Here is a 288,358-nt window from a genome sequence, read left to right on the forward strand (position 1 = left end):
GCTGGGCAGGTGGCATTACGTGGCGGTTCTCTGGCATTACCTTTTTGATGATGAAACTGCTCTTGCTGTCCAGGTGGAAGCACAAAAATGCCTGCTGAGAAGGTGAGCAACCCAGGCAATTCGTTGATCATTCACTAGGGTCCAAATGACCCTCTTGAATTCTCAGCCAGCAGATAAAGTTTAATACTTTCCTTGCATCTGTCGCTTTCACTGCAGATTACCTCATTTATAAGTGTGTGGTAATGGGAAACCTGCATAAAATCGTTGGATTTTCCAACCACCCCACTCTCAGTTGCTGCCTTATCTAGAAATGGGAGAACATCTTACACATGAGACTGTCATCACTTCTCTTTTGAGAGAATGCCACATCTGCGCCTATATTAGACACCATGGTATGGCCACAATTTTATTTACTGTGGGAATTGGCTCCACTGGTGGTGCGGCTACACCACCTGGATCATTCTGCAGCGGGGTATGTAGCAGGATAGCCATATCCAACCCTACTGTTTGCTCTTCCTGTAGATCAACTTGTATAAAAAGCTGGATTGAACTGTAGGATAAAGGAATTCAAGACAGAACACAAAAAGTCCGGATTTACAATATTGTAAATCTGAATTGCAGGTCTTTGACCTTATGTAGGTGCAGATTTGCAATTTTCAAGAATTCACTAAACTTTCCAGAGGTACACCTTAAAGCTGAGATATTCATGCAATTCCAAGTAAACCAATGGAAAGCCTTTGTCAAGTTCTGTTTATGACACTGTTTCAGTGCAAAAACCGGGGAAATAGAAAGAGCACAGCTGTCCTCCCTGCATCGCAGACCCGCCATCACACTAACTCATTCACACACTCATTCATTGGTGGGGTCCATAACACCAATCACTCGCACGTTCTTTTTACAGGTCTGCACACAGGAGGGGAAAAGATGCGCTGGACATGTGGGTGGGGATACCTTATAACCTATAGGGAAAGAAAAGTTATCTTACACTATATACATTAACATTCGCCACCTATAGATTCCTAATCCTAAACATCAAGGGGCTCCGCCCACTTGCTCGATCAGACCAATTAGTTGGATTGGTTGATGGTGATTTAGAACCAGCTATAACACATTTAAGACTCAGAATCCTTATTCTCTTTAACGAAGAACCACAAACTCATTATTTTTGTATCTATATTTGTTTATGTAAAATTTAATTAATATTAGCATTTGTCTCTTCAAAAGTTTAGAATTTCTAGATCAATTTAATCATATCATATCACAGAACATCATATTTACCTATTCTGACTATCTGGATTTTTGCCAATACATAGGCTCTGCATAATCTAATTTTGTCGTTAATTTGTCCAAAAGGCAGGCCAGATCTCAAAGTCCGAAAGTTCTTTGCTCAGCACGTTACAGTCCCAAAGATCGTCAGAGGACCAGAAATCGTGCCAGCATTCGTCATCGTCTGTGGAGTCAAAGAGGGTGCGCAGTCATAGTAACCGCCGAATGTGTAAACTGCATCGCATCTAGCCCCTCCCTATTCTGCTACTCTTTTTATAATAAATTTCGGGATAACATGAAACATTTTTGGGCGGAGAAAGATTTCTATTGGTTGGGGGAAAACGTCCGATTTTAAGACAGTCTAGGTTCACATGGATTTTGCTGATATGTTTCCGGTGATGAACCAATTCCGATTGTTGCAAAGTTTCTAAAATGTCCATTGTTCATTTATACCAGTTTCTGGTTCTCCGGGGTCTTTGGCAGTCCACCAATAACCTATCCTTGACAGGAACGGCGTGTACAGAGGTCGTTAGGAAGTGCCATCCGAGTCTGCGCAATAAACTTCGCGCCTCATGAGACGTTGGCCACTTCTGAACTCGTTTTCTGCTGCCATGTTTCGATAGGCCCAAATGTCAACTTAAGCGAAACAAACACAAAAGAGTAATTAATACAAAGAAATGATGCTGCTAATGTTATACCCTTACTAATCCCTTTATGTATTAGTATTTTCCTAGCATATAGTGACATTTAAAGCAGTATATTCACCTTTTCGGTCCTCCACGAAGATGCAGACGTCACAAAAGCACATAAATCATACGATATCTAATTACCATATATACTACAATTAATATGCGTACGTATTTTAGTTATAGGGTTATTTTGCCATACAAATAGCAAGTTTCCCCGTGTAATTTGTGTATGCAAATTAGTTAATTTTAATATATCACAGCACACAATTAGTATTTTATAATAAGTAGGTTATTCAATTAATACTTTCATGCAAAATAGAAGGAGGTATACAACATTTTGTACTACCTGCTCCATCAATCCCCCCTTTGGTGATTTTTAACATCACCACACTACCTTGAAATTTTGAAAAAATTTAGTAAAAGAAATTATTTCACTTCTTTTAATTATTTTGTTAGTTCACATAACTGTTTCACCTGTCTCTTCTTCTCTTGTTCTTCTATACATATTGTCTTTCCACTCTTCTAATTCTATTTCTTCAAATTCTCTCTCTTTCTTTTCTTTCTTTCTCTTTGTTTCTTACAGTTTCTCTTTTTATGTGTTTTCGTAATTTCCTTTTCTTGCTACATAAACATCCTAGTCTTAGAATTAATACTAAAATAATCACACATGTTACTGGAAATAATATCTTACCAATAAGGGTACTACCTAGCTTAAGTAAAAAGTTCTTAATAGTAGAAAACTTTTTCCCAATCTTTTCCCAAATACCTTCAGCCTCCAGTGGAACAATTTCTTCATGCAAATCAGTTATATTCTTAATGTATGTCTTCAAATCTTGACTTTCGTCAGGAATGTAATTACAACAATGTTGAACTTTCAGCATTCCACAGACTCCACCCTCTTTTGCCAAAATTATATCAAGGGCAAGTCGATTTTGCATTACCATGGCACGCATGGCAACCATTTCGGTATTTACCAATAAAAATCCTCCAGCGGTGCTTGTTGACAAGCGATCCACTACTGTTGATAGCTTTCTAATTTTGTGTGCATTCAAAGATATTCCCACTGCTGGTATCAATGCTCCGAAAATGTCTCCTACAATATCTGACCAAGATTCTCTTTTTCTACGTGTTAATTGACTACCTAACTCATGTGCACCATCTTTTCCTCTTCCCACATGGAATATCTTTGGGAAAACCAGGCCTAGATAACATGTGCCATACCAATGATCTGGTAATCGATAATATGCTTTGTTCCCGCAGATAAAATATAATGCAGGGAAAACTGGATCATTTCCTCTTTTAAATCCCCATCCTCCCATGATTCTATAAGTATCATGGCAATCACTGGTGCCTACAAAATAATTATCATATGCAGTTTGATTCCTTCTAATACACAACTTTCCTTTCTGAGGCCAATCTAGAGCAATTGTTGGACTAGCTTCTCCTTTCAAATGTTTTTCTCTTTCAACATCCCAGACTGTCTTTTCTTCCTTTCCCTCAGGTACTTTCCTTTGCATTTTTAATCTCCTTTCTTCAACCATATCCAAGAAAATCTTCTCCTCCTTCTTTAAACTGCAAGTTAGATTATTTCTAAATATTGATTCTAATGTTAATTCTTTAGTTTCTAAGAAAAATTCACCTAACACTTTCGCAGGTTTTACTTTATTCAACTTGTTAATTACAGGTACTTGTGAAAATACATTATCTACATCTAAAAAATAATATTCTAATTTCCCTATTTTGTAAAACAAACTTGCTATTACACTACATGTTATTCCATATGTTACTGGGAGGTGATGGTAAGTCACTCCCTCAGATACAGACGCCGGCAACTGCATGCAGACGTAGCAATCCCTCACGTCCATCGTCTTCACATATTCGTATAGTAATTTTGAAAATACATTGTTAGAAAAATCAGTTATAGACCTATCTTTATGTAAGTAATTTCTATCTATTTTAGTCAGATCTACCTTCTGAATCTTTTCTACATTAGTTTTATTCTCACTATGTCCTTCTATTGTTTCTAGTGTAATCTTAAATGAAAACATTAGTGCTAACGTACTCCACAGAAGCATTAGTAATCCTGTACAACAACAACACATTTTGAACCATCTTCTAAGGAACACACATTTAGATTTTCTATTTTCTGTGTTTTAACTCTCAGGACCACTCCTGGTACAGTCACCTTTAGATGCCCTTGGCTGTCTGCCTCTTCTTTTATTTCATGCAGTGCCACATATGACCATTCTGGCGATTTATACTTCTGGTTAGGTTTTCTCGTTCTCTTATTTTCTTCTGCTGTTGTTTGTTCCACGTCTTTCAATTTCTCTTGGCTAGACACTTCATTCACCTGTTCAGTCCTAGATGAATTTACTCGTGTCAATCTGTATCTTAATCTCTTTATCTTGTTAGGCCAAATTTCATCTCTTGCTGGCCTTTTCAACTTACTTCATTTTTCATTTTTCTCTGTTCTCCATGCTCTCTTTCTCAGGACCTCCTGGTACCTCTTCATCACTGTCTTCTGATTCAGTTCCAACGTGACTTTTACCTTCAGTAGTTCCTCTTTCCACCACTTCTTCTTTATTACCTACTTCTGTCCCTCCTCGTGGTTCTTCCACATAATCTTCCTGCTGACTAACCGTCCCTTCCTCTAACTGGATGTGTGAATTCCCTACAGCTCCTCGGGGGTCTTCCGCAAAAATCTTTCCCTCACTCTCTGTATCTGGTACCTTACCATCTAATTTTATTACTTCAGGTGGAATTTCTCTTGAACTTTCATTCGGGACAGTCTTATCAAAAATTTCTTTTACAGTCTCTTCACTGTTTTTAATCTTTCTCTTTTGTGCTTGGACAGGTTCGGTGTCTGAATCTGAGCTGGTGTCAGAAATCTGTAACTTTCTTCTTAAAGGAAGATTCTCTGATGCAATAGCTGGCCTTTGTTCTGGTTCCCCCCTTTCAGGAGTTTGTCTCGTTCTTATTTCTTCAATATCTGATTCAGAGCTTGTATCTGATTCTTCAAAGTATTCTCCTTCCTTGTTATCCACGGGATTTGGAATTCGCAAGGTGTGACTAGCATGAATCCAGTTCTTTACTCCTGCATATTTTAGTGCTGTTGTCGTAGTCAAGATCACCTGACGTGGTTTTCCCCAATATGGGACCAAACAGTTTCATCTTCTGTGCACTTTTATTCTTACCCAGTCCCCCGGGCTCAAATCATGAGCTGGCTTCTTTTCAAGAGTGGTGGCATCCGATCCAACCTGATGGAACACAGAATGAACGGAATCAGCCAACCACTTGCAATAATCCAACACCAAGTCATCAGTTATAGGCCATAGCTTGTTGACTGGTATGAAAACATGTCGCATTGCTCTTCCCATGACAATTTCATGGGGACTCACACCTGTATTCCTATCTGGAATTGATCTAATAGTCATGAGTACCAGAGGCAAGACATCAGGCCATTTCAAACCTGTGGCTAAACACATCTTTCCCAGCCTGTTTTTAATGGTGCCATTTACTTGTTCCACCACATCAGAAGCCTCTGGGCGATAGGCACAATGCAGTTTCTGTTGTGCATTCAATGCTTCACAAATTAACTTCATGATTTCATTATGAAAATGTTTTCCTCTATCTGACTCAATTGTGACTGGAAAACCAAACCTAGGAATGAACTCTCTCAGTAATAGCTTGGCTATTGTGATTCCATCACTTCTTCTCGGTGGGTATGCTTCCACCCATCGTGAAAACAGACTAACCATCACTAAAACATACCTCAACCTGTTACAGGGGGGCATTTCAATGAAGTCAATCTGCATCTTGGTGAAAGGCCCTCCTTCTCGACCTATCGTTCCCAGACTTACCACTGTTTTTCTTCCAGGATTGAACTGCTGACATATAAGACATCTCTGACAAAGACTTTCAGCTACAAGTCTAAATTTTGCGTTGTACCGTGTCTGTTTAAAAAGTCTGATCATTGCATCTCTTCCTACATGTGCTTGTCCATGATACATCCGTGCCATGGCAGACACCATGCTATCAGGCATAACTGGTCTTCCATCCCGATATATCCACACATGATCTGTTTCCCGTGGTGCACATCCTGCTTTTACCCACTGTCTCATTTCCTCATCTCCTGCTTCTTCCTGCAACTGCCTTACTTCCTCCCATGTATTCACAGTGTTAGTAAACAACAAGGGACATGAATTAATTTCTCTTTCTCTTCCCCTATTTATGGAATTCTGATTTTGTGCGCAATATTGAGCCATATCGTTGGCAAACTGATTGCCAGCCGATACATAATCATTGGACTTTGTGTGGGCTGCACACTTCACCTCAAGCAATTTTCCAACCACTTCAGCATTCCTTATAGGAGTGCCACTCGATGTCAAAAATCCTCTTTGTGACCAAATTTGGCCAAAATCATGCACTACACCGAAGCCATATTGACTATCGGTTATCACAGTCACTCTCACATTCTTTCCCAACTTACATGCTCTTGTTAAGGCAAATAGTTCAGCATCTTGGGCTGATTTTACTCCTTTCAGACACGATGCTTCCAGTACAGCTACTACTGTGCATACTGCATATGCTGCACTTAGAATTCCCTCATCTGTTCTTAAGCATGATCCATTCACAAACATCACATAGTCACTTTCTGTCAAAGGTACATCTTTTATATCAGGTCGGGGTTTGGTACAGAAGTCAAGCACTTCCAAACAGTCATGATCCACATCATCTCTGACTTCCAGCATTCTCAGCATCAGGCAGTAACGTTGAAGGATTCACATTCAGACATCTCACCAGGCTTACATTTCTTGCACCTAGGATGACTTTCTCATATTTAGTCAGGCGACTGTGCGTCATGAACTGGGTACGGCTCCTTGTTAAAAGGATTGCCACATCATGTGGTACAAACACTCTCACAGGATATCCCATCACAATTCCTTCACTTTGTTCCAAACTCTTGCAAGTGGCTGCTACAGCTTTCAGACAACCTGGCAATGCTTCAGCTACAGGGTCTAATATAGCTGAGAAATATGCAATTGGTCTCCTTAGTTTTCCATGTTTCTGTATTAATACAGAAAGTGCACATCAATTTCTTTCGCTGCAATAGAGTTCAAATTCCTTTTCATAATCAGGCATACCAAGTGCTGGTGCTTCACACAAACTGTGCCTCAATTGTTTAAAAGCCGCTAATTCCTCTTTATTTAACTCAATGGGGTCTTTTACATCACTTCTCGTCAAGCGTACCAAAGGTTTTGCAATCAGGGAAAAGTTACTTATCCACTGACGACAATGTCCAACCATTCCAAGAAACATTCTCACTTCTCTTTGCGTCATTGGGGCTCTCATTCCTTTTATTATCTTGATTCTATCTGCAGTTAATTTTCTCAGTCCCTTTTCGATTTTATGGCCTAAATATTGTACTTCTTTCTGACAGAATTGCAATTTCGATGGGGATACTTTAAGTCCTCCATCTGCCAAATGATTCAGCAGTGCAATGGTATCCACTACACACGCTTCTCTAGTTCTTGATGACACAAGCAGATAATCTATATATTGTACCAGAACTGAACTTTCAGGCATTTTTAAATCTTCTAGAGACTTTTTCAATATCTGATTGAATATTGAGGGACTCTCTGTGTACCCCTGTGGAATTCTGCACTATGCCAAGATACGTTTGCCAAATCGGAACGCAAAAATTTGTTGACTATCATGATATCAATGGGATGGAAAAGAAAGTATGACACAAGTCAATTACTGTATACCATTCTGCATCATGAGGAATCTGATGCTAAATCTCAGATGGATTTGGTGCAATGGGACAGCATGACACAACAATTTTGTTTATTTTCCTCAGGTCTTGTACTATTCTAAATGTTCCATTAGGCTTTTTCAGGCCCATAATTGGTGAATTACATGGACTGCTCATTATTTCTCTCAGAATACCTTGTTTGATCATTCTGTCTATTATAGGAGTAACACAAAGAACACCAAGTTATATTTTTTATGCTTCTATTTATTGTATTTTTATATTTTCATTTTTTCTTTATATAAACATGATAGAATTTTTTACATATAAATCAATTTTCATAAATAACATCATCACTATATTTTACACATTATTCATGTCAGTTCATTACTACAAAGTTGTAGGATCTACAAAGAGACTTGGTTAGACCAAGTCTCTTTGTAGATCCTACAACTTTTTGTATTAGCTCCCTCTTGGGGGCCATTAGGACTACATATCACTAACAATGTGTTAATTGGGACAACTATTGAGATATATGTGCAAGGGGTGTCTGGTATGTGTTTGTATGAATGAAGAGTTTGTATGTGCAGTGTTCTTCTCCCTGGGTTTTGTTTTAGTCATGACTTGGAATAATATCTTTGTAGTAATGAACTGACATGAATAATGTGTAAAATATAGTGATGATGTTATTTATGAAAATTGATTTATATGTAAAAAATTCTATCATGTTTATATAAAGAAAAAATGAAAATATAAAAATACAATAAATAGAAGTATAAATAATATAACTTGGTGTTCTTTGTGTGCTAGCCCATGTTTAGTAGAATTTTATGTTAAAAAAAATGTGTTTTTTAATCATATATAGGAAATTGAAATATAGGTCGAGAGGGAGCACTATTTGTTAGGTTGCTTTTGTCTTCCCCTTTTCTCCCTGACCTTTTGGAAAAGCAATTCGTACAAAGGGGGTCCCAATATTTTCTGCATTATTATAGGAGTAACTCCTTCAATTATCTCGTGTGTCAATTTGTACTGGGGAATATTTGGGTAACTTATTCCTTCTTGTATAGCAACTTTTACAGGATCTTCATTTTTCATTAATCCCACATCTTCTCCTGTGAAATCCCATACCTCCGCCTTTACTGTCTTTTTCAGCTCTTGAGGCAGCTCTTCGGGGTTAAATACAGGAAATGCCTCGGTAATCTCAGGTTCCATATTAGCCATAGTCATTTTATACAGTACATCTTCATCTGGAGTCTCAAATGCTATACCATTGGGAGTACAAAATATAGTGCAATTCATCTTGCACAGCAAATCTCTCCCTAACAAATTTACAGGGCTTGAATCGCACACGACAAAGCGGTGCATTTCAGAAAATTTCCCTATGTTAATTTCTACTGGATCAGTAAGATACGTTTTTATCTGTCTGTTGGATACTCCAACTACTTGGATTGTTTAGTCCGAGAGAGGAAGATTTTTAACATCAGCTGACCTAACAGTTGAACGAGTAGCACCAGTATCTACTAGGAAAGTAATGTTTTCGTCATTTACCTTTCCATCCACAAATGGGCCTGTCTGGTCTACTTCTAGAGTTGCGCCAAGTACGCACTCCTCTTCCTCCCCTCGGCACCATCAATAACCTTCTTCTGACTCACTCTCATCGCGTTGTAGCCAATACTACGAAACAGCACTAGCGCGCGGCAGCTTAGTTACCTGTTCTTCGTTGTAGAATCCTGTCTCATTACTGTATTTCTGATGATTTACGCCCTGTGGAAAGGCGGTTTTGGCACCTGATTCTGTTGGGGAACAACCTGCTGCTGTTGCTGCGGTTGACAACTCACCTCTTTCTGCACCTGCGAATTCAATGATGCATTATCACCATTAGCACTCGGGGGAAATTTACACTCGGATTTCCAATGCCCCATTCTTCCGCAATTATGACATGGCCATTTCTTTTTGGCTTCATCTATATTAAATTGTCCTTTCCCTTTTCCAATATTACATTTTGGTTTCATGCCCGTACCAGTTGCTTGTTCAATCACTTGAGCTTCCTGTCTTTCTGCTACTTTTACCTGAGCCCACATGGCTTTTTTTTAAAATTTACGCTGCTTTGCTTCAATTTCATCGCCAAAATATTTTGTATGTCTTAGTACTTCGTCTATCTTTTTATTTTGCCAATCAACTGTATGCTGTTTAATCATTTCACTTACTTCAGGTCGCAATCCATACACAAATCGATATACAAAATGACTCAAATCCTTTTCACTCAGGTTTTCATCACCACTATACTGCTTAAAGGCAAGAGTCAGCCTTTCATAGTAAGCGTGTACCGATTCTTTCGCTTCTTGATGAGTTCTATCAATTTTTACCCAATCAGCTTCTTTAGGAGGTACTTTATTTTTCAGAAAGGTAATTACTTGTTCATATTTTCTCATTACTTCTGGATCAGGGGCACCTGTTTTTGGATCTCTAGGGTATTCTTGTGTAGGCCAGCTAATTATTACCTTGCACTCTGTCCATAAATCTGCAGGTACTATTATGTCAAAAAGACTGTTCAAATCAATCCATAGAACTTTTGATAATTTTGCGAACCTGTCTACCTGCCTGTACCACTCAACTGGCTTTCGCGCAGTCATGGAAAATCATTGGTAAATGACAAAATATCTTGTCTAGTCCAGGGGACATGTACATAGCCTCCAACTGGAATCTCTCTCATGGGACATTCACTTACTACTTTTTCCTTTTCTCTTACTGTGTAAGCTGTAAACGTTTTATCCGTGGCATCATCTCGTTTTCGAAACCATCTACTCTTCCATTTGTCTACATCGCCCCATTTTCTCAGTAATATGATTACATCTTTAATCTGAATTATTCGTCCTGTCGTGTTTAAATTTTCAATTTCTTATTCAGAAAACTCTACTCTATATGGCTTTTGTAATGACTTTACCTTTTCAAAATCAATACCCATTTCATTTGCCACTTCTTCAAGTCTTTCATGTAAATTTCTGGCTCTCCATGTTATGCTTTTGCATACGAACATTAATTCTTCATCCTGATAACTTTTTAATTTTTCTGTAGGAATAGTCCCCACTAATAATTCTTCTAATACTATTTTTAATTTGGACACATCTAAAGGTTTAGGCTCAGCATCTTTTTGTTGTAAACTTCTTAGCCAATCACTTAATTCATCAGAAGTAGGACCTACAGAAATCAATTCATTTCGTGTCTGTTCTAATCCTTTTGGTGATCCTGGTACTGACTCTGTCGTCATTATTTCTCTATTTACTAAACTCTGATTTACTGTCAAATTTTTAGGAGTACTTTGTTCAGAAATTCCTACCGTTTGTCACCACAAATTTCTCTGGTATTTCGTCTTTGTATTTCATTTTCTCTGTTTCCATTGTAAGGAATCGTCAGACAATGCTCACTATCCTTCTGTTTATCCAAAATCGGCATTACAGGTCCTATTGTTACAGGTACAGTTACTGCTTCCATATTTTTAGTTAGTTCTCTAATCTTCTCAGTCAATTCTAAAGTAGTTCTAGCTAATTCAGCTGAATTTTCATTAGCCATTTTACTAACTTGAGTATTTTCTGTTTCTCTAAAAGGATAATTTCTTCCTGCCTCATGTGGTACTGTTTCAAATTGTATATTCTGTGGTGATTCTTTTACTGGGGCGCTCGGTGTCAATGTGGAATTTGGTTGATATGGGGGTGGATTTTTATAAAACATGTCCTCAAGCACATCATCCTCCGACTCATGCACACCATACTTATAACCTTCTGATCCTGTGTTATTTCTCCTTTCCGTACATTTTCTACTAGTGGTTTCCTCCACATTTCTCATAGGAAACAACCCATCAGTCATATTTGCACTTCGCCATCTCTTCATTCTATCATCATGATTTTCTTGTCCATACGATCTACCAAACATATATCTATACCTTCCGCCACTTCGTTGTCGTTCTCTGTCATACATCTCATCTTCCCATTCTGTTAATGCTTCAAACTGTGTAGGTCTAGGTCTAGGTTCTAATTTCATCATTCTTTCTCTCAGATTTCTCAAAACCACTAAATTAAATGAACCATGTTCTGGAAATGCCAAAACTCCATCATCTTTTGTATATTTTGCCCAATTGTCTAACCAAATACATGTATGATATCCATATTTCGTAATCATAAAAGATGCGGGTGATTTCTCTGGAGGGAGCAACTGTCCCTCTCTAGTCACAATCGGTTTGTCCTTTTTAAATAAGTTCTTGATTTTACCGAACCAGGACTTTTTCTCCTTCTCTGGTGGATCGTAATATAGAATATTCTCTTTTCTTTATCGCTAGATTTCTTCTACGACTATTTTGTTTGTTTTATCCAATCCCAGCGCGACTCTCACTAACGCACCAATACGGGGCGTCTACGTCACCCTGTAATTCTCCACACCTAGCGCGGCGCACACTAACGCACCAATTGGGAGCGTCTTCGTCCCTTACTGACTAACCAATCCCAGCGCGGTCTTTCTGACATCCACTTTTTCTCGTTACTCCTGCTTCTGCTGACCCTTCCTTTACAAAATTTATCAGCAAACTTTTTACATTCACTTTATACTAAAATTCTGTTAGTAACGGCATAAAAACACCACCATTATCTGTTTCGCTAACAAAGGATAGTCTTGACCTTTTTCACAAGAATTCCGTCTTTCCCGAGAGCAGCGCTTACCTCTGCCATACTACGGAATCGTTACATCCGTTGATAAAGTAGCACTTCTCACTACTTCACCCTTCTAGCAAGCATTAGCTAACCGCTTCTCCAGAAATAAAACACCTGTTAGAGACCCAATGCTCCTGAGAATTAAAACCAGAGTTTCACAATTAACCTGAATGCTATTTAATTTACACACATTCATACGGAAAATGTAGTTCATTCACACAGAATCCTGTCTTTCCCGAGAGCAGCGCTTACCTCTGCCCTACTACAGGATTATTTCATTCGTTGATAAAGTAGCACTTCCCTCTACTTTATCCTTCTATCAAGCTTAGGGAACACCTATTACCTTTCCAGTGATAAGCGTAATCAGAGCTCCTTTTGGACTCCTGGTACTTAAGACCAAAATTTCACAGATGACCTTTCGCTACCATACATTTCTCTCAAACAGAAAATGTCCCTAGCGGCAACACACGACGATGTTACGAAATCGAACCCAGACAATGCATCGTGCAACTTTAATTGTCACACGTTTTCCCCGTGTACCTACAGGGCAACAACAACAATTCCGTCTTTCCAGAGAACAGCGCTTACCTCTGCTCTACTACGGAATCGTTACAAACTTCCAACTTCCTACATCCCAGAAGTAGTCAAACAACATGGAATGCAACGTGACTCAACATAGAGTGTTAATACATAAACCAATACTTATTCACAATCAATAATCAATAAGCAATCTACAAGCAATAATCACCAAACCAACGCAATATAACCATCATTCTGCTACCAGAAAAACTGATCCAGCGCGAGACCGGAGAAAAAGAGGAATTTATATATACACAACTATCCTCCCTGCGTCGCAGACCCAACTTCACACTAGCTCATTCACACATGCAGTCATTGGTGAGGCCCATATAACACCAACACTCACACGTCTCCACTCACGAGTCTGCACACAGGAGGGATGATGATATTGCGCTGGACATGTGGGTGGGGATACCTTATAACCTATAGGGAAAGAAAAGTTATCTTACATTATATACATTAACATTCGCCACCTATAGATTCCTAATCCTAAACATGAAGGCGCTCCGCCCACTTGCTCGATCGGACCAATTAGTTGGATTGGTTGATGGTGATTGAGAATCAGCTAAAACACATTTAAGACTCAGAATCCTTATTCTCTTTAACGAAGAACCACAAACTCATTATTTCTGTTAATCAATATTCGTTTATCTAAAATTTCATTAATATTAGCATTTGTCTCATCAAAAGTTTAGAATTTCTAGATCAATTTAATCATATCACAAAACATCATATTTACCTATTCTGACTATCTGGAATTTCGCCAATTCATAGGCTCTGCATAATCAAATTTTGTCGTTAATTTGTCCAAAAGGCAGGCCAGATCCCAAAGTCCGAAAGTCCTTTGCTCAGCACGTTACAGTCCCAAAGATCGTCAGAGGACCAGAAATCGTGCCAGCATTCGTCATCGCCTGTAGAGTCAAAGAGGGTGCGCAGTCATAGTAACCGCCGAATGTGTAAACCGCATCGCATCTAGCCCCTCCCTATTCTACTACTCTTGTTATAATAAATTTCGGGATAACAAGAAACATTTTTGTGGTCGGAGAAAGATTTCTATTGGTCGGGGGAAAATGTCCGATTTTGGGACAGCCCAGGTTCACATGGATTTTGCTGATATGTTTCCGGTGATGAACCAATTCCGATTGTTGCAAAGTTTCTAAAATGTCCCTTGTTCATTTATACCAGTTTCTGGTTTTCCGGGGTCTTTGGCAGTCCACCAATAACCTATCCTTGACTGGAACGGCGTGTACAGAGGTCGTTAGGAAGTTCACGGTGCCATCCGAGTCTGCGCAATAAACTTCGCGCCTCACGAGACGGTGGCCACTTCTGAACTCGTTTTCTGCTGCCATGTTTCGATCGGCCCAAATGTCAACTTAAGCAAAACAAACACAAAAGAGTAATTAATACAAAGAAATGATGCTGCTAATGTTATACCCTTACTAATCCCTTTATGTATTAGTATTTTCCTAGCATATAGCGACATTTAAAGCAGTATATTCACCTTTTCGGCCCTCCACGAAGATGCAGACGTCACAAAAGCACATAAATCATGCTATATATATATATATATATATTATATATTATATATATATAATTACCATATATACTACAATTAATATGCGTACGTATTTTAGTTATAGGGTTATTTTGCCATACAAATAGCAAGTTTCCCCGTGTAATTTGTGTATGCAAATTAGTTAATTTTACTATATCACAGCACACAATTAGTATTTTATAATAAGTAGGTTATTCAATTAATACTTTCATGCAAAATAGAAGGAGGTATACAACATTTTGTACTACCTGCTCCATCAATCCCCCCTTTGGTGATTTTTAACATCACCACACTACCTTGAAATTTTGAAAAAATTTAGTAAAAGAAATTATTTCACTTCTTTTAATTATTTTGTTAGTTCACATAACTGTTTCACCTGTCTCTTCTTCTCTTGTTCTTCTATACATATTGTCTTTCCACTCTTCTAATTCTATTTCTTCAAATTCTCTCTCTTTCTTTTCTTTCTTTCTCTTTGTTTCTTACAGTTTCTCTTTTTATGTGTTTTCGTAATTTCCTTTTCTTGCTACATAAACATCCTAGTCTTAGAATTAATACTAAAATAATCACACATGTTACTGGAAATAATATCTTACCAATAAGGGTACTACCTAGCTTAAGTAAAAAGTTCTTAATAGTAGAAAACTTTTTCCCAATCTTTTCCCAAATACCTTCAGCCTCCAGTGGAACAATTTCTTCATGCAAATCAGTTATATTCTTAATGTATGTCTTCAAATCTTGACTTTCGTCAGGAATGTAAGTACAACAATGTTGAACTTTCAGCATTCCACAGACTCCACCCTCTTTTGCCAAAATTATATCAAGGGCAAGTCGATTTTGCATTACCATGGCACGCATGGCAACCATTTCGGTATTTACCAATAAAAATCCTCCAGCGGTGCTTGTTGACAAGCGATCCACTACTGTTGATAGCTTTCTAATTTTGTGTGCATTCAAAGATATTCCCACTGCTGGTATCAATGCTCCGAAAATGTCTCCTACAATTTCTGACCAAGATTCTCTTTTTCTACGTGTTAATTGACTACCTAACTCATGTGCACCATCTTTTCCTCTTCCCACATGGAATATCTTTGGGAAAACCAGGCCTAGATAACATGTGCCATACCAATGATCTGGTAATCGATAATATGCTTTGTTCCCGCAGATAAAATATAATGCAGGGAAAACTGGATCATTTCCTCTTTTAAATCCCCATCCTCCCATGATTCTATAAGTATCATGGCAATCACTGGTGCCTACAAAATAATTATCATATGCAGTTTGATTCCTTCTAATACACAACTTTCCTTTCTGAGGCCAATCTAGAGCAATTGTTGGACTAGCTTCTCCTTTCAAATGTTTTTCTCTTTCAACATCCCAGACTGTCTTTTCTTCCTTTCCCTCAGGTACTTTCCTTTGCATTTTTAATCTCCTTTCTTCAACCATATCCAAGAAAATCTTCTCCTCCTTCTTTAAACTGCAAGTTAGATTATTTCTAAATATTGATTCTAATGTTAATTCTTTAGTTTCTAAGAAAAATTCACCTAACACTTTCGCAGGTTTTACTTTATTCAACTTGTTAATTACAGGTACTTGTGAAAATACATTATCTACATCTAAAAAATAATATTCTAATTTCCCTATTTTGTAAAACAAACTTGCTATTACACTACATGTTATTCCATATGTTACTGGGAGGTGATGGTAAGTCACTCCCTCAGATACAGACGCCGGCAACTGCATGCAGACGTAGCAATCCCTCACGTCCATCGTCTTCACATATTCGTATAGTAATTTTGAAAATACATTGTTAGAAAAATCAGTTATAGACCTATCTTTATGTAAGTAATTTCTATCTATTTTAGTCAGATCTACCTTCTGAATCTTTTCTACATTAGTTTTATTCTCACTATGTCCTTCTATTGTTTCTAGTGTAATCTTAAATGAAAACATTAGTGCTAACGTACTCCACAGAAGCATTAGTAATCCTGTACAACAACAACACATTTTGAACCATCTTCTAAGGAACACACATTTAGATTTTCTATTTTCTGTGTTTTAACTCTCAGGACCACTCCTGGTACAGTCACCTTTAGATGCCCTTGGCTGTCTGCCTCTTCTTTTATTTCATGCAGTGCCACATATGACCATTCTGGCGATTTATACTTCTGGTTAGGTTTTCTCGTTCTCTTATTTTCTTCTGCTGTTGTTTGTTCCACGTCTTTCAATTTCTCTTGGCTAGACACTTCATTCACCTGTTCAGTCCTAGATGAATTTACTCGTGTCAATCTGTATCTTAATCTCTTTATCTTGTTAGGCCAAATTTCATCTCTTGCTGGCCTTTTCAACTTACTTCATTTTTCATTTTTCTCTGTTCTTCATGCTCTCTTTCTCAGGACCTCCTGGTACCTCTTCATCACTGTCTTCTGATTCAGTTCCAACGTGACTTTTACCTTCAGTAGTTCCTCTTTCCACCACTTCTTCTTTATTACCTACTTCTGTCCCTCCTCGTGGTTCTTCCACATAATCTTCCTGCTGACTAACCGTCCCTTCCTCTAACTGGATGTGTGAATTCCCTACAGCTCCTCGGGGGTCTTCCGCAAAAATCTTTCCCTCACTCTCTGTATCTGGTACCTTACCATCTAATTTTATTACTTCAGGTGGAATTTCTCTTGAACTTTCATTCGAGACAGTCTTATCAAAAATTTCTTTTACAGTCTCTTCACTGTTTTTAATCTTTCTCTTTTGTGCTTGGACAGGTTCGGTGTCTGAATCTGAGCTGGTGTCAGAAATCTGTAACTTTCTTCTTAAAGGAAGATTCTCTGATGCAATAGCTGGCCTTTGTTCTGGTTCCCCCCTTTCAGGAGTTTGTCTCGTTCTTATTTCTTCAATATCTGATTCAGAGCTTGTATCTGATTCTTCAAAGTATTCTCCTTCCTTGTTATCCACGGGATTTGGAATTCGCAAGGTGTGACTAGCATGAATCCAGTTCTTTACTCCTGCATATTTTAGTGCTGTTGTCGTAGTCAAGATCACCTGACGTGGTTTTCCCCAATATGGGACCAAACAGTTTCATCTTCTGTGCACTTTTATTCTTACCCAGTCCCCCGGGCTCAAATCATGAGCTGGCTTCTTTTCAAGAGTGGTGGCATCCGATCCAACCTGATGGAACACAGAATGAACGGAATCAGCCAACCACTTGCAATAATCCAACACCAAGTCATCAGTTATAGGCCATAGCTTGTTGACTGGTATGAAAACATGTCGCATTGCTCTTCCCATGACAATTTCATGGGGACTCACACCTGTATTCCTATCTGGAATTGATCTAATAGTCATGAGTACCAGAGGCAAGACATCAGGCCATTTCAAACCTGTGGCTAAACACATCTTTCCCAGCCTGTTTTTAATGGTGCCATTTACTTGTTCCACCACATCAGAAGCCTCTGGGCGATAGGCACAATGCAGTTTCTGTTGTGCATTCAATGCTTCACAAATTAACTTCATGATTTCATTATGAAAATGTTTTCCTCTATCTGACTCAATTGTGACTGGAAAACCAAACCTAGGAATGAACTCTCTCAGTAATAGCTTGGCTATTGTGATTCCATCACTTCTTCTCGGTGGGTATGCTTCCACCCATCGTGAAAACAGACTAACCATCACTAAAACATACCTCAACCTGTTACAGGGGGGCATTTCAATGAAGTCAATCTGCATCTTGGTGAAAGGCCCTCCTTCTCGACCTATCGTTCCCAGACTTACCACTGTTTTTCTTCCAGGATTGAACTGCTGACATATAAGACATCTCTGACAAAGACTTTCAGCTACAAGTCTAAATTTTGCGTTGTACCGTGTCTGTTTAAAAAGTCTGATCATTGCATCTCTTCCTACATGTGCTTGTCCATGATACATCCGTGCCATGGCAGACACCATGCTATCAGGCATAACTGGTCTTCCATCCCGATATATCCACACATGATCTGTTTCCCGTGGTGCACATCCTGCTTTTACCCACTGTCTCATTTCCTCATCTCCTGCTTCTTCCTGCAACTGCCTTACTTCCTCCCATGTATTCACAGTGTTAGTAAACAACAAGGGACATGAATTAATTTCTCTTTCTCTTCCCCTATTTATGGAATTCTGATTTTGTGCGCAATATTGAGCCATATCGTTGGCAAACTGATTGCCAGCCGATACATAATCATTGGACTTTGTGTGGGCTGCACACTTCACCTCAAGCAATTTTCCAACCACTTCAGCATTCCTTATAGGAGTGCCACTCGATGTCAAAAATCCTCTTTGTGACCAAATTTGGCCAAAATCATGCACTACACCGAAGCCATATTGACTATCGGTTATCACAGTCACTCTCACATTCTTTCCCAACTTACATGCTCTTGTTAAGGCAAATAGTTCAGCATCTTGGGCTGATTTTACTCCTTTCAGACACGATGCTTCCAGTACAGCTACTACTGTGCATACTGCATATGCTGCACTTAGAATTCCCTCATCTGTTCTTAAGCATGATCCATTCACAAACATCACATAGTCACTTTCTGTCAAAGGTACATCTTTTATATCAGGTCGGGGTTTGGTACAGAAGTCAAGCACTTCCAAACAGTCATGATCCACATCATCTCTGACTTCCAGCATTCTCAGCATCAGGCAGTAACGTTGAAGGATTCACATTCAGACATCTCACCAGGCTTACATTTCTTGCACCTAGGATGACTTTCTCATATTTAGTCAGGCGACTGTGCGTCATGAACTGGGTACGGCTCCTTGTTAAAAGGATTGCCACATCATGTGGTACAAACACTCTCACAGGATATCCCATCACAATTCCTTCACTTTGTTCCAAACTCTTGCAAGTGGCTGCTACAGCTTTCAGACAACCTGGCAATGCTTCAGCTACAGGGTCTAATATAGCTGAGAAATATGCAATTGGTCTCCTTAGTTTTCCATGTTTCTGTATTAATACAGAAAGTGCACATCAATTTCTTTCGCTGCAATAGAGTTCAAATTCCTTTTCATAATCAGGCATACCAAGTGCTGGTGCTTCACACAAACTGTGTCTCAATTGTTTAAAAGCCGCTAATTCCTCTTTATTTAACTCAATGGGGTCTTTTACATCACTTCTCGTCAAGCGTACCAAAGGTTTTGCAATCAGGGAAAAGTTACTTATCCACTGACGACAATGTCCAACCATTCCAAGAAACATTCTCACTTCTCTTTGCGTCATTGGGGCTCTCATTCCTTTTATTATCTTGATTCTATCTGCAGTTAATTTTCTCAGTCCCTTTTCGATTTTATGGCCTAAATATTGTACTTCTTTCTGACAGAATTGCAATTTCGATGGGGATACTTTAAGTCCTCCATCTGCCAAATGATTCAGCAGTGCAATGGTATCCACTACACACGCTTCTCTAGTTCTTGATGACACAAGCAGATAATCTATATATTGTACCAGAACTGAACTTTCAGGCATTTTTAAATCTTCTAGAGACTTTTTCAATATCTGATTGAATATTGAGGGACTCTCTGTGTACCCCTGTGGAATTCTGCACTATGCCAAGATACGTTTGCCAAATCGGAACGCAAAAATTTGTTGACTATCATGATATCAATGGGATGGAAAAGAAAGTATGACACAAGTCAATTACTGTATACCATTCTGCATCATGAGGAATCTGATGCTAAATCTCAGATGGATTTGGTGCAATGGGACAGCATGACACAACAATTTTGTTTATTTTCCTCAGGTCTTGTACTATTCTAAATGTTCCATTAGGCTTTTTCAGGCCCATAATTGGTGAATTACATGGACTGCTCATTATTTCTCTCAGAATACCTTGTTTGATCATTCTGTCTATTATAGGAGTAACACAAAGAACACCAAGTTATATTTTTTATGCTTCTATTTATTGTATTTTTATATTTTCATTTTTTCTTTATATAAACATGATAGAATTTTTTACATATAAATCAATTTTCATAAATAACATCATCACTATATTTTACACATTATTCATGTCAGTTCATTACTACAAAGTTGTAGGATCTACAAAGAGACTTGGTTAGACCAAGTCTCTTTGTAGATCCTACAACTTTTTGTATTAGCTCCCTCTTGGGGGCCATTAGGACTACATATCACTAACAATGTGTTAATTGGGACAACTATTGAGATATATGTGCAAGGGGTGTCTGGTATGTGTTTGTATGAATGAAGAGTTTGTATGTGCAGTGTTCTTCTCCCTGGGTTTTGTTTTAGTCATGACTTGGAATAATATCTTTGTAGTAATGAACTGACATGAATAATGTGTAAAATATAGTGATGATGTTATTTATGAAAATTGATTTATATGTAAAAAATTCTATCATGTTTATATAAAGAAAAAATGAAAATATAAAAATACAATAAATAGAAGTATAAAAAATATAACTTGGTGTTCTTTGTGTGCTAGCCCATGTTTAGTAGAATTTTATGTTAAAAAAAATGTGTTTTTTAATCATATATAGGAAATTGAAATATAGGTCGAGAGGGAGCACTATTTGTTAGGTTGCTTTTGTCTTCCCCTTTTCTCCCAGACCTTTTGGAAAAGCAATTCGTACAAAGGGGGTCCCAATATTTTCTGCATTATTATAGGAGTAACTCCTTCAATTATCTCGTGTGTCAATTTGTACTGGGGAATATTTGGGTAACTTATTCCTTCTTGTATAGCAACTTTTACAGGATCTTCATTTTTCATTAATCCCACATCTTCTCCTGTGAAATCCCATACCTCCGCCTTTACTGTCTTTTTCAGCTCTTGAGGCAGCTCTTCGGGGTTAAATACAGGAAATGCCTCGGTAATCTCAGGTTCCATATTAGCCATAGTCATTTTATACAGTACATCTTCATCTGGAGTCTCAAATGCTATACCATTGGGAGTACAAAATATAGTGCAATTCATCTTGCACAGCAAATCTCTCCCTAACAAATTTACAGGGCTTGAATCGCACACGACAAAGCGGTGCATTTCAGAAAATTTCCCTATGTTAATTTCTACTGGATCAGTAAGATACGTTTTTATCTGTCTGTTGGATACTCCAACTACTTGGATTGTTTAGTCCGAGAGAGGAAGATTTTTAACATCAGCTGACCTAACAGTTGAACGAGTAGCACCAGTATCTACTAGGAAAGTAATGTTTTCGTCATTTACCTTTCCATCCACAAATGGGCCTGTCTGGTCTACTTCTAGAGTTGCGCCAAGTACGCACTCCTCTTCCTCCCCTCGGCACCATCAATAACCTTCTTCTGACTCACTCTCATCGCGTTGTAGCCAATACTACGAAACAGCACTAGCGCGCGGCAGCTTAGTTACCTGTTCTTCGTTGTAGAATCCTGTCTCATTACTGTATTTCTGATGATTTACGCCCTGTGGAAAGGCGGTTTTGGCACCTGATTCTGTTGGGGAACAACCTGCTGCTGTTGCTGCGGTTGACAACTCACCTCTTTCTGCACCTGCGAATTCAATGATGCATTATCACCATTAGCACTCGGGGGAAATTTACACTCGGATTTCCAATGCCCCATTCTTCCGCAATTATGACATGGCCATTTCTTTTTGGCTTCATCTATATTAAATTGTCCTTTCCCTTTTCCAATATTACATTTTGGTTTCATGCCCGTACCAGTTGCTTGTTCAATCACTTGAGCTTCCTGTCTTTCTGCTACTTTTACCTGAGCCCACATGGCTTTTTTTTTAAATTTACGCTGCTTTGCTTCAATTTCATCGCCAAAATATTTTGTATGTCTTAGTACTTCGTCTATCTTTTTATTTTGCCAATCGACTGTATGCTGTTTAATCATTTCACTTACTTCAGGTCGCAATCCATACACAAATCGATATACAAAATGACTCAAATCCTTTTCACTCAGGTTTTCATCACCACTATACTGCTTAAAGGCAAGAGTCAGCCTTTCATAGTAAGCGTGTACCGATTCTTTCGCTTCTTGATGAGTTCTATCAATTTTTACCCAATCAGCTTCTTTAGGAGGTACTTTATTTTTCAGAAAGGTAATTACTTGTTCATATTTTCTCATTACTTCTGGATCAGGGGCACCTGTTTTTGGATCTCTAGGGTATTCTTGTGTAGGCCAGCTAATTATTACCTTGCACTCTGTCCATAAATCTGCAGGTACTATTATGTCAAAAAGACTGTTCAAATCAATCCATAGAACTTTTGATAATTTTGCGAACCTGTCTACCTGCCTGTACCACTCAACTGGCTTTCGCGCAGTCATGGAAAATCATTGGTAAATGACAAAATATCTTGTCTAGTCCAGGGGACATGTACATAGCCTCCAACTGGAATCTCTCTCATGGGACATTCACTTACTACTTTTTCCTTTTCTCTTACTGTGTAAGCTGCAAACGTTTTATCCGTGGCATCATCTCGTTTTCGAAACCATCTACTCTTCCATTTGTCTACATCGCCCCATTTTCTCAGTAATATGATTACATCTTTAATCTGAATTATTCGTCCTGTCGTGTTTAAATTTTCAATTTCTTATTCAGAAAACTCTACTCTATATGGCTTTTGTAATGACTTTACCTTTTCAAAATCAATACCCATTTCATTTGCCACTTCTTCAAGTCTTTCATGTAAATTTCTGGCTCTCCATGTTATGCTTTTGCATACAAACATTAATTCTTCATCCTGATAACTTTTTAATTTTTCTGTAGGAATAGTCCCCACTAATAATTCTTCTAATACTATTTTTAATTTGGACACATCTAAAGGTTTAGGCTCAGCATCTTTTTGTTGTAAACTTCTTAGCCAATCACTTAATTCATCAGAAGTAGGACCTACAGAAATCAATTCATTTCGTGTCTGTTCTAATCCTTTTGGTGATCCTGGTACTGACTCTGTCGTCATTATTGCTCTATTTACTAAACTCTGATTTACTGTCAAATTTTTAGGAGTACTTTGTTCAGAAATTCCTACCGTTTGTCACCACAAATTTCTCTGGTATTTCGTCTTTGTATTTCATTTTCTCTGTTTCCATTGAAAGGAATCGTCAGACAATGCTCACTATCCTTCTGTTTATCCAAAATCGGCATTACAGGTCCTATTGTTACAGGTACAGTTACTGCTTCCATATTTTTAGTTAGTTCTCTAATCTTCTCAGTCAATTCTAAAGTAGTTCTAGCTAATTCAGCTGAATTTTCATTAGCCATTTTACTAACTTGAGTATTTTCTGTTTCTCTAAAAGGATAATTTCTTCCTGCCTCATGTGGTACTGTTTCAAATTTTATATTCTGTGGTGATTCTTTTACTGGGGCGCTCGGTGTCAATGTGGAATTTGGTTGATATGGGGGTGGATTTTTATAAAACATGTCCTCAAGCACATCATCCTCCGACTCATGCACACCATACTTATAACCTTCTGATCCTGTGTTATTTCTCCTTTCCGTACATTTTCTACTAGTGGTTTCCTCCACATTTCTCATAGGAAACAACCCATCAGTCATATTTGCACTTCGCCATCTCTTCATTCTATCATCATGATTTTCTTGTCCATACGATCTACCAAACATATATCTATACCTTCCGCCACTTCGTTGTCGTTCTCTGTCATACATCTCATCTTCCCATTCTGTTAATGCTTCAAACTGTGTAGGTCTAGGTCTAGGTTCTAATTTCATCATTCTTTCTCTCAGATTTCTCAAAACCACTAAATTAAATGAACCATGTTCTGGAAATGCCAAAACTCCATCATCTTTTGTATATTTTGCCCAATTGTCTAACCAAATACATGTATGATATCCATATTTCGTAATCATAAAAGATGCGGGTGATTTCTCTGGAGGGAGCAACTGTCCCTCTCTAGTCACAATCGGTTTGTCCTTTTTAAATAAGTTCTTGATTTTACCGAACCAGGACTTTTTCTCCTTCTCTGGTGGATCGTAATACATAATTTTCTCTTTTCTTTATCGCTAGATTTCTTCTACGACTATTTTGTTTGTTTTATCCAATCCCAGCGCGACTCTCACTAACGCACCAATACGGGGCGTCTACGTCACCCTGTAATTCTCCACACCTAGCACGGCGCACACTAACGCACCAATCGGGAGCGTCTTCGTCCCTTACTGACTAACCAATCCCAGCGCGGTCTTTCTGACATCCGCTTTTTCTCGTTACTCCTGCTTCTGCTGACCCTTCCTTTACAAAATTTATCAGCAAACTTTTTACATTCACTTTTTACTAGAATTCTGTTAGTAACGGCATAAAAACACCACCATTATCTGTTTCGCTAACAAAGGATAGTCTTGACCTTTTTCACAAGAATTCCGTCTTTCCCGAGAGCAGCGCTTACCTCTGCCATACTACGGAATCGTTACATCCGTTGATAAAGTAGCACTTCTCACTACTTCACCCTTCTAGCAAGCATTAGCTAACCGTTTCTCCAGAAATAAAACACCTGTTAGAGACCCAATGCTCCTGAGAATTAAAACCAGAGTTTCACAATTAACCTGAATGCTATTTCATTTACACACATTCATACGGAAAATGTAGTTCATTCACACAGAATCCTGTCTTTCCCGAGAGCAGCGCTTACCTCTGCCCTACTACAGGATTATTTCATTCGTTGATAAAGTAGCACTTCCCTCTACTTTATCCTTCTATCAAGCTTAGGGAACACCTATTACCTTTCCAGTGATAAGCGTAATCAGAGCTCCTTTTGGACTCCTGGTACTTAAGACCAAAATTTCACAGATGACCTTTCGCTACCATACATTTCTCTCAAACAGAAAATGTCCCTAGCGGCAACACACGACGATGTTACGAAATCGAACCCAGACAATGCATCGTGCAACTTTAATCGTCACACGTTTTCCCCGTGTACCTACAGGGCAACAACAACAATTCCGTCTTTCCAGAGAACAGCGCTTACCTCTGCTCTACTACGGAATCGTTACAAACTTCCAACTTCCTACATCCCAGAAGTAGTCAAACAACATGGAATGCAACGTGACTCAACATAGAGTGTTAATACATAAACCAATACTTATTCACAATCAATAATCAATAAGCAATCTACAAGCAATAATCACCAAACCAACGCAATATAACCATCATTCTGCTACCAGAAAAACTGATCCAGCGCGAGACCGGAGAAAAAGAGGAATTTATATATACACAACTATCCTCCCTGCGTCGCAGACCCAACTTCACACTAGCTCATTCACACATGCAGTCATTGGTGAGGCCCATAACACCAACACTCACACGTCTCCACTCACGAGTCTGCACACAGGAGGGATGATGATATTGCGCTGGACATGTGGGTGGGGATACCTTATAACCTATAGGGAAAGAAAAGTTATCTTACATTATATACATTAACATTCGCCACCTATAGATTCCTAATCCTAAACATGAAGGCGCTCCGCCCACTTGGTCGATCGGACCAATTAGTTGGATTGGTTGATGGTGATTGAGAATCAGCTAAAACACATTTAAGACTCAGAATCCTTATTCTCTTTAACGAAGAACCACAAACTCATTATTTCTGTTAATCAATATTCGTTTATCTAAAATTTCATTAATATTAGCATTTGTCTCATCAAAAGTTTAGAATTTCTAGATCAATTTAATCATATCACAAAACATCATATTTACCTATTCTGACTATCTGGAATTTCGCCAATTCATAGGCTCTGCATAATCAAATTTTGTCGTTAATTTGTCCAAAAGGCAGGCCAGATCCCAAAGTCCGAAAGTCCTTTGCTCAGCACGTTACAGTCCCAAAGATCGTCAGAGGACCAGAAATCGTGCCAGCATTCGTCATCGCCTGTAGAGTCAAAGAGGGTGCGCAGTCATAGTAACCGCCGAATGTGTAAACCGCATCGCATCTAGCCCCTCCCTATTCTACTACTCTTGTTATAATACATTTCGGGATAACAAGAAACATTTTTGTGGTCGGAGAAAGATTTCTATTGGTCGGGGGAAAATGTCCGATTTTGGGACAGCCCAGGTTCACATGGATTTTGCTGATATGTTTCCGGTGATGAACCAATTCCGATTGTTGCAAAGTTTCTAAAATGTCCATTGTTCATTTATACCAGTTTCTGGTTTTCCGGGGTCTTTGGCAGTCCACCAATAACCTATCCTTGACTGGAACGGCGTGTACAGAGGTCGTTAGGAAGTTCACGGTGCCATCCGAGTCTGCGCAATAAACTTCGCGCCTCACGAGACGGTGGCCACTTCTGAACTCGTTTTCTGCTGCCATGTTTCGATCGGCCCAAATGTCAACTTAAGCGAAACAAACACAAAAGAGTAATTAATACAAAGAAATGATGCTGCTAATGTTATACCCTTACTAATCCCTTTATGTATTAGTATTTTCCTAGCATATAGCGACATTTAAAGCAGTATATTCACCTTTTCGGTCCTCCACGAAGATGCAGACGTCACAAAAGCACATAAATCATGCGATATCTAATTACCATATATACTACAATTAATATGCGTACGTATTTTAGTTATAGAGGTATTTTGCCATGCAAATAGCAAGTTCCCATGTGTAATTTGTGTATGCAAATTAGTTAATTTTAATATATCACAGCACACAATTAGTATTTTATAATAAGTAGGTTATTCAAATTTTGCACTACCTGCTCCATCAACACTGCAGAGGCATTTCTTGGCCGTCATTGTATTGGCACCATTGTGTTTTTGTAATGGCACAACTTTTTTTCATCTCTGTAGGAAAAGGCAAAACCATTTTCTCCCTTCTCCTCCAAGTTATTGGGTTGTTCTTTTCTCCTACCCCCTTTGGAGAGGGATTTACTCATGTCCCTGCTGTTAATCACTGACTATTTCCAGGCCGGAAAGTGGGTGGAGAGGACTTTGAAAACACAGACTCTCGAACTTACGGTTATTCCAAATTTTCCAGAGAAACTCCCAGTTTGGAATGCAGAGTTCCCAAACCTTTAGTAGTATAAAGAAGTGTTTAATTTGTGCTGGTGGTTTCCGGTACTTGGCACCGGCACTTAATTGTCAGCACACGAGCACCAGCGCTTATGACAATTTGCCATATGGTAGCGCTGTTTGCCTAATGTAAAGATGAGCTCAACAACAGTTGCTTATTAATTCAATATACATTAAAATGACTAATACCTGCCTTTCAAACCATTGCTACAGCTTTGGGGGTCTGGAATAGTCTGAATTGTCACACTTGTAGGGTTTTAGGGTTAGTAGCTGTGTTGGTTCTGTCATAGGTGGTGCTGACAGGAGCAATGGGCTGGTGCAAGCAGCAGTGGACTCCTGATGAGTGCCCCCGCACCTGTTTTTCCACAAATGAAGCACTGATATTAGGTCACATGCAATGCTACTCTAGCTGGCACAGAATGTTCAAATAATCATTATTTGCAGAGGATGTCCTAGTTTATTTGCATGAGTCTGAAGACCTCTTGGAAGACCTGATAGTAAAGTTGTTATTTTCTCAGGCTATCTGTAGGTTTAAGGTTGAAAGGAAGGGTAAGGTAGAAGATGGCAGACTCAGCATCTAGCCTCATGCAGCGGCATTAGCCGGGTAGCTGCTTCTAAATAGGGCGGTTTTGCTTTAAAATCTAAAAATGGACATTTCATCATGAGCACGGATGCCTGAAAACACATGGGGTCTGAGGAATAAGGGACCCACTGTATCCTGTATCCCCTGAATCCTCAGTCTGATGGGCTTGCATTACCCCAAATGGTATACAGCTCTTTGCATAAACTATAATTAAGTAAATAACATAAATGATGCACTTTCCAATTATTGCAAATATGGGTGGTAGTAGATGCTTTGAGAAATATGCAAAGCTGGTGGTATGGCAATAGAGAAGATCCAGCATACGCGGTCGAGCGGCGACTCATGGGAAACTATTTGCTTCATACGATCCTCTATTCGGCACCGCTGCGGGGTTCGCTGCCGTCGGCTACAAGGGTCGTATTCCAAGTCTGGAGGCAGGCGCTGCGACGGATGGGGTGGTGGAACAAGCTGACTCTGGAAACACCCCTTTGGAATAATGGGCGTTTGCCACAACTGGCGGCACTGCAGGGCTTCCGGGGGTGAGATAACATAGGTATCTCGGTCTTGGGTGATGTTATGACGGGGCTGGCACTCAAATCCTTCCAGGACCTCCAGAAAGAATTCCACATGCCGTAGTCTCAATTTTATCGATACTTCTAATTTAGGCACGCCCTGTCCCCTAGCCTGGAGGGCTTGGAGTCCTTGCTGGAGTTCAGCCAGCTGGAGGCGAAAGTGTTTATGGGGGACCTCAAGGACCGCAAAATCTCCCAGATTTATTAATCCCTAGTTGCTCATTGCTCCCCCACGCTACAGAAACTCCGGGGGGATTGGGAGGGCGATGTAGGTCCGTTGGAGGACGAGGACTGGACTGAGGCCCTAGCTGCTCCGTGGGGAGCGGCCATAGCAATACGACTTTGCCTCGTCCAGTTTAAGTATCTACATAGGGTTTATTATACACAAGTGCACCTGTGGAGGGTGGGGCTGATAGCCTCTCCTATCTGTCTTTGATGCAATCGGGAAGAGGGCACACTTATCCACACTGTCTGGCATTGTCTCTCCCTAGATCGTTTCTGGAGGGGGGTCTTTATCTGTCTCTCGGAGGTACTGGGTTGGGATCTCCCCCGCTCACCGAGGCTGGCTCTGCTCCATGTAATGGAGGGGATAGGAGGCAACATCTATAAGCAACATTTAATGCAATTGGGCTTCACCCTAGCGAAAAAGGACATAGCTAGGGCGTGGAAGGCGCCAAGGGCCCCTTCCGTGGCTGTATGAAAGAATGGCCTAGACTTTTGTATGGGTCTGGAGAAACCCATCTTCGTTGCTAGGGGGTGCCCGCACAAACACTTCAAAATTTGGAAATGATGGGCGGATTATCATGGACTGTTGTTTGAACCGGTATCGGTAGCAGAGGACCATCCTCTGAGATGGCTCCTATTTTCATACTGGGAATGCGGGAGTGCTATGCGGGGGGTGTCCAGATGGGTGGGCCTCCTGCTCTATTCACATGATTTGGTTAGGTTATGAGGGCATAGTGCGATCGGGGGGAGGGTTGAGGGCGGGGGGGAGTTGGAGTTATTTTTGTATTGTTACTTATTCTTTTATGCTTTCAATTGAAAATTGTCAAAGTCATTTTTTCTGTAATTGGATTGTGCAGCTGTCTCTGGGGTACAGAGCCCTGCAATATATGTGTATCTTGACAAATAAAATTTGTTTAAAAAAAAATATGTATATATGCAAAGCTAGATACTGGAATGACAAAAAAAACTGAATATCAATAAGATAGTTTAAATTGATAAATACACGTTTATCTGCTTCTGTCTACTAATCATTACAGCACACATATTTTATGCAAGAATAACGTTGGTTCAACATATATTATTGAAAACTTCCCACTGTCTATTCCCTGTATATTTCTCTGAGAATAATTGAGCATGAGTGACTAGGCAAAAAGATTCCACAATCCATGCTGGGACAGGGTGGTCATGTTCAGTGGTTGCCAGACACCATTCGCTCCCTGGTACATTAGGGGGGCTTACGGTGGCACTGTGAGCAAGCTGGTCTATAGGCCAACATATCCTGCGGGGGTGTCCTGAATCAGTCTTGACACCAAGCCCTTAGTTTATGTTGTCCAAACAATGCGTAGGTCCTACGGATTGGCAGGAACTACACGACAGAAGGAAGTGTAGAGCTTGCTGACCTGTTTATGTACCTGTGCATGCCTTAGCTCAAAGATATGGTAAGTCAGGCACCGATAAACATTGGTGCTTTGTTCAGTACACTATTTCTGGTGCAATTAAGTGATGTCTGCTGGAAATCAAGAATCAATAGACGGAAACAGAGGCAGATCGAAGGGGAAGAAATGGGCTGGCATTGGAAGCAATGCATGTTCCCCCATGCCTTTTGCATGGAGTCAATCAGGGCTGGAAACAGGGCTGGTCTGAATTTTGCGGCCTGGGCCAAATGTGATTACACCAGAAGATTTTCCGGCTGGTAAAGTCGGGTCTGGTGATTCGCATTTGGTAAATCTGGGTGCAGGAATCCTGGGCCATTCATGAGCAGGCAGATCGGTATCCTACCCAGGGATACCACTCCACCTGACTTGTAATCAGGGCCTTGGTAGTTAACATTTAAGCTTACAGTGGGGCTAAAGGATCTGCTCACAGTTTGAGAAAATCATTCAAGGGAGGAGTTAATGCAGAATTGGTTCTTTTGTGATTATACTATTGAGATATGTAACCACTACAGTCAATTTAGGACAAGTTGATAATTCAGGTTACTTAAAAAAAACTAACACTGCTACTTAGTTGAGAACAATTTGGTATGCAAAATATATGAGATAAAGTACCCCCTGCCATACATTATAAGAACATTGCAAGCCACTGAGGAGTTCCAATGCCATATAGAGGAATGAAGCCCAAGGCCAAGTTTCCTTTACAAGGTTATGGAACTCAAAGGTCACACCATCCCCTTTCCCACAAACCACATTGGTTTGTGGTTGTTTCACATGAAAGTGAGAGCATGTTTCCAAACAAGAAGAATAAAAGTAGAATCACTAGTGTAAAATAAACACATCAAAAAAAGCTGTTAGCTAGGTGTTGAAAAAAGATATTATAAGAGGTAGAATAAAAAAAGGCACAACAGGAATATGTAGAAAAATTCTAACTTTTCTGTAATTTCCCAATGAGTGCAAAAATATGTTGCCATAAATATCTCCTTTCTGCTTGGCTCTGTAGAGTAAAAAAAACACAGCAGAGGAAAGAAAAGCAAAGTTTTGTTTACATTGCTTTCCCCTTGGCTCTGGCAGGAAGCTTTGTGACATCAAAACTTGACTTTAATAGCTAATATGGTTTAGTTCTGATGTCATTTCTATATAATCGGTGACTACACAAGTTGCCGATATAAAACAAATGAAGAAACGTTTTCATACAGGAATTTTTGAATCCCATATATAGGACCTATTGATCATGGACCAAATTATGCTTTTTCAACTATGCCCAAATAAATTAAAACAGGCTGCTCTAATAATATGCCCCACACGACAGAGGAGTCTGTGTTTATCACTGATCATGTATTCTTAAGTGTGGAGTCCCTATGTTGTGTTTATCGCTGATCAGTTAATCTTTACTGAAGAGCCCCTATGTTGTACTGGGTTGGAATTTGTTGGATGATGGTGTGAAGGAGGCTAGCGACGTGGAACATGCACACAGTCATCAGGGCTTGGGAGGATGGGAGTAGCACTTAAGCTTAAGGGTGAACAATTTGTTTCAGTCTTTGCCAAAGTTGATTGAACTATCTGCACCAGGGATACTCAAAGTACGGCCCGAGGGTTGCATGCGGCCCTCCTGAGCTTCAATGGCGGCCCCCTGGTGAACAGCAGCACTGGGCTCTTGCTCACTTCACAGAGCAGGAACATTCAGAAAGCTGTGAAACGGGCATAGTTTATTTGCAGGTTAACTAAACTAAAGATAAAGAAGCAAAGAATATTTTTTAGATAATTTATCTTTAACATGCATCTGCATTGCATTCCCCTATGCCCACCATTCAACACCCCAACCCTCCCCTGCTGGCATCTGTGCAGCTCCTGAGAAGCCACCGACAGTACTTTGTGGTCCCCGGGGAAATGTTTGCGATTACCCTGGATCTACACAATGACCTTGTAGTTTCCTCTTCGTTACATGGTTATGATATACATGATGGCTGACGTGCATGATCAAGAACTAAAATAGCAATAAAAAGCCTGAAATGTAATAATGCAGCATGCAAATCTTCCAGTGATGCTGTACTATAGGTTACAGACCACCTCGGGTCCATAGCTTTCAATGTCCAGCTAAATATCACTACGTTTTAATAGAGATATAGCTATGCCCTCCCGGCCTGGTGTGATAGAATGTTGCAGCCAGGCACATCTGGGTACCATTGGGCATATTCTTCACCCAATTCTTCTACTTAAGCAATTTTTCAATGCTATAAAGTCATGAAGTCTTCCATCAAAATGATCCTTGACATAGCTCCAGCGTTCTTGTTCATGGATGAGATGACGGTCGTAGTTTCCAGGACAACAATACCCATATCATTTGCAAGCAACCGCCACATCGGCTGCTCATTGGTTTACGCCATTAGACCACGCGTGGCACTCTACAGGGTAAATCAATTTCTCCAGTGCTAACCTTCAGTCATTGTGACTGAATGTAGCGTCAAGAACCGCGCATGCTCAAAACAATCCGCGCTGTCCGTTGTCTTGTGGCGCTTCATCAGTGATTAGTTAAACACCAGATTTGCATATAGACATTATTTGTCAGAAAGGAAACCATTGGTTACGTCTGGCCTCACCAGGACCTTTTCACCCTCCATAATGAGGATTTCAATAACTCCTGTCTCAGAAGTGGCATATGAGTCAATTAAGTCAACCACAATTACAGCTGCTTGGAATAATATGACCCCTCTTCCACGAGGTTACCAAATGTCTTAATTTGCATGCCTTCCTCTCAGAGTGTATCGATTCGTTGTGGTCATCGACAGGTCCAGTCCCATCAACCTCATGTCGAGGAAAGAGGCCAGCTGTGATGCAAATCCATGAATGGTGATTAAAAAATAGAGATAAAAAAATGACAGCTCTTCTGAAATGTTTCAAACAGAACGCCCACGTTATTTGAAGCTGGTGTAATTAGTTTGAATTTAAATAATGACGGAAAATAAAGATTGCAGGTATTCGTTTATATTTAAATCGGCAAATTTACTTCAATTGCTCTCTTCATAGGCACTATTTGAAAGACACGATTGGCAATATTCCAAAAGGCCAATTTACCAGGCTTAAGAAAAAATTGTGCTTGAAATAAAGGATTACATCAGGGAATTTATCATTAGGAACAGAACGAACTGGTTTGATCCAGAATTGTTAAATCACATCATTGTAGCTGAGAAACATTAACAAAGAATCTATTTATAATCACACGCAAGACAATAGTCAATAGAATATCACAGCTTATTTTGAAGAGTAATAAAACATTACCTTGGCATGCACAAGACAGCATTATTCCCCATTGAGTGCTCAATTGTGCTGCACATGCCATGAAGCTGGTGTAGGTGTAGGTGTGGGAATATTGCTAAAACTTGATTTTCTCTGCCCTACTTACATGATGCACTCTCATAAATCAACACTGATCTAGTTTCTCACATAGACAGTTGTGTACGTTGTTTTTTATTTTTGGCACTGTAATGCGCGTCTGAACTGAGCTAAAAAGAGCGCATATTACTCCTGTGGTCATGTATATGTACAAAACCTGTGTATCACAAGCGACCTGCACCTCAAACATTAGGACGCTGAGTTTCATATACATGACTCATATCTTGTAGTGTGGGTGTATCTCCACCATAGCCTGTTTTGACTAAAATGGCGCTAGCTGCATAAACCGACGGATGGCAGTCATATTTTGCAGGGCACATGCAAAGTGGTTCTACAGATGTGGCCTCAGGGTACCTCCTGGGAGGCGGGGAGGACACAGCCTAGGAAATAGCCTACCTCTTACGCTTAGATGTGTAGAGAGGTTAAGAGTGGTTGATGGGCTGCTTCGGATGAGTAAAAGGAGGGGTCAGTCGGGGTCTCCACAGTGTTAAGGATCGGCCTCACTTTATGGTGGCCAGGACTCACCTGACATGGAGCCCAGTGGGGGACTGATCCACACATCTTGACTCTGGAGAGGAGAACATCTGTACCAGGCAGACGGCGACCTTGGAGGCGACTCCCTTGAGTGCACACGCAGTCAGGGACTAGGTCCACCCTTAAGACCACCCACGGGCCACAGGAACACCCTCATAGAGTGGTGCGTTGAGAACACCCTAAAAGGGAGTGCCTGGAACCTGATGACACACATGCACAATAACACATTGTATGCCTGCCTAGCTGACCAGGGTACAGCTTCTCTAAAACAATACCCAACTCTGATGTGTGACTGGCATAAAGGTTTATCCCCATGCACCCACCGCCCATTACTGCACGGGGTTCTTTATGGGATCTAGACCATGGTCCTCCGTGCCAAGTTTGAGCAGGATTTACTGGTACTTCCATAGGTGAAATTAAGTCTTTCTTATTGGATCCCTGGTAAAGCACTCAATTCTGCCATCTCAGCATCTTTGTGCTTCTCTGGACAACAGTTAGTTCTTCAGCATCTTCATCACTCTGATGTCTCTATTTAAAATGCACATCACCAACCACTGAATAATGAGTGAGCACAAAGCACTGAGTTAACCTTCTCAACATCAACGTGGCCAATTTACACTGGGATTGTGTGAAAGGACTTGGCTGGGCATGGGTGGCGGATTGCATAATGGTGTAACATGCTGTCGCTGAGCACCCTCAATTATTATAGTGCGCGCTTCACAGACTGGTCACCTTAAAGTATACATTGTTTACCAGGGGAGGCTCCTCCACTAGGGCAGAGGAGCGCCGCCCCACTGCTTTCTCGCAGTGCGAGAAGCAGAAACATAAAATGGTAATAACTTTCAGTTATTACCATTTTATGTTTGGTTGCGGGTGGGCAGGTGGGCGGAGCTGCTCTGAGAGCAGGTTAGGGGAGGAGTGGTGTGCCTGCCCACTCTTGAGTGCGCAAAGACTGTTTGGTCGGGCCCCTGGGGCCACCCAAACCAGTCATGCACACTCTGCCCTTCTCCATGCAGGCTGGAACCGCCATGGAAAGGCATGCGGAGAATGTCTCTGGGGGCCCATTGCGGGCCCCCAATGTATTGGGTGTGTGTGTGTGGGTGCACTGGGGGGGTACCCATTGTACCCCCCTACATGTCCCTGTACCAGGTGGCAGGCACTGCCATGCAGTGCAGTGACATGCATGACATGCTCCTTTTCACACTGCGGCGGTGCTGCTGCCGCTGTCGGATTTTGACTGCAGAGCATCCTAATTGGACTGGCGGTAATGCCGCGGTCCTTGCGGGTGGTCTTTTCCCGCTACCATGGCGGTTGGGGAGATTTTCCGACCGCCATCCTAATAGGCCCCTTGGTGTGAAAACTGAAAAAAAATGTTGCAAATTAAACATAACTGTTGAAATGAAGGCCAGTGATGGCTTTTGTTTTAGTGAAGATCGAGAGAGGCCAACGAAAGGTATGGGCATTAAAAGGATTTCAGACTGAGAGGAAGGATCTGCTCGGTGGGATCTCTCAGTCAAGAAACTCGAATGATGAAAAACATCCAAATGAAGTAGACAGCGATGAGATCTCTTGCACTCTTCAAAAACTGAGATCCTTTGCTTTCCTGCCTTAAACTATTCCTCCATCAAGTTCTTTTTAATGTCACTGTCGTTCTCAGCCCGAAACATTAGACATACAGAAATGCGATTATCTCTACCATTGTACACCGTCAAAGCACCATTAAATTCACTTGTGCTAACTAAATTTGACTATTACCACAGCCGGCTCAAGACTCTCCCGTTACTTCTTCCCAAGAGAGGAGGAGTAAATGCATCTTTCTTATTTATTTATTTATACTTTTTTTTACGTCAAACAGACCCCAGGAATTTTAGAACTTCTTACAGAAGGTAGCACTTAATGCAAGGTTAAATACGATAGAAGAGAGAGGTATACACAAACATGTCCTCTCTGCAGGGTGCAGATGGGGAGCTCAGACAGAAGATATATGAATAGAATAAGCATATGGCAGAGAGTGGAACTGCAACAGCCGAACCCAGAAGACACACCCTGCGACTCCATATATCCAATACAGCATGAGGGTAATGCATGAGGGGTGGGCAGGTGAGAGCTGTCTTCCATGGAGCAGGACCCTCTTTAGTGGTTGTTTGTCGCAGGAGGGGTCTGTATGTCAGCCCCCATGCTCTTCACCCATGACACCAGGTGGCGCTTCCCCAGCTCTGGGCTAGTTCCTCAAAAGACTTCCTGAGGAGCCTTTTGGGAGTGGGCAAGGGGCAGAAGGCGAGGAGCTGGCCAGGAGTTGGTACAAAGTAGGGAAGTGGGTGAAAATGTGAAACTGTGTCCATTTCCTGGAATTGCTAGCTGGTATTCAATGGGAGTGATGGCAGACTACACCCTTTACCAGAGAGTAAGAGCCCTGGTTTGAGGAGGAGGCAAAACCTATAGGCAGAATAGGGAGAGAGGTCTTATCAGGGGCGTCTCCTCCGTTATAGCAGAGGAGCGTCGCCCCACTGAAATTCCCCCAGAGATGAAGAAACTAATTCATTACCATTTTATTTTTCGTCACCCAGTCCTGAACGGAGTGTCAGGATGGGGCGGGTCTGCTGAATGGCAGCAGCAGCAGGGAGGAAGAGGATGGGCTTCCTTTTGCACTTGTTTATAGTGCACATGTCTGTTTGGCAGGCCGTCTTGCGACGGCCAGCTAGACATGTGCACTTTAAACCTCTCAGCCCAGTTGTCTTAAGACAGCTGGGTTGAGAATAAGTGCAGGCATCCATTGCCCTCGGCGTGCTGACAGTGGCTGCTCCCTCCAATCAGGGCGCTGCTCTCATGAGCATGAGAGCAGCGCCAGGATTGGCTTGGGATCCTGCCTCAAGGAGAGAAGACGACGGAGGACTTTGCCTCGTTCCAGGAAGATCTGTTAGATTTTATTTAATAAATTATTCTTATTTATTTTTTTGCCACCCGCCGCACCAGCCTCAGGACATTCCAGCCGCCACTGGGTCTTACACAAGGCTGGGGACACACCCCTCCTTGAAGTAAACAACATTCATAGTCAGATCAAGCAAAATTGAAAAAAACAGTCACAGTGAACCTGGAGGGGAGCTTAAGGGTCCTTCTCACCTGGTATTGTTCCTTCCCACACCAAGGCTAGGAATGGCCTCTGAGCGGTCCCTTCCTTAATGACCGTGGATGCTGAGCTCATTTCCCACAGTGAGGTATGTCAGAAGGGTGAAGTAGGGATTTTCTGCAGACCAGCCACCAATAGAAAAGATATGCCTGCATGTCTGCAGTGTCTTTGCAACATTGTAACAAGGACCAAAAACTACTCCTGTACTTACTAGAAAACTTTCTATTTTTTATTTATTACCCATACATTACACACCATTGACAGCCAAGATGCAAGTCATCCCAAGCTTGCGAAAACGGGTGCTCTCCAAGAGGTCTTGAAGGATGGGATTATTACTATGGGTGGGTGGAACTCTCAAAGTTTTACTCTGCGGAATTCGCGAGTTACATAAAAATCTGCAATATTTTGCAGAGTTCTGCCAACAGTCTGATAATAATGCACATCGCACTTCTCACGCTACAATTTAATGCTGGTCGTGTAAGCAGTGCTGAAAAATCAGTGTGAACAGAATCATGTGAGTTGATTTTGCTGCAGCAGCAAATCTTCCTCACAAGCAGCAGTGGTGGCCGCCACACACAAGCAGTGGTGGGCAAGTGGAGGGAGCGCAGGAGGGGTACCGCGGAGGGGAGGGGTGGTTAGCTGTTAACCGCCTCCCGCGTCACGCCTCAATGTTCTTCCTCCCAGCAAGCACTGGTACAGACTCCCTGTTCAACAAAGCCAGACAGTTGGAAAAACCTAAGTATGCATGTGTGTTTGGCCGGCCTGAGACGGCCGGACAAACCCACATGCACACTTAGAAGTGCATATATCAGTCCTCCGCCCCCTCCCATTGTCTGGCCTGCCCTTGCCTACACGAACTGGTTCAGAGCTGGCAACTGAAAAATAAAACGATGATGGAACATCATTTCATTTTTCACCTGCTGGCCCAGAGCCAGTGGGGCGACGCTCCTCCGCCTTTGCAGAGGAGCCGCCCCTTACAAGCAGCCCTCTGACTGGGACTGCCCACCTTAGAAAATCACGCTGTGGGACGCCAAATCTCACTTGCGCTCGACAGCATGCATTTTTGGACTCTAGGGGGGAAAAGGTTCCGCCACGTGGCGATAGGCGATATTCGGGCAGAGCTCTGAGTTACTCTTCACCGAATTCTGCCAATTCCCCCTAATTGTTACAGTGTTTGTGGGAGAATACAAGTATTCACTTTGCTTTCTAGGTTTCTTGCTGCCTGACTTTGTATTGTGTCCCTACTCCAGGAAGGAGTGCGTCTCTTCCTCTTGACTTAGCCACAGAAGCGTACTACTGTATTTGGGGTAGGTGTGACCACAGTAACCAGTTTTTAGTCATCTCTGTTCAACCTCTTTTCTTTAAAACTACATTTTATTTCAATTTGCACAGAGAGCAGGGTATATATCAGCGTTATAGACATTACATGTAGGAGGACGCTAGTGACGACAACTTGAGGTAATTAGTGCTGGAAATACTGTTACAACAGAGTGGTATAAACGAGCTCAGGTTTTGTCGACCAACATTCGTCTCATAAAAGTTAGTCATTTGTCTATGTAACGCAGCCGCGGCTCGTGCAGGTAAGAGCGATGGGACCTGGTGGGGGGGAGGGGGGATTTCGACAGACGACGAGGGAAAATTAATTATTTATTTAATTTTCCCTCCTCGTCTGTCGAAATCCTCCCCCACCCGGCCCCACTGTCCCACCGCTCTTACCTGCACGGGCCGTATTATCATTATTCGTAAACATAGTTAAACAACATGGAAAATAAGACAAAACTGACCCACCCACCTTCCCCTGTCACCTCTGCTTAACATCTTGTCCGCTGACATTGAAGAAGGGAAATGCGATGTCAAGGGATGCGAAGGGCATGTGTCATCCAATTACTGTAATGGCCTTGCTCCTCAGCCACAACAGCTAGTTCCTGAAAGGCGTGAAGGCTCCCTTACTTGGAAAAATCTTCCTCCAGCAGTTGATATGCCAACCTTCAGGTACTTTTGTTCGTCTCTGCCACATTTCTTAGAACTGCAGATTCAAGGTTTTGCAGATCAGCTATTATAGTCTCCCAGGAAACCTCTCCAATGGTCCTTATGGCTGCTTCTGTTCCATCCTCCCAGGCATCCTGGCACACACAGCTGCCAGACCCTATTGCATTTTCTAAGAAAGTGAGCAACAAACAGCCAGGCAACTGCACGTCTCAGATGAAACACATTGTCCATAATTTCTTATGCAAACCTGAAAACAATCTTTATTCAGCAAGTGAACATCCTTCTTCTTGGCAGGGATGTGAGTTATCTTCAACTTTTAAGCTTTGAATGGCACACTGTTAGTCATGATAAATTGACCTTTGGCTAATGAATTGGTGCATGTTTGAAATCTGCTAACTAGCCACAGTTTTCTTTAGTACACCTGTTCCTCCCTTTTAGCAGAGTGGGCAATTCAAAATGTCATGACTTCCTGGCCAATGTGGCTTCTGAGAGGTTTTTCAATGACGTACTCCCAAAAGGAGTGTCACTCAAAATGACCACCGGCTAGACGTATGCAGGGATGAAGAAATTATTAACCAAGTAGCCCTCCTGTGTAAGTCTTTCATGACCAAAGAAGGGAAGTTAAACATTGAGGGAAAATCCTCATAGCCACTAAAGTTAGGAACTTAAGTATGTCCAATGTGTTCACTGATTATATAAATTGGCTTCAAAATATTAAACCAGTCAAACTATCCCACACTGGCATCTCACAGAGCATGATCATTTTATTCTGGCATATAAAATAACACTGGCACAACTGGGTATACACAGAACCCTTTGGCTTCCCTAAGCAAATCTGCTGAAAATATTTCTCAGTGAGAAGAATGGGGAGATAAGAGAGCAATATTTTCAAATGTAGTGTTTCTAAAAAAGAAGACATCGTCCATATTTGTTGGACTTGGCCCTTTTTCCCGGAAATTTTTCGCTTTTATGGGAAACTCCAGGTTAAATAAATGCGAAGATTGAATGCTGTGCGATGGTGCACGCAGACTGAGTTTCCCTATTTTAAAACATGTAACTTTTAAAATGGATGCCATAGCTGTGTGGTTGTGCCGTCTGACTGAGCTGGGTTAACAGTCTAGTGGTTATTTCCCAGCAACCCCAGCTTTTGGAGGGAAGCCTGGCACCCAGGGTGCTCTACCCCTCCCCCTAGGCCAGTTAGAACCAGTTTCCCCAGAAGCTTCTAGAAGCTTGTGGCACTGTCTGGTAGGTGGGGTGAGGGGCGTATAAAGGGCGGAGCTGGGCTGCCATGTGCTCAGTCAGTCAGAGGGTGGACCGGAGAGAGAGGGGACTTGCTGCCAGGGGTTACCGCCACATGGGCCTGTGTGCTGGGCCCTAAGCCTACCTATCCCCCTCTACTGTCCACAGGGCGAGGGAAAGCTATAGTTGGGGCAACGCAGACCTGGAGAAACCTACGCAGGAGTTTTAGGCGGTAGGGCTTAGTCAGGGACCTATGCCGCTGGAAGTGACAGGGCTTAGGTGCTGCCTTTTAAGCTGAGTGAGGGATCCTGAACTAACCCACTGATCTGGCCCGGCGGGAGGAGAACCCAGGGACGATCTGCAGAGACTAATTAGTCCGTCTTCAGCCACCAACTCAACCCCCCCTTAAGACACCCTCAACCAAGGGCGCAGGAACCAGCAAGCGCCTCGTGGGACCCTGACTGCAGTCCCTGCGGAGAGAGAGCGCTATATACAAGCTGCCTGTGGAAGGAGAGCGCTATATCCGGTGGGCGCTACCCTGGAATGGACTGTGCTCTGCTGGTGAGTGTGGTAATCCCAGCTGCCTGCTACCTAGCACCTGGGAAGCGCTAAATCCATGGCCCCCATAGCGCTGGGAGGAGAGGAGAACTGGTTTATTTTAAAACCCCGCGTTATCGCGGTCCTTTTGCTGACTTGAAACAGCGGGAGCCCACCCCGTGTTTCTGCCGCCTGGGTACTGTGTCTTGACAGCGGGTGCCCACCCCGCATATTGCCGCCGTGGAATGGAGAAAGAATCTTCGCCGTCGGACCCGGAGGGCTGCGCAGGCTCCCCCGTGATGTCAGGGGAGCCGCGCAGCGATTGGTGCTGGCTGTCGCGCCCCCCCCAGGAAGTTCCGCCTCGTATTGGGAGTGCCGCGGCTGGCGAGGCGCCAGGCGGGAGCCCACCCCGCGCTGGTGGAGACCCCAGGAGGAGGACGGGAGCCTACCCCGCCTCCCCCAAGTCACGGGCGTCCCGTAAAGTCCCGGGTCCCAGGAGGGGGCCGCGGACGTGCTGCGGGTTGTCGGCGGGGCTCCTGTGGGGGAAGGGAGAGCCCCGCGAGAAGGTTGCACCCCCAGGAGGAGCCGGAGCGGGAGCCCACCCCACCGGTCCGTGCCCCGAGGACAGGGGCTGGCGCCAGGAAGAGGTGCTGCAGCCTGGGGGTCTCCCCGTGCACTGAGGAGAGCCCTGGGTGCAGCCGCTGTCATCGAGGTCCGGGTAAAGCCAGAAGAGGCGGAGGTCACCCGCAAGATCCCCGGTGAGTGGGGCCCGTTGAAGGAGGAGGGCGGGAGGCCCACGCGGCCCAGAGCATGCCCCTTCCCCGGGGAGATCTATCGTGAGGCCTCCACTGCCACGGAGCGTGACTGAACTGGGCCACGGCCCCCTTCACTAGGTGCCACACGGGAAGAAGGGACCAGGGTTAATACCCACAAAGAAGGCTCCAAGCAAGAGCTAGAGGTAGCGCTTGGATTCCTGGTATTGGGAAGCGCTGTCATAGCTTGCAATGTTTAATGCTCTAAGAGCTCGCAATGTTTAATGCTCCCAGAACTTGCAAGGTTTAAGGTTCCAAGAGCTTGCAAGGTTTAATGCTCCAAGAGAATGCAATGTTTAATGTTCCAGTGAGTTATCAGGTAGTGCTTCAATGACCAGCCATGTTGAATGTGCCTATGGTTCCATGCCATGTTTTAAAGCGCTATTGCCTTGCTAGGTGCAGAGCTATGTTGAGATGCTCTATTTGAAGCGCTATGATTTGCTATGTGCGGCGCTATGTTGAAATGCTCTAATTGAAGCGCTATTGATGTGCTATGTGTAGCCCTAGGCTGTAATGTAATGTTTTCAAGCGCTATTGAATTGCTATGTGCAGCGCTATGTTAAATTGCCATATTTAAAGCGCTATTGAATTGCTATGTGCAGCGCTATGTTAAATGCCATGTTTAAAGCGCTATGAATTGGCTATGTGCTGCGCTTTGATTCAAGGCCAGGTTTTGATGTTTGAATGAACTGCTAATCTATTCCTAATGACTTGCTTTTGATCCTAAGGTTGATCTAGATAAAACTGATTGGTTTTTATTCAAACTACTGTGTGGTGTCAATTATTGCGTGCGTTTCCTGTCTCAGTGGATGTGTGTGCTGTATGGTCACTTTACACGTAAGCCTTTGGTTGCCTACCTGCTCGAGCCACGCTACCCCCATAGGGCCTGGCGACCCCCGGTCCTACAATATTTCTTACCATTGCTCTTGGTTTGGAGACATCATAACGAGACACTTTATGTGAGCCTTTGTGTGTTTTTCACATCCTTGGGTGGCAAAGACAAGACTGTAATTCTCCTCAGTGACCATTTCAACAAAGTGACCAGAACAGTATTCTTGTTCCTCTGTTAAACACAGGAAATATGAAACTTAATGTTGATTGAGATTAAAGTGCAAGAAGAAATAAACAAGTCCGTTTGGACTTGTCAGATTGCATGTAGGGAATGGAGCAGCGGCGGAGGAGCATTGCCCTCTTCCCCCACCAGCAGCCATAAAACTCAAAAAAATTAAATGATAATAACACAGGTTTATTATCGTTTTATTTTTTGCACGTATGAGTCTTGGGGTGGGGCCAGACGAAGACAGGCTGGAGGAGGAGTGTTGGACACCGCTGTCAGTGCGCATATCGGTTTGGTTGGCTGTCTTAGGACCAAACTGACATGGGCACTGCAATGTCTCCAACCCAAGCTTCATTGCTGGGTCGTAGACAGCAGGCACAGTCTCAATGGAAGTGCAAACTGAGAGCTCTATGGCCAATCCTGACGCTGCTCTCATGCATGAGAGCAGTGTCAGGATTGGCCGCAGAGGAGTCTGGGAGCCTGTGCAGTGCAGCAGAAGAGCACTGACATGGCGATGCGGTGAGCGGCAGGTAAGTGGTTTTCTTTTTTTTGTGGTCATGCGTCGTCCCTCTCGCACCCGCCACTCTGCCCTGATACTAGCCACATCTGGAATAGAGGCTGATTCGTTGCAGGAAAAGCACTTATACTGCAAGTTATATGGCCACATGATGGGCCTAACAAGTGGCCCCTGAGCCTAACGGCCAGAGATGACCAGGTAGTAGAGAGTATAAAGGAAGGAGTCTCATGTGAATATATACACATACATGATCAAGCAGGAGGCTCTCACACTGTCCTTTCTCAAGTAATAAATCTGGCAATTTCTATTTTGTTATCCTTCCTATTCTCCCCTCTTTGTCTCTGCCCTGCTCATTAATCTTCCTTTTTTTTCTCCACATAATTTCATATGATTCTTAGGATTCTTCTTTGCAATAATGAGGCTCAGATTTAGAAAGACTTTGCTTCGGGTTTGCATTACTTTTTTAATTGAGACTGATGGAAAATGTTGAGTAGGTATTTATAATTCAATAAAAAAACAACATTTGCATTGGAATGTAACACAAAGTAATGCAACACAGTGCAATGCACTGCCATGCTTTACTCTGCATCAATGGGGCGTTCCATGGGTGGTACTTGGATGTTCCCATGCAACTACCCATGGGATTTGACACAGATTCCTATCTACAAAGAATGTCAGACAGGGATTTGCACCAAAATCATGCACCTCAACGAGGAGAAATATTTTTCTCTCTCCTCATTTTTTCCTCTTTGCATGTCAATCAATCAATCAAGAGTTCATATAGCGCGGCTCCTCACCTTTGAGGGTCTCAAAGCACTGAGGGGGTGGGCTGCTGATCTGTCTAGGCATGGAGGTTCAGTCAAAGAATACAAAACAAAAATGGAGAGAAAGGGATTTTCACAATGGAAAACCATTGGAGGGGGTACTCCTAGTCCCCTTATAAATACAATATCAAACAAAGCAAAGGAGTACTCCCAATCGACAGAAAACTGTCTTTGGGGTATTGGAACGTAGAGCAGAGGAAAGAAATTATCTTTCTTAAGAAGACCCTTCACTCACCAACCTGGTTGGTGACATGCTTCATCATCGGGGTCCCACCTGGACAGCCGAGTGCCATCCAGGTGTGCTGTGACACCTGACTACAGTGGAGCTGGTTTTTGTGTGAAGGCGAATAGAGAATTTAGGTTAAAAATTGGCCAAATTGATCCCAATCCAAATAATTTATTCTAGGGCAATTTGAACAATGCTAAAAAATGGTATAGATACCGTGATGAAGCATGTCACCAACCAGGTTGGTGAGTGAGGGGTCTTCTTAAGAAAGATAATTTCTTTCCTCTGCTCTACGTTCCAATACCCCAAAGACAGTTTGCTGTCGATTGGGAGTACTCCTTTGCTTTGTTTGATATGGTTCAGTCAAAGAGCCAGGTCCTGAGGCCCTTCCTGAATTGGGTCAACAACAGGGATTGCCTGAGGTGGAGGGGCAGGGTGTTCCAGGTCTTGGCAGTGAGGTAGGAGAAGGATCTTCCTCCGGTTCTGGTCTCGTGGATCCGTGGGACGGAGGCCAGGGCAAGTTGGGTGGAGCGAAGTTGTCTGGTGGGTATGTGGAATGTGAGTCGGTGGTTCAGATATTTTGGTCCTGCGTTGTAGAGAGTTTTGTAGACATGTGTGAGTAGCTTGAAGGTGATTCTCTTGTTGATTGGGAGCCACCTGAGTTATTGGAGGTGTTGTGTTATGTGGCTGTGGTGGGGGATGTCGAGGACCAGTCTGGCTGCGGCATTTTGGACGTTCTGTAGTTTCCAAAGCTGTTTCTGTGCGACTCCGGCGTAGAGTGCGTTGCCATAGTCAAGTCTGCTGGTGATGAGTGTGTGGGTGACCGGCTTTCTAGAGTCTTGCAGGATCCATCTGAATGTTTTTCGAAGCAGGCGGAGCGTTTGGAAGCAGGATGAGGATACTGCGTTGATTTGGCAGTTCATTGCATTCTACAGCAGACATACAAATAGGAAAATGCCTTAAAGCTTAGTTTTTGTACAGAAAGGGACCCCTTCCTGCACCAAAACTATGCTGACGACAACGCAGGCACCCTTACACTGGTGTAAGGGTGTCTGCTTTGCTGCATGGCATCTAAAAGTGTGGCAGCACATAGTAGATATGAAACTGTTCTTCTCGCTCCGGTTCACGCAATGCAGCGCATCAACTTTACTTGCTGTGCTGCTTGATTTCTTTATAAATCTGTCCCTGAATGTTAACACATTTGCTGGTAATCAAAGATCATAGACCTTCAAATGCTAACACAAAAGAAACATGAAACAACTTCTGGAGGGTAATAACTGTGTGTTTTAATTAAAAGGGTGCTGGTTTGTTTGTCCTAGAGACCAGAGCATCCTTTGATCTATTCACTATTTTAAAAACTACCTTCTTCTCCTTCCAATTATTGCCCACTTTCCCAGCTTCCTTTCTTCTCCAGTTTTCAACCTGTTTTCAACCATTTGAATAATTATCTCTCTTCTAAAAGACTGCTTAAACCCTTCCAATCAAGCTTCCGTGCTCTTCGCTCCACTGAAACTGTACCCTCCGACTAGAGCAATCTTTTCTTCATCAGCTCACCACAACCATCTCTCCTCTACGCTCATAGGTCTTTATCTGTATGCAGGATGTGATACCGAAGCTCACCCCCCTGTACCTTCCTTCCTACACAACATTGATACCTCAGGCCCTGCTTTGGTTGCTCTTTCTCCATAGAATGGGATTCTAACCTATCTGCGATGAACCATCTAATATTTAGTGCCCCCCAAAGGTCAATGTTAGGTTCAGTTATACTCCCTCTTTTTACCATCTTCCCTGTGGATATTATTATTATTCCTCTTTTGGCTTCACTTATTAACTCTATGCCAACAACACAAAAATGTTTATATCATTTCCCCCTTTTCTTCCCTCCTCCATTCGCGTATCTCACCTATCTCGGATTGCATCACTGCTGTTCACCACTGTAGGGTCCCTTGATCTCTTATGCTAAACTCTTCAAAAACTGAGATCCTTTGCTTGCCTGCCTTATACTGTCCCTCCACCAAGTTTCATCCAGTTTCCCTACTCACATCCCGTCTTTCTCTTTCTCAGCTCGAAAAGTAGGAGTGTTTTTTAGTTCCTTGATTTTCACTGGCACAGTACTACCATTCTACACTGCCAACGCACTATAACATTCACTTCTAGTAACTAAATTGCCCTATGCCAACAGCCTGCTCAGAAGACTCCCTTTTTACTCCTTCCAAAGGCAGGAGTAAATGCATCTTTTTTAAATGAATGTACTTGTACTGGTCTTTGCGCCAAACATGACCCCGGGATCTTCAGCGCCTTTGCAGACGTTACTATTTAATATTAGGGTAAATAGATTAGATGAGAGCTGTATACGAAAATGTCCTTTCTGCAGCGTACAGATGGAGAGTTCAGGTAGAACACGTATGCAGAGAATAAGCATATGACAGAGAGCAAAACTGCAGTAGAAGAATCCATAACATGCGAGTCACACCCCTATTTGCAATACAGCATAAGGGTAAGGTATTAGCAGTGCTTAATTTGAGCCGGTGGTTTCCAGTGCTCAGCAACAGCACTTAATTGTAATCAATGGCACTTATGACAGTCTGCCACATGGTGGTGCTGTCTGCCTTTTTTTAGGTATGAGCATAACAACAGCTGTTTAGTGTGATGGTTAAATAGTTGTGTAGGTATATTTGCAGTGCTGGTGGGAGTAATAGATGGTGCAAGCTGGAATGGTCTCCTGACGAGGGCCCTGGCACCTATTTTTTCACAAATTAAGCATTGGGCATTAAGAGAGTGTAGATGAGAGCTGTTTCCCAGATAAGGGATCCTTTTTTTATACTGCATGGGACCTAGACACTATACCAAAGAGGCAGCTCAGACAAAGACAGCGGACCTTCAGGAAACGCACTAGACTTAACACCAGAGAATGTCATTGCCCACTACAGACTCAAGAGGACAATCATCCTCCGCATCCTGAACATCATTGCCCACAGGCTGACGGTACCAACAAAGCGGACAACGAACATCCCACTTCAGAAAAAGCTGCTGGCTGTGCTGCACCTGTTGGCCTCTGGGAAATTCCAACCAACAACCGCCAGAGTCGGAGGAGTCTCACAGCCAGCCCTATCCAAGTTCCTCACACCTGTCCTGGATGCCATCATCAGCTTGGTACCCCAGTACCTATACTTCCCCCACATTGCGCAGGAACAGCTGGAGATCAAGCAAGGCTTCTACGCCATAGCTGGATTCCCGCACGGGTTGGGGCAATTGACGGCACACATGTCCTACTTGTGCCCCCTGCCGACACTGCACACAATTACCGCAACAGAAAGCACACACATTCCATCAATGTGCAGGCAATAGTGGACCACCGGGGACTCTTCACCAATGTCATTGCCAACTACCCAGGCAGTGTGCATGATTCATACATCTTCCAACAGTCCATCATCAACTGGCGCTTCCAGGATGGCACCTACGGAAATGCAGTGCTCATTGGTAAGTACCAAATGAACACACCACACGCCTCAACTTCACAATCATGCAACTCACAACTCTGGGAATGCACACGTTACAAACTCACATAAAACATGCCAACCCACCACACACCACAGCACAACGTACTGCGGTAACCTGGGCCAGCCATGTACACGAGCCATCAACGGCATGGCACCACAGCCACACAATAGCAGAATGTGGGGAGAGGTGGGAACCAGGCATGTGCGAAGGAGGCAAGTGACCCATGAATGAGAATGTACACAATACCAAGTGTGGCGTGGATGTGCTGGACAGACTGCAGTATGCACACCACAGACATATCCATGTTGACATATACTGCTGGTGGTGGTAGTGTTGTGGACAGTGGACGCAACCATGTCATCCTAGCCAGTGATGAAGATCTCGGAAATGTAGCTTGTTACGTCCCCCCTATAAGCGTGTGCGGAGTGGGTTGGCCCGGGGTACGCCAGGCTAGCATAGGGGTGTGAATAAAAAGCACTTAGCCCTGGACGTGGTTCTCTTCTGGAATGGCCAACGTGTCTGCCAGGACAGCGCCTCTGGCACCGCCACGCCACAAGGCCGACGCCGTGAGCGATGTTGCCTGTGATCCTGTGCGCTTTCTGCACCCCAGGCCGCTGGTCCCCAGACCTCGTCTAGCCTGCCCCTGCGCATCCAGGCCTTACTGCTCACCTTCCGGCACCGGCGTGTCTCCAGGAGAGCCCACCACGTGCCGGTGCAAGCTCCAAGCCCGAGGCCCGAGGCCCGCGACCTTGGCAGCCTCCTCAGACCATCACGGACTCCGCAAGCAAGGCCCGTCGTACTCCTTTCACGTTGACGTACTCCACCGGAATACACAGCGGACTGCATCCCCTTCCAGCTGTGGTGCCACTGACTCTGTGCCACGGGAGTCATGAACACTCTCTGGTTGAACTTTGGTGGCGTCTGAGTCTATGGCCTGGGGGTTGTCTTCATCATCATGTAGCTGATACTGACATGGTGGGAAAAAGGAGACTGTAGCATTCAACTCCTCCATATAGCCTGTTTCTGCTTGCTTCTGACCTCTGCATAATGCCCTGGATGGACACCTTCCACTGTACCCGTAACACTCCGCGACATTCTCCTTGGACATCAACGAGGACCCGCTCTGCTCTCATGGCCCTACCTCAGTGCATTGCAAGTCACCGTCCCGTGGCGGTGTGCCTGTGCCGGCCGCAGTGCATCCGGGGCCACTAACTCTGAGCAGCTCAAGTCATGGACCCTTGCTGTTTGTACTTTGAACTTCTGATTGTCTGATCACTGTTGTAATTGTTGCCAGCACCAACCAACCCCTGAGGGGTGGCTTACACTACCCAACACCCATCCAGCACAGACGTCACTGGATGTGTGACCCTGGCAATAAAAGGTGCCTGGCGCACGTGCCCGTAGGCAATTCCACAAATTATCTCAGTGTGTCCGTGTAGTCATTATGTATGCATGAGGGCCCCGGGCCATACCACATTACATTGTGCTGTGTACAGTGGGAGCAACCTTGTCACCTCAGGCAGTGGAGTAGACCTGGGACATGTAGCTGTGTCGGACCCCCCTGTGAACTTAAGGGAGTGGACCGGCATACGGCAGTACGGCGTAGGGGTGTGGTCATTCAACACGTGGCTCTGGGCATGGTTGAGTTTAGGCCTTGCCAAGGAAGTAACTAATGTGTGTGTCTCTGGTGTAGTGTTGGCGCCACCCGTCACGCAATATACAAAGTTGCTATGTAGCATGCCCCCGGAGTGCGGGCTCGGCAGAGGGGTACATGAGGATGCGCAAGCCCGCTCGGGGTCAGGGATCAGACATGCCAACTGTTGTGTGTGTCACTATTTCCGCAGCATAAGCCAAAGGTCTACCCTCAAACGCATTGTGAGTTCAGCCAGGCATGAACTCTACATCTGTGTCTGCCCTGTCCTTACCATAGGCCTACACACACATGGCTGCCCACCTTCAGCGCACAACATCACTGTGTCGTTGTCAGGCTTGTGGACATGTGCAGACAGGCATGACAATGGTGTGCCGTAGGGGTGCAAGTGATGCAACCGCGCTGCGCACACTAGTGAAAGGGCTCGGGGGGAGGGAGGAGCAGCAGTGAGGCTACGTAATACACATTGATGCCGCTCATTTGCAACAAGCAGTACATGTCATACAGGAATCACAAAGTCACACATATCACACACCAATGAACCAGTGAACCTGTCAACACATCATGCAGAACCAACTATTGACTCATGTCTCTCTGCACTGTCCCAGGTGACCAAGGATATGCACTTTGCGCTTGGATAATGACACCCCTCCGAGCCCCGAAAACAAAGGCCCAGAGGCAGTACAATGCAGCCCACAAACGCACCAGGGGCATCGTGGAACGCACATTTGGCATGTTGAAGTCACGTTTCAGGCGCCTGGACGTCACAGGTGGAAGGCTCCTGTACAGCCCAGACATCGGCTGCAAGATGATTGTTGCATGTTGTGTTTTGCACAACATATGTGTACGCAGCAATGCCCCATGGATACAAGTGCCAGATGCACCGGACGATGATGATGAAGATGAGGCAGGTGGACCACACCCCAATGCAGCCGCAGCAGGAATAGCCCGTAGAAACATCATCATTGACAATTTCATCACATGAGCAAGTCACATTGTGACAGTCCTTAGCAATCATGGGACAGTACAAAATGACCACAGGCACAGCATGTGCACATAAATGCATTCCAATAACACATTCCCTGAGTGCCTGTCACTTATCTGTACATGCACATCACTCAGACAAGTGTGAGTGCGACATGTAGTGCTAACAATTTAATGATTTGTTCATGGATGGTGGGTGTATCCCCTCTGTGCAGAGAGGCTGTTTAGGGTGTCACGTATTCAAACTGCCAGTTCTGTGTGTCACAGTTAGTAGGGAATCCCACTCTTCGGCGTTTCACATGTGTCCAAAATCATTCCATTTTGGCTGCCATTTGTGACCTACAGGTGACAACAGGGCTCCTTTTGGGGTCAGATATGTACCACCATGACGCAGGGATGCCCCCTGTGACTCAAGTCTCACAACATGGGTAACATGTACGTAAGTGGGAGTCACTACCCTACATTCGTCCACGCTTTCATAATTGATTGATCATGGTCATGACACGTCTGTGTGCAGGAGGGGTTGCTTGTCCCTCTGCAATGTGAAGAGGAGATGAGGTTTCACAGTGTGTTCCATGCATGTTTCAGCATTGGCGCAGTTTACATGCAGAATGCATGTCAATGTACATTGTGACTGTGAGGAGATACCTATTTGATGCGGGACAATGGTCATTTGTTCTACGTCACGGATGTGGGGTTGTGCTCGTACATTGTCATCACGCCATTTTTTTACTCTGCTTTTATAGTGCATTTTCCCGCATGACGCATGAAAATTGCAGGCCTGTCGCTGGTTATCGCAGATTTTTGTATCGCGATTGGCCTCATTGCTACTATTTTCGCATTCGTGTTTCGTGTTTTTTCGGTGTCGCGTTACTTTTAACACGGTCATTTAATGCGTTATTGTGGGACTATCGCATGGTACCGCCGTGTTGAGAATACCACGTTATCAAAAGAGAGAGTGTCCAGTCTTTACCTGCTAGGTTCATTTGACCAAATAGGATGGGAATCAACTGAATTCTTTACCTTTAACACTCATGCAATAGCTCACAGTATAAAACAGCATCCTGTGATTGACAGCATCAAAGACAGTAAACAAATCAAGGAGGTTGGGCATACAAGATCTGCCTGAGCCAAGGACTCACAGGACATCATCCACCAAGGAAAGCAAGGCAGGATCCATACTGCAGCCTGGTCCGAAGCCTCACTGGAAACCATCAGGGAGTTTGTTGTCAGTGATGAACTGCTAGAGTTGAGTGGCCATTCAGCTCTCCATTCCTTTACTAGGAGGGGGTGACCCAATATAGAGCGAAAGCTGCTGAGATTATCCTGGTCAGCAGAGGCTTTTTAAAGTGGTGTAACATACCTAATCTTGAGATAGTTAGGGACATCACCCTGCACTAGAGAGGAATCTACTGAATTTGTCCCTATACGGAGCAGTATGGTGTATTATGCCCTTCACAAGCACTGCTGGTGGAGTAATTGGACTTTTCAAGACCAAGGGTGGCCTGGCTGATTTCAGCCTAAGGAACCTCATCAATGGGTGGTCAGGTGCATGATGATTTCCTAGTAAATGCCATGGGAGCATTTGATGGAGGAGGAAACACAAGACCTAAAAATAAGGTCTTCTGTTGCACAGCTGAAGTAAGAAGTTCTTTGCTGGTTGGATGTTAGCATGTGTGTGTGTGCCCGTGTGCAGGCTGAGTGAGGAAAACTGTTGTCTCATTCATTCTTGTATCTGCGCACAGGTAGTACAGAAGCAATTGGGACCTGGAATAAACTGGTCCATTACATTTTGGCTGAAAAGTGATATTTGTGTGTATGATTGCAGAAACGGAAGTATTTAAGTCACGGGGGTGTCCGAGGAAATGGGAGAAATGGCGCAAATGGAACATACATCGTGGTAACCTGTGTGTATCCCCATCAGTGGACATGGACATGTGACAAGTGGGAGAGCGAGATTTAGACATATTATGATTGTAACCATTCTCACCTCAATTATTGCAATGAAACAATGTACAATTATTCGCAATGCTAAATGGAGAATGTATGTGACTCTAATTGTTGTAAAATTAATAAAAAGATTAAGGAAAAGTGGTATTTGTACTGTTCATACTATTTTTACAGTTTGCATGCACCAAAGAATCTTCAAATGGCTGTCCATCAGCACGAAAAAAACAGTCGCGCAAGCCCTAATCACCAGCTGGCTGGACTACGGCAACGCACTGTACGCAGGAACAACCACTGAACACATGAGAAGGCTCCATACAATATAGAACTCAGCAGCCAGGCTGATCCTCAACCTGTCCAAATGGACTCACATCACCCAACAGCTGAGCAATCTCCACTGGCTCTCCGTCCAGAAAAGATGCCAAATCAAGTTACTAACACACACCTACAAAGCCCTCCACGACCAAGGACCAGCATAGATGAACTACCGACTGAACTTTCACCAGCCATCCAGAAACCTTCGCTCCGCCTCCCTCACCCTCACACATACACCGCACATCTGCCGTAGAGCAGAGGCCTCTCCTTCTCGCCACAAAGTATGTGCTTTAAACAAAAAATGTTACTCTTGTAGTACCTGACTGATTTTGTCTTCCAATCATCCCCCTATAGTGAATTGATGTTTGAAATCTTTTGGGGTTTTCTGAATCCCAAGGTCTCTACTTTACACCACACCACTTTCCCTAAATGTGCTGTATGGCTCATCCACAAACCATGATTTCAGCAACCGCAGCTTCTAGTGGTGGTACCAGTCTCCTGGGTCCTCCAGGTGATTGGAAGAACTGCAAAACACTTTCTTCATCACACTTGGAGCCTGCGTGTCTCAGTGTGCCCACATCCTTGCGACACCCAGCAACTGCGGTCCCAGGTTCCTCTGTGGTCCACAGCAGTTTTTCTGGTCTTGTCCTCTTTCCTAACCTGTGGTTCATAGAAGGGACCGTTTTATAGGCTCTTCTCTCTTCTTTTCCAGTGTTGGAGAGCAGATTCCACCCATTTGGCTTTGGGGGGGTTTCTGGTTTGTGGCCTCGGGGAATAGTTTTGTTTTCCCCCATGGTTCACTTATAACCTGTATCCTATACACGAGGGAAAAAGTAGACAAGGCACCCATCTTCAATAACATAACAGGGATTATGTGTAGAATGCATGTGCACCACATGAGGTATCTAGGTACTATTGCATGATAGCACTTGTTTATCCAACCAAGTGTCATTTTTATTGCCTTGGAAAGATGGAAGTCCTAGTGGACTAATCAGGATTCTAAACTAACATTTGGATTCAAAGACAGATTACTCCAATTGAAACATTAGTCCATGAGAACATAAATAAAGATAATCATACATACATAAACTGGGCAGTGAACCAACTTTTGACTAGCAATAGGCACCAAACTCAGAATGTATACCAATATATTGACAAGAAACAAAAATACTCCTGTGTGCAAATCCGCAACGACGCCTTCTGTCCAAAGGCACCACCCCGTACCTCAGGGTCAATAGTACAAATAAGATTGTATTGAAGTTGCACCACTTTACAAATATATACAATTAAATAGCCCACATTGGATCCAGTGAATAATTGAATATCCTTCTTTATTATTTATTCGAAATCTTCTCTTTTTTAGAAAGAACCACAGCCAACGCGTTTCGTTCTCGAAGGAGAACTTCTTTAGGGCATTTGTAGTTTCCACGAAATGTTGGGTGTAATATTTGAGACAATACAATCCTGGTCCGATATAATCTATTCGTCCAGTGCTTCCAAATCAACTTGTAGGTTGAAAAATGCTGTTGTCATTCAAAGAATAGTGTTAATATCCTCTAAAGTGAAGTGATGTGATAGTCACTGTAAGTTATCTGATCCATATCTACATCCGGAACATCTCGCACAGTGCCTATAGATAGGGCATTGTTGTTCCTCTCAATCTCCCTCATGATAGAACCCGCTCGTAAATATGAGATCGATTGGCGTTGACAATGCTTGTTCACTTTGTGCCTCTTTCAAGATGAACAGAAATACTGCCCACTCCAGACTTTATCTGGAGTCCCATGCTCTAACTGGAGGTAATCGTGTGTACAAAATTATGCAAACACGTTGGTCATCGTTACATACCACAAACCTCCTCTAGGGGGTGACTCTGAGCTAATTTTAACCTGCAAACATGTATAAGACTCATATGGCCAGGTATTGCCAATGTCCCTTGGATGAATTGATCCCCAGACTCCACAAGCGGCTCCTCCACTAAGGTGGAGGAGCTTCACCCCACTGCTTTGCGAGCAGTTTAAAGTGGAAAACTAAAATGATAATAACAAGCGGAAGGAGTGTTAGGGACACTCTAAAGTGCACAGGATGCTTTGGCTGGCCCTCTTTCCAGCCAAACTGTCCTGCACACTTTGCATGTTGCCCACCAGGCTCCATTAAACAGCCCGGTAGGGAACATGGACAGCCTTCCTGTCCCCATCTGAGTGCTGAACCACGGTGCTCAGACCAATCACACCGCTGCATTGCAGCACTGTGATGGCCAGGGGATTCTGGGAGGCAGTGTGCTTCCTGTTACGGTGCGGAGAAGACGTCAAAGGAGAGGCAGCGGCCTGTGTCACCCAGCTAAATAATTGTATTTTATTTTTTATTCAACTCCCTCTGCTCGCCCCTCCCCTGACTCACCCCTGCCGTTCAGTAACAGCCGCTACTGCCAGACTTTCCCGCCCTAACAAATCCATGTCATAGACAAGAAATCAAAACAAGTTTTTTCTTTGGGTTAGGAGGTCCTACAACTCCTGGAATTATTTATTCACACATATACACAAAACACATTTTACTTTACGCACAGTAACCTAGAATTGTACATTTTCATTTACAGGGATTAATAGCTAGCCTTAACAGAGATGCTAATGTACGGTATTCACCTATCCATAGCTAAACATTGTTCCTGTGCATCCTGCAAAATACTTTTGCGAGTGAGATCATGACTGTTCATAGTTGTCCTTCCTCTTAACACCCCTTGTCCAGTAAAATGGACATGGATGGATCCCTCCTTAGGGGAGGACCAACCGTACCCACTAACTTCCCCTATAGGGATTCTCCTGTGCAAGGTCCCTGTCTGCCTGCTAGGATACCTACCTCAGGCACCCCCTACACCTTAACCCTACCGGGATACTCCTGTGCAAGGAGCCCATCTGCCCACTAGAATACCTCCAGTCGGCACCCCCCGGGCCTGTGCTAGCTTGCGCCCGTTGCGCATGGTCGGCTTGTTGGCAGGTAAGGTCCACGTGCTAACGACCCCCGCCTACCCCCGCGCCCTTAACACCTCCTTTCCACGTGCTGCCAGCATCCCTTGGAGGGGCTGCTGTTAGTTTTGGTGTAAAAAGATGCCTTGCGTGGAACCAACCTGTCCCACCAATCACCTGCCATAGGCCAGCATAGTTCACCTACTATCTGCCTCCCCACCCAAAGACAATGTTAATGCGGCTAATGAACCAAGCAAGCAAGCAAATTTGAGGAAAATTTGATCTTCTTTAGGCAAGTGGACACCATCCTGCAAGAAAAAATGGTCACCCTTAATTTATCCCGTGTTACATTACCATCCCTGGATGCGGAAAATTGAGAGAGATGCAACGGGGCTCCATGTCTACCGGCAATGTGCATCCTATCCAAGGCAGCGAGTGGAAAAAGTGACCAGCTCGCCACCTCGCGTTGCCTTTCATGGGCAGGGCAGCCACATTGTTGGGAATGACCTTGGATGCACTTGCCTGTCTCCGGAGTTATGCCCCCGCCAGCCAATCACATGCCGCTCCTTCCCGCAAGGTCACGGTGCACCGTGTCGCAATCCCCACTTCAGACACGGCTCGCTGCCATATGTGCAGCTCCCCCGAGTTGGGGGGAGCTTTTGACATAGATTTGAAGCCTTAGGTACCAGGTTGCCGTGCAAACTAGAAGTCAGGGCCAAGTTAAAGATAGAATATCGATGGGTGGTGTCTCTATCACAATCACTTTACTCTGCTGATATCTATGTAAGAAGCCAGGGCACAAGTCTTTAAAAACAATGTGGCAGGACTAATTAGAATAAGCAAAGTGCAATGTCTTATAATAATCACAGACATCAAAAGAAAGGCCTGTAGGCCAATATTGGTTAACTGGGAAGCACAGACGCTTCAGTAGTGCTGTCTGTAAAATTAAGATTCAAGATGATTCAAAACTTGCCAAGAAACTGAGCGATTCTAGGAAAGAGTGCACCTTATGGGGTGAGAAAGTCTTTATGAGAAACAGAAGATGCCTGAAAGAAGGCACTTGAAAGAGAGAAGGCTGGGCTTGAGGAAGGTTAAGGCCAGTGGAAGAGGAGGGTGTAAAAGGGTATATTAGAAGGATTTATGAGGAAACGCTGGACTTGAGAGTATGTAGGGTATGTGTGTTTGTGAGGGGAAATTTTAGTAAGAGGTAGGTATGAGAAAGTAGTTCGGTGTATGGATAGACAGCAGGTTGGTTGGAGGAGTGTATGGGAGAAAGGGGTATTTCAGAAGTGTGTGAGAAGACAATGGAAGAGGCAGAAAAGGAAGGCTTGGAAAAGGCATTAGAATGAGGAGAGTAAATAAGAGATTGTGATGTGTGTGTGTGTAGTGAGCAAATGGAAAGTGTGACAGAGGATGCTAGTTTAGAGAGTCACCAAGTGGAGAGATGGTGTGTGTGAAAAAACCATCAAATCGGGTGAGTGGACGATGTGCAAGATAAAAGGGCTAAGGAGGGTAAGAAGGGTGATGGGGTGGTGAACCTGTGTGTAATAGGAAGAAGAAGGTTGGGTAAGGGTGACTTCAAGAGAGAGAGGAGATGTGGGGAAAAGCAGAGGATATGTGAGACAGGGGATTGGAGGGTCCCACTTCAGGGATGCCAGCACAAGCAAGTGTGGCCCCATTGCTAGAGGTAGTTGTAGGAAATGGATATGATTGTTTGAGACAATGCTGCAGAATAAGACTGGGGTAAATGGGACTAGTCAGAGGGAGACACGGGGATACAAGCATGCACATGGGAATCTGTGAGCCACAACATTTCCAAATGTTGCCCACAAAAGGGCAGCACCCCCACCTCGGGGCTCTGGCATTTAAGGCAGTGTGTGACTCACACATCCAGCCTGTGTGCATCTCTTGCTCCCTCAGCCAATGAGACACTGGGTTACTGTTTTGTAGGAAGATGGAACGTGCCATTGGTATCCGAGCGACTATATAGAGCCTTTCACTGCTGGGATGGCTCATCATCAGAGACCTACTGCATGTCATATTCTGCTTATTGTCATACAGGCAGTAACGTAGGCTCCTATGTAAAATCCTTGCTTCTGTATCCTTGAAGTTAGTTTGTCCTCCTGAGTTTTAGAAGTGTGGCACCATACACACACTTTGGTGTTTGCCAACTACAACCAAGTCTGTGGGTGGGAGTGACAGAAGTAGAGTCCAAAGCCTGAACGGTAGTGAAGGACTGCGTTGTGTGCGACAGGCAGAGGCAGAATGCTGTAAGACCTCCAGGAGTAAAATGAAGTGAGAGCAGAATTCAAGAGTGGCAGCGAGAGCACTGGTTAGATATGTTAGCATCAGGAGTTGTTTGAAGTGACATGGGCAGGACTGGCCGGATATGACAATAGCACACGTTACAGCAGGAATAACCTCAGTAGGACTCGTAGGATGTGACAAAAGCATTGCTGACAGAGAGTGACATTTGATCAATGGAAGCTTGCATCCCAAAGTGAAGGCTGCAAGGAAAACATCTGAGTTAAACTGGCTGCAGCACTCACAGGCTCACCAGTTCATCTTCCCACATGCTCATCTCAGTGAGCTGTGCACCTGCTCTGTACACATGTGTGTTACCTACATGACACTGATGCCTGAGCTGTCCATTTTCTGTGATCAACGAAAACTTGCAGTGAAGCTGCAGTGGGAGATCTGTTCTGCAGCAAAGGAAACCACGCACTGTGGATACCTTCTGTGAGAGAGGAAATCCTGTTTTTCTGCTGTCATGCTGTACCTATTCTGTGAGAAAGAGAATTGTGTACTCTTGCTGCTTGATTTATTGTTGTTTGGAAGCTTGCACTGTTGCCACTAAGCCATAAGGGCCAAGTGATGGAATTTCACTCACATTGATAACTTTGGTTAAATTCTGCCATTGGGAACTCGACATAACTTCAGGCCCAAAATTATCAGATTAGGAAACTCCGGATCTGATCATTCCAGACCCAGCAACACCAGACTTTTCTTTGATGCTGCAGATGTTGAGGCTGGGGCAGCAGCACAGCCAACCCTTGAACAGCTGCAAGAGTTGGGAAGACAGCCTCTCTAGAGATGCTTTCTCATTCTTACTCACCATTGTCAATGCTTCCCTCACTCAAGGCATCTTCCTGAAGCTTTCAGCCCCTTCACTCTTAAAATAACCTACTCTGGGCCCTGATGACCTCCCCAACTACCCACCCATCACTCATCCACCGTTCCTCAGCAAGATCATTGACAAAGTACTCTGTGTTATTCAACAATCACTTCAGTGATAACCATCTCCTGCATGACTAACCATCTCCTGCATGACTACCAGTCTGGCTTCAGATCATGCAGCAGCATTATGTTACAATCATAAACCATGTTCTCTTGACCACAGATGAAGCTGCGCCTCTTAGCTGCCTTGACGTAGTCGACTACCAAACCCTCATACTCACCCTGGTGTATTGAATGGGATTCACTGGCAAGGCCCTTCACTGGTTCTTTTCCTATCTTTCTAACGGACACCAGTTTGTTCACATAAGAGCCCTATCCCCTGCGGAGTGCTTCAGGGTTTCACACTGCCTCCTATCCTCTTCAACCTCTACTTGGAGGCGCTTGGTGCTCTACTCACAGATAACAGCCTCAAGATTCACCAATATGGCGATGATACACAACTCTACTGAAAAGTCCCCTCTGATTCAAGCATTCCATGTCACATTCATTGCATGCACATCATTCAGACCTGGATGGCAAGCACCTTCCTGAAGCTTAACACAACCAAGACCAAAAGACAGGAAACAGTATAAACCTAGCTCAATGACATGACTCGTGACGGCCTCGAACCCAACTTTCACTGAATGCCAAGTCACCTTGGACACCAGCCTCACCCAAGAGGATAAAATGTCCCCCCCCCGAAAAAACAAAGACTGCCTGGTACCAGCTCTGTTTTTGAAAGAAAGTGAAACCACGTCTTCCAGAAAGAAAATTCAGAACTGCTGTTCAAGCCCTCCTACTCTGGCATCTGGGTGGTGGTAACTACATGTTCTATGGCCTCCCAGACTCCACCCTGACCAGGGCCGGCTTTAGCACTAGTGGCGCCCAGTGCGACAATGGTTTTTGGCGCCCCAATGATCACCTCCACCACAGATTCCCTCCTACCACCGTTAACAGTTTCCATAACAACTCTCGCTCAGATGCATTTAATTAATTTTATTGCGTCACTCATAAAAGTGGAGGGTGTTAGAGCACTATACATAACACACACATCACACACAGATTATCAATCATAGGTGTGTAAATCAGTGTATAGGAAATGTTATATAAGACAGAGGACAACAAGGGGTGGCTTTGCATATTATCCATACAGGTAGGGAGTATAGTTGAAGAGTACTTGGTCTGGAGAAGCACAAACTCTGAATTTAAAATGTAACACAATGGATTGTGGCTCTCTTTAATAACAGGAACTGATTTGTACCAAAATGAACACTTTTTACATTAGAATAATGAAAGTCTGGGGGAAAAATATTCCCTTAAAGTCTGCATGCAGTACTTTGATGCCAGTTAATAGCTCCCTGTAAACTGCAACTAACAAAAGGAAGTCTCTGACAAAAGCAGTAACCCACTGACCTGTTTACATTATATTCACTTTGTGATCTGCATGGTACATGTTCTTTACAGCAGGCATATTAACCCTCTACGCCACCTTATCATGAATTAAAACTTCCACAAGTCAAAACTTCTACTAGACAAAACTCCGATCTCACCAGGAAGAACATTAATCACTGGAGTTTTCTTGACATATTAATTATTGCCTAAAAATTGCTGAATGCGGGCAGCAGGTGCTTTAAAGCACAATATAAACTAGCAAACAGGCGCCCCTAAGCGAAGTCAGCACCCGGTGCGGTGGCACCGGTCGCACCGCCCTAGAGCCGGCCCTGACCCTGACACAGACAGAAGTCTTATCCAGGGCCTAAAGAAATATGAACACATCACAGCCAGCCTGATGGAATGCAAAATTGGCTCTTCTTGCTGGCCTGCATCATCTTCAAAACCAGCTGCATCATTTACAAAGGCAATAAGACCAACACTGACAGTCTCATCATCTCTGGTGGTTCCCGGCACCCCCACAGCCAGGACACAATCAGACTGCAGACTAAGAAGTGTAGAAAAAAAGAAGGTAGCAGGCCTTCTCTACCTGTATATCTAAGACCTACAACAACAACTTTGTATCTGTCAGGGCCACCCAAATGCTGCTCCAATTTAGGAAAAGTGCTGAAGACTCACCTCTATAAAGAACACTACATCACAAAGCATTAACTGTCTACAACTCAAGTACATCTCATATCACTCGATCACTTTAAGCTGGTCTTTGCCCCTGGACTGCTGCTTTTGGCTAGGTTTGCACTGCAGAATACCATATACAAACATACATACATACATATACAGGCAGTGCTCCACCTGGACAGGTACAAGCCTTCTATAACCCCTCACACAACCCATTGGCCCTCCCACTTACACTTGCACTGACAATGTCAATGTTTTTCTCCCTGGGATTGGGGAATGATTTGTGGTACAGAATTCCATGTCTCTGGATCTATGTTGTTATTCTACATTTCAGGGAGACAACTTATAATCAGCAGATTTAATTGTGGGAATATAGGCCACGGTCAGGAATTCCTACCCTCTTATATCTCTGCACCTAAAACCACCAACCTCATATTGAAGGTCTGTAGGTTCTAGAAGAAGGGAAGCATGTGCCTTTTCTGTGAGAGAGGTAAGCATCAATGATGCTTGAATTATACATGTGTTTGATGGAGATTTTCTTGTGTTGTGCTGTGTCGTACCTATTTTGTGTCTGATGGAACCTTGTGCTACTCCTCTGGCTGCTGACATCTATTGCAAACCTATCCTTGATGTTAAGGAAGCTTGCACTGCTGACTGTCATGCAGTTTCTATATTCTATGCTCATGAAGCTCCATATAATCGTTTCCATTAAATATGCGGAAAATGATTGGCATTTCGAACGTTTTATCATTGCAAGATGCAAATAGTGAACCCTCACAAAAAGTCAACAGAGGTTGCTTTTAGTTTTGAACATCAAACAAGAAGTAACAGTTTTTTAAATAAAATAAAACTTTTTGTAATTTTATTTTAAGTGTTTCCAGGTCAGGCGTGTTACCTTCATCCAGGAATGGATTTTAACCAACCTCACTTTGCATCTCAAGCTTTTTGAGACCACAACTGAAGCGTTAGAAAACAGACTACAGCCCCAGTGTGTAACAGTGTGGTCCACACATGACTTGACGCTACTTGGCAACGGTATGAAAAGCAAAATAAAATGGAATTTCTAAATGTTTACCTACCCTACCTTTCCACTGTTAATTCTTATAGTTTATATGGGTAAGGCAATTATTTTTGAACATTTCAGTATGACACAAGAACATTGCTCATGATAACAACACCAAGTGACACTCCATATCTAATCTTTCTCTTCACCTGCACCTGTTGCCCTAAGAGCACAATCTGGGCCCTGATCCAAAAAGACGCGAATGCTTCTAAAAAAGCAGAGTAAGCAAATATTTGTATTGTAATGTAGATTTATATACATTTACTACCCTTGAAGAGGCATTGGAGCTTTTTGCTGGAAGGTAGAAAGCTACTCCATGAGCCCTTGTAGTGTTGCAGAGTGAGGCAAGCTCTGCCTACTGTTTATGATTTGTTATGTCTAAACGTTCATGCATTAACTCAGAGAAATTCCCAGTTATATATCTGGGCCCATATTTATCAAGGTATTGTCTCGCCCTTGTGCCGCGCAAGGGGAAGCAAGGATGACACAAAGCCTAAATGAAATGTATCAAGCCACGCAAGGCCACCTTGCGGGCCCTGCATAGCTTGATAAATATCGAGTAACTCAAGGCAGCGCAAATCGCTGCCTTTTGTTATTCTGCGGCAGGGAAGCGTTCCAAGGGAGGAGCGTGGGTTTTCCCATGCATCCACCCACGGACACATTTCCAGATTTACCAACACCAGTAGACCTGTGAATGCATCAATGCCCCACCAGAGGCGAAACAAGGGGTAATATCTTTATTACTTCTCGTTGTTTAATCTTTCTAAGTGTGCTGCATTTTGCAGCACACTCAGAAAGAGGAAAATGTCTCTGACAATTCTTTTTGTGCAGGAAGATGCCCCTTCCTGCACAAAAACAATTCTGCCTACAATGCAGACACCCTTACACAATAGTGCAAGGTGCCTGCTTTGTCACTAGGCAGCCGTTTGTTGCCAGTACAGGCAGAGAGCAGAAATGAGCCATATAATGTTAAATACGGTGCATTCCTGCCCTTTCACACAAAGCAGAAAAGCAAGTTGGCTTGCAGCATGTCATGAAATATTGATACATATGGGCTATGATCTTTAGACACCTCAGACGCAAAGAAACACAAGCTCGGTTCTGCGCTGAGCCACTGCACCTGATCATGACACAGAGCCCTGACGGCAGGTCTCCTCAGTGTGTCCCCTAAGGGGATACAATATGACAACTGTTGAAATCCACCAAACGTCATGTTCCCTCAGCCTCATTAATAAAGGTGCACATTTTGCAAACAGTATCTAGTTGCTATTTAATCTCTCAATTACCCTATATTCTGTAAGAGGAACACCTCTTTTCTCTCCTTCATTCTCTGCTTCCTTCGATCATTCACAGCTTCCTCTTCATCAACTTCCAACCTGCTCTTCCGCTTCTTCTGTGACTCCTCACCGATTGTGAAGGTCTCCGTTGCCTTGAAGGTATGGTTATTCGATATAAAACCACAAAGTTCTCACACAGGATGAACCCTTTCCATCCAGCACCCACTACTCCCTAACCGTGAGCAGGAAATGTATCTTTCTCCTCTCTCCCTACCTGGTTACTCTGTAGCATATCATCATGGGCTCATGCCATGGCTGAGGTTTTGGCGCGTTCTTACTTACTTTGTGGTCCTTCTTGTTATTTTTCATATCAACACGATTATATAGGGGGGCGTGGCTAAGATGGCCGCCAAGACGGACGTGTCTCGGTGAGGCTCCGGGATCGGGCTTTCACCTCGCCCAGTTACATGGAGCCTCGCTGTGTTTGGCCCACGCCCAGTGGGTCCTGGAGGTATCGGGTGCCTGGCGCTGGCGTCCACGCCATGGACTGGGCACTATGAGGGCAGGAATCCAGAGTTTGTGGCGGAGGGGCAGCGCGGAGCTAAAGATGGCGCCTGCCCGACCTGTTGCTGCCCGCTGCAGCGGTTAAACCAGCGGAGACCTGCGGCTCTTCAGCGACGTTGGGTCGGACTCCTGGCACTCTACAGGTGGGGGGCTGAGGCGGAAACACCGGTGGCAGCGACGTGACCTCCCTGGCTCTCGGGGTGCTGTGCGCCCTCCTCCCGTGATCGGCAGGGGCCCGGCGGGGCTGAGGATAGATGCCCGCGCCCCCACCTCTGTCACACCTGACGAGCAGCAAACAAATCCCCCTACCTGGTCTGCAACGGGGATTGGCAGTCACCGACGCGACCCGGTGAAGATCGGCGGACGCGCGTTGCCGGAGGGTGCTGTGGCCGCCTAAGTCGACGTTGGGGGGCTCGTCCGAGGAGCCGAGGGGCGAGCCTCCTGTGATCCTGGATCGCCGCTGGGGCCTGGAGAAGCCCGCGAGACGGCAGGGACAGCCGGGTAGGAGACTCTGCACGTCGCGCCAACATCGAGGAGGGCAGCGGCCATTTCGCGACCTGCCTGACTTCAAAATGGCGGCCCCTCGGGACATCGCCTAACGGCCTGCAGGACTGAGTGGTCGGCCCTGGTGCATGTGTTGACACCTACCGGAGCCTGGGGACACCGATCCTGGCGCAAGACCTCCTGATTCCTGCTTGCCTGGACAACCTGTGTGCGGAGAGGGGCTGAGGAGGTCGCAGGGTGCGCTGACCCAGACACCAGCGTGAGGTGAGGATTCGGCGCGCGCCTGCACCTGGGCTGCCGCTCCTGGGGACATTGAGTGGCGTTGACGAGGGGGGCCCGGAGGCGGAGAGACCTGATCCACGGGGTCCGAACCCGTAGGCGGCGATAACTGGGCACTGGTGAGCGTCCCCGGAGGGGCGGAGGCGGCGCGGGGGCCCTGGTGCTGCGACCTCCAGGTCTGCTTACTGCGGAGGTGCTGCGCCGCTGAGCCGCTGAGCCGCTTACAGTGGATACAGGAATTGACATGAGACGGAGGACGGGGCTCCTGTGGTTGGTGCCGAGTTCGTAGCCCCCACTGGGCAGCGGGGAAGATCTGCTGACTGTGTGCTGGGGTGGACGGCTCCCGCGGCCGGGCGGCAGCCGGGATACGTGCCCTGCCGGGGGGCGGCCCCTGGGCGCCGGCTGCGGCTAAGGCCCGGAGTCGCCGCTGGTCTTTGTGAGAGGTTGCGAGCCCTGGGACGGAGGAACAGGACTGGACGGCCAATTGGCAGTCATAAATTTCACCTGCGAGGGACCCGGGTCTCGATAGTGGGGGTCCCCAGGAGCCACAATGGGAAAATCCAGATTGGTGACGCCTACTCCGGGGGTGGTGTCGACGGCCTCGACCGGCCGTCCCAGGGGGACCTCCGGAGTGGCTGAATCATCGGGGGAGCCCTCCCTGTCGGACAAGCTCGATAAGGTACTGGTGGCAATAGAGCAGTCGCGACTCTCCTTGGAGCAGCAGTTGGGCACCTTCACTACAGATGTCAACCACCTCCGTGATGATCACCGCAAACTGTCGGACAAGGTTTCGGACACCGAGAAGGTGGTGGCAGACCTCCAACCGGCGGTGCGGGTGCACCAGGACTCGCTGCATACCCTCCTGGGTCGCGTGGCTAACATGGAGGAACGTATCGATGATTTAGAGGGGAGGTCGAGGCGCTGCAATATTCGCGTTCTTGGGCTACCGGAGGGAATCGAGCGATCAGATGCGGTGGAGTACATAGAGACCTGGACTAAATCGTTCACCCCCAGCGATGATCGCACGGCATACTTTTCCGTCGAACGGGCGCACCGTGTCCCGGCGCGTCGCCCGCAGCCGGGTGCCCCGCCGCGTCCCTTGCTGGCCAAATTCCTACACTTCAGAGATCGGGATGCGGTGCTCCGGGTGGCCCGACAGTCAGGACCGCTTCGAGTCAAGAACAGGACAGTCATGATCTTTCCAGACTACTCAAGGGCGGTCCAGCACCAACGGGCGTCCTTTCTGGAGGTGAAGAGACGTCTGCGGCGGAGAAAATACAATACCCCCTGCTCTTCCCGGCGCGCCTGAAGATTATCCATGGAGGCGCTACCCACTTCTTTACGGTGCCAGAGGAGGCGCACACCTGGGCAGACCAACATTGCACTGGGGGTCATCGGGCGGAACGCGCCCAGGAGAATCATATGAGAGCGGATGGCCCCAGGAGACAACGTTCGCGGAGACGACATCGTCCCGGTGCCCCGGTGACGCCTCCATGTACTCTGGGCTCCCCGGACCTGGAGCAGATTTTGCGGGAGCGGCGCCAGGCCCTTAAGACGGCGGCAGGCCTGTGTCCAACCTCGCCGGCAACGGACATTGAACGAGCCCCCCATCTCTTCACGTCCGAGGAGGAGGGGGACAGCGAGGCGACGCAGTCGGGAGTGGACTCGAGAGCTTTGCCCTCGGTCACCCCGTGAACAGCAGATGATCTGATATGACTGAACTCTGGCAGAAGATCGTGCATCCCCGTAAGGACTTGGATCGGGGCGTCCCTGGGTGTGGGTCAACATGCCCTGAGCTAGCCATAGATAGCGCACATAGCCCATACGTTGAGGCATCGGCAGACACGAGTCGTCACCCCCTTGAATACGTTGAGGCTCTCGTGTTACTTGAGAGTAAGTTTGGACGTATCGTCTTTGACGATGGGTCCCCTGCATTGGGGCAAGTTGTTTCTCTCAGCCCAGTTTTCCCTCTCCCATACCCAACCATTTTAGGCACCATATCCTTACCCATGAGTCGAAGAGCAGCCGCATTGCTACACTAAAGGCGCGGGAGGGAGACATGGGGAGTAGCACCGGGTATAACCTGGGGAGCCCACCGACCCGTCCAACACTACACGGTAGACACCTGTATTGATGGCACCTACGGGAAAAATCACAATTATCACCTTGAACGTGCGCGGAATGCATACCGCGCGCAAGCGATAGTCCACATATGCCTACCTTAAGCGCCACCACGCACACATCGCGTTTCTACAGGAAACGTACCTCACTGCTGGGGAGGTGGCGAAACTGCGCAGGCGATGGCGGGGGACCATATGCGCTACAACCTATTCGGCCTTTGCCCGAGGTACCCTTATCTGGGTCCGTCCCGGGGTCCCTTTTCAGGAACAATCTCACATAGTAGACCCAAACGGCCGATATGCACTCATGATGGGTCGGCTGGATGGTCAGTTAGCACTGCTGGGCAGTATATATGGGCCTAATACCGAACAGAATAAATTCTGGGATACGCTGTCTACCCCCTTAAGCACGTACACGCAGACACCCTGGATCCTGGGGGGAGATTACAACTGTGTACAAGACATAGCACTCGATAGGTCCTACCCGCCCCATCCAGCATCCCCCGTAGTGACACAGGCACAGCGATTTGCGGCATGGGCACGGCACTGGTCCCTGGCGGATGCTTGGCGAACCCGGAACCCTATCGTCAAGCTATATTAATTTCACTCCAAACCGCACGATCTTCGGGTGCGCCTGGACAGTTTCCTCTGTTCCCCCACCATTCTCCCTCTCGTTACAGACACTGATTATTTGGGCAGAACCATATCAGACCACGACGCGCACCTGATGACGCTCCGGTGGCGCTTTCCTAGGGATAGTCTAGACGACCCGGTGTTTAAGCAAACGCTAGAGGATCACATTGGCCACTACTTTCAGGAGAACACCGGCACAGCTACCTCACAGGCGCAGGAGTGGAATGCATTTAAAGTTGTAATGCGGGGCGTCTGCATTCGTCACATCACAGGGGTCCGACGGGTCTTGGAGCGCGATATCCAAAACGCGGAGCAAAGGTTGGCTGAGCTCACCAAACAGACTAATCCGGCTTTAGCCGCTTCGGCCCAGATAGCCAATGCCGAGACAGTTTACGCGGAGGCGTTGGCCAGCCTGCGCCGGTTTCATTTCGCGGCATATGCAGCGCGGGCGCACGGTGAGGGGGATCGGACGGGCGCACTATTGGCGTGGCTTGTCAAACAAGACTCGAGCCTCCCACCCATCACGGCTATCCACAATACTCAGGGCACTTTAGTATGCTCGCAGGACTTGATTCTGGGGGCGTTCCGAGAACATTATGCATTAGTATATACCGGTCCACACCCCCTGACACCGGAGGATGTCATCTCGGAATTTCTCGACCGCACAAGGCTACCCCGCATAGACCATGACACACGCCAAGATCTAGACGGGCCTATCAAGACGACTGAGATTAGGCGTGCGATGAAGGCACTGGCAACTCGCAAGGCCCCGGGATTGGATGGCCTCCCGCTGGAATTTTATCACGCCTTCGCGGCCCAATTGGTCCCGCAGCTGGAGGCTCAATACAAGGCCGCCCTAGAAGGGGGGGCCCTGCCTCACTCTATGTGTGAATCGGTCATAGTGTCCCTTCTTAAGCCAGACAGAGACCCACTCCAAATGGGTTCTTACCGACCCATAGCGTTACTACCGACGGATTACAAGATTTATGGAAAGGTCCTAGCAGACAGGTATGCCACAATCCTTCCGCAGTTCATACACCCGGATCAGAATGGGTTCGTCCCAGGACGACACACCTCTTATAACATCCGGAGGCTATTCCATGTACAGGATCAGGTGCGGGAGCGGTTTCCACGGGCGGCGTGTCTGGTGTTAGACCTCGAGAAAGCGTTTGACACTCTCTCGTGGGCATACCTGTTTCAGGTCTTGCAACGCATGGGCATAGGGTGCAGACTGCAAGCTTATACTAGGCTTGGTTACTCCGCGCCCAGTTCTAGAGTGCGGATAGGTCCCATGATCTCGGAATCTTTTCCGATCTGTCGCGGCACCAGACAGGGGTGCCCGCTATCCCCCTTGCTCTTCACTATAGCAATGGAACCGCTAGCAGCCGCGCTCTGTGTCGCGGGGGAGGAATGGGGCATCCCAATAGGAGATTCCACCCACTCGGTATCATTGTACGCTGATGATGTACTCATATATGTCCGGGACATCGCAGCTGACCTGACTTCAATATCAGGCATCCTACATGACTTTGAGGAGGTGGCGGGCCTCAGGGTCAATTGGACTAAATCCACGGTCTATCCCCTGACACCAGACGGGGCCCCGTGACGCGTGCGAATGGGGAGTGTGGATCTCTCCTGGAGCCCGCAGGCGGTACGATATTTAGGAGTTCGACTATCATACACCGAAGGATATATATGAGGGGAACTACCGAAAAGTGATGGGTGGCATCCGATCTTCTATTCACTTTTGGCAGGATCTATCACTGGCGGTCCCGGGGAAGATAGCGGTCGTGAAAATGATCCTGGTGCCGCGTCTGTTATATCTTTTTTCCAACCTCCCGGTGGTTCCCCCACGTTCCTTTTTTCGCGAGCTCGATACCCTGTTGGGGTCCCTCATCTGGGGTTCTGGCCGCAGACGTATTGCTTTGGCGAAATTACAACTGCCCCTGGACCAGGGTAGGCTAGCGGCCCCGTCGTTCGAGGCGTATTTCCTTGCCGCACAGCTGCAATGGGTGGCACGCTGGACAGCGGACCGGGCACGGGGAGAGCTGACCACCGCTACAGGGCGTATTCCAACCTCCACGATTCACCGTATGTTGCTGCCAGGAGCAGCGCCGATTTCGGGTGGACCCCTACAAGGCAGCACGGCGCGGGCCTGCCTGGCTCGTGTTCATCGTCTGGACCGAGCGGCGCTTCCGTACTCTCCGCTTCTGCCGTTGGTGGGGTTCCCCAGGGGCAGAGCACAGTATACAGAGAGCATGTTGCGAATCTGGACAGACCACGCCGTGACGGAGGTGGGGATGTTATATTTTGAGGGGCGCCTACGGACATTTGACGAGATGGTGGAGGATTTTGAGCTCCCTAGGGGTCAGTTCCTGAGGCATAGACAGCTTCTCACAGACTGTCGCACACAGTGGCGAGCGATTGATACGGAACCCCCCACACACCCGGTCATCCACGCGATATTACAGATGGGACCCGGGCGACACCTAGTTACCTGGATATACAAGGCCGTACGAACCCTAAGGCAACCCACACTTGCACCCCTCAGGGAACAATGGGAACAGGACTTTCGCAGGCCACTACACGACAGGGAATGGATCAGGGCCCTTGAATACACAAAAAAGGTGTCCCGTAATTACCGCTTCAAGAACATACAGTTACATATCCTACACAGGGCGTACCTCACTCCTGAAAAACTGCAGAAATACTTTCCTGATACACCGTTCTGCTGCCCTAGGTGTCTCGCACCGGCTGCCTCTTTCATACACATGGTATGGGATTGTCCAACACTTCATAATTATTGGGGAGCGGTGCATACCACCATTCGTGCAGTTACGGGGTTGCAGGACCTATACACATGGGAGGCCAGCGCCTTAGGCATACATGGGCGACACAAGAATAAGAAGGTGGAGCGGCGTTTTGCTTTCTTGGGACTTATCCTGGCTAAAAGATGCATTACTATGCACTGGAAGGCGCCGGAGGGACCTCCCTTGGTGGCATGGGTGGGGGCAGTTAAGAAGTGGGGGAAAGCGGAGGAAACATTACTTCGCACGGAGGAAGCCCGGGGACACCGCAAACACCCGATTTCCCTGTCCTGGGCGATGCTGATGCATTCCTTCACACAAGAAATACCACCGGCGGCGGGCCCGCAAATAGCTGGCCCTCAGGAGGCCTCCGCGACTCAGGAGGGCGGTGACCAGGAGGCCCGGGCACTCGGTGGGCCCTAAACTTAATCTGTAACTGGTGCACTGTTCGGCCCATGCACAGACAGGGATCTATACTCCTGCCATCGACCCCTGCCCCTCCCCAACTAATAGTTGGTGGTAAATAATTAATGTATGTGTTTACGCATTTTTAAGCGCTTAGAAGTGTGCAATGTGGCAGACATACATGCCCTTAGGGCATGTATGTGTGCCACATGTGCACACGTGGCCGAATCAGGGGTGCAACAGGGTGTCAATGTGACACCCTGCCACCCTTGCATGTGTTCCCCTAATTACCGAATCGGTATTTACCGATTCGGTAATGAGGCATACCTTCCCATCAATGGGAAGGTATGCCTCATTACCGAATCGGTAAATACCGATTCGGTAATTACCGACTTTTACCGAATCGGTAAATATTACCGACTCATTACCTACATATCATTTACCACTTCATAAATACCGAATCGGTAAAATTCGGTATTTATGAAGTGGTAAATGGGTCCCTACCTACATATGGCCCGTGGTGTCATTTCAGCCACAGTATCAGACAGGGGTCCAAAATGTTTAACAAACTTGTAAAGTCCTGGACTGGCTCTGCAGAGGGTCCCCATGGAATATCATCTACCCCAACCAGTGGGAAAAAATATTATCAATAAAGGGGGATATCCTCCAGGTGCCCCACTGTGTGCCTCCTCTCAAACTGCCCTCAAGCCCTCTGCATATGCCATAGAATCGGAAGGGTTCTACAATTAGGAGTAAAAATCAACAAAAAATAAGGAGCAGGATAATGTGAGGGCCCAGCAGGTTGCAATGTGGGGCAAACCAATGGATGCTGAGGGTGGTGCCAATGTGAGCGGGTGTTGTAAGAGGGGACCTGTGTAAAAAAAGGATGTGAGAAGCAGTGCCTGATGTTTGCCTCACATGAGGACTTTGGGGCCCACACGACATCGTGAGATAGGAGTCCTCCTCATATTGGATGATGATGGATGGGGACCCTCGAACGGAGTGCTCCTCCTGTAAGCCGTACCCTCATAAGCTAAGATGAAGCACTCCTTACATCTGCAAGTGGAATGCTGTAGCAGAGCTATGCTGATCTGTAGTTAATTTGCAAGAAGTAGTGAACAGTCAGTAGGATGGAGGGAACCACTTGGGTCAAGAGCTCCTGCCTCTACCGAGTCACAATAAGAAAACTCACAGTCTATATTGACTCCTTAGAGCTGCATGGAGGTACCAAAAGTACTCCATTTAAGTCTATGTGAACCCCATTCTCTGCACCCCCGCTGTGCATGTCCGTTTTGCAGTAAGGCACTTTCTCTGAAAGATGGTCAGGACAAGGAAAGCTGATCTTCTGCATGACCGCTCACTGTATTTCTGTTTGAACTAAATTAACCAACAAACACAAGCACATGGCAGGCCTTTGTGCTATTTTAACTGTGCTTCGTGCATGCAGACCATGGCAGGTGCTTGTGTACGCACGCATGGGCGAACTGACGTCAGTTCCGGTGTCTGGCAGCATGCGTTGCGCACGCTATGCAGTTCTGCCTTTTAAGAACAGTCACATTGGCCCTGGCAAAGGCCGAGTGGTTTGAATTAGAGAACAGCAACAATGCCAGCAAATAGATGGATATCAGGTGCTTAAGGGAGGGATAGGAGGGAAATAAGCAAGCAGAAGGAGGGGAGGGCATTTCAAGTACATGTGCTGGCTTGTCACTGATGATGGGCGCACATTCACACTTCCCTGAAACAAAAGGGAAATTAAGGAATATCTTTTACCAGGACAGTGATAGGGGTGAACATAGCATGTTTAGATTTAATTGTTTAGTATAATTTTGAAGAATACAGTACATGGATCGTCTGTAACCTTCTTTAACATATTCTTGTTTTTTCCCTAAAAGATGAAGCCACAGAAAACAAGATTTTTTCGTTACTGCAGATGTTTCAATTGTTTTCATAATTTATTGTTAGCTAACATATAAGTTGTTTTATTAGGTTATTTCATTTGTGGGAAAGGACGTTTAGAACAAAGAAGTCTCATGTATGGTTAGGCTACAACATTTTCGAAAGTTGCTACTTATAGCTTGTTATTGCAAACGATTAGAAATCAGCCTTTTAGTAGGGAATTAAACTTCATGCATGTAGAATTGGCATTCAAAACTTGATCTTTACCCCTTCAACTAACTTTTATTTTTTCCTTTCAGTGAACACATAGTGCAAGAATGCTTTTTTTCTGTTATATAGGTGTTTTGATTTCTTCATAGCCTATAATGTTGATATTTAATCTTAAAAGGTTAGACATATGCAAGTAATATGTGGGAAAGTGACTCTAAATGAGAAAGCTGGCCTTTTTTAAACATTAATTGATACAAAATGTACATTGTTGCTGAAGAACTGTTAGGCCCTCGTGTGAGAAAAAGAGAGTGAACCTGTTCCCAGGAAGAACCCTGAAAGATGATTGGACGAGAGTAGAAGATGCAACATTATCTGCAACATTTATTCTAACTGTTTATAATAGTACATGTTTCATAGAATAAGTTAACATGCGCATTTATTCCACTATCTCCCATCCACATCCATTCAATCCCGCTGCTTTTTTTTACAATGCCATCCTATTGATTGCGGTTGCTACCATGCATTTCCCCTGTCGTATTCCATATTGCTTTGAGACTCTACTGAGTTTTGTGAATGCATCTTTATGGGAAGTTCTGCTCTCGATTGATGACTTTTAGATATATATTTGAGCTTTATGCTTGATCTCACTCTTTCTCGAACCTGAACTCTTATGAGTTCCGACTGACACCTTTCGCCACATTCTTAGAATAGGGATTTTTCTCCCTTTATGGAATACTATTAATACATTGCATTTTAATTGAATTAACCATGATTTCTTTAGCAATTCTGCAAAAGATTGATTATTTGAAACTAAAATGAATAAAACTTAGGATTCTGAACAAAGATGATCTACTAAACTTTGAAATAATTAAAACCCTTACAATCTTTAAAGTTCTCATCATTGACTGAACTTATATCGAAATTGAAATTACTATGTATGTCATGATTTGCTCCTGATCTTCTCAACTACAACGGCTAAGGTTCATCGACTTATTGGGCTGCAACACCGAAGCAGGGATCATCCCAGTTTGTGTAGAAAAATGTTTGTACTGATTCCCGCTACAGCTGAATTTTTACAGCAAGGGCAATGCAAGCCCTGTATTCATACATGAGTGTGAGTGTATGTTTGTATGTGGTACTTCTGTAGTGCTAATTTTTCTAAAAGGCAGCGGAGTGCTCTATGGGGTCAAAGGCAGCTATAAAATAACTGATTTATGGGAGAGGTAGATGGGTTATGGATGGATATTGCATTGCGATGTAATGTTCTTTAAAGAGGTGAGTCTTCAACTCTTTCCTAATTTGGAGGAGCATTATGGTCATTTCGATGGAGATGAATACATTGTTCCAGGTCCTGGGTGTATAGATGGAAAATGTGTTTGGTTATAAATGGCACTGGGCAAGTACCTCTTAACAAAATCTGCCAGCCACCTGGGAAGAGATCAAATGTCTACCATTTTGTGAGGCTGAGAAAGAAGTGTTGATGTGTTGTGGAAGAACAGAACTAGACTGCCTTCTACTGCAAGCTGGTACCACCTCAGGAATTGGAAAAGACATTCTTGTTAAGTCCCTTTCTTGATTTCTTGTTTATGTTGACCAAATGGCTCAAAGTCATCTAATCACATCTGTTATTTGCTATTGTCCACATCTGTCTGCAATAATGGCTGTTAATAACAAGCTCTGCAGTTATGGATCCAAACCACAGGTGAAGGTCCTTAATAAGAGAGGGTAATTATTAGCCTTTATTGCCCTGCAGGTTAAAAGTAATATGGCTATTAGCACACCTGGCGTAAGATATGGAAAAAAAGACTCCTCCAGCATTCCAGACTGATTCCTTCACAGAACCTGCAATAATTTCAGACAGTGAAGGTTTTTAATTTCAGCACAGATGTCGAATATTCAAAGTTATCATATTTCCCACTGTCATTTTTAGGTACGATACCACCTTCCACCATGAAACTTCCACAATGGTATGATTCCATATCAAAGGGAGCATGTGAACCCTGTCCAGTCTGCACTGTGGGAATTTCCCACGGTTGTGGGTCATATTTTTGTGAGGGCAGAATGTATAAGATATGATCTATGTTAATATTTGAAATGTGTGAGACTAATCTGTCATTACTTATTGAATTTTTGTATATGTCAGTGCTTGGGCCCAGTCTGCATGCTAAATTTGCACCCTAGAATTTCTCTCCTCTTTAGACTTAATCAGAAGCTCTAGTCCAGAGTGGCACTCTAAAAAGAGGCAGCTGTGGGTGTATTGGCCTGTGCCATTGAATTGATATCCAGTAACGTTTGAGAATCTGGTGATCTACCAGGAAACCTCCAACATGGTGAGTGTCACGCTGAATAACCCATCATATACCCAGTGACCAGCTCGCACTCCTAAATGTGTTCTGGAGTTTTATAGAGTATGGAGAGACTCCCCATCATACATGTTGCCCATCAATTTACATCTAATGGCCACCGATCCTGCAGATTTTGTTTCCGACTATAGCCTGCGGAATTTTGTTAATACCCACAGTGGCAAATGTACTACAAATGGCACCTTCTTCGCCACATACTTAGCCACTAAATCCGACATCTGAGATGTTAGGGAAACTATATGGAATACACCTTGGACAGTCCATAACGGGGCAATGTACTGGTACTTGATTGTCATGTTACTGTGATAACCATTTAGCAGGTTGCATTCCCTACTTGGTGTATCAGTTCCCATTGTGGAAGGTAATGCATTTGTAATGCCTGATAATAGCACTCCATGTCAGGAAAATCTAGTCCCACCCCTCTCCTAATGTAATTTCAATGTGTACAGTACAATCCTAGGATGGATCAAGGATGTTAACTGACTATCCAGTTAGAAAGACATCCACTTGGGAAACAGGCAGAAAATGTACTGGAATATTTAAAGGCATCGAGGAACCATCACAAATGTTTATTAGTGACAATCATGGAGAGGGGCAGCCTCATCCAGATTGCCACCAGTTCTCGTATGCCTGTCATTACACAACAAATATGCAACATTATGTAGACTTCAGTATCATGAGCCAGTCTGATTTCTACATCTTTCAGGTCACCAGTTCGCCATAGTAGGCTCAAGTTGGGAGGTACACTAGCGTGTAGGAGAGCCTGGCTTCCATGGGCAAGAGACGAGATTTAGTCCAGACAGGGCTCCATATTTGTGTAGCATATCAAGCATCTATAGTACTAAGTTTATAGAGTTTTCTGTATACTAGTGTGTCATCAGGAAATAATGACACTGTATGTTACATATCGTTAATATTACCCCCCCAGCATTTCATCTACAATGCCAATATGCTGGCCAAGAGTTGGGCCAACATGACAAAATGGAGAGGTGACAGCTGGCCATTTGATGGTTCCTGCCCTTACATCTATTTCTTTGATATTATTTTCAATGTCTTAACTCATGCTTGAGATCTAGAATATAATAATGCAATCTAACCAAAGATGGATGAATTTAAGTTATAATTCCCAATGTCTTGTAAAATAAAGTCCCACCCCAACGTGTTGCAGGCTTTTTTTGTATAATTAGAGAAGCCACTGCATAGTCCCTGTCAGTCATATATAAGTAATATTTTTATGGGGGTCAACCTGTGTAGATTTGGTATGATTTGGTATGAAAACCAACTGATCAGTTTGCATCATTTGCATGACCACTGTCAACAGTTGTCTTGCAATAGGGCCATTTATGGTATTTGTGTCTACCACCAACTGTGCCCTAGAAGATGTAGGGTCCTCTGTGTCCTTCCTGTTTGTGGACCATAGCAATCAGAGCTTCCGGTATCGAATCCCGGAGCCAGACACTTTTGAGTGACTCATTACAGACTTCCAGTAATTTGTCAATATGTATTATGGAATATTCACAATAGAACAAAACAGGAAGCCTGCTAATTCCGAAAGTGTTCCCATTATATGTAGGCTCTAGGGGGGACAATAGTTTCTATCTGGTCAAGAGATTGTCTAATGCCAGCCTTTGTCCCGGGTCAACCCCACAGCAAATATAGGTCTTTAGTACGCATGTGATACATCGCATGCCATTACAATGACAGCGGTTACATCGCGAACCATTACATCGCAAGTCGTTACTAGGTCATCTCCTAGAGCAGCGCTGCGCACTGCGCTAGGCTCGACCTAAAAATCAGGTTTTCAAAAACCAATATTAGATGATAATGAAATTGTTCCTATGCAAGGAATATGGTTGAGGGTTCTGCAAAACTTGAAGGTTTTACATCTATATGTGAAAATGGCTATAAAATAGGAAGAGGGTGTCTTACAAGTGGGCATTTAATGTTGATCTCAAAAATTTGTTTTAAACTGGCAATATGTTTGAAACCAAATGTCCATAGCTTTTGATTTGTATTGTGAATTTATTAGATAATAACTTAAATATAGCTGTTTCAGTTCTGAGCAATGTTTATAAAACACACTTTTCCATTCAATCACATCCATTTCTAAAATGGAAGATGATTTCAATCAATCAAAGCATTTGTAAAGCGCACTACATACCCATGAGGGTGTCAAGGGGTTGGGGGGGGGGGGGTCTGGGCAGCTAAATAAGCTAAAATCATTCATGAATGGAAAATGGAAGAAGACATATTTCCCAGTTTGATATGCAGGCGACCTGGTAATTTTCTATCCTAATGACTTGGGTCTTGAAAGAGAATTGGCAGTGCTTTCATCTTATTGTAAGTTGAATAATTTACCAGTCGGTGTAGAGAAAACAAAAACCATGTAGTTCGTTAAAAGAGAATCAGATTTCTCACGGCATCTAGGGAATGAAAAGTAGAGGTGGTCAGCTCCTACATTGTCCATACGCCTCCATTTTGCAAGTAACCTAAAATGGGCCAACCACATGGACTTATTTGAATCAGGTGCAGTCTCACGGTCAGTGGCTCAATAACATTTAATAGAACATCTGGTTTGTACTGTTATTCAATATTTTAAAGGCCTATGTTGGAAAGTTTCCAACCAGAACCCTATATGATCATGAATTGATTTATGTTGATCCTAAACTAACATGGGAATCTATAGAGAATGGATGTCTAAATAGACTATTTATCAGGACTCTTAGTGGTATGACCCAAGGACTGTGACATGAATTGCATTTAGTCCCTTAGTCAGTACTGGCAGGAATTTGTTTGTTGAGGTACTTTAACAAACTATTTAAGAATGAGAATGTTAACCTAATCTTATGCTTCTGCTGGAAGGAACCAAATTCAAATGAAAGATTATGTGCAAGGGAATTGCTTGTTCATATAAAGAAAATTATAGACCAACATGAATTGTGGCGAGCCTCTTCGGAACCCTTTTCATCTCAGCCCCTTTTGAATCAAGCAACTGTAAGCCCGTCTTTAAAAATGGTTGTTGATTACTAAATCTAAAAAGCTATCAATGCTCTAATGTTAGCCTCTTTAGATAATGAGTGTATGTCTGTATATAGAAAACGAGTGGTTTAATAAAGACTGTAGACTAAAGAAAAATAGTCTAATCTTTGCGATCAAATCTAACAACCCTGGTGAGATCAAGCAAGCGAGGTTGCTTTATAGGCAAGCACTTACTTCCGCAAAGAAAGACTGGGAGGAACAGCGTTGGGTTTCTCTAAAACTAGCGAGCCACGCAAAAAATGGCGAGCTATATTGGTCTATCTTGAGAAGATCTACCAACCACGACCAGGCTCAAATCCCTAACTACATCACGGATAGGGAATGGTTCGACCATTTTAGGAACCTGTATGCGGGGGTGGAGGTTGTGGAGGACCCTTCCACCTGCCTGAGGCCCATAGCTGCACTCTCTGACCCTATTCCATTTCAAAGGATCGAGAAGAAAGAGGTTCAAATTGCCATTGATAAGATTGTATCCGCCAAGGCCCCAGGACCAGATGGCATCCCGGGAGACCTATTTAAAGCCAACAACGATGGCTGGGCTACGTACTTCACAATTTTTATCAACGGCTTATTGAAGGGATCATCGGTGCCTGAGTCTTGGAAAGGTGCCGAAGTAATCCCCATTTTTAAGAAGGGCTCCAGGGGTGACCCAGCGAATTACCGCCCAATTAGCCTTATAGACTCTGGCCAGAAATTGGTCGGTAGGGTCCTCCTGGAGAGGATCCATTCCTGGGTGGACGAAAAAGGGATCTTGACTAAGTTTCAGGCAGGCTTTAGGGCCTGCACCAGCACAATAGACCAAGCGTTTAGGCTTATGCTTCTCTATTGGAAGGCGGTCACCATCGGCAAGGGCGCCCTATACCTTGCGTTCATTGACCTCAAGACCGCCTTCGACTTGGTCCCTCGTGATCGCTTGTGGCTGATTCTGGAGGAGCTGGGAATTCCATCCTACATTTTGAAACTTCTTATTCGGATGCACGAAGACAACTTCGCTTGCATCAGATGGGGGACCCAGGGTCAAAAAACCAACAAAATACCGGTGAACAGAGGGGTTCGCCAAGGTTGTGTCCTGGCACCAACACTTTTCACATTGTTTGTGAATGGCGTAGTCTCCTATCTGCTTGAAGTTGATGCGGATGTCCCCGCACTGGCGGGCGACAAAGTCCCCGCCCTTCTTTTTGCGGATGAGACGCTTTTAATTTCAAAAACGCCGTCAGGACTACAGAAGCTTTTACAGCGCTTCTCCTTGTTCTGAGAGCAGAGAGGTCTTGTCATTAACACTGCCAAAACTAAACTCCTCTATTTTAATCCTACTAGATCCTCCGGCTCCACCCTGACCCTAGATGGGAAACCACTGGAGCGTGTCAGGGAGTTTGATTACTTGGGGATCAGAATCTCTGATAGGCTCAAATGGCAGCCCCACATAGACAAAATGGCCCTCAATCACAAACGGGTAACTGGAGCCCTGGGAAAGGAATTCCGTGCCTCTACCACTAAACCCATTGCCCCAGTATTAAACATTTACGCTGCAAAGGCGGTAGGTAGTGCTCTCTATGGCGCGGAACTATGGGGCTTCAGTTGTGTAGACGCCCTTGTGACCAATGAAAACAAGTTCTTTAGAGAACTTGTATCTCTCCCTAGGGGTACCCCAACCAAACCACTTTTGAGTGACTTCGGTAGGCGCTCTATTAGAGACCTAGCCACCCTTCGCCCTTTGCTATACTGGGCGCGGCTGTGGCGCACCCCCGAGCTTTCCAACTATGCCGATGGGCTAAGGGAGGTTATGAACATGCGAGGAGCCCATAAAATTGAGTGGCTCACAAATATTAAAAAACTCTTGGTCGCAATTGGCCTCACCTCTGACCGGGCTTTGGGGGCACCAATATCCAAGGAGGAAGCCAAACGAGCTTTCTGGGCATGGGTGGATGCCTCGGAATTAAGAGATCCTAACCATGGAAGGTTGACAGAGGCATTTTACCAGCATAAATCTATTCCTCTTTTAGAACCTTACCTGGACTTTATCACCAAGCCCAAGGATAGATCTCTTTTTATCCAGTTCAGATTCGGGACCCTCCCCCTTCGTGACCGCACCAGCAAGTGGAATCCCCCCCATAAGACTCTTCCAGATTGTCCATTCTGCTCTGGTGATATCGAAAATATCTCTCACTTTTTCTTCGCCTGCCCAGCCTATTCATCACCTAGAATGAAATGGCTTAGGCCTGTTTGTTTACTCCTAGGAACAAGGGATCACACTGAAGCCCTGAGAATTCTTAAAACTTCTACTAATACTACTATAGTTTGTGGGGTGGCCAAATTCCTAGGTTGGGCATGGTTGATGAGGCAGAGATTTATTAGTCCTAGTTAAATCTTTTTCTCTCTTTTTACTTCCAAAGCTGCTAAATTTAATAAATTTTTAGATATTTATTGCATACTATCCAATTGGATTTTCTTACGACATGTTTTAAAATGTATTTGCAATTGTTTTTATGTATTTTGTGCTTTTATGACATCACATGTCGAAATAAAGCTTTGATTGATTGACTAAATAGACTATTTATCAGGACTCTTAGTGGTATGACCCAAGGACTGTGACATGAATTGCATTTAGTCCCTTAGTCAGTACTGGCAGGAATTTGTTTGTTGAGGTACTTTAACAAACTATTTAAGAATGAGAATGTTAACCTAATCTTATGCTTCTGCTGGAAGGAACCAAATTCAAATGAAAGATTATGTGCAAGGGAATTGCTTGTTCATATAAAGAAAATTATAGACCAACATGAATTGTGGCGAGCCTCTTCGGAACCCTTTTCATCTCAGCCCCTTTTGAATCAAGCAACGGTAAGCCCGTCTTTAAAAATGGTTGTTGATTACTAAATCTAAAAAGCTATCAATGCTCCAATGTTAGCCTCTTTAGATAATGAGTGTATGTCTGTATATAGACAGACTCTGGGATGTCCTGCTGAGATCATAGGGTTTAAGATTTTGTACAGACTATACCACAATGGATGCAAACCCAGAACTTAGATTTAGGGTGCATTTGTTTGAAGGATACTATATTTGTATTTAACTGTTCTAAATTAAGCACTATTAACAGAGGGCCTGATTACGATGACGTTGGGACCGCCGTCGTAACCATGTTTTCCGCCCACCATATTACAATGGCGGGTGGATTGATGGCAGTCGGAAAGACAGACTGCCACACATCCAACGGGCTCCATGAGCCCGCCGGTGCATCGGAGGGAGCTGCATTCCCTACAGTAGTTGCGGTGCCTGGCAGGCACTGCCCTAGGGATTACAATGTCCCTTTCTGCCCGCTGTTTCATGTCGGTTAACCCGCCATGAAAATGCAGGTGGAAAGGGACTTTGGGGGCCTGTAGCGGGCCCCCTTTTCTCTCCTGACCCTCAGCTGTGGGTTTTGGGGGGCACCTATGGTACCCTCGTACATATTCCTACACTATGTGGCAGGTACCGCATGGTGCCTGCCACATAGTGCAGGGATGTGCTGAAAGTGTATTTTGTGTACTGCAGTGTGTGCTGCAGTCCGCAGTACACGCCACAATACAAACGATACACTTTGCGACCGCTTTGAAGGCGGCTGCATTGTTCTATCATTGGTGGGACCGCCAACAGCAAGTCGGGCGGTTCTATCTCCGATATGATGGCGGTCGGACGTAAGTCCGACCGCCATCATAATGAGGACCTTAGTGTCAGAAACATCAACCCGGTGTGCATCACTTTTAGTCAAATCAGACAAGGATATGCCACATGGGCCAACTAGATGAATGAAGACATTACGTACACTAATAGTGTTTAACATTCTGGTTATTCAGGACATTCTATCTTGAATTATGATTTAACATAGTTAACACTGAATGCAGATCTAAGTAACTTTATACTCTTTAAGATGGGAGTCGAAACAGTGAGTGTCTGATATATTTTCCGAATCGAAGAGGCTGCTCACATAATAAAGGAATCAGGTCAAACAAGAAAAAATGTGAACTGGAGTGTGGTGGCTATCTTTGAACTCTTATATAGTTGGGTGCTTAATTGGAAGAATATCACTTCCCAATGGCTGCATCGCCGTCTGTTTGCATCTCGCTCAGTTGAAAAGACTGATTCATGCTTTAATTATCCTGTGAAATGTTCTTGTTGTCGGACTACCGCCATCAGCTTTCACCTGGACTCGAAATTCTTCTTCAAAGGTGGTTTTGTACGTAATCGACTTTAATGAACTACAGTTACATTCTTGACTGGGAATGATAATCTCTCATTCCTTCTAAAGACTTTGAAATACATATTTAATTTAGCTTTTTGAATGTATTGTGAACTGCATTCAATATTATTCAAGGTAGTTGAAGTATGAGTTTGCATACATATTACATTACACGCAGAAAAGCTGGACCTTAGACAGGCGAACCATTTGGTATTCACAAGCATGCGTAGCTGCAGAATGTTGCCCAACTCTAAAAGTAATATCATATACAGTATGTTATACAGTTCAATTCAGGAGAATAAGAAGTAATGTTGTTTGTTTACTCTCTTCAGGACTAGAACACAATACAAATCCATACCAGGCCCAGTAGCGGGTGCTGCACAGTGATGTATGTTTTGTTTCAATTTCTTTTTCCACCTTTGTACTCGAGTGGCTTTAAGCCTCCTTGAAATGCAAAGTGTGCAAAACAGAGCCGCATCAAAGTCCAGATATCCATGCAATGGAACCCAGTAGCCTTACAATTAGTTATTGATTGCCCAATCGTTTTAGGCATTTGTAAGAAGGTTTTTAAACCTTTGTTTAATAAAGTATTCTACTTTAACTCGTAATATAGCACAGAAGCCTTTGGTAGAATTGAATGTTCTAGATGTGGCTATATGCCTTGGTCAATTTTAAAATGCTTTTAAAACTTTATGTTTATAAACTAAAATATTTATTATTCTTAAGTTTTTTGGACAAGTTGTCTAAACAAACGTATATTTGACTAACGTTAATGGATTGAGTGGCGCACAGTAGTTTCTACAGCAGGCATTTATTTACACAGATGTTCTAGGAAGTTTATATATGTCACATATCCAGTGTCACCTTTGTTTTTCATTTTAGAGGTGCCATCCAGATTAACTTATCTTGCACTTCTGTTGTCACCTCTTTAGGACAGTGGAAGCTAAGGGAGCCCCAATTCGGCCATTGAGGTTATGTATTTGTATTTCGATGTTTATGAAGCACTAATGTTATTCTCCTCTCACCAAGCAGCATCTGGGGTAAGTGCTAACATGTGCATCTACAGGGGTGATGCCCTGGAACCTGTGCCAGGATGCCTGTTTCAGGTCCAGAGAGGACCTTGCTTGGTAGTTTGGGCTGGGCTGATGTCATGAGGAACAGACTCAAGACTGATTTGCATAAGGCTGGGTCCAAACTGGGGTGGCGAGGTGAGCAAAAGAACGATGGATTAAACCCAGATATTTATATTTGTGACTGTGGAAGAATGTTTCCATTGTTCAGCATTCCGTCTATCACTTGTTCCTTTTTCTTTTAATTTGGTGGCTCTGCAAATATTTCTACATAGAGAGAAATGTTAGGTAATGGGAGTCAGTGGACATTAGCATCCATAACTAGCATTTGTGGCATTGAAAGCCTGGTACAATGCTGGCATTTAAGCAGTATGCCTCCTGCTGCTTCCATGCATTCTTCAATCAGGAGTGCCATAAAGGTTCCTGTAAGAGGACCAAGCTGTTACTGAATGATACATAGCATGAAAGTGGGTAGTAGCTGCAAGAGCTGACTAGGGCTATAAGCATGGTATAACTGGGAGGTAATTTTGCTTTGATCCAAGCACTTTTTCCTGCAAGTATTACACTACATACTGCACCAGCATCTGATTCTACAAGCAGCCTTAACCAGACACTCTTTTCTCAAAACATTACCCCTTCTGTTAAGAAGTTAAAGCTAGTTGGTTTGATGAGATTACTTCTTGCACCTTCACCAGCTTCATCTAAGCCAATGTAACTTATTTTATAGAAAGAGTTTACATGCTTAGAACAGTTCCTGAGACTATCTGACAGTGAATACTGTTCTATAGAATAATGAGGTCCACTTTGTGATGGAGAGGTCCACAGTGGTTGGTTGGAAGTCTATGTTGTTCTAACTAGGGTGCATACTGGTAATTGGGCATGATTGGCTCATTTGGAGACCTATTCGGTCCCTGCGTGGCTCTCAACCTAGCGTGGCTGTTAATTAAATTAAAGTGTGAAATAACTTTTCTAGCGTAAGCAGCCAATCTGTTAAATCTTGGTCAGCCTGTAAGTAGGATGAAAAGAACACTAGTGGCTGATGTTTATGTTATAGAGAATGGGAAGTTCCATGGTTGGGACCTCTGTGACTTTCAAAATAACTATCATTCCTGCTCTGTTTGTTTCAAATGGCTACGCTCTTTCTGTATGTAAAGATAAGAAATCTACTGAATGCATTTTTACAGAATGGTATTTTCTTTGCACACGCTTTTGAATGAGATCAACAACTGTTCTCTATCTATCATAGAGCAAGGAAGCAAAATCATTTCTGATCTTTCTAGCAACAAATATAGGGGCATATCAACAAGCAGGCGATAAAAAATTATCGCCGCTTTTGCGGCTGTTTTCGGCCGAAAAGCGGCGATAATTTTATCGCCTAATCAGCAAGGTCATGCTGTCGCATGAAACCTTGCTTTAGCGTGGGGATTCCTAACTCCCAGCTTTGCATCTCTAATGAGATGCAAAGTGGGCGTTCCTGACCTGGCATGACAGGAGAAATGTCGCTAAGTGACATTTCGCCTATCAGCAAGCCTAACGCTATGAAGCATAGCGTCAGGAAAAGTAGCGATAACCCCTTTTATCGCTACTTTCCTTACGCCTGCTTCAGGACTGACTTAGCCATGATATCCTATGGAAGGTGGATATCATGGCTAAATTTGTGAGTCTCTATCAACTAGCTAACTTGAGATTATCGCTGGGTTTCCAGCGATAATCTCACGTTAGCCAGTTAGCGCTAGGATTTTTATCGCTGATGAGATAAGCGTTGCTAATAGCACGCTATCTCAGCGATAAAAATCGGCGCTAGCCGGCGATAATTATCCAAGCGCTAAGTGCGCTCAGCGATAATTATCGCCGGTTATTGTTGATATGCCCCATAGCTGGCTCCATTAGCCTTACTTATCATGGGAACCCTTTGTACACCCATGACCTTCAGTGTTCACTTACTGGACAAAACAGACACCCTTTCAAATACATATAATTTCTGAGCACCATATTTTAAACGTATAAACAAGGTAGAAATTATTCTACTGTTTTCAAATACTTACATTTTCTACTCCCGATTTAAAATGTAAAGAAATGTCATCACAGATTTCAATATCATAAAATATTTGTGCAATGTTCTTTATAGATATTTTAAAAATCTAACTTTTGAAACTGTGTTTTCAGATGATAAATACATGTTATATTCACTTTATGCCATAAAATGCAACGGAATATTCAGGCCATTTTTATAAACAAATTTTTGCAAAAGATGCCAATGAAAGGTATTTACAAAAGATCTATACAACTTTTGACGTCATTATCTGGTACAAAGTGAAGCCATTTTTTCCTTCTGTGGTTACCTAGCAGGTAGAGGTTTGTGGTGCTACAATATATTCAGTGAACTCCAGCAAAGCCAGGGAGGAGTGAAATAAACCTCAGAGTCACTTCTCAATAAGGATTTTGGCAACCATTTTAGAGTGCTAGGGAATTAGACAAATTGATGTTATTGTCAGGAGAGAGTGGGGTTATTTTAAAATGCTCTACACCCAGTTTTCTGAGTCGCTTGTAATGGAGTTAAAAACACTTTTAATACTAGCAGCTGCAGCTCAGTGAAGCGCTTATCACTGAAATGTTTGGCCACATTCCTTCACTGAGAAATAGTGTCATTTTAGAATTGATTGTACTTTAAGTCTGAGTAACATGATGGAGAGGTCATTTTCTAAGAGAAATGGCACTTACGACAATCCATCTTTATATGGGGTACTGCAAATTTAGAATTAATAATTGCTTTTTTTCTCTTCTACCTTTAAAATCAGTTAATTTCCAATACATTTAAGGAGGATTTTAGCAAGTGCAGCATTCTTAGACAAACTTACAGGGAGCGTATTAATCCCTTCAAATCTAGTGCAGGATGGCTATCCTCTAAAACAGCAAGTTCCAACCAACTTGAAAAAGCATGAACTGGCCATTATCAAGAATCTAGCCAAGGATAACAGATTGACAATGAAGCCAGTGGATAAAGGTGGCGCCTTGGTGATTATGGATCGATCATTTTACGAAAACAGTGTTTTCATTCACTTACAGGATACTAACACCTACATCAAACTCGAAGAGGACCCAACATCATCATTCCAATCGCTTTTGACACAGATCTTAGATCATGCGGAGGAAATGTCTTGGATAACAAACAAAATACGTACTTTTCTTACAGTGTCACATCCCAGACGACCCAAGCTATACATGTTACCCAAGATACACAAAAATTTACAAAATCCACCGTTCAGACCTATCGTGTCTGGATGCGATTCGATCTTCACGCCAGCAGGCCAGTTAGTTGATCACTTTCTACAGAAGTTTGTACAATCATGGAAAAGTCACATCAAGGATACCACTCATTTTCTATCCCTTCTCAATAAAGTCAACAACTTCTCAGATTCATGGCTTCTTTGTTCAATAGATGTCACGGCTTTATATACATCAATACCACTGTTGGAAGGCCTAGAAGCCAGTGAATGGGCGCTACTTCAGCTAGAAGAAACTGCTGTAGACAAAGTTTTCATCATGGAGCTACTTACCTTCTGTCTCCAACACAGTTACCTCGAATGGAAGAGTGATTTTTATTTGCAGATCAGTGGCACATCCATGGGTTTTCCTGGCGCTCCAGCTTACGCCAACACGTTCATGGCCAAATTTGAAGATGATTACATTTTTTCTGACAGCATTTGGACGGATAACTTGGCATTCTTTGCCAGGTTCATTGATGACATCTTTTTAATTTGGAAAAATTCTGAAGACTTATTGACAGAACAAATCAGTCAACTAAACCAAAAGAATCCGCGAATCCAGTTCACATACAACATCAGCAATGAACAACTACCTTTTCTGGATGTACTAATAAAGAAAGAATCCAATTCTCTGGTCACGACAATTTATTCCAAACCCACAGACAGGAACAATCTTCTTCTCCACTCCAGTTTTCACCCCCCGTCATTGATTCGCAATCTTCCATATTCACAGTTGATCAGAACAAAAAGAATCATTTCCGACAACCAGCTTTTGGAACCATCACTTCAAAGACAAGTCGAGAAATTCAAACAGCGTGGTTATCCAGCATCAGTTTTGGAGGCAGCTGTTTCCAGAACCTCCACAAGAACGCGAGCTGAACTTCTTGTTCCCACAGAGAAAAATCCCCACAACCGACATGTGTTTGTTTCCACATTTTCTACGAGCTCTAGGCGCATTCGCCAGATTATCAGGAGAAGATGGGAGGTGCTAAAACAGGAACCAGATTTCAAAGATCTTTATTCTATTGAACCCATCTTTGCCTTTACCCGCAGTAAAAACATTAAAGACATTCTATCAACACCACCCACAAAGGAGCAAGATGAATTCAAGGGCATGCAAAAATGCTATAACTGTGTCAATTGCCACAACGTAATTACTGGCAGCGTCATCCATCATCCACGCTCTGGCAAAGCCATTAAACTCCGGTATACTGGCACCTGTGACAGCACAAACGTCGTCTACATCATCAAATGTCCCTGCGGTTCAATGTATGTTGGCAAAACCTCCCGAAAAATCAAAACTAGAATTTCAGAACACAAAAGTTCCATCCGCACCAAAAACCTCAAATCCCCTTTGTTTTCACATTGGTCAGAACATCACCACACCATCGCACAACTCAGATTCACCATACTAGAGATGATGCCCCGCAACACTCAAATCAACACAGAGAAACGACTCTCACAGAGAGAAGTTTGGTGGATCAAGTATTTACAGACTTTGATTCCATTTGGGCTCAATGACAGATTAGAGATGCAATGTTTTTTATAAAGTCACACCTTCTTTTTCTAAAAAATTACACTGTGTCCTTCTTGACTCATTATTGTCCCAGTTTCATTGTTAATGAGCATCAAGTATTAGCATCACCTTCAGATTGTACGTTTGTTTCAGACTGAACAATTCAATATATTCTACTATCTCACGGTGTTATATTTGTTATTTTTGTTTAGGCACTTCTGCATGCTAGCATTTCACATATAAGTGTTTCTTCACAGTCCGTCTCTCGTTTCCACACTTGTCAGGTTTCTTCAACTTCTCAGCGGTTTTTTCGTTTTTTATGATAAACGCACTCGCGTTATTCATATCACCCCACGGACATCGTTTCATCTTTTCTTTTCTTTCGTTTTTTCTTTTTGTGATAACTTTATTCTATACCAGCAACAGTCACACTTCAGACAGAGGTTTAGTGGTTAGTCCACTTTCGAGCTCTATTACGTTCGAGTGGGCGTTCTCACGCACACAGTTTCATTTAAACATTCGGCTAGTCAGTTTCCTGACCGCCGTTCCTTCCGGTGGTTTACACAGTTAGCAGCCCGTCGGCCGCATTGGTTTTTGCCTCAACACAGCAGTCCAGGACTCCATACTTTCTCACAGTGTACATGGCTCATGGGTAAGCCCTTGTTCCTTCCCTCCCCTTTTTCGTCCTGATCTTGAACTCTCGTTATTCACGGTTTTTCGTCACATTAGTCCTTCTTTTCGTTCATTTTACAGCTAGCCTGAGCAGCTCCACAATCGTGAACCCAGCGATAGACTGAGCCACATTAAGACAGCATTTCACAAACACGGCACAATAGTAAGTCGCTTAGCGTTTTTATCCATGCCATAATTTTTTCACTTTACCATACGTTGGCCTCAAATTACATTTGCTGTTTATCCCAGTGTCCTGCAGCCTTCGGCGCTTCTGGTTAACCCCGCATTGAAAGTCATCGTCAACTCGCTAATTAGTAAGAACCAGAGCATCGCTCGTTTCCTTCTGCTATGTTTCACGGGTGTCTTCCATTATAACATTAGTTATTTTTGGTACTTTTTGCACAATTCTTTCAGTTTCATTCACAAATCAGATTTATCAGTCTTTTTCCTCTCCTTCATAATAATTCATGTTTATATTGAATTGCCAGAGTTTGATTCAGGCCAGTTTAGAACCCTCTGTGCCTTGATACGCTGCATCATGTATATGTAGGACTATAAAATAATTACGTACTTGCATAGCAATGTTCTTCAATGTTGTTTTTTCTTGTTTTCATGTTTTCCAGCTGCCCCTGAAGAAGGGATGTGAATCATCCCGAAATGCATTGGGCTCGTTATTGATTGTCTACAGAATTGACGATACAATTCACTGCCTTAGAGCAGTTTACTGTTGACTGTATCATTTTGTTTCAATCACTTTAATGCTTGTAAAGAGTACAGTCAGTGTGTTTTTCATTCTTTTCAATACAATGAAATAGAAACAAATTAAGTGTTGATTGTTCATTAATTCGCAGTTTGAATACTTTTACTTTTTCCGACAACTACGTTCAAGTTGTTAAAGATTATTGCAGTTGTTACTTTTCTCCGCAGTGCACTCGGTATACTGGTGACTGTTCACCAGCAACATTGTAGTGTTGTATCCTCTAAAACACCCTCACTCCACTTTTATTTCATTGTGAGAACCATCTCAAATTACTTGTCTTCTACAGCAGGGATCCCTTGATTTAGACAATTGTGGCTTTCTTCCAGCCCATTGGTTCTCGTAATAATACATATGGGGAGAAACCAGACAAACCTACAGAATGTTCAGTTACTATTCATGAGATAGATTTACATGTAATTGATCTAAATGAGAAAATGCACATGGCTGCTTGTTATACTGAACTTCCTGAAAATGTCAGACATTTATTTTAAAGAAAATTGTGAGGGCACCTTTCATGCAAACATCCTTACCTATACAATACACAGTAAAATATTGACAGAAAAAAGTCAACAATTGGCACTTAGTTTTTCAAATAACTGTATAAATGTGCATAGCTTTTCTGCATATACTTATTTACAAAGTACATTCTTATGTTACTGTGAGTAAAATCGGTTGAAGCAGCCAAATGAAAGTAGAAGGTTAAACTAAAATTGGTAAAAAAGAAAGCTTTTCTTATTGCACTTGATTGCTTGTTGCCATTTCCTTGTACAAGAGCAGCTAGTCTTTGTGTTCCATATTATGGGCAGTCATAGCAAAATTTTCAGCTTCTTCTGGGTCTCCAGGGGCGTTTGTGATGTTGCCGGTTTCATCCGGTTTACACCATTGTGTGAGATAAGCCCACATTTGATGTACCAATTCCTTGCAAGGTCTATGAAGAAACAATATGATTAACAGACTTAAACAACTTTGACTAAACATCACAATTTCTGAAATGTTCATTACTAATTCATCTCTTATAGAACCACTTTGTCTCTGTAACTTGAACATTGTCCTCCTTAGTAACATCGTGTTATAAAACAGGCGACATGTAAACATAATTATAGAAATTGGCACCAACATTCTTCCGGCGTGGCTTATTTCCTTCCAGGTGAAGTCTTTGCTTCTGGATAGCTTTATGCATATCAGCATTAGAAGAATTGTATTGAATAATGAAGGAATTCCAAATCCTAAACAAAATTTGCCAATATCATATCTGGGTTCCGCATTTAGAGGATCTAGCTGGCAGTACGTTAGTTCATGGAGGTATGATACCGTACCTAGAAGGGCCACCACTGTCAAGGAACTGCAAAACGCAAACAGAAGTATGAGTAAAACACATAACAGGGGCCTTTGAGTTAATTTTATGAGAAGTGGATTGCTAGACATAGCCCCATTAAGCAAGAAAATAAAAATAAACATAACCTGAAGGAACTGAGTATTGAAGTAGCTGACATTAAAAAAGAAAGCTAGAACTCCACAGCTTAAATTTGAAATTTCCATATAACTCGGCCTAGCTATAACAGTAATTGAAAAAAGCAAGATAGTTACTTCAGTGATTGCCAGGCTCAACAGGCATAAATCAAGTTTTGAAAAGGATTTTTGTAGACTTTTGATTAGGGCGGTCAGGATGCATATTCCAGCTAACAAACCTATGGGAACAAATACAGCCATGTAGACGTGCATAACTCTTGAGATGATATTTTGGGATGCTATGATATCCTCAATGTCTGTCTGGGGGTCGATGTTTTGACTTGGGTAGGTTAGCCATGTTTTATCCTGTGAAATCTTCTCTGTTGATGATTCTTCCAGTGACAGGTTCATGTTGCAATCTAAAACATGCAAAAGAACAGGTTTGTTATTTTCAGTTTCACATTTAACTAGACTGACACATTTGTTGACGCTGTTATCTTAAAGTCCCTACAATGTTACTTATTTCTGAAAATTCCATTGTGTTATTAGATCTCCTTTCTTTTTTATGAAACATTTGTATCCCACCTTGCTTCCATGAAAGTAACTTCCTATAGTGATGACCCCTGCAGACATTTTAATGTCTGGTCCCTCCTCTAGTCTAACGTTTCTCTTCACTTTCTGAAATAGTCTTTGGCTTCTCGCTGTTTCACTTCAGTCTTCAAGTCCCATTAGCTTCTACTGCTTCAAAACAAAAGCTTAAATCTGGCTAATTTATGCACAATACCGGGGCTATCATATAACAGAAAATTCCTAGAAAGGTACAAAGCATCACATCTTACTTCTCACAAGCTTATTCCATTCTTTCTGCCATGTCATCAGGCAGAGTGTGGGACTAAGGGAGAACAAGACCCGAGCGTATCAGAGTGCTGTACAGAGATAAAGCCCCTATCCTGTTAGTAACACAGATAACAACTCATTAAATAATAAAAGGAATAACTAACTATGCACCGCCCATACCACATTGGGTGAGGAGAGGAAAACTCGCCTAGCTATAGTGGTATGTATCTAGCGTGAGGACATCCTCTATTCGAACCTTCTAGAGTCTTCAGTGTCCAAGCGATCAGGCCAGACAGATTTCTTACTCTTAACCCTACTCATATGCAGCATGACTCTATATATATATATATATATATATATATATATATATATATATATATATATATATATATGTATATATATATATATAAATATATATTATAAAGCCCTCTTCTTTTCCGCGCTTCTTCTCAGCCACGATAAAAAGAGCACGGACCACAGGATTCTTTTAAAATACCAGTTGATTTATTTCGGGATGACTCACACCAACAAAACGGCAGCCATTACGCGTTTCATCCCTTCATGGGGACTTGACATATATTCACTGAAAAAAACATATGTTTTACAGACGTTATAGTTAGGAATTACCATTTCAAAAACCTTTGAAATTCATAGGTTTCAGGGACGTTATAGTTAGTTGGACATTTGACTCATATAAAACCAGAGAAATTCACCTGTTATAGTTAGTTGAGCTAACTATAACTTGTGCGCCCGCATGCACTGTTGATGATGTCACATATTACATCACTCATGACATGGTCGGTGACATCACTGATGACATCACTGATGACATCTCAAATGACATCACTGATAACATCACTGATGACATCATCCAGTGAATGTGTGTTTCTGTAAAGTTTAAATATTTTTCATATATATCTATGCCAAGGTGTATTGAAGAATGAATGCATTTACAAGTGCCTGAAAGGATTATTTAGTAGGTGCGTGACTGACTGTATAAGTGAGTGATTGAACGGGTCTTACTGAATGCATGGGTTAGTGACTACACTGTGTGAAAGTCTGTATTAGTCTCTCAGTTGGTGTGTAAGCAACTCAATGGGTTGCTGAATAGCTACATGAGTATCTATATGGGTTATTGATTTGTTGTCTGAGTATCTGTATGCGTCCCTGAGTGTCTGTATGGGTGGGTAGGGGGGTGTATGACTCTGTGCATAGATGTCTGAGTGGGTCATTCATTGGTTGTATGGATTCAAACACGCTTCTGGGAAGGGCTGTATGGATGAGTTACTGTGTGTATGGGTGTGTTGGTGAGTGAATGAATGTCTCAGTGGTATATGTGTGACTAACTACATATGTTTTAAGGCACTATATGGGAGTGTTGGAGTATATAAATGACTATACATGAGAGTAAGTTATTTGAAGAGTTTGTGTATAAATGAGTGTCTGCTTGTATCAGTAATTGTATAAGACAGTAAATATGTGTTAGTATCTCTATAAATAAGTGATATGGTGTGTCTATAAATAACGGACTTGGTATGTATAACTGTATACATGAGTAAATGGATATGTGATTGATTCTTTGCATTACTGACTAGGTGTGTGTGAGTAACTCTATGGATGAGCGGTGGAGTGTGACTGCATGTATAGATGCATGAGCGCATATTATACTACTGTATTGATGAGTAACTACATGTATAAGTGACTGGATGTGTGTTTAGACCTAGGAAACAGTGAATGGTATGTAGTATATGGCACTGTTGTGTGTATAGTTTCAAAAATTGTAGTCTGCATTTTAGAATGGGTGTATCAAAGTTTATATTAGGGCATCAGTATGTGCATCAGATTATCACGTGGATGATGTCATCAGTGATGTCATTTGAGATGTCATCAGTGATGTAATTAGTAATGTCACCGACCATGTCATGAGTGATGTAATATGTGACATCATCAGCAGTGCATTGCGGGCGCGCAAGTTATAGTTAGCTCAACTAACTATAACAGGCGAATTTCTCTGGTTTTATACGAGTCAAATGTCCAACTAACTATTACGTCCCTGAAACCCATGTTTTTTTGTGTGAATTTCAAAGGTTTTTTAAATTCTAATTCCTAACTATAATGTCTCTAAAACCTATGGTTTTTTCAGTGAATTTCAAAGGTTTTTTAAATGCTAATTTCATATTTTAATGTTTATAAAACCTATATTTTTTCAATTGTTTTTGTAATATTTTGGAACTCTATTATGCTTCTTTTTTTTAACTTTAAAAATTAAGTAATGTTTTATATCTTCCCCCAAAAATATGTATATATATTTTTTTTCTTTTTTAGAAAACTGCACTTCCATACCGGTAATGTACCAAGCTCCATCACCACGGGAATCCTATCCGCCATATTGCTAAACTCGTAAAGGATGCGCATTTCGTATCCGACGGATTCATGGCACCGCGTTCCGCGTAACATCATATACGTATGAGTTCGCACCAGCTGCTACATAGGTATCCAACGGATACGCAGTACCAAGCCACGTGTTACGTCATGTACGTATGGGTTCGCGCCTGCTGCGCGTTGTGTATGCGACGAGTGCACGCTGCCAGGCCCTGTGTTACGTCATAGACGTATGGTGTTGCGCCGGGTACGCCATACCCTCGTTTTTTTTATGTCTCAAAACTATATCTAAGTAACTTTAAACTGTATATGAGCGCAAGCAATAATCTAAAATATTTTAAACATTTATATATTTCTAACTGTAATAAACTTATATTATGATAAATATATTTTCTCAAAATCTTGTCATGTGACCTTAAAAAAAAGCATTTGATTAGTTCATAACATTTCCTATTGTAACAGTTGGAGGACCCCACCCATTTTAGTCATTCTCTCTACAGCGTTTGATGAGACATATCCCTTCTGCTTAGAGAGCTTTTTTGAAAAGTTTTTTTGCTGTGCACACATATCTTCTACTAACACAACATGCAACGATCATCTTGATCAATATTCATGGTCTGTACATTAGCCTTCCACGTGTGATGGCCATGCATCTCAAATGTTACATCAAAAATCAAATGTGTGTTACACGATGCCCCTGGTGTGTGTGTGTGCACATTATTATGCTGCCTTTCGGTCTGGGTATTGCTGGCCCGAAGGGGTATCATCAGCCACGGGCAGATTGCACATCCTAGATCACATGTGACAAACAGTAAACAGTAATGTGTACATTTGTATTGCTGTATTCTCTGTGGTCAGGCTTTACCAGTATAGTAGTGTGTCATGTGTGAAACTTTCAGATTCACGTTTGGCATGCATTGCTTGACTATAATGAATGTTATCACTATTTATGACGTAGCCTCACTGCTGATCCTCCCTCCATCCGAGCACATTCACATGTGTGCGCTTCGCGATAGCAACACTTTCAATAATACCGCACACCATTGACATGAGTGTCTGTGCATATCCACAACCTTGACAACGACATGTGATGTTGGCCATTCAATGTTTTCGAACAGCATCTCATTAGCGATAGTTGCCGCCCTCACGGTACATGATACATTAATGTAAATTGCGCATTCTTCAATGTCAAAACTGCAACAGAAACACACATAAGTACACTTCCTGGCCAGGCAGGAACTGAACAACGCCCAGGTCCCCGGAACTATTATTCACATCCCTACGCTCGCCTGGCGTACGCAAGCCCAGCCCACTTTGCGTACGTATAAATAGGATAACAACGACGCCACATGTCCCAGTTCTTCTACACTGCCTCAGGTGATATGGCCGCATCCACCTCGCATATCACAATGCGCGATAAAAAAAGGGATCCATAAGGCGTACACCATCGTTGCAATCAACACTGCACCTGAATTGTGAACACTGCTGCCCATTGTGTTTGGACACACAACAATGACAGCAGGTGAGCTGTGGAACCTGGGTGCACAGGGGCTGCAATTGAGCGCGATGCTGCGGGAGGGGTGGGGTGCATCAGCCTGGGTGCGCAGGTACAAACAAGCGATATTGCCCTGCTTAATAATGTGTTCTCTGACCTCATTCAGTCACATGTCTGTCTCATTTTAAGGACCTGCTGGACCGTACTGTAGGCCTGAGCCAGCGGGCAGCGCTGCCCTACAGACACGTGTTGAGCGCAGTGCTGCGGGATGGGTGGGGTGCATCAGCCTGTGTGCAAAGGTGCGAACAACCGATGTTACCCTGCGTACCGATGTGATCTCTGACCTCATTCAGTCACATCTCTGTCTCATTTTAAGGACCTGCTGGACCGTACTGTAGGCCTGAGCCAGCGGGCAGCGCTGCCCTACAGACACGTGGCGTTGGCTTTTGGGGCACTGTAGTGAGCTGATTACTAAGTGTACATGCACACAGGCTTGCACCACTGCATTACACGCGCACATTATGCTTCTACCATGCGCTCTGTTCCTTTGTATGTGAATGTTGGCATAACATATTATTATTTAACCTTGTGTATTCTTGTGCACTTCAACTCCTCTTTGAACCACGATTACCACTAACAGTTCGAAGATCGTACTTCAAGAAGGAAGGATGCACTCAATTGGTGTTCTCTATTAATGTTGAAAGAAACCTTCATTTACCTCAAGACGTTTCCAACATTATATTTTTTCTCCCATTTTCAGACGCGGGGTTAGTGGAGCCAAAATGGGCGGAGCGGGTGCTCACCCCGTGATGATGCCCTGGGCATTCTGACGCCTTCCACCGTGGTATCAAGACACCGTCCCCGACCGGAGACCTGCTGGGCCACCCTGATAGCGGCACCCTGGAGTTGGAGCTCGCACCGGCAAGTCCTTGGACACACCGGTTGTGGCAGGTGAGCAGTCAAGCCTCGGCACACTGGAGCTGCAATTGAGCACAGAGTGGAGAAAGGGGCTGGGGTGCAGCAGCCTGGGTGCACAGGTGCAGGCAAGCGATGTTGCCATAGATAATAATGTAATATATGGCCTCATTCATATCTGTTTCATTTTAAGGACTTGCTGGACCGCACTCTTTCTCGCGGACCCCAGCGTCCCAGACACACCGATGACGGGAGGTGAACATTGAGGGCTGGGTGCAGTAGGCTGGCGCTCTGTCTCCTCCTCCCTCTGTTCTCTTCACTCTCCCTCCCCTTCTCCCTTCCACCCACTCGCTCCCTGTTCCATTTTCACTTTCCTCTGTTCATTCTCACTACCTTTCTTTTTCTCTTAGATATGGCACACATACTTATGTTTCTTTTTTGTCCTGCAGGTTTTGTACGCTGCTTCCGGAGGAGTCCCACCCACTTCTTTCATGTTTTACTGTTGTTCGAATAAAGTTACATTTCCATTTATTTGTGTTGTGTTAATAAAAGTTTTTTTTTACCAATAAATAACTGAGTGTATGGGTCTTCTTTTTCTGACAACACTTGTCTGTAGTTTATTGTGAAAATCGATGGTTGATAGTAGGTTATAAGGGAAATTTTGTTTAATTTTCCGGTGCACCTACCAAATATAAACCAACAGACTATTACATAAATGAAGCCTGGGTAATTGTACAAAGGGCAAGAGTTCTATGAGTGTATCACTTTATAACACCATGAGTACTGCCCGTGTGATTTCAGAACCAATAAGGCACTGCCAAGGCCACCGAGGCTTCAAGGACTGGCGAGGCCCACCCTGCATATTTAAATAAAGCCCGGAGGTTGCCGATCCTCGGTCCTGAGTTGGCCTCGAAGCCCCCCGAACAATTTGTAAACAATACAGGTGTCGATCCCCTAGCCTACGAAACGTCTCTGTGCCCTCCCGTGCCAAATTTACATGTGAGATTAAGATCCCCAGTGCTGCAGAGACCCCGCAATATAATAATAGGATTGGCCCCGGAACATCACCCACCAGTGGGCTCATTTAAATGAACGGGTGAGACCCCGCTTCATTTTTTTTCTCTCCATTTTTACCATCCGGTTCCGCTTTATTGAAACGATATGAGGTTTTCCTCCTCTCGCTTCAACGAGGCAAACAAGAATTTACTATCACAGGGTGCAAGCAATGCTCCCGCCCTGTAATAGCAAACATAAATGTCCCGCGCTTGCACACCCCGGGACATTGGATGACCTGCGCCTGGGAGGTGGCGCTCCATGGGACCATGATGCTTTGTTTAATGCATAACTACAGAATTAGTATAAACGCATACTAACACTACTTGCACACGTGTGGTACAGCAACCAGAGTGTAGTGAAGAGGCAAAGGAAGCCCAAAATAAAAAAATATAAATCAGAGGTAGGATCACATAGTTCGATCAGCCGACGACCCTGGGATGAGTCTAAACAGATTCACCAAGAAAACGGGTCTTCAGCACAACGCAAGCAAGCACAAAATCTTGGTGAGTGCTGCCTTCTTTTCACCTTCTCCCGCTCGTTGCCAAATTTATGTAGTGATCAGGAAGACAGCAGTGGATCTGATAAGTAGATTTATTGCAGGAAAAGAACACAGCTTAAACAGCCACCAACAGGACCAGACACCAAGGCATCTGTCTTCTCCAGCACTGTGTACAGACTCCCCAAGATTCCCCTCATAACAGCCCTACCTTCTAACATTACATACTTACATTATAGTATCATTACATACTAAAATTGTACTATGACTTACATTGAAATAGTACACAGAGCACATCACTTTACAGCAATGAGCTCACGGTTTAATCCCCGAGTCTTCAGACCAGTAGGGGTGAGTAGTTTGCTTCCCACTCCCTGTATAGTATAAATGCATACTAACACTACTTACAGTTATACTACAGCGGGCAGTATGCTACAGCGCCCACAGCCAATCACTTTACAACAATCAGCTCGGTTTGATCCCTGAGTCTTCACACCGGTAGGCGTGAGTACTTCGCTTCCCACTTCCGGTATAGTATAAACGCATGGTAGAGCTCAGTAGTTCGCTTCCCACTCCCTGTATGGTATAAACGCCTACTAACACTACTACCACAGGTATCCTACAAACACCAGAGCACATCACTTTACAACAATGACCTCCCGGTTTAGGCTCTAGGTTTCATACCCGACTGTAGCAGCATCTCATCTCAGCACCATGTCACTCTGAGCAACACCGCACTTTCAGACCGGTAGGTGTGACTATTTCGCTTCGCACTCTCCCACAGAGGTTACAGTGCTCCTATCCTCCTGTTTCCTACTCTTTTCGCCCTTTTTCCCCCTTACTCGCTTCAATGGAATCACAAAATGGTGGCCAACTCTTCCTAGTTGCAACCGCTCACAGTGCTCACAACCAATAAGCAGCAAGCTCGTGCTCGTAACGCCTCAGCCAATCAGATGGCAGAATTCCCAAATATCGATATCCGTAAATTTTTATATTTCTCCAAAACTACTGAACGGATTTACACCAAATAAACATAAGCGTGCTTTCTAGACCAAGACCCTTCTCCCAGCCAAATTTGGGGCAATTCCGTTCACCCGTTCGACCTGTAGCCTTGTCTAAAGTTTCCTATGGAAATTAAAATGGAGAAAACACGTTTTGGGACCCCCCTTTTTTTCGGCCCCCCTTGACAAATCACCCCCCCAAACTTCCCACATAGGAGCTGATATGAACAAAGAATTAGTTGGGAAAATTTCATTAAGATTCATCAAACGACGACAAAGTTATAAGCAAATCAAAAAATGTTCTTCCTATGGAAACTTGGTCCTAACTATAACTACCTACTGGCGACCGCCAGTAGGTAATATATATATATATATATACATACACACACATATACATAAATAGATATAATTTTCAAAACATAAAAAAACTAAAAAACTAAATATATACTACCTACTGGTGACCTAGTTAGGATCTTGTTTATATTCAAAAAGCGTTTTTTCTTTTGCCAATATCTTTTGGCGCCGTTCAATAAATCTTTGCAAATTTTAAAAAATTTCAATACTAATGCCCTGCTCAGGTCAGCTCCTGTCTTGAAAGTTTGGGGGTGATTTGTCAAGCGGGGGCCGAGAAAAAAGGGGGTCCCAAAACGTGTTTTCTCCATGTTCATTTCCATAGGAAACTTTTGTTGCAGCTACAGCCTGAACTGCTGAACGGAATGGTAGCTCTTTGTCCAGAGTGCACTCTTTGCTTTAAATGGTGTAAATCCGTTCAGTAGTTGCTGAGAAATTGATATTTAAAAACATATTAGTATCTGGTGACCGCGGTGGATCCGCGAACCCTCCCGACCACGAGCTGACTTCTGATTGCTGGCAACACTTCAAACCAGGAAGTGTTGGCAGCCATCTTGTGACTGGGTTGAATGGAGTCACAAGAAAAAAGGTAAAAAAAAACAAGAAAAGGGGGCAGGATAGAAACACCCTGACCCCCTTAGCCTGTCAGGGAGTCCCACAGGGACCCTGAGGGCCCAAAAAAGCATTTTTTTAAATTTGCGGCTGGATTTGCGTGGGGTCCGCCAAAAATGTGTTTAAAAGATGAAGTGCGGCCTCCGGCACTTTGTTTTCTTGAAGCTCGGGTGGGCCAGGTCCCAGAGGCAATGTTTAATTATGGTGCAGGGGCCCGTGAGGGGACAGCCACCTCCCCAGGGCTTTGTTTAAATAAAATGTGTGGGGGGGATTGCGGGGCCCCATAAAGCCCCAAATACCACCACCTCCCAGGGGCTTTATTTTTAAATTAAAAAAGGTGTGGGGGGGGGCTCCTGCTAATTAATGTTAATTAACATACGGGGGTCCGTTGTGGACCCCCAGCCCCGGGGACCGCCACCTCCCCAGGGCTATCTACAAGATGGGAGGGGGCAGTGCAGCCCCCTTCTGGAACCCTTTGTGGCTCTTGGGACCGCCACCCCCCAAGGCTATCTACAAGATAGGAGGGGGTAGCGTGGCCCCCTTCTGGCGCCCTTTGTGGCCCTTGGGAACGCCACCCCCCCAGGGCCAGGCCCAGCAATGTCCTGGGGTGCCCACCCATGGGACATTGCAGTTTACTATGGCAGGAGGGCGGCCACATGGGCTCCCTCCAAAATAAAAAAAAAAAGGCTGGGCAGGCCTGGGGATGGGGTCCCCAGGGCCAAAAGTGGCTCATGAAAGGGGGCCACGCGGCATCCCTTCCATCATTTTTTTTTAATAAAGCAAATGCCGGGCCTCGGGTCACCGGGGCCAAAATTGGCCTGAGGAGGGGGGGCCCCCTCCCCTAAAATATAAAATCATAAAGAAAGGTCTAGCCCCTGGGGATGGGGCCCCGGGGCCAAAATCAGCCTAGGGAGTGAGGGCGCACCTACCTCGCCTTTTATTGTTTTTTTTAAAATGAAAAATGGGTCAGGCCGCGGGAGATGGGGTCCCCAGGACCCAAATGGGACAAGGAGGCCACACAGGCCCCCTTCTTAAAATAAGAAAAAAATAAACCGGCAACTCGCCAGAGGCCCCACCCCATCCCTGCACTGCTCTACAAATGCACGTGCTCTAGATTGGGTCCCCTTCGATCCTAAGGGTCCTTAGGGGGCGACTAGCCCAGCAGGTACCTCCAGTACATCCCACACAGTGGGATTGCTGAGAGGTAGTCTGAGGCCACGCCCCTTTTTACACCACTCTGCAAACGCGCCTCTTGGCGCACTGCTGGTGGGGCGATGAGGTCCCCTTGCTGTGTGGGACTTACTGGAGGTAATAGGAGGGGTAGTTGGCCCCCAAGGATGTCCTTGGGGGCCAACTACCCCTCCTGTTACCTCTAGTAAGTCCCACACAGTGGGATTGATAAGAGGTCTTCAGAGGCCACGCCCCCCTTTCTCCAGCACACTGCAAACGCCTCTCCTGGCAAACTACTGGTTGGGCCAAGAAACCCTTCTGGTACCTCCTGCAAGTCCTACGCAGCGGACTTCCTGAGCACTGGTCGAAGGCCCAGCCCCCTTTCTCCACCTCTCTGCAAACGCGACTACTAGTTTAAGAAGCATTTGCAATGTAATAGGTCTTGCATTTGCGAAAGTTAGGGCTATTGTGAACGTAAAAGTTTTTACTAATGTTTTTTGAAGTGGAGTGGATTTAAGTTGTGTGTAGTGGAATTATGTGGTATGGTGTGCAGTGAGATTATGTGGATAGAAAGTATGTGGTAGTTAGTGTATAGGAATTATGCAGAGTGGGATTATATGTTATGGAGAGTAATTATGTGGTATGGTAGTCTGTGTTGTGGAGTGGTAAACTCAGGTTTAGATTTCCTTGTTTCCATAGAAGCTAAACTATAATCTCAATGAGACAAAAAACAGAAGGAACCACTGAGGAGCACTTCTGGACCTAGTCTGAGGTATTAGTAGGTCCACTGGAATTATGCAACTGTTCAGCTTCACTGATTTTCGCATAATTATACATTTTCCGTATTTGCCACATAATCAATCATGTGCTGCATAATCTGCAGATTTGAACAAAAAAAACCTTCTTTCTAGTTCAAACGGCTCAAACGTTACCAAAAAAGCAGCAACAAGTGTGACAGCATGGTGGAAGGCCCTTTGCAAACCTGGAAGGGTCACCTGTTACTTATTGCTGAATGTTGGTGTTAAATTGGTACGAACGGTGCGCAAACCACTCTTGCTTTTTGATTCGCCTCTCTTGCCTCTTTCTGCATTTCTCTTGCTTCTTTGTGTACCTTTCTTCCTTTTTTTGCACTTCTCTTGCCTCTTTCTGCACATCTCTACCGCTTTCTGCACCTCCTTTTTTTCTGCACCTCGCTTGCTTTTTACTGTATCGCTCTTGCTTTTTTCTTCTGCACCTCTCTTGCCTCCTTCTGTACGTCTCTTGTCTCTCTCTGCACCTCTCTTATTTCTTTCTGCACTTCCCTTGCTTTTTTCTGCACCTCTCCTGCTTCTTTCTGCACCCCTTTTGCCTCTTTTTGCAACTCTGGTGGTTCTTTCTGCGTTGCTCTTGCTTCTTTCTGCACCTCTTGCACTGTCTGTACCCCTCTTTCCTCTTTTTGTACCACTCTTCCCTCTCCCTTCCCTTCTCCAGCTTTTCCTGCGCCTTTCTTCCTCTTTCTATAGATGTTCTACCTAGGTAGGCATAGTTAGAAATTAGCATTTCTAAAACCTTAGAAATTCACTGAAAAAACCACAGGTTTCAGGGACGTTATAGTTTGTAATTACCATTTCAAAAACCTTAAAAATTCAGTGAAAAAAAGGTTTCAGGGACGTTATAGTTAGAAATTAGCACTTAAAAAACCTCAGATATTCACTGAAAAACCATAGGTTTCAGGGATGTTATAGTTAGGGATTAGCATTTAAAATCCTTACAAATTCATTAAAAAAAGCCACAGGTTTCAGGGATGTTATAGTTAGGCTGATATTTCACTAGTACGAAACCAGAGAAATTCAGCCGTTATAGGCTAACCATAACTCGCGCCCCCGCAATGCACTGCTGAGGATGTCACATATTACATCACTCATGACATGGTCAGTGACATCACTGATGACATCACTAATGACATCACCCACTTAATATCTGATGCACCTCTTCACACCCTAATATAACCTTTGATACACCCACTCTAAAATACAGACTACCATTCTCGAAACCACAGACAAACCAATACCAGTTAGTACATACCAACGTTCTGATTCATAGGTGTACACACATCCACTCACTCACCCATACAGTCACTCATTCACGCAGTCACTCATCTACATAGCCACTGATATATGCAATCATATACCAATACAGACACTCACACACTGCCTCTCACCCATAGAGTTACTCACACACCTAGTCAGTCAACATCACATTGCCATTTACTCAGCTATTCAGTTTTACACACACCACCTCACTTATTCATACAGATACTAACACATACTTACTCTCTTATACGATCTCTGACACAAGCACACACTCATTGATACAGTCACTCTCACAATCCTCACTCTCACAAATAGTCACTTATATACTCCAACACTTACATGAACTGCCTTTTACATATGTAGTTACTCACACACATAACACTGTGATATCCACTCACTCACGAACACAGCCATACTCACCCATACAGCCCCTCGCACATGCACTCAGCTAACTAGCTCAGCTAACTATAATGGCTGAATTTCTCTGGTTTTGTATGAGTGAAATGTCAACCTAACTATAAAGTCCCTGAAACCTGTGGGTTTTTTCAATGAATATATATATTCCATATGAATTGCATTTCTTGTGTTGCTAATAACTTTGGTGCTGTTTGATGAATCTCCACAAAACTCTCCAGAAAGTGCTCTTTTTGGCCTAGTTTGTGCATGGTATGTTTTGGGGCGATCCTGTCAAGCACGGGCCGAGAAAAAAGAGGGGGTCCTAAAACGTTTTTCTCATAGGAACTGTAGACACAGCTAGAGCCTAAACTCTCGACCAATCAGATTGTTTTATGTTGGATTAGGTGCGACAACGGGACTCTCGCCAGACTTTTGTGAACCCAACAGCAGAGATGTACAAATATTTTGGAACCTTAATTTCTGACAAACTACTGAATGGATTTACAGCAAATCATGAAAACAGACTTCCAGCATCAAGATCTAGCTTCCTGCCAAACCTGATGTAATTTCGTTCAGCCATTTAGCCTGTAGCAAGTTTCAAAAATACCTATGGAAATTGTGTTTTGGGATCTTTCCAGGAAGCAGCTTAGGAAAAAAGAGCACTTTTTTCAAAAGTTTTGTTAAGAATCCTCAAACGGCGCCAAAGTTATTAGCAAACCAAAAAAAAAAATCCTATGGGAAGGTAGTCCTAACTATAACTACTCAGTGGAAACTGCCACTGTGTGATATATAAATATTCACTGAAAAATACACAGGTTAAAGGGACATTATAGTTATGTGAAAATGTCACTTAAAACTTACCATTTTACCTCAACAAAACCACTGGAATTCATCAGTTACAGTTATCTCAAGTAATTATTACTCAAGCCCTAATGTAACTATAATTTGTGCACTTGCCCTGCACAGTGTTGGCAACAGTTATGCCATTTCAGATGTTGTAGTGATGTTATCAATGATGCCATAAAATATATTATGAGTGATCTTATATGTGAAGTAAGTAGCAGTGCATATTGAGGGTGAGAGTTCTGATTAGAGTGCCCCGGCATCTATGACCTGTCGTGGCTCTTCTTCATCTACATTTTTTGGAAGGTGAAGGTGGCCTGGGAGAGATAATAGCTTTCTTGTTGTATTGTTTGCAAGTTTGAACAGAACATTCAGCAAGTTGCCACCTGCTCTGGACCTTCTTTTGTGCAAAACAGTGTGAACCAAGGAGGGCCTTTGCTAGATACCCGATCATCCACATAAGCCCCAACCCACCTCAAAAAGCAGCAACCTGAGCACTGGCTCACCCAGCACAGTCCAGTGACAGCCAGTTCATGACAGGGAGGTACAGCTCATTCCGGTGATGACCACTCTTGCTCAGTGACTAACATCTCAGTGTGAGAACTCCCAGGCTTAGGCCAATAACTGCTGCCATGACCCCCTCATTCCTGGTTTAGTAACTCCCTGTCTGTTTCCAGTCTGGCCAATTCACATCTCACACTCCTATTCCAGCCTAGGGACTTAGACCAAGTGGGTGGCTCCCAGTCTAGCCTGGTGACCCACAGTCCACCTCATTGACTTACAGTGTAGTTCAGAGACCCCCAGCTCTGTCCATGGACTCCCGTTCTGGGGAAGTGACACCCCCTGACCCAACCAAAAATCTAGATTGGGGAGTGCTGTGAAGGAGATGAACAGATACTCTTTTTAAGCCTGCAATTTCGTCTTTCAGTTATAAATACTTTGTACAGTCCTGGCTTTGTGAGGAGTATTAAACACATTTAGACAATGTGCTGTTCTTTCAAAAGCATTCATAATATTCAGCTACACTTGCATTTGGAATGGAATGGTACTGTTACTACTTACTACTACTGACTCCTAATCTTACTTATCTTACTCCTATTTATACTCACTCTTACGTATTCCTATTTACTCCTCAACCCTACCACTACATGGCTCATATACACTACTACACTTACTCATACTTCCTACCTCCTACTAACTTATACTTTTACTCTCATGTTTACTGCTTTCTTCCTAAGCCTTCTCACTAGTATTTATCCCTACTTTTACTCTTTATCTCCATTCGAACCATTCCAGATCTGCTCCAAATCTGGAAAGAGCTGGAGTTGCACCTCTTTAAAGAACTCTACAACACGATTGAGTAATAGCCCCCTTCCTCTCCCAGAACCTAGCTACTTCCAAAACATTTGTTTATGGGGTCTATGCCTTTCCCACTGTACAGTGCTTGTCTACCTTTTAGCTAGTTTTATTCCATACAAATATCACATACATACTCCCAGTGTTACTCCCACACTTACCACCATTAACCTTTATTTTTTTTTATTAAAACATTTTTTTTATTGTTTTCGTACCAACAACTCAGTACAGTTCCCAACAGCCCCCTCCCTCCAAAGGAGACTTTTACATTCAGCATTGCCCCCGAGTATGCAGGAGAAAAGTCACCCTTCCCGCGTGGAGCCCCCCCTCCCTCTCCCTCCCGCAACCCATGTCAGTGTGCCCCCCTCTGCCTACCCCCCTCCTGACGCGCCCCCCTCATTACTATGAATCGTATACGGGTGCTCAACCTTCCCTAGGCAACTCGGGCTACCACCATTAACCTTTATACATACTCATTTTTATTCTTGCATTTACCTTTTTTTATATAACACATTTTATTTATTTGTGTCGAAAAATAATACACTAAACATATGAACAGATAACCACCTTGGCCAGCATGTGTCAGACTAGTCAAGCTTTTAGTGGAGTGCAGGATAAACACTAGCAAGTACCACAACGATCATACCTACCCCCGCGACAGACCCCAGGATGACATTCCAATCAGCTTCAGTCTGGGCCCTTTCCCCCATGGACTTCTGGCCTTGCCCTGCCCATGTAAGACCAAACTTCATTATCTAGTGTATGGTGTGGGTTGTCCACCCTTTGGAGAGCACTTCCCCTGTATTGTTCCCATGCAGACCATATCTTATAATACTAGAGCGGGCACCGTCTCACCTTGTAAATAGGGATTTTCAATACCAGATTGTGTGTAGGAAATCAACCTATTCGACCGTATATCGCAGACAGGTTGGTGAAGCAACGGCACCAATTGTCCACAACCAGTCCCACGTGTTCTATGTCCTACGAAGATATTTTTGTTTAATTAGGTGAAGTCATGAAGCAATTACCTCTTCGTGGGGTGGACACAGGCCTCCCTCCAGTTGTCATTGGTCAGTTGCCCTAACTCTCCCGCCCATGCCTTGTTGAGGCAACCAAAGGAGTTTGGCTTATTGAGCATCAATGATCAAAATACCTGTGAAATTTTGTGTCTAGTCAGTGCACTCAGGAGTATCTTAGCCTTGAGTGGGATCTGTTTAGGTAGGCCCACAAATCTCTTAATCTTTGGGGTAAGGGTGTGACGCATTGGGGCGGAGCTAGCTACGCCTGGAGATGGCCGAGATGTAAGCGAGCTCCTTCGGCCGTATCCAAATCCAACAAATATCCTGATCGCATGACCCGCAAAATGCCCAACTCTGAAAGAAAACTGTGCCGGAAGGTGGCGGCGACAGAGGGACTTGCTCCCTGCTGCCTGCGCCCATGCTGTGTGAAGGAAAGCCGCGGTGCTTCATGAGCCAAGGTGTGGCCTGCATTGCGGAGGTGAGCGTACCGCGGTGAGCCGACTACGCGAGTACCGTGGGCGGAGCTGTGCGTGCTGTGTGGGCCTGATCGCGTCGCTTTGCCGATGGGACTGCTCGTGCTTGCCGCCTCGGACACTGACCTGCCTGGGTGTCCGTTACCAGCTGCACTTCTGTGAATTGGGAGCCTGTGAAGTAGGGTCCGGAGGGCTGTAACGCCGCTGCCGAGACAAGCGAGGACCGGGCCTAGCGGTAGGCCCTACGCTGCGGGGCCTCTTGTCGAGGTGGAGGTGGGGCTGCTCTTGAGGATGCCACGTTGCATTGTGGGACTCCGTAGGGCCCCTCACGCTGCTGAGGGAAGCGAGAATGGCTGCGGGGCCCCTACCAGCCTTTCTACTGACCCCGCCCTGTGCCTGCCGCGTCTACAGTGCTCCGCTCAGAGAGGACGCATGGAGGGCAGCCCCTGAAAATTTCCTGAGGCCTTATGCGGCATGGCTGATGGGGACAAGGTAACTGCAGCGCTGCCCTACTTATACCCTACTGGCTCTGCTGGCTCTAGCTGCGGCGATACTTCCCTCTTTGTGGCTAAGGACAGAATGGGACTGTGCACCTTGCATTCAGCTTTGCCACGGCTGTTTGCCGCCCCAGCGACGGTGGCTGTTGCTGTTGTGGCCTAAGATTGGGCACAGCTTCTACTGCGAGGGGCCACACATCCCACAAACGAGGAGACAGGCTACGCGCAGGTGTTGGAGTGGGAGAGAGGACCCGGTTTTGAAGATTTCTAGACTCGAGCACTCTGCACCCTCATCGCCGGTACTATTACCTGGCCATACTCGGTGATACCTGACACTCAGGGAGACTGCACCCTCACTGGCTGAGAATCCCTGAGAAGACTATCAGCTTATACCAAACAGGGGCAAGAGGGCTCCTAAACAGCAGCAGAGCAGAACACATAGGCCTTGGCTGCTCACTTCTTGTCGCTTGTTGACCAAGGAGGCGGCCATTCAACCCGGTGGGGAGGTTCTTGGGTGACACATTCCAGCTCGACTTGCAGGTCCAAACATGGGGAAGCCAGACAGAAACCAACCCAAACTGCATTTTGAACAGTCGAAAAAGACCGTAGAGCACACCCCAGAAGACCCACATAACAGCCAGGCGAATACGTCAACGACGAGTACCGTCACGCCAGTGGATTTTCACACCATGTTCTAAACGATTCAATCGACACTGTCCAATATTGATGGGAAAATTGACTCCCTAACTTACCGGGTTGACCGCATGTCTGAACGTCTCGATAGACACACGGAGAGGATCGACATGGCGGAGCGCCGTATTTCCGACTCCGAAGATGCACAGCACCAAATGGAGACGAAACAAGTGATAATTCATAAGGCCATGGCGGCAATAGTGGCAAAGGCGGAGATTTGGAAGCTCATCACATCGTAATCTGCGCTTTATGGGTGTGGCAGAATCAACAAACACAGGTAACATGAAACACTACATAGAAACTCTACTGATAGCACTCCTTGGCAGAGACACCTTCTCGAAAGTGTTCATAGTGGAAAGAGCACACAGATCTCTAGCGCCACCACCTCCACCAGGGGCGAGACCGCGCCCTATAATTGCAAAACTCTTGAATTACAGAGACCGTGATGCAGCGCTCCAGAAGGACTGAGAGTTGAGACGCCTCAATCACGACGGGATGGACATTTCCATTCATCCGGATTTCACCTCACAAGTTCAGTAGGCACGGAAGAAATTCTTGGAAGTGAAAAACAAGCTACGTGAGAATGACATCCCCTACTCAATGCTCTACCCGGCTAGGCTGCGTGTGTTGGATGGTGTTAAGAGTAAGATCTTCAATGGGCCTAAGGAAGTGATTGAATATCTCCAATTAAAGAACACACAACCTCCGTGTCGGAAATCTCCCAGAGGCGCACAAGAAGAACAAGGCGGCATCTCTGATGTTGAATGAAGTGAGGCCTCCTCTGCACTGTATGCTGTAGGAGGGGAGGAGTTCTGAGATGCCCCCTGAGAATCACTGTTTATGGACTCAGATGAGTATGAATGAATGAATTAATGAATGAATTACTTTTTATTTGTGCAATTAATCAAAACCATTACAAAACACATCATATTTTTTTAAAAGAACGGGAAAAAAACACTTTTAGAAATGTAAAACAATAAATATTTGTTCAAAAAATTATTAAAAACCACCATTTGTTTTTGTTTATAAAATACGACAGAAATTTGCAAAAGACCTGTTATGGGCAAAGCAAGTCAAAAGTTCAGTATTGTCCAAGCCTCCACAACCCGGGCCCAACTTTCTACGGAACTCCGGAGGGTTCTCCTGACTCGGCGTGTGGAGAGTTGCCCTTCAATAGTGTGCGAGTGTGGTAAACAAATTTCCCAAAGCTCGCCATGTGCTTTACAATGTCCAAAGTATAAAGTTGTTGGACTGCCTCTTTTGCTGTATGGGTACCCAGTTGAAGGAGGATTGGTCTAAGATAAGTTCTACGAGCTGGCTGAAGGGTTGGACAGCAAAATAGAATGTGGGCCAAGGATTCTCGTTTGTAATTGCAGAAGCGGCACTCCCTAATACACGGCCTTGGGTTCGCGGTTGGATATATTTCTTTTAAAGGAAGAGGGTGTAATCTGGCAGCTAAGATCCTGTGTAAGGCTTGCCTCCCCTCGGCCTGCCTAAGGCGGAGTTTCTGGCTGGACTGTGTGTGTGGGAGACTTTGGGTCTCATGAAAGCCTCTTGCTGCCAGGGATTCCATGTCCAAAGTGCGAGAGCGTAGCCACGATTGCTTTTTTTTATTGTTGCCTTGATGATAGCATGGTTGGCTAAACTGGGGTACCAATTCTCTGTGGCAAGCTGCAGGTGATATTTGGCTAAGGCAAGACAGGCAGACCATGGGTTGCTAGTTTGTAGGAAAATAGATTTTAAAACAGCCTTCATAGACTTTATGGGGGCCGCCGTTGTTAAGAAAAAGTATTTTGAGAGAGTCGCCAGCTCCTCTAGTTTTTGTTGATTGAGATCAAATTCCAAACGAATTAAGGTGTTCCTGGTGCAAGCTGATAGACGGAATATCTTTTTGTAGGCAGTGCAATATTTTTTTTCCAGGTCTTGCGCAAATTTCCCTGGGAATGCCTGTTGCGCGTAATTGAGGGACGGTAAAAGTTTGGCCCTCAGGACTCTTTGTATGGCCATTGTTGTGGAGCTATCCAGTGTCGCGTATAATTTGCAAAGTGCATAGGTGGCCATTGTCCCCTTCTGCTGTAGTTTGTGGAGGTGCACCTGTGGGCGGCCCGATTCACTGATCCAAACCCCCAGGTAGTTGTAAGATTGAACACAGTCCAGAGACAGCGTGCCCAACTGCCACTTTGCCACTATTTTTCTCGGGTAATGGCCAAAAATTACTATTTTGAACTTTGTTGAATTAGCGACCAGCTTGTTCTGAACGTTGTATACCGAAAGGGCCATAAGCGCTTTTTGAAGACCTATTTTAGTATGGTCAAGAAGAACCAGATCATCGGCGTACTGCAGAAGCTGTATCTTTGTGAGGCCAATCCTGGGCGTGGCTAGTGAGGCTCCATACAGTGCACGGCCCATGTCGGCAGTATACAGATTAAAGAGCATCGGGTCAGGACACATCCCTACTTTAGCCCCCGGTCCGTAGTAATTTTCCCTGTGGCGGACTGACTGGTGAGGTCGACCCTTACCCAGATACGTGAGTATAGTGATTTAATGGCTTGTAATAGGGGTGGACTGATGTTCCAGCGAGCCAGTTTCTGCCAAAGGATGGATCGGTCTACACCATCGAAGGCCGCAGAGTAGTTGATGAAGCAGGCAAAAAGCGGTGGGGTGCAATGGGACACCGCTTGATGAGCTAGATATGACAGGGCAACAATGTTATCCACAGTTGAGCCCTCTGGTCTAAACCCAGTCTGATAAAAGTGCAGAAGTCCTTGCGCCTTGACCCAGTCCACTAATTCCGCCAAAAGTAAGCTTGCATAGGCCTTGCCCTCGATGTCCAGGAGGGCGATCATTCGGTAGTTCCCAGGGTCAGAGTTTGGCCCTTTTTATTATATTGTTTGCAAGAGTGAACCCCGCCAAGAGTCTGGGACGTCCCCCAGTAGCCTACATTCTGCATATAATTGCACCAAGGTGTCTGACCAGAAGTCTGCATCATCCCTAAAGAGGGAACCTGGTAGACCACTAGGGCCGGGGGCTCTGTTCTGTCGTATCTTTTTTAGAATTAAACGGACCTCCCCTTTGCTTGGGAAAGTTGAAGTGGCTGGAGGGACTGCCGGCTCTGCTAGGGTGTTTCCATGTCCCTCTCCAGATGTTAAGGCACTGTTCTGCGGGGTGCCGTTCGGGTCATCGGTATACAGTCTTTTAACATGGGCTACCCATGTAGCTGCATCAAGAGGATTCTCTCTGTTTGAGGTCCCGTGGAATAGTTGGTTTAGATATCGCCAGAATTCTTGGGATTTACACGGTACCAATAGCTCAAACATTTTCTGTCATTTTGCCTCAGTGAGTTCACGTTTTGCCTTCCAAACCTGTTGTGAATGATTTTTAGCGGCTAATTTGAGTTCTTTTTTGGCAGTCTCTGACCTAGTTTTTTGATAGGTCCTTCGTTAGGCCTTTAAGTGTTTAACGCATTGCTTTATCGCTGGAACTTGACCCAGGACGTATGTTGGATTTTGGGGGATGCTGTACGTGGTGTTCCCCCGCAGCAGTGTGGCCAGTGCATATGCAAGTTTGGCCCATTCCCCTATACGTCCACAATTATTGGGGCCGGTCTGCCATCCAACCCATGATGTTTTCCATATGGCAAATTCATTGGTTGTCTTTGCCCCCCATTTAATCCTTCTAAGGAGCCTATACTGTTCTTCACCCTGGGATGCTCCGATGCAGGGGACGGTATGGCGGATATCTGTTCTGATGGTTAAGTTCAGAGTTAAGGCGGCATGATCACTTTCGCTCCGTGGAAGCACTTCGAAGTTTAGTATATATTTTTGTAGCCTCTCACCTAGTAGAATGTAGTCTATGGTGGTCTGGTTGTTGTAAGTGGGTGCGTGAGATTCCCATGGCTTGACCTTTGTAGACAGGGAGTGCGTGGTGGCCAGGTTGAGTGCCCGCATAAAGGCGTTGAATCTCCCAGCGCTACCAACGGAATGAACTCCCGGCACATCCTCTCCTATTTTATGCATGTTGAAATCCCCAAGGATGATGGGTTCCATAGAAGCAAACTGTGTGAGCAAAGACTCAATCTGTGCAATCAGTTGAGTAAGCTTGTCTTTGGGGGCCGTCCCGTGGGGGTTGTAATATACATTGATTAAAAGAAGGGATAGGGGACCCTCGCCCGTATTAAGACCTTTCAAGATCCCGGACAGGAACATGTCAGAGTCGTTCTTTATCTCGGTGAAGTTGACTTTCAAGGCATGTGTGATGTATATGGAGATGCCCCCCGCAGGTCTCCCAAATATAGTGCCTTTTATTGCAGGTTTGAAGTATTCCGCATAGCCTCCTATTGGAATGGACGTGGTTGACCACGTTTCTTGAACGCAGAATAGATCAGCCCCTGCAAGGAGCGTGATCGCCGAAGTACTTTGCAGAACCTTTGTGATCCCTGCGACATTCCAAGTCATTATGTTTAGTGATTGGATGTTGGCAGAAAAGGGCCTGGGCTGAGCAAGGCTGTTACTTGGGATGAGCCAGGCCTTTGTCAATCCGGACCCCTCACTTGATGGGGCCCTGAGTTATGTTGGCCAAGTTGGCCGCGACCCACCCCCAATAGGCCGAATTTGGAGAGGGTGGGGAGCAAAAGGGGGTGGGGGTTTTCGATGTGAAGATGACCTGTCTCCCCCCCATGGCCCATCGACGTGCACTGAATATTCAAGTTAGCTTGTTCAAGAGAGCCCTCCCCTCCTCGGATCCCCTTCAATATGCTAACCATTGGGGGGTTCTTTGTGGGTGCCTGGAGGATATATGGATACTTTTCCTGTTCCAACCTCTGCACTTCGATCCCCCATTCGGCGAATTGTTCTTTTTCCATGAGAACTCTGTCAGCAATGTCTGAGTTGGCCCAGGTTACGATGGTTTGTTCTTTCCCTGTGTGTGAAGGCAGGGAGGCGAATTGGACCCTGACAATGTCCCCGGTTGAGATCTGGTAGAGTGTCTGTGTATGATGGAGGAGGGTCAAACTATTTGTTCTATTAAGAGAATCATGATTGCCCTTTGAAGTATAGCTTGGAATCATACTCGCTTTTGAGGAATGGGCCTCTCCCAAGGTTCCTGTGGGGGGCCTTGTTGACCCAGTGTTGAAAAGAGGCCATTGCGTAGTGAGATTTGTGCCCACATGGGTGGTTTGCAGGGGGGGTCAAATTCCATTCCTTGCTTTGATCTTGGAGACACAGTTCTGGTGGAGGCGACGTTAGGCTGATAGAGTTGAACTACTGGTGGTCCTTGAACATTACCCGGGCAGGTTGTTAAAATTCCTCTGTGCCTGGTGTTATTCTGGGTACTAGTGGAGGAGGTTGGAATCCGGCTGTTAGGTTGATGGAAATGTCCCATTGGTTGGCCTTGTACATTTCCCAGGCAAGTTGTTAGACAGCCTCCAAGTCTGATGTGATTCTCGGTACTGGTGAGGGGGGTTGGCGTCCAGCCGTTAGGCTGGTGGGAATGTACCATTAGTTGACCTTGTACATTCCCAGGGCGGGTTGTTAGGTGTCCTCCATCCCTAATGTAGTTCTGGCTGACATTCAGGGTTCTGGTAGGAGGGATTGAAGTTCTGGTAGGGGACCCGATGGTTCCAGAGTTCCTGTTCAACCGTCTTTCTGCTGGATCGGTGCTTTGTACACCCGACATCCCATCATTGATGTTGTTTAAGTTGGGGGGGGGTGGCTGTCTGTGCAAGTCCAATGTTGGCACAAGCCCTACTGTGTCAGGCTCCCCCAACGTGTGGCTCCTCGACTTCTTAGGACCATCCCCTGCGGCTGCAATCTCTACTAAGGGCTGGTTAATGGTTTGCGTGTTCAATGAAATTAGGGCAGATGAGGGCTTGCCGTTAGGCTTCTTGCAGAATATTGGAAAAAGAGGCTGATTGTATCCCAGCTTAGTTGTCTGATAGACTGCTGGATTTGTTTGTTCTGTGGCCATAATATTGCGCTGGCGATTTCTTAGCGCTAGACTCCTGACTTGCTTCTTTTGTTTTTTGAGGCGTTTCTTCTCTTTCCGTGTTATTGGCGGGGCGACCTGGGCAACTTCCGGCCGATTAGTGGCACCTTCCGACCGACTAGTGGACCCTAAATTGATGGAAGTGGTTTTCCCCTGCAGCGTTGCTCAACCCCGTTGAGCCCTCTGAAGATCCTGAAGGAGAGGGCTGAGTGGCCGATGTTGGTCGCTGATGTGATTGTATGGGCTCCGAATATTTATCCCCTGCGACTGGCATGTGGGTGCTGGTACACTGCTCCGTGTTAGCTGCGACTAGGCGTGTACTAATACTGAGCTTTAGTTCCTCCACCAACAAGGAGAGTACCGTCGGGAGCAAAGCCAGTTTGTCTATTAGGACTGGACATCGGCAATCGGGGGGGAGGAGAGGAAAGAAGAAAGTTGTCCCTATTTGTGGCCAACTTATCTATTTTTTTGTCCATCTCTACCATTTTCGTTGCCATGATTTGCAGGGTGTCCATTTGCAGCTCGAATTTTTCTGATTGCCATGTTAGCACGTTAAAGGCAGTAGAGAGGGATGTGCTAACTGATCTTAGCAAGTTGTCCTGAGCGCATAAGAGCTCAAAAGGCAGGAGCGGTGGTGATTTGTATAAGGAGTCCCTTGTCCCTGGATCGAACTCAGGAGATGATCCTATAGAGATGCGTGATCCACATTTGCTGGTATGGGCTACAATACCTGTTGTTGGGGCGGGATTGGCCGTGTCTTCTTTTGGCATTAGGCTAGTAATTGTCTGGATTTTTGAAATGTTATGCGGGCTACAGGAGCCGGTCAGAGTCACTCCGGCTGTTCCCGGGTCCAAGCCTTCTTCCTGATTTGCTGCCTGTTTTGTTATGTGTGGATCAAATAAAGCTGGAGAGGCTCCCAAGTTGTGGCAAGACAGAGATCTTTTTGTCCGCCCCTGTGCAGTGTAGATGAAAGACGATGAGAGGATGACTTTGTCCCCATTAATGGGGGAGATGGATCTGCAGACCCTTCACCTGTTGTTGTACTGACCCTGGGGGATTTGTCTTTTGCAATTGTGGCTCCAGGAGATGTTTTAGCTGTAGAAAGTTCTGGGCCCTTAGGAACATCTTCGTCGTCATATATGAGTTTGGGGGATGTTCTGTCAATGGAGATGTCTACATGTTCTGAGGGCTGATCATTCCTGTGTCCAGCGTCCAAGTTTGTCTGCTCTAGGCTCCCCGCTACTGAGACGGGGTCCTTGGTCCTTGCCCAGCTGCGCAGATCATATGTGTTCCCACTCTTGGTGTGGCCCTTTAGCTGGACCTTCGGCCAATCGGGGCCCCCCCCCCCCTTAGCACCCTTGTTGGTGGACATAACCACAGCTGTGGCTACAGCCCTCCTGATAGGCTGTGGAGGTGAGGCAGAGGGGCGTCAAGGCGGGCAAGGGGGCCCTCAGATGGAGTCTGCTGGCTATAGCTGCGGGGGCCACGTAATTTAGCCAATCTGTCCTCTAGTTTGTGGAGAAGAAGATCATTTAGTTTATAGGGGAGTTTCCTGCTCTGAGCGCTGTGTGATAATCAGAGCCTCCTATTTCCCCTATTGTGAAGGTTGAATTTCAAGACTCATTAAAGTTGGGCGAGTTGTTTTGATAGAATGAAGTGGCCTCCTTCTCCGCCTTGAACTGTCTTACTCAGCTGTTTATCAGGATAGTGCGGGCAAGACAGGACGGCGAGGCCTTGGCTTTTTAGGTGAAAAGTTTAAGTGAAAATCGCAAATGGCCAGTCACAAAGTAGTTAGTTCTTTTTAGTTCTCTTTAATTCTCTTTGGTTCACTTTTAACAGGGTTCGGTGAGTTTGAAATGTTTGGTGACTCCAGTGGTGTTGGTGACTTTTTGGAGGAGGCTGCGCTTGGTGATGGTGCTGGCTGGGGCGTCTGAGCCCCTCTGATGGCCTTTGTCGGTGGCCCAGTCTCTGATTGTGAGGATGTGGTGCAACCAGTAGATGTGTTGGTTGTCCGGGTGGTAAAAAACTGCTATGCAAAAAAGAAACGATAGTGTACGCTCATGGTGCGCAGGGCCATGTTTCCTAGTTGGGACCTATATCCTACAATAGGGGTTGCTTACCCCTTACTGCCTTACAAGGTTATGTTAGATGCATTAATCTTTATTTCATAAACCAGATAGGATTGGATGGACGACCACACGTGAGACGAGGTCACCGGGACGACCGGCTGGCGGCTTCCGCCACCTTGTGTGTACCACAGTTTATTGTTTTCAAGTATGGGATTGCGTATGGGTGGGGGATATCATACTCAGTTTCTTGGGTTGGTCTTCACTATGATTGGTATGGCGAAGTGGGTGGGGGGAGATAAGGGAGGCAAGTATGGGAAAAGGGTAAATTCTGAGCAGCCCGCTGCCACATACATTGCGATACATACATGCACACTACGCTACCCTGTAGATGCAGCCACACTCACTCGGAATGGCAAACGATGCTCGAGACACGAGAAAATTGGTGCTCATGACTTGGAACATACGAGGGCTAAAGAATCCACAGAAGATTAGGAAAGTCTTTGCGTAATTGGACCATCATAACGTAGATGTGGCCTGTCTCCAGGAGACTCACCTCACTAATGACTCGGAGTGCAGACTAGGAGCCAGATGGGCCGGATATAGACTAGCATCTTCCTACTCTACTTATGCCAGGGGTGTAATGCTTCTAGTCAAATGAGGTATACCATTCACGCCGCTCCACTCGCTCACAGACGACCAGGGGAGGTATGTTATTGTACAGGGTGATTTTGGAGGCACAATCATAACTATATTTACAGCCTATGGTCTGAACACTGATGATCCCTCCTTCTTTGCAGATATCTGGAACAAATTGCGAACGCTCCCACCGTCTGCCACAATATGGGGTGATTTTAATACATGCCTGGATCCAGTGATGGATAGGTCCACAGAACATGACCGATATGGGAGACACTCTGCAAAATCACTTAGGGAAGGGATGGAGGACAATGCTATGCTAGATATATGGAGATTACGGCACCCACACCGCCGGGAGGGCACTTGCATATCTACCACCCACAACACGTGGTTCAGAATTGATTTCTGGTTAGCCACTGCGGATGTCGGTGCCTGGACCACTGCAATAACTCACATGCCAAAAACTCTCTCTGATCACGCACCAATCCGATTGGAACTCGCCATTCCCTCACACACGCCATGGCAGTAAACGTGGCACCTACAGCCTAGTGCACTACAGGACCAAGTATTTAACTCCGACCTAAGACAAACTATCACTGACTACTTTGAGCATAATGTGGGCTCCGTGGACAGTGCCAAGGTGCTGTGGGAGGCTTTCAAGGTAACAATTCGCGGATTCTGTATTGGCAAACATGGGGGTATACTCAAGGATATCCGAAGACAGCTATCCATGGTTGAAGCGGACATTACACGACTAGAGACCGCATACACTACCACCCTTGACCCCAAGCTTCTGGCCGAAATTAGAGGGAAGATAGGTACCTACCACGAATTCGCGGAAAGTGAACTTAAATATATGTCAAGGAAATACACGGCACAGGTTTACGGGGGAGTGAGGTAGGCCAGGACAAATGCTTTCCAGTAAGATACGTCTCATGCACACAACATCATATATAACCCAGATTGTGCACACAAAGGCCATACCTAGATATGATACCCCATCATCTTGCGGTGTTTCTCGGACTACTACACTCATCTCTAAATGGCAGGGACTACACCCGATCCTAACGAGCTCGGACAGTATTTTGATGATATAACCCTGGCGTGGCTATCTGACGCACATCGTGAATACTTCAGCCACCATATAACCGAAGATGAGCTGTGAGAGGCCATCAACTCCCTTCCTAGTAATAAAGCACCGGGTATTGATGGACTGCCCGGTGAGTTTTACAAGGAATACAAAGACCTATTTATGCCGCATCTGGCAGCCATGTACGGGGAGGCATATGAAGGCGGCATGTTTCCCCCTTCGGTACACAAGGCGTTATTAATCACTCTCCTCAAACCCGATAAGGACCCGGTTCAATGCGAGTCATATCGCCCGTTATCACTGATCACTATGGATGGCAAAATCCTAAGCCAAAGTCATCGCCCTTAGATTAAAGCCACTAATGGAGAAGTTGGTCCTACCGGACCAGGCGGGATTTATTCCGACACGCTCCATGACTCAAAACTTGCAGCCCATATTCGCAATGTTCCACCACATAAACACAGAACTGCCGGCTGCTGCGTTTCTGTTGGACGCAGCAAAGGCGTTCGATTCCGTGGAATGGCCTTATATGTTCTATGTCCTACGACGGATGGGTTTCCCAGAACCGTTTTTGAGATGGAAAACATTATTATACACAGCACCATGTGCACGGCTCAGAATCAATGGCACCACATCTGAACCCTTTAGCATTCACAGAGGGACGAGACAGGGTTGTCCACTGTCGCCTCTACTATTCACCCTAGCTCTGGAACCGCTAGCGTGCAAGATACACCAAAGACACGCTGCAACGGCGTTGCAGTTCCAATTGCGCCCTGTTAGCATATCGCTTTATGCAAACAACATGGTTCTATACACTAGATACCCGGATACTAACTTAAATAAGGTTATCCGTGAATATATTAGGTTTGCATATTTCTCGGGCCTTAGTATTAATTGGGACAAATTGGTGGTCATCCCACTCACTCCAGCGACAACTAAACCATCCCTTGATTATCCACTGCAGTGGCAGACAAAACCAGTAAAATAGGAGTCTGGATACACCGTGACTTATTAGTGATACGCGAAAACTAAGGCAGAGCAATTGCTAAGCTGAAAGATCAGGTAGGTAGATGGATCAGGCTGCTCCTGTAACTGGCTGATAGAATCGCGCTGCAGAAAATGGTGGTGTTGCCTCGGTTTCTCTATCTATTTATGAATATACCGATCCGGCTCCCACAGGCTTTGTTCACCCGACTGCGCACAGCACTGCTCCGCCTGACGTTGGCTGGGAAACACGCAAGGGTTGGATGGAAGGAACTGACAAGACCCTACCTTGAAGACGGCTTTGTTGCTCCTGACCTCCAACTATACTATTACTGCACGCAGGCGCAACATGCCCACTATTGGCTACAGCCACACGGCCATGTACCACATATAGCAGTGGAACACGAAAGTATGCACCCCATTCCCCTGCTCTCGCTTGTATCATCACCCAGACAGTATGCTCCAAATTCAGAGATACACCCAGCAATATGCACCTCGAGAGCCTGGCACACACTAGCGAAGCGGGCACACAAACCTCTACGACATCACCCACAACTCACAGTGACGCTAGAACACACAATGGTACAGGTGTTACATGAGATGGGACTCCGAACTATGGGGGAATTCTTCCCGAATAAGCAGTGTATATCACCGAAGAACGCTGCCTTAAGCACACATCGTACTCCCTTAAAAGTCTTTGCATACCTGCAACTGCGAATGGTGCTCAAAGCTTTGTATCCTACCTTCCTGGACGAGCCACTGACACATAATGCACTGCAGACCCTCCAGACCTCAACCACGTGGCAAAGCCTAGATACTAAACTGTACAACACGGCACAGCGAGAACAGTTCCACGCACTGGATAGACCCCTAGCCAGATGGGAAGCAACATTGGGCACAACCATTCCACAAGACGACTGGTACTATGGATGTATGCAATTGCAGCTGCTTACATCAAACTGCAACCTGAAAATCATACATTTTAAGTCTATACACCAGGTATATTGTACACCCATGCAGCTGCACAAATATGGATTGAGGGCTGATGACCGGTGCCACAGATGCAACGCCCCTAATGCAGATTTTCTACACATGGCCTGGGCGTGCACAAAGCTCCAACCTTACTGGTTGGATATAACACTCTCACGCATATGCTAAGGGGAACAGATTCCTAATGCGCCCTTGATGTGCCTCTTGGGTATCTACAAGATCAAACTGGCACGTAGACGTAAGTTCTTGGCGGTGGCAATGCTGTTGGCCAAGAGACGGATAGCAATGAAATCGGGCAGTAAGCAGGTGCCGAAACACAAAGATTGGATCAGTGACATGACGTATTGTAAAACACAATTGGAAACATCCAGAGGATATACCTCAGGCCTCTCGTCCATGAGATTTCTGGGACCCACTGGTACAATATCTCCTTTCCACGCAAGCAGAAGATTGAATATGTACATTAGTAAGTGCATATTCATTGTACAGTGCGGGAGGTTACATCTCATTAAGTCCTATTGATTGGAGGTGGTATGGATTATATGAATGCCAGGTCTGTTCTGCCCCTCTATTTGTTTCATGATGTGATGAGGCAAATTGCTCCTTGCTGTGTAAGTTGTGGATCTGTAAACTTATGGACACCAAGGATGGCGACATGATGCATGTTAATGTGACCCTATTGTATACAGTAATTCTGAAATGATGTGTATCTATATTGTGTATATTATACGCTATTGACAGACCAAGAAAATAAAAAAAAATAAAAAAGGGTGTGATGCATTTGTAGATGCCCAAAAAATTGGGAGCAGTTTAAGGTATATTGTTAATGTTAATGTTAATGGGAATTTGTAAAGCGCTCGTACGCCGATTGGCTTCATGGCGCTAGGGTTCAAAGCTAACATTGAGGCAGAGACTAACCCTGGGTAAACAGCCAGGTTTTCAGGAGTTTTCTAAATTGGAGAAGGTTAGTGCAGGATCGAATTGCAAGTGGAAAAGTATTCCACAATTTGGGAGCAAGAATGGTAAATCTGCGTCCTCCTAGGCGTACCCTTTTAAAGTCCGGGGTGGTAAGACATTGATGAGCGGACCTCAGGGCACGTGTAGGGAAATACCTGAGTATCAGATTTTTAATGAACTCAGGGCTAGTGCCATGCAAGGATTTAAAGACAAGGCAGCCCGTCTTGAAAACACACCGCTGAGCAATTGGAAGCCAGTGTAGTTTCCTCAGCAGTGGGGAGGCAGAATGCCATTTAGGTTGATGGGAGATCAGTCACGCTGCCTGATTCTGAGCCAGCTGTAGACGCTTGAGCAGGTAATGAGGCAGTCCCAGGTAGACAGAGTTGGAGTAGTCTAGATGGGAGAGAACCATAGAAATCATAGCCTGAATCAAGGCGTCGTGAGTGAGGAAACGATGGATTTTCCTAATTTTCCGCATTTGAAAGAAGCATTTAGACACCACAGCACCAACCTGGGTTTTTAATGACAGATCACTGTCCAGAATTACTCCTAGCGTTTTAGCAGAGATGGAAGGGATGGGTGAAGGGCCAAGTTCTAGGGGCCAATAGTGGGGGCTCCAGTGCTTATGGTTATAACCAGTAAGGACTATTTCCGTTTTCCCGGGGTTCAGCTTCAGATGATTAAGGTCCATCCAAGTTTGGATGAATAGCATAGTATCCTGGAATCCCGTGACAGCGTTATAGGAACTATCGACCCTGAGAAGGAGCTGGAGATCGTCAGCATAGTTAAGAACCGTCACGTTTCTGTCTTTAAGTGACTTGATCAGGGGGGCCATATAGATATTAAAAAGGTGAGGATAAAGGGCAGAGCCCTGGGGTACGCCACAGGTGGTAGTATGAGGATTTGAAGAAAACTGGCCCAGACGAACCGCTTGTGAGCGGTCCTCCAAAAAGGAGGTGAGCCAGCGGGCCGCGATCCCCCGTACTCCCGCACTCCTCACACGGTCGACACAAATGCTATGGTCGACCGTGTCAAAGGCCGCAGACAAGTCCAACAAGACCAGGGCTCGAGGGCAGCCTATATCAGCAAAGTCCCGCAGGCTGTCCACTGCCGATAGAATCACCGATTCGGTGGAATGGGCGGGTCGGAAGCCGGCCTGATGTGGGTCCAAATATTTGGACATCTCTAAGAAATTAGAGAGACATTTTGCTATGTAGCCCTCCAGGATTTTAGACAGGAAGGGTAGCAAGGAAATCGGACGGTAGTTGGAGAGAAGCGCAGGGTCGGCTCCCAGTTTTTTCAAGAGAGGAACAACTGTAGCTCTTTTAAAAGCCGAGGGAACTGATCCCGATGTAATAGATTTGTTCAACAGTGTAAGAGCAGGACCAGGATGAATTAGAAGGCATTCTTTAAGAATGCGAGGGGGGCAGCAGTCAGAGCGAGCACCTGATTTAATTTCTACCAATAGATCTTGGAAGGCCTTATCACTAATGATAGGAAAGCTGCTTAGGATTTTATCGTTGCAATGTGAACTAGGGGGACCCAGAGGAGACAAATGAGTTGGGATACTAGCTTTTATTAAACAGATTTTATCGATGAAATAGTCATTCAGTGAATCACACAGGTCTTGGGAGGGGGCAGCCTTCAAGAGGGTGCGCTCAGGGTTAGAAAGTTCGTCTATTACAGAAAAGATGACCTTAGAGCTTTTATTGGATCGCAGAATGCGATCAGGAAAGAAGGCTGCTTTGGCAGTCAGAATGTTTTGTATTCTTTCTGAGCAGCGGTGTATTGTAATCTTTTTCCTGGGGCATATTGCTGACGCCATTGTCTCTCCAGTTGGCGCAAAACCAATTTCTGAGACTTGAGGTCATCTGAAAACCATCTATTTGCTTCCGCCCGACGTACTAATTTAATTTTTGTAAATGGGGCGTGTTTATTACTGACATCAAGAAGCCATTTGGATACTTTCGTTTCCAGAATGGTGACATCATCATGGTCCGGAAGTGGGGCAGTAACGGCTAGAGTATTAAGGAAATCTTCTTTATTAATGAGATTCCATCTTCTAGCAAAGCCTCCTTCAGTGGCATTAATTTTCAGAGGCAATGGTCGTGTGAGTGAAAATTGAAGGAGATAGTGGTCGGACCAAATACAGGGTGAGGCAATAGGGATAGAAATGTTTGCGCCAATAACCCAAATTTGATCCAAGATACGTCCCTTAGAATGGGTCGGAGAGGAAACCATCTGGGAGAAGTTTAGACTCTTGAGCAGATCAGACATTTCTGCGGATTGAGGCCCTTCATTGGGGTCACCGTACCAATAGTTAAAGTCTCCCACAAGAAGGACCTTAGCGTGCTCCGTCACCAGTTTGACATCTGTTCACTAAGAGCCAGCGGGGAGAGAGGCATCTGCTTAGGTGGCCTATACAATAAGACACAGACCAGAGAGTCGTTGGTAGATTCTAGTTTTATCACTAGATTCTCGGTGTCAGTGAGAGGAAGACAAGTCAAAGAGCAGAATCTTAAGTCAGTGTGGATAACAGCAGCCACTCCCCCCCCTGACTTGCCCGTACACCTATTAGCAGACATGATGTAATAGTCAAAGGGAAGTGCTGCAAGTATATCTGGGGCGGAGTCATTAGTGAGCCAGGTCTCAGTCAAGAGCAAGATATCAGGTTTGTCAGTTGCCAAGAGTAGAAAGATCTCCAACTGATGCTTAACCAGGGATCGGGTGTTTAGATAATAAATTAACATGGAGGCAGCTCTGTGAGGGGACTGGATCGGGGGTCCCTGAATGTGAGCAGCAATAGACTTCAATTCCGGAAGACAGGCCCGTTTAAACAGTAAATTGTGGGCGACTATGGAAGACAAAGTAGCTTTAGAAGGTTGCCATACGAAAGAGTGCATATTCCTCAAGGTAGCTGATGAGTAGGAGAATAGTTGGCCATGATGACTGGCCCCTTGGAAGGATTTCACTGTTCAACCTAATAAGACATCCCCTTACTTTAAGATGCCAATTACATTTCATGGTTTGAAGCCCTTCAAGGCTGTGACTTATGGCAGCCTGGTTCCATACCACAGTGGAGTCTCACGTGGTAGGCATTTTGCCCAACCAAGAGATCTATGGGTCTCCTTCCAAACCTGGATGGTCACCTGTTTGGTAATCAGGAGTTCACCCAGAAGGTTTTCCCCATATAACAGATGTGAAAGAGGGGTCCCCTGAATTTTCAATTTTTCGGTGGTGAAGGCAGGTTCAGCCAAAGTATCACACTACCATTCATTAATAATAATAAGAAGAAGAAGAAGAAGAAGAAGAAGAAGAAGAAGAAGAAGAAGAAGAAGAAGAAGAAGAAGAAGAAGAAGAAGAAGAAGAAGAAGAAGAAGAAGAAGAAGAAGAAGAAGAAGAAGAAGAAGAAGAAGAAGAAGAAGAAGAAGAAGAAGAAGAAGAAGAAGAATATGAGCTGGCATGTAGTGCAACAGTATGTCCAGGGTTGCGATATCTCCATCATATGTGGATTTGTATCACTTAGAAAAGGTTACCCATGGGGTTCAGTGCAGCAACGGAAAGTCCCGCAGCAAGGCCTCCAAACTCTTGAACAAAGAGTGTGAGGGCAGAAAGGTATAGCAGGCAAATCAGAATGGCCATTTTGTATATGGTTGAGCACCCTAGGATTGATACACGTAGGGTCACCCAGATCCCTATGACTCGAGTCACTTGATCCAGAGGGGGCAAGATATTTCACTACCGGACTTGCACTGGATCCTACATCACATTCACCCCCAGGTATTGGAAGCACTCTCCGAGGACATGGATGTTGTCTGGCCATTGCAGTGCCAATGGAGGGCATCGTAGTGGGTAAATGGATGATTTGAACTTATTAATATCCAGGCTAGGGAAAGCTCTGAAAATCTCCAGGATCTGAAGGGCTCGGGTTCTGACTCTGGTGGTATGTCCAGAAAAATTAGGATGTCGTCTGCACACAATGCAATCCTATCTGAGATCCTGTGTGCCTATTCTAAGCCGCTGACCAAGGTGTTTATTCTCAGCAAGCCCGCCAGGGGTCTGATCACGAGTGCAAATAATAAGGGGGGATTGGGCAACACTGACTTGTCCCCCAGTGCACTAGAAGCAGGGTAGAAAACGACCCCACCCTCTCGCACTCTGGCCTGTAAGTCTGTGTACAGAAGTTTCATCTAGCCAAGGAACCTAGGCCCGAAGTTCAGCTTGCGCAAAAAGCGGAAAAAATAAAACCACCAGACACAATCGAATGCCTTGTGGAAATCGAACATCAGAGCGCTCCGAGCAGCCGGTCTGCAGTGCTTGATTTGTAAAAACAAATATAAGTGCCAGTGCCCTCGTCAAGAGGCCGCTGCAGCTTGCACCATCCATTGCTACGGACATAGCTGCCGATGACAGTACCAACAGAACTGCAACCCATCACGATCCTACAAGTGTGGTATTTAAGAATATTTAAGGCCCCCAAAGCTATAGTAAAAGCTTGGAAGCAGGTATTAGTCATTTCTAATGTATGCTGTAATAATAAACAATTGTTGTTGTGCTCATCTGTAAAAAAGACAAACAGCGCCACTATGTGGCAGACTATCATAAGTACTGGTGTTGACAATTGTGTTGGTGCCAAGCACCGGAAATCACAGGCTCAAATTAAGCACTGCCGGTCTGCCGATGCCAAGGCATAGTAGAGGTGCCAGATGTTATGGCATGTGGCCAGATACGGCACAAAGCCAAACTGGTCTGTGTGTACCAGGGAAATTATCACTGTGTACAGTCTGTTGGCCAGGGCAGTAGCTCACATTTTAATCTCTATATTCATAAGAGAGATGGGGTGGTAGGAAAAACAGTTGTCTGGTAGGTGCCCAATTTGATTATGACTATAATATTGGCCATACTGAGGTCAGGGTGGAGCATACCCCTCTCCTGTGCCAATGCCTTCCAGAGAACGTCTACAAGCAACTCCCTAAAAAGCTTGAACTCCACCAGGAAGCAATTGGAGCAAGGGGTTTTGCCAGGCTGAATCTGGGTTATAGAGCCTGGTCCAGTTCCTCCACTCTAATATCCTTATCCAAAGCATCCTTTTTGAGATCCGTGACAGCGTGTGTAGACAGATCCCTCACAAAATCCCACTGATTCAAAGATCCACCATCGGTATTGGAGCATAGTGCTGTGTAGTAAGTGGCAAATCTTGGGGCGATAGCCACATTGCTCGTATGTGCACTGCCCCCTCTCCGTCAGTTATGCATTCAATGGGAATGTGTCATGCCATTTAAGTGCGGAGCCAATGCAGGGTCTTGCTAGTCTCAAAAGGATATATGCGGCTTTATGTGGCTAGCCATGCGGATCATACCTCAATCATGAGGAATTGATGGAGAGTCATCTGTTGGTGAAACAAGTCCCTCAGCGAGGTGGGAGAGCTTGATGTGGCGTGAGTCGCCTCTAACTCTAACTCTAGAATGTGCTTTTCTAGGTCGGTTGTTTCTTGCCTGTCGTTAGTTGCCGTCCTGAGATACCACCGAGAAATTCCCCACTGATAATGGCCTTTAATGCTTTCCAGAGAGCCTGCAGGGCCTCCAATGTGCCCTCATATGTTGGACTTCAAGGAGGAGGAAGTTGTCTAGGGAGAAGACCTTGTGAGTTCCTGTGTAAAAAATGTATCCGTGTTCCCCCATGTGTAACACACTCCATGCCTCAAAGAGGCGCTCCCCATCCTAGAAGACCTGTCCAACTGCCAATCTACCACTCCATTACAGTCTCCCCAAGTGCCCAGCAACTACGTCACGAGGGACCTCAATGCCTGAAAAAGGTCATGCACTAGTGGGGGGGTAGGGGGGGGCATACACAGTAGGTGATGATTGGGTGGTCATGGAGAACACCAAGATGGCCCTGTAGCTGGCATGATTGTCATGCCATATTTTAGCAACAATCCGGGGGAGGCTGCCAAATATCAGGATGGCCGTTCCACGCGACCCCCTAGTAAACCCAATGTGGATTACTTCAGTGTAAGTCATGCAGGAAAGGACTGAGCATTTAGTACCTGCTATGTTTGTTTCTTGTGGAAGGAATATGTCAACACCATATCTTTTACCTTGTTTCAATAAGGCACCCCCGTTTTATAGGGAACAGGATGCCAATAACGGTCCATGTGATTATGCAAATGGTGCCCTGTGCAGTGGGATCACTTTCGGCCACCATGGGGCAGGGCAGTGCAAAGTTGTTGGTCGTATGGGGGGCAGTCCCCATTCCAAAGTCAGTTGTGGCAGTATGTTTTGATGTCTGGCGTGTGTGGAAAAAAGTCAACAAAACCAACCAGTACTCAATCAAGGAGAAGGAACAACACAATTAAATGACAATAATATCTATATTAGAATTAAATCCTCAAAACGAAAAGAAGTAATTAGGCCGCTAGTTCATGATTCAGATCCAATCTTCTTTATTGTAATTCAGTCAAGTTTTCTTCATGCTTCCTCAGCTCGCGGCCCTACCACTGTCTGGTTTCTTATAAGGCAGCAGCAGTGTAGGGTGTAAGCGCTTAGGTTGCGCTGCCATCGGGAAAAGCCGCCACCAAAAGTAGCAACCACCACTCCAATTTGGCCACAAGGAAGCAGCTGCAGCCTGTGCAGGTAAGAGCGGTGGGGCTAGGTGAGGTGGGATTTTGATGGACAATGACAAGGGAAAATTAAATAAATAATTATTATCACCTCGTCATCGTCCGTCTAAATCCCCCCTCACCCGGCCCCACTGCTCTTACCTGCAAGGGCCACCACTGGGCAGAGGAGCTCAGGAAACAGCTATGCTTGGCGTCTTCCCTATACTCCCCCTTCCATTTACTTTTACTATTTGACCTAATTAAGTCCATGTACTCCTATATGAACACTTACTCCTATACTTCTATTTATTCCTCCTCTCAGTCCTACACTTACTCCTTACCTTACACTTACTCATGCTAATGCCCTCTCTTCCTACTTTCACCTACTCTCTAACCTACTCTTCTAATTACTCCTTGCTGTGTCTGCATATTCATACATAATCCTGCTTCTACTTATTCTGACCCTTAACTCTACGTTTTTTCACTTAAGCCAACTTATTCCTAATTTGTACTCTTACTTGTGCCTAGTTTTAAACTTACTTACATCTTTACTCTTACACTAATACACTTACCCTTACTTACTCCTACAGTGATCCATATTTATGCCTACTCTTCTTCCTACTTTTACCTACTTTGATGACTTGTCTAAATATCCATACTCTAACTCACTCCTATTACTCCTAAACTCTCTTATTTCTATTATTACTCCAACATTCTCCTAGACTACTCATAATTTGGCCAACTTCCAATCATACTTGTGTCAGCTGTTATTCTACCTTTATTTTTACTTCCTTCTATTTACTCTTCCTTCTAATCTCACTCCCACTGATTTATACTCACTCCTACATGTGCGACTATTTACTCCTACTATTACAAATACACTTACTAGTTCACCTCCTCAAATTTACACCTAGTGTTACTCATTCTAATATGTAGCCGTACCCCCAATCTTACTTCTGCTTTTTCTTAATTATGCCTATTTACTACTTCTCTTACTCCTACCTATACTTGGTGTTTCGCCTAGACTTACACTAACTACTGTTGTCAGCTCTGTTCTTATTTCTGCACTTACACTTGCTTATTCTTACACACACACCTATGCATTCTTATTCTACTCCTCTTTATGCCTACTCTTACTTCTAGCTCCATCAGCCTTTCTTCTAATTAGTCATACTTGCTCCTACATAATTCTACTCTCATTGATATTTACACGTACTCTACAATCATTCCTATTTTAACTCCTACTTATTACTTATTCTTAGTCATCTTCCACTTACTCATCCATAAACTAAGTCTCACTCCTACTTATTTGTACTGATACCTCTACTTACGCCTACATATGCCTGCTCTCACTACTAACCGTACTTTTACTTACTTTTACATGCATGTGCTTTTACTGTTACATCTACTCCCTGCTGCTTATTTCTAGATAATTCTATATACTTCTACTCTTATTTCCACTTGACTACCCCTGCTTTTTCCAAGTATTCACTATCCTCATCACTCTTCATGGAACTGTTATACATAGCTAGTCTTACTTAAATTCCTACATAGACTTACCCTTCCTTAGTGCTGCTCCTACACCCACTTACTCCCTGTGCAACTCCGTTTCTGTCCCCGACCCTCCCTCTGTTAATGTGCTTTTCCAGGTTCAGATTTCTCTCAGTTCTCCTGTCACTGTCTCTTTCTCTCTGTTCCTAAGCACCAGTCCCTCTCTCTCTCTCTTGCTCAAACCCTTTTCTCCTTCTATTCCCCTACCCATCTGTCGCTGTCCCTATAACATCTGTCCATTTCTCCATGGCCACATCTCTTGCTTCCTATTCCACTGTCTCTGTTACTCTCTCTCTGTTCCTCTGTCCCGGTCTATTTGCATGCCCCACTGCCCCCTTCCTTGTCTCTATCAGCCCATGTGGGGGAAGTGAGGGGCTTTACGCCCCCCATGTATGACCAAATACAGGGGGTACAATATTGAGGAACAACCTTGTGCCTTTACCATGTGAGGGAGCAGTACAGTTGTCCTCTCCCACCTTTCTCAAGGTCAGGGGGGACATTATGTATCAACAACCCCTTTCTTTCCCAATAGCAGGGGGCTGTATAATTATGTGCCTTGCCCTTCGTGATAACTGGGAGGGGCTAAAACATGGCTGCCCAAGCCAACCATTCCTCGCTGCCCAGAAACTTTGCAACATCGCACCAGATCAGCAGTAAGTTGTTGCAGCTTTACCTCATTTTTGTGTCACTGAGGAGGGCTGTGACATATTACTACTATCCTGCCTACCTGTTCTCATTTGCAGACAGCCCTACGACAGACCAACGAGAGACTGTAACAAGGTTTCTGCTGTCGATTCTCTGTACCTTGTCGGCACGCTTATACCATATCGGAGGTGTTGGCTAAACAACACGTGCCTCTACCACGTAGCCCAAACCACGAATGCGTCTTCACCACACATTCCTTTATCATGCACTCCTTTACCTCGCATTTTCGTTGTAAAGGCATGAACGGTTAAGGTGAATGGTTAAGGGGGTATGCATGGCTAAGGTTGCCACTACTACGACCCCTCCTGCCCTAAGCCCTAAAATACGAACCCCATACCTTGCCCCCTGCCCTGAACCCTAAAACTACCCCTTCCCCTCCCTGAGGCCTAAAACCATGCCCCTTAACCATATAGTACCCTGCCCCCGCGCTGTCCGTAAAATTACCCCCACCCCTTCCATTGCCCTGAGGCCTAAAACCCTGCACCCAATTAAAAAAAAAAACTCTTAAAACTAGCCTTGATAAACTCGGAAAGTGTTTGCCCTTCGAGGGGCTCCAAAGCTACATGTGCACTGATTAACACCAGGTCACTGGAAAAGAATAGCTTTGAATTTGCCAAATCTTAGGACATCCATCAGTTTGATATAGTATTTGAAACGGAAACCTTGGCTGATTCTTCAGCAGGACCAGATTTGGCCACGGCTGTGCCACCGGGTTATACCATCTACCATTTCGATAGAAGAGGAGGAGGCCTAGCAGTGATTTATCATGACTAATATGCCACCATACATTTCCCCAGGGTCCGTAAAGGAGTTTGAAGAGTACTGTTTCAATATTGAATTAACTAAAACTCCATCATTCAATGGACTTCTCGTTTATCGTCCTCCTGGGACAAGATCTACCTTTGTTCAAGCTAGCAGTCTTCTTTTGGGATTGTTTCCCTTAAATTCGATTTTACTTTACTTAGTGAATTTAACTTTCACTTTCACCAAGATTCTTTATAAGACATCGGTCTACCATGAGGGCATAAAATTCAGGCGTCTGATTTCAACGGACTTCTAAGGGAGTCTCAGATAGATTGGTCATATGATATTGATCAACTATCTTGGTGCTATTCAAATTGGTTGAAGTCTGTAGTCAATATCCTTGCACCTCCTAAACGCAGTACTCACCAAAGAAGCAAACTCTCTGTATTTTGGTTTAAAGAGGAACTACGGGCCACTAAACACATCTGTCGGAGACAGGAGCATAAATGGAGAAAGGAGTATAATTTGCAGGATAGGGACAAATACAAACTTTGTATTGCAGAATATAGAGACATGTTACTAAAAGGAAAATCTAAATATTTCACTGAAAAAATCAAATCTGCTACAAACTCCAACAGAAAGGTTTTTTCAAATCGTTACTAAACTTTCTTCAACACCCACGAGGAAGGCTACAGATTGCAGCTAGGCCTTTTGTGATCCGCTTGCCACATTCTTTCAGAAGAAAGTGGAGATTATCTTCAACAAATTTCCCACAAACAATTCTATAGGTTCTGTGAGTAAGAACACTACATCTTCACCCTAAAAAAAATCTACTTTTGGAGAATTCTGTCATCTCACAGTGGAAGAAGTGAAACAGGTCATTCTGTCCACTAAATCCAGATCCCCTCTGGATCCCTGCCAACCGTCCACTGTCCAGTTAGTTCCTGATATTGTTGCCCACCACCTGCCCAAGATTTCCAATGCCTTGTTCACTTCTGGGCCTTTACCCAAACAATGAAAAGTGGCATTAGTTCTTCCTCTAATGAAAAAACCCAGCGTAATCTCATCAGATCCTAACAGCTATCGGCCGATTTCCCAGATTCCTTTCCCAGCTAAGCTGGTAGAGAAAGTAAAGGATTCCTAAATTACCTCCTTCATAGCCAACAACCAGTTGTTAGATGAGACCCATTTTGGATTCAGAAGCGGCCACAGCACTGAGATGGAGCATATTGTGGCCACAGAGGAGATTAGGATAACATTAGATATGAGCGGTAGTTCGGCCCTCATCTTGTTCGATATGTCTGCAGCATTCGATACGGTCAATCATGCTTTGGTGATTGAGCATTTACAAGGCATTGGAATTAAGAATGCTGCTTTGGCATTGTTGCACTCCTTTCTATCTGATTGTGTCCAAACAGTCTCCCTAAAGGAGTTCAGCTCTGAGCCTTTTCGACTGCCTTGTAGGGTCCCACGGGGCTCATCGCTAAGCCCGTCCCTAGTCGACCTCTATGTCACTCCCCTGGCTAGTCTGATTAAGTCCTTTGGGCTGTCATTAGTGTCTTATGCTGACGACACACAGATAGTGGTTTCGCTTTCCGATAGCAGCCAGAACGGGGGGGGGGAGGGAGGGGGGGGGGGTCATTTCGGTCCTGCATGAGTGCATTTGGCAAGTGAATGGATGGAAATTACCTTAAATTGAGCTCCTCTAAGACAGAGGTAATTTTATTCAGCAATAATGTCTCCTTCTTGTCCCCATTACGGTGACCTTAGAAGCAAGGACCTCTCCCTTAGGTATCAAAAAGGTTAAAAATCTAGGTGTGCAGTTGATGAGGAGCTAACTTTTAAAGACCAAGTTAGTTCAGTTATCTCTGCATCTTATCACACGCTGAGAATTATAAAGAATATCACTAAATTCATTTCCCCACACCTCTTGAAACAGTTGTTACTGGACCAGTTCTATCCAGACTAGACTATTGCAATGGGGTTTACCAGAATCTCCCAAAAACATTGTTGAATAAACTCCAGGTTTTGCAAAACTCAGTAGCACGGATTGGTCTGAATGAGCCCAGATTTCAATCTACCTCCCAGGCGGTAAGCAGGCTACACTGGCTTCCTATCAAACAGTGGATTATTTTCAAAGCACTGCATGGTCAGGGTCCTGAATACCTGAAAAACAGTTTTAAACTCTATGTACCCAGCAGAACGCTTCAGTCTATGTCTGCGTATAGCCTAGTTGTGCCCAACATTAAACGTTTCTCGTTGGGGGATTAGGAATTTTGTCAGGTGCACCGCTCTGAACTGGAACAGTCTCCCTCCAGAATTGAAATCCATATCTTCTCTACTGGCATGTAGGAAATCTCTAAAAACCTGGCTATTCACAAAGTGGTGAGCTCTTTTATCCTTGTGTACTCTCGTCACCAAGACACCCTCTGGCATACAAGCACTCTACAAGTATTCTCATCATCATCATCATCAACTATGACCTGCAACAGCCGTCCTTCACCAGCCAGAAAAGAAGGTGACAGAGGTCTGTGTCAGCTCCTTGATGTTTTTTCGCAATTCAGAGCTGCCCAGCAGCGTCCTTAGTGTTGTGACTGTGAAGGAAGGCCATGACAGCTCACATACAAATATGTCTACATGGCAGACGTTGGTTGCACAGTTAGGCTCTGGGGAATAGCTACCATTGATGCAGCATGTGCAGTGGCACCGGGGCCCATTGGACCTTGCTAATTGGTATATTTTACTACCCCAACAGCAGTCAAAAGGGTCATGGGTTCCGGAGCAGCGTGCTATTCACCCAAAAAGCACTTTGAGGCCTCGTCAGGGGTAGTAAGCGCTATATAAATGCTATTACAATACAATACAATACAATGTTCCTCACATGTACCAGGGCCCATAGCATCCTTGATACTTTACTGGTTACACTGTTTTGTGCACACCCTTCACTTCCTTGGTCAAGGTGAGGGTGGAGTGTCAAAATATTCCTCAGTTCTTGGGCATCGTCAGTGGTGTATAAAATGTGTAACCCCTACATTTGGAGATGCCGGGTTGGTCAGTCTGCCTCTCACCAGCCCTAAGGCAAGGCCGAAGAGGGAAGATAGAGAATTCCCCTGGCTTTGGGCTATGTAGGGATGGGACAGCTTTTAACCTCACGCTGACACTATGCCAAGGCAGTGAAAATAAATATGTCCCAATAACATAATATTTAGAGTACTTGTAATAATAAAGTCACATTCATACATTTATTGTGTAATGAGTGTAAAGGTCAAATTCCATATTGTCATCAGCGTATGGTGACATTGACAGAGGAAAAATATTGTTGACCTGCCTTCCAAATTGCATGTTACAATCACTGTACACAGGAAAACAACTTTGCTAACAGTAGGTCTCCTCATTTTGATTGCACCACTCAACACAACTTTGAACCCCATGTGTTGGTTGTGGTTAAATACCTTTTTCAAACATACTACATAAAAATAAACGTCATGGCATAAACAATGGTAATAAATAGTGATGACACCCTTTGCACCTGTATATATGGTTTATGCCGTGACGTTTATTCTTATGCAGTCTGTTTGAAAAAGTTATTTAACACCATTGTTGAGGAAGGGGATGGGCATCACGATCCAGCAGAGGTTTCACCTCTTGTGAGTTGTGTCCCCCATGGTGATAAATACCATATTACGCTCATGGGATCTGCATGTTTGGTTTACGTCATGATGTCTCTTCTTTTGCAGTAAATGTAAACAAAAGTATCTAAACTGACCAAACCAAAAGGGGTTAAATCTGTGCAGTGAGATAGAATCACAGGCCAAGATTTACAATCACCTTGCACTGGGTTTGCGATACTTTTGTAAGACAAACCTCGTGCAAAGTGTTACAGTGGGTTAACTTTCCAACACAAAACAGAATTTGAGTTGGAAAGTTGGCCAAAGTAACGCTGAGTAGCACTGTGCGCTACTTTATGCTACTGTGCCTCAAGGAAGGGGGTGTTACATGGCCGGTGCATGAGTGTTGCCATCGAACAATTCATTGGTTTTGATGCAAATCCCTATTTACTAGCAATTGTACACTGTGATATGAGCAAAACCTTATGCATCCTCTAGGCATGCTGTGCGAAACTGAGAATTGTTTTAAATTCTCATTAATGTTTAGACTTTGCATGTGAGCTGCACTTTACAATACACTTAGTGTCGGCTGCTAACTTTAGAAAGTGGTGATGCACATACATATCTTTCAAACCCATAAAATTAAAAACGAACTTACCTCTCTTGAAGATCATCTGCAGCACATTTTTCAGCTGCAAATACACCCAAAGTTCCACCAGCCTTGCTCTGCTTGCTGGACAAAAGCACAGAGACGATCGAAGCACTGCTCTGTTGCAGCTTACAATTTTAAACAGCACAAGAGCAGTACTAGGATTGGCTGGATAGGCCAAACACAGAGGTTAGGAGGTCAAAGCCCCTGATCCAGCGGTGTACCAACAACAGATACTACACTACCATATACTCACCTGTGCCCATAAACACACAATTGAGCAAGCCGCTGGCGTTTTTTTAGCTTAAAAGTTTCATATCCTTCCACAATAATCAGGATTAGTTATTTGGTACCTCTATTCATCTCAAAACTAACCCTTCACTGATCAAAAAGTTCTTTCCTCTGGTCAATGGACCATTAGTTGAACTAGTTAATAGTGACAATGTACATAATTCTAACTTTTCTATACATTGAAGTAAATAACCAAAGACTCATGAAAGTTTTAAATCTTTATCTAAATTCAAGCGAATTCGAACCAGCTCAAATACACAGTGCAATCACCATCATTCAGTGGAGAAAAATTCAATTAAATCGTCAAACAAATATAACACGGACTTACTCAATGAACAATGTCTAAGGAAAGAGAGGATAGAGAGAAAAGGGCATATCACTAAATTCGAGAGAAAATATAATTACAAAGGATGGTGTGAAGACCAACCCACTGGCCAAAGGGCTGGTAAGGGTCCCCTGGGATAGGTCAGGAGACAAAGGCTTCAGGACAGGAATCAGGACAGGATAGTAGACCTCTCTAGAATACCGACGATTGTGCCGCACCCCTCTCTGACACTCTCTTCCTCCTCGAGATTCTTCCGCGATCTTCTGATCTAACCCAATTAAATTAGGATAGAAAGTTCTGCTTCAAGTTCTGCATTTGGCTCTTCATCAGCATCTCGCAGCATCTCTTCCAGCAACAGCATCACCCACTACATGGACAGCATTCACGCCTCGCAGCATCTGGTTCTCTAGGTTCACAACTAACTAAGGCTATCTTAATTATACCTTCCGTTCTTCATGTTCCACCCACTAAAGTTTCAATATCGTAAAAATACGAAATGTGATTGGTCAGGCAAGGGGGGAAGATCATCACACCATGCTTACATGTCATTAAAATCAGTTCAACTATTGTTCACAAACCCGTCCCCTCCATTTTTATTCAAAAAATTTGTTCTGACAGGCATTCACGTTTTACTTTGCAACATTTAAATAACATTCTTAATGTGAGTCTCCATCGTTGAACTTTCACCATCTGTTCCCAGAGTATAACACTTTGCGACCTTGGCTTCCATTCAACATCTATGTCATCATTCAGAGTTAACTTTCAGTGGACATGCGCAGTCTTCCCTTTACTCAGCTCACTTCAGTCATACATGAGAGGCCCAAATGCACACTAGTAATAAAGTCAGAATGACAAATATTAATTTCACAAATAAAATGGTCACACTGTATACCACCCACCCACCTCTACTCTATTTACCTTTACTTATTTATACTTTACTTCATTAGAGTTAGTAGAATAGCTTGTTTACGGTTCAGCTAAGCAGATGCCATGCACGCGAGTCTTCAAGACTCAATTTTAGTGTCTTCTGCTCATGCAAAAGAATTCCCCTCCAAGCGATAGCTCGTCATCCTGCGTAGATGTAGTTGATGCATGCGCAGTAAAGATTTCCCCTTTAAAGCGGTTTTAGTCCTTCGTTCATGTTACCACGTTAGTAAACACATAAGCAAGCTTCACTAACCCGCGTATTCATGTGGTGCGCATTAGTTTAAGACGAAACAATTATAATAACTTGTTAGTAAGTTAACCCCTTCGCCGCGGCACGAATTCCGCCGCGGCGCTGGGGGGGTTCAGGGTCGGCGCGGCGCCGCCATGCTCGAGATGGAACCACTCCATCATGAGCCACAGGCGCGCTGTGCTCATGACGGAGTGGTTCCGTCACGACTCCGCCCACTCGCATTGATCGCCCGCACAGGCGGGGAATCAGTGCCGCGTGGGCGGAGCGGCCGCCAACGGCCGCAGCATGACGGAACCACTCCGTCATGAGCACACGGCACCCGTGGCTCATGACGGAGTGGTTCCGTCATGAGCAGGGAACGGGTTAAAAGAGTGGATTACTTCTAAGCAAGTCTCTTTTCTACGAGTCCTTGCTCCATCACCCCATGCTCCGAAGGACGAGCCAGCGCCCGAGTACACAAAGTGGGAAAAGTATTAAAGCATAGTTTTTGTCCTGGAAGGATCCCCTTCCAGTACAAAACCTAAGCTTCAAAGCTAACCTGCCCTCTGCACTACAGTACAAGGGTGTGTGCGTTGGTGTATGGCAGCCTAAAATGCTCCTGCGCAGAGGGGCCATAAAGAGAGTTGTAACTTAAGGGAGACATCGTTTACCACGCATCCATTTCAACGTGGTACTATTACATCGTGGTTTTCACTACGCAAGTCGTTACATCGACTTGCACTGGAGGGCGCTGTGGACTAAGGAATAGTGTAAATTACTGTTTCCAACACCTTCCCTACTGTATGTAGACTGGAGTTGGAATAGTAATACACACTATTTCGAAGTCCAGCACCCCTCCAGCGCAAGTCGATGTAATGACTTGCGTAGTGAAAAGCGCGATCTAACAGACCGCGTTGAAATGCCCGTCGATGTATCGTCATACATTCGTAACTTAATAGAGAGGGCTCTTTTTCCCACTCTTTCTTTGAAGCAGTGCAGCGCAACAACTTTAGTTGCTCTGCTGCATTTATTTTAGTAAATTGTCTTGGGAGTATGGCCCAATTGCTTTCTTTTGTCAACTGGCTCTAGAACGTAATCCGTGAGACAATAATCATTATTTTCTAAAGCAATTTGCATTCTACTTTGATAATAACATTTACTTTTACCTCGACACAGTCGTAGTGCTTTATAACTGAGAATCTATGTTTATTAGTACATCTCTCTTTTTCTCAATTATTTTACCCAGTCATTTTCTGTGTTCCTATGCAAAACAAATACATTACAGTGTCATTCATCACTGCTCGGTTATAATTCCGGGCCACTGCAGTGAAATTATTTTACCTTGTCTGCTACTTGAGGAAATCCCTTTGAAAACAAGTCCTGTGTGTTTTTTTCTTGCAGAAATTCTTGCTGCGCGGCTTTTGTGAGGCTTTAACGAGGCTTCCCTGCTCACAATCTAGAGCCATGTACAGTTGCGTATAAGTAATTCCAATTATACGCCAATCAGGAGCTCGAACACTTGGCATGAGTAGTTGGCAGCAGGCCAGTTGTAATTTCTCGCTTTTCACCATGGTTATGAAGAGAGAAGGCCTGGGCATCTCGCCTAAGGATGCACTTATTGAGTGCTTGAAAATACCCGGAAGCCTGCTGACGGCCTCTAAATAGACACCCCATTGAGCGGCATCCATCCATATGGTAATCGCGTCCAATTCGGTGGAGATGGTCTGATTTGTGACAGTTGTGGTGGCTGGGCAACCAAACTGTAACCCACCTACCCATTTTAAACAGTTTAGTGGTCAGTGGCATAAGGCAAAATGATGCTCCAACCCCCTGCAGAATGTGATGAGGGGCCCCAGGGTCTCCCACATCTCAGGGATATTCATTGGCCTTAAGGTGAAAGGGGGCGCCTTGTAGGTTTGGGGCCCCCTTGTGCTGCATGACCTGCAATGAATGGACTGCATTGCGCCCCTGATAATGGTTCTTACTACTCTGATGCTACTTTATAAATAATCTTGCATCAAGGTATTTGAATCCATTTAATTCCTGGTTTTCATAATAAAAAGTACACAGACAGAATCCTAGAAAAATAAAGAATACTGGGAAATATAATAAGGAGTCCTCCTTTATTTTGTTAATGCAAAGATAAGGAAAATACATGTACGAGCATTTGGTAAAACTAAAGGTGCTGCACTATTAGCTCATCGGTTTTGCTTTGGTGTCTAAGCAATAATGCAGTGGCATTTGCCCCAACTGACCAAGGAAAATAACATTTGCACTTACTGGTCAGTGTAAAAACCAAGGGGCGGATTCACTAACATTTTGCAGGGTTACCAGTAGTGTTACCATGCAGCTCCACTGCGCATAGAAGAGGCGTCAGGTCAGGAAACGCTCATATGTGGTGTCCTAAGAGCGCCGGCAACACAGAGAGCTGGCGGGCAGTGGAGCTGCATGGTAACACTACTGGTAACCCTGCGGGCGTGTTCTGCAGGATGCCAACAAAGTCGCAGTCTGAGGAATAACACAAAGGTTGATTTGAGGACTTCAGGGATCATCATAAGGAGCCACCGAGCCTTTTGCTCCTCCGCCATTGATTTGTGAGAGGATCCCCTTTCACTTACGGTGCTCATCAACCCCACACCCCCACCCACTGTCCTGAGGAAGACCCCGCTAGTAAGGTCTGGAAGAGCCTACACCAATCCTGGGGTCCAAACGTCGACATTTTATTAATGCCAGCTCTTTCAACAGCGCTTGGTTTACTGTGGAACTATATGCTTCATGGCAACGGTGTAATAATACTATGTAATGTGATGAATTTATGAATAATTTCTGTTCTCCAAGCATATGAAGAATATATGCTTGAACTGTTTGTGATTTCCTCATCGTTATTTTCACTTTGCCTACTTCACTACCTCACCTAAGTCACAACCTTCCCCTTCCTTCTCGCTCCTTGGGCAATGCAATGTTAATATTTTCACAAAAATGTACGACTTTTATTGCTTGTCTGAAGAAATTTTGACTTGTTTCAGTGTGATTAAATAACACTGACACAAAAGGTTTTCTCTGCTTTGTTTCCAAAAACTTTTCTTTATTTTTGTTTCCCTTGTTTCACACTAATGATGTTATAATACTGGGACCACCCCAATATATACTGCCTTATACCCAGGTTCCAGTGATTTCGGGTGTGCCCTTTTGTGTAACCACCTTTTAAGATAGGGCCGCTGCGGCACAGCTAAGCTTCAGGGCATTGGGCTGGTTACACGTGAACATGTGTACACACACGTGTGGGCTGTGCGTGTGGAACAACTATCATGTGGAACCTGGTAATTGCACACAGGAAGTTTAGTGCGGAAGGGACTCTGCAAGGATAAGTGCTGACCTGGGTAGGCCTTATATTATTACTGGGTATTCATGTCTCTATCAGTAGCTTTTACTGGAACATCTATAGTGCTTTGACTGTATTATACATATATTTGAAATCTGCCTTAAAGTGCTGTTTTACTCCACTTAGGCCTACACAGTCCAGTGATGTGTCAAACTGGGGTACAATGTGTATGCCGAGTTTGATTTTGCATGTTATAACAGCATACATCCACAACTTATGGGATGTCAAAAAATTTCAGAATTCTCTGGCTCAAGTCGTAAACGGATTCTAGGCATTTGTCCCACCACCGGGGTCAAGTTAATTGCTCTGCTCCCTAGCTGGGGGAGCAAAGGTCACTCTGCACAAAGGTAGCAAATATCAGTGATTGACCTAGTTCCTGCGAGAGGAAATGGGGTTGTGGAAAATCTGCATCTGATAATTGGCTGTCACGCTGCACCTTGGCTGGGACAGCCCAGGCCCATGGAACAAAGCAGGAAGCGCAGTCATCTGGAGAAAACACAGCAGAGACTCCCCTTTGAAGCTTTAATGTATGGTTCTGGCAGTGATGTCAGCTAAGGGTGGAGCTGCTGACCTCAGAGGAGCTCTTCACTGAGAAAACTTGACAGCGGCATTTGGATTGTCCCAGGATGCTGTGCCGGAGGGTTGGGATGGGAGTGGGGGATGATGTGCAAGCTAGTATTGGCCAGGGGTGCCTGGCATATAGAACCTTTCACCCCACAGATAAACCATTGTACAAGGAACAGACAGAGAACAAGACCCTAGACCTGGAAGGCGACAATAGCAGAATCACAGAAAACTGGAATGAGAAGCCAACTGATGTCCTGCTAAAGCCTTTGTGTCCAAGTCAACCCTAGTACTAGATGGTTTCTTCAGAGCCTCTGGGACTGGCCCTCTCATGCCCCCTGAGGACCAGTTGGGTGATCTAGACTCCACTTCCTCCCCAGGTGCTCAGCAAGACAGCCAGGAGGCTCTGGGACTTGAGAGTGGGGGCAGGGGGGTGCTCTGCTGGCTGGTAGCAGACGAGCTGCACAAGATGAACCCATCAGCAGGAGAGGGGTCATTCCAATTAACATTTTAGGGCAGGGGTGTGTATTAGACCCCCTCCCCTAAGGCTCATATGGCCCTGGGGATCCCCTCACCCAGGGACGTTGCAAATCGGTACTGTTCTGGGGACACCACACCCCAGAACAGAAGCAAAAAGGCCACCCGGTCTGGTGCATTTCCCAACCTCTGTGTCCATGTTTGTGGGCAGGTCACACCAGCCGTTTTACCTCCTGTCCATGCTCACCGCACTCACGACAATGTGCCCGCTCCTGCTCACAAGCAAAGCAACAAAGGAGCTTGCTTCCACTCAGGGGGGAGCAGAGATGTCTGTGGCGGCTCCTGCACAGCAAGGGAGCTGTGTGTGCGTGGAGCCGGCTGTGGTCATAGGGGCCTTGGGGCTCCCCGTGCAGATCCCAATGATGGTGGCAGCTGTGGCATCTCCGGGTGGAGCCAGGGCACCCACTTCAAATATAAAATAAATGAAAAGGAAAAATACCATGGCGCACAGCCACAGTACATAGCGTGTACACCGCTCATTTAATATTCAGCAACACTGGCAAGGAGCACCCCATAATTCCCTATGAGGGCATACATTTGCACATTACCCGCCTTGTGATGTCCCAGAGAAGGGCAGGCGCACCACCAATGATGTCTCCAGCATCTTAGGGACTGTATGAGGTGCAGCTCGTCCCCCCCTTTAAGGCTTTTGCTATTACACTCTCTAAGCTTCAGTGAGCCCCCCAGGAGAGGAACAGCATTTATTTAAACAGTACCTTTGTTTTCTTGATCTGAAGTTGCAGGGACCGCTGGTGGTTAGGCCTATGGCCGCATTATGTGGCACATTAACTGTGAAGAAACTTTCACACACAGATGGTTGGGACTGGTTTGAAATGCTTCATTTAGAGAATGTTATTAACAAATATTACTGATGAACGTTGCTATCCTATGTTAATAATAGGTGCTTTTGAACATGTTTTTTCTAATAAGTGATTATTGCTTTGAGTAATGTGGTGATATCTTGACAAAGCTAATAGGCTAGCTTTACATATCGATCCGATGACCCCTTGACAAACTCAATAGGTCTGATTTATGTAAAATGACATCCCCTTAAATTGGGATGATCCATCTGTATAGTTAGGGGTATTGTGCTTATAGGGGTCATGAACATCTAGGGGTATAATGTGACGTATTGGTGTTACCAAATGTATTTCATCTTCCTAATGTAAACAAATGTTCAGAATTTAGCAGTGCAATTGTAATAAGTGGTGGAGGGTAGTGCCTTCTTAATTGGTCCACGTCAGTGGATAATCAATATCAGAGACATTGCTCGAATGAAGATCATTTGTGTTGTTTTTATTTATCTTTTTATCAAAGGAGCGCAAAAATTTCAAATTGTGAAGAGAAAAACAAAAGCCGACACGTGTTTCGCCCTAGTGGCCCATTGGCCGTGGGCTTTTTCAAGGCGGTGAATATTAATCAACACAGTCTTCCTGTGAGAGTAGAAAAGACGTCTCTGCGGTCCTCGGGAAAGTCGACTAGTGAAAGGAGCTGTTGACAGCTCCTTTCACTAGTCGACTTTCCCGAGGACCGCAGAGACGTCTTTTCTACTCTCACAGGAAGACTGTGTTGATTAATATTCACCGCCTTGAAAAAGCCCACGGCCAATGGGCCACTAGGGCGAAACACGTGTCGGCTTTTGTTTTTCTCTTCACAATTTGAAATTTTTGCGCTCCTTTGATAAAAAGATAAATAAAAACAACACAAATGATCTTCATTCGAGCAATGTCTCTGATATTGATTATCCACTGACGTGGACCAATTAAGAAGGCACTACCCTCCATCGTTTTCTTAACCTAAACTTTTCAATGGCTCTTGGGTGTAGCCATTTACAAGGACTGTGCCACATATAAAATTGGGCCCTAACAACTGCAGCGTCGCAAGTCCAGAACTTTCCACCCATACAGCAACCAATTGTAATAAGTGTGCTTTTCCTTTTTCAAAGAAAATGCAATGACTGGACACTGATTTATTGAGTGTTGTTAATGCGTGCCAGCGAACAGAGGTTGCTACTATCCACATCACCTCCCCTGAGGAGGCTTTGGAATGCTTTGCTTTGCTACCCTGAGAAAGTCAAGTGCTACAATGGGGTACTAGGTTGCCAGTAAGGAGACATTTGTGGACGTATTACTTACACAGGACTTCCATCATGCACAACTAATAACTCAATTTTTTACAGTGCTGCTTTGCATGAAAATGTTGTCTATCTGCCCCAACATTAACATAGCTTGCAAGTGGCATTTTAGCAGCTTGTCCAGTGCAAATACCATTTAAAAATGTCTTGCTCACTAGTCAATCACTCAGGAATTTGCAATTGGCAAAACAAATCCTCAAATTTGCACTTTTGTAAAAATCCTGCAATTATTTTACAAAGGGCCTTGTAAAATAAAAATACAAATATGACAACCCCCTTTTATCGGTCCTGTGCTACCACTGGGCCCTCAAAGTAACTCTTTAGCACAGCCTGGAGCAAATTACCAGAGACGGTACTTTGTAAAGTTTCCTGTTTTCACCTCCTCTGCCATGGGAATACTTTAGGGTCTAATCACAAAGGCATTTTGGAGTACACAAAAGAGTACACATGTAGTATCCTTTTACCTATTCGTGCATGGCTTTGTGAATTGGCCCCAAAACAACTAAAATAGGAATAAAATGGAAATATTAAGGCAATCAAATTGTATACAATTGTTGCAACACAAAGGTTTGTGCCTGTTTTGCACTTTTATTAATAAGAATTTGGATGTTTGGGTGCTGATTCACAAAGGCATGTAAGGGTACATAAAAGAGTACTCCTGTAGCACTATTACCTATACTCATAAATGCTTTTGCGACTCAGCCATAACATGTTTCTAATTTAAAGTTTTGCTACAATGTGGGCAACCATGCGTAACCCAGGCTCTGTTGGTAGACGGTAAGGTAATTTAGAAAGCCACAAAAGATCAAAACATGTTGAAACTGTTAGTTTAGGGCTCACAGTAGCATGTTTTATGATACAGTCTTCAGATGCCAACACTTTTTTTTGTGTGTTTTTGCCAGGAATCTTAAAAAGCAAAATTGATTGCTGCCCTTGGGAATGTGCATACTCCTACTTTGTGAGTGCATTTTAATGCAGGAGCAGAGAAATATTTGGCCAATAGGCTGCTTGACTGACCGGATTCGACTATTGAACTCATTATGAGTGGTCCCATAAATTCCAATAAGTGTGGCATGTCCTTATGTTACTTGGGATTGAGAAAGCCCTGTTTGAACTGGTCTCTAATTTCCTTGTTACAGGTGACTTCTGACACACCCAATCTTCTATAATAAACAAATGTAGTAGCTGCTAACTGTAATAACTTATTAGGGTTGAATTCTGACGTCACAGTGCCTGCTGCCAGAGCCAGCAGCCAAGGTCAAAGGAAGGACACAGAGCATAATTAAAGCTGCGGTTAAAAAACAGGAAAATGTAACATGGCTTTTCCTGCCTCTGCTCTGTTTTCCTAGATGGACAGTGATGAGCAGAAAGGAGATATTTATGGCAACATGTTTATTTTTGCATGCCTTAGGTAATTATACAAATGAAGTAATCTTTCTGCTTGTTTCTACACATTCAGAGCTACAACATTTTGTTTCTTAAAATCTGACTTGTATTAAACATTTTTGGAACAAATATCTAACTGCATTTTTTGTGTGTTTCATTTTGCACTAGAGATTCTACTTCTAATCTTCAAGATCTCTTCATATGAAAGAGCAATGCCCCAAGATTTTAAGTGGTTTTGGGAAAAGTGATGGTGTAACCATGTATTATAAGGAATAAAGTACCTCCTCCTCAACATTATAAGGATATTGCAAGTCACCTGGAGTTCCATGACCTTCATTAATATATATTGTCATGGAACTACTCGGTGACTTGCAATATCCTTATAATGTATGGAAGGGTGTACTGCATCCTATATTGCACATATAACAAGTATGAGTTTTTCTGACTTTATCATAATCAGTATACACTGGGTACAATAAACACTGCATCTCCCAATAATTTTCAGTAGGCCAAACCTGCCCTATAAATACCAGTACATACAGATTAATCTGCAGATTAGCCCCCATTTTAAGGGAAAACTCATAATATGTGGGATTTATTGCACCTGATTAATCATATACCCCAGAGTACTGTTATTTATCAGGTGCGATAAGTATCATACCTAACACACTTGCACTTGTGATCCGCATCTTGGTGTGTTAGACTTGGGCTTACCCACCACGCCCAGCAGTCTGAAGGTTGTTGGAGAGCAGCATGATACGAGTGGAGTGCGGGATATGTGTCATGATAGGGCACAACACAGAGCTTAGGGCACTGAGAGATAAGGAAAAAAGAGAAAGTAGAAACATACAAAACCGAGAAGGCAAAGGAAAATTGAGCAGAGAAGCACAAAAAGTGTGGCAGCGGCAAACCCAGATACAGATAGCCAAGGACGCAAGGTGGGAAGGCACACAGAAACAGAGAGCAGAGTGAGAGGGGGGGGAAGATTGATATGAAAGAGGAACAAAACTGTGTGAACCAGTTCTTTTAATTCCCATCAAAAGAAGATGGTGAGAGAACTAGATGAAAGGCTGACAGTTGCCCCTAGAGCACTGACAATATTGAACTGGCCTTAGGCAGTCTCACACTGCCATATTGGCAAGCTTGAAAGGTCCAGTGTGTGGCCTTTTTTTTATTTATTTTTGCTCACGATACAAAAAAAATAATCAAATACTTGCCCTTTCTAGCAGGCCCATCTGGCAGTGCCAGACTGCTCGAAAAGGTCAGTCCAACAGCGAGCATTCATTCTGCAGCTGATATTTAGCCTGTTTAGTGAAAAGTCTGGCTGTTCCACCAATTCATAACTCAAGTGCACAAGTTTTTCAAAGTGGAAAGGAGAGAGTAGTAATGAGGAAGTTGGCGTGAGCGCTAATGGTGTCGAATATGAGTGATTTCTGACTGATTTCTTCTGTACACATTGACATGGATGATTTGCTTTTAACCTCATCCCATTTTTTGCACTTCGAAATGTGAAGTACTAGGTTAGAGGAGTTACATTGCCCAATTTGTAAAAAAACAAAAGAAGTTTTTTTTATCACATGTGCAGGTTCCAAATTTGTTTCTTAGGATGTTGCCTCCCACTTCCATCACCATCATACAATCTTTATTTCGGTTTATAATACCATAAAACATATAATTCCTTGTCAATAGTGCTCAAACTAGAATTGGTACAAAAAAACAAAAAAAAACATTCCGTACACCAGATTCTAAGGAGTCTTTTTTTCAAAATACAGTCTTATAAACACGAAAGAGATCAGCAAGAAACATAACTTACTATTTAAAATCACAATTAAGAATGGCTAGGATAAAAACTAAAGTGCAAGTGCATTTGTTTAAATGACAATTGTCACAGTTGTTATTCTGTAAAGCCCAATCAATAAACAACGAAGCCAGTGTATAATAAGGGGGCACTCAAATCAATGTGGTACATCAATCAATCGAGCCACAAGCCTCAGATTCCCTGTGAACCGTTATGTTCATTTGGAATATGCTTGGCAACAACAGAATAATACCCAGTGGGTATGAAAAGCCCTCACTCACCAACCTGGTCGGTGACATGCTTCATCATCGGGCTTCCACTGGGACGACCGAATGTCATCCCAGTGTGCTGCGACGCCAGGTTACTGCGGAGCTGGGTTGGTTGTGTGGGGAAAGTGAATTTAAAATAACCAATTAAGTCAAAAAGGAAACTTTATTAATTTTGCTTAAAAGGCAAGGAATAAAAAGGAGTGAGGGTCAAAAAAATAAAGGACCTGGTTCACTCCGTGGCGGTCAACATGTTTCTGCCTCAGAGATTGTTAATCGGGCATTCGTCAGGACCAGGGGGGGATGTGCGTAGACCCGGTGGTGTGCACGCTCTAAGGTACACCCAACCGTGGGCTAATGTGTGAAAAATCAAAAAAAGCACACTAAATAGTGTGACCTCCGCCAGATAAGTTAATATGGGGAGAGGAACGAGTTTACTCTGATGGTTACAATTGACAAACAAACACAAAGACAAAACATAAAAGAATTATTAATGTCTGTCACACAAAACGGGCTCAATGGATCAGCACAATAAAACTGATGTGCTCAAAGGACAAGTGAGTGCCTTTAGGTCTACCACAGGTGCAGTAAATTGTGAGAAATTGTGCACCTAGGTATAGTAGAATATCGGTGTAAGGACAACGGTTCGTCGTCCTCTCAGTAGTGACTAGTAGTCAATGATCGGAACGCAGGTGAAATGTAGTGGTGACACTCAATGCGTAAAATCGCGCTAGGGATAGAGTTGACTGCACGCGATGCTTATATGCAGAAGAAAAGGGGACGGGTCTTACAACGAGGCCTGTCCGTTGGAAGCCTCATGGGTCCCGGTAGGGGGGTAGGAGCAAAATGGCACACCCTGCATCAAAGAGGAGAAGGAAGAAAGACAGAGTTCGTGTCAGTATCACGAACGAGTGAGAAAGCGGAAAATCGCTTACCTTGTTGGTTGAGGAGCGGTTTAGTATTACTTACGCCCTTGCTGCTCTCAACCCGCGTTATGCCTAAACAGCCTCTTGCTGCCGGGCCCGGAGAGTAATGCACCCTGAGCGGGCGTGTTCTTAAAAGGGACCTCGAGGTGAATCCCCGGTGAAGTGGAGAGATGAGAGCTTGACCCTGATAGGGTGAATAGCTCAGGCTCGCTAGCTGATTGGCCCATAGGGAGCCAATCAGAGCGGCGAAAACGAAAAAGGCAAGAGAGTTCGTTGCGCTTAGTAGCGATGGCAACGAAGGGATCGGAGTGTGAAGTACCGTCAAACTTTATTGACACCAGCGCTATGGGGGTCTGAACAGACCGAGAGCAAAACCCCGTGCGTGTGCAGCTTAGCTTAAGTAAAGAAACGGATACCATAGACCGTTATTGGCACAGGAACTGGGGAGTCTAAACGGACCAGAAACAAAGCCCCGTGTGTGTGCAACTCAGCTAAAGTACAGAAACGGAGGTGAAATTGACTGGAGTGATGTTATGGGCACGCGCAGGAATTCAGAGATATCTAGTAATGCGTGCATGGACAACCAGTGGTGAATCATATTTAGCAATGGAACAAAAAGATTACCAATTCGTAATCAATTAAGAAGTCATCAATTAAGACGACATATACCCCTAGGCCAAATGGTGTTGGCAGATGGTGGAGAAAGTTGGTAAAAATAGGGGGTATTTTTTATAGTGAGTGGTGATAAACAAGAAAGTGGGGGACATTAAAGGATATTACCCCAAGGGACATTGTCATTGAGTCCGTGGAGGCTAGTCCCCAAACGGTACACCCACCTCTGTTCCCTTTCAAACAGCACTTTGGGGATATTATAACCGCTTGATATCTCTTCTATCACTGTCCATCTCAGATCGTTGGTAGTGTGGTTTGCAGAGAGAAAATGTTCGCTCATTCTGGTTGTGGTGCGTTTGCACCTAATGTTACTGCGGTGTTCACATATCCGGAGTCGCACCTTTCGTGTCGTCATCCCTACATATCGTAGGTCGCAGGGGCAGGTAATGAGGTAGACCACATTCATAGTGTTGCAATTTGTGTGACCCCTTTGGGTCCAGGTCTTGTTAGGTTCTAGCTCAAGGGTTTTGCTATGTGTGGTCAGGTGGCATACACTGCAGTCAGAGCAGGGGAAATGCCCAGTGACCTTAGGGAGGCCCCAAGCTTCCGTTATAGATCTCATTGGGGTCTCACGTGGCAGCAGTGGTCGTGTGTGTACTAGATTGTTGCGGAGGCTTTGTGCGCGTTTAAATGAGAAGAGGGGTTTGTCCCAGTTGCGGTTTGCGCTGTTGATTATACCCCAATGTTTGTTGATGGTCTTTTTGAGTTGATTAGAAAGGGAACAGTATGTGGTGACACACGTAAGTGGGATAGAGGTAGTATCCTTTGTGTAGTCTGTTAGGAGTACATCCCTCGGTTGGTTTCTTGCACGTTTGTAGCTTCTGGATAGGAGGGGTGAGGGATACCCTCTCATACTCAGTTTAGTAGTTAAATCCTGAGATTGGCTCTTGAAATCACTCAGGGTGGTGCAATTCCGACGTAAGCGGAGATATTGTCCGTAGGGTAGATTTTCCCTTAGTGGACGCGGGTGAAAACTGGTGAAATCGAGGAGATTGTTTCTTGAGGTGGGTTTGTAATAGGTCCTGGTTTGAAAGGACCCTCGTACTTTTGTTATCACCACGTCCAGAAATACAACCTCAGTGTCGTCATATGTATGGGTGAACCTCAGATGTGGGTTCAGGGTATTGATCCATTGTAGGAAGGATTGGAGGGTATTGTCACTACCTTGCCAGATCAGGAGCACATCATCAATGTAGCGCTTCCATAGGGCTATGGAAGAGCGATAGGGGTTTGAATTAGGGAGGATGAACTTCTGTTCAAAGGCATAGACGTACAGTCCCGCTACACTTGGAGCAAAGGTACTCCCCATGGAAGTACCCGTGGTTTGGAGGAAGAGTTGACCCTTGAACTCAAAGAAGTTTCTCTTCAAGGCTAGAGTGGCACACTGTAACACAAACTCTTTAGTTGTGTGGTATTCCCAGGGAATCGAGTCTAGAGATTCTTCCAGGACCCTGATGGTTTCGTCCTGGGGAATGCTTGTGTATAAGCTCTCTATGTCCAACGTTGCCAGTATAGTGTGTTCTGAACATGTCGTGTTATTGAGTAATTTCAGAAGGTCCTTTGTATCCTTTAGATAGGTGGTTGATTTCTGGACCAAAGGTTTTAGAAAATGGTCACAGAACTGGGAAAGAGGTTCAAGCAGAGAGTCGATCCCCGAGACAATGGGGCGTCCGGGTGGAGGGACTCTCTCTTTATGAATTTTAGGGAGTGTATAAAAGTAGGGGGTCTTCCCCGGGCCTTCTGTAAGGAATCGTGCTTCGGCTCTGGTAATGACACCCTGTGTTTGTGCCTCTTCGACCACATTAAAGATCTCTCTTTTAAGCCCCTCAGATGGATCATTGGGCAGTGGTGTATAGTTGAGGCGGTCGTTCAATAGGCGGAGGCATTCCTGATCGTAATCGGTAGAATTGAGGAGCACCACCGCGCCTCCCTTGTCTGCTGGTTTTATAGTCAAGGTTTTGTCCGCACGGAGAGAGGTGATCGCTCTATACTCTTCCGCTCTCAAATTTTTAAAGGTAGTTGGGCTGATAGTATTCTCAATTTCAGTGAAGACTGCTCTTTCGAAGGTAGTGATCTCCACAGGGATGGTGTGTGGAGGGGGATTGAAAGTCGACGGTGGTCGGAAGGGGGTATCCCCTACGTCCAGGTCGTTATCATTGTTCACTCGACTTTCGAAAAAAGCTTTGAGTTTGAGCTTCCTAAAAAATGCTGCCAATTCGCAGTGAAGGCGAAATTTGTCAGGGCGGGCTGAAGGAACAAAACCCAATCCCTTTTCCAAAACCGACCTCTCAGGGTCTGTCAAAGTCTTGTTTGACAAATTGACGATCAGGCTGTTGAAGTGCTCGGTCCCGAGGCCAGCAGTTCCTGGGCTTGTTTGCTCCGTGTGTGGTTTCCCACTGGATCGTCTTGTACCCAGTGTACTCTTTGGTTGTTCCCTCTCCGCCGGCCTTTTCCCCTTTGGCCCCTCTCTAAAAAATGGGGCTGTGGAAAGGGGTTGGGGGGGTACATTGGGGAAGTAAACCCTGGATTCCAACCCATCTGCGGGCCAAATGGGTAATTGAAAGGTATGGGTTGTGGGCCCATAGGACCTTGTTGTTGGGGGAAGCTTACCCAGGGCGCTTGATTAGGGAAGGGACGTGACCTTCCTCTTTGTCTACCCCTTCTTGATGGTCTGATGCTGCCGCTGCTTGAGCCACTGCTGTTTGAGGAATCATCGTCTGTCCCGTAGGAGTTCATTTCGGTCCTACGTGTGGACACAAAGGCCGGGTCAGCATAGGGGTATACTTTGTTAAATTCAAATTTTTTGAGGTCTTTCTGAAATTGGTTAATCTTACTTTGTGTGAGGTTGTCTTTGTACTCGTTGATGTCTTTGTTAAGTTCATCAAGTCTTTTTTTGAAACCAGTGAGTGTGGCTTTAAATTGTGTTTCAGTTTGAGTAATCTCAATCATAATCGCCTCAGAAAGTCGGACGGCTGTTTTAATGATTAAGACTAACCAGTCTCTAGTACAGTGCCATGCTATCATAGCCCAGTCTTTTCTGAATGTGGGATCTTCCAGAAAGATGCGTGGGGCGTTGGTAACTAGTAAGCCCCTTGGGGCTGTGTTGGTCCGTAAGTACTCCGTCAGGATCGTACCATGAAGAATTGTGCGGATTCGGTTTTTCTTCAACTCAGAGAGTTGTTCCCATTCACTAGCATGTGTCACTGTTTGTGATATGGATGGGTCCGCGAAAAGTGAGGGGCGTGCTAGAATAGCATCCACCTCAGAGTCAGAGAAAGTCAGGCCAAGGGAGGCCATACTGTCTGAGTTCAAGGGAAATGATGCAGTGAGGAAGAAACCCACCTCAGATTTAGGGAGGGCGAGGAAATAAAAATAAAGTCTCTCACAGCTGTGCGCTGCTGAACTATCAAAAACAACAGGAGAGGAAGGGATCAACACGGCTAGTCCCCTCGGTTAAATATCAATAAACAACGAAGCCAGTGTATAATAAGGGGGCACTCAAATCAATGTGGTACATCAATCAATCGAGCCACAAGCCTCAGATTCCCTGTGAACCGTTATGTTCATTTGGAATATGCTTGGCAACAACAGAATAATACCCAGTGGGTATGAAAAGCCCTCACTCACCAACCTGGTCGGTGACATGCTTCATCATCGGGCTTCCACTGGGACGACCGAATGTCATCCCAGTGTGCTGCGACGCCAGGTTACTGCGGAGCTGGGTTGGTTGTGTGGGGAAAGTGAATTTAAAATAACCAATTAAGTCAAAAAGGAAACTTTATTAATTTTGCTTAAAAGGCAAGGAATAAAAAGGAGTGAGGGTCAAAAAAATAAAGGACCTGGTTCACTCCGTGGCGGTCAACATGTTTCTGCCTCAGAGATTGTTAATCGGGCATTCGTCAGGACCAGGGGGGGATGTGCGTAGACCCGGTGGTGTGCACGCTCTAAGGTACACCCAACCGTGGGCTAATGTGTGAAAAATCAAAAAAAGCACACTAAATAGTGTGACCTCCGCCAGATAAGTTAATATGGGGAGAGGAACGAGTTTACTCTGATGGTTACAATTGACAAACAAACACAAAGACAAAACATAAAAGAATTATTAATGTCTGTCACACAAAACGGGCTCAATGGATCAGCACAATAAAACTGATGTGCTCAAAGGACAAGTGAGTGCCTTTAGGTCTACCACAGGTGCAGTAAATTGTGAGAAATTGTGCACCTAGGTATAGTAGAATATCGGTGTAAGGACAACGGTTCGTCGTCCTCTCAGTAGTGACTAGTAGTCAATGATCGGAACGCAGGTGAAATGTAGTGGTGACACTCAATGCGTAAAATCGCGCTAGGGATAGAGTTGACTGCACGCGATGCTTATATGCAGAAGAAAAGGGGACGGGTCTTACAACGAGGCCTGTCCGTTGGAAGCCTCATGGGTCCCGGTAGGGGGGTAGGAGCAAAATGGCACAGAATGGCTAGGATAAAAACTAAAGTGCAAGTGCATTTGTTTAAATGACAATTGTCACAGTTGTTATTCTGTAAAGCCCAACAACTCTATATTGTTCATTAGGGGCCCTTTGCGCTTTATACATTAAGAATAAGAATAATAAAACACATTAAAAATACTTGAAACCAGATTTTGTAGACATTATCTTGGGAAATGAAACACCCTCAGATCATAATATTTCCCTACAGTTGGATCATGACACTTCCATCACAGCGCGGCCGGGTATGCACAATGGACAACGTGTACATTGAGTGTGCCGCAAGAGTGCATTTCCTTGCACTGTTAATATTAATGTTTTTTTTGTGCCAGAGTGAAAAATGTGCGCTGAACAACATGAATAATCTAGTTATTTGCACTCTGCATAACCAGGACCAGGGGCCTCTAACCTTTTCTGTAACAAGAGCTACTTAGGTTCAATGAAGACATCCCGAGCTACTGATATTATTAGTGCTGGTCATAGTGACCACATCAGACAAGATTACATTAGTGGCCTCCTCATGCAACATTATCAGCAGTGATCACCTCAGTGCATCAGGCAGGCTTGCCAACAGTAATGGAAAAAATCTTTATCAATTTGAAATGTCTCTATATGAGTAATACATAACAGCATCAGCTGCAATACTCCTGGCACCAAGGGAATCATATGAGTATTATGTTTCCCAGGGCCGCTTGATTATTCAAATTTCAGCTTTAAATATATTTTGGAACTACTTTTGATTTTCCGTTTTTATTATAGATGTAAAAATTTCATCCAAGCAAAAGCTTCCAATTTAGTTGTCTGGGCTGCACACAAGCGAGCTTCTTGCAGGTAACTGGAGAGCTACCAGTAGCTCACATGCTACTCGTCGGAGAAGCCTCTCGACCAACAAACTATATAAAGCTGTTGGCATTGAAGAAGAGAGTTCTAAAGTTTTTGCAGACATTGTTTTACTGTAATGCTTCATTCTAAAATAACAGCAAGCTCTGACTAAACATGTGAATACTGAGAGTCAGTGATAGTTTAGAAAATGTAGTTGTTGATTTAGAGTGTATGTTACAAGTGTGGGTGATTAGTCAGGCTGAATCTTATGATTTTTGGGTGAGAGGACTGGCCAGTATGAGTGTTTAGTGTGTACAATTGAGGTACTTAATTTTTGTCAGTTGTTTTTTGTAGCATGTCTTACTGATGTTTTGCCATATAGCACCTGTGTGTGCTTCAAGTACCGTATTTCAACATAAACATTAACCATTGTTTTGTTATGTTATATTGATTTGTATAACACACTAATCTCCCAAGAGGGTTTCCAGGTGCTTGGGTAGGTGTGTAGGTTTGTGGTCCCCAGGGTGTTTACACAAAGAGCCAGGTCTTCAGCTTCTTGTGGAACTCAAATAGTGAGGAGGAGTCTCTGGTGTGTGAGGTAGGTCATTTCATGTCTTGGGTGCAATGTAGGAGAATGTGGATCAATTTTATTCACAAGAATGTTGATGTAGTGTTTTTCAGTAGTCATTGGAGATCAGTGTAATTAGCTGTGTTGTGTTGTGTGACTGGCCTTTTTTATAAGGGTTTACCAGATGGTGGAATGACAGGTGTTTTGTGTGTGTCATTTGGTATTGTGTGGATAAACTAGGATGAGAGAATGTGTAAGGAGGTATGTGGTGAGTTCTGGAGTGTTATATTAGTGGGTCTGAGCTGTATGGTGAGACAATGTGTTATGTGTTGTGGTTTTCAATGAAGTGGTTCAATGTTATTCGGTGTGAAGTTGGTTTTGTTATATGCACTTACCTTGTATCACACTTTTTTGCTGGTTCTATTGTGTTGTGTCATCATCTGGTCTTGGCTGGTTAAAGGTGGTTTTTAGGGTGGGTGAAGAATAAAAAGAAGGCACTAGAGGAGTGGAGACTATAAAAAAATCAAGAGAGATGTGAAGTGCAGGATGGAAGAAACAGTAGAGAAATGGAGAGTTTAGGAATTCTGTCTTTTCTGCATGGTCACCCCACTTTTTTCACCTTTTGCTGGACCCTATATTTTTGCTAGCTTTAGAACACTGTGCACTTTACCCCTGCTCACCAAGGAATGAAGTGCTGGTACTCCCTGTCTAAACATAGTTGAATTGGCTTGTTCCTTGTTGGCACTTCACTGTAAGTCCCTAGTATAAGGTGTAGAAAGTGCACCTGGGCCGTGGAAGTTAAATGCCACTTGAGGACTGGACCATCTATTGTTATATCTATTATAGTGGCAGTGCAAACATGGCTTCATGCCCAACCCGTGAAGCCTGCTGCAGTATAAAAACTCAGTGTGGCTAGTTAAAATAACCTTCTTTGCAAGATAAAAACCTCCTTTTTAAATATTAGTAAGTCTGCTGTGTAAGTTTTGTAGCCCACACGGTAGGAAACATGGTATTTAAAAGTGGGACATTTAGAAATGTAATATTAACATGTCCCTTCCATGACAAGGTCCTAAAAGCTATTTTCACTATGGTAGACCTAGCTGCCATATGTAGAAAACCAGAACACAGATTAAACTCCTAATACTATATCTCAGGAATGGGTCCAGCTAGAAACCAATTACACCACTATTTTTAATATTTATTAAAAATCCCATTAAATGGTGAAGTTGGATTGTTAAACAATATCAAGGAAAGGTAACTTTTAGAGACTTACCCTTTACCTGCCTGAACTTTAGATGGATAAATAGCATTAACCAATGCCAGCCCAGACGTGAATGAGGTGTTAAACACTTCCCAGGAAAAAACAATGAGCTGACCTGAATGGGCATAGATAAATCCTCTGAACTACAGAGAATATTCAGAGTGGGGGATGTGAGTATCCTGTGACCCCCAACTCAAATCCTGCTTGACAGGTCTGTGGAGCCCCATGTTACATTTGATGCAGATTTGAAAGGGAGAGAACAGGATATCAAGACAATTCTTTTGGATCCCCTGCCTGGTTGCCGAAGGGTCATGTTTTTGTCCTGCTAGACTTCTGTCTCTGGGTCTGTTGTGGGTACACTGCCTGCTTCAGACTGGACTTTAATGTTTGATGCAAGAGGATGCTGGTGATTTCCCATTGCCATTAGGTTTATTTGCAGTAAGGCAAACATGAATGATTGAAAAAGTAGGTAGGGTTACCCCTGGGAACTTTTACACAATTGGTTAAGAAGTGCCCATGAGTCACTCTCACCCACTAGATGGTATCAGATATAAATGTGGCACCTCCAGACATCCTCTTCAGAACACTTTTTGGGCCTGCAGAAAATCAGAAGAGGAACTGACCTGCTGTCCGTGACCTGAGAGGAACTCCGAAGCACTGGATCTGCTTCTTCTTGTACCCACAACAAAGAAGTGGACTTACAATTGTTAGTTGGGTGAACTCCTGTGTGGCTGCTGGGACACAACACGCTGCAAGATACATTTTCCTGGAAGTAACCAGCAGACCAGTGGCAACTGGAGCCTGGACTAGACCCTGCTAGTGACCTCTGCCTGACTTCCTGTGAATCTCTTAAGTGCCTCCACTGAGGTTCTGGGGCACTTTAGAAATATACTCCTGTGGTTGATTGGGACCTAATAGACTGAGTCAGAAGGTATAATCTCTGACTTGGAGGAGCCTGTTTGGTGTATCTGAGCCATGATCCATTGCGATCAGCCAGAATTTGTGCTAAGGTCCTGGTTTACTACAACCATAGACTATCATTATCACCTAGTGATTTTTGACGCTATTTCTGCTTAAAACTTTGAAAATTCAGGACTCTGGTTCCCCTTATTGGATTTATGTCAATTTGTTTATTAATTTTGACTCTGTTTAATTCTGTTTGGGAATATTATAGTTTGGTATTTTAATTGTATTACTATTTCAGTACTGCATAAATACTTTACACATTGCCCCAAATTAATCATGTCTGCTCTGTTCCACAGCTACCAGGAGGAACAGGTTAATTTAGTGACTTTAGGGGTATCTTACAGAGAGAGCAGTAGCCAAAAATAGGGATAAGAGTGAGAGAAAGGGTGTGATAAAGCTTCAAGAAAGATGTAGGAGAAAGGAGAGCAACACAATGGGAGATGAACTGCAGGAAAGCAGGAGCACAAGAGTGCAAAGGAGAGTAGGAAGAGGCTCCAAAAAGGAGGACGGAGAAAGGAGTGCAAGGAAGAGAAGAAAAGAAGACTGGGGGTGAGGGGGAGACAGGTGGTGACAAGAAAGGAAAAAGTGAGAAGAGAGGAGTGAAGGAGAAACAGGTCTATGCAAGAACGAAGATTCTAGGCAAGAAGGTATGTGATAGGGTGTGGTGTGGCAGTATAGGGTGATGATGATAGGTCTGGTAAGGGCATATGGGAATTTTGCTGAATGATTGTAGGATGTGTTCAGAAGGTGTATCTAAGAAAATTGTGCTGAGCGTTTTATAATAGTATGTAGAGTGTGTAATGAGAGAAACACATATTGGGGAGTTTTTGGTGTGATGGGAGTGCAGAGGGGCGATCATATTTGTGTGCAAGCTTGTGACAATAGACTATAGGATATAGTGAAAGAGTGCCGATTTGATCAAGATGTCCGGCCGAGTGTGAGTGGATGGGGTTTGTTGGTTGAGGAAAAGTGAGTCAATGATGGTGCATTAGTGAGCATATGGAGCATGTGGTTATGTGGAATAATGAGACAATGGGTGTAGTGAGTGTGCCTAGGTTGTTAAGAGGAGTGTTTGGATGTGATTGGAGAGCAGGGGACTTCACAAGGTGGGCCGTCTGATGAGGTGAGAGGGGAGCGTGATGGAAGATCCAGTAGCCAATGGAAAGCATTAAAAGACAGGAGAGAAGGAAGAGGGACTGCATGTGGGGAGGAAGGAAGACATGGAGAAGATAGCCGAAAATGTAATGGCAAAGAGTCAAAAGTTACAGAAGTGAGAAGAATGGAGAACATGTTTATTGTACTGAGAGATGGGGAATAAAGGGGGAACAGATGCGAGAGCAGAGAGAGAAGAAGAGGAGCTAAAGACCTGAAAAAAATAGTGAAAGGGTGGAGAAGAGTACAGGACTGATGGAAGAGAAGAAGAATGTGAATGGTGATGGGAGCAATCCTGAAAACCAGCCACGGAAACAACACTATGGGGTCTATTATGATGTCGGGCGGATCGCCACCACCCGAATGGCGGTGGTGTTCCACCCGACATCATCCCCCGCCCACATCCCATTTCCCCCCTGCCATATCATGATGGCGGGGGGTACCGTGGCGGACAGGAAGACCGTCCGCCGCTTTTCCGCCCGGTCGACGAGTCGACTGGGCGGAAAAGGGTTGAATATGGTGGCGGTGTCTGCTAGACACTGCCATCCATATTACGATGGGAGCAGGAAGATGCCTTTCTGTGGCGGCGTTGCCGCCACAGAAAGGGACGCGGATTTCGCAGTTGGGGGCCCGTTGCGGGCCCCCAGGATGTTGGGGGGGCACATGGGGGGTACCTATGGTACCCCCCTGCATTGGCACGGACAAAGTGGCAGGCACCGCGCGGTGCCTGTCAACTTGTGCATACCAATTCATGACATGCATTCCCAGCATCGTGGCAGGCGGTGCTGTGAGCACTGCCCGCCACAATGCTGGGAATAGAGGATGCCACCTCTGCGGTGGCATCCTAATTGCCGGTGCGGGACCGCCGCAACACTGGCGGCCGGTCCCAGCACCACTAGGGTGGCGGGCGGACAAAAGTTTGCCCGCCATCCTAATAGGCCTCTTTATGTCTAATTTGTCAGTTTCACTATCAGTTTAGCAACAAGGCATTGCCAGTGAAGAGGATTTAGGCAGAGAAATATTTAAAGGTGCTGTCAGGTACATGGCTACCATGGCAAACTTGGGACACATTATCATCATGGCTACTATGTGGGACCAGCAGATGCACAGCTGCCATAGCAATAAGTACAGAAGGATCAATAAGGGAGACATGAAACAGTGGGGCACATTCAGTAATGGTTGCTCTGATGTGGTCCCATCAGCAGCATCAAAACCTCTGCTCCTGGGAGGAGTACGATTTCAAAGCTTCCTCTTGATAGACCTTTGACTGCAAATGTTAAAGAGAGTGGTATAAAAATCCTACCCTATCCCAAAACTTGATTTGTACTGAGCAATTCTGTAGAGTGGTCTTCTAGCAACAGTCTGTACCAAGGCCTGGACTTACTCGTAATCAAGAACTCCAGAACTCAGAGCGGGAGACTTCAGTGGGTAAGCGGATCTTGCAAGTTCATGACTCTTTCAGTGCCCAGTCACCTCTGCATATAAGAAAGAAATGCTTAATGAACTAGAAGGCAGCACAAATCAGAGTTAAAAGCACTGAACATCAAAATGATTATCACATTTTGCATCAAAGAGAAGCATCTATGTGAACATTTTTAGCTTAATAACCAACATACTATAGGATTGAACACTGTACTAATTATCATATCAAGAATCTATAGAGAAGGATCTTTGTATACTAAGCAATAGAGATTATTGGGAGCTCTCTTTGGCATGGTGCTGGAACAGGGTGGAAGTAAAATTACCAGAGAAACAACATGCTATGAAGCACCACTGCTGCAGAGAAAGGTTCTGCTATGAGGTAGGAAGTTGGAAAGCCGGTTTTGATTACCCAGTAACATCTAATTTTTAGGCCTTACCTACTAAAATGGTCTTAGAGCCAGATCATTGAGTAACATTGGTTTGCTTCATTGTCACTCTAATGTGCTTGCTTCTTATTAATTTCGTTGTATGAGCTTTACTTCACGGATATCTGAAAACATGCCACCGCCATGCCTTTGCTCAAGAAACTATCCACTGAACCAGCCATGCTTTCCAAATACAAACTCATACCCAGCAAAGGTCTTAGAGAAACTAATCAACTGATGCCTCACGGGCTACTGCAGCAACTACCAGCTCCTCAACACCATGCAGTCTGAATTCAGACTCAACCACAGTATAGAAACAGCACTCATTGCCAGCACAGACAGCATATGCATGATCCTTGACAGAAGAGCATAGCAGCCCTCATTCCAAGGACCTCTCTGCGGCCTTTGACACAGTCATACCCCATCCATCAAGCGCCTGCACAAGATTGGAACTGCTCCTTCTTAACAGACAGAAAACAAGCTATCAAATTGGCACCTTACTCTTTGAAAGCCTGCAAAATTATCTGTGGAGTGCCTCAAAGATTGCTCAGGCCACCCTTTTCAATGCATACATGATCCCTCTGGCCAACATCATCCACTCCCACAACATCAACATCCTCTCCTATGCCAACGACTCTCAACGTGTACTCTTCCTCTAGGACAAGACCCCTTACACAAGAAACAAGTTCACTGCCTGAAGTCGCTAACTGGATAAAAGCCAACTGTCTCAAGCTGAACACTGACAAGACCGAAGTAGTGAGCTTCGGCAAGAACACCTCATCATGGGACAGGTGGCAGCTGAACTCGGACCCACATCCAAAACCCATTCCAGCAACCCCAGAATAATCGTCGACAGTAAACCCGACATGACTGCACAAGTTAACACTGTTACTTCATCTTACTTCCACACCCTCATGATGCTGAGGAAGATCTTCAAATGGCTCCCAAGCAACACTAGCGAAACTCACTGATGCCCTAGTCACCAGCAAGTTGGACTAAGGGAATACTCCCTACACTGGTATCACCAAGCAACTCACTAGAAGACTATAAACAATCTGGAACTTGACAACGACTCATCCGCAACCTCCAACACAGAACTCATATCACACCACATCTCAAGGAACTCCACTGGTTCTTAATACACAAACACACCCAATTCAAGCTCTCAGACACATTCAAGGTACCACATATAACTCAGGCCACACCTGCTTAAACAGTCCCATCCCCTTCCACAGCCCACCTAGATGCCTACGCTCCACAGGACTCCTACCTGCACACATCCACGCATATTAAGAGCCAGATTGGGGGGACTGGCATTCTTTTACATCATTAAAGTATGGCATCCCATTCCACATCATCGCCTCCTCCTCTCTTCTTGAATTCCACAAGAAGCTGAAGATCTGGCTTTTCAATTAACCAACTTACCATAGGCAGGGCTTGGCACACACCTGCTGAGAGCAGGAAACCCTTTCTTGCTGTCTCCCTCATGTACTTCTCTCTTCTGCTGCACTTGTTCTTTGCCTCTTCCTGTATACTTCGCCTTGCACCCCATGTTGCCCGTGTGTGGATCTCACCACCCGCAATGCTTTCTCGCCTGTGTGCTTCTCCACCCCAGTTCCACGTTGTGCTCTCTCTCTTCAATTTACCCTCTCCGGCTCCACATTCCTCTCTCTCCGTTTGCTTCCCTTTCTGCCCCCTCCATGTTGCTTTCTCCTCACCTGTGCCCTTGTGTTACTTCTGTGCATGCCCATTTTGCTTCTTCCCACCATGTGCTGCTTCCCCCACCCTCCTGTTGCTTTCCAAACCCTGCCATCTGTGACTTCAACTCTGATCTGTATTGTGTTACTACTTTTTTCTTCTTTTTGTTTACCAATCCAACTTGGATCAGTAAACAAAAGTTTCAAAAAAGCACTTGCATCATTATATAGGCGCACCCATGCTTCTTTAGCCATTTTGTACAGCATCAGGGATATGGCTCAACATAGCTAAAACCATTGGCAAAGCCAATAGGTCCCAAAGGCTCGACCTACTGGCTTTGCCAGTGTTTGTTGTTCCTGTGAGTAGTACACAGGTTGAAGTCTGTCGATGATTCTTTCACCAAGTATATTCTCCTATAAAACTGGTATCATCAGTATATTTGTCCCGAGCAATGCAATGCAATATGGCACCATGGACATATGAGTGGAACTGATCTATCTCTAGTTGGTACCATCAGGACCTGACATCTCCCAATGTTCTTGTAAATAATAATTCTAAAAACATATTTGGTTCATGCTTTTTTAGTCCAGGTGCACCACTCTGAGCTGCTTGGCTCTCACATAGAATGCACACCTTTAGCTTATTTATTCCAGCTTCTCAAGAAAGAATTGAAAAAGGCAAAACAGCTCTTAATTATTCAATACCTTCTCTGAACTGTTAAATTGTAATTACCACAGAAAGCAGAATGACACATGGTCAGATAATGATTTCTTACAAATATTCATATAGATTGTCTTGCCTAGTGGAATGGGAGCTGTGTGATATTTTCTTCAGTGTTAGAAAAGTAGCACTGGATGGGAATTAATATTCTTGATGAAGTAACATTTTAGCATCTATATAAAATAAACTGTAAACTCAACTTGAATGCCTTTATACATATTTTCTTAGAGAGAAGATTATGATAAATCCATGAAGTGAACATTGGACCATAATGTTGTGAACTAATACTTGCTTCAAAGGCACAGAGATGCAGCTGGTATCACTTCCCATAACCAAAAAGCAACAGTGCATCAAACTTACAGAAGGAGATCTTGCAGAGGTGGACTTAAAGGTGGGCATAGCTGGTGTAGAGTCAGTCAGTGAATTGTCTGGAAAACATTGACAAGTTACTGACTGACCAGCCCTACTTGTCCATTAGAAGCACGAGAATGTTGTGGAATCTCTATACAACTTCAAAGGCCAAACTGGTTTTAATATCTAAGGTTTTCATTACATAATATATGGTTATGCAAAACTGTTCAATGCAAACCTCTTGCAGTGCTCGGAATCCATCAATCTGGTAGTGCATTAAATGTAATACAACTAAAGTTACAAATGGCAGTTCAGAGAGCAAAAGGTTCTAACTCTTCATTATACGCTTGAGGTGAATGGGACACATCCAAGAAAAGTTCACGAAGAGATCTCCCCAGTGGCGAAGAACACCAAAAATAGGTAAGTTCCAAGTAGTAACTTTACATTTGTAAATTCAGTAGTAGGAGGCTCCTTTCCCTCACTAGAGAAGATGGAGACATGTAAGTCAACACTAAGGTGTAAATCTGCACATGGAAATAGTGAATAACAAAAAAGTGGAGGGATACACCTAGGTGTAGGAGTAGATCTATAAGTAAGTGAATGTACACATGTATATTTACCCTTCTGAATCAGCCTCTATGTGTTAAATAAGAAACTCCAGTGGCAAAAAGAGTTCAGGAGGAGGATCTCATTCATCCCGCATGTCGGGACTTTAAAGATATAAGGGCCTATTCACAAACTGCATTTTGTAGTACGTTTAGTAGAACTACACTAGTCCTACTAACGTACTACAGACGGCTATTCACAAAACAACATGCAGAGGTTCTGCCACCTCTCCTATCTTTTTCTGTGTGGAGATCTCTACTCCTACTGTGGAGAGTCCACACATGTAAGTATATGTTTTAATAGTAAATTTGGGAAGGGCAGACGGCAGTGGCTTGGAAATGAGAAATACAGACAACAAAATGAGAGCGGTTAAAGAAGGCATAAAGATAGGTTTAGTGAGGGGGGCACCAACTAACAAAATGGTAAGACTGTTGCTATTCACAAACTTCCCTGCTAAAGTTACTACAACCAAAAAAGATGAAAAAACGACACAAGCTGTAAATGTACACCATTCAGAGCTGGAGTAAGTCCAGCACCACACATGGCCAACCACTGGTATGCAAAGACCCATAAATAGAAAGTAATAGGTAGGGACTTAAAACAAAACACCACAGGAAAACGTGTTATATTCAATTCAATTATTGAAACTAGCTAAACTATATAAATACATTTAATTTAATGCTCAGAAATCTACACACAAAACATACTTTTTTATTTAAATTTAATTTAGGCTAATGATCTTTTTTAAATGTAAAAAACAATGTAACATCAATTGTTATTAAAATATAAATAAATTACTTCACATTCCATATACCAATTGTAATTAATTTTGAATACAATATAAAAAATGTTTTTCTTTAGGTGGCAATTTATTTTATAATTTAGACTTCAGAAAAATAATTTTAATTTAATTTAATATATTCAAAATAATTACATTTAAATGTAAATTAAGTTTTTTTATGCAACACAATTTTTATATTGTTCTACATTAAAATTTTCATTAAAATACTATTTCAAGCTCAATAAAATGTTACACACTTTTGCCTATACTTTACCATACAGAGATCTCCACTCCGGTTTCACAAACCTCTGCCTAGAAATGAAAAGTTACTATTAGTAAGTCTAGACTATTAATTAACTTTTTAAATAATTACATTAATTTGGCTAATTACTAATTATGTTTCTAAAATTACACGTTGAACATAGAATTAACTGCAATTTGTGTACAATGTTTCTCAAAAAATGAAAGCTACATTTATTTGTAAATTAAAAAGGGTTATTAAAATATATTATTAATAAATAATATATCATTTTAAAATAGATATTTTTTAATATTCAACTTAATTTTTACATATTTTTTAGTTGAACAAAATGTGTTATATGAATTCAAAATAATTTTCTATGGGTTCCATTTTAAGTCCCTGCCTCCATTATTTTTTATGGAAGGGTGTTGCAATATTAGTGGTTGGCTGCATGTGGTGCTAGACTTGGTACTGCTCCTTTTTGTCATGTAGTGATATACACTTGTCATTTTGGCTCCAGCCTCCGTTTCAGGGGGAGGAGACTTGTAAGTCTACACTTTTGAGTAACTTTACACTCGAAATGCTGTATAGCCAACCTGTTACTGAATCACAATTTGGGTTTGCGAATCAGTATTTGGAAGGGGCATGTTTGGGACTTTCCTTCCAAATACCGATTCACATTGGTATGTACGAATGTTTTGCAACTGAAATGTGGTCATAAAACCTCTGCACTTTACCACCAACTCAAAGTTGGCAGTAACCAATTTGCAAATGGGAAGGTGTCCCCTCGAGGCCATCCCCTTTGAGAATGGTTGAATAATTATTTTTGGGAGCAGGCAGCAGTCCCACAAACTACTGCCTACTCTTAAAAAATAAAAAATGAAACTTATAATTTTTTATTTTTAATCACATCCCGTTATCCTTTATGGAAAACAGGCTGCATTAAAAAAAATATTGCTTTATTTAAAAGCAATCACAGATATGGTCGTCTGCTGACCCCAGCAAGCCACCCTCCCTATGATGGCAGCGAATCGTAGCGGTTACAAATTGTGACCTACTTCATCAATATTCATGAGGTTGATTTATTTGTGACCCACCACGAATTGCTAATGAAATCCTTAAGAGTTTCATAAATTAGGAATAGCGATTTCCTGATCGTGATTTGCAAAACATTGCAATTAGAACATCACGATTCCTACATTTAATACATGTAGCCCTTTATTCCACTGAAGAAGCTGCCTACCGTCCTAGAATTAGCAGGACGTGTTTTAGATTATATTTTTTGGCTTCATGGACTGCATAAAACACTAACTACCCATGGAGGAATTCATGGCTCATTTTTTGAAGACAATGTGTAGGCACTGTAGGTCACAAATCAACCGGTTGTCCTCAGACTTACAAAAGTGGATGGGCTTGTACCCTGTGAATGGGTCAGTGATGGTGTTTTTTCTGCTTTGTTCACTTCAGGGTATGCGCAGTGGATGGATTCCTCAATCTAGGTTGTGTATACCTGTGAGGCATAAGTTCATGAAACATGGGACAGAAAGGAGAGAGCAGGGGTTTGCAGTCATAAATATAGAGAGCTTTCCACAGGGGTCATATTTACCATTAAGCTATACTTTACACATACATTCACATCAGTGCTAACTATTAAGGCATGCAGGTGTATGCATAGGTAAGTGGGTGTATTACTCTGAACACATAAGCAACAAAAAGTATATCTGATACTTTGCTCACTTGGCTTATTTGCAGCTGAGATGGATGGGGAGCAGTTGTCATGGTCCCCTAAGCACCTTTGCTGGGAGGGATGGAGGAAAAACTGTGAATGAGATTCCTCATACAAGCAATTATTTTTAAACTAGGAGAAAGGCAGCATTTTTTATTAAAAGCCTGCAGTGCTACCCTGGAAAATGATTCCTCTGCAGAAGCAGAACCGTCCCACGCCGAAATCTATCACTTTTCCTGTGCCCTAGAATATGTTAATATGCGACTGGGTGTATGTATACCGGAGAGGGATATATTACATGAGAGATGTAATTTTGTGCAGTGCGTGCACAGTGAAAGCATGTGCTGGGTGTATGTGTGCGTGCAAGAGGTTCAATACATGAAGGGTCAAGTGTTGTGCAGTGCACGCATGGGGAATGTGTGTACTAGTAGTGGGTGTGTTTGCACGTAGTGTACCCTGGCACAATACAGAAAGGATACAGTACTATGCAGTGCACACAGAGTTATTGTGTGTGCTGAATATATGGGCACCTGGGGTGGCACAATACATGGGGATGACAATACTGGACAGTATGTGTGCTGTGTATATACACTTAGTGAAATGTGCCTGCGATGTCACATTACATGGAAGATCATTCCATTTTGGGAAGCCCAGGCCTATCTGGTGAAGACATGAGGAGTAGAGGACTCACTCCAGACAGATTTGTGTATTGCACCATTCCTGTGAGCTGGGCGGGACAAACTGGAGAGAGAGAAAGACTCCCCCGATCACTTCAAAGGATGCTCTTTGATTCAGTGAGACATCAAAAACAAGGCGCCTGGACATTTCACAGGAAGATGTGGCTGATAAGGGAATCATAGACAGTGGATCTGGGATCCTGGGATAAACGTTTTGATGCACATGTCACTGTGACTGACATCCAGGTGTGACATCTAGTCACCCCCAAGGCCTGTGTTGTGGAACTATCAGCTTCGGAGTCTTTCCTGCTGCAGTACACAGCCTATCAAGAGGAAGAAGAAAGAAGAAAGGTGTGCACTAAAAAGCAGAACCCCCAACATAAAACTTCGAAGACCCAGACCAAAAACCACATTTGGCGTCTGTAAATGGACTATAAGAAGGAGAGGTTGAAACCCTAAACATGTGTCATCTACAAAGCAGCCAGGAGGAGAGGACGCTCTGCAAGAATTCTGTCTGTGATCAGGACTGGGTGCCAAGACCTGCTGGTCTCCTTGCTGTGTGAGGCAGCATCACCCAGGGAAACCAAGGACACCTGCTCTGGAGCTTAAAGCACCAGCGGCTGCCTACTTGCCAAGACCAGTGTGCCCTGTGAGGAAGAGGAGAGCACTGGAGAGAGCAAGGTCCAGTTGGGAGCCCAGTCGAGGGAACTCCTGGTGTGGAGTGTGAGGAAAAGGCTGCTGCACCGATCAGCTAATTGTCCATGTACAGATTCCAGTCAGTGACCCCTGTATGTCAGGAGAGGGCCACTGTCAAGACAGCTGTGAGTGGACTGCCTGTGGGACAAGGGAAGCCTGTGCGGCGCTTACTGCAGTGACCCCATTTGACAGGAGAGGCTGCCATGAACGTTGTGCCAAATAGGAAGAGTCAGATCCTGTGCAGAGCCTAGTGGCGACCCCGTATAACAGGAGACGCCACAGTGGAATGGACGACTGTGTTGTGAGAACAAGCGCCTTGGCCGGTAGTGTTCTGGCAATCCCATGTGCATAGTGGGGCTGTCAATACCTAAGTTGTTGCGAGCATTGGGCTGTCTCCTGAGAACTGTGAGCCATGACCCATATGTCACCACAAATCATTTAATCTGAGCTGCCCCTGTGAGGTGAGGAGAACGACGTGCATTACCACTTCACTGGAACCATAGCTAGGAGCATCGGAATCCGATTCCTCCCAGTTGGAAACAAGACGGGGCACTGGAAGGGACCACTGTCGGGATACTCGCTGGGACACTGCAAGCCTCCTTGCTGCTGGAGCGGGTAAGGCTGGTTAAAGGCCTAATGGGCCCTGGGGAATTTTCTGCTAAGCGAGCTGCGACGCCAAGAGCTATTCTGCTAAGAGTCGGAGTGGACTCCTGAGTTAAGGCTTACTAGTGCGCATTCCCTGGATGTGGCCACCAGTGAATGGGGAATAACCCCTGCCACATTACAAACAGCGGTGGGAAAGGGATTTTCTAGTGAAACACTAGAACCCCATCCTCAAGGGGAAATATGTTATTGTTATTTCCTTACTTTTGAATGTGTAGAGTTAGAAATCAAAATACTTTCTTTTCACATTGTTTAATATTTCTCTTTTTCTAGAGAATAAACATCTTCTCTCTCTCCCTCTTCCTCCCCTCTGTCTCTCTGTCTTTCCATTCCACACTGTAAAAAATGTTTAAGTAGGTATACACTAACCTACATCACTTCATCAGCTTGGGTTTTCGATTTAAATATCATATATATATTCTGATTCAGAGCAGGAAAGAGCCACTGTGTCCTAGTGGTTAAGGTCTTAGCCTTTTACTTTGAAGGTTTAGAGTTCAAATGCTGGTATTTCAATGGTTCTGGTTTCTCACTTAAAGATCTAGGCAATTTCATTGACTAATGTTGGAGATTTTGTTTTAATTTTGATCTTGTTTGAAATGTTCTCTCTTTTAGTACGTCTCGCCCCAGAGAACAAAAATCTTCCCTTTCTCTCTCTCTCCCCCGCTCTGCTCTTCCATTCCACACTGTAAACCATGTTACTGTATGTGTTCACTAACCTTCAGCGCTACATAAGCTTGAGTTTTCGCTTCAAATGTCTTATATAAGTTAGTGTGGCCTAGTGGTTAAGGTCTTAGACTCTTCCTCTGATGGTTAAGTGTTCCTCTGTGCTCAGTTAAAGGTATAAGCAATGGAAGTTTCTTTGACTAAGCTTGGAAAATATTTTTTTCTTTCCACCTTGTTTAAAGAATTCTCTTTTTTCAAGTATGTCTTACTTACCCTAGAGAATAAAAATCCTCTCTCTGTCGTTCACTTATATCTCATTTTAAGTTCATTTTACCCCAGAGAATAAAAGTCTTCTCTCTCTCTATCTTTCTCTGTCTCCCCCCTCTCTGTCCTTCCATTCCACACTATAAACAATGTTACTGTAGGTGTTCACTAACCTCCCGCACTACAGAGGTGTGGGCTTTCGTTTCGACTGTCACAGGTAGGTTTTGACGTATACTCAAACAGGGCCACTGTGGCTTAGCAGTGAAGGTCATACACTCTTATTCGGAAGGTTAAGTGTTCAAATCCTGGTGCTTCAATGGTTCTGTTTGCTCGGTTAAACATGTAGGCAATGGTAATTTCACTGACAAAGGTTGTCATTAGAAATATTTGACTGAACATTGATTTATTGAAACTGTTGTTTGATCTTTGAGTTAGGAGTCATGTTCAGAGTCCTGTATTCACACTTCCTGCCAGAGGGAGCCAGGCACTGCTCAACCATAGCTACCACTGAGAGTCAAGCGCAGAACGGCTGCTCGGCCCAGTTGCTCAAGATGCATAGTAGATCAGGCGCCAAAACACTCATGCCTGACGGTTGGGTCCAGGTGAGGTGGGGGGCTGGAGGGGAAGGGATGTGCGTGGGCATAAGTAAAAAAATTAAAATTCACTTACCTGGGCTGACGGCCGCCGCTTCTCGTCCGTCCTCTTCGATCCGGCAGGAAGAAGACTCCCCTTTCCAATCACGATGCTGCTGTCACCATGAAAGCAGCTTTGTGATTGGCCTGAGCACCATGGTGTGGGGTTCAGACAGGTAGTGGGAGCCTGTACATGTTCTCCACCCAGGTTGTGCATTATAGCCTGGTGGAGAACATGGTAAGTGCGCATGACTGTTTGGCCGGCCCAAGATGACCGGCCCAACCGGCATGCGCACTTAGAAAGTGCTCACCCCTCCTCCCCTTGGTCTGTGGGCAGCCCCGCCTGCACCTTCAGAGCCTTCTGAAAAATGAAAATGATAACGTGGAGTTATTATCATTTTCTTTTTCCAGATGGGCGATGCTCTTCCGCCTTAGCGGAGGAGCTGCTGCTGACTGCGTGCCTCAGGTCCCTCTGAAAGGGGCTCAGACACAAACATTTAAATCTCTTCAGTAGAATAAAAAAAAAAACTGCAGAAGAATTTAAGAATTTGGAAATGCCTGATGCCCACCTCCCCCCTCCAGCACAACCTCTCATTTTCATATTTTAAATATCACATTTCTCTGATAAATGACCCTTGAGGCAGATTAAAAATGAGGTACACTGACTCCCATACTAAAATGATGTGGCAACAGGAGCCCTGTAGCAGCGCTGATTGCAGAGTCTGTGAGTGATGGCATTGGCCTTCTCCCAACCTATCAAGAGCGTAGCTATTAATAGTGCAGCAGGTGCAGTGGCGCCATCAGGGGACACTGTATCCCAATTCTATCTTTTTTTAATACAAAACCAGGGCATTGGAGTCATTTTCCTTGCCTGCATTTTGCTGTTATACGTTCTGAGGACGGGTTGGGGACATTGGATTTCAAGAATATTGGAATCCTTGATACTTGTATGCTCGTATTACGGAGCCGTCACTTTGGTCACCTGTATTCTAAAGCTACATATGCTGTTGTGGTGACTTTTCCTGTTCTGAACTCTAATATAAGACGAACCCATATTATATCCTTACTATTGATATACTTACCATCTGATTACTGTTTGTGAATATATACTCTTCACACCTGCGGGACATCATTACGTTGCATCCTTAACTACGTTGTTTGTCTAACGGAAGCCTGCTTTTGCCTTGAAGAAGTTCCAGTGTGGAAGGAAACGCGTCGGCTGCAAGTCTTTTTACAAGAAAATTAAAAGAATATTTCAAAGATATTGTTTGGACCTGGACTTCTTACTGGTGCACCTTCCTCTTTTGCTTTTCTTTCATATAACTGGTCTACAGTGGAGTCGATCTACGGCGTGCTTCAGGAAGATTTGTGCACAGGAACTGAACTTTTAAAAATTTTGGGATTTGAAGTGCTTAACTTATGGTCAGCCGTAGCTTGTTTTTTTTTTTGCATAAAATGCTATACTAATAGCCCCTGCTAAACCACTGTAATCTAAGGGGCCAAAGTGACAAGTAAGAGTGAAAATGTAGCACAAGGAACATAGAAGGGGCTCAATAGAAGGGCCCTTCGAATCCAGATGGGGCTGGTAATAGGGCTTGTGGTCAAGCTAGGATAACAACAAGAGTGGACATGGCAGGGCGCAGAAGTATTTCACTTGGAGATTGGCTCTGGGTGAATCTCCGGCAGAATGTGGGGGAAAACATTCATGGATTAGTACAAAACACAGATCCCTCCATGTTATTCCCCATTATTCCTTCATCAGGAGTGATTGCAAATCCAGATTTGCCAGATAGTAACTCTGGGGTAGGGGGGCTAATGGGGGACGAGGGGGGATCTGGGTATAATTGGGCCACTCAGCATGGGCGCCGCAGTAGTGTTACAGACCAAATTCTGTGGGTTCTGACCCACTGTCCCAATCTCAACATTGCAGTGAAGGCGCTCATGACAGGCACTGTCCAGCGTTTGAAGAGAGAGGTTTATTTTATCAGAGAAAGACTGGAACAGATGTAGCTGCCACTGGTGATCAGCATCTTCTGACATCATCTAGATTTATTTTTTGTTTCTGTCGCATCCTTCTGAGCTGGAGCCCTGACTAGCTGCTTCTATCAGTGCAAAGCAACATTCTGACCTTCTAGTTTGCAGCATCCTGGTCCATCTGACTGGGGATGTTTTCATAAGCAGATGTAGAAAGTCTCAAAGGAGAGAATGTAAAACACAAGGGAGGCAAAAAAAAAGCAAAAGGGGGATTGGAGGCAAATAAACAAATAATCAGTGTCAACAAATTCCTGGTCCATGTCCTGAAACCCTGGATAGATCTTAACACCGCACTGAGGCTCGGTGGTGTTGGCTATTTCAGTCCCTCTTCCCGAATGCCTATGCGGATGGGGGGAGAGAGGGCTTTTAATAACTAGAAAAGGCCGAGGCAGAGGGCGCGAATGTTATGAGAATCCACCCAGAGAGAAATGTTAACGTGTTTTTTTTTTTTTTTACAGTTTTATAAAACTCGAACTCGACCCAAGGGTATCAAAGCGCTTTACATGAACACCAGCTGCATTACTGATGGACACATTAATATTTCTTTATTCATTTTTTTATGCACGGGGAGATTGAGTGATTTGCCCAGAATCACAGGATGTTTGAGCCTCCTGCCAGACTCGAACCTGGTTCCTCAACTTCCGAGTCGGCCGCTCTAGCCGATAAGCAACATAATCTTTGGAAGAACTGGAAGAAACAGAAAGACAAACTCCCCATTACCAAAAATCATGCAGACTTTTGAAACTGGTGGGCGATGGTAGAGCTGCACTTTATAAAACACCCGATCCACTCCTTTTTTCCCAATTTGTCTTTAAATGTCATTCCTGCCCAGCAATGTGCCTCGAAGGGAAGAACGCCGAGCTGAATAGCTCTGCAAACAACCCCAGAGGGCTCTGTGTGCACTTGAACAAGCAGCAGGGGGTGTGCAAAACCGCGTCACTGCTGTGTACACAAGCGAAATGAAAGGTAATAAATGACGCTGGACACTCTTTAAAAGCGTCGATAGCGCGGCACCGCTGACATTTCTACGTCTATGTCAAGGAAAGCAGGCATTTTGGATGAATGCAGACTACATTAAAATAGATGTTTCTGAGAATGAGCCTGTACAACTGTTAGCTACCAGCTTACAAGAAATCTCCACTGTGCAAGATCAGTCAGTTTCATTAGTTAGTGAAATCGGAATTTTTTGGTCTTTCTCAGAATCCTAAAACTTGTTTAATGGTCCTTTTATAGGTGTTGCCTAGAGAAAGTTTTAGCTATCAAGGGAGCCCTATGTAATCAAAAAACATTCAGAAGTTCTATGGGCCAGATGCCTCAACAAAACCATTTTGCGATTTCGTAATTGCGAATCCATACGATTCGCGATTAGAAAATCGCAAAACGGAATGCATGAAAGTGTGTTTAACACTTTCTGCAATTCCTAGGGGATCGCAAATGACCTAACTCATGAATATTAATGAGGTAGGTCGTAATTTGCTACCCCCTAGGAATCGCAAACATCACGGGGATGGTGGCCTGCTGGGGTCAGCAGACTACCATGTCTGTGATTGCTTTTTAATAAAGCAATCTTTTTTTTTTGTAAAGCAGCCTGTTTTCCTTAAAGCAAAATGGGATGCTTTACAAAAGAGAAAATGAAAACTTTTCCTTTCAATTTCTAAGAGCAGGCAGTGGCCAGTTTGCGAAAGGGAAAACTCTTGATACATCTGCCCCTTAGCGTGAAAAGGGCGGGCAATGGGTGTTTCACTGGGCATTTTGCCGCAACACCCATTGCTTTTTAACATTGCCTCATATTTACAAGGTATGGGGCAGCGTAAAAAATACCGCCAGGGAATACCTGGTCTTAAGCGGGTGATATATATATTATATAGTATATTACTCTTTCCATGTGTGCTGCATTCTGCACCACATATAGAAACATCAAATCGCTTGTAAAGATTATTTATGTGCAGGAAGGTGTCCCTTTTTGCACATAAACAATCACCCCTGCAGCGTAGGCACCCTTGCAACATGGTGAAAAGGTGGCTGCGCTGGCGCTAGGCAGCTTCTTTAGTGCCAGCGCTAGGGGAAATGCAGGGGTGTGCCGCATTCTTATAAATGTGGCGCATGCCTGTGTTTTGAAACTGACGGAGTACAGCGTTACCAATTTTGGCGTAACACTGCGCTCCAACAGTTGCTAGTAAGTATGCCCCAAAATCTTTGAAAAACCTGTGTCTAAATTTATTTAAGTTCCTTATCCCAAAAAAACATGTTAAAACGCCGTGGAGCCCGGCCCCTGCTGATGGGCTCTAATAAGGGTGAAACCGGTCCAGAGATGCTTGTGGTGTGGTTCAGGGAGGACCTGCCCGCTCAGGCTGGACTATTCCCATTGGAGCAGGGTCAAGACTGATTTGGATTTCGCTCTGTCTAAAGTGAGGGGACACAATGGGTAAAAATGATAGATTGGAATACCACCCTAAGAGAGTGCCAGTGGCTGAGATTAATTCAAGCATTCCATCCATCTCCTTGGTTTCATTTTAGAAGTCAGCCAACACTTTAAGAGGAGGTTCTTGGCACTAGGGACATGACCCATAAAGATATAAATGGACAGGATTATTTGTAACTGACATGGTTGCATGTCCTTTCTGAACTTTATTAATCGGGAGAGAAAATGAATCTCTGAGGGAATAGCATCCCACAGCCGAACATTCAGGCTCTTCTAGCCCATTTAATATTGGCTGGTATGATGAGCTTCCAATCTGGGATTCCTGGCAGGAATTTCTATATTTTATGTTACAGAGTTTTATATAGCGCAAACTTGACCCGAATCGGGTATCAGAGCGCTTTACATAGCACCAGTTGCGTTACATGAGGACACATTTATTTTTGTTAGGCAAGGGGAGGTTAAGTGATTTGCCCAGAATCACAGGATGTTCAGCGTCATTGCCGAGACTCGAACCCAGTTCCCCAGATTCGAGGTCGACCGCCCTAGCCGTTAGGCCAACTCCTCTCCCCAAATACATTTCATAACCTTATTAGTGCAGAATTTAGGTCCAGGTTCAAGATATTATTTTATACATCGGCAAACAACTTTAAAAAAAGATGGCTTCTCCACCAGGAGCCAGTGCAGCTGGAGTAAGTGATGAGAAACAGATTCCAATGTTCTCAAACTGCAGGCTGCCCTTACGAAATTGTTTTACAGTTTTTTGTAAATGGGAAGTGGTTTTCTTGTGTAAGGCAAGATAAGCAGAATTACAGTAAGAACACTTTTCTCTCATCCAATATAACTGAATTTGTGTTAATGTTTATGCAAAGATTAAACATTAACATATGAGTGATATAACTTCAGGTTCTATCGCCTCTCTGATGCATACTGTGTGATATTTGGGTTATTAAACATATCACCCAGTGAGATCATATGGGTGAAGCCATGAGCTGCACATGCCAAACCTAGGGATTTATTTACAAGCCCCTAGCGCCACTGGCGCATCACTTTTAATATGGGAAAAAGTGACATACAGGCAAAACAAGGGGCTTGTAACTATGCCCCCCAGTTTGTTGATTTGTAACCCTTGCATACTGCTCTGCAAACCATGAGCTATTACCAACTGACTAAATAAACCTTCTATACGTAGCTCGGTGTCGGAAGTTATTTTATGAACTTTACAAAATATGCAGATTTTTTTTAACCTTCTTACTACATGATGTCAGTTCTTGTGATGTTGTTACAATCAAAGTATTGTGCTGTAACGTGTGCTGCGGACATCCTTTGATGTTACTTCTATGATGGTATCAGGGGTCAATGCATGCCTATACGTTACTCCTACACGCTTCGCGAAATAGCACCAATGAAGCGAGCGCTGGCAGACCACCATGTCCATCCATTAAATACTTTCTCTTACCCGAAGAACTATTTACAATAATGGAAAATCAGAAGGAAACATAAGAAGATCTATTTCAGCGGGTCCTTTAACTAATGTCAGATTTAGATCCATTTACTCGATTTTAGTTAAAAGCTTGGGATCTGGAACAACCCTGAAAATACTTGAATGAATATATAGTGAGTAACATAGCAATAAACAGAGGCCTCAAGTATGTCCCTCCACTGACAATACTCTATTAAATGATATAGGCTCTTTGCTTTAGAGCAGGTGGATATTGCACCATATGGTATTTCGATATTTAAATTGTTTACCTGGGGATTTTAGCCATGGGAATGCAGTCATTTCAAAACCATGGATTTACTGAAAATAAATATCCTGGAAGGGACACACTTGTTATCTACACATTTACCTTATCATGTTTAATAAAGCAAAGCGTTCCAGGAGCATCATTAATATCCCACAATTTAGATATTTTTTATCAACACTTAGCATGGTGGTTGATTTTTACTCTGCAACTTCCTGTAGAATCAATGACAGAGTGCAGGTGTCAGTAACTACGCCATACTACAATAGTGTCCAACCTTGAATTGATTAGAGTTAATCAGAAAGCAACCACATTTTAAATATTTTAATAGAGATTGGAATATTTTGCAGTTGGATAAGGGTACGAAGAAATATTTTCCAAAAAGAGCCAGTGTTACCTTTGAAGTGAGTAGGGATTTTTTTTAACTTACCTGATCCCTAAGTGATGCTTTGAAATACGGAACATCATATAAAGACACACTATAAATGTGATAGCTAGATTTGCAAGTGGCTTTCCATAAATGTAGTCCGTGATAATGTTATCAGTTTTCTTGAGATGGAACTAACGTTTTGCATAATTGTAATCACTAACCCTGGGCACGAACTCCGCTCCGGTGGCGGAGTTTGCGGGATTTTGCATACTCCGCATTCCGCGGAGAAAGCGAAGTTCCTGCAAAACTTCTGACTTCGCAGCGGAGCGGAGTTCAGCCGCGGACCCTCCCGCCTCCCACCCCCGAAATAAATATTTTTTAAATACAATTTACAATTAAAGTCAAATAAAAACGCACTTACCTTGTCACGGCTTCCCGGGCTGCCCCCCTCCTCCTCGCCGTAATCCCCTATGTCAGACGTACGTCATGGTAGGACTGTGCATGCGCAGTCCTACCACGATGTACCAGATTACGGCGAGGAGGAGGGCAGCCTGGGACGCCGCGGTAAGGTAAGTGCGCTTTTATTTTACTTTAACTGTTAATTTTATTTAAAAAATATTTATTGTGAGGGGGTGGGAGGTACGGAGCGGAATTTTGGGGCAACTCCATAGAGCTCCGCGTAGAGCAACTCCGCCTGGGGTTAGTAATCACACCAAATTAATTCAGGTAAAGATGTTAATCAATTGCACTAAACACATCGGGACCTGTTTTCAAGGGTAAATTTATAAGTGAGGAAATGTACCCTCCCATATTTCCCACTGAGTAGTGAACTTACATTTGTGAGGGTATCCTCATAGAATAGGGAAGACAAGTGGAAGGGGAGATTTCCACTCTTAGGGTTATGAATTGCATTTTGTAGTATGTAAGTAGGGATCACTGACACAATATTGTAGTAAAAAATATTGTTGACAAACATGTCGGTTCAATAATATAATTTACCACAATTTCATGTCCCTATACTTATAATGGTAAGTACAAAATAACGGAAAAGAAATACCATTCACACTAATATTGTCCAAAAACATTGATTTTAAAATATATATGCACTATAAACAATTATATGTTCAATATTAAAATATATAACATTAATATAATGTAAATGTAATAAATAAATTCCATTAATATTGTATATAAATATAGTTCTATATAAACATACACCCATATAAGTATCAATATATATTTATCAAGAAACAAAAAGGATAGGGACACAGGATAGCTCACACTCCAAGATTTGATTTTCACATAAATGTATGGTACTGAGCAAAGTGCAATGGAGTTTATCACACAGATCAATGTAAATAGTGTTAACTTAAATTTTACCTCAACTATCAGTGCGGAAAAAGTGACCTTTTTAGATGTACAGGTTCATATTTTAAACAACACTAGCAACACATCATTGCACCGCAAACCAACAGCGGGAAACACAGTATTACACGCGGCTAGTTCACATCCTGCACATCTTATACAGAGTATCCCATATGGAGAGATGCTAAGGATAAGGCGGATTTGCAGCAATGAGGCAGATTTATCCCAAAAGAGTAAAGAATGTTTCTTAGCAAGGGGTACAAAGCATCAATTATAGGTGCCGCAATAGCCAGGTCCAGGCAGCATGCCAGGGAGCACCTCCTCCATAGTAATGAAAAAAGAGAAAAAAGTGACAAGGATAAAAATGTTATTGGTGATAGGAAAAATGAACCGACCAGACTGATTTTATCCTATTCTCGGCAGGAGAAACAACTTAGAGGGATAATCAGGTGAAACTGGCCAATCGTATTGGATGATCCAGTTATAGATCGCCTCCTGCCTAAAACACCTGCTATCACATAGAGGAAGTCAGCGTCACTGGGCAATGCCCTTGTAAAGAGCAGCCCTGAGGACATACAATCAGGGACCTGGTTAACAGCAAGGAAGGGCTTTTTTAAATGTTCAAGCTGAAAAGCCTGCATATATGGTAGTAATAAAACTACTTACCAAACCGCATTCAGCAATAAAATGCACAAGATAGACAAATATTTAACATATAAAACAGATCATGTTGTCTATCTTCTGGAATGCAGCTGCGGCCTCAAATATGTTGGCAGTACCAAGCTAGCAGCACATAAGAGGATTCTGCAGCACACTCGGGCTATCACAAACGACCAAAGCTATCCGGTGGCGAGACATTTTAAAGAGAGTTTCATAATAGTGATCCTAAGCATCTTAAATATTTCATTATTGATGCAGTGCCAGTACAGAAAAGAGGAGGAAACAGGGAGGCAAAACTGAGAAGGTTAGAAATTAGGTACATACTGGAGATGGATACAAAGCACCCAGGAGGCCTGAATACCAGTGAGGATCTACACACATGTCTGTGACAACAAGCTCTAGATTCTCCGATATTCTAGGCAATAGTGCATTGGGTTTCATTGTTGACTATTAAGGGATGTTGATATGCTAATTAAGGTTTTAAGATACATATATTTTAGTGATAAATTTTACAACTGCTTTTAGATGGATTGTATTTATCTAGATGCATGCACTTTAAGCACGTTATCAGAGGCTGCTGGTAAGCAATAAAACATCAGTGAAACAGATACCAGCAACAAAGATAAACACTTAGCACTTTATTTTTTCACAATACACTATAGTTAATCCTGGCTGGGAGGGATTCTCTGAGCACTTAGTCACTTTATTAAGCAATTGTTATTTGCACATAAAAATGAACGTATAATGAAATGGATAGGCAGGGGAGGAGTATTATACACCATATAAATTATTTGTATAAATAAGACTTACATTGCCTATAAAGAATGGCAAAGTGTGGTAATGACTGCATGAAAAGTTATACCAGGGAAAAAGACATATACCGGGTATGTTAAGCAATCCTTTTGAAAAAGTGGAAATTGCTAAAGAAAAGGGATTTGAGGGGGGTAACTAATATTGCACACAGGGGCACAAACAGTGGATTCAATAACCATTGATGTATGGTGAATCAAATCAACATGGAAGGAGCATTCGAGCATTTGAGCCATGTATTTTTATCTGTGACCAGAAAAGGCATTAGCCGGTATCAAATGAATTATAATATATGTTCATATGCATGCAATGTGGATCAACAAAAAACGGTATTTATACTGTTATTATGACTCATCTGCAAAGCCTATAAGTCTGTTGTCACTTTCCATCAATGTTACGATGTGCACTGTCACTTTAAAAAAGGCAATCTGTATTGCCAGCGCTGTCATGTGATCAAGGTCGGTAACGGCCGAAACGCGTTATGGCAGAGGGAGATAAATAAATTCACTTATCTGCACAGAACTGTGGTCCATGCTCGTATTTCGCCGCAAAGGAGTTTAAGTCGGCGAGTAGCTTCGTGAGATATATATACACACACACACATATATGTATATATACACATTAACACATATATATATATATATATATTCACACAAAAAACAGAGATATTCAGCAGTTATTGTTAGCTGAGTTAACTATAACTTGCTGCCCTGCAGTGCACTGCTTATTACCACACATATTACATCACTCATGACATGGTCAGTGACATTACTGATCACATCACTCGGCCACTTGATAAAAATTTTAGGAAGGTGGCTGTGTGGCCCCCCCTTACCTTGACCCTTTTGGGCCCCGGGGACCCCATCCCCCAAGGTCTCACACATTATTTTTATTTATTGTTAAAATAAACATGGAGGGGGCCACGCAGCCCCCCTCCCCAGGCCAATTTCTGCCCGGGGACCTCATCCCCCAGGGCCGGGCATTTAAAAACAAATATCCAGCAGAGGGGGCTAAGCGGCCCATCTCCTGGGCCATTTTCAGCCCTGGGGGGACCCCATCCCCTGAGGCCAGGAGATTTCTTCTTTTAAATATTTTATTTTATTTTAAGGGGCCACGCGGCTCCCCTCCCTGGGCCAATTTCGGCCCTGGGTACCCCATCCCCTGGGACCCGGCCATTTTTTGTTAAATTTAAAAAAAGGGAGGGGGGCCGAGCGGGCCGACTCCTGGGCCATTTTCGGTCAGGGTGACCCCATCCCCCGGGGCATGGCCATCTCATTTAAGGGCCCCGCGGTCCCGGCCACCTCCCGCCTCCTGCGGGAGCCGGCATTGCTTTTTATCCCCAGGGAGCTGCTAAGATGCAGCTTCCTGGAGGTAAAAAGCAAAGTGTGCTCGCTTTGACCAAGCAAGAGCAAAATACTGGTAAAATACATGTGTATGGCATAGTCAGTGGACCCTACAGAGATATGCTTATGGAATTGATTTCTTATTTCAGTTAGTCCTGAAATGTACATATGCTTTGTGCCTTGTTATAGAGATGAATTCAACATATAGACAGAGAAGAATTGACATTATGCGAATATTGCGTTAAATGCTAAGATTGTGGAACAGGCCGAGTCCTACCTAATAGAAATTGGTTGGATACTAAATGTAGTGATCAACCTAGTTGGATAGATATGCCTGTGAATACGCCTCTATGTTTCTGACAATATGTATGTACAAATAAATAAATAAATAAAAAAATATATGTATAAATATATTGCATTGTAAAAACTGGGTAAAAATTACATGTCAAAAATATTGAGTGATTAAGGGTGAAATACCCTATTTGTTGCTAAATATTTTGGTGGTTCTGTTCATCTTTTTGGGCATAAAACAAGGAATGTACATTTGGTATTTACAAGCATGTATACATATCTTCTGTGACATTAAGGCCATTGGGGCGTTTGGTATCTAATTGTATGATGTATCTTGTTTCAAGTCTCCTGAGTTTATTTTCACGGTCACCACTCTTCTACTCGGGGGGACTGCATCTATGACAAAATATCTAAGGTCTTTATTGCTAGAACGGTGGAATTTTTTTAAATGCCTCGCCACCGGATATGTATTGTCTTCATTGGTGATTGCGCGAAGATGTTGTAAAATACGCTTATGGACTTGCAGTTTCGTGCTGCCAATGTATTTTAGGTCACACGGGCATATCAATACATAAATAGCAAATTCCGTTTTGCAAGTTAGTAATTTGGATATTTTGTACTTTGCATTGGAGAAGGGGGTGGTGTATGTCATAGTATTAATTCCATAGGTACAGGCTTTGCATATCTTGCATCTGAAGAAGCCTTTGTGTGTTTGTAACCATGAGCTCTTCTCTAAGATTTCAGGATTAGTAGATACCAAGCAATCTCTCATGGACGTTGTCTTGCTGTAGGTAATGGACACCCTCTGCGGTAGCAGGGGTCCTATAACCGGGTCACATAATATAAGTGGCCAGCATGATTGAATAATTTTGTGGATTGCCTTATGTTGTCTGCTAAAACTCATGAGGAGACGAACCTCTTCCTTTTTATTAGTGTTCACAGTTTCTATAGTTCTCTCTGGGATGTTTGTTATTTGTTTGTCTAGCAATAGGGTCTCCCTATCAACTGCCCTTGTTTTGGAGATAGCTATTGCAATGGTTTTTAGAGAATATCCTCTTTCTAAGAATCTGTTTTTACTAGCTTCTTGAGCAACTTTCAGATCAGTTGTGGTACTACATATCCGCTTTAGGCGCAGCATTTCGCCATATGGTATGCTGTTTATTGGATGGGAGCTATCAGCATGTAATATCGAGTTTCCAGCTGTTTCTTTGCGGTATATGCGTGTTTCTAGTGTGTTGTCATGCACATATACCTGTGTATCCAAAAAGTTGACTGTAGTGAAGAGGTTATTCATAAGGCAGTATTCAATCATGGATATAAGCATTTCGTTGTGGGACTTGAATTCCCCAGATCGTTGTGACAAAAAATATCTAATAGCATTGATGCCGTCAGAGTGTCGAATGCTAGTATATAGTGCTGATACATCAAGAGCCAACAGTAGATAGTTTTTTTGCCACTTGAAACCCTGAATTTTTCTGATGAAATCACTCGTATCACGTACAAATGATGGTAACTTTTTGACAAAGTCCTGTAAAAAATAGTCAACATAGATAGATGTGTTCTCTAAGAGTCCTTCTTTTGCTGATATTATTGGACGTCCCGGTGGGTTGGAGATGTTTTTATGGATTTTTGGAATGAAATAAATTGTCGGTGTCGTAGGATTGTCCTTTTTTAAGAATTTAAATTCGTCTTCACTGATCAAATCTTTTCTATTCCAAACTGATAGTTTTTTTGTAATAATCCTGATAAGTTGACTTCAGGTGAGCCGTGTTAGTACGGCTATAACAGTCTTTGTCATTTAGTTGTCTGAATGCTTCTGTCTTGTAATCCTCCTGCGACCATAGAAGAATGTTACCTCCTTTGTCGCTGTTGCGTATGACTACTTCTTTGTTAAGTTTCAATTTTGACATTAGGTTGTTGTACATGATTTCATTTTTCCGATAACGTTTTTTAGCCATCATTGTAGATTTGTTACGTTTTTTTTATTTTAGTGGTAACCGCTTCATGGAAAGCATCAATGGAATCATGCAATGCTATAGGATTAAAGTTGGATTCAGGTTTAAAAGGAGTAAGTGCATTCTTTGTAGCAGGTATGTTCATCGTCTGATTGTAAGGTTCTTGTGTTGGATTGTAGGTGTAGTTTCCGTCCCAAAGGTCTTGTAGTTCCTGGGTTAGAAATAGGTCCGATCTGTTGGAGTTGTCGTGAGTCATTTGTTCACAGGTTGGCGTTTGAATGATTTTCGTCTCTTCCGACCCCTTTAAAATGTGAAACTTTTTAAGTTTAAGTTTTCTGACTCCCTTGTATATATCCATTCTCGTGGACGCATAATCAAAGTTCTTTGCTGGGCAGAAAGACAGGCCCAAACTTAATATTTCCATTTCCTCAGGGCTGAGATCTATTTTGGAGAGATTGATGACAGTGTTGTTGATTCTGTTGATGTCAGTTATCTTCGTTTCCAATAGCCTCGGCCCCTCCTTTTGTTGCCGGCGTTTTCTATTTGCTTTACGCCTTTGCCCTCGTTTCAAATTGGCATAGGTCTTGTGATATGCTGTTGAAAGATGCTGGTGTTGTTTTTGCTCTGGAGGTTCTGATGGCATCATATTTCTTTGCAAAAGTAAATATTTGACCTAATTCATAATCATTTTTATCTCTTATGAATTTTTGTGCCTTGCGTTCTTTGATTTGTTTCTTCTTCTTTCTTTAGTCTAACAAGCATCTCTTTGCGCAGTTTTGTGATTTCCTCAGTATTAGTTGATTTGTCCAGGTCATTATTAATTTCATCAATTTCAATCAGTAGTCGGGCTCGGTCCATATCTGCATATTTGATTAAAATAAGTGTCAGTTTGCGTGAGGAATCAAGATTACATTCAGCCCATTCACGCATAAGGTCTGGGTTTGGGTCTTCATATGTAGGAGCAGTTAAAATACGCATATATATTTAAAAAGATATACTTCTTTATACTCATAAATGTAATATATTAAAAAATAAAATATAAGTAACAGTAAGGAAAGTGTTAGAATTCGGAGGAGTTAGATTTGCTCTTCTTACTACATTCAGCACAATAGTAGCGAAAGAGTTGGACTTAGGATGGGTTGGATTTACTATTCCTACTCCAGTCTAAGGAACAGTAGGGAAAGTATTTCAGTTCAAACTTACATATATGAATACCTATTAATGTAGAAAAAATAATAAACTCTTAATATAAACATTACAAAATATATACATATATATGTATTAAAAAAAATGAAAACAATTAAATATATAAAGAAAAAAGAAAAAAATGAAAAAAATCAAATGACATAATAAATGTAAATGCCCTAAGGGGCGCCGCCCAACAAAGATCTACAGCAGGAGCCAGATAGGTGAACAATGGAGCAACCATCGTCGTCTACACTGCTTGACAAATGCAACTTCACCGGCAGACCCTTGTTCCCTCCGCTATCATTTCCACAGCCTGAGTGCTTTTTGCACTCGCCGCACCCATAACTCTTTTGTGTCTCCGTACTGTGCAGCCCTTGCATTTTCCCACATTTTTGCACCCTTGCATTCTCAAGGCCCATCCATCCTTTCTTGGTATATTTCGACAGTCCCTAATATGTACACCTCTGCTTCTGTAGTCTTCCTGAGCCCATTCACTTAGTCTCAGCATCTCTAGACACTACTCTAAGTCTAATCCTATTCCTTTCTCAATAGATCCTCTACCTCCACTGTCTGACACATCCCAAACCTCATTCTACTACCATGATCTCCCTAAGGCCCTTTCTTGACTTTTAACTCCTCTAGCCCTCCTTGACTCACCACAAACCTCAGTCTACTACTATGATCTCCCATATAACCCTTTCTAGACTCTTCCTTCCTCTATCCCTCCTTGACCCACCCCAAACCTCATTTTACAACTATGATCCCCCTAATAACCCTTTCTAGACTCTTCCCTTCTCTATGCCTCCTTTAACGCATCCCATACCTCATCTAAGAATATGATCTCCCGAAAAAGACTATCAAGACTCTTCCCTCCTCTAACGCATCTTTGTCCTATTCAATCTAACTAACAGACTCACATGTCCACCGCTCAAATTAACAATTTATATTTCCCTATACTTATCCACCACTAATCCTTTGGGTTCCAAAGTAGCGTGCTACTCTCCGAAAAGCGCTTCAATCCTCGTATGGGGTAGTAAGCGCTATATAAATAAAATTACAGTTACAAGGACCAACAAAAATATAAAATCGTTAGTAATAGATTTAATTTCAATTCATATATAAAAAAGAATTTAAATAATAAATATCATAGCACAAACTTTCTCAAACATTTACCATAAAATAAATTAGGAATTGAAATACAAATTTTGAAAAATATAATTATTCAAATACATATAAATATCAATTTTTAAATATATATATTTATTTTCTTCCCAACCAACTCATCCCAAAAAAGTTAAACACAACATTTAAAAATACATATGTAATATACATATAAATACTAAAAAAACAAATTGGCCACCTCATTTTCAGCACTTTTTCTTCGAGAAAAAAACTCAGCAAGAACTTACGTGGAGACACTGCTTACAACTTAGTAAGCAGTGTCTCCAAACTAAGACATAAGAAGGATCTCCAGCCCCATTTTCTGCCAGTTCTTCTGGCTGCCCAGCCAGCCATCATCCATTGCCTGGCAGTACCTCTGGCTGCCCAGTCAGCCATCTTCCATTGCCGGCAGTACTTCTGGCTGCACAGTCAGCAATCTTCCATTGCCGGCAGTACTTCCGGCTGCACAGTCAGCAATCTTCCATTGCTGGCAGTACTTCTAGCTGCACAGCCAGCCGTCTTCCATTGCTTTGCAATACTTCTGGCTGAACAGTCAGCCAACTTCCATTGATGGCAGTACTTCTGGCTGCACAGAGAGACGTCTTCCTTTGCCTTGTAATACTTCTGGCTTGACGGTGAGCCACCATCCATTGCCTGGCAGTACTTCTGGCTGCACAGTCAGCCATCTTCCACTGCCGGTAGTACTTCTGGCTCCACAGTCGGGAATCTTCATTGCCAGCAGCACTTCTGGCTCCACAGTCCGCCATCTTCCATTCCCTTGCAGTACTTCTGACTGCACAGTCCGCCATCTCCCATTGCCAGCAGCACTTCTGGCTGCACAGTCAGCCATCTTCCATTGCCTTGCAGTACTTCTGGCTGCACATTCAGACATCTTCCATTGTCAGCAGTACTTCTGGCTGCACAGTCAGCCATCTTCCATTGCTGTAAGCACTTCTGGCTGCACAGTCAGCCATCGTCCATTGCCGTCCGGCACTTCTGGCTGCACAGTCAGCCATCGTCCATTGCCGGCAGCACTTCTGGCTGCACAGTCAGCCACCTTCCATTGCTGACAGCACTTATGGCTGCACAGTCAGCCATCTAGCATTGCTGGCAGTGCCTCTGGCTGCACAGTCAGCCATCTTCCATTGCCGGCACCACTTCTGGCTGCACAGTCAGCCATCTTCCATTGCCTTGCAGTACTTCTGGCTGCACAGTCAGCCATCTTCCATTGCCGGCAGCACTTCTGACAGCACAGTCAGCCATCTTCCCTTGCAGGCAGTACTTCTGGCTGCACTGCCAGCCATCATTCATTGCCTGGCAGTACTTCTGGCTGCACAGTCAGCCATCGTCCATTGCCGGCAGTACTTCTGGCTGCACAGTCAGCAATCTTCTATTGCCGGCAGTACTTCTGGCTGCACAGTCAGCAATCTTCCATTGCTGGCAGTACTTCTGGTTGCACAGCCAGCAATCTTCCATTGCTTTGCAGTACTTCTGGCTGAACAGTCAGCCATCTTCCATTGATGGCAGTACTTCTGGCTGCACAGAGACGTCTTCCTTTGCCTTGTAATACTTCTGGCTCCACAGCCAGCCATCTTCCATTGCTTTACAGTACTTCTGGCTGCACATTCGGCCATCTTCCACTGCCGGTAGTGCTTCTGGTTGCACAGAGAGACGTCTTCCTTTGCTTTGTAATACTTCTGGCTTGACAGTGAGCCACCATCCATTGCCTGGCAGTACTTCTGGCTGCACAGTCAGCCATATTCCACTGCTGGTAGTACTTCTGGCTCCACAGTCAGGAATCTTCATTGCCAGCAGCACTTCTGGCTCCACAGTCCGCCATCTTCCATTCCCTTGCAATACTTCTGACTGCACAGTCCGCCATCTCCGATTGCCAGCAGCACTTCTGACTGCACAGTCAGCCATCTTCCATTGCCTTGCAGTACTTCTGGCTGCACATTCAGACATCTTCCATTGTCAGCAGTACTTCTGGCTGCACAGTCAGCCATCTTCCACTGCCGGTAGTGCTTCTGGTTGCACAGAGAGACGTCTTCCTTTGCTTTGTAATACTTCTGGCTTGACAGTGAGCCACCATCCATTGCCTGGCAGTACTTCTGGCTGCACAGTCAGCCATCTTCCACTGCTGGTAGTACTTCTGGCTCCACAGTCAGGAATCTTCATTGCCAGCAGCACTTCTGGCTCCACAGTCCGCCATCTTCCATTCCCTTGCAGTACTTCTGACTGCACAGTCCGCCATCTCCGATTGCCAGCAGCACTTCTGACTGCACAGTCAGCCATCTTCCATTGCCTTGCAGTACTTCTGGCTGCACATTCAGACATCTTCCATTGTCAGCAGTACTTCTGGCTGCACAGTCAGCCATCTCCCATTGCTGTAAGCACTTCTGGCTGCACAGTCAGCCACCTTCCATTGCTGGCAGCACTTCTGGCTGCACAGTCAGCCACCTTCCATTGGTCGCAGTACTTCTGGCTCCACAGTCGGCCATCTTCCATTGCCGGCACCACTTCTGGCTGCCCAGTCAGCCATCTTCCATTGCCTTGCACTACTTCTGGCTGCACAATCAGCCATCTTCCATTGTCAGCAGTACTTCTGGCTGCACAGTCAGCCATCTTCCATTTGCTGGCTGTACTTCCGGATTCACATCTTCCATAGCCTTGCAGTACTTCTAGCTGCACAGTCAGACAAATTCCATTACTTGCAGTACTTCTGGCTGCGCAGTCAGCCACCTTCCATAGCCTCGCAGTTCTTCTGGCTGCACAGTCAGCCATCTCCCATTGCTGGCAGTTCTTCTGGCTGCACTGTCAGCCATCTTCCATTGCAGTTTTCATGATTGTACTTCTGGCTGCGCAGTCAGCCATCTTCCATAGCCTCACAGTTCTTCTGGCTGCACAGTCAGCCATCTCCCATTGCTGGCAGTTCTTCTGGCTGCACTGTCAGCCATCTTCCATTGCAGTTTTCATGATTGTACTTCTGGCTGTGCAGTCAGCCATCTTCCATAGCCTCACAGTTCTTCTGGCTGCACAGTCAGCCATCTCCCATTGCTGGCAGTTCTTCTGGCTGCACTATCAGCCATCTTCCATTGCAGTTTTCATGATTGTACTTCTGGCTGCGCAGTCAGCCATCTTCCATAGCCTCACAGTTCTTCTGGCTGCACAGTCAGCCATCTCCCATTGCTGGCAGTTCTTCTGGCTGCACTGTCAGCCATCTTCCATTGCAGTTTTCATGATTGTACTTCTGGCTGCGCAGTCAGCCATCTTCCATAGCCTCACAGTTCTTCTGCCTGCACAGTCAGCCATCTCCCATTGCTGGCAGTACTTCTGGCTGCACTGTGAGCCATCTTCCATTGCAATGTTCATGATTGTACTTATGTTCTGCATTTCTTGCCAGCGCCGTTAAGAGACTGAACGGTTGTAAGTCAACATTTCATGATCAGAAATATCAATACCTCTAAAAGCAATGCATCCATAATATCGATCACTACCACTATATTATCAAGCTAAGTATACATAAGGAATTATAATTTACTATTTTCATTTACTATTCCTAACTCCACATTTACTTAACTTGATGATCCTGTGGTGGTCGTTCTTGTGTATTCTGGATGTTTTTCGGTCGATATTTGGCCCATAATATAATGAGCTCCCACAAACTGAACAGTTTATGTAAGGAGAGAATGAAGAGTCAGATAATGGCTTGTGATTGGAGAAGTAAAGTGTCATTCCACTCAGACTGCATCACCTCCAATACCGGCTTCCAATTTTATTTCCCTTTGTTTTTTTTGCTTTGGAAAAAAGGTAGTATTGTACTTGTATTTCAGGTCTTCATATGCAATTTGAAAAATCTAAACTCTGTTTACATATATAATTAGTCGCCTTTACTGCGCCCGCTTATGGTGTTTTTTCTTAAACATACACATTGCGTGCCTATAGCCGGGAATCGCGCATGACCATGTCACATAATGTTTCATTAATTAGCTTAAGTTCTGATCCCTGGTGTATTCTCTTAAAACATTTTATTTCCTAATACATTGCTGAATTGAGTCCAAATAAAATATTCATCAAGTAGGTCATGTATTATCTCGAAACATGTAATGTAAAACCATTTATCAACAGTTTCCGGGTATAGAAATGCATTTTAATAATCTGGGGGTTGGGTGAGGTTTATTTGTTCAACTCTAAAAAGGCAAAGGAAATGTAAAGTAAATGATGTGCTAAGTACTCCCAAGCTATAGAACATATACCCCTATGCAGATAGTCATGACAACTGCAGTTTTTCATTTACAACAGATTCAATGTTTCTCAAGAGCTGCAATTTAGTAGGCATATTACAGTGTAAGTTTCTTTCCACTGCCCTCCATCTCTTCATCTGCGTTTTTAACAGATACTCAACATAACCTTGAACTCAGGTTTTATCCACTTCATTTCAGCTTCCACACACTTGTAGACAGCAGTCATATTTCCATGCTGAATGCACAGATGTTTAATTTAAGTTCCTTTTCATACTTTGAGTAATGCCTCAAGGACATTCACCCTGATAAGGTAAACTCATCTGTAGAATATTTGAATGTCTTTTGTAAGACCACTGATGCTGACAAACTTTAATTATATGGGTTTTGGATCGGGGGACGAGGTCCAGAGGACAACACATCCTTTCCAAGGTCTGCCGGCATCTGCCCGAATCCAGAGTCTGCTACCGGATGTCCAAGCTCAGCAATAGCACCCTACATCACCCAGGTCATTCGATAAGTTCAGGCTATTGCCTAGATGCTTGGATACAGGGTTTAGCGCTAGTGGTGCCTGATGCAACAATTTTTTGTCCCTCCCCCCAAAGATCTTCTCTTTGGAGTCTCTCACTTCCATCAGGCAAAAGTGCCTCTCATTATTGCCGCTTTCTGTTGTCCTTTTCATTTCTTTTAAAGCACTGGTAAAGTCTGGCTTTACTAATCCACTCAGCTATCCACATCAAATACAGATCTCTTCTATGCAGCAGGCATATTAACCCTCCAAGCCAATATATGGCGAGTCAAAAATGCCACTAGACAAAACTCCGATCTCTCTCTTGCAGGAATATTAATCACGAGAGTTACCATGACTTTTTATAAACAGGTAAAAAGTAGTGTGAGCGGGTGTGGGGAAGCAATACCGACAAGGGGTTGAAATCACAAAGGGCAGCAATGGGAAAGCAACAGAAGGGTGGGAAGAAGTTTACGTGGTAGGCAGAATTTATTTATTTATTTATTTATTTTAGCGATTTCTAAAGCGCCTGGTGACCCAAGGGCATCCCCGCGCTATGTAACTTGAAATCCTAGTGAGGGGGAGAGAGGGGGGAAGGCGACCGAAGGGTGTTATTTAGGAAACAGATGGGTCTTTAGTTTTTTGCGAAAAGCAAGGTAGTTGGATTCTAGTCTGAGGGCGCGAGGGAGTGCGTTCCAGCCCTTAGCCGCTTGAACGGAGAATTGTCGACCTCCTGTGCGGGTTCTTTTGAATCTGGGGGTGCTGACTAAATTCTCATTTTGAGATCGTAGGGATCTGGTTGCTGTGTAAGGTGTGATCATTTTACTAAGGATCGCTGGACCAGATCCGTTGTAAAGCTTGTGTGTAGTACACATTGCTTTAAAGTGCACCCTTTGGCGCACGGGGAGCCAGTGCAGGGCTTTGAGGGCTGGCTTGGCGGACATTCTGGAGGGAGTGTTAGTAATCATGCGTGCTGCCGCGTTCTGTGTCCGCTGGAGTTTCGTGATAGTAGACTCGGGGGCTCCCAAGTAGACCAGGTTGCTGTAGTCCAGGCGGGACAGCACTAGTCCCTGGATAAGGAGCTTCCTGGACATAGGTGGGAGTAAGGGCAGGATTTTACGGGTCGTGCGCAAGAGCCCGAAGCATGTGCCCGAGGTTTTGGTTGCTTGGGTTTTCATCGTGAGCTGTGGCTCAAGCCACACCCCGAGTGTCTTGATTTCGCGTTTTGGGGGGGGAATTTCTCCGAACACATCGGGCCATAGTGTAGGAGGGATAGTTGTCCATTGCTTGCCAAGTAGCATTACTTCTGTCTTTGTCCCATTCAATTTTAGTGATGAGTCATTCATCCAGTTGTGGATACCTATGAGGCAGTTAGTCAAATTTTCAGGATGGTCGATCAACTGGGACAAGGAGACGACTAGTTGGGTGTCGTCAGCGTAACTCACCATTTTTATGTTAAATGGTGTTACCACGTCCTCGAGGGGGGCCATATAGACATTAAAAAGCGTCGGGCTCAGGGAAGAGCCCTGGGGGACGCCGCTGGTGAGTAGGAGGGTGGATGAGTGATGGTTATCGTCCCACACTTGAAAAGTGCGTCCTGTAAGAAAGGATTCGATCCATTTGATTGCTGTCCCGGTAAGTCCTGCATTCGCCAGTCTATGCAGAAGGACACGGTGGTTGACCGTGTCAAAGGCTGCACTTAGATCCAGGAGGATCACTGCCACTGATCCTCCTGAATCCAGTAAGCCCCTTGCCTCTTCAATGACTGCGAGGAGTGCGGTGTCCGTTCCATGGCCCGGGCGAAATCCGGTTTGGGATTGTCGGAGCAGGTTATTAGTTTCAAGGAACTGGGATAGTTGTAAGTTTACCAGTTTCTCAGTGACTTTGCTGATGCCAGGGAGTAGGGATATTGGTCTGTAGTTGGACATGTCCGATGGATCTAGCTGAGGTTTTTTTAAGAGTGCTTTGACCACAGCACTCTTCCAGCTGTCGGGAACAGTTCCGTGGTCGAACGAGCAGTTGATGAGATCCGTGATGGTAGGTACAATTACTGAGGCTACGGTCTTGAGGAACCTGATAGGGGCTGGGTCCAAGGGTGATCCACTTTTCATTTTTGTTAGGGTTCGCTCAACCTCTAGGGGGGTGACAGGTCGGAATGTCTGTAGCGTGGGGCGACAGATGCTTTCAGTCTGTTCGAGGGGAGTACGGCTTTCCGTGAGGCTGGGGGAGCTGGGGGGTGGGAGGGAGGCCAGGATGCGGGTGATTTTATCGTTGAAGAAGTTCGCTAGCTCATTACTTCTGTCAACTTTGGGGGTGTTGGAGGGGGAGGTGGTGGGGACCTTGATCAGCTCTTTGACGATTAAAAAGGATTCTCGGGCTGAATTAGATGCTTCTTGTATTCGTGTATCATAGTATGAAGCTTTAGCTGATTTAATGGCCTCTTTATAGAGTTTGACCGTAGACTGGTAGGCTTCTTTGTTGGCATGTTGCCAATTTTTTCTCCAGCGTCGTTCGGCTTTTTTGCAGTTTTTACGAAGTATTCTTAGATCTGCGGAATACCATGGTGCTGAGCCATGTTTGCCGTTTTTGTCTTCCCTATTTCTGAGTGGGAGTACTAGGTCTAGGGAGGCGGTAATCCAGTCCCTGAATCTTCTGTCTGCCGTAGTTGGATCTCCAGCGTGAGCAGGGATGTTTTTTTCAAGGGTCTTAGCCCATTCATCCGTGGGGAGTCTGGACCAGGTCCTGTCCTTACTGAAGGTGGGGGGTATTCGGTTTTTCCTGAAGGTTCCAGGTAATTGGAAGGGGACAAGGAAGTGGTCTGTCCAAGGGAGGGGAAGGGCCTCCTTCGCTAGCATCAAGGGCGAGCTGGTAAACACAGGGTCTAATAGGTGGCCCTTGGTGTGGGTGGCTCCGGAGTTTAATAGGCGGATGTCAAAAGCCGCTAGGTCTTGAATCAGATCATTGGCTACCGAGTCGGCCGGATCCTCTAGGTGGATGTTCAGGTCCCCAACTATCATATAGTTTGATAGGGAGTGGGCCTGAGTTGTGACTAGGTCTAGAAGAGAGCAGGTGAAGGGGCCTGGGAGGCCAGGGGGGCGGTAAACAAGGAGTCCTGTTAGAGAAATGGTTGGGTTGAGTGTAACGGTAAAATGCAGACTTTCTGCGTCGGTAATCTGTGCGTCGTGGGTTTTGCAGTGGAGGTGTTCTCGATGGATGATAGCTACACCGCCTCCTCTACCTAGAGGGCGGGGTAGGGATTGGATACAGTAGCCCTGTGGTGTTGCTAGTACCATGTCTGATTGCGAATGAGGGCCGAGCCACGTTTCCGTGAGGAAGAGTATATCAATTTCATGATCTTCTATGATGTCGGTAATCTGTGTCGCATGTTTTGGAAGTGAACGACAGTTTAGAGAGGCAAGGTTGAGGATGGCGGGTTTGATAGGTTTAGTGGGGAGCGTGAGCTGGACTGGCTTGCATAAGGAGCAGCAAGTGAAAGGTCCCTTGAGATCATAGGTGTAATCACAGGAGGGTGGGGGGGGTCTGAGGCTCAGTAGTTCTCTACGAGAGTACCTTATGTTAGGGTAATATGAATCGGGCAGGAGTTCTGGCCCTAGGCCCGGTCGTGCGCGGACGGGCGCAGACGGGCTTGGCTTTGGCGCGGCTTCAGCGCGCAAACGGCGCTCCCGCTGCGCTCGTCCGCTGCGCTGGTATGGCCGACCCATATCTAGTCTGTGTGGGTGGGTGTGGCCTCACGGTGGGCGTGGCTACCGCCTTGGGCGTTCCCTGAGTCAGCGCTGATCGCTGTGTCAGGTGTGGTCGGGGAGGGCTGTGAGAGCGCGTTTCGGGTCGGCGCTTCCAAGCAGGTGAGCTCTAAGTTATATTTTTTAAAATAAACACAAGTGAACAGTGCAGTTTTAAAAAATCAGTGGGAACACAGTCCTCCGGCTTCCGCCTCAGAGGATACACAAGTCAAAAGTCCAGTCAGCTTGTGATTCGCGTGTTTTATAGTCTCTGTGGGTGGGCGTGGCCTCGCGGTGGGCGTGGCTACCGCCTTGGGCGTTCCCTGAGTCAGCGCTGATCGCTGTGTCAGGTGTGGTCGGGGAGGGCTGTGAGAGCGCGTTTCGGGTCGGCGCTTCCAAGCAGGTGAGCTCTAAGTTATATTTTTTAAAATAAACACAAGTGAACAGTGCAGTTTTAAAAAATCAGTGGGAACACAGTCCTCCGGCTTCCGCCTCAGAGGATACACAAGTCAGAAGTCCAGTCAGCTTGTGATTCGCGTGTTTTATAGTCTCTGTGGGTGGGCGTGGCCTCGCGGTGGGCGTGGCTACCGCCTTGGGCGTTCCCTGAGTCAGCGCTGATCGCTGTGTCAGGTGTGGTCGGGGAGGGCTGTGAGAGCGCGTTTCGGGTCGGCGCTTCTAAGCAGGTGAGCTCTAAGTTATATTTTTTTAAAATAAACACAAGTGAACAGTGCAGTTTTAAAAAATCAGTGGGAACACAGTCCTCCGGCTTCCGCCTCAGAGGATACACAGAAGAAACACGGGCATGCACAGAAGCAACAGGTGGGGAGTAAGCAACACGGAAGGGAAGTAAATGGAGGTACATGGAGTGGGGGGAACAAATGGAGGATAGAAAGTATAATGTGGAGCTGGAGTGAAGAAGCACATGGGCGAGAAAGCATCGCAGGTGGAACAAGCATGCAAAGGCATCACGGGGTGTAGGGGAAAGCACATGGGAAAAGAAAGAGCAACATGAGTGCAGCAGAAGAGAGAAGTACATAAGCAAGACAGCAGGAAAACACATGCACTCTAGTGGAGTGTTTAAACATAAATAAAAAGTCGGTGCCTGAATTGTGAGCAATGGAAGGACACAAGCAATACACCCATGCATAACATAACATAGCAGTTCACATCAGAGCCTCCTCCTCTCTTCTTCCATTCAACAAGAAGCTGAAGACCTGGCTTTTAATTTTAATTGCTACCTGAAAGCTGGCCACATAAGGAACTCTGCAGCAGGTGCTTTTACATCATATGTTATTGCTAAACACAGCACCCCACCTGAGGTCAGTGCCCCCCCTCCAGGTCAACACCTGGACAATCAGAGATTTGCACATACCTGTAGCCAGTGGACTTGATAGTGAAACTGCAGAATAGATAGATAACTTATTTTGCACTTATCTGCCCTTACTGGTGCTTGTTCTCTTCCACCTGTCATGTCTTTTAGGACAGTCTCATCGACGTATACCCCATTTTACATACATCATCCCATCCACACGACTATCCTGTACCTGACATACATAAACATGTCCCCAGGCACAGCAGATTTATTCTGTATAAGGGTCAAAACTTTTTTTTCATCCTTGCCCAACAGCCAGCTGTGCATGATTACACTTGTTTAGAAAAGCATAGGTGATTGTTTTCAATTCATTTAGAATTGTTTTCAAAACATCCACTGTTGTTTAAAAACATATTGATTCTAGAAAAAACCCTGGAGTGACCACTTTAGTATAAAAGACCCTCACTCCCCCATACAAATTAGAGGAGAATTCCTAACAAGCTGAAACGGGGGTCCTGCATGCCGAATCTTCGACACGCAGTGGTTTAACATCCCTTGCGGGGTATCATCCTCCGAGAAGAGACGGTGTCCTTCATTCCAAACCATCAGGTGAGGGGGCTGATTCATCCCTAAGGGTTTCTTGGCTACAGATACACATAGCAATACGCATATACACCTACACATCCAGGTTAGGCTAGGTACATTTAGGCAAATTACTTAGGGCGTGCATTGTAGGAATATGCAAGAGCTACTGTTTTTATCTGAACTGTTTCTGTTCATCTTATTAGCACTATGGTAGAAATGTATCTACTTTTTACTATATTGGTACTTGCAATTTCTTTCGTAAGCTTTTGTCTCCCGATTGTTGCAGCAAATATGTTTTGACACTAGATTGACGCTTGACAAATAAATACTTATTGCAAACATTCCAATTGTCAGTCAAGAATGCTTTATTCGACAACTTGATGCCATAAAAGTGATCATATCATACAACAATACATTTCCTTGACACATTTTCAATTGTCATTCTATGTGTTTTTCTGAAAATAAGCAAGCACGAGTGACTGAACGAAGAAAACTGTACTGTTTTCCACGATCCCTGAGAAATCAGGGCTGTCATGTTCAGTGGTTGCCAGAAACTTTTTACACTACTCTAGATTACAGGGGGATGGTAGTAGCACTGTAGAGCTAGCTGGTCTAACGGCTTACATATCCTGTGGGTGTGTTTGGAGTCAGGCTTACATATCCTGTGGGGGTGTCTGGAGTCTGTTTGTACACCAATCCCTCCGTTTAGGTCATCCAGAACGCGCAGGTCCTGGGGACTCCTAGGAACTACACGACACACCCAAGTGTGTAGCAGGCCTTAAGTCTTATAAGCCATCCTTGCCTGGGAGCCGACACAGGCGGGGTAAGGTTTAGTCTTACCTTCTAGTGGTCACATGACTGGGTTGGGCCAACCCTAGCTTCAATAACTCTGTCCACCCCTTGCTCAATTCTGCCACAATTTTTCAATGGTGTAGCAAGGATGGTGATGCCTTCTTCCTTGAGATCAACTTGACAGCGATCATTCCCCGACATGGCAAGCCGAGTTTCCCATCCTCACCCGAGGTCTGCTTGCATCTTCTTCAACTCCAGATTTGCTACCAGGGGACAAAGATTAGGCAACACCAGCATACATCATCCAGGCCATTAAGTCACTCCTTTCCTTTAACTTGCTGCACATGCAACCAGTGCAATGAACATATCTATGGATTTCAGGATGACCTGGCTATCTTGTACTGCATTTGTCTCTATTTTTCCACATTTCTGCATCCTACTGCTCAGATGGTTTTGTCTGGATTGAAACTTGTGACCTGCTGACCACTGCAATTCAGTTTAAATGTTCTATTCCCTACACCAACCCACATTCTCATGTGAGCTGAAATTTCAGATTCCACAGGCTCATTTAGACCCTATGCTTTGAGTCCAGACTTGGGTCATGTTCAGCATCCTCTTTGGTCAGGGTAAGTTACACCCAGGTATGCCAGAAATAGGTGCAAAAATATTTTTCAACCGTTTAAGCAGTACTGTGCATAGTGGGACCCAGGTGCAAATGGCACTTGCCCCTGTTTTGTCCACTAGGCGGAGGGGAGAAACAATAGCAGGGTACTCATGGGGTTGTAATGGTGTACCCACCAGAAAAGTGCTTAGAGACCAGAATGTTGCACACTAGAGAACAGTATACACCAGAGGTAATTACTGTGTCAGAATGTTGCAGGCAGGAAAGCGAGGTGATTAGAAGGAAAAATGGGACAGATGGGAATGTGAGGATTACTGGATGGAGAAAGGAGGACTCGGAATTGCAGTGTTTACAAGAGGAGAATGTGGTACAAGGAAATGGTGCACTATGGTTAGACTGGATTATGCCCGCTACTTCTTGGTACTTTTTTAAGGAAACTATGCTACAAAAACTATCTTCCACCTTTTTCAAAGTGTTTCGAGGAGGGTGAACCCCCAACACCACTGGGAAGGGTAAGGCTTGCCTGGCACATCACAAGCTACTGTACAATTCATAAGGAACCCCTGAATTTTCATCCAGTTTTTGTGACATTTTTGCTGTAAACTGTAGTATTTAGCCCTGTTTTCAAAATGTTCTCTGGAGCATGAATGCCTTTAAAACCCCAGAGAGGGAGTCGCGCTCGCCTGCCTCACTCGCTCAATCCTCTTTGAGGTTGGTATCTGAACCCCACCTGTTTCAAAGCTCACCAGCCTCCACTGTACATGGTGTCTGGGTTTCCTTTGTATATGTCGCCAAACCTGTCTAGGTATCCCGCAGGCCCTCCTGCTCCATAAGAACATTATTTTCATGCATTTATAGGATGATTATAACCTTCCACATATTTCAAAGTGCATTAAAGATATGAAGTGTTTGATTTTACATACCAAGCTAATAGATCTATTGCTGTGGTGGCCTCTCAAATAGAGCACAGAATGCAGTGCAACAACCACACATGGAGGAGGCAGCAGGAAGGACGTACATGCTGGTCTGTCGCCGTTCTAATGCCACGCCCTGGCATTAGAAGAGCAGGAAAACTGTCCACATTTCACACCGGGTACTAAGTGACTTAAGTTTCAGCTGAATCTTACATGCAGTGTGCATCTAAAGGTCAGAGATATGGGACAGCAAGAGCTGCTAAAAGAAGCACTTTTTCCATGGCTTAGTGTGAGCCAGTGGTGTGCTGGAAGGCTTGGAGTGTGATTAGGCAAGCTTGCAGATCCTTGTCTCTTCTTCTCATTGGCTGATCCTTCAGCTGGTCAATGACAGGAGGGGGAGGGGCCTGGCAGAGCCACAGACCACGAGACAGCCATTGGTGCCAGCAGTAGCGGCTCGGTCGGAACGGGGGTGGTAGGGCGGGGGATTAAAATACATTTTTTAATGAACTTACCTTGTCCTCTGTGCCGCTGCACGCCTCTCCTCCATCTGCTGGATGGACGCAGTCTTCCGGACTCTCCCAGCCAATCAAAACGCTGCATGAGCAGCGTCGTGATTGGTATGAGCATCCTGTTTGGACGCTCAGGCAGTGCATGGATAGGCTGGGCATGTTCTCCCTGGGGCTGTGCAACACAGCCCACTGGAGAACATGCCAAGTGTGCATGGCGGTTTGACCGGCCTAGAGGGCCGGCTAAACTGTCATGTGCACTTAGAGGAGTGCAAACCACTCCTCCCCTGCTCTGGCGTCACTGAGCCAGCCCTGCCACGACTCCCGCATAGAAAAAGAAAATGATGATAACGTCATGTTATTATTATTTTCTTTTTGCACTGCGGAAATAGCAGTGAGGCGACGCTCCCCCGCCTTAGCGGAGAAGCTGCCACTGGCTGCAAGTGGTGAAACATAAAATGATGGGGCCATCTCCAGAATGTGAGGAGGAACCTGAGTCACCCACATCACACAGATATCCATTGACTTTGGGTTTAATGGGGGCCCACCCTGCGTCCCAGGGGCAGCAGGGGCCTACATTACACCCATGATTCAGCCATGCCAAATACCACGCATTACCTGTTAGATTAACACATTTTAGTGCTGGTGTCTGCATCAACGCACTGAAAATACTGCCTCACACATTATAAGCAAGCTAGGTCTTATGTGGTGTCCGTATGACCGCACTAAAAATGCTGGGTCATACAGCATCAGCAAGCTAGCTCCTATGTGCAATGAGGCACTGTATACGACTAAGTCTCGGGGGTGGTGGGTCAATTCACAGCAGCCTGTGCAGTTTGAGCCGGTGGGGGGTGTAAATGAAAGATGCGTTGCTAAGGAGATCTAAGCCTGGGCCTGGACGTAGTTTACAAACAAAATTGCAACTATAACTTTATTTCAACTGCGCGATCATCCAGTGCTGTTCATATTCCGGTCCCCTTCGGGGAGGCGTGTTCTGGGGGGCCCCCTCCGGGACAGGCATGTCCCTGGCCTGAGAGCTCTGAAATGGATTCGAAGCATGGGGGGCCCTCTGCATGTACGTTGCAGGGGAGCAGCCCCCTTAAGTTTTGTTATGCCACTAGGTGCAGCCTGTGTCCAGAGAACAGAGAGCTGCGAGTAAGTGTTTTCCTGCTGCTGAGTGTACCCGTGACCTGGCCAGGGCCGGACTGGGCACCGAAACCAGCCCTGGCAAACTGCTCGGCCGGGTCCCCTCGGGGTGGAGGGGGTGTGCAGCCGAGCTGTTTGCTTGAGCCGGTTTCACCAATTTTGTTACAGGGGGCCGATATTGCAGGCCCCCGGTAACAAAAACGGCCCCCCCAGAGGGTCAAAACCGGCTGCCACCCGCCCGTTGCCTGCTACGGCCAGTCCGGACCTGGCATCCGACCCAAGGGAGGCCAGTCCAGAGCCCCCGTCGGCAACCGAGACGGGGCCTGAGAGGAAGACAGTCCCTGGCTGCTCCTGAGACTGGAGAAGCAGGCAGACAGCGAGTGGGGCTCAGGCTGTACAGATTGGGATCTAACGCCTTAGCCCTGGTCAGTCAAGCACAGAGGCCGATTAATTTTAAACACCCCACCCACAGCATTTTTTATAGGAAAAACCATACCCCGTAACAACTGCTTTGTGAAAGTAAGGCATAGATAAAAAGTAAGGCTCCCTGTTTTCCATTTTTACGGATTTTTACAGATAAATACAGACAGAAAACTATGTGTTTTCTGTCTGCATTTATTTTTAAAAGTGGATAAATACAGAAAATTGTGTTTCTTTCAAGTGACTCTCCGTGCTGTCTTTCATGAATTATAGGCAAGCAGCTGAGCAGATGGACAGCATGGGAAATTAAAAAACAGGATGACATTTCTTTAAATAACAGCATATGTCAACATACATTTATAGTATAATGCTAGTATTTACCAGTGGATGTAATGTTTTGTAATATTTGGCAGTTTAAATAGCTAAAACACGACAGACATCAAAGTATGATTGCGCGCCTATCAGTTAAATAGATATGGAAATGTACAGTTTTACAACTTCATTTATACGCAAAACACAATAAATATGGATAAATACAGATAAAATGGCCCAAAAATAAATACAGATAAATACAGACGAAAATGGCCAAATCATAAATAAATACCATAAAACCAGGAACCCTAATAAGAAGGCAATATGAGGGCACTTATCTTATGTTGTTGGACCTGAATGAATCAGTTAGCGATGTTGTCATGGGTGAGCTTAGAGAAAAATCAAATTGTGGTTTTGCATTATACAAGTAATGCAATTTTCATATTTACGGCAGCATTATAATTTATACAACCATATGAGTATGACTTTTGATAAATATTTGCATAAGGGCTGATGAGACGATCAATACGAAATTCTTTTTTAACACTCCAATTTCTTTTCAACTTAGCAACCTGCTTCTCGAGTGCATGGTTTTACACTTGAGGAAGTGTCACTTATTTGGCAGTAGAATGTCACTCATGAGTACACTGAAACCATGGAAATGTCACACATACGCAGTGACAAAACTTGTCAGCTATGCTGATTGCTGCCAGCACATCCCTGCTCCTGGTATCAGTCTCCATCCAAGTACCCTGCCTTCGGATCTCCAAGGCCTCCATTACTCCCCCCCCCCCCTTCCAAGGGCGTAACAAAGGTTCGCGCAGCCCCCGCGGTGCGGTGGGGCCCCTAGGGTTTATTATTTTGGAGGAGGCCCCCTCACCCTCCAAGTCATCCTATTGTATGCCTTGCAGAGTGCGTGCAATGGCATGGAATAAGAAATAGTTAAACGCTTGGGAAAGCCACTCTGCTTTACCGAGCAGGCCCCTGCAGGGTAGGGGGGCCCAACCATTCAGGGGGCCCCCATTAATCCCATTCTGTAGGAGGGGCATCATTTTGCGTTACGCCACTGCCCCCTTGTTGTGGTGCTCAGCCTCCTCAGCGCCCAGGAAGCAGAGAGCTTGCAGCAGGTCTTCAGTTTGACCTGCAATTTCCTCTCCTTGTCACTCAAACCTGCAGCACTCCTTGGCCTTCCACCAGTGCAGGGCATGAACTGGTAGAAAACCATAACTGCAGGTAATAACTCAATGCCATCGCCATGCGGTAGGTCGGGAGGAGGGGGGTGGTGGAGCAAGAGCAGTGATTGTGAATGCTCTTTGGGTACCTGTGTGTGTGTGTGTGTGTGACTGAGTGGTAGTGTGAATGAGGGTGTTCATGCGGGTTTACGCACCAACCAACCTACTCACGCCGCACTCACTACCACTGATATATTGTAAGCGCGTTATAGACGAAGAAATTGTCGCAGAAAAAATTAATTTGAGAGGATATTAAGGCTATTTGTTTAGTTGGAGGGCCAGTCTATGTTAACTGAAAACAAAACAAAAATTGCTTGATAGATTAATTTTAAGGTTATAGTGCAAAACGTTAAAAGCACCAAAATAGGGCAATTCAAGTATTTCTTATTATGACATCACACTGGACTGAAAAGATTAAATCACATATGGTATGCATCTGCTGTGGAGTGTGTTTGGTGTAGGTGTGTAGCACACAGAGTCAGCAAACACAGCCAAAGAGTTTGGGATGCGGAACATGTTGTTTGCATGTAGTGCAGCGCCACGTGCGCCAGTTAGTTGAAGAAACACTAACCACTGGTTTGTAGCTGTTGCCCAAGCTTGGTGCATGTGCGTCCCTTTAAATGCAGCGACCACAACCCATAATGTCCTGAATATGTGTGGCAAATGTGCATACAACATACACTGAGTGCCCTGTGGCCATGCACCACATTTACACTTAAAATACACCAAACACATTCTACAGGCTTCAGCTGCAGACCTAAAGTGGCATGTGTACAGCTCATGTACAGTAAACAAGCCTTGCAACAGTGGGATGAATAACATGTTTGGTGCCTCTATGTCAGCCTGCTCCAACAAGTAGATCGTGAGCTACTGGTCGCTCTCCAGCTACCTGTAGATAGCTTTCCTGTGTGCTGCCAAGTCTGCAAAATTAGAAGGTTTTGCTTGATTTAAGTAATTTATGTACACCAAAAATTAAAAACATGTAATCAAGATGAAAATGTGTGTAATTTACGGCCTCATATCTGATTTTTGGAGAAAAATTGCTTAATTTCCAAAATATATTTCAAAATGATGCGGTGCTGTGGAGACCTGTTACTGACATTATTACTTGGTGCCAGGGGCATTGCAGCTGTGGCTGATGTATATTACCCACCTAGAGGCATTTCGAACAGATCAAGTTTTTCTTAACATCACTGCTGACAGCTTTGCCGGATGCACTGAGGTGATCACTGCCAATAATCTTGCACATGGTGGCCACTAGTAAAACGCTGTCTGATGTGATGACTGTTGCAATACTCATAATATTAGTAGTTCGGGATAATTTCCAGTGAACACAAGTAGCTCTTATAATAGAAAAGGTTGGAGTCCCCTGCTCTATGTGGTACCCACTCCAACCATCTCCTGTATGCACAAGAGGCAAGACGCTGTATTTTCCTTCGAGATTTGCCAAGCATTGCCACAGTGTTCAGACAGTGTACTTAAACTCACACAGAAATTATTGCATTGATCCCCCTTCAGACGCCTACACTTTCAAACCAGGCCTTTACAGTTTTGGCTGATTGTCTGTGGAACTCTTTCCCCTAGAGAATTTGGAACACCTAACCACATATTGACTTCTGTAATACCTAGCTCTTCATGCTGTGAACAACTCTTCCATTTGTTCATCTTCCTGGACCGTCTTGTCTTCAGCACCAAAAGACTATGGCCCAAATTTACTAAGACTTTGCAACATTCCAATATGATGCTAAGTGAGGAAACTATCTTTCCAGCTTAAAAGACATTTTGTGGTGAAAAGTAGGGGTGTGCGAAGATATCCACTCCTCCTGCGGACTTTGCAGAGTTTTGCCTACTCAGCATGAAGTTCCTCAAAACTCTATGTGAAGTGACCAATGCTGAGTTTTTTCTCTCATGCGGCTCGCCAACGTTAATTTGCCGACCGCGCGCAAGAAAAATCGTGTGCTATACCTCCTCCTGGCGAGATTTCTCAATGTGGGAAGTCGCAGCAGGTCACGACCACTCGTGTTGAGAAATCTGCCGCTCGCGTTGAGGAAGCTGCCGTTCGAGTAGAATATCTACTCGAGCAGCAGAAAGAAACAGCGCCCTGATTTTACAGTCTGGGACAAACTTCCGGCACTGAAAATCAGTGCGAGCAGAACGACTTACCACACACTTCTGCACTTTGCAGAGTTCTGTGGAGCAGATTTCTTCAAACTCCGCCCAGGCCTTCTGAAAAGGTGCAGATCAGCATGAATACTCATAGGTTTTAATGCAAGGCCCAATCTACCGAAGACCTGATTTAGAGTTTGGTGGACGGGTTACTCCATATCTTGTCCACTGTATTACTGTGCCTTTGGAAATAACGTGTGACAGAGTAACCTGTCTACCGAACTCTGAATCAGGCCCTATGACAGCCGGACCTGGCTTTGCCTCACAAACAAACGCTTCTGAAACAGGCATTAACAAGGCAAAATATTTGAATTTCTCAAAACATAGCAAGTGTGCTGAAGTGCACAGCACATATCCAATTCATGGGATCCTTCTGAGCGTGTCTGCACTTAGTAATTTTCACTGGGAGAGAGTAGGAGAAATACATCAGGATGGACTTTGGGACTGTGAGAAGACCAATTCAGATGCCAGTGTAAAGAACACTATCACATCAGCACATACACACAGCTGCACAAAGAACATGCACATTGGTAGAGTTGTACGGTGAGGCGCAAAATGGGTATATGGCAAATAAACCTTCAGCCATAAGACATGAAGCAATAATAGAGTAGCTGCTAAAGCTCACAGACGAGTGTGTGCAGTTAAACCTTTTTATCATGTAAATCAATGCCTATTATCGGTGACATGTCAGAATATTGAAACCATGAAACTCTATTTGTCGATATCTACCTTAGCCTCTCCTCCATAATAAAAACCAACTACATATTTTACTCCAAACGTCCCTCCAAATGGAAAAGCATTTTTCTCCACCACCTCCCCATCACTAAATCATGTAAAATCCCATATGGTTTTAAATTTTCCACCTCCCCTTCCCCTGCTTTCTCCGGCGAAATAGACATCTCCATTTTCAAATCCAGTAACATCCTCATCTAAGCTTCAGAAAATCACCTCACCATCTTGGAACAACATTTCAGCACCTTATCCGACCTACTATCCATCCCACCTCCTAACACTTCACCCTCCCAACAGATTGACGCCCTCTCACCCTCCCCTTCCTTGTCCCCAACCCCTCACCCTACTGGCCCTTCTACTGCGTATGATGCCTCTCAATCCCAATCCTCCAACTACCCCCCTCGCTAGCAACACTCCCTCATCCGGACACCTCAGCAGCATGCCCAGTCCCCCAAACCCTTTCACTCTCTAATAACATCCCTCCACCCACCACTAGGCACACCCCCTACCTCACTTCCTCCTTCCAGCACCCTCCTCCCGATATTCCTATTATTCAACGGTCCATATCAATTTCACCTTCTCCAAACTGCCTTGCCCCCCCTTATCCAGGACGTTATCTCCCCTCCCTCCCCTCAAGACCCCTTACCATCTCAGTACACCGATTATGATTCTACGCACTCCCTCTCTGACTACACGGACCTCCCTTCGTCCACCAACCTGAGAACGCCTCTTCACCCCTGCCCGACCCCCCAACCCACACACTCCACAAACTGCTCTCCCCGGACAACTTGGATCCTACTCTTCTCCCTACCACCTTCCCTCCCTCCGTCCCTTTCACTTCTTTAACACAGACTCTCTCTAACATCGAAAGTTATCTCCTTACCCTGTCGTCCGAACTCTCTCAACTCAGGAAAGATTTTAACTCCCTCTCCTCTGAAATCCTCCTAAACCGCATAATCTCCCCAAGCCCTGACTCACTAAACACCTCCAACCTTCAACAGTGGAGAACCTTCCCCCACTGCAACTGTTCCCACAGGCCCCCGTGCCTTGAGCCATCTCTCCCCTTCAGACCTCCTCGACCTTTGTAATTCTTACCTCCCTAATTATCCAATTAACCCTCCCAACCTCCACCTCCCTAACTATCCAATTGACCCTCCCACTCCCCACTTTACCATTCCCGTGATCCTGGGGACGAGCAGAATCCCTTCCTCCCCCGTCTCCCCTAGAATCCCAACACAACTTACTGCTATCCAATCATGCCCTCCCCCCATAAACAACCCGAAACCCCTCACATGCATGCTGGTTAACTGCCGCTCAACTGTCCGGCATGCGACTGAAATAGCTGAAACAATCCTCAGTGAAGACATTGATATTGCCTTCCTTACGGAAACTTGGCTCAATGTCCATTCTACATCTATCCTTGACATTCTCTCCCCCCGGATACTCCATACTCAGAAAAGATAGACTAGATAGAACTGGAGGTGGTCTAGCCATTATCTTTAAAAATGAACTTCAACTCTCGCTTGTTAAGTACTCTGACCCTACCACCTTTGAATACCTCCGAGCAGAACTCAAAATCCAGGACGCCCCTCCTATCCGCCTACACAATCCCTTCCCTTCGCAGAGGAACTCTCCGACCTCCTCACCCAATTCTCACTTTCCAACTCTAAAAATCTATTCCTCGGAGACTTCAACCTCCACTGGAATGATATCAAAGACCCTGCCGTTACACTCCTCACAAATCTTCTGGAGATTAGTGACCTTAAACAAATTTGTCACTCTCCAACTCACACCAAGGAGGCTACTCTTGCTGCCATCATCACTAATAATGATTTGGCCTCCCTTTCCAACATCATCCCCATCGACTGGTCCGACCATCACCTCATCCTCTTCACGATCACCACAACGCCCCCCCCCCTCGCCCAAGCATCAAACACAAGAAATTGACCAGAAACCTTCATCTTATCCCCCCGACGAACTAGAAACGAAACTCAAGACCCAATTCCTGCTCACTCCCCTCTCCCAAAATGCTAATGCCCTCACCGAACACTATAATAAATCAATCACAGAGGTCTTAGACCAAGTGGCCCCTCCCAAACTAAAAACCCAAACAAACATACCTTCAAAATCCTGGTTCAACTCTGATCTCAACAACGAAAGACGTCCTCTTAGACAGTCTGAAAGAACCTGGAGGCAACACCTGTCCCCCTCCCATCTAGCCCTCCTCCGATCTGCTAGGTCCAACTACAAAAAACACATCCTCAAAGAAAAGACCTCCTTCTTCCGCACACAACTTGATAAAGCCAAAAATATACCTAGAGAATTATTCAGCATCATCAAAAGCCAAACATCCCCTGCCCCCCAAAAGCTGATGGCCTCAAATGAGAAATGCAAAGAAATTGCTAAATTCTTCTCTGACAAAATCACCAAAATAGATCAATCCTTCCTCTTAAATCCCCTCTCTCCCAACCCACTATTTTCTTATGACAGTTCTCCTGAATCCCCATCCCCAACAAATCCCGCCCCCCCGGTCCCTTCCGATCTCTCATCTGTTACCTTCCCACCTGAATCCAACCCTTTTCTACACCAGCAGCAAAAAACAATGCCCCCTGGCATAATTTTCACCCTGTCACCTAACACGAAGTCTATAACATCACTAAGCTAAAACCATCCTCTCACACCAAAGACCCACTGCCCTCTAACCTTGTCCAAGACCTAAAACATATCATTGCCCCATACTGGACCACCATTATAAACTCCTCCCTGGCCACGGGGTGTGTTTCCTCATCCCTCCAACTGGGTCAAATCACACCCATCCCCAAAAATCCCAATGCAGATCCCAATGACCCAAATAACCTCTGACCTATCTCTAACCTCCCTCTTCTCTCCAAAGCCCTTGAAAAATGCGCCCTGCTCCAACTGAATAATCACATCAACACTTTCGACCTCTTTGACTCTGGCTTCAGAAAATGATGCAGTACAGAATCTGCCATGCTCAATATTGTTGACGACATACATCACTCACTCGACAATAGCGAGTCTTGCCTACTCATTCTCCTCGACCTATCCGGTGCTTTTGACACAGTTAACAACACTGCCTTACTTAACACTCTTAAAGTGTGCTTTGGCCTCAATGGCCAGGTCCTCAATTGGTTCACCTCCTTTCTCCAACACAACACAACAAATCAAAATAGAGAACTGCCTTTCCAACCCCACTCCAATCTCCCTCGGTGTGCCCCAGGGATCCATTCTCTCTCCCGCTCTCTTCAACCTCTTCATGGAACCCCTCACCCTCATTCTCAAACAAGCAGGAATCAATTACCACCTCTATGCCGACGACACTCAACTTTACTATAAGATTAAATCCCACTCTGATGTCCTACACCTCAATGACACCTTGTCCAAGATCCAATCATGGTTCCACCACAATCATCTGAAACCCAACCCTAAAAAAAGCAAAATCATTCTCTTCTCCCCTAAAAACAACCCACTCTTCATTCAGGTCTGGATATCCGACCTTAATGCTCTCAACTGCTCTTTCACCACTTCCAACTCAGTTAAATCTCTAGGCATCACCATTGATAATAGCCTTGCCCTTACCTCCCACATAAAAACCTCAACCAAAGGAGCACTCTTCACTCTCCATCATCTCAAGAAAATTAAACCCTTCATCCCGGCTGATGACTCCAAACGTGTTGTCCAATCGCTGGTCTTGTCGAGAATTGACTATGGTAACACTATCCTCGCTGGAATACCTAAAGTCCACCTTGCACCACTCAAATCTGTGCTCAACCTAGCTGCTAGACTGATCTCTGACTACAAACGTTTCGACCACATCTCCCCTGCCCTTAAAACCCTTAAATGGCTACCCATTGAAGGCAGATCTACCTATAAGATTGCATGTATGAGTGGAGAAGTGTGGCTCAATGATTAGAGCGGCAGACCCTGATGCAGAGGTCTAGCCCGTGACCAGGGTTCAATTCCCTGCCTCGGCGCGTCTTGGGCTCAAAAATTCCACGGACCTGATAATTCTCGCCTCGGTGCCATTCCAATCATTGAGACCCACTCTGCAACTCTGGGCAATAGCTTGCTTAATCTCCACAACGGCCCCCACAACGCTAAGGATGCCTGGCCTCCACCTTGGGGGTGCCCAGGAGTGGACGCCTCACAGGGAAAGCCAGGATGGGTTCCACAGCGGTATTCGTACAAGCGCCTTGAGACCCTTGCGGGTGAGTAGTGCGCTATACAAGTATCAATTTACATTTACATGTATCACACACAAAGCCCTTCACCAAAACACCCCAAGTTACCTCTCTGACAAACTCCACAAAGCAGGCTGCCCCCGACCGATGAGGAGCATCCACGCCATCATTCTTATCTCTCCTCTGTTAAAGAAGAAATGCACACAAGCTCGCTCCTTCTCCGGAAACGCTCCTTCCATCTGGAACTCCCTGCCTAAAGACCTACGCTGTAACCCATTTTACTTCAACTTAAAAAAGAGACCTCAAATTGTACATCCTCAACAAACATTGGGGTCCATAATACCTACCTCTGACACTGTCTCCCATTCTGCACCCCCATCAGGCTCCCCTCTATTGCCCTCCAATTCTCTCCCCTCCCTATTCTCCCTCCTAACTCCCCCCTCACGCTACTCTTTCCCCTCCCCCTAACCTCCCTCCCTGCCGCCATTGTTACTTATGACATCTAGCCTTACGCACAGCCTCCCACTGATCTCCTTTTCCCCTAACTCCTACTCTCTCTGTCCCCTCCTTTATCTTTTCTTTTTCACTTTCACCCAATCCACCTTAGCCTAATTACTCTATACCCACTTGAGCTTAATATAGTTCCTTTGTAAATAGCATTCGTATTTATCTGCTTTTGTTTTGTTATATTGGTTCCATTGCAATGTTTTTGATCAAATGTTTTGAGTACCGTACCTCCTCACACTCCTGTAAAGCGCTCCGATACCCCTGGGTCTAGCCAGCGCTATATAAAACCTTTAAAATAAATAAATAAATAAATAAATAAATAAATAAATATTGTGTTAAAAATGTTATGCAAAAATATCAAAGCTAGAAAACTGACAAACACAAACATAGCCACGTATAATCATAATCAGCACATTAGATGCTGCATGTATTTCTGATAGACATACTGCGGAAACTATACTCCCTGCTAAATAAATGTAATATTACATTAAATTTGTAACTAATGTGATCTGAATCAAATTTGCAGTGTGCAGGTATCTCTTTAAATACCAGTGGTGAAATCAGATTTGGACTGTACTGTACATTTATAGAGGCTTTGGGATATGACTTATCAAATGAGTAAACTCAGGCACATTTATAGAGAAGGAAACAGGAAACATCAAACTTCTGCAAAAGTAGAAGAGTAAAGCCTGAATATTTTAGTAGGTCTGAGTTAGAGATCAGCGCCAATGATAAACATGTTCTTTCCTTTAAAAGACATGTTTGTGCCAATGAACAGGGAGAACATGTTGAAGTTGATAAAGGACGACTTCCTTGTTTTCCTGAAGACTAAGGAATAGCAAATGGAAAATATGATGAAAACCAATACAGATAAACATGAAGAAGAAAATAATAAAGATAAAGAAAAAATATAAAGATAACAATAAAGAACAATATAAAATAAGCATTGGCAAAGACAATAGGTTGCACCTTTATAAGGTAAGCATTGATGTTTTGGCTTAGCCAATCCTTGTTCGTAAACCACTGTTAAGTAAATTAAAACAAAATATTTTTAAACAATACTGGAGGAAAACTAAACACATACTTAAAAGGTATCTTGAAACTGAACATTGAATTCAATATTCTCAAACTTTACAAACGGCATTTTTTATTTTTCAAATACTTTTCATGTAGGAAACTCTGAATAGAACTTCAAAAGCCTGTTGCATGTGATGCAGCATAAAAATGATCAGGGTCAGAATGATTTGCATATGGCCATGTCTGAACTGGGGTGGTGGAGGGCGCTAAAGAATGTTGATGGATTAAACCCAGATCAGTTGACTGGGGGTGAGTGTTTGATTTGCTCAAACGCTCTGTCCATTATCCCCTTTGGTATCGCTTTGTTCGCCCTAAGTTGGCAGGGTATGCCCAGACGTGGGTCCCTTGCTCACTTTGCCACTGGATTCAAGATAGCCTGACTGATGAGGGTTATGAACCCAAAACCGGTCCCCGGTCACTGTTTTGACGGTCTGGTGGCGATAACCCCTTAGCCTTATTGACAAGGCGGCATTAAACCACTTAACGTGGCTTAACGCCGCCTTGCAAATAATGCCCCTATTCATGCAGCACTTAGCGTGAAAGGGGCGTGCAATGGATGTTGCAGTGGGCGTTCCGCCAACACCCATTGCTTTTTGATGCTGCCCCCTATTTTAAAGGCTGGCGTAAATATGGGGCAGCTCCAGAAATAAGACCATGGAAAACCTGGTCTTAAACTGGGGCAATGAGGAGAAATGATTAATTTCTCCTCGTTTTTGCTGTTTATGTGTGTGCTGCATTCTGCAGCACACATAGAAACAGCAAATAGCCACTAGTGATTTTTACTATGCAGGAAGGTGTGCCTTCCTGCACATAAACAATCATTAAATAATGACGAATTGCAGCTTCTATATGTGCTGCACATATAGAAGTTAGAATTCACCATTAATGATTGTTCATGTGTAGGAAGGGACACCTTCCTGCACATGAGCAATCATTCCATGCAATACAGGCACCCTTGCACCATGGTGCAAGGGTGCTTGCATTGGTGCCAGGCAGCTAAATTTAGCACCAGTGCTAGGGAAAGCGTATTATTGTAAATACGGCGCATCCCTGCATTTTCAGAATGTCGGAGCCTGGCATTACCAATTAAGGCATAACACTGTGCTCTGCCATTCTGTTGTAAATATGCCCCCATGTTCCAATATCAGGGTTGGCTCAACACCCTTGATTCTGGGCAAATCATTTATTCTCTCCCTGCCTATAAAATAAAATAAAAATCTTAGTTTCTGTAATCTACTCTGGTGCACACATAAAGTGCTCTTACTCCTTTGGGCCAAGTTCGCTCTATATAAAAAAAAAAACACACCAGAAATCAACCTGCATCATGTTCGTCATTCAAAGGAATGATAAACATGCAGGCAGGAGAGGCCCACGAAACAACCAGTATGCGGCTGTGCTGCCAGGAGCCTGACATTCTTTTCTGCTTACAAAATCCATGTTTTTCCAAAACTTTTATACCCTGTCAAAAGTATTCTATTGTTTTTTTCCTAGGTCAAACTGAGACTTTTCTTTCTTTTCACTGGGTGTAAATCATAATCCATTTATCCTAATTTTTGCAACCATTTATAAACTACAGCAAAACATGGTTTGGGGGCCATGCAGTGAGTACACAAACATTTTATTGCATGTTGTGAATAGCGGCTCAGAGATTGGACAAGGCAAAAAATCACTTTTGAGTGCACAGCATTTTACTAATAAAGTCTACTGCCAATCAGAGCCAGCTTTAGGGCAGTGCGACTGATGCGGCCGCACAGGACACTGACCGCAGGGGGGGGGCGCTTTGTTTAGTAATAACTTATGATTGGAGAGATGAGGGGGACTTTTGCCCAATGGTAGTGAGAAAATCCGAGGAGGCGGTCATATTTTGAGGGGGTGCAAAAAAGGATTTTTGCACTGGGCGTCAACAGCCCTAAAGCCGGCCCTGCTGCCAATTAAGTATGCCAGAACATATTTACTGTCACATTGACCACTGTTGCACTGTTTTTTAGGAGCAGAGTTTAAATAAAAATGAATGTTTAAGATGACTGTCAGATTTCGGTCCTTTCCCTAACCTTCTGTGACAATCCTATCTGTTTCCTCCTACTAACTCCCTAATTTATGGGATACAATGCTAGTTTTTAGGTCTCGCCTGACCCAGCGCATGCGCTGGTCTGGTGAGACTTATTGAGAGGGCTCCAAAAATTGCTACCAGGCCACCCTAGAGCTACAGTGCATGTGCGTGGGCGCGCGCGCCATGCTTTACCGCAATTACTTTCACTTTCGCGGCCGCAGGGCATCTTTGATGTTTGATCGTGATCGCGATCACTTTAACTTTCGCGGCCGCTTGGCATAGCCAATAGGTCTCGCTTTTGGGACCTTATAAGTATTTAGTTATGCAACTGTTGCTTGGCTAAACACTTATAAGGTCCCAAAGGCGAGACCTATTGGCTATGCCAATGCTTGTTCCATTTCCAGCCATGGGGATAAGTACGAGACATCATTTTGTTTGTGCTTCATTGGTAGAGTCTTGGCTTACAATGACATCTGTGTCGGAATAGTTTTGGTGTGATAGGTAATTGCGCATGTGCATGGAGTGAAGGAAAGATGGCTAAGAGGTAGAATTATTTTTGACGTATGTTTACGATCTCTAGGTGAGTAGAGCAGCCTATCTGGAAAGACTTTGGTGTCATTATTGGGTTTGGAAAGATAGACAGAGCGGAGAGTATTACTTTCAGCGAACAGTAAGTGAGTTTTCAATTGGGGAACAGCCAAGACTCAACCGCCTTCAGGAATTCTTGTTCATCATGAATAGTCCTTCCCTTTTTTTTTTAACCACGTGGCATAACCAATGTGGCGAGGTGCTGTACTCTACAAATCACAAGGATAGAGAGTACCTTGAGCACCACGTCAGGGTTAAATTGAGGCATGATGCCCGATGGGAGTAGGTAACCATCAGTGAATCCTACATTATGTGGACTGCCACATGACCGCTGGTTTTGAAAAGACTTTTTCAATTAATTTTCTAATTTCTTTTGAGCCCATTATAAAGCAGAAGCAACACCCATAGGTCCTGAGGAAGGCTGCTACATCTCTTTCTGAGCAATTTACGCTGAAACATGTCGACCTAAAAATATTGCTTGATTCAGAAGCAGGTTATATATTGTTTTCCTGCATGATTCCTGTTTTTAATCCTGACCCAGGGACGCACTAATAAGGTTTTCTAGTATATCCTGTAGCTAGTTTTAATCATCACAGCTCTCATTAGATCAGTTCTTGCTCTGCACCCCTCATCACACTTATCTCATTCAGAAGGTAATTAGTATACCTCTGTTTTTTACAAAACATCCCTGAGCTCCCCCCTCTCAGAGAGGGGGGTTGCAGCCCACATCGTGACTAGGTTTCATGGTGAGAGAAGGTTACCCAATGATGAAGCATGCCACCATTGGTGGGTGAGGGAAACCGTCCTGAAAAAGGAATACTCCATCTCTACTAGGTCACCTCTTTTCTCCTTTCCTCTCCTTTCTTGTCTTACTTGTAAACCCAGGAGTTCTTTGTTGTAGTTAAATGTATGAGTAGGGAATTCAACTACTGCAGGTCTCAAAATCTCCTCTGGTTTTCTTGTTGTGAATTAGTCCTTCTCTTTGTCAGCTGTCTGTACCACAGGAAGTGCCAAAACATTTTAAGGAGGCCTTGAATACCGTTTAACTATCCCTTCTCTCCGCTGCCATTGACGCATCAGTCTACGGGCCTGGCGGCTCCCTCTTTTGAAGCGCTTAGAGACCAGTTGGTGATTTAGCGCTATACAAAAGTAAGTTAACATAGCTTAACATAACATGTTTGCTTGAAGGGCAGGATGGTCAAGAGGTCGGCCAACTTTGAACACAGGGACCTCTTTGTACACCAATGGACGAGGGCTCCATTGGAACTTTTGGCAGACTTCAACACCACCAATCAAAAGAACACTTAAGTTGGCTAATATCCTATAAGAATAGACGCACCATGTCACATTTTCCATGTAATTATAAATACATTTTCCACGCTTAAATTTTGTATGGTTTTAGAATTTCGTGACTGATAATTTACTCCCGTTCAGTTCAGTCTCAAAAAATTAATCAGATATTTATAGCTTCCAATTTATTAATTTAACAATAAATTCCACAGTATTTTGATCCCAGTATCTAGTCAGACTTGCACAGAGTATGTATTTAACAAATAGATTTCAAGTAGCTGATACTCACAATGGTGAGAAGGTGACGCCCCCACTCCTGTTTACAAATACAAAGCCAGAGACCAGGCCTAGTGCACAGAAGGGGGATTGGTAGTGTTTCCTTTCGTAAGGCAGGAAATCCATGCTGAACATGACGGAGAATGCTGTGTCAAAGAGAACAACTGTCAGACGAGCTCTTTTATAAAGAATACTTCTGTGTGACAAGATAACTAAGCACCAGTGGAAGGACATTATTGGAGAGCAACATTTTCTACCAATGGTTAATTAGCTCAACATGCACTTCATATAAGAACAAAATTATTCAGTGGACAGAGACATCCCTCCATGCATCAACAGTTCATAGAAGTTCTTATAAGCAACATTGTATCTTGGGTGAGCAATATTTGCTTCCGTATGCTCCCTGAATATCAAAGCTGGAATATCGAGGTAGACCAATATCGAGGACAAAATATCGAATCCAAAATATCGAAAGGTGAGGAAGGATAGATTTCATTACAAGACAGGAGGCTACATTATGGATTAATCTTTTAATGCAGATCACAAGCAGCCGCACTACATCACAAAGAAAAAACAGTTCTAGAATGCAGTGAGCACAAGCTATAAATGGCATGAGGGGCAAACAGACTGCCTCTTTTAAATGCGGCTCGCAAGCAGATAAGTAACATCTCTTCTTGCTTAGTTTTAGACAAATGTAATGATTGATATGCCTTTGTACTGTACTTTTGATTTCTATCATAATTGTACTGCTCATTTCTATCACAATTGTTTTCTCTTAGCGCTTTTGTCTCATAGCTTGTTTCCTCGCATTTGTGGGTGATCCCGGGTTTTCTTTACCCCCCTCACCCCTTCACAACGACTTCCTATTAAGGTTGTTGTCACCTTACCCGCTCCTCCCTACCCCCTCCCTTAGGAAATACCTTTTCGCGACTTCGCTTTCTCGAAGGGAGGACGAACTCCCTTCCCTCATATCCACCGGCATCGGCCTCCCGCCGCCATCCCGGTTTTGTTTCTTATGGCATATTGTTTCTGGCCCAGGTTTAATCCCCAAGCTTTACTTAAAGGTATTTTACAATTTCTTCCGACGCACTCGCTCCGTCCTCGTGAACGCGTCTTCCCCTCAAAGAAAAGCACCTTAGCAACGGTGTCGTCACGCCACCCCTCCCCTACTTCCTTTCCTCTAATCGCTTCTCCGGTAGCAGCTGAGCTCGAGCGAAGCTTTCAGTTACTTCGCTGTCATCAGCTGCTGCCGGAGATCATTCTGCTTTAGTTTAAAAAATAAAAAAAAAAGGGGATACTACTTTCAGCCTACAGAGGCTAATGCCACTATTATAAGTTTACCCTGACCGCCTAAAAAAAAAAAAAAAGAGAGAGATCAACCACTTTAAGCAAATTAATTATTTATTTCCACATCATTTCAAGGCCAACCATAACACGGCCTTTCCAATATGTCAGAATTTGATTCAGACGAGGCTACTGCCATCTCTCCCATTCATGACAATGACTCATTTAAACTTTTCCTCCAGAAAGAAATGAGATCCTGTATGCTTTCTACTCTTAAAGAAGTGATGTCTTCTAAGAGATCTCTCTCCCTTGTCCACGGTGATCTCCCCGATGAGGTCAGTACTCACCGTAAAAGAAGCAAAAAAATCAAAGAATTGTGATCACCCTTCTGACTGCACTATGGGAGGTCGTAGCACCTCAATTGATTTGGGAGGTCCTAGCGCCTCACTGTTGATGGGAGGCCATTGCGCCTCAAATGATAATGGTGTCCCTCGCGGCACAAATATGATGGGTGTCCCCAGCGGCACAAATATGATGGGTGTCCCTCGCGGCACAAATTCTAATACTACTCAGATTGATGCAGTCTCTGACTCTGAGGAGGAGGAAGAAAGTTTTACAAACCCTTATGATGAATTCGTACTGGACCTAGATGGCCAAGACCTCGAATTCAACAACCCCGTTGATCTCGACGCCCCTTCTTCCTCAAAAAACGTTATCCTCAACCCCCTAGGAGAGGAAATGTTCTCCCCCCTCAATATCTCCCAACCCAATAGCTCAAAATGGTTCCATCAGGAATATGTTTCTAAATTTATTACAAGGTGTTTAAGAAACTCTCTCGAAAGAGCGACTAGAAACACTCTGAAATCTGAGTGTCCAAGACCCTCCATCCAAGATAAGGTTTCGCAAACCCCTAACCTTGACCCTGACCTGATCAAATTCCTATTTAAACTGGGGAAGGGCCCTAGAAAAGGTCTAGAGAGAGCTCTTAAAGGTTGTCAGGACCGCCTACTTGACATCCTCGGCCCACTCACAAGGATTCTAGACCTAGCCGAATAATCACACATTTCCAACACCCCCCTTAATGTCAACCTCATTCGAGGCTGGAGCCAAAGAGCCGTTCTACTCCTCGGCAATGCCAATTCTAGCCTCAACATCGAAAGAAGGAGAACCATCCTCACCAAGATCAACCCGATACTGGGTGATTTTGCCGAAAAAGAACCCTCCAATAACCCTAAGGGCCTCCTCTTCGGAGAGGACATGATTAAATCAATAGGCAATAAAACGTCACAACCTTTACTGCCCTCGATAGGACTCAAGCAAACATGAAACGAGTATTCAACACCAACCTTTTTGGACAGGCTGGAAGAAGAGGCCGCTCTTCTGGCCGTGGCAACCAACGGCCCTTCTCAACTTTCAGAGGTACTGCTAGAGGCTTCTACCTATCCAACCAGAAATTCTATCCGCAACGAGGCAGAGGTCCACGAAACAGAGGCTACAGATCCCGTGGAAATCCAAACATCTCCAACCTTCAAAGAAAGTCCTCCTCTTCTTTCCTCTTCTTCCCAAGTAGGGGGCAGACTATAAAATACTTTTACCACATATGGGAATCTCTAACTCAAGACCCATGGGTTCTCGAAACCGTTCAGGGTTTCAAAATAAACTTTATAGACATTCCTTTTCAATCACAACTCCCAGAACCTCTAACACTTTCCGAAGAACATCAGAAGATTGTCGAAGAGGAAATCTCTTCAATGCTTCAAAAAGGAGCTATCGTACAAGTTCCATGGTCCTTAAAAACCTTTGTCAGCACTCTTTTCCTCGTTCAAAAAAAGGAGAAAGGGTGGAGACCAGTCATAAACCTTCGGGAAGTAAACAAGTACCTAGTTTACAGACACTTCAAAATGGAAGGCATTCACCTCCTCAGGGACCTTCTCTTGAAAGGAGATTGGTTGGTGAAACTAGACTTAAAAGACACTTACTTTACCATCCCTATGGCCCAAGAACACCAACCCTTTCTCCTATTTATCTGGAAGAAGCGCCTTTTCCAATTCCAAGCTCTTCCTTTCGGTCTTTCCTCTGCCCCTTGGTGCTTTACCAAGATCATGAGGACTATTGTCTCTCTTCTGAGAGAGAGGGGTATTCGCCTCATCATTTATCTAGACGACATCCTCATCATGTCTCAGCTCTACTCTCAAATTTTGAAAGACCTCAATACTACCATGGAGCTTATCGAAAGTCTCAGCTTCATTATAAACAGGGAAACATCTATTCTAACTCCCTCCAAGTCACTAGAATTTCTGGGCTTCACTGTAGATTCCTCGAGCTGCCTTCTCCTTCTCCCTACCAAGAAAATTGCCAAAATTCGAAAAGAGATCAGGTATGTTCTAAGGCAAGAATCTCTAACCCTACGAGAATTAGCCAGACTTCTAGGCCTACTTTCCTCCTCTATCCAAGCTATCTTTCCGGGTCCTCTGAATTACCGTGCCCTTCAAAGAATAAAAGGGAAGGCTCTCAGATCTGGTCTCTGGTACGGAGATTTTGTGACCTTAGATCAGGAAGTCAGGTCAGAACTTTAATGGTGGCTGGAGAACTTGGATGCCTAGAATGGAAAAGCAATCTTCGGCTCTGCCCCGGAATTTATTCTGGAATCAGATGCCAGTCTCCACGGTTGGGGTGCTCGCCTCCTCGAGCAAAACACTGGTGGCGCTTGGTCTCTCGCGGAATCTTCCCGTCATATAAATTTCTTAGAACTTACAGCAGGCCTATACGCACTAAGGAGCTTCAAACACTCACTTCAAGGGAGATCTGTTCTTCTGAAGATGGACAACATCTCCGCAGTCTCTTATATCAACCATCAACCGCCTTGGCGGTACCAAATCTGCAGACCTATCCGCTTTAGCCAAGAAACTCTGGATGTTTTGCTTAGAACACAAGATCTCTCTGAAGGCAGAATACCTACCCGGAAAGTCGAACCTATCTGCGGATTGGAACTCAAGATTCCTTTCAGACCTCGCCGATTGGAAACTCAATGTGAATGTTTTCAATGTTCTCTTTCATTTTTGGGGTCCACTGGATGTGGACTTATTTTCCAGCAGATTGACATTCCAACTTCCGAAATATTTCAGCTGGATGCGGTGAACGCTTTCCTCCAATGCTGGTCCAACCTTCAGGGCTACGCCTTCCCTCCCTTTGCTATGATCCAAAGGGTCCTACAGAAGGTCAGAAAATACCAATGCTCCTTGGTTCTGATAACCCCATTTTGCCCGTCTCAGGCATGGTTCCCGACTACTCTGGAACTGTCCTGCGACATCCCCTTCCTCATTCCAGCGAGCAAGGGTCTGGTTTCCAACGCAGACGGAGAAGATCATCACCTAATCATTTCAGGGAATTTGAACCTTCTTGCTTGGAAAATGTCAGGCAATCCAACGAATTGTCTGGCCCTTCGTCATCAGCTCTCACTCTCCTCGGAGAATCATGGGCACCCGGAACGCACTATAGATACAATTACATTTGGAAAAAATGTTTTTGTTGGTGCATGGAGAGAAACGTGGATCCCGTGGAAGCTCCTATCGTCAATATAGTTAATTTTCTTGTCGAACAATTTGACAGGGGGTTATCTTATAGATCTATTAATTGCTACAGATCAGCAATCTCCGCTGGACATTCCCTTGTCAATGATAAGACGGTAGGTAAGAACCTTATTATTTGTAGAGTTATGAAAAGCATTAGACTGAAAAGACCTCCTAGACCTAAATACCAGACCATGTGGGATGTTAAAGCTATCTTAGACCTTTTCTCTTCTTGGCCCGATAATGCTTATCTTAACGGAAAATGCCTCTCGCTTAAACTTGCTACTCTTTTATGTCTAATCTCTTGTCGTAGAGTTTCCGATGTCAAATGCCTAGATATTTCTTATAGATATTATGATATGTTTGGGGTTAAATTTGATATATTTAGAAGGACAAAACCATGTCCGACTCTGATGATAGCCTCCTTGTCTTTAATGAAATCCAGATTCTCTAGTCATGTTAATAGGAGAATTGCAATTTACGTTTCATAACTCCATATCTACGTAGCATGAAGATTATATCTATATCTCTATCTATCCATCTATTGATATATAGATAGATAGATATCGTCAAGATATATATCTTCAAGTTACGTAGAGTTAGGAAACATAAAATTATACTTCCTCTATATGCCCTTACCTTTCGATGCTTTGGTCTTCAATATTTTGTCCACAATATTCTTGTACCATGACATTAATAGCCTAGATATTCAGTACTATAATTGTTTGTGCCTTCTGAGCTTAAAATAGTACACACACTTTGTTTGGTAGTGTATTCATCAGTTGGACAGACGTATTTTCCAATTGAGTCAGTGCTTAATTTGAGACGGTGGTTTCCATGTTCAGCACCCGCACTTAATCACCAACACCAGTGCTTTTCATGAGCACCAGTTAAGGACACATTGATTTACAAGGAGAGTAAATGATTTGCCTAGAATCACAGGATGTTGAGCCGACGCCGGGACTTGAACCTGATTCCCCAGCTCCGAAGTTAGCAGCTCTGGTCATTACGCCACAATCTCTCCCCGCTTTCATGGTTAGTAGCTGGTTCTGTTTTAGGCGGCTCTAACAGGAGAAATGGGCTGGTGCAAGCTCCCTCCTGACGAGAGCCCCAGCACTCATTTTGTTTACAGATTAATCTCTGAATTAAGTGCTTAAACCAGTTTATCATAAGTCATTGTACTTTCACCTGACTTAAACAGATTTATTTCTTCCCAGGACCCATGAGGAAGGAGCCCTTCAGAAATGTACTTAAAATGTTCACATCCAAGTAAATATGTATAGAGTATGCTAAGATCCATCAGAACCTAGAGCCCCTTCGGCATAGAGGGCTCTATGCAAATGTGCCGCTTGCGTATAGAAGACCAGCAAGTACCAGGCTAACATATGTTTGTTTAGGACAGTGCTCCCATAGTGCTCCCAAAGTACTTCCACTTAAGGGTTTCCTCTGGGAATCTGTGTAAACATTACTTTGCAACTTTTTACAACTTTTTTTTATTTTTTATTTGAGGAGTTTTATATAGCGCTGACCTGACGGGTGGGTATCGGAGCACTTTACATCAGTTACAGAGCATGGTAAACACAAAATACAATGATGCGGAAAATCCCGTAATACAAATACTGATAGGTCACAATGCCAAAGAGATCAGGTTCGAGGTCTAGCTGGCGTAGAGTCAGGGCGGAGTGAGGAGTCGATTTCAGCGCTCCAACAGCTCCTATCGGTTCACTAAGGATCGATTGAGGAACAGGATTTTGAGCTGGCTTTTGAATTTAGCAAAGGAGGGAATAGTTCTGATGTGGGGAGGAATAGAGTTCCAGATTTTGGACACGTTTCCGGCAAAGGACCTGGCCGTGGTTTTTTGTTTTCGAGCTTACAATGGTATGTGTAGTAGGTTGTTTGAGCTTCTGTGGTTCCTGTTCTGGCTTTTTTTTGTTTGGCCGCCAGGTATTCGGGGTTGCCGGTGTGTAGGGCTTTGTGTGTGAGGCAGGCTGTTCTGAAGTTAGCCCGCATTTCTACTGGGAGACATTTGAGTTCTCTGAGTGCCGGTGAGATGTGCTCATATTTCTTGAGTCCGGTGACCATTCTGGCAGCCGCGTTGAGAGTAGTTTTAAAGGGAGCAAGATGTTGGAATTCCCGTGAGGACTGCATTTCCGTAATCTAATCTTGACCGCACCAATGATTGAGTGGCTTGTTTGAGATCTTTGGCCGGGATGAAAGGCTTTATTTTGTTCAATAACTTCAGGTTGAGGAAGGCGCTCTTAGCTTAGTTCTTAATGTGTTTGGTCATGTCAAGTTTCGGGTCTAGCGTGATGCCTAGTGATTTAACAGAGTCAGCCAGGGTGAGGTTTCCATTGAGCGCATCGATAGCTTTTAGCCAATCCACCATTTGGGGGTTCTCTACTTTGTTCGAAATGAGGAGTAATTCATTTTTGTCAGGATTCAATTTTAAGTGATTGCTTGACAACCAGAGTTGCACTTCCTTCAGTATGGCGTTGAGTCTTTGAATGTCATTAACAGAGGAGATTTCCAAGTAAATCTGCGTGTCGTCAGCATACAGGTGGAAGGGTATGTTAGCTTTTTTGTGTAGGGTAGCGAGGGGTTCCATGTAGATGTTGAATAGTTGAGGGGAGAGCACTGACCCTTGAGGAACTCCCCTGTTGACTGGGTGAATGTCAGACTCAAAGTTTTTGATTTTGATTCTCTGGGAGCGATTGTGTAAGACAGAGGAGAACCATTTGAGGACTACCTCATCAAGCCCGGCCCTTTCTTGAAGAGCCTTGATGAGAAGATTGTGATCTACCGTGTCGAATGCTGCCGATAGGTCCAGGAGAATAAGGAGACAGCATTGATCTGAGTCCAGTGATTTGTGGATGTCATCGATGATGTTGAGGATCGCGGATTCTGTGCTGCAGCCTTTCCTGAAGCCAGATTGATGGGAGTCAAGGAGGTTGATACTGTCCATGTGTTGAGTTGGTTGTTGTAGTACACATCTTTCTAAGATTTTGGATAGAAGAGGAAGGTTGGAGACAGGTCTGAAGTTGTTCAAATTGGATGTATCTAGGCCAGGTTTTTTCAGCAGTGGGGTGACTTGTCCCACTTTGAGGCAGTCTGGAACGATTCTGCTTTTTAGGGAGCTGTTTATAATCTTGCACCAGAGAGGAGCTAAGGCAAATTTCACTTTTTTGGTCAGTTGCACGGGTAGAAGGTCTAAGACGTGAGCGGAGGGTTTGGAGTTGGAGATCAAATTGACTATCTCGGCTTCAAGAATGGGGTGGAAGAGTAACCAGGATTTTGTGTGGGGTAGGGGCACGCTGCCATGCGTTCCAGCCGGGCTGCTATTGGAAAGGGAGGGGATGTTAAGGACCAGAGAGTGCTCGATCTTGGAGATCTTGTCATTGAAGAAGTTGGCGAAGTCATCGCAAAGTTCTTTGATGCCTGCACTGTGGACGTAGCTGATTTGGATGTTTGTTGTCTGATGATATTAAAGAGCTCCTTGGGTCTATTCTTTGCGTTATCCAGTGTGGAGCGGAAGAACGTGGATAATTTGTTCTTGATGTGACTGTTGTACTTCTTCCGACCTGTTCTGAGTTGATCGCGATGGATACTAGTAGCATTATTCCTCCAGCATCTTTCTGAGGCTCTTAATTGTCCCCTTTCTTCGTTTATGTCTGAGTCAAACCATGATCTGGATGGAATAGCTCTGCTTTTTTTTACTTTCAGGGGTGCTAGTTGATCAAGCAAGACCACCATGTTCGCATTGTAGAGCGAGGTGAGATCTGTTGTAGAGAGATGCTCGTTGCCGCTGGGGAGGTGCGAGCTTAGCCTTTCTTCCATGACGTCAAGTGGAATCTTGCTGAGATTTCTAGACCATTTGGGTGGGTCTTGTGCGGGAGGCAGGAATAGCACTCTTTGTTTGATGTGGAATAGGATCATGTGGTGATCCGACAAGTCCACAGGTAGAATGTAGTCGATCGTAATTGCGTCCCGATGAGCGATGATGACATCCAAGGTTGCTCCTTTGTTGTGAGTTTCCTCTGGACAGGGTTGGGATAGATTATTGTCACATAGAAGATTGTTTAGGGGTTGGATTAGCGTGTTGCTCACTTCGTTCCAGCAAAGGTTCAGATCACCCAGGATTAGGTTGTTGGCGTCTCCAAGTGCGCAATGTGCAATCAGGTCGGAGAAGTGTTCCCCGAATGTGGGAGTGTTACCTGGTGGGAGATCGAGAAGGTGACAGAGTATTGGACTGTTGTCCTTAATTTTGATGTTGACAGTAAGGCATTCAAAGGAGTTGTATTTACACGAGTCCATTTCCATGATGTCGATGTAGTCCTTGTGAATAATAGCTACACCTCCACCTCGTTCATCTTTCCTATCTTTGTTGATGATAGTAAAACCTGGGGGCACAAGCATATCTAAGCATGGTGGTGAGATCTCATTTAGCTAAGTCTCCGTGATGAACGCAATGTCTATGTCTTGAGAGATGATGGCTTCTGCTAATTCTGTGGGATGTTTAGTGGCTGGTCTGCAATTAATGAACATGCAGTTGGTGGAGAGCCCTTTTTTGCTGAGATTGTTTCCAGGTGGGGCCCTAGGTATGGTGGTGAGGAGAGGCGGGGGTCTAGAGTTTTTTGTGGGGGATAGTCTCTTCTGAAGCCCGTGATGACTTGAATTTTGGATTTAGGGGAGGCTGTGTGAGGGGAGTTGTATGTGGAGGCTAGATCTGCTGCTTCTTCTTCAGACATTGCGGCTATGTTTCTAGTAAGTCTATGTGTCTGGGTCTCGTACTCCTTTCTTTGGAGACTCTGTACCTGGGACGCCGGGGCTTTGGTTCTTGTGTGACTCTGTGACAGGATCTCTGTGTCAGTTCTAGTGGGACACTGTAACCGGGTCACGTGGGTGGTTGAGGCCCCTATAGGGTGTTTAGGAATGTTTAGGTTGGTCAGAGTAGGAGCCCTAGGTCGGGATTGCTGGGGTTTTCGGGCTTTGAAAAGTGATTCTGAGTTGCTTCTTTTACAGTGAGTACTGACCGCATCAGGGAGATCACCGTGGACAAGGGAGAGAGATCTCTTAGAAGACATCACTTCTTTAAGAGAAGAAAGCATACAGGATCTCATTTCTTTCTGCAGGAAAAGTTTAAATGAGTCATTGTCATGAATGGGAGAGATGGCAGTAGCCTCGTCTGAATCAAATTCTGACATATTGGAAAGGCCGTGTTATGGTTGGCCTTGAAATGATGTGGAAATAAATAATTAATTTGCTTACAGTGGTTGATCTCTCTTTTTTTTTTAGGTGGTCAGGGTAAACTTATAATAGTGGCATTAGCCTCTGTAGGCTGAAAGTAGTATCCCCCCTTTTTTTTTTATTTTTTAAACTAAAGCAGAATGATCTCCGGCAGCAGCTGATGACAGCGAAGTAACTGAAAGCTTCGCTCGAACTCAGCCGCTGCCGGAGAAGCGATTAGAGGAAATGACGTAGGGGGAGGGGTGGCGTGACGGCACCATTGCTAAGGTGCTTTTCTTTGAGGGGAAGACGCGTTCGGGAGGACGGCGCGAGCGCATCGGAGAAATTGTAAAAAACCTTTAAGTAGAGCTTGGGGATTAAACCTGGGCCAGAAACAATATGCCATAAGAAACAAAACCGGGATGGCGGCGGGAGGCCGATGCCAGTGGATATGAGGGAAGGGAGTTCGTCCTCCCTTCGAGAAAGCGAAGTCGCGAAAAGGTATTTCCTAAGGGAGGGGGTAGGGAAGAGCGGGTAAGGTGACAACAACCTTAATAGGAAGTCGTTGTGAAGGGGAGAGGGGGGTAAAGAAAACCCGGGATCACCCACAAATGCGAGGAAACAAGCTATGAGACAAAAGCGCTAAGAGAAAACAATTGTGATAGAAATGAGCAGTACAATTATGATAGAAATTAACAGTACAGTACAAAGACATATCAATCATTACATTTGTCTAAAACTAAGCAAGAAGAGATGTTACTTATCTGCTTGCGAGCCGCATTTAAAAGAGGCAGTCTGTTTGCCCCTCATGCCATTTATAGCTTGTGCTCACTGCATTCTAGAACTGTTTTTTCTTTGTGATGTAGTGTGGCTGCTTGTGATCTGCATTAAAAGATTAATGCATAATGTAGCCTCCGATCTTGTAATGAAATCTATCCTTCCTCACCTTTCGATATTTTGGATTCGATATTTTGTCCTCGATATTAGTCTACCTCGATATTCCAGCTTTGATATTCAGGGAGCATACGGAAGCAAATATTGCTCACCCAAGATACAATGTTGCTTATATGAACTTCTATGAACTGTTGATGCATGGAGGGTTGTCTCTGTCCACTGAATAATTTGATTCTTATCCGAAGTGCATGTTGAGCTAATTAACCATTGGTAGAAAATGTTGCTCTCCAATAATGTCCTTCCACTGGTGCTTAGTTATCTTGTCACACAGAATTATTCTTTCTGACAGTTGTTCTCTTTGACACAGCACTCTCCTTCATGTTCAGCAGGGATTTCCTGCCTTACGAAAGGAAACACTACCAATCCCCCTTCTGTGCACTAGGCCTCGTCTCTGGCTTTGTATTTGTAAACAGGAGTGGGGGTGTCACTTTCTCACCATTGCGAGTATCAGCTACTTGAAATCTATTTGTTAAATACATACTCTATGTGCTAGTCTGACTGGATACTGGGACCATAACTAAAAATACTGTGGATTTTATTGTTAAATTCATAAATTGGAAAGCTATAAACATCTGATTAATTTTTTGAGACTGAGCTGAATGGGAGTAAATTGGCAGTCACGAAATTCTAAAACCATACGAAATTTATGCATGGAAAATGTATTTATAATTACATGGAAAATGTGACATGGTGCGTCTATTCTTATAGGATATTAGCCAACTGAAGTGTTCTTTTGATTGGTGGTGTTGAAGTCTGCCAAAAGTTCCAATGGAGCCCTCGTCCAATGGTTTACAAAGAGGTCCCTGTGTTCAAAGTTGGCCGACCTCTTGACCATCCTGCCCTTCAAGCAAACATGTTTTGTTATGTTATGTTATGTTAGCTTACTTTTGTATAGCGCTAAATCACCAACCGGTCTCTAAGCGCTTCAAAAGAGGGAGCCGCCAGGCCCGTAGACTGACGCGTCAATGGCAGCGGAGGGAAGGGATAGTTAAACGGTATTCAAGGCCTCCTTAAAATGTTTTGGCACTTCCTGTGGTACAGACAGCTGACAAAGAGAAGGACTAATTCACAATAACAAAACCAGAGGATATTTTGAGACCTGCAGTAGTTGAATTCCCTACTCATACATTTAACCACAACAAAGAACTCCTGGGTTTACAAGTAAGACAAGAAAGGAGAGGAAAGGAGAAAAGAGGTGACCTAGTAGAGATGGAGTATTCCTTCTTCAGGACGGTATCCCTCACCCACCAATGGTGGCATGCTTCATCATTGGGTAACCTTCTCTCACCATGAAACCTAGTCACGATGTGGGCTGCAACTCCCCTCTCTGAGAGGGGGGAGCTCAGGGATGTTTTGTAAAAAAAATAGAGGTATACTAATTACCTTCTGAATGAGATAAGTGTGATGAGGGGTGCAGAGCAAGAACTGATCTAGTGAGAGCTGTGATGATTAAAACTAGCTACAGGGTATGCCAGAAAACTTTATTAGTGCGTCCCTGGGCCAGGATTAAAAACAGGAATCATGCTGGAAAACAATATATAACCTGCTTCTGAATCAAGCAATATTTTTAGGTCGACATGTTTCAGGGTAAATTGCTCAGAAAGAGATGTAGCAGCCTTCCTCAGGACCTATGGGTGTTGCTTCTGCTTTATAACGTGCTCAAAAGAAATTAGAAAATTAATTGAAAAGGTCTTTTCAAAACCAGCGGTCATGTGGCAGTCCACATAATGTAGGATTCACTGATGGTTACCCACTCCCGTCGGGCATCATGCCTCAATTTAACCCTGACGTGGTGCTCAAGGTACTCTCTATCCTTGTGATTTGTAGAGTACAGCACCTCGTCACATTGGTTATGCCACGTGGTTAAAAAACAGGGAAGGACTATTCATGATGAACAAGAATTCCTCAAGGCGGTAGAGTCTTGGCTGTTCCCCAACAGAAAACTCACGTACTGTTCACTGAAAGGAATACTCTCCTTTCTGTCTATCTTTCCAAACCCAATCATGACACCTAAAATTTAGACCAATAAGCCCAAACTTCTCAGAGGCGGCATCACTGAATCTATGGTATACCATGCTTTATTCCAGAAACAAGCCTGTCACAACATGTTTGGAGCACCAGTCCAAGTCTCAGTCATGACACCAAAGTCTTTCCAGATAGGCTGCTCTACTCACCTAGAGATCGTAAACATACGTCAAAAATAATTCTACCTCTTAGTCATCTTTCCTTCACTCCATGCACACGCGCAATTACCTATCACACCAAAACTCTTTCGACACAGATGTCATTGTAAGCCAAGACTCTACCAATGAAGCACAAACAAAATGATGTCTCGTACTTATCCCCAGGGCTGGAAATGGAAAAACTAGCATTGTATCCCATGAATTAGGGAGTCAGTAGGAGGAAACAGATAGGATTGTCACAGAAGGTTAGGGAGAGGACCGAAATCTGACAGTCATCTTAAACATTCATTTTTATTTAAACTCTGCCCCTAAACAACGGTGCAACAGTGGTCAATGTGACAGTAAATATGTTCTGGCATACTTAATTGGCAGCAGGGCCGGCTTTAGGGCTGTTGACGCCCAGTGCAAAAATCATTTTTTGCACCCCCTCAAAATATGACCGCCTCCTCGGATTTTCTCACTACCATTGGGCAAAAGTCCCCCTCATCTCTCCAATCATAAGTTATTGCTAAACAAAGCGCCCCCCCTGCGGTCAGCGTCCCGTGCGGCCGCACCAGTCGCACTGCCCTAAAGCTGGTTGGCAGCAGACTTTATTAGTAAAATGCTGTGCACTCAAAAGTGATTTTTGGCCTCGTCAAATCTCTGAGCCGCTATTCACAACATGCAATAAAATGTGTGTGTACTCACTGAATGGCCCCCAAACCATGTTTTGCTGTAGTTTATAAATGGTTGCAAAAATTAGGATAAATAGATTATCATTTACACCCAGTGAAAAGAAAGAAAAGTCTCAGTTTGACCCAGGAAAAAAACAATAGAATACTTTTGACAGGGTATAAAAGTTTTGGAAAAACATGGATTTTGTAAGCAGAAAAGAATGTCAGGCTCCAGGCAGCACAGCCGCATACTGGTTGTTTTGTGGGCCTCTCCTGCCTGCATGTTTATCATTCCTTTGAATGACGAACATGATGCAGGGCGATTTCTGGTGTTTTTTTTATATAGAGCGAACTTGGCCCAAAGGAGTAAGAGCACTTTATGTGTGCACCAGAGTAGATTACAGAAACTAAGATTTTTATTTTATTTTATAGGCAGGGAGAGAATAAATGATTTGCCCAGAATCAAGGGTGTTGAGCCAGCCCTGATATTGGAACCTGGGGGCATATTTACAACAGAATGGCAGAGCACAGTGTTACGCCTTAATTGGTAATGCCGGGCTCCGACATTCAGAAAATGCAGGGATGCGCCGTATTTACAATAATACGCTTTCCCTAGCACTGGTGCTAAATTTAGCAGCTGAGCACCAATGCAAGCACCCTTGCACCGTGGTGCAAGGGTGCCTGTATTGCAGGGAATGATTGCTCATGTGCAGGAAGGTGTCCCTTCCTGCACATGAACAATCATTAATGGTGAATTCTAACTTCTATATGTGCTGCCGAATGCAGCACATATAGAAGTTGCAATTCGTCATTATTTAATGATTGTTTATGTGCAGGAAGGGACACCTTCCTGCATAGTAAAAATCACTAGTGGCTATTTGCTGTTTCTATGTGTGCTGCAGAATGCAGCACACACAGAAACAGCAAAAACGAGGAGAAATTAATCATTTCTCCTCATTGCCCCAGTTTAAGACCAGGTTTTCCATGGTCTTATTTCTGGATCTGCCCCATATTTACGCCAGCCTTTAAAATAGGGGGCAGCATCAAAAAGCAATGGGTGTTGGCGGAACGCCCACTGCAACACCCATTGCCCACCCCTTTCACGCTAAGTGCTGCATGAATAGGGGCATTATTTGCAAGGCGGCGTTAAGCCACGTTAAGTGGCTTAACGCCGCCTTGTAATTAAGGCTAAGGGGTTATCGCCACCAGACCGTCAAAACAGTGACGATCTGGTGGCGATAACCCCTTGTAAATATGCCCCTCGGTTTCCAATCCACAGACGGGAACTTAGGGCGTTATGCCACATCTCCACATCTTTGTAGGAGGGGTGAAAGATTCAAGTACAAACACAAAAGGATTGCTATATCCAGCCCTGCCAACTGCCACGCATCTCGTGTTAGACTAACATTGTCGAGGCACAGCCTCCGCGTCACAGCAAGGATGCAGCTTGGCACGCAAATCAGCTGCACCAAAATGCTAGGCATGTTATTTTTCTCCATGGCACAGAGATCACTTTAACTGTTGTTCTTCAGCTGGTGACGGCACTGGGCCGATAGGCTTGCTGAAGCCAATCCAGGGTCTCATTAGTCACAATATAGCTCCTCAGCTCAGTCCACATTGACCGAACATCCTGGAACTGGCATCAGCACAGACATGATGCCACTGTGCACCACGCCCTCCCACCACAGACAGGTCTTGAAGATACATGCCCTGTGCATGTGCATTCCAAGGACCGGCCTTGTTTGCCATGGATACCGCTGCTGCAAAGAACTTGGGGGCATATTTATTAACAAGTCACGCAGCGCAGAAAGTCACCTTGCTGCGTTGCGTGACAGGGAAAGAGCAGAAATGCACCATATTTAACATTATACAATGCATTCCTGTCTTTTTTCCTATCGCTGGTGCACAATGGGCTGCCTAGCGCCAATGCAGGCACTCTTGCACCAAGGTGCAAGGGTGCCTGCATTTCAGGCAGGATTGTTTTTGTGCAGAAAAGGACACCTTCCTGCACAAAACAATCCCCTGAGGGCAGCATTTTCCTCTTTCTATGTGGGCACAAGAGGGAATACTACAATCAGGTCGCCCTCCACTCAAAAGTAAACAAAATACTGAATAGACCGGACTGCTTAGGACATACCACAACTTTCTTGAGTCTTGGAGGCTGGCTACTAATATCTCTGCCCAAACGCTGGCTTTTAACACATGCCAGTCACGTCCAAACCTAAATGTCCAAAAGGTTTTTATGTATTTATTTATCAGTCCACCCCATTTGTACCCCCACTTAACAGTATGTACAAAGAAAAAAGTGTGTGAAAGATCAGAAAGTACCTCACGTAAGCATCTCCAAAGGAGCTGCTGGTAGGTTCTCACCATCACTGGTGACTTTCTTGACCGTGAAAAAAATGATAAATCCAGTGTCTAATATAAAGTAAGCTAAGAGGTGAAGAAAAAGATATGTAAAGAATTGCACAGAAAGTGCTTGTATCAAACAAGACCCCGTGGTGCGAGAAAGAATAACCCATTTCTCCAAACTAAAAATGAGTTGTGACTCACATGCACATGATCCTATTTTTATTCAATGCTGTGAGCCCACTCAAGATTTAAAGACGAACAGCATGTTTCAGACCACTTTAGGATGGGCCAACATGTTTCATTGCCAATATTCCATTGCGGCAATTTCATCAGGGATCGGGGCCAATCTTCACCTCACTGGACTTCCAATTTAAGCCAAGGGTGACAGGTGGTAGCCCTCGGAATTCACACCGGCTTCCCACCTTCTAGGGAGTGTCCTTCAATAGTAAGTTACACTTACCCTGCAGACACAAGCAGTTGCCGCCCCTATACCGCGTTTCGGCGTCTGTCTGGTTTTGTTTAGTTCCTTCTCAGGTCTACCGCTTATGGTAAATCTAGGAATGCGTCAAAATCCATGGCTTTTGCGTGGGAAAACCCATGCACCATCCATGGAACGCCTCCCTGGGGCAGAGTACCGCAACGCAGTGATTTGCGCTGCATTGAGTTACTCTGTATTTATCAAGCCACTCAGGGCTATGCAAGGGGGTCTTGCATAGCTTCATAATTTGCATCTTATGGGCTGTGTCACTTTTGCACCCCGTTGCGTGGTGCAGAAGCGATGCAACCCTTTGATAAATACGGCCCTTGGTGTCAGTCACTGATGGGCTGACGTGGGCAGGGCCTGAAGGAGAGGCTGCACCAAAGAGCGCCTAAACGCACTGTTTATCAAGCTGGCGCTTTGGTTCGCTACTGACACAAGACGCGCAGGCACCTGGCAAAAGCGGTGCTGGTATCGACCCGCAAAGACCGCTTGTGCTCTCGAGCTGGGCTCTCACCATTGGTAAGAACAGTTGCTACAAACTGTCTTGACTGGTGATACAATCTTAATGTAAAACTAACTTTCCAGACAGACTATGATGAATTGATGTTTGTGAGTCCAATGTTTGCTCCAAAGACAATTTAAATACATTGAGAAATATTCACTTGTGAAATACCTACGTCTGAGGATGGGGGAATGACATTCTGTCAGAACCCTTATGTATAATACTGCAGAAGTTGAGTCATATAGCCACCAATACGAATCTCATTTCAGTAATCTGCGCAAGGGATAACTTATGTTTTTTTCTCAGTTTCATATAGCGCGAACTCGACCCGAAGGTGTCGGGGCGCTTTACACGAGCACCAGTTGCATCACAGACCGAGTCCCACACATTCATTTTTAGTCACGGGAGATAAAGTGATTTGCCGAAGATCATAGGCGATTTGAGCCTCCCGCCAGACTCGAACCCCCAGCGTCAGTCAGCCACTCTAGCCGTTATGCCACATTACTTAACGGCATAGCGTCACTGTACGTGTCAATTCCAACCTCACTGAAAACACAGAAATGTCACACATAAGCAGTCTGAACCCTTGGCAGCTGTATATCATGTCTATTAGATGTGTAAAATTGGAAATGTTCTAGTTAAGCAAGACGTCAAAGAGTCGTTGTTCGCTTCAAACTTAAACGTAAATTTACGGGCTGTGAAACAAAGGAGTCGTTCTTTGTCTCCCTCTACTGGCAAACAGCTGCACTGCACTTGTTGTTTCAATATTAAAGTGAAACCCGTTAGAAGTCAAAACAATTAAGACTTAACTTAAACTTAATATTCCAAGCGATTGTTTGCAAATATTATGCATTTTAGAAAAATGCCTCAAAACATACTTCTTGTCGGCAATATATTTGAATCACCGCGAAAAGCCTTTTCTTTATAGAGTGGGATGAAGCAGTTTTAAAGAACGTACCTTACAAAATGTGTTGTTTCTTCAGACCGTGGGATGAAGAGCTGAGTCACCGAATAGCCCTGGTTCATAACCTTATTCTTCTTGAAAATCGGTTCCCCTCTTCGCCTGAACTTGGCAGTTTCTGACTGGAAGAATGCGCAGCGAGGGGCGAAAAAAACCCACATCAGAACAGGAAGTTGGTTGGAGACAATTTGAGCTACATTTTAGGAAGCATATGGTTACACCATGTGACTTTACGTAGCAGACACCAAATGCAGTGAGACGACCTTTCTGTGAAAAAGAAAGTATTGTCCTGCTCAAAAACCCCGGCGTTGATGAAACTGAAAGGTCTTATGTGATGCCTTTTAAAGGAAAAGGAACGATTAAAGAAGTATTTCGGAGCGTTCCATTTTTCTTAAAAAAGAGCAAGAGAAACAGGCTTTCATTTGCTTCACAATATGAGGGTTGGAATCTGGTCGAAAAGGAATGTTGTGTTCCCTGGTGGCATTTTTAAAATAACTCAGAAAAGAGAAAGTAGTCATTAGGTTTTCAATAGTGTGTACAAACTAAGCACAGAGTTAGAGGTAGTTCCTTTTTACTAACTTTTAAAAACAGAATCTGGACACAGAAGTAAGCACTTGATTTACACAGAAAATGTCCAGATTTACGAATGATTGACGGCTGTAATTTACTCTTGTTACACTTTATTTATAACAGTTCTATATCTGGGGTAAGTCAGTGAATGGAGAATGTGTACCTTATGTTTGTGTAACTTATGGCTCTTAAGTTTTTTTTAATGAAGTATCACTTATGGGAGTGTCCACACATGAGTGTGTCTGAGGAGGGGGAGAAGAAATCCTATACGAATGAGATTAGTCAGATGTAATTGTTTTGGGTTTCACAAAACTTTATAAAGTACATTTTCCACATTAGTCTTCCGGATTAATTACAACTGGAAGATCTGGACAAACTGCTACAAAAAGAGTGGGAAGATGTCCCCACTGCCCTAATGTTCACAGGAGGTGTGAGGGGAAAAAAGGACGTCATTGTTTTTTTTTGTAAAGAAAGAAGAAATGATTTTCAAAGTAAATTCCAATTCCTAAACTTGAGTACTGGGTTCACATTAACTAAATATGCAAATTTGGACTAGGAAAAAGTTAATTTGTGTCTTTGTGAATTCCTTGCACTTTGAACTGTTTCTTAAGATTGTCATAAGTTACGTCTTTTTGTGAAGTGAAGTTTAGTAAATACCTCCAACAGATGAAACATAATAATAGACTTAAGGGTATGTTACAAGAGTCGAGTTTTGCATTTCTTTTTAAAAAATTCGGGGCCTAACTGTTTGGGCTACACGTTAAGAAATAAGCATGCTGTAGTTGAACAAATAACATGTTTGCTGTTATTTACTGTAAGAAATTGGATTAACCCCTTCGGTGCTCATGACGGAATGGTTCCGTCATGACCCACGGTTGAGCTGTGCTCATGACGGAACCATTCCGTCATGAGCACACCCGCGCAAGATTCCGTCAGCACAGCGGCGGAATCTGCGCAGCATCGAAGGGGTTAATAGTTGCAAAGGCTGTGCATTCTTCAAGTAATAGGTCTGTAACCTCCCTTTACTCTGAACCAAATACCCCATTATAGCACTGGAAACTCTCAGGGTAGTGAAGCCGACCAATCCAAGGCCTACACAGGGGAGGTAGTATAGGCTTGTTACCCAGCTTGCTGGTACACAACAAACAACACTCAATAAATCATTGTACAGTCAGTACTTTTTCCTATGAAAAAGGTAAAGTCAATTATTACACACATTTCTACTTAATAAAACACATGAATTAATTTACAAATATCTACAGTCAGAGGGAAATTTCTATGGCGACACCCCCATAACTAAGTCTGGGTGTAGCAGGCGTACTGCTTCTACACGTATTTCCACGGAGTTTGAAAAAAACTCAGTGGAAATGCGCTACGGTCCCTTCCCCCCTCCCAAATTAATTAAACAGTTAAAAAAAGAAGGCACTTACCTGCGTGGCTGCCTCCTCCTCTGCCTGGTCGCTCTCCTTCCTGCTCCTCGCCGTCCTTCTCCAATGAAAAAACACTACGTTGTGCGTCTTACCCTACACTACCAGAAACCTAAGTGAAGTGACACTCACTCTTGTTCCTGTCCCGAGGATAGATTTGTCAGTGAGAATGGGGTCTCTAGGGCCAATAATGTGGCTCTTGGGAGGTGGCCCAAGCTACACCACTTCCCCAATTAAAGGTCATAAATTGATATTGTGCTGCCCCCGGGGGCTTGGCCTTCTCACAGGGAATTGTAAGAGTCACAATGGAGCACCAACTGCTTTGTTTCCCACTTGGTCCCTGCAGGATTCCAGGTTTGAAAGGCCTGTTTCTCTGGCCCGTTGGGCCAATTTTCATTAAAAAAAGGTGTTGTTTTGCTCTTGTTGGGCAGCTATATCCACCAGAAGATTTTCTTCAGGCTTCTTGGCCTCCCAACTTCACTCTGCTTCTTGGAGCCTGATTTTCCCGCTCCTGCTGCTGGACCTGTCCTGTGTTTGGGCACCTGGCATCTGCCTTTTCCCAGCAGTTTCCTTCTCTGCCCCTCTATAGCCTGCCATCAGAGTACCCTCCATGCTGCACTCCCCAGGAATCATGGGTTCGGCCATCTTGCAGCCCAGCTGTGCATCAGCGTCAGATGGCTTTTCTCCTGATTGGGGTCCCCCAGCTACAGGACCGGTCCAAAGAAGATCCAGGGGAACCCTCCAGGGTTCCCCCCAAGCAGGTCAATTCCTCTACTGTCCCTCAGAGGGTAAAAGGGACCAGTGCCACTGGCCTTGGAGAAACACTCCTAGTTCCTGGGGGTCAAGTAGAGTTCTTACCTCCATTTTCACAGTGGAGTAAGGTGATTTCTTCTTCCAGCTGGGCATTCTTTTACCATTTTTGCTCCCAGGGCCAGTGAGTTCTCATAAATCTCTCCCTTGTACTGGGTCTTTTAGTGAGGGTGGAATGTTCCTGAAGCTGGACACCTCTGACCAATCCGAGGGCGCCACATCATCACTCCACCCCTTCCCCAAACACTCCTGCACAGCATTCGTGGATATTTAAACAGGATGGTAGGAAGTGGTCTGAAGAAAGATCTTCCCTGAGAATCTCAGTCCGGCCCCCAACAGACACAGCTGCCTGGTCCCTTCCCACCACAATTTTAAAGCGGAGCCTCTCCTGTGGTTGGCTTCAGAGGTCTGGCTGTCCTCCTTTGTTTCTGTCAGATTGAGCCTTTTTAGGAGCTAATTAGAACTTACAGATTTCCTTCCCACTCATTCTTATTCCTGGAACAGGTCTTATCACTATCCCATGGTTCCTTAAATCTCAGCCTATTCTTCTTTGTGACATTTGCCTGATCTTCCATCCCTACTGCAAAGTGTAGGTTAGTGGTCTACTAAATCACACATTTTCCAACTTTCTTGTACCATATTGCCTCTTTGTCTCGGTGGAAAATACCTTTTAGTTGAAACCCTCATCAGTTCCACCCTGGAGTACGGGATGCCTAATATGGAGATAATTGTGTTGACGCCATGCATCCTTTGCAGCACATGCAGAACATTACCATCTGCTTAAGGACACGGCTACAAAAGCATGCCACATCTCTTTGCATCATTGGTACTCTACTGGTGGTCCAGGGAAACCAGTTACAATTATCCTGGTCTTGAGACAACAACTCAAGTCTCAAATGCATAACCTGTAGCTGTCTTTGAGAGGCTGGATCCAGGTGGTTCACTGTGCCAAGATGTGGTTCGCTCCCTAATGTGTACTCTCTAAGGGGCATATTACCAACAGCCAGTGATAATTATCGCTGGCCATGCTTAGCGTTAATAATATTATCGCAGGCTATCTCTGGAATTTATTGCCCTGGTAGCGCGTTATTAACAACGCATTTCTCCAGGGCGATAAAAATGCCAGAGATAGCGAGGTAATCGCCCTTTTGCAGCGATGTTCCCTGCAAAATGGCGATAACCTTGCTGATACGACCCACAGGGTCGTATCAGCATAATCCACCCCCTATGTTAGGGATGGCTAAGTCAGGATTTTAGCAGACGTTAGATTTTGGCGAAAACTATCGTTTTCGCCAAAATCTAACGTCTGCTAAAATCATGTGGACTGCCTTGTAAGTATCGCGATGTAAACATCAGCGATATTTGCAAGGTAGTCCATCCGGGGTACGCCCAGTAACGCCCACTTTGCATCTCATTGGAGATGCAAAGGGAGGCGTTGGGAAAAAAGGGTGCTAACATGCGATTATGCATGTTAGCACCCGCGTGTAAATAGGGCGCTGGTTTTATCTCTGCTTTTTTGGCTTTGTAAGGCAAAAAAGCAGCGATAAAGCCCTTGTAAATATGCCACTAAGTGATTATACTCACTTCTAAGTAAGTGACTAAGGCCCTCATTTAGAAGATGGCGTTAATGGAGTAACCGCCAGAAATTGGCATATGGTGTCATTTACAAGCAGGGACCTGTTGTTACCAACAGAAGAGCCACCACTGGCCTTCCTCTTGGAAATACTTTGTGCACCGCTTACTGCCAAGACTTCGGAAGGCCCACCCAACTCCATGCCAGTGTTTTTTTCTCTCTGGGACAACCACGTTTAGCATAGTGGTACCAAACAAGAAAACATTAGCAATGGCCCCAATGCACTGGAAGAAAATAGAGTTTTTTTCATTTTTTTCAGAGCAAACCCTCCACTGTGGGGATCTGTCTTTGGAAAATGAAAAAGAGAAATACCGGCATCCTTGTCAAGATGTTCTTCCATGGTGGACCGGTCAACATTGCCACTTTTTGCTAAAACAGCTCCTACCCATATTGGCAAAGCAGTTTTGGTGAAAAAACACCCAGGCTAAATGGGCCTTAGAGTCACGTGAGTAAATGGGTCTTATTTTGAGGCTGTGGTACTGGATTGGAAACAAGAAGCTCCCACCTTCCGCATGCTGCCTCTACTATTGTGAAACCACACGTGTTGGTCTTCATTGTCAACTAAATCAATATTCTTTCTGAAGTTTTTTTTCATGCCCCTTTGTGTGTAACATCCTTTTTAATCGCAGCCCAGTTGCTATTTCATCTAAAAAAAAAAAGTGTAAAACACTCATGGAACACTGGCACATGAGTGAGACCAATTTGCATATTGCACAAAATGTCAGAAAGTATTTCTGTGCTACACCTTGATGATGAAAATGTATCAAGAAATTTGACAACATGGAAACTGTAACCTGGGAGTTTCAAGCAGCTGGAGGGAGGTTATTGTTTTTGATCATCATTGATTGATGGACAGAAGGCACCACCCGTGTTCATGTGATGATGTTCCTTAGCATTGGGGTCCCCACAGACAGAGTGTCTTCCAGAAGTGGTCACTTAGAGAACCTTGTGGAGCACTTACAAAACATGCGTGGGAACCTGTGAGGAGCCACAGGACAAACAGAGGTTACACAGGACCCACACTGTATTAACTGGGTCTGTTTATTCTGCTGTCCTGGCTCCTTGCAAGGATTGCACCAAAATGTGAACACCAATTGTATCCCTTGGTCCTTGGCCCTCAGGTTTGCAAGATGCTTAAAGAAAATGCAGATTCTCCACAGTTTTAATGGGTAGAAAATCATAATTTTATTAAAGGCACGGAGGCTAATATTATGCATCATAATCCTTTATTGCAACTCACAGCAGCAACAAGAAACAGCTAGAATAGAACATCCCAATAAATCTAGAACGCTGAACATGCATAATAGTCCAACACTTGCAGCCATCTTCCTTCTTTTGTTGCTGCTCAAGGACAGTTAAGTGCATTTCGTAATGTCCATAGAAAATATTTAAAATAGGACTGATTAATAGTTTATGTTTTGCAAGGAAGTTTTGCATGGAAAGAGAGATTATGGTACAGGCTCAGTATATTCCAGGGAAGAGCAATGTAGAGGCAGATTGGAATTCGAGGTACCTAAGGGATGCAAGCAATTGGAGATTGAACAGGGGGATATTCAAGAGTATTCAGGAGAGATGGGGACCTTTGCAGGTGGATTTGGCCTCTGGGCCTTGCAATAAAATTACTTCTACACATTGATATATGGCACTGCTAACTGCTACCTTTAAATTTACTGTAATTCCTCTGGGCCCTGCCTCTTCCCACACACGCCTGTTCGAGTTTGCAGAGGGGCTGTGCTGGAGTCCAGAGCAGTCATGGTCAGATTCCGCAGCTGCCATGGGCCCAAACACTTAGTCATAAAAAAAAGGGAAGGTACCTCGAAGAGGAATCTCCACCAGCGTTGTCCCCTGGAGCCCCAGGTCACAGTAATGGCATGGACAGAGGACACAGCACCAAGGTGCACTTCAGAGCGCCGAACACTTGGAGTAGGAGAAATGGAAAAACTTCTGATCATGGATTTGGTGGAAAAACCTCTGCTTATGGTTTTGGTTCCTAAGTGCTGTGCAATTTTGGAAGCTGTTGGGAGAACCTGTGGGCTCTCAAAGTCCTTCAGGACAGCAGTGGTCTGTCATGCACAGGTGTCACTATGGCATTAACGACCATCTCACTCTTGTGCGATGAGGTGCTCGCCGCAGCACTGGCAACATCTGCTGATTTCTCCCAGCCTGTGGCGGATTGCTGAAAATACTTGAGGTCCTGATCGGGGCAGTCAGTGGCAGACGCGAGGCAAAGAGACACATGGGCCACCAGAATCTTTATTAGCTTAGCTCCACTCTGTTCAAGCACAGGGTAATTGTTCTTAGGAGATGCAGTTCTAGTCTTTTCTTGGTCAGTCCTTTCTTCTGCAACAAGATAGGATCCGATCTCCTCCAAGAAGCTTCCCTCTTCCGTAGTAGCTCCCTTCATAGCAAGAATGCAGGCCCTCCGCTTTTCCAACAGGATTCCTTGGACTCCAGGTAATGTCCACTCCTGTAGCTGGAAAGCTGGTTGTCATGCAGACCAGCCTTGTGCTACAGAAGTCTTTCTCCAACAACAAGTGAGGTGCCACTTGGGCACAGATCAATGAGAAATTCCTGGAACATTGGCTTAGTGTCTCTGCCCCAAAAGTAAATTCAATTTTCAGATTGGGTTTGTTAATTCCACAGGCCCAATTCTAAAAGTAGTTTCAGAAAGTTCCTGTCATTTTGTGTATTTCTTCCACACTGGAAATGCTACAGCCTTTGGGCTTTAGTGTAAGCAGGGAGGAGGGGTAGGGCTGGGATTTCACTGTCAGAGAAATCAAAAACAAAGTCACATAGGCGGAAGATACCTTTTCACTCAGCTACCTCTCAGCCTCTGGGGAAGACGGGAACAGGAAGTGTGGAGAAACTATCTCTGCACTTCAAAAGGTCCACCTCTCCCTTATTCATCCACACCCTAGAGTCTAGTGTACTTCAAAGGTCTTTGAGAATGTCATCGCACACTCACATAGCTCTCATCCTGCTACAAATGCGCAGTGTAACCATGCATGTGACATCCATCTAACACATGATGGTGTAGGAGACTCGCAGACCATTTTACAGAAGGAGAGGCAAGTAGGTAACTCTTTCTCTGCGCAGGTGACAGCTAATCACCAACGATACCTCACAAAAGAAGTAATGTGGGGGAATGGATATATTCACAGTAGTCATAGGGTACATCAAATTACTCCTATTTCATGGTACATAGTCCCATCTCTTTTTCCTACTTCTCAAAGAGCCACATACCAATGTTTATTCCTGATTCGAACAATTATTAATTTATTTTTAATTGCTCTCCAATAAATCAACATCAAAAGACAATACATAAAAGTACATAAATCATCACAGAAAAACACAAACCAAAATTGTTTCCTACCCCCCAATTTTACAATGAAGTGGTCGCTTTTTGATTAACAGCAATCCACTGCGAAGTAATCCTCTACACGCTTGAGGTACCAACTACACCTCTAAGCCTTTTAGTAGTGTGAACACCCATTTTTAATCCAATGTTTTTAATTTGGTGGATTCCTCCATTCTTCAACTGTTGACGCGTTTCAGCCCTTTCGTTTGGGCCTCATCAGGATAAGGGTATAAGGCACAACCTAAAGCAACCTAAAGCATAATTATCAAAATCAAAACACATGTATATCAAAATTTCATTTCAGTCACCTACGTATATCAGCAACTATAGTCAGTCGCTGCTACACTGTCTGCAGCAGCCTGGTGAGGTGACTGTAATCATGGTCAGTGAATGAGGGGTGCCCATGGTGTGCCCCTCCACACCACAGAACCCTCCTCTGGCTCATATTGCTTGCCACAGCGAGCCCTCAGAGACCTCAAAAATAACCAGAGACCCTCTACTTTGGAAACTCAGTGCCAGGGTGCCCACGCCTCTTTGCCACAAAAGGGACTTTGCTGTTCAACAAGATCTATTCACATTATGAGAAGCCTGAGCACAAAAGCATGGTGCACCTTGCAATGTAAGCAAGGGAAGCACACCAGAGTGTAGCTTTCAGTAGTGCAGAAGGTGCAGGGGTACCAGCTCATTTGTCTGCTAGGCTAACTTTACCCAAAATAGTGACTGCCTGTTAATTACCAAATCAGGTTAATTCATTGTTCGTATTATGGTCAGTGGCACCATGGTTACTACACAGTCAGCTCTTAATATATGGGGTATCGCCTTGGCGGTGAAGAATGACCATGCATGCCACACTGGATGCCACTGGGTGGGTGACATGCTTTTACGGTTTAGTTGGGTCCTGCTTGAAGTTGACCTAAAATAACAGCCTTCTCATAAACAAAACTTTTGAAAAGAGTTATTCGGAACTGATCCAACCTTTGATGGGCATTGCCCACCTTAGAAGTGACGTGACTAAATTAGTGTTGTAAAATATACAATGGAGGGCATCACGTAAACCTTTGTGCTTGCAGTATTTGAATTTGTGTGCAATATTCCAATCACAGAAAGTGTTAAGATTCAACTCCATGTAATATTTTCTCATTACGCCATTTTGCTCTTTGCAACGTTCCAATGTAATATTTAATTTGCTTCAATTCCATGAAACATTTGATTTTATGGAAAACTACTCTATTTATAAAATTCCAATCCATGAAGTATTCTACTTTATGCAATATTTGACTACATGCAAAATTGCTCTCCATTCCACTTTTTTCTCCAAGTAACATTCTTTTATATGAAACATCTCACTCAAAGCAGCATTTCACTCGATGTAACATTACACTCTTTGCTAGATTCAATTCTGTGTAACAATCCACTCCAAGGAACATTTACCTCTGGGCAACATTCCCCTCTTTAATGTTGCACTTATTGTAACATTCTAGTCTGTGTACCATTCCATTCCGTATACCATTCCACACGATGTAACATTCTAGTCTGTGTACCATTCCATTCCGTATACCATTCCACACGATGCAACATTCTAGTCTGTGTACCATTCCATTCCGCATACCATTCCACACGTTGCAACATTCTAGTCTGTGTACCATTCCATTCCACATACCATTCCACACGTTGCAACATTCTAGTCTGTGTACCATTCCATTCCGCATACCATTCCACACGATGCAACATTCTAGTCTGCGTACCATTCCATTCCGCATACCATTCCACACGATGCAACATTCTAGTCTGCGTACCATTCCATTCCTCATACCATTCCACACGATGCAACATTCTAGTCCGTGTACCATTCCATTCCGCATACCATTCCACACGATGCAACATTCTAGTCTGTCTACCATTCCATTCCGCATACCATTCCACACGATGCAACATTCTAGTCTGTGTACCATTCCATTCCGCATACCATTCCACACGATGCAACATTTTAGTCTGTGTACCATTCCATTCCTCATACCATTCCACACGATGCAACATTCTAGTCCGTGTACCATTCCATTCCGCATACCATTCCACACGATGCAACATTCTAGTCTGCGTACCATTCCATTCCGCATACCATTTCACACGATGCAACATTCTAGTCCGTGTACCATTCCATTCCGCATACCATTCCACACGATGCAACATTCTAGTCTGTGTACCATTCCATTCCGCATACCATTCCACACGATGCAACATTCTAGTCTGTGTACCATTCCATTCCTCATACCATTCCACACGATGCAACATTTCACACTGTGCAAAGGTCCATTCCAAATATCAAATATAACAATAATGACGCCTCAGTGGCCCAACACGTGTACTGTGGAAGTCTGTGGGCAACTGGAATAGCAGAGATTCACATCTTGACACATTCAACTGATGAATCGTCTTTGTAAAGTTGAAAAAGGATTATGACTGGGTTTGCTGATAATACCACTATTCAGTCACCTTAGTTTCTATGCTCTGGTATATACTATACTCAAGACATTAATGCCATAGCGTATAAAAAGCTAAGTCTATTGCATTTTTTATGTTGTTCGCAATACAGACAAATAATGCTACACCCCTGATGTAAACAGTGTGTTTCCATTGTATTAAATGAATACCTTGTATAGAGTGTATCCAACGTCTAAAGTAAAACTGTTTTTTTCAGTCACTGCACGTTGATGCCTGGTACAGAACTGACGAATGGACATTTACTGAGATACCTGGTGGGCCCAAGGGGCTTGTACATTGATTTTAAGTCTCAGTGAACAAACATGAATGTAGGCACTGGAGGAAGGCACTTTTGCACTGTAAAAAATGATATAACCATATACAGAGGGATGAAAGTGAGTGGACTCGAAGATATCTGCTCTTCTTGTGGGCTATGATTAACCGCTCTGCCACCACCATTTTGCCTCCCTCGGGAAGCAATCGGATCCCAGTGATGACTTGGTGTGCTGTTGCAGAAGGCTTTTTGACCTTCCATAAGCGAAGTAGAGCACTTCTATCCCTCACTGTGGGGCACACAGAGAGTTCCAAGATGGCAGAGACACGCTACTGAGGCCCAGTTGGTGCGCTAAAGCGTGGGGCACTAGTGGTGTGTCAATAACAGAGCAGAGTCGGCCACGACCATAAACCCTGAAGATGTGATGTACTGGAAATCATGCATGGTCTGACCCAGCCTATCAGCAGCATGGCTGTGGGACTACAGGAGTGAAGGACAGAGGCTCTGGCCTGATGTGGGTGGAATTCTTCTCACCTGGGCCTGTGGGGGATCCGCAGATCCACTGGATGAAGGTGTGGCGGCGAGGGCAAAAGTCTTCTGGCACCATGCGCACTAGCTGAGTTTTTCTGTGCTGCGACTAGTTGATATTACAGTGGTGACTCTGACGCTCTCTGGTTCATTGGGACCCATTAATTGAGGTACAGGGTTCAAAAATTTTGAAAAATGGAATAACAAAATTGTGCAGCAGTAGCAAGAGGATGAGAGAGCGCTGACTTCTGCGATCCATAACTACAATGTATGTCGACCCGGCACCATTGAACCATTGAATCTGTGATCAAGATGACAGAGGCAGAAATGGAAGCCCTTCAATGGGAGAGTGGCCTCAGTGCGACACATGGAACACAAACCAGAGGACAGGATGAGCGCTCTGGAACACTCCCGCATTGAGAGAGGATCCTCAGTGGCAGTCCTTCTTAACCTGTCGTCTGCGGTCCACTGGGGTTCTGCGACACCGAAGCAAGGGGTCTGTGACTGCTTCGAAGTTTGAATAACAACAAAAGATTAATAAAGTACATATAAATAAAATGGCAAAATGTAAAATTGAAATTTTGAAATGTTCTGTAAGTGTGAAAGAATTTGAATTGGAGGATAAAAATTAAGGGGCAGATTTACAAGAAAGTGACGCATCTATAGAGATGCGTCACTTTCCGTGCTCCACACTAAAAAATGCTTGCTCCACCATGGATGCGCCGTATTTACAATACGGCGCACCATGGCGCAAGGATGGACAGATGAGTCCGAAATTCTGACGCATCTGTTGGGACAAAAGTCCCGCATTGCTGGAGTCGTGTCGCAAGCATGGCGCAACTCCGGCAATGAATTTTGTGATCTTTTCTCACTACACTGCGTCCCTCCTTACGCCTGCTTCAAGCAGGAGGCGTAAAGTTTTGACGCAGTGGCGTCCTAAAAGTGACGCAGTGAAATCTTGTAGATTTCACTGCGTCACTTTTACGAGACTTTTGTGCGTGGGAACGCCCCTGCATACATTATACCTGGCGCAGGTTTAATGTGACACAGGGCTTTACAACGTGACGCATCTCCCTAGATGCGTCACGTTGTAAATAGGCCACTTTTTTTGCGCCGTCGTTGCGTCAAAAAAAGTGACGCAATGGCGGCGCAGGAAGGCGCAAGGGGCTTGTAAATCTGCCCCTAAGTTGGTGCGCTCAGATTGATTTGTTGGAGCAGTGCAAGTGCATCAAACAGAATATAGTATGGCTGAAGGGTGGCCGCAAATGAATTTATAAAAGCTGTACACTTACCATTAAAATAAAATTAGCTTTTTTTATATTTGTTTGTGAATTAAATAAAATGTTTCATCATTTGTGTATTTGTTTGATGAATGTTGCACCATTTTTATGTATTGTTTTGAGGTTCAAATCCTTGAACTTGCTTAGGCCAGAGTGCACAGCTTCCAATTATGCCTCAGGAGGTGGTCCAAAGATTTCAATTTTGGTTCAGTGTGGGTCCCCAGATCCCAGTAATGATCAGGTGGAGGGCAAAGGGTTAAGAACCACTGCTCTTCCGGGGACTCAGTGAGTACTGTAATTGCGCAGAGCACACAATGATAGACATAGAAGCTTAGCTTAAGACTGCAGAGCCGTCTCTATTGACAAAGTCTTCAGGCTTCCAACTGTAACCCTGGTGGGCAGAGAAAAAGTTGGTGGGTCAGTGATGCTGGTCAGTGCTTTAAATGGAACAATAGAAGTGCAGGATCCCTGTACCAGAGTACCTGCTTGTTTCCTAAAAGTGCCGGAACTCTCCAATTCAAAATATTATGTCACTCTTGAGAAGTGCAGGTACTTTCCCTCTCAAAATAAAAAAGTGCCGGTACTCAGTACCGAACAGTACCAGCCCATTTAAAGCATTGATGCTGGTTGTGCAATTGAAGAAATTAGTCTGTGTTAAAGTGACAGGAAGTGCAATTTGATCAGTCTGACAACTTTGAAAAGGAAGCATGTCCTCTTGGGGATCCACAGTGACCTACAGGCACTGGGAATCCCCCCAGATTGATCAGCTGCCCTGCAAGGCTGAAAGTGGTACATGGAGGCGAGTCATTTCCGGTCACGCGGCAGGAGGACCCTGCCTGGTGGAGGATACTGGCATGGGCCATCCCATCTGCTGCGCACTAGGGGTGGTCGGCTCATTCCACACCAGAAGTCGCTTCAGTGTTCCTCCTTGTAGAATTGTATGGAGCTCAATCCAGCTTTATGTTATCTGTAGCTTGTCACTTGTTTTATTCTTTCACTTGGTATTTAATGCTGTGTTTGTTATTTCTTTTCCCTTCCCCCACTGTACAGTATTTCATCAGGCGTTCACATCCAGTTTTTTTTCTATTTGGCCTCACAATTGATATGAAATTGTAATACTGCACTTGGGGTTCTGCATCTGCACTTCGGCTGCCTTTGAGTTAATGAATCTCATGATCTTTTGATGGCAGCATTGATGTTTAAGGTTTAAACATAGATATCATGGGATAGGTTACATGTGCTTTTTTTCTATATCAGTTAGATGTTAATGAGCTCAGCTGACCTTATCCTGTGCTGATGAGTCAAAACATCAACAAGTCTTTCTTTTTTCTCGCCTGCAGTACATCACAAGACTTTTTCCAAGCGATATCATCTAGCTTTTCTAAATGAAATGCAAAAAAAAAAGAAAAAACAAATCAAGGGTCTGTAATCATTAATAAATCACCCAAATGGCTTGTTGATGTCCCATTCTATTCTTTCAGACTGAGGACATTACATAGCATTGATATATTGATATATATATATATATATATATATATATATATATATATATATATATATATATATATATATAAAAGCCAAAAGTCCTGGAACAATCCAATGGGATCCAAAAAAGCAGGCACGGACCACTTCGTGGAAAATAACTTCTTTTTATTGATGGTGCAGATTAAAGTGCATAGTGCATAAGATTTCACGCAAGTGCTCAACTCAGCCTGACGCGTTTCGACTGCTCACTATAACTCGCGCGACCGCCACTCTATCACAAGGATGATGTCATCAGTGATGTCATGAGTGATGCCACTGACCATTTCATGAGTGATGTAATATGTGACGTCATGAGCAGAAGATTGCGGGCGCGCGAGTTATAGTTATCTCAACTAACTATAACGGGGAAATTTCATTGTTTTTTTACGAGTGAAATATCCACCTAACTATAACATGTGCGAAACCTATGGTTTTTTAAGTGAATTTGCAAGGTTTTTTAAATGCTAATTCTTAACTATACCGTGTGTGAAACCTATGTTTTTTTCAGTGAATATATATATATATATATATATATATATATATATATTTAGAGGAGATCAGGAAAGTGCAATTAATTTTATTTCAACTATTAATCATAACTGCATGAATTTGCACTTTACCTCACAAATCAGTGCATCCACTATTGAGTTTCTAGATGTCAGAGTGCTGATTGAAAATGACAAACTTGAAACAACTTTATTTAGAAAGCCCACAGCAGGCAACAGCACCTTACATGCCAACAGCAGTCATCCCAAGCACTTAATAGAGAGCATTCCATTTGGGGAAATATTGCGGATTAAACGTATCTGCAGTACGGTGGAACAATTTGACAAGTGTACTCATGATGTGTTACAGAGACTTAGACAGAGAGGGTACAGCGACAAAATTCTGAACCGTGCCCTAGTTAAGTCCCAAGACAGACCTAGAGATACATTGTTTCATAAGACAATCAAAACTACTGATGAAACTGAAGTTGACTCATGCCCTAGGCTTATTACAACTTACAGTAGACAGGAGAGGAAAATCAAATCTATTATTAAGAAAAATTGGCCCATTGTACTTACAGATGGGGTTCTTGGACCACGCCTCCCCGACACTCCTACTATCACTTTCAGAAGAGCCAAATCCATGAAGAGTCAGTTAGTTAAGAGCTGCCCAGAGATTGGTATCACTGGTACGTGGCTTAAACCAAGGAAAGGTTTTTTCAAGTGTTCTTCGTGTCGTGCGTGCAAGTTTGGTGTCAATACTACTCATTACACCACTCCCTTCTCAGAAGAAAAACACACTATTCAAGGGAACTATAACTGCCGCACTGAGTATGCTGTATATGTTCTGGCGTGCACCTGTGGCTTACGTTACGTGGGAAGTACTAAGCTGCAGGTGCACGTCAGAATATTGCAGCATATCCGGGCTATAGTCAATAATGACCCATCATATCCTGTAGCCCGACATTTCAAACGAGAACACAATAACGATCTAAACTGCCTCTCGTACTTTGTAATCAATGCGATTCCCCCCCTAAGAAGGGGCGGTAACAAAGAAAAGAAACTTAGACAACTAGAATCGCGCATTATTCTGGAATTGGATAGTAGAGCACCACATGGCCTTAATACTACAGAAGATTTACACAATTTCTTATAGAAATATGTGGTGGTATATACTGCACTACTATGTCAACTGAATTTGAGATCTGTCATTCTTACACATTTTTTACACTTTTTACAGTTTTTACACATTTTTTACATTTTCTACACTTTTTACATTTTGGACACTTTTCATAGTTGTTTGTACACTGATGTCTTACAGTCACCTTCCTCTAAAGCTATGTGTATCTATATATACATATATATATTTTTTTTTCAGACATCTACTCCTTCCAGACACTGGATGTGAACTTATTTGTTCTTCGTAGCAAACAATGGGTTACTTTTATACACATTCTTTGTTAGTGTCTAATACTTAGTATAGAATCTCAGCTGCTTCTGCTTCTTTTGCACATGTCCTAACTAACTTTTTTCAAAAGTTGTAGGGACTTTCTTAGGGGTTTCACTCACAATAGACAGTCCGTTTTCCGAAAGAGATGAATTTAAGGAAAGGGGATAAATTGCTATATTTTGCACATAGTTTATTGGCACTTTTATATTTAGTTCAGACTAGCATGTAGACACATAACAACAACAATCGGGCTAAAACTACATCATTACTAGCATTCAGGCTGTTATGCAGGATTTCCGCTGGTTCATAGCTGGATTATGTGGCACCAATTTGATACTGTCTTATTAGCGATATTTTATCCTATTTATCAACAGTGTTTTTAATATGGTTCACTTTTTTATCCAGTACCAGTGTCGATTTGTAAATATATTTATATATGTATTTGCTTTAACATAATGTCTAATTTTACAATTGAGCTAATTGATGTAGTTTGTTTTATCTGTATTTATACAGCAATATTGCACAAACAATTTAGCAATTTATTGATGCGTGTAGGAAAGTCATGATGATTGTTTTCTTTGATCACACGTTATTTGTCTTCCTTACTAGTCTGTTGCCTATGTCCATGATCATGTGACACAGGAAGTGAAACTCACTTGGCTTATTTAAATTGTATTGGTAGCCGGTTACTAGTGTGTGATCAAGGGCACGGCTGTGCCCGAAACGCGCCACTAAGCGAAGGAAAACAATAAAATCTTCCTGCCAGCAATCGGGGTCCGTTCTCCTTTGTTCGCCGCTGCTGCTGTGGTTTGACAGCGGAGGTTCGAGGAGTTTAAGCAGTTTCATATATATATATATATATATATATATATATTTATATATATATATATATATATATATATCACTCCAACTCGTATCCCTTCGTGATTGCTTGCGCATGAAGAACGAGTGCAGACCGACAATTGTGCCAAATTATTTTATTTTTCCTTCTAGTCCTCTGCCATAACGCGTTTCGACCGTGCTTGCGGCCTTGATCACATGACAACGCTCAGCTAGTTTCACCTGCTATTTAAAGTGCCAGTGCATTTAAATCATGAACATGGTAAAAATACTGTGATGAAGGCATTGTCGTTTTTAACAAACATTCTCCTGCATGTTCGTGCATATTGTTGATAAACATTTATACATTTCCTCCATTTCATATACATATAATATGTCCACCTTAGATTATATACACATAATTTTGTTGGAAATGTACAATCAATGCTCAATGTTGATAAAACTACTCAAAGTTGCGGCCATAGGTTTCACACACGTTATAGTTAGGAATTAGCATTTAAAAAACCTTGCAAATTCACTTAAAAAACCATAGGTTTCACACATGTTATAGTTAGGTGGATATTTCACTCGTAAAAACCAATGAAATTCCCCTGTTATAGTTAGTTGAGATAACTATAACTCGCGCGACCGCCACTCTATCACAAGGATGATGTCATCAGTGATGTCATGAGTGATGCCACTGACCATGTCATGAGTGATGTAATATGTGACGTCATGAGCAGAGTATTGCGGGCACGCGAGTTATAGTTATCTCAACTAACTATAACGGGGGAATTTCATTGGTTTTTTACGAGTAAAATATCCACCTAACTATAACATGTGCGAAACCTATGGTTTTTTAAGTGAATTTGCAAGGTTTTTTAAATGCTAATTCCTAACTATAACGTGTGTGAAACCTATGTTTTTTTCAGTGAATATATATATATATATATATATATATATATATATATATATATATATATATATATATATATATATTATCTACTGGCGGTCACCAGTAGATAGTTATAGTTAGGACCGAGTTCCCATAGGAAATCTGAAAATTCTATTTTGAATAACTTTGGCGCCGGTGGACTTATCTTCGTGAAATTTTCAAAACTAATGGAGTGCTCCGCTCAGCTCCTACCCTGAAAGTCTTGGGGTGATTCGTCAAGCGGGGGCCAAGAAAAAAGGGGGGTCCCAAAACACGTTTTCCCCATGCATTTTCCCATAGGACCTTTAGTCGAAGGTACAGCCCGAATGGCTTAACAGAATTTCTTGAAATTTGGCAAAGAGGTAGTCCTAAGGTCAGGCATGTGCCTTTTGCATATATGGTGTAAATCCGTTCAGTAGTTCCTGAGAAAATCAAAAGTAAAATCACATATATATCTGGGCGGAGCCTAACCACACATCTCATCGTGAGATCTGATTGGCTGTCAGCACTTCATCCAAGAAGTGTTGGCAGCCATCTTGGGACCAATATACATGATAGCACCTCATTAAAAAGCATTGCAGTTAATAGAAGGTTTTAAGACTTTAGTTACATTATAAATCATTTGTTGATAGTACCATACTCATTTTAGGAATTGTGGTATGTTCTAAGGTGATTTTACCATGTGAAAAAGCCTTCTGCTGTGATATCATGAATCATGTTTGAGAGAAAACTATTTTCTCATGCTTTTCCCACAGAGGTTTGGAAGGTGATCTATAAGCTAAACTGAGAGCATATTTTCTGTAAATTCACATTATCTTTCTCAGTCATGTGAGAATGAAGTCTGACATTCTCAGTAAAACATGTACACCCAACAAGGGCAGAGACTGTCAGTTGATTCCTTTGTGTTCTACTGCAGCTTCCCAGAGTGTTCTAAAGAACAACTAGAGCGCTAACAGTCCTACTTATGACAAACGTATAGCACACCTGAAGCCATCTTGGTTGGCATAAAGTGGTAACTCTTAAAACATTTAATTTAAAAAGGAACAAAATGAGGGGGTTCATTTTGCCATAGAAAGTATGATTAGTGCTGCAGAAAGCAAAATTAGGGCACATTTTGAGTGACTTCTCAAATCCTCTTCTATTTCATTAAAAGATTCTGACATGCAGACTGAAACATGGACTTTCAATCCCAGCAGCAGACTTCCCTGGTGAGCAGTAGCTTTACTACAGTGATCTAATAAGCAACTAGAGTGCTAACATTCTGAATTTATGGCAAATGTGTGACACATCTGAATGCCTTCTTGATGGAATCAAAGTAAAAAACTGAAAGTATTTCCTACTGAGGAGACTGTAGTCAATGAGGAAATTAGGAAACATCATAACAAATAAGTCTCCCAAAATGGCCACCAGAGACAAAAGAGCCCAAATGTAGCCCACATATCACCCAGATGTAGCCCAAGTATAGCCCAATGACAGAATGTCCCAGAGTGTTCTAACGAACAACTAGAGCGCTAACAGTCTTACTTATGACACAAGTATGGCACACCTGAAGCCATCTTGATTGGAATAAAGTGGTAACACTTAAAACATTTAATTTACAAAGGAACAAAATGAGGGGGTTCATTTTGCCATAGAAATTATCATTAGTGCTGTAGAAAGAAAAATTAGGGCACATTTTGACTTCTCAAATCCTCTTCTATTTCATAAAAAAATTCTGACATGCAGACTGAAACATGCACTTTGAATACCAGCAGCAGACTTCCCTGGTGAGCAGTAGCTTTACTACAGTGATCTAATGAGCAACTAGAGTGCTAACATTCAGAATTTATAGCAAATGTGTGACACATCTGAATGCCTTCTTGATGGAACCAAAGTAAAAAACGGAAAGTATTTCCTACTGAGGAGACTGCAGGAAATTAGGAAACTTCATAACAAATAAATCTCCCAAAATGGCCACCAGAGACAAAAGAGGCCAAATGTAGCCCAAATATCACCCAGATGTAGCCCAAGTATAGCCCAATGACAGAATGTCCCAGAGTGTTCTAACGAACAACTAGAGCGCTAACAGTCTTACTTATGACAAAAGTATGGCACACCTGAAGCCATCTTGATTGAAAATAAAGTGGTAACACTTAAAACATTTAATTTACAAAGGAACAAAATGAGGGGGTTCATTTTGCCATAGAAATTATGATTAGTTCTGCAGAAAGAAAAATTAGGGCACATTTTGAGTGACTTCTCAAATCCTCTTCTATTTCATTAAAAAATTCTGACATGCAGACTGAAACATGCACTTTCAATACCAGCAGCAGACTTCCCTGGTGAGCAGTAGCTTTACTACAGTGATCTAATAAGCAACTAGAGTGCTAACATTCTGAATTTATGGCAAAATGTGTGACACATCTGAATGCCTTCTTGATGGAATCAAAGTAAAAAACTGAAAGTATTTCCTACTGAAGAGACTGTAGTAAATGAGGAAATTAGGAAACATCATAACAAATAAGTCTCCCAAAATGGCCACCAGAGACAAAAGAGCCCAAATGTAGCCCAAATATCACCCAGATGTAGCCCAAGTATAGCCCAATGACAGAATGTCCCAGAGTGTTCTAACGAACAACTAGAGCGCTAACAGTCTTACTTATGACAAAAGTATGGCACACCTGAAGCCATCTTAATTGGAATAAAGTGGTAACACTTAAAACATTTAATTTACAAAGGAACAAAATGAGGGGGTTCATTTTGCCATAGAAATTATGATTAGTGCTGTAGAAAGAAAAATTAGGGAACATTTTGACTTCTCAAATCCTCTTCTATTTCATAAAACAATTCTGACATGCAGACTGAAACATGCACTTTGAATACCAGCAGCAGACTTCCCTGGTGAGCAGTAGCTTTACTACAGTTATCTAATGAGCAATTAGAGTGCTAACATTCAGAATTTATAGCAAATGTGTGACACATCTGAATGCCTTCTTGATGGAACCAAAGTAAAAAACTGAAAGTATTTCCTACTGAGGAGACTGCAGGAAATTAGGAAACTTCATTACAAATAAATCTCCCAAGATGGCCACCAGAGACAAAAGAGCCCAAATGTAGCCCAAATATCACCCAGATGTAGCCCAAGTATAGCCCAATGACAGAATGTCCCAGAGTGTTCTAACAAACAACTAGAGCGCTAACAGTCTTACTTATGACAAAAGTATGGCACACCTGAAGCCATCTTGATTGGAATAAAGTGGTAACACGTAAAACATTTAATTTACAAAGGAACAAAATGAGGGGGGTCATTTTGCCATAGAAATTATGATTAGTTCTGCAGAAAGAAAAATTAGGGCACATTTTGACTTCTCAAATCCTCTTCTATTTCATAAAAAAATTCTGACATGCAGACTGAAACATGCACTTTGAATACCAGCAGCAGACTTCCCTGGTGAGCAGCAGTTTTACTACAGTGATCTAATGAGCAACTAGAGTGCTAACATTCAGAATGTATGGCAAATGTGTGACATATCTGAATACCTTCTTGATGAAATCAAAGTAAAAAACTGAAAGCATTTCCTACTGAGGAGACTGCAGTAAATGAGGAAATTAGGAAACTTTATAACAAATAAATCTCCCAAGATGGCCACCAGAGACAAAGAGCCCAAATGCAGCACAAATATCACCCAGATGTAGCCCACATGTAGCCCAATGACAGAAGTGTGCAAAACACGTATTTATTGAGTATTTGCAGTTTTATATAGTGCAGACTTGTCAGGTATTGTAGTGCTTTACATGAGCATTGGTTACATCACACAAGACCAAATTCATTTTGGTTGTAGACATGGGGAGATTAAGTGATTTGACCAGAATCACAGAATGTTGAGCTGAAGCAGAAACTCCAACCTGGTTCCCCAGTTGCAAAGTCTGCAGCTCTGGAAGTAACACCACATCCTCTCCCCTAGGTGCAACATTTAATCAAGTGGTCAACTGGATAAAAAAACATAAAGAATACAAATAATGTAAAAGTTCTTTGTCGCTATTTGAAAACTCAGAAAATATGTCCTCATTTTAGTTTTTTAGAGCACTAACCATAATTTTGATGCAAATAAGACCCTCTCATATATGTAATTTCTAAAGGAAATACTCTAGGTATTACAGTTTTGATTACATCAAGATGACGTCAGGCGTTCCACACTTTTGTAATAAATATAGAATGTTAGCAATCTAGTTGTTCATTGGGATACTGTTGAGAGGCAGGTAGGAGAGTGCAGATGCAACAATTTGACCACACTGGGCAGGCAGGAAGGGCAGTGGTAGCACAACAGACTATGGAGGGCAGTGGAAAGGGGGGCAGGGGCAACAAACCAACAATACAGGACTGGCCAGAGAGGCTGTGGCAATATAATACACCATTGTGGGCAGAAGGAAGAGGCAGTGGTAGTACAACCATACATGCCAACAGACCCGTTTCAGCCAGGAAACGTCCAATGTTTTTAAGCTCAAATGGGCTTTATTTGATCTCTCTCCTGTCTACAATCTCCTCTTTTTCAATGTAACTCAAAGGGGAAATTCAATACCCCAGTTTTTTTTTCAAAATCTCCCTCTTACCAAGTTCAAAATGTTCGCAAGTATGGTACATTGGATCATGGTAGGCAGGAGGAATTGGGGTAGGGACATGGACTCGGATAACAGAGGACAGGAGGGACATGGAGAGGTGCACCAAACTGACCCTACAGGGCAGGCATCAGGGTTTGCAGCAGCACAATACACCACACAGCGCATGCGGGACAGGAGTGCAGCACAACAATCCATAGAAAGCAATAGGGAGGGGACAGGACCATGCACATGGACAACAGAGAACAGAGGGGAAAGAGGCAATGGTAGCTAGCTGACCATAATGGACAGACAGGAGAGAAAGCTGCAGCATAACAGACCATAAAGGGCAGGAGGGACGGATCAGGGGCATTACAATGGAACAGACAAGCCAGGAGGGAGGGAATAGGGGTCTGCACATGGAAACAGAGGGCTGGGGGCAAGGGGGCAAGGCAGGAGCCGCAAGATGACCATGGAGGTCAGGCAGGTTGGGCACTAGAAACAAAACACACCATGGAGAGCAACAATGAGACTATGATGGCATACACACAGACCAAGGAGGGAAGGTGGGAGGGGGTCAGGGGCAGCTAGCTGACCACACAGGGAAGGTGGGAGGGGCCATGGCAGCACAGAAGACCATGCATGGCAAGCGGGAGGGTTAGTGGCAGCACAATGGCTATGATGGGCAAGAAGGAGGGTGCAGGGGCATGCACAAAGGCCCATGGAGGATAGAAGGGAGGGTCAGGACCTGGGCACAAACAAGAGAGTTCAGGGGAAGGGGCCTCACAACAGACCGCGCGGGCAGGCAGGAGGAGCAGTTGCAGCACAACAGACCAGGGAGGGCAGAAGGGTGTGGCAGTAAAATGGACCATGGAGGACAGGAGGAAGGGGATAGGGGCATGGCATGTGGACAGGCAGGGTGGATGTGGCAGGGACAGGTTACAGTCATCTGACAATGCTAGGCAGGTGGGAGGGGAGTGGCAGCTCAACACAACACTCAGAGTAGATAGGAGTGGCAGGTCCATGGAACATGGTGGGCAAAAAGGATGGAGCAGGGGCATGCACAAAGACATCGGAGGGCAGGGGGAAGGAGAATAGGGGCAGCAAGCTAAGCACAGAGGCTAATCAGGAGGTCAATGATGGGCCATAGAATTGGGCAATGGAGAGCAGGAGGAGTGGACTGGTACATCATGCTAAATGGAGGGCAGTGGCAGTGCTCCAGCGCGGAGTGCAAAATCCCTCCCTACCGTTGCGGACCAAAAGATCTCACACACGCACACTATCCATACATTCGCTGGTGGGGCCCATAACACCGACACACACTCACCATCAGTCCGTACGAGAGGCGATTATCCTTCCAAGTGCTGGATAATGAGGGAGGAAGATACCACTTTACCCTAATGAGCAACAAACCTACAAACTCTTCTTATACTCATTAGGCCCTAGATTCTACATTTGGTATTCCCCTCATGACCGGGATGGATCTGTTAGTTGTAGATTTAAGTGAATTTCTAATACTCTAATTATCCTTTTCATTAACACATTTCAATGAATAAACAACCCAACTCAGTTCTGTAGATGTTCAAATCCAAATTTATATTAATATTGCAGATTAAATCATTCATTTGATCAAGTTGCCATTCATATTTACCTATTCTGGCTAAAGTCGTCCTCTATGTCAAATCTGGCAATCTCGCAAATCTATGCCCATCAATTTAGCAGGTTAAGTTCATTGGGCATTAATTCAGTCCATCAAAGATTCAGGCTAACAGCTGTCCTGCAGTGTCACCGTCCTCTTCGTCAGCATATCATCAGGAAATCGAAGGAGCGACCCTCCAACCTCTCTATTCTATGTGTTTTATAATAATTTCAATAGCAAAATGTAACAATATTGAGTTTTAAACTGTTCTGATTGGCTAATCAGGGGTCAACCTCTCCGTTCCCATAAGGTTTAGTCCATGTTGTCAGCATACTTGCTGGTTCCGGTTCTTTAATAAAGCCTTTTGTCTGTAGCGCTGGCACCTTTCCCAGTGGCCTTGATAAGTACAGCTTGCCTGGGGTCAAGACAGGGCCATTGTTGCTCATCTTTTAGCGCAGGCGCACTTCACCCAAGCCTGGTTCAGCATCGGCAGTTGGGTTAGGCACCAAAAGCAGCCCTCATTTGATAGGCCAGAATAGTCAACTTAAGCAAAGAAACACAAAAACGTAATTAATACATAGAAATGACTAATTAAATGTTATTCCCTCGCTAATACCCATATGTGTGTGTATTTATCTAGCCAAAAGCAACACTCAATGCGGTTTATACTTACTAAATAAAGCACGAATCACAATTTCATCACCAAAGCGACATATATCATGCAATATTCTAAATATCTATCATTAATATGCATACGAAATTTAGTTCACGTCATTAATTAGGCCATGCAGATGCAAATCCCATGTGTATTTCGGTCATTAATAAGGTTGATTAGTTATTTCCACATCACTCCAAACCATTAGTACGATTATGATTAATTAATTAATCTAATTAATAAAATGACATGCAAAATGGGATGGGTATACAAAAAATTTGCATAACCCACTCCAGCAGCAGCACATCAGACCATGCATGGCAGGAGGGAGGAGGCTAGTCCATGGATTCAGACAACAGAGGATAGGGAGGAGGTGGATGGGGCAGCAAGCTAACTGTTCAGAGAAGGTGGGTATTAGGAACTTTATTGTTTTTAAAATGTGTGTCTGTGCAAACTACTTAAAATATGAACAAGTATGCAGCATAATCTCACTTTTATTCAGGAAGAAGAGGACGTTTGTGACTGTGACTCCGGGCTCACTTGGCAGAAACACCCCCTGACCCTCCACCCCCCATCGCAAAATGTAATGCCCGTGAAAAGGGTTGGTGGATGCAGTGTTATATAGAACATAGTCCTGAGAGCACGATTGAAAATGAAAACTAGATATAGTATATGGTATAAACTATGCACCAAAAAGTGTGATATAAGATGAACTGGGGCGTGAAATATAATATGCAATACATTGTGCGCAATGACAGATTCATTGGAGAGCGCGAGATAGCACAGGCACTAGCGCGTGCTATGCGATATGCGCCTTGGAGTGTAATATGCACAGGGCAGTGTTGTGTAACCTAACTAGTCTCTAAAGTTGTAATATAAAATATGTGCTGGGGAGTGTAACGTTGCATATGCACTGTGACAAAGATATGGATCCCAGATTGTAATATGTATGGCATAGCGCTGTGCGTTATAACATAGGCATCGAGGAAGGCACGTTAGATGGGGCAATATAACCCGTCCGAAGGCAAGTGTGGTATGACATATTCACGGGGTGGTGTTACAGTGCACATGGGCTAGAGAGTGTCATAGCATACGCACTAGCTGGTGGAATACAACACAGAGGTGTGAGGCACTCGGCGGGCACTGGTGGGTGTAACATAGCATTGGGCTCAGCCAGGAGCACGCTGTGACTCTCAAGTGAGGTTCGTCTCCTTTCCAGAGAGTAAAATAAAAAGTATTACACATCCGGCAGTGGATGTGTGTTTTATTAACCGTGAGGGGGATTTCTTGCATAGTTTGGTCACATTTTTGTCGATTCCCCTTTAAATGGCTTGATGTGCGTGTATATTAAATATGCCTGTCAATAGCTACCCATGTTTGTATAAATAAACGACAAGGGTGTCTACTTGGAGAGTACCCACCGGCGGGGGTGCCGAGATTAGGCACGGTAGGGCGTCAGACACGTCAGAGCTTCACTAGTGGTGTAAATACATTCCATGTGGATTCATTCTATGCATAGTCGCCTTTTAATGAATATCACGCAAATCGTCATGGTGATAGGTACATACGGTTTGTCCAGCATGTCCTAGGTGTTTCTATAAATATATATTTTTTAATAAGTGGCCTGAGGAGGGGGGCAACGCAGCCCCCTCCTAAAGAATAAAAAAAAAAAAGGTCATGACCCGGGGGTTGGGGTCCCCGGGGCCGATTAAGGCCTTGAGAGGGCCAAATTAATTTTTTTCAACAAAAAAATTTAGGGTGCAGGCCCTGGGGGATGGGGTCCCCAGGGCCAGTTAATTAGAAAAAGAAGGGGGGCCACACAGCCCTCCTTCTTAAAAAAATAAAATAAATAAAAGACCGTCATCGCCCCCTCCTTGCAGCACTCTGCAAACGCGCCCCCTGGCCAGTTATAAGTTGGGGAATTAATTCCCCTTCAATACTGAGGGTCCCTGAGGGCCAACTAGCCCAACAGGTATCTCCAGTATGCGCCAGGGAGCTGCATTGCAGACAGGTGTTCTGAGGCCACGCCCCTTTTTACACCTCTATGCAACGCAGCTCTGTGGCGCTTACTGGAGGTACCTAGTGGGCTAGTTTGACCCTAGGAACCCTTAGGATTCAAGGGGGCTTAATCTCTCAACTTAGAACGCCCACAGGGCACATTTACACAGTGGTAAAGGGAGGGGATGGGGCCTGAGGTGACGTGTGCAAACACGCCCTGTGGCGCGTTTTAAGATGGGGAAATAATTCCCTTTCAATCCTGAGGGACCCTGGGGGCCAACTAGCCCACCAGGTGCTTCCAGTAAGCGCCACCGCTCTGCGTTGCAGAGAGGTGGTGCAGGCCGTGCCCCTTTTTACACCTCTCTGCAATGGCGCTTACTGGACGTACCTAGTGGGCTATTTTGCCCCTAGGGATCCTCAGGATTCAAGGGGACTTAATCTCCCAACTTAAAAAACGGCCACAGGGCGTGTTTACACAGTGGGGAAGGGAGGGGACGGGGCCTGAGGTGACGTGTGCAAACACGCCCTATGGCGCGTTTTAAGTTGGGGAAATAATTCCCCTTCAATCGTTAGGGCCCCTGGGGGCTAACTAGCCCACCAGGTGCTTCCAGTAAGCGCCACTGAGCTGCGTTGAAGAGAGGTGGTCCAGGCCGTGCTACTTTTTACACCTCTCTGCAACGCAGCTCTGTGGCGCTTACTGGAGGTACCTACTGGGCTAGTTGGACCCTAGGGACCCTCAGGATTCAAATGAACTTAATCTCCCAACTAAAAACGGCCACAGGGCGTGTTTACACAGTGGTGAAGGGAGGGGACGGGGCCTGAGTTAACATGTGCAAACAAGCCCTGTGGCGCGTTTTAAGTTGGGGAAATAATTCCCCTTCAATCCTGAGGGACCCTGGGGGCCAACTAGCCCACCAGGTGCTTCCAGTAAGCGCCACTGAGCTGCGTTGCAGAGAGGTGGTCCAGGCCGTGCTACTTTTTACACCTCTCTGCAACGCAGCTCTGTGGCGCTTACTGGAGGTACCTAGTGGGCTAGTTGGACCCTAGGGACCCTCAGGACTCAAATGAACTTAATCTCCCAACTAAAAACGGCCACAGGGTGTGTTTACACAGTGGTGAAGGGAGGGGACGGGGCCTGAGTTAACATGTGCAACCAAGCCCTGTGGCGCGTTTTAAGTTGGGGAAATAATTCCCCTTCAATCCTGAGGGACCCTGGGGGCCAACTAGCCCACCAGGTGCTTCCAGTAAGCGCCACTGCGCTGCGTTGCAGAGAGGTGGTCTAGGCCATGCCCCTTTTTACATCTCTCTGCAACGCAGCTCTGTGGCGCTTACTGGAGGTACCCAGTGGTCTAGTTGGACCCTAGGGACCCTCAGGATTCAAGGGGACGTAATCTCCCAACTTAAAATGGCCACAGGGTGTGTTTACACAGTGGGGAAGTGAGGGGACGGGGCCTGAGGTGACGTGTGCAAACACGCCCTGTGGCGCGTTTAAGAGGTAGTTTTAATCCACTGCCCTATTATATACTAGGGGCTTACAGAGGAAGTCATGCTGATCACAGGGGGACCCCAACGCATAGTGTTCCCTAGTGTATGTAGGTGTTTTCACTGTATTCTGAGTGTCTTTTAACATAGCACTGGCTCTAGGACTGGTTAGTCAGACTCAGTTACCACCAGTATCCGTCTGAAAAAGTTGAGGGTACAGGATGATTTTGCAACAAGGCTTCTTTCTGCTCTTCTGTTTGTTCTTTCTGCACGTTATCCTTCTTCCTGCACTTTTCTTCGTCTTTGAGGACTTCTGTTGCTTCTTTCTGCATTTCTTTTTTTTCTTTCTGTGCGTTTTTTCTTCTTTCTTCACATGTCCTATCTCTGTAGGCATAGTTAGAAATTAGCATTTAAAAAACCTTTGAAATTCACTGAAAAAACCATAGGTTTCAGGCATGTTATAGTTAGGAATTAGCATTTAAAAAACCTTAGAAATTCACTGAAAAAACCATAGGTGTCAGTGGCGTTATAGTTAGCTGGACTTTTCACTCATACAAAACCATTGAAATTCCCCCGTTATAGTTGGTTCAGCTAACTATAACTCGCGCGCCCGCAATGCACTGTTGATGACGTCACATATTGCATCACTCATGACATGATCAGTGACATCACTCATGACATCACTCATGACATCTCAAATGACATCACTGATGACATCATCCTTGTGATAGAGTGGCAGACCTCCTCTCCCCCTAATATAACCTTTGATACACACAGTCAAAAATAGAAACTAAAATTTTCAAAACAATGGACATACCAATATCAGTTACAACAACCTATTCAGTAATTCTAAGATCCACATACACATCCACTCATTCACCAACAGTCCTATACAGTCACTCATACATGTACTCACTCATCATATGTACTCATACACCTATACATCCTGTTACACAACGCCACTCATCCATAGAGTTACTCACACACAGAGTCACTCATGCTAATAAAGAATCAAACATCCATTTACTTGCATATACAGTTATACACACACCACCACACTTACTTCTACAGAAACTTACACATACTTAGTCTTTTAAACAATCACTTATAGAAACACATACTTATTCATACAGGAACTCTTTCAATCTCTCACTATCACATATACTCACTTATATACACCAATAGTCACATATACTAGTTTAAAACATATGTAGTTACTCATAAAGACACTATTGAGACAGTCATTCACTCACTAACACACCCATGCACACACTCATCCACCCATACAGTCCTGCACACATGCTGTCTTCAACACATACAAACAGTGAGTCACTCATTCATGCACCTATGCACTACGTAATACCCCCCACCGAACCATACAGACATTCAGACACTCATACTGATACTCAAAAATCCAACTAATAACCTATATAGACACTCATGTAGCTACTCACCAACCCATGCAGCCACTTATACACAAAGTGAGAGACTGATACAGATATTTACATATTTAAACATTACTCACTAAGCCATGTATTCACTAAGATACACTTAATCAGTCAGTTATACAATCAATTTTTAAAAAACAAATCATCCATTTAGACACTTATATACCCATTTATTCTTCCATCGACCTTGAGATAGACATATATAAAACATATGTAATTTTCAGAAAAACACACATTCACTGGATGATGTCATCAGTGATGTCATTTGAGATGTCATCAGTGATGTCATGAGTGATGTCACTGATCATGTCATGAGTGATGTAATATGTGACGTCATCAGCAGTGCATTGCGGGCGCGCGAGTTATAGTTAGCTGAACCAACTATAACGGGGGAATTTCAATGGTTTTGTATGAGTGAAAAGTCCAGCTAACTATAACGCCCCTGAAACCTATGGTTTTTTCAGTGAATATATATATATATATATATATATATATATATTATCTACTGGCGGTCGCCAGTAGATCGTTATAGTTAGGACCCTGTTTCCATAGGAAATCCGCAACATTCTATTTTGAATAACTTTGGCGCCGGTCGACGAATCCTCGCAAATTTTTCAAAATAGGTGGGGCGCTACGCTCCGCTCCTATCCTGAAAGTCTCGGGGGGATTCGTCAAGCGGGGGCTGAGATAAAAGGGGGGTCCCAAAACGCATTTTTCCCATGCATTTTTCCATAGGACCTTTAGACAGAGCTACAGCCCGAACGGCTGAACAGAATTTAATGAAATTTGGCAGAGAGGTAGTCCTCAGGTCAAGGAAGTGCCTTTTGTAGGTTGAGTGTAAATCTGTTCAGTAGATTCTGAGAAAATAGCCTTTAAATCAATATATATATCTGAGCCAGCTTACGGTGCGCTTACGGTGCGCTTACCATACGCGTACGGTGACGTGCGCGAGCGCGATTCTGATTGGCCGTTAGATCTTAGTAAACATTCGAATCGGTCGAAACCAGGAAGCGGCGGCCGCCATTTTCTCTCTCGCACTCTGACAGGGGGTTGAAAAACAAAGTGCAAAACCATGTAAAGGGGCTGTTTAGACAGCTCCCAAGCACCTAGCCATGTCGAGGGAGTCACCAACGATCCCCCAAGTGAAAAAAGGGAATTTTAATTTTTTCGAAAATTTCGCCGATTACGCTTACCGTACGCGTACGGTAATAAATAATAAAAAAAATAAAAAAAAATCCACATTCTCACCACCCCGTGTGCAAAGGGTGCCCGACGGGCACCATTTGTGCATGGCTTATTACAGACGAACAAAACATATATTTTACCTGTCACAACGATGCTCATCATGTGTCCTCCATGTGCGCACGGTGCGCGAAGCGCATCGTGCGTTCATGGCCCATCTAGCGTAACGTGGGCACGCGGTGCGCGAAGCGCACCGTGCGCGCACGGAACGAACTGCGTTAAGTGGGCGTACACGCCACAAATGGCGTAAAGTAACTTAGCATTTAAAAAACCGTACAAATTCACTGAAAAAACCATAGGTTTCACACACGTTATAGTTAGGAATTAGCATTTAAAAAACCTTGCAAATTCACTGAAAAAACCATAGGTTTCACACATGTTATAGTTAGCTGGACATTTTACTGATAAAAAACCAATGAAATTCCCCCGTTATAGTTACTGTAGGCAACTATAACTCACGCGACCGTAATCCTCTGCTGATGACATATGTGTCTTTATGAAAAAAAAATATTTGTAATATATGTATAGCTAAAATTTAATGGAAGAAGACATGGGCAAATAAGTGTCTAAATACAGTATTAGCATCAGCAGAGGATTGCGGTCGCGTGAGTTATAGTTGCCTACAGTAACTATAACGGGGGAATTTCATTGGTTTTTTATCAGTAAAATGTCCAGCTAACTATAACGTGTGAAACCTATGGTTTTTTCAGTGAATATATATATATATATATATAAAATCAGGTCAGGCAAGTGGCCGCTGCCAGAAGACAGTCCATGATTACATAGGGAATCGTCATTACTGAATCGTCGATTCACGGTCCTGACTGCATTTGAAATTGGGGCTTGGACGTAGGGGACTCGGGGAAGCCAATGGACACATGAAATATGGGGTTTCCCAAAGCATTAACCTCCCTCTTTTGCTTGGCACATCAGCCGTTATGAGAACTGTAACTTGTCCCGCTAGTGGTACTTACCTCAGTGTTGCATGCTGGTCACTAAAGTCTACAACTGGGGACTATAGAGCTAACAACCAGGTGGGACAAGTCCTACTTCCATCAATTGGAGAGCCGCAGAATATTCATAAGAGGGAGGTGGGCCAACCCTGTGCTGTCGGCATCTGAGGAAGGCGATTCAAGCCGAAATACATAATGCCCATCAGCTGTGAAGAAATTGGTTTCTCCGTTAATTCTCCGCTGTGTCTTCTTGATTGCTTGTCAGTGAAGCGGTCCTGGGTGTGTGATATATATATATATGTTACCCATTAGCAGTTGTAATAGAATAGTTAGGTCAGTGGTTTGCTAATAATTTTAGCGTCGTTTGACAAATCTTCATGAAACTGTCTAAACAAGTGCTTCTTTTTGACCTAGTTTGTGCATGGAAAAAATTTAGGGTGATATTCAAGCGGGGGCGGGGGGGGATGAAGGGGGGCTCGGCATCCCAAAATGCAAAATCCCCATTCATTTTCCATAGACATAGTACTACTGCAAAACCTGCTGAACTGAACTACACCAAATTTGGCACAAAGCTAGATCTTAGTGATTCAGAAAGTATACTTTTCGCCATTGGGTGTAAATCTGCTCAGTAGTTTTTGAGATATTAAGTTTCAAAACTATTTGTATATCTGGGCGGTTGGATTCGAGGGACTCTCGCAAGAGTCCCTCAAACCCAGTTAAAAAAAATAGAGCATTCCGATTGGCCCAGGAGTTTTAATTTTCCTTTGGGCCAATTTGCTCCCACGGATTACACACTGCAGCAGGAGCACTCTAATTGGTCGCCTGCAACATGAAGAAAAATGTTGCAGGCAGCCAATACAGGCCTCGGTGACTTAGTCCCCTGTCCTGAGTGTTATTTATAAATATATATAAGGGGACAGGGTAGGGATTCCCTTCCCCCCTAGGCCTTGTGGGGGGTCCCAGAAGGACCCCTGCTGTGGCAAAAAGAAATCTTGAAAGAGCTCTGTGGGACACAAAATCACGGCTTTTTGCAGAAAGTAAAATGCCTGCAGACATTTTAAATTTCAATAATTGGACCCCGGATGTGAACCAGGGCCCAGGGGTCTTTTTAAAAAATATTTGGGTATGTGGGGCGTGAATAGGGCCTGCTCCTCGAGACAGTCTTTGCCCCAGGTCAAAATCCCCCAGGGTTAATTTAGAATTAAAGGGGAGGGACATGAGGTCCTGTCCCCATCCCACCATTGGGCCCTGGGGACTTCATCCTCTGAGACAGATGTCTTTAAAGAGGGGAGGGGGTGCAGCCTCACTTCCAGAGGCTATTTTGGGCCTTGGGGACAAATTACTAATAACAGGGGAGGGGGGCTATATACCCCCCTCCCAGTGCCGGTATCGGCTCCGGGGATCCCAGCCCCCAGGGCATGATAATCTACAGTTTCCCTTGGAACCCACATCTGGGACATTGTGGTACCCTGCCCAGGAGAGTGCAGGCATACCCTGCCCACAAACTACCGGTCAGGGAACTCCACTTTGTTCCAGCCCAGTGGGAGCAGTTAAAAACAGTTGCTCCCACCGGACAGGAGCAAGTAAAAGTTTCTGACTCCCGTCAGCACCTGGTATGGTGCTGGATGGGGAGCCGCCTGGGCCATGAGGGCACTGGGGCTCCCCCTACATCCTGGACCCCTTAAGGCTCAGGAAGAGGGCAGTGTGCCCCTCCGCTTACTTTAAAAAAAGGCCATGTGCATAGCGTGCCTGTGGCCACTAATGGATCGGGGGGGGCACACGCCCTCTTCCCTTATTAAAAAAGGTCAGCCCCGGGGATGGGGTCCCAGGCCTGGATAGACTCAGGGAGGGGGCCTCATGCTCCCCTCCCCTTATTATATTATTTTTTATGAGGGCACCAAGACACCCACAGTAAATCATTTTAAATAAACAAAAAGTGGATAATAAATGATCGACAGGAGCTGTTCATTTTTCATTTATTATTCACTGCTCCTTTGAAGGAGTGCCCATAATACCCTACAAGTCCTTTATTTTTTATATTTATTTATTTTTTGCTTGGTGGTGCTCCTAGAATAGGGAGTGGCCCCACCAACCCTTTTTAAAATGTTGTTGAGGGCTGCAGGGACTCCAGGAGCTCCCCCCAGCACCATAAAAAAAATAGTAAGTATCCTGGGTCATTAAATCCATAACCCCAGGAAAACTTTCCATATTTTTTAAAAGCACTCCTAGCTGAAGCTCTATGCTCTTTCGCTGGCATGCAAAGCCCTCTTGTGGTTGCTTTTATGATTGCATTTTCTTGGGCGAAATCTTTTAAAAGTAAGACTCTGAGACATATTTGTTTTCTTTTTTTTAAAACCGACATGTCTCTAGCTATATTTTTCTTACATTTTCACCCACAAAATATAATAATATAAACTATGTAAAAAAAGCACAGGCATGTATTTTTATTAAAACTTTATGAAACATTTTTATAATAATCAATAATAATAAGCATTGCATTATGTGAATTCTTGAAATATACATTTGATTAAAAATATTAGTAATTTTGAGAGAAAGGTGATCGATTTGCTTTGTATATATTGATATGCTCACCCCTTGATAAAACCAATTGGCTCACTTTTTATATTTTGGTGTTGCAGAAGGCCATGCTTGGCAATGGGTTGGCAGCTCGCAGGCCAGGCCCTGTGGCCACCCCCTTGCGGTGCACGGCCAAAGGCTGTGCATGGCGGGGTGTTGCCTGCCAGTGGGGGTATTGGCTGCAGGGCCTGGCTGAAGGCTAAGCCCTCAGGCCAACACCCTGCCATGCATGACCAAAGGCGGGGGTTAACTTGGATGCAGGGCCGCGCATGGCCAAAGACTGTGCACAGCGGGGGGTTGGCTGTCTGTGGGGCGAGTTGGATGCAGGTCCTGCGACCAATCTCTTACCACACACAGCTGTGTGCTGTGAGGAGGTTGGCTTTATGCATGCCAATAAAATATTACTTCCTTTTTTTTAAAGTCATGGAAAAAAACAAAAGTTAAAGTGGCATTATAATTAGGTGAAAATGTCAGTGACAACGTAAAGTTTTAGACTAAAATAAAACAGAAATTTACCAATAATAGTTATCACTACTAACTCTAACTCATACCCTAAAGTAACTATAACTCGTGCCCTCGCCATGCACAGCTAACTATCCCACATATTGCATCACTCATGACATGCTCTATAACCTCATTGATAACATCACTGCAACATTTGAAATAACATCATTGATGACAACACTGAGCATGGCAGGTGTGCAATTTATAGGTACCTTAGGGGATGAGTTAAAGTTACTAGAGCTATTTATAACTGGGAATGTTAGTGTTTTTTTTTACCTTTACCAGGTCTGCCATACCAGTTGTGGTGCTGCAGTATAAACACCAGCGAATTATACTTGCACAGGACTTCAACATCATGGCCAAGGGCTGGCTACACGCAGGGGTTGGATGCTAGTTGCCCGTAATGGGATAAGCCTCCGCGGGGGATGAGACCAAGTCACCTGAAGTGACTGGCCACAAGGCCTGGCCGGCAGTGGAGTGGTTGCCCACCTTTCGGTGGATAAGTTCCTGGTCTAAGCCAAATGTCGTGGGCAATGGACGGGGGGAGTTGGTCACTTGTGTAGTATTACCCTGATAAGCGCTACAAAAGTTTATTCTCAGAGGAGGTGTTGACCACCCATCCTGGCCAGAGCGGAAGCCCGTGTACAGCAGGGATGTTGGACCCCCATGGGGGTAGGGTGGAGACTTGCCCTTTAGCATACAACTTCTGCAGCAGGGTTGGCTGCCTGTGGGGCATTGAGGCAGTGCCTGGCTGCAGGATGAGCACAGCAGGAGAGCTGGGCACAGGCTTTGTGAACAACCCCACAGGCCATGCATTGCATGGGTTTTGGGTTCCTGTGGAGTGTTGAGTGCAGGTCACCTGAAGAGGGCTGGACAGGCTTATTCCCAACCGATGGCCGGGCACAATGGAGAGGTTGACTGCCTGCTGGGGGGTTGGTTGTCCCGCCTGCCCAGGGCCAAGGACTGGGTGTGACAGGGGGAATTGACTGGCAACGGAGGTTTGGCATAGGTCGCTCCTCAGGGGTTGGGTGAAAGGCCTTGCCAGAGACCAGATCCTGTGGCCAACATCATGCACCACACGGCTGAAGACCATGCGCAGCAGATGGGTTGGCCACCTGTGGGTGGTTAGGCAGCAGGAACTGTGCAAAGTGTAAGGCTGTGCTCAGCAGTGTGTGCTAGCTGCCCACGAGGGCCGTGCAAAGAGTTTGGTCACAGGTCACGCATGGAGTGGTGGGAACAGGGCCTGAAAGGATGCAACCCTCTGATGCGCATGATTGAAGACTGGCAGGAGTTTGCTGCCCACAGGTTGTTGGGCGCTGGACGAGGCCCAATGGCGGTCAGGCGTATGTTAAACTTAAAATATACTCAAAAACACATAAATTCGCTAAAATATATTATGGGTAGTGTAAGACCTGGGGTCTCCAGGCCCTATGGGGCGGTAACGTGACACGAGCGGTCGGGCCACCAAAGGTCTGTGTGTAAAGCAACCATACAACACGCACCTCACATGCGACGAGGAACACACACAATAAGTGACGCCACACTGTAGGAGTTATGTAAAGACTCAAGTTTATCCAAGTAGATCACGTTAGATGCAGTTCATGAGGTAGCAGTACATTTCATATGCTGATAATACAATAGCTAGCGATGTACACATCAGTCAGGAGCTATAAAGGCTGTTCATACCATATATGCATTTCCTGAGATAACAGTACTGCCTGGGGCACAACTACCAAACACGTAGCTGTACACGTGCTCTTCACCTTCCTGTCGCGTTGTGCGCGCTAACTGGTGACGACCTCAGAACGGGGCATCTAGCATGGAGAGCTACTCGCAACTAAGGACATTTAGCACTTCAAGGTAGAACAGGAGCAGCAGAGCGCTACTCGTAACTTCTGGCACTTAGCACTGCAGTAGGAAACATGTATAACAGAGTGCTACTCGTAATCAATAGCGCGTAACATTTCAGTAGGGCATATGGATAATAGAGCGCTACTCGTACTCAATAGCACCTAACACTTCAATAGGGCATATAAATAACAGAGCGCTACTCGGAATCAATAGCACGTAACACTTCAGTATGGTATACGAATAACAGAGCGCTACTCGGAATCAATAGCACGTAACACTTCAATATGGCATATGAATCACAGAGCGCTACTCGGAATCAATAGCACCTAACACTTCAATATGGCATATGCATCACAGGGCGCTACTCGGAATCAATAGCACGTACCACTTCAATCTGGCATATGAATCACAGAGCGCTACTCGTGCTCGGGTGCAGTCAGTGTCTAACACGGGGCTGTCCGCAGGGAGCACACGGGACTTGCGGAGCGAGTCTCTGGCTCCGGTGCAGTTCGTAGGCACCGCGCTTCAGGGCAGACACGGGGGGTACCAGGAAGGGATCCCTCGGCGGGGTCTCTCCGTCGCGATGACAGGGGGAACTCCCACGGAGAGGGAACCCGGGCCCAGGGTGCGGTGTGACTCCCAACCAGCAGGGGGCGCACCGGGGGCGATCCCAGCCTTCGGCCTTACCTCGATCTCCGCGCTGGAAGGCGTCCGTTCCTGCGATGATGGGGGCGCTCGTTCTCGGCCTCGCGCACTTCTCCTCACAGCTGCGACGGCAGCGACGGGGCCCTGGGCTTCTCCACGGGCCTCACGACACGGCAGGGTACTTCTTCCGGCCTCAGGGTCGCGGCGGTGAGTGCGCTGGCTTGCACAACACGGGGGGGGTGCTAAAGTTAAGGATGGGGGTTCTGTAGGGAGCGCACGGGTCACAGCGCTAATACCTGGTCGATCCCCGGTGGTTCTCCAATCAGCTTCACATCAGAGCTCAGGGGTCAGTCTGGACACGCAGTCTCAGTGCTTTGGCTTGTAAGTTTAAAGTTCAGTCTGGACACGCAGTTTCAGTGCTTGGCTTGTAAGGTTGAAGTTCAGTCTGGACACGCAGTCTCAGTGCTTGGCTTGTGAGTTTCGGTTCTTAGATGTCAGATAAGGTCTTGTTGGCGCAGATGTATCTGGCGCCCTTAGGGGTTCTGTTGCAGGGGGGTAGGGATGGAGAAGGCGACTAGGTCCTTCCTAGTCAGGCTGGGCAGAGGTTCTCTGGGTCCTCCTACTACTGGGTAAGATCAGTGGGTTTCACAGGGTCCCTAACTCACTTAAGAGGCAGCACCTAGATCCTGTCACTCTCAGAGGCATAAGTCCCTGGCTAGGCCCTACCGCCTACACTCCTGGTGGATTCTTCCAGCTCTGCTTCACCCCAATGGCCAACTCACCACAAAAAGTTCCCTCCCTGACTTAAGTAGCCCTAGGTCAGGTGACCTCTGGCCAAGGCGGCAAAAGAAAAACCACACCTCCCTTCTAGGAGGTTCCAGCACATTCCAGGAACTTCCCCACTCTACCTATGGGACAAAAAGGCTGGCTGGAGTCGCAACATTGTTGTGGGGTTCCAGCCAGCTCCTGGCAGCTAGGGTGCTACTATGAAAGACCACTCTGCAGTAGCAGGGGCCTGTGGCAGCCATCTTGGGAGAAGGGAGCACCTGCACCTTAACACTGATTGGCAATGAAAAGGCACCCGGAGACCTAGTCCAACATAAAAATGAGGGTGGAAAAAATGAGGCACGATACAAAAATGGAAGGGGAGACCACCCTAGGGCTGACAGGTCCAACAGGTAGGTTTTGTAATAAGAACCTAGCATCTGTTAAAATACAGAAATTCTGTGAAAAAAGTGTTTTTATATTTAACATACAGTGTAATGGTTTTAAAAAGACTAAACACTAGAATAATAAACTTGAAACTGTGAAAAAAGTGACGTATAAATTAGGTGTTGACATGAGATAAAACTTATGTTTAAATACAAAAAAAACATTGAAATTCGCCTTAAGCCATCATCATGCACAGCTTATGACCTTACATATTGGATGACTCATGACATGGTCAGTTAATTGATCAATTATCTTTATTGGATTAGTCATAAATAATAATAAAAGCACAAGTTTAAAATATTGCAATCTATCCATATTAAAAATATCAACCTATCCAGACAAAGGCATCTTGAATTAAAAGAGTATTATATTGCCAAAGTCATACTGTAGAATTTGAGAAGCACTCAACAGCATTACAGATTACAAGATTGCTTATCATCTGTTAAAAAATAAAATGCAGGTGTACATTTGGGAATTCCATAAAGTTTAAGAACAGGAATTAAAAAGCAGCGGGTAAAAAGTTTATAACATTTCCAAAAGAAGACTGAGTGCATCAGTAACTGCGTGGAAAGTTCATCACAAAGGCTTATCAGCATTGTGGACTGATCACATTCTCCTAGGGACAACCAAGATAACTTCTAATATTGCCCAAGTGGAAACTTGTTAATAACCACCTTTCCCGTGGGGTTTTAACCAGAGATATGTAGGGCTCTGTCATGGTTTGAATAATAACATATTCATGCAGAGTTGTGTTTTTACAATTCAGTAATCATGACATGTTAAATGACTTCATTAATGACCCTTGTAAACATCTTAAATAACATCATTACATCACTAATGACAGCATACACAATTGTGTCAGTATGCAACAATTTTTGTGGGCTGTGAGCAATTCAACACGTTAAAATGCGTGACTAATATTTTAAAAGTAGTTAACAGAAAATGAACATACCATTTGTTATTGTGCAATAGACTTTGCATATTTGTCAAATGACCAACATTTAGGGGATGTCACACCCTTTTTACTTTTATTCACTTGCCTAAGAAACAAATAGCCTTTATAGGTTTTAATCGGTTCACATACTTTTTAAATTTTGATCACCAACTAAAAAAACAGTGTTTGCTATTATTTTACTTTAATTGGAACACTCACCAATATAGGACACAATACTCCCAATGAACACTAATTGTTTTTACATGTATGCATTAGTCAATGATGAGCTACCTTTGACAAGGTGAAATAGCCACATCTCTGTTGTTTTGCAAAATACACTACATCACTTGCTGAGATGAAAAGAATGGCATCTTTAGAGCCACAATTAAAATCAGATTGTGAGTTAAAAGGTGTAAGTGCTCACCCCTACATTGTGCATTCCTGAACAATGTGAAATTAATCAAAAAAGTAGGAGAGGTGGAGAAGTTACACAAATATACATGAGCACCTTATAAACCTTTCATACAATTTATCTATAACTCTGTCTAACACATTTTTATAGGGGCATGTGGACAAGCAGGTATCAATAGCTATTCTTTTGTGTACGGAATGTATGACATTTCCCCCAGATTTTTGGTGATAATCTTTGCCATAAAGGAAGAACCTACTTTCAAATATGCCTTTGCATCCCACACCAGATGCATTCAGCCTGTACCTTGTTTTAAGAAGCAGTACTGCTTGCACCTGAACCTATACTGGTAGGTAAACTATGCGCCATCAGCCCTCCACCAAATATACAACAGCATATGAAATCACAGTTATTTTTGTCTCTACATGACTGTACACCCTTTACTAATAATTGCCTTTTTTTTTAAATGACGTTAGGGTTAATGGAGAAATGTGAATAAGTGTATCATGGATGATGATTTCAGTGATGTCATCAATGATGTGATTTAACATGTCATGAGTAAAGTAATATGTGAGGTTATGTGAAGTCCTCGAGGAAGCCCAAGTTATAGTTAGTTTACAAAACTATAACTTGTAAATGTCAGTGTTTTTTCAGTTTTTAAACATATGCTCTTATTGCACTTCAACATGTAAGTATTACATCACTTTATTCTTTATTTTATTTTCTCAAGCTGTATAGATGTATGGATATTTTGTACAGATTTGTTGAACTGGACCAAAGTCAAAGGAAAACTAAAAATGTATTTCGGGTGTCCTCTGTAATACAAAGGACATTCTTTTATTTTTTGTAAGAACCTCAGCATTTTTCAACAAACCTGCACAAAACTTCTGGTGAAAAACAAATTCATCTATTTATCTCCTTTATGGTAGGTGTCATTGAATTCCACAAGCTGGAGCCAAGGAAAACGAGGGGTTCCAAAGTCCCATTTCTCATTTTAACTTGCATAGAAAGTTTTGCTCTTTGATAGAGAAAAAAAGATGAACGTAATTATACCAAATCTGGCATCAAGTTAGACCTTTACTCAAGAATGTGCCTTTTTTGGTTTGGTGTTAACATGTTCAGTAGTTTTTAAGAAATCAGTGTTTAAAGAGGGGTTACGGTAGGCCTTGAAGAGGTTAAATTTGAGAAAAGCTGAACCATTAAGGATCTGCAGATATCCTTGAATCCAAATGTAAAAAAACATACTCAAATCATGTTTACTGAGAGACATTATTCTACCGTTGACAATTTTGTAGTTGCAGATGCAAACTTGGATCCATAAATCCGAAAAGATGTGATTGGCTGGCTGCAGGTATCAGGGAAAATGTTGTGGCCAGCATTGCAGGACTCATGGGGCTTGGTCCCGGGTCCTGTAAAAGGTTTGAAAGGTCACATAAGGAGGCATGTTTTACACACCCTGACCCTCAAGGTCAATGTGAAGAGGGCCACAAAGGGACACTCACTGAGTTTAATATTTAGAAAAATAGTTTTTCATTGCAGGGTTCATGTATCCAGTGCCTGGATCCATGTATCCCAGTGACCCACCTCTAATGTGGGTTCACAGATCCCCCTGGATTGGAGGAGCCACAGATCCAAAAATAAATAAAACAAACAAAAAGAAGGGTAGCCATACACCAGACCCAGCGACCAATCCCCCAATCCCGATTGCTCAGGTTTAGCCGGATTGGAGTCGGCTTCCCATGGAGGAATGGTAATGGGGCCAGGTTGGATGGAGGGCAAAGGCGAAATAGATGTTGGAGCCCAGGCCCTGCACCCAACTCCGTTGCACACAGCCAAAGGCCTGAGCAGTGGAGTTTGGCTACCTGCAAGGCTATGGGTGCAAGGAACTCTTGAATATAGACTGTGATAAGATAAAGCAAAATCTTTGAGAAAAAACTCCAAATGTTAAAAGTGAAGTTATGGTTGTCAGTGTTAGAACACCTAAAACCCCAGTTATGTTTAACTCACACAACAGCCATGCAATCATAACTATCACACTAAATACAGTGCTTATGACCTCATAATATATATATAAGAATAAAGTTGAAATGTGATTAAGCAACAACACATAACCAAACCAAATAATACTACATTCACAGACATCTCTGTCAAAGTGATAACAGTAATGTGATATCTAATCCAATCTGTAATCTATATTGATGTTGGTCAATTCAGTTGCACATGTGCCACAGTTACTTGTACGGAATGTAATGTCTTTATGCTTATAACAACAAATGCCAATAAAAAGAATTTACAAAAAAAAAATCTAATCCAATCTGTAAGATGATTTACATTTGTTATATTTGTTTCTTTAAGGGTAAGGTCATGAGCATTACATTTGGTGTGCGAGTTATGGTTTGCATGGCTGATGTGTGAGTAATAGATTTTGATTCTAACCATAACTTGTGAATTTCAGTTCTTTTTCGGTTTAAATCTTTAACCATAACTGCTCTTTAGCTGTGTTTTTTTTGTTGATAAAATATATATTTAAGTGTGTGTGTGTGTGTGTGTGTATCTGAAAAAACATAGGCTGGAGGGATGCTATAGTCAGGTGGAAAAGTCAGTTAAAACTTACCATTTTGAACGACCAAAATCTGTGAAATTCACCAGTTATGGCTATCTCAAGTAATTATAATTTGTGCCATAAAGTAACTATAACTTACACCTTCGCCATGCACAGTGTTGTCATCAATGATGTCATTTCAGATGTTGCAGTAATGTTATAAATGAGGTCATAGACGTTGTGAGTGATGTAATGTATCAGGTAAATAGCAGTGCATGGCAAGGGCTTATAATTACGTTACAGCACGAGTCATAGCTACTTGAGATAACTATAATGGTGAATGTCAGTGATTTTATTATTTTTAAATGGTATGTTATAACAGACATGTTCACCTCACTATAACATCCTTTCAACCTTTGTTTTGTTCCAGTGGATTTCTAATGCTTTTTTGAATACCTAACTATAATAACCCTTGGCTTCTTTCAGTGAATGATTATGGTTAGGCTTTCCTGTTTTCAGTTTCTATTTTTGGAAAATTCGGTATTTTTAGGAGCAGGCACATCTTGTTACTGCATGTTTTTTTTGTAGCTGTGTTTCTTCGCCCCATAATTTTTTATGTTTATGTGGACTTTTGTTGCAAGGATATGGTATAGAGATTCCAACTTTGAAAATGGGAAAGCATGTACTTCAGGTCTGTTGATTTCAAATGTAGTTTGTGCCACTTCGTTTGTGTGTGTGTTTATTTTGTAATGAACTGTTTCATATCTTACAGCGCGTTCATTATACCAGTATGTTTTTTTATTCTTAAAATGCAGTCCGTGTGACTATTGTGGGGCACAGTTCCAGCTCAATAAATACAAAAGTCCAATGAATCAATAATTGCCATAACATTTTTTTTACATTTTTGGTTGATTCTTACAACGGATCTATTCAATTTATAATTTTTATTGTCTTCATGGTAACTTATATTTAGCTGTTGATTTTTATTCTCTAGCAACATCCTGGAGTGCCACAAATAATCATATTCTTGCTGCAATACCTTCAACTAAATTTGACTGTATATAAAATTAATAATCAACATTGGAGCGCTTACCATCTAAGTTTTATTCCTACACAAGCGGACCTCTGTGACAAAAGCAGTACCCACTGAGAATTGCAAATAAAATACTGCTCTGTGATCCGCCTAGTACATAGTCTTTGCAGCAGACATAGTAACCCTCCGCGCTACCTTAGATGACTCCACACTGCCACCAGACAAAAATCCAATCTCTCTCCAGCAGGTATGTTAATTACCAGAGTTATCTTGGCACGTTTATTGTTGCCTGAAAACTGTTGAATACAAGGACCTCTGCAGTGCTTTTAAAACAGCTGCACTGCTACAAAACGGGCCCCCCAACCCTTCTTGCCCACCTGGAAACGTCTGATGCACAGTACAGCCAGGAAACCGCCCCCCAACCCTTCTAGCCCCCCTGGAAATGTCTGATGCACAGTACAGCCAAGAAACCGGCCCTCAACCCTTCTAGCCCACATGGAAACTCCTGATGCACAGTACACCCAGGAAACCGGCCCCCAACCCTTTTAGCCCCCCTGGAAACTCCTGATGCACAGTACAGCCAGCCGCTCTTGATGCAGAGGCTAATGCAGCGAGCATTATTATTCAAGTATAATTTTAAAAATATGCTCAATCTCTTACGCTGGCCTAGCTCAATTCATGAAAAATGGAATGACCGTAACTGACAATGACCGATTTATTAATGCTTTTAAACAAAAGTGCCCTCTGCCGGTGCGCACCTCCTTTCTGCGCTGTCCTGTCTCATTAGTTTCAATTAATGGCCTGACTCGACGCACGCTCGTCTTGGGTTACAAATAACACTATTTTTTAATCATTTTTATTTCAAGTTGGAGCAGCTATCAATAAAATAATGTTGCAATCGAATCTGTTTTTGGTAACCAACGCCAGATGTGGAGAGGAAATACACCAGAGCACGAGTGAGTGACATCATTATCTATCGAAACATTGTCATGTAATACCGAGGGGAGGGAGTGACTGTTACTTGGCCTCTTTAATGTAGGCTTTATTCGCAGATGTCAGGAGCCCTTTGGTGCGTAAGGGGGTGTGAGCAGTAGGGGTCAGTGAGATTACCCTCCCCATGTGTCTGACAACACTCCCTGGCAGGAGTTCGTTAATTTTACTAGCAGGCTTTTTCATTCTTAAAGTGCAGTGCGTGTAACTGCATTGTGGGGCACAGTTTCGATTCAATGGATACGAAACATCGAACAGTGTGTCTTAAAACCCATTCAGTGTGGCAACTCCAACAACATTACAGCGCTTGATAAAATCTGTTCTCACTAAAGAACCAGTCCGCCACTGCTTACTTTCCGTACTTGGCCCTTGATGTGCAAACAGCAGGCGCACAACATCCATTGGACTCAAAGGGCTTCAGCCCCGGACCTCTCAACCCCCCCCGTGTCGTGTGTGGCAGCCCGGAATGAGACAGCTTCCTGGGCACCCACACAGCCGCACCCAAGCACTTCCCAGGTCTTTAAAAGACCATTTGCATGCTAATGAGACCTCGCTGTTGTTTCACCCCTTCTAAGAGCCCCTGCAGCTCCACTCTGCCTATTGCTTAAAGATTCAGCCCCCCGCCCCCGGAAATTTGGCTCTAGTTGCGCCTCCGGCAAACAGCATGCTTCAAGCTTAAACCATATGTGCCATGTACTAGTCTCGGTTCAGTTGTTTTAAAAGCTTGAGGTTAGCCACTAGGTCTATTACTTCGAAGCTTGCCTACAATGCGACTTTAAATTTGAAACATATTTAATTGCCGCGTTTCTTTCTCACCACCAATATTTTCCTAATAATCGTGTATTACATGCCTTTTTAAAGCAAGATTTAGCCTAAAACAGCAGTTTTTCCCTTGTTAAGTAAATGGTCTTTTTAAAGACCTGTGAAGTACTCGGGTGGGTTGCAGTAAGACAACCGGCAGTCCACAACAGCTCCTCTCCCCTGGCCCCCACGTGAGCCAAGCAGGGGGCCTGGTGTTGCTTTGGCCCTTGGGCCATTCACACCTCTCCATGTGCAAAAGCAGTGTTTTCCACTGACACCTTCGCGCCAGGCCACCACAGGCAGGCCGATGGTTCGTAATGCTTTGGCTCCATCAAGTGGCCAAAATGCGCAACAACTACAACTACGAAAATCAGTGACACTCGGTTTAAACCAGGTCAGCTGATTTTCATCCGGTAGGGTACTGTCGGGCACATTCGGTTTAAACCGAATTCCGGACAGCCTAATTATGGTATTTTAAGGTATGTCATTTTCAATATTATAAAGTAGGCCGATTGGTTTTATCAAGAGGTCATTGCAATGTCTGTTAATAAACATTTAAATAAATCATTTATAGTGAAAGCAACATTAAACAAGTGTCTGAGCACATAATGGAGCCATAAGAGCACCCATGCTGGGTCCATGCATTGCAAAGCTGATACACAAAAGCTCCAGCTCTAGGAAGGCTTAAAGATATCAACACATTTTTCTGAGATCATGTTTTCTAGACCCCAAGAAACATAAGGTAAACTTTTTTAGGTCTCGCTGAGCCAAAGGCTCGAAGAGACATTTTGTATGTGGGATTTTCAAAGTGCTACCCACAATCTTTTGGCTGGCCTAAACCTTGAGTGCACGATCACATGCACGTGCACAGCTGCTCCCACTCCCCCCTCCCTTCTCTATAGCTTTCTTTCACTTTAGCCGCTTTGACCCTTGCATTCCCCCCTCCCTTCTCACCCAGCCCTTTGATGCTCTGCTTGATTACTTTCACTTTCGCCGCTTTGATGTTTGATTTTTATTGCCTTTGTTTATGTGACGGAGATCCATTGGATTTGGCAGAACATTTCTGGGGCCGTATTGCATGAAATACACCAGGTGGCGCTAACGTGTTTTACAGAGCACCATACAGCATTTTGTTTTGCGTTAAAAAAAAAGACGCTTTAGGAGCGTAAAGGAGCTATCCCTTTTACTTGTATTAAAATGTATTTTTAAAGGTGTCTCAAAGGATCCTGAACATAGTTTATACTAGCATGCTCCAATACTGTCCGTATTTCACTCCTGATTGCACTGGCCTTCCAGGTCCTAAGACTCAGACTCATGATTTTACTGTTATTTCAAAACCAATCTAACATTTGTTTTGTTTTAGGTATTACCTTAGTAAAGCATACCTATGTGATCTTACTCTCCTTGGTCAGTGTTTTATTATGGATGACAAGATGTTTTCTCATTAGGACTCGCACCATAAGCCTCTTTCATTCCAAACATTTGGAAACGCATTTGTCTCTGTAACTATATAGTAATGGCTTTCAGTTACAGCTGGCGGAAATTATGCTACACACCTATTTATTGCCTTCACCAAACGATTCTGCTTTCACTGGTGTGACCATAACTTGCCAAAATATTTTACTGATGCTTTCGGCAGTGTCTCCAGTTCTGTCTGATCACTCCTCAAATGACACCTTCCTTAATCCCACCCACAAGCAAGGTAAGCCACTCAATTTTATGCTAATTTCAAAAACTTTATCCAAATCTAAACCCATCATCGCTCCATCTGACATCACACATTTCACATGCAAATCAGTTCGCCTCCTTGTAGATCGCTCTCTCATGTACCCATCTGCTGTAGAAAACAGGACCCCACTGCTCTCACTGCTTTCCACATGATCTTCATAAAGACCTCACTTCAGTCTTGCACTACAGCTCATACAACTGCTTCATTATCCACCTTGTACCAAAGATAGGCCTCAGCCATGAATTACACTTGAAATAAGAGCGCATAACAGTAAATGAGGGCAGCAGTACATAAATGGCGAAAGCACATATTCACTGCTAACTTCTTGGTTAAAAAGCAAGCCCTTCATACACTGCATAATGATCTAGGAGGTGTCAAATCTATCTATTTCCAGGACCTTATTACCTCACCATCCACAAGCGCTCTGTGCAAACCTTCAGCTCTTTACTCTCTCCATCATCTTCAATTATCAGTATTCTATTGTTCATCCTTACCTGCTCCTGACTTCATCCTGCTACATCTGCTCCAAGATTAACACTATAATTAGTCCACAGTGCTCAAGTCCTCACTCGCCTCAACCCTGCGCAGTTACATTATTACGATTTAACACAACATCCTCCTAACAAACGTTTCCTCTTATGAAAGTAGCTAATCCACCCTGTGCCCCCCCCGTAACCATTTCGTCCTCCCTTCATCAAATCTTTGCCTCTTTCATCCAACAGTTTCCCCTGCGTTTCCCTTCGCACTGACTGCCTGTCCTGTAACCGACTACTCAACCCTCTCCTGCGTTCGGGACCCTTCATTCCACTATCCTATCCTCTCCTCTGTTCTTGTCTATGCTCATACTCTTAGATCGTTCTGCCTCTCCTTTGATATTGATGGTCACCCCACACTTTTCTCAATGAGCGCACGGGGCATTAGCTGGGTACCAGCCCTTATGCTCCTCAATAAGCAGCAGCAATCGTTGCAGTTTCACCAAGGTGACTTTAGTAAAAGTTTATTTTACTACTTTCGATAACTGGTGCCTTTCGCAAACAGAAATGGTAATGACAATGTATGGCACATTACAAGATGGCATGTTTTAATACTAGGGCTTCTGATTATATGCATAACGTTTGATCTAGCAGACATGATTGAACATATGGTGAGACCCTTAAATGAATGCTTTGGGCTCAAATCACAAAGGGACTAATATGCAATAAAGTTACGTGTCTCTTCACTCATGGCAGAATCTCCGCACTGCACTCACTGCAGTGCGCTGGACAGAGAGGCTGCCCAGAGTGCAGAGACTCCACACTTGACCTTTACTACACGTAAGTCCCTTTGCAAACCAGACCCTTAACCTCTACTTCTTTGTGATTTTTAAAATAAAGAGAGGGAAGCATTTATAGTAAAAATGGAAAACTCGTGTCTCTATTTACAATGCAGTTATTGGTTGTTTTTAACTTTCAAGAAAATAACATATTTGTTCTTAAACGACATCCATATCTTAAATCACACATTTTATGATTTTGACATTTGGAATTTCATATCATACCCTTCACTTGTGCCCATTCCCGACTTCTTATACCCTTGCTATCTAGCAGTGCTTTCAACACCACAGGCCATCAAATTCTGGACGGAACGGCCCTAACCGATTTTGCCCATACCTCTATAATCACACTCAAATGCTAACAAGCATTGGCATAGCCAATAGGTCTCGCCTTTGGGACCGTTTAAGTGTTTAGTTATCCAGCACAATATCCTTGGTGCAGTAACATTAACTGTCGCATGGCTAAACACTTATAAGGTCCCAAAGGCGAGACCTATTGGCTATGCCAATGCTTGTTAAAGTATTTCTTGGGGTCTTCTATATTCGCTGCAGTCCCCCACAACACTTGAAGGGAAGCCCCAGGCCCACCATGGTCTCTGCCGGCACTTCAGCCAGGATCCATTGTGGGCGTTGTCAGGAGCAGGCTACTTTTTAGGGCTCGCGCCCTGCGTTGCAGAGCGCAGCACTGCTCGCGCAGGCGCGAGCCCTTTTGTCCGGGGTTTGAAAATGGACCCTGGAATTGCACACGCTCGTGCGTGTGCTTTTCCTTTTGGGTTCCGCTATTGGGCTTTGAGTGCGTGTTTTTTTTAAACAGAGCACGCAATAGGCCAAAGGCGGGCGCATTGCTCCGCCCATGGCCTATTGGTGTCTGTTACGCGCACCAAAGCCCATGTTGTTTCAATTATCGTGCCCAGATACGGGCGCGATAATTGAAAACATATGGCTCACTGTGGCGGGGGCACCCACCACTAGCAGGCGTGTGTTTTATTTTAAATAGCGACTGCTTTCAGTGCTGCTTGTTTTTGTAAGAGATTAGCGTTTAATACAACAGAACATGAACAGCAACAGCCTGCAGCTGCTCATGCTTTTTAAAATCATGCTCCTGTGCCCAATTACTCCTAATCACGAGAATGAGCATCATTGTGCAATGTTCTAAAATTTTGCGTCAAAAGAGTAACATAAAATTACTCCGATTACACTAGCGTAATTAGAATGACGCCCAAGATTAATATATAAGCGTGGGATAACACAATAATAAAATGGCTTGCGTGTATGTACTAACAGCAAGAATGTCCATGTCAGAAGCCTGTGCTGCGCAGGGAACAAAAACTCCGCCTGCAAACAGACAGGTTTGTCTTAACCAGCAAGGTCGACAACAAAACGACCACGAAGAGAAATCGCTGCTGTTACGAATCCATCGTGATCTTGTATCAATTATTCCGTGCCTGGCTCTCTCTTCCCGGGGCTGAAGCAAACACAGACTAATCAGTTTTACATCTCCGTTTAATTTTATTGGAAGGCGAGTCGGGAATGCATCATGGGGCAGCGCGTGACACGTAAGGTGACCCCTGCCAACTTAATGACACAATACATAATCCTTAATGAAGTCAGCATCTTGCCTTCTTCGCTGTCGCGGCCATGTGATTTATGACGGCGTCCCTTTCACTGTGCCCTCTTTTAATTCTAGCTTGACAAAGTGGATGAAACAATTATCCTAGTTATCGGCCACAGCAGTGGAAATGTGATAGCTGAGCTTTCTGCAGGTGGCGGGGCCTTGGCTATGGTTTAAAACTAAGGGTGAAATGTGCTTAGGGATAGCCTTTTTTTACCCTTCTTCCATTCCTCGCCACTCTGGACTCCTAAAGATGGATGGCGTATCCCAAGCTGGATGGCGTATCCCAAGCAGCACTGCAGATCCTATATCATTATGGCAAGAAGTCATTTCAGGAGAAGGGGGTCTGTGCAACTGCAGAGAAAAGCAGTGGAGTTTACATTCTGGGCCCATCCTTGCCCGGTGAGCAGAATTTCACCCACGTGCACAAATACAGCTTGATGTAGGGGCGTTGATAAACCGAAACTGGTGACTGTATCTGTGTTTGGCCCCATGACCAAAGCGTATGGTCGAATCCCAGAGGAAACACTCAGACTTTCATTTTTCCGAGATCGATAAAATGATTACCAATAAACTTCGGTTGCCCGTCAATAGCGCCATCCTAAAGGGATAACTGTGAGCGCTGCAAATAGTATGTTTTCATGCGAGGTACTACCTGTTTTTTCGGTACGCGTCTCTTCACGCTAAAGAGAGGGCTGAGGGGCTTTTATTTATTCATTTATACATTTATTTTTTGGGTCTCACATGCAGAGTTAGCAGGGCCGTAGTTTCGGGTGTTACCCCCCCCACCAATAAATGTATTTTGTGATAAATAGCAGGGTACAGGTGCTTACAGTCGGGTATGGTGAGGCGTTTGTCAGATTTCACCAGGAAGTTTTACACACACAGACAAACAAGCATTTACAATGCAATAGGTCTCGCATTATTAAAGTTTGAGCTATTGGCATTGCTAAATAATGCAACCTCAATAGCTCAAACTTTAATAATGCGAGACCTATTGCATTGCAAATGCTTGTTGTTTTTGTGTATGCCCTAGTGCCAAATCAGATCATATTGTTTGATATGTTGGATCCGTGGATCCTCCGTGTTGTGATATATGCACACATTTTCAACCCTAAACTAATGGATGGATTTACCCCAAACAACAAAAAGCACTCTTTCAGGACCAAGATATAGCATTCTGCAAAATCTGATGGAATTTCATGCAGCTGTTTTTGCCCTATCACTGTTGAATATTCCTATGGAAAACATGTATTAGGACCACCCCATTTTTTCAGCCTCCGCTTGATGGATAACCCCAAAACTTTTCAGGAAAGAGCTGTGGTGGATGAGATTTTTTTGCAATGTGCCATTAAGATTCTTCAAATGGCGCCAAAATTATAAGCAAACCCAAAAAATCTATTTCCAATGGAAACCCAGTCCTAACTACTTCCCAGTGGTGACCGCCACTGGGTAGCTATAGTTAGGCCAGCATTTCCATAGGAAATGCCTTTTTTGTTTTGCTGATAACTTTTGAACTGTTTGACAAATCTCCGCAAAACTTTTCAAGAAGTTTCCTCTCTTTTTTGCATTGTTTATGCATGGAAAGATTTGGGGAGATCCATCAAGTGGGGGCCAAGACAAAAGGGGGTCCCAAAACGCAAAATTCCTAAGCATTCATAATTTTGTGATTTGGTATAAATCCGATTTGTAGTTTTGGAACTCCAAAAATATTTGCACATCCGGATGCTTGGGTTTGAAGGACTCTCGCAAGAGTAAATTAATCCCAATTTTAAAAAACGTGAGCGTTCTGATTGGCCCTGGGAACTTTTCGCTCCCTAGGGAGCGAATGCTCTTACTGACTGCCAGCAACATGATAAAAATGTTGCTGGCAGCCATTACAGGACTCAGCGACTTAGCCCCCTGTCCTGCAATTATTGTGCCCCCTGTCCTGCAATTATTGTGAAAAAATAAAATAAGGGGGCAGGGATCTAGAGGGAGCCCCCCTGGGGCCAAAATTTGAAAAATCAGGGGCGGCTGCCGGGATCCTGCAGGACGTCCAGGAGATCGTGGCAAAAACAAAAGAAAATGCCGCCACTTGTTCAAAATATTTGGGGGCTTGAGTAGGGCCCCCTTCCCGATCCCATTATGGGTCCTGGGGACTCCATCCCTCGGAGTCCAGGTATCTTAATTAAGGGGAGGTGGGCATGCAGCCCCCTACCTCGAGCTGATGGAGGCCAGGGAGAACCCGTCCCCCAGTCCCAAATTTGGGAAAAGGGGGAGGGTGCAGCGCTGCCCTCTCCCCAACCATTCTCAGTTCGTATGGCCCCTCTCCCTGAGCCTAAAAAAGGCCCTGGGGTCAAATTCGACTAAAAAGGGGGAGGGGAGTCGCTTTCCCCCCCCTCCATGAGCAATCAAAGGCCCCAGGGGCTGTCTCAATTACTGTTTCCCTGCCTGCAGCAGCACGAGCAGGGAAACATCTGTTTGCTTGCCCCTGTGGGAATATTTTTTAATCTCCTGCCAGATAGGAACAAATATGCCTATTCTGCCTGCTGGAGAGCGAGCAGGAAAGGCGTGTCTGCTCCAACCTCAGAGGACACAGTCTAATTAAAGTGCAATGCTCTCCCACCAGACGAGAGCACAAATCCACTCCAGCCCGGTGGGGGAGCAAAACCTTTCCCTGCCTGCGCTCTCAGACAGGGAGAAAATTCAGAATTGCTCCCACCTCGTGTGAACAAGGTCCTGCGTGGTGGGAGCAATATTGGCTTCTACTGCACCCAAGAAGGATGCAAGCAGGGGAGCCAGTGGGGCTGCGGGTGGCTGGAGCCTTCCCCTGCAGACTCCAATGAAGGATGTGCTGTGGGGTTGCCCGGGTGGGCACCGGGGCACCCTACTTGAAAACAAAACAGCTGGCTCCTGCAGGGAGCCAGTGGGGCTGCAGGTACCCTGGGGCTCCCTCCCCCCCCCCAGCCCAAAACAAAAATAAAGGATTGGGGTGCCCCGGGTAGGAATCGGAGCACCCCTTCATATAAATATTTGTTTTAATGACTGGCTCCTGCACGGACCGTTAAATGGGTCCATTTGCAGGAGCCAGCGCGGCTGTGGAGCCCTTGGGACTCCCATGCGGCCCCCTATAAAAAAAAGTGGGTGTCCCAAGTGGGTCCGGGACACCCCAAAACATATATATGAATGGTATAAGTGAATAACAAATGAGCGTCCACATCCACTCATTTATAATTCACTGCTCCTTCATAATGCCCTGCGAGGGCTATTTACATTTTCTTTTTTTTGGTGACATCCCTAGAAGGGGCTGGGGTACTATCAAACATTTGTTTTTTTAATGTCTGGGAGGCTGCAGGGAATTTTGCAGCACCCTAGAAACCTTAGAAAAAAATAACCAGTGTGCCCTCATTTTACGTTTCTATAGAACTAACCACAATTTTGAAGACAAGAAGAACCCCCTCATTTTGTACATTCTCAAGGAAATGCTTTAAGTGCTATAGCTTTGATTTAATCAAGATGGCTTGCCACAAGTTTACCATAAATTGAAAATGTTAGCACTCTAATAGATCGTTAAAACACTGTGGGAAATTGCAGTTTATTAGTAGGTATTTAACTGAAAGACTGCTGCTGGTATTAGAAGTTCCTTTTTCAATCTACAAGTCAGAATATTTTACTGAAATGGATGAGGAAAATATTTGAGAACTCAATTAAAATGTGCATTCATTTGACCTTTCTAGGGCACTTTTTAGAGCGCAAACCAACATTTCTATGACAGGAAGAACCCCTTATTTTATTAATATGAGTTACAGCCTTTATTCCGTCTAGAGGGCTTCATGAGTGCTAGGCTTTTATCATGAATACAGAATGTTTGCTCCTGCTATTCCTCTCCAGGGACTAACCTGTTTCCACAGACTCCATCCCTGGGAAGAGGCTGGCATCACAGCCGTAGGTGACTTTTTCCTAGATGCAACGCAAGCACAAGCTTTTTCTCTTTCGAAGCACTGCAACACAGATTTGGTTTCTGACTTTACTGCCAGGAGTCCTTAAGCAATACGGTCCCTTCGCCTAATACTGACGATTATTTCATGCTGTAATGAAGAAATTGATGTCATCCAACAAATAGTTCCTAAATATCATATAGAACTACTACCTATTGTGAAATAAGGGTCTTTTTTAATCAACATATTCAATGTCCTGAATATGACACCTATTTTGTAGTTCAATGTATTGTAGGCAATGTTTGCTTTGTGTAAACTCTTCAAATTGCCTCAAAAATATTTGTTGAATTTAGCTACCATTCTCGCGTCGAGACCCTGACTGTCATTACCCCCTTGATCCATAGGGACCAATCGGGTTTCATGCCTAAGCGAGCCACATGTTTGAACCTACGTCGCTTGGCCAATTGGATGGCCGCGGTTCAGGGTCGGGACAAGCCTCACTTGCTCCTTTTATTGGACGCCGAGAAGGCGTTCGATACCATTTATTGGCCCTTCATGAGATGCACCCTGGAGAGGTTTGGCTTCGGCCCTATCTTTAGAGATTGGTCAGCATTCCTGTATAATGCTCCTGAGGCCAAGGTCCGAGTTAACGGGGCGATCTCGCAGAGTTGGCCGATTCAACGAGGTACTAGGCAGGGCTGTCCCTTATCCCCCCTATTATTTGCTCTTATATTGGAGCTGCTTGCCTGTGTGGTCCGATCTCAAAGAGGTCTTGGGGGGTTTGTAGACGACTCGCATTTTTTAGCAGAAGAACGCGTTTCATTATACGCAGATTATATTTTATTATATGTCACCGACCCGGTTGTGACAAATTTTTGGAGACTATGGCCGCCACGCCGGGTATAAGATTAATTGGGGCAAATCTACTTTGTACCCCATAGCTGGAACGGTGGAGCCCCATGCTTATCCGAGCTGCCTTCAGTTATCTACGGAGGGGTTCACCTACTTGGGCCTCTATATTACTACCGAGCTAGAAGCCAACTTAGAGCGTAATATCAGGCGGATCCTCGCAAACTTCCAAGGCGACGTCAAGAAATGGAGGAAACTCCCCTTGACAATTATGGGGAGGGCGGCTTTGTACAAAATGACTACACTCCCGCAATTGCTATACATCTTGCAAAATACCTATTGTAAGATCCCAGAGACCGTGTTTGCAAATCTCAACAGCGAGCTACGCTTACTGCTTTGAGACGGAGCGGCCCATCTCATTGTCATGAATGGATCCATGCTCCAGGGGACCATCCCACCTATAGGTTGGAAAGACTACAATTCAGAAAGCGTACGCATTTACACTTTATTTATGGGGGCAAAGGTAGTACTCGACTCCTGCCTGCATCCCAACATGTACTGGAGGCGTGGAAAAGTGCTGAGAAGCAAATTAAATGGGATCGGAAACCAACTAGGGAGACCCCGCTGTGGGAAGGAGCTAGATTGCTTGAAATTAAGAAACAAAGAGGATTCAAACAGTGGGATTTAATAGGGATTTCGAAGGTAGGGGATGTACTTCAGGTGGGCACATTGGCCCCATTCGCCTGGTTTCAGGCCACATAACTACATGATAACCAAGCTTGCCATTGCTATCTTAGACTGAAGCATGCTTGGCGGGCGGAGGGATTGGACACACAGACACTGCCGGAATATGCCACATTGAAAGGCAGACTTTTGCAAGGGGAGATTCAGGCTCAGGCCATCTCCCTGACCTATAAAACTCTGATCAATAATATGCCTGGCACACTTGGCCCTCTTCGCACTAAATGGGAACCCACCACAGGTCCACTAGAGGATATCGACTGGGAAGCAGCCCTTATGTACCCGAGAGAAGTAGCGATTAAACTGTGCCTACGTCTCATTCAATTTAAAATTCTGCATAGGACCTACTTTGACAGGGCACGACTCCATTCCATGGGGAGAGCTGACAACCCTGACTGCCTCAGATGCTGCACACACCGGGGCACATTTATCCACACCCTTTGGGAATGTGCTAGGGTTCAAGCTTCCTGGGTAGGATACTGCAAGAACTCAATAACATACTGGAGGCCCAATTTGAGTTAGACGCAAAATTCCTTATACTGGGGATCCCCACTGACGTAGACCTGACAAGCCATAAACTTATACTGGC

The 288,358-nt window shown here is 44.1% G+C and overlaps 1 protein-coding gene across 6 annotated transcripts; it reads right to left on the bottom strand.

Annotated features, from left to right (window-relative positions):
* Nucleotides 1-90,478: 90,478 nt before the first annotated feature.
* LOC146796628 (uncharacterized) lies at nucleotides 90,479-232,679 on the bottom strand. Of its 6 annotated transcripts, none has more exons than XM_085629291.1 (5): nucleotides 232,541-232,672; nucleotides 209,329-209,388; nucleotides 164,535-164,572; nucleotides 159,642-159,732; nucleotides 90,479-91,762 (listed from the first exon to the last, which is right to left on the bottom strand). In XM_085629291.1, the coding sequence occupies exon 5, from the start codon at nucleotides 91,752-91,754 to the stop codon at nucleotides 90,672-90,674; it is 1,083 nt and encodes a 360-aa protein (XP_085485417.1). In that variant the 5' UTR covers nucleotides 91,755-91,762; nucleotides 159,642-159,732; nucleotides 164,535-164,572; nucleotides 209,329-209,388; nucleotides 232,541-232,672; the 3' UTR covers nucleotides 90,479-90,671. The 6 variants fall into 6 exon arrangements, with proteins under 6 accessions (XP_085485417.1, XP_085485415.1, XP_085485418.1 ...); XM_085629289.1 differs by having other exon boundaries at nucleotides 164,518-164,572; XM_085629292.1 differs by lacking the exon at nucleotides 209,329-209,388 and having other exon boundaries at nucleotides 232,541-232,676.
* Between the last annotated feature and the right edge of the window lie 55,679 nt (nucleotides 232,680-288,358).

This window comes from Triturus cristatus, chromosome 10, assembly GCF_964204655.1.
Source record: "Triturus cristatus chromosome 10, aTriCri1.1, whole genome shotgun sequence".
Classification (NCBI taxonomy): Eukaryota; Metazoa; Chordata; class Amphibia; order Caudata; family Salamandridae; genus Triturus; species Triturus cristatus.

Coding starts and splice junctions, on each gene's coding strand:
- LOC146796628 (XM_085629286.1), bottom strand. CDS start 91,754: ATGAACCTGTCACTGGAAGAATCATCAACAGAGAAGATTTCACAGGAT.